The sequence below is a fragment of the Sardina pilchardus genome, chromosome 3 (genome assembly GCF_963854185.1).
Source record: "Sardina pilchardus chromosome 3, fSarPil1.1, whole genome shotgun sequence".
NCBI classification, from domain to species: Eukaryota; Metazoa; Chordata; class Actinopteri; order Clupeiformes; family Clupeidae; genus Sardina; species Sardina pilchardus.
The window spans coordinates 39,460,376-39,677,431 of NC_084996.1; the positions used below are offsets into that span (position 1 = coordinate 39,460,376).

General features: G+C 40.2%; 2 protein-coding genes and 1 long non-coding RNA gene across 6 annotated transcripts; 2 read left to right on the forward strand and 1 right to left on the reverse strand.

Moving 5' to 3' along the window:
* Positions 1-20,415: 20,415 nt before the first annotated feature.
* usp31 (ubiquitin specific peptidase 31) lies at positions 20,416-171,283 on the forward strand. 2 transcript variants are annotated; one of them, XM_062533282.1, is made up of 16 exons: positions 20,416-22,044; positions 37,650-37,787; positions 53,579-53,673; positions 76,566-76,658; positions 95,336-95,471; positions 99,287-99,434; positions 124,845-125,019; positions 139,153-139,264; positions 139,373-139,467; positions 142,915-142,992; positions 143,288-143,417; positions 150,864-150,983; positions 152,137-152,356; positions 154,975-155,133; positions 164,738-164,890; positions 165,139-171,283. In XM_062533282.1, exons 1-16 carry the CDS (start codon positions 21,502-21,504, stop codon positions 166,515-166,517), a joined length of 3,774 nt encoding a protein of 1,257 aa, XP_062389266.1. In that variant the 5' UTR covers positions 20,416-21,501; the 3' UTR covers positions 166,518-171,283. The 2 variants fall into 2 exon arrangements, with proteins under 2 accessions (XP_062389266.1, XP_062389267.1); XM_062533283.1 differs by having other exon boundaries at positions 165,142-171,283.
* Positions 171,284-172,647: 1,364 nt separating this feature from the next.
* Positions 172,648-174,253, reverse strand: LOC134076302 (uncharacterized). Its single transcript, XR_009938597.1, has 3 exons — positions 174,154-174,253; positions 173,916-174,040; positions 172,648-172,841 (listed from the first exon to the last, which is right to left on the reverse strand). It is a non-coding gene; the product is annotated as an uncharacterized LOC134076302 (long non-coding RNA).
* A 1,325-nt stretch (positions 174,254-175,578) lies between these two features.
* On the forward strand, positions 175,579-193,018 carry igfals (insulin-like growth factor binding protein, acid labile subunit). 3 transcript variants are annotated; one of them, XM_062533286.1, is made up of 2 exons: positions 175,579-175,590; positions 190,212-193,018. In XM_062533286.1, exon 2 carries the CDS (start codon positions 190,217-190,219, stop codon positions 192,017-192,019), a length of 1,803 nt encoding a protein of 600 aa, XP_062389270.1. In that variant the 5' UTR covers positions 175,579-175,590; positions 190,212-190,216; the 3' UTR covers positions 192,020-193,018. The 3 variants fall into 3 exon arrangements, with proteins under 3 accessions (XP_062389270.1, XP_062389268.1, XP_062389269.1); XM_062533284.1 differs by lacking the exon at positions 175,579-175,590 and adding an exon at positions 175,601-175,668; XM_062533285.1 differs by lacking the exon at positions 175,579-175,590 and adding an exon at positions 175,608-175,648.
* The last annotated feature ends 24,038 nt before the right edge of the window (positions 193,019-217,056 follow it).

A 217,056-nucleotide genomic window follows, 5' to 3' on the forward strand; every position in this document is an offset into this window, starting at 1 on the left:
GGGCGTTACTTCCCGCTTCCTGCAAGCGCTTCAGAGCAAAGAAATTCCAGACCATAATACGAAATGAAATGGTAGTATTATGGGATGGTCAGGACCTGTGGGGTGTCCTACGAAGCTCGATTAGTGGCTTAGCGAGGTATGTTGCGCTCAAAACCAGGGTATGCTGTCATACGAAAGTGGATTTGTTTTAGCGTCGCTGTATCACCATGGTATCTTATGCTCGCAACCAAACCTGGTCGGGAGCGGGTTATGTGCTTAGTTATAGCTCAAATCGTGAAATATCACCACCCTCTGACTAATCCTACTGACAACTGACCAATCAATTATCTTGAAAAACGAAGTCATCTCACGTGTGAGAATCTACTGGAGCAACTCCGCCTCTTCAAACATTTTGAAACTCGGAGGCGCTTTTAACTATGTTGCACATGCAGATATATCGCTACTATGGACATATATACCATACAATATCTGATTACCATCGATTTTTTGATGTTATAGGTTAGACACTAAAAAAGACCACCCTAGATTTCGCTACCGCTCATAAATGCGGAAGTAATCGTTTTTAAACCTAGGCTGTCTTGTGCGTCTCCACGTTTCCCGATTGGTCAAAATCACCCCAACCACGAGAACGCGCACAGATCTGAGCTGAAAGCCTAGTTTGACAAATTTATCACATACCTGCCGTCGTAGGATCACTTAACTTAATACCCCAGTTAAGGCTTTGTGCAGCCTCGATATGTCTAGATAACCTAGATTTGTCAGATTTTTGGCATACTCTAAATCAGTCAATGGAGCTAAACATTCAATTATCCTTTATTAATATTTATTGATATACATGGCATGAATTGTGTTGCATCTGTAGGACTCTTATGAACTCAAAATGTATTTATTTCAACACATTTCAGACATTCCGCAAGCTATTAATCCTCCGTAACACATAGGCTATTTAAGGAACATGAAATAAAACTTTACTTTCATATTCGATCTGCAATAGCCTACTTGCCAACAGCCTTGTCTTGCTTTGTTTGCTGCCGACGTATTTGATGTATCGTAAGGTGGGTTTTAATTCCTCGCAACTTTTTATAATCATTGCGCAGGCCTTATCCGTAAAATAACGTGATCGCGTCATCATTAAAAGCGGTGATTTGCGCTGCAACCCGCCCATTTTATGTGAACGCGCACCAACTCCGATGAGGTTAACCCCAGTTCAACAAATCAACTTCTTACTCAGCGTCGTAGTACCGATTAACACCAATGAAGATAACCAGGTTTTGTCAACCCCGGTTTAGCAAAGTAACCCTGGGTTACATTTGGGTAGGTTGAGCTCCCTTCGTAGTACAGGCCCCTGGTCAAATATCGCAGCTCGTGTAGCACTTGTGTTTGGCCAGTAAAAACTACACTCCTAGGATTTCTAGATTCCTAAGCTGTGTAATAACTACAATCTGAAACAGAGATATGGCAAACTATATGCACTTTATTTTGTACAGTTCCCTTTTTGTTGAGTGAAAAGAAAATAATGAATGTGTATGATTATTAATAAAATGTTGCTGTGGAATATATGGATGTAGAAGGCAATTCAAATGTAAACATGACAAATAAAGTATCACAGTATCAAATCCCTCACAATACAATAAACAATGTCATGGTGAGAGCAAATTAAGTTCCGTTGGATTCAAATAATAAGCAAAGTCCCTTTAAAAGAAAAAGTAGAAAGTCTCACTCTAAAAAATGCTGGGTTAAAAACAACCCAAATTTAGTTATTTTCAACCCAACTGCTGAGTAAAATGGGGTCCAACACAGCATTGAGTTATCTTAACCCAGCAAATTGGGTTATTAAATTTAACCCAGCGGATGGGTTGATATTTTAACCAATGTGTTGGGTTATTTTTGACACAAATGTTTAGTTAAATTTACACAATGTTTGGGTTATATTTGAAACCAAATCCCCAAAAAATCCACTGGTTCATTTTTAAAACACTTCACTAAAAATAGCCAAACTTAAAGTCACACATTTTGTTGACAGCTTGGATACAGACAATATATTATATGAGAAATGGGCAAGAATAGCCATGCAATGAAATAAAACAGACATGATTATTTATTTTATACTTTTCTTTATTTTTGAACAGTATGTGATACTTCCATGAAGGCAGGCAGAGTACGGTCCGTTTCGGGGGTCAGCCCTGTCAATCAAAGGAGAAAAAAGAATCAGTTATTTACAGAGCTTTATATCAAGACTTCCAAGAATCATTATCAATGAATGATGTTGACAAACATTAAAAATCCACCAGGAGACCTAATATTATGGCGTTGTTTTAAACCTAATACAGACACAAAACGTGCGTTTGGAGATGAGCTGGATAAGCAGGCTAATAAACGTAATTTCAGTAGTGGCGATGCTAACGTTAGCTAGCCAATGTTAGCACGTTATTCAGTCAGTGGATCCAAGGTGTTTGTAACGCTACTACCAAAATGCACCCAATAAGTTACATGGCTATAATATGAAGCTACCCTAAATTAGTTAATAAGATGTTGTTTGCCATGATTATTACCGTCAGTTACGTGTGTTGGGCAGAGACTACTTCGCTGTATTAGCTAACTAACTAGCTGATAAACCTCAGCTGCACCACAAAGCATCATTTTGTTAGTGCTACTTGTCGGCTAACATTACCTACAGCTGTTATGCTAATTTTAGTTCATTGTAAAAGTTCGTTTTTTTTCTGTTCAGCGGTTCATACCCAGTGAACACGGAACTGTGTTTTTTATGAGTCTGTCTTTGTGTAGATTTAACATGAACAGAAATGTTAATGTTAACTAGCTTAGCTAGCATATAGCTGGCATGCTTGAGGCTGAATGAAATCGTCAGGCAGAATATTCATTCATATTACATGTCTCCGGGTGGACTTTTAAAATCCGTCTGGATTTCTTTTTAAAATGCAGAAGTTAAAAACAGATACATACCTTCCGAAATCGCCTGATTTCCATTGCATTTGTTGGCAGCAGCTGCTGGACTGGACGGTTGAAAGAATATGTCTACCGATTTTTTTCCTCTCAAATAACTATGCAGCTGTGTTAAAGTCACCCAGGTGCTGGGTACTGTGCTCCACATCAGGTGGGGGAGAGGAGGGGCACAGTCCTAAATGGTCAACCCAGCAGCGCTGTACTATCAACCCAACAAGCTGGGTTACAGAAATGACCCAATACGAGTTAAAACAACCCAATAAAATGACCCAGCAGGCTCAACCCAGCGGTTGGGTTGAAAAAATAACCCAGCATTTTTTAGAGTTTGGTATAAAAGTAAAATTCAAACGTCCCTTATGGTATAAAAGCAAAATTCAAAAATAGTTTCCGATGTGCTCCTTCCTGCGTGGGAAAATAACTGCTTATCCGTAATCCACGTGCGATGCTGGAAGTTCACGCAGACGGCGAAGAAACCTTGCTGCAGTTGGCCACACTGCAGCAGCCTGGGTGGGAGGTCGGCACGCGTAATCTCTTGGGACAGGCTCGCCATCGTAGTTGGTCTGAAATCCACTGAATCTCTATCCCGTAATAAAAACCAATCTACACAGAAAAGAGTACAGTACAGTTACAATCAGACATTTCTGACTTCAACCGTGGTGGACTGCTCGGGGATCGAACCAGCAACCCTCCAGTCACAAGCCCGAAGCCCTAACCAGTACACCACGGCTGCCCCAATAGTTAGCCAGCACGGCTAACAAACCAAAATTCTGTTATCGGACCGATAATAATATTTTAAAAATGTCACTAATCGGCCAATAATATATCGGCCGCCGATATATCGTGCATCTCTATACATTCAATACTGTGCATCAACTTTGCTTTGTCTGTCATTTGCTCTCTCCATGTCATGACTTTCTAATAAAGGTCTTGCGACCCCCTTTGCCTGATGCAGTAATATTAGGAAGACCCTGACAGAGAACATGCTACGACCAGAAAATGCTGAGGGATGTATATGTATTGTATAGACCTATTATCTTGCTTACTTGGAGTACCCACATGACTTGCGTATGGCACATGGATCACATGCTATGTCCAAGAAGTACTGTTGTATTGTTGCATGTATGAGGAGTTTTGGAAAAGACCATTGTACCCATGTGATTTGAATTAGAGAATTCTCAACCCATACCACCTGTATAATATGATAAAAGCAGAGATTGAGATGTGTGTTTGGAACAGATTTTCAAATCCCCCGGGGGGTATTTAGACTCCAGGGTGTTAACACTAGAAGCGCCGCGCCGTTCTGACCCACTTATACCTAGAAGCGCCGCGCCCCGGTCATTTGACCGCTTTGACGACCTACTAGAAGCGCCGTGCTGTTGTGAACTACTTAAAGCGCGGCGAGGCGGTCAAATGACCGCTGAGTCCTTAGACTGGGAGGCTTTTACTTACACATAATGATCGCTAGATGGCGCTTCGTGCACGAATGAAATCGTTTGGTCATAAATTCAGTTTGCACTAAACCATGTGTCATTCGTGTCAGACCGTGTTGTTGATAATCTGTGGTTGTTTGTTTCATTATGACATACAGCACGTTTGAGTTATCTGTTCATGTAGGCCTATTTGTGTTGATTTGTGTTGTTTGAGGTAAAAACTTTGGAAGAGTTCTTGAACAAACCTTAAGCAAACTTGACTTTCAACTAAAATGCTCTAAAAGTGAATGTGGCTAGTTCTAATTCACTCCCCAAATTGACTTCTATTCATTTAATAGGTAGCCTATGTTCGCGCCGCCGAAAATGATCGGACCTCGTCACCTGGAACAAAGAGCCTAACAGTCTGGTTTCAATTACACAGTAGCCAGGATTTCATGCCGCATTTTACAGGCTACCGTGGCTACTTTCTAAAACAACTTTCATTCATTTAGGGAGAAGCATCTTATAGGGTCTAGGCTAGCTACCTCGGAGGGAGGGAGATAGAGAGAGCTATGCTGAGCAGGCATAGGCGTGAGAAGTAGCATCATTTAAAATAATGAGTGAATGATATTCTCCGTTTTGCGAATGTGTAGACTATGTTTGCGATGTCTGCTGAAAAAAAGCTATAGGCCTATTCTTTCTAAAGCCCTATTCGCACGGGATTAGTATTACCTGTGGACCTCTGGTCATTTTCAAATTATCACCCCACCTCTGTGTTACTTGCAGCGCATTCGCACGGGATAAGCAAAGTCTGTAAATAACTCTATTTTCACTGACATTACACCCGGATATGTCGTATGCTAACGTCCGAAAACAACGCAGAAAGTAGAAAAGATATGCAATTGCAATGGCAATCACTGAGATGCAGATTCGCACGGGATTAGTATTATCACCGGACGTCTGTGTTTGGCGAAATACAGTAGGTAATTTGCGGCGGAATTTTCACTTTACAAATTACAGACATGGCACATTCGCACGGGACTAAGATCTCAGGCATTCTCCGCAATTATCACAAATCACCAAAGGTCCACAGGTAATACTAATCCCGTGCGAATAGGGCTTAGGCTAACTTCTATGTGAATTTGAGATTCAGCATTGTAACACACATTTTCACGTGCCTAGTAAGCAAGGCTGTAGCTCACTGGTTAGAGCCTCGGCCTGAGGACCCAAGGGGTGTTGGTTCGACTCCCAACCTATTCATGACGGAAGTCCTTTTGAACAAGGCATCAATAAAGTAGGCCTAGGCTATATTCTATTCTTTTCTATTCACTTATTATATGGCTCTCTAGAATGTTGAGGGAGCTCCCATTCACTTTGAATGGGCCTCTCAACGTTCTACCGGTCCGTTATATCTGCTTATTATATGGCTCTCTAGAATGTTGAGGGAGCTCCCATTCACTTTGAATGGGCCTCTCAACGTTCTACCGGTCCGTTATATCTGCATATTGACCGCTCCGAAGGTATAATGACCGCTGCCAATGGCAACGGGTTCACTCCGCTAGTTGTTGCGGAAGCCACGAAACGGTAGCCAAGTCATTGCTAAAGACACATTGAGATAAGTTGATTTTCTCGTTTTGGCAAGTAGCCATATAATAAGCGCGATAATGTATAGAACGCCGGTCATTATCTGAAAATAATTCCCTTCAGTACGAAGCAAAACCCCTCCGCTGCGCGTCGGGGTTCTGTCCGTCCTGTCGGGAATTATTTTCCGATAATGACCGGCGTTCTATACATTATCCCTTACTTATCTCCCTCAACAATGGAATTCTCTTCTCTGATTGGCTGATGGGGTGGCCATTAACTTCGTATAACCTGCTACCTTTGAAGTAGTTCCCGTATCACACTTGAATATTAATTCGCCAAACTCGTTGCGAAGTTTAAATGAACTGTCACGTTGCATCCAAGCTGAAATACAGACGTGCAGAACCATAGTAACATTGTAGCATATGACGGAGGTGGATTGTAGCTAGTTGGATGCCATGTACGCTATAAAAGTAGCGATCTTTCAAAGTTAAAGTTAATCAGAATCCTGGGATATGCCCGCTTGACAACGGGAGAGATAGAACTAACGACTGGCTTTTGGCCGTAGCAACCAGCCATTTAGAACTAACGACTGGCTTTTGGCCATAGCAACCATCCATTTAGAACTAGTAACGGCAGTTTTGTCCTGCAAGTAGAAAGTTGATATGTGGCGGAAAGTAGTCCCTGCAGTCAAGACAGTTTTAGCGATGTTAAGGGACGCAACGGTGGAATAAAACTATGTTCTAAATATACATGTTATGAATACAAACGGGAGATAAGCGGGATAACGGCCTTCGAGGTCGACCGGTTCGATGGAAATAATGGCACGGCGGAGGTAACTCCGTCTCCGTGCTTCGCACGTCGCCGGAGTTCTAGACCTCCACCTAGCCATTATTTCCATCGAACCGGTCACTTCGTCGGCCGTTATCCCTTACATAATGACCGGCGTTCTATACATTATCCCTTACATAACTACACGCACGCTGGCGAATTCGAACATTCTGAAACGCGCATATGCGATGAAACATTGCGCATTCTTCCACGAGTTGCCTAAACAGTCAGCCTACAGACTAGTAGGCCTATGCAGGGACAGATAGATGGGGTGGGGGTGGGGAGGCAGTTAATTGTCCTCAATATCTCGGTGATGTCTGTAGCCTAGCCTAGACGAGTGTATGGGGGAGGGGGCATGATCGGTTTCAAATAGGCTGCAATGGATAGTGTTATGTATAGACCCCGAAGCCATTTGCTTTGAGAACGGCTGGCTGATGAAGTTGTTGGCTGGCTAGCTGGCTCAGCCAAAACCTTAATGCAGCCGCCACAGTTTTCATGACTGATAATGGTTTTAGTTGCCACTTCATGTCTACAGATGTGTATATTGTATTAGATATCAACACACAATGTTATTGTATTGTTTTGGACAACGTTCTGCACGTTTCACTTCAATGTAGACTGCATGCGTTCATTGCGTTGTGAACGCGCAGCAATCTCTGGAAAGGAAACGGTGGAAGTCGCAGCAGTAGCCTAATAGCCTATCACGTTCAATGCTGTAAATCCATCTGTTCCAGAATATTTGGTTCATATCATCAATCTTTGGTTTTGGTGTTTGTGCAACCGGGCCCTGACGATTTAACAAAAGTCTGAGTAACGTAGGAATTAGGAAAGTATGTAGGCCTAAGGTGAGATCAAAACCAGGCTACTTTGTTTCCTTTTCCCCATGTCATTTTCATTGGTCGTCAACTCACTGTGAGTCCTGTGTATCGTAGCAACGAGCACATACTGATGTGGTGTGTCCAGTGGGAAAATCTCATGCAGGCCTAGTTTCTAAGCTATCGTTTATTTTTTCGCGTGTCACTATGATATAATTATTTTTAGATGCAAAAAGTCTAACTGGCTTAGTCAAAGTTTGTCAGATGGCGGCAGAAAATGATTGGCTGGCGAAATTATTTTTCGTTAATGGTAGGCCTAAACATATTGTGATTCATCCGTTTATTTCAGATAGGTTGTTATTAAAAACCATTAACAAAAAATAATTGTTCATCGACGTTGAAAAACGGTCAGTAAATTAAATTGATATAAGATCCTGTATTTCGCTCCTGCCGAGATGTGAACACGGGTCTCCGGCGTTGCAGACAGGGGTATAAACGCTGCGCCACTTGACAGTGTACGAAAAGGGTGTTAGGATAGGTATCTGACTTGACGTAACTCAGTCAGTCCAGCAAATATGTAAGAAAATGCTTATACATTAGTCTGAGCTTTAAAAGATAGCCTACAAATAGAATATAAGATATACAACTATGAATGTACGTAGTCATACGCGCCCTACGTACATAAATAGGCTACGACGAAAATATGTTTTACACCTGTAGGCCTGTCGCAACGTTTTCAAAACAAACTCGCATTTTACCACTGTAAATCGCCTCCATAGACTATGCCATGTAAATGAAAAATAGTTATTAAAATAAAGCACATATATAATACATATTGCACATATATAAACAATATGTTTTATGGTAAAATATTATTCTCATGCCCGACTGACAGGAAATCCTTGCGACATCTGCTGTGAGAAAAGAGAATAGCAGCCTGGACAAAAATGGCCGAACGCGAGACAACTGTTGTCACATAAGTGAGCGCAAAATAGCTCTAAACTAGCTTGTACCGGTGTGCTTTTGATCATGTAAAAATTCTGGGTGACAAAACACGCGTATTTAGGAAAAGTCGTGAACGTAGGGTCCTGGAATTTAATCGAGTGAAAAGATTTTTTTTTTTTTGTAATCGCTGCGGTCAAATGACCGCAGCCCGGCAGTTCTAGGTATATCTAGGTCAAACCCACACGGCGCTTCTAGGAATACGCGTCAGCGGTCAAATGACCGGCGCTTGGCGCTTCTAGTGTTAAGCACTCATTCACAACTGTCCCATCGCTAAATGCTCTCTTGTGTTGCGTGATCACACAAGTATATCTGTCGTAGTGTGCTTTTAATTTGATAGGCCTAATTATTATCTCCGCCAAGGAGGTTGTTTTCATCGGGGCTCAGTGTGAAAGGAACAGGTCAACCCCGCGATTAGGGGTGTGTGACTGATGACTTATTTGGCAAGGCTATCATTAGGCTTACTATAGGCTATGTGCCACGTCCGATTTCGCAAGTGGTGTAGTAGGCTACATTTAAAAATCGACAGCCGTCTGTGAGATCCATTTCATGAAGAGCAATTGTCTTGTGCGATCATTCCCCCTCCCCCACACTCGTCTAACCAGTTCACTACATTATAGCCTACCTATATGCGGCACTGAGGACGACTGCCTCCCTCCCCTCTTCTCTCTCGACAGACACTTGAGCCCGACACTATGTCAATGTAAAAATGTGTGTGAGTGTGCGCTGAACCACAAATTCACATATTAACTTTTCTTTTCAGCAGACATCGCAAACATAAAAAAAATCGCAAAACAAAAAATCTTTAATTTTTTTAATAAAACGATACCTTTTGTTTTGATGGGTTCCGGAGAGGTTCGTGAAGTGGGGTTCGAACCCCGGTCAGCGTCACATCAGTCTAACTGTAAACAGTGGCAGAGGGAGTTTTTAGGAAATAGACCAAAGTCTGGATTTGTTTATTCATTGTATGGTCGGACCAATGGGCCTCTTTTTTTCGGACCAATGGGATGTCGGACTAACGGGATCTCTGGTCAATGGTTCATTTTCGGACTAATGAGATGTCGGACTAATGGGATGTCGGACCAATGATACGGAACCAGATATCCTACCTGTTGCTGCATCATCGTTGATTGGCGTTGTTTGAGATTGTGTTCCGTATTCCAATGGCGACTAAATCGATGTATACTTTTAACCTGCATTAAAGTGTAAATATGTAGGCTATGTAAGCTATTCTACGAGTCGTTTCACTGTAGGTGGACTTCAGTAGGTTACTAAACAAAGTGTCAGCGCTTGCAACTCGTTTGAAGTTGGCAACTTCATTTCAGTCTTTTATTACGGATATGACATTTTGCCAAAAACACAATTCGAAAATCGATGACAACTATGCGAATATTAATAGAAAATCGACCCCCTCCCCCATCCTTACGTAGGCCTACACATGTAGCAACACGATGAACACAAACACGATGACCGAAAGGCATGTTCAAAAGGAGCTCTGTTAAGGCCGATGGTGTTCTTTGATAAACAGCCTTTAATTATGACCGCCGCTAGCGTAGCTAGCAAAGCGGTCATATAGTTGTTGTCAAAGTTTTTTTTTTTTTTTCTTTTTATTCTTTTTTCACGTCATTTTTCGTCAACGATTCCCGGGACACCGTAACACCGGAGTGCATGTAGCCCCAGTAGACTTCTATGGAAAATTTTCGTTTCGTCCCCGGGGGTCACTCCACCCCCGCGCTGCCCCCGCCCGAAGCCCAAAAATGACAGTTTTGCCTACATAACGACCTGAACCGTAGCACCGAGGATGACAAAATGTTTATGGTATGTTGTTCTCTAGAGCTTGCATCAACTTAGCTTATAAACAGTCATTTGTGATTTGCACCCCCATGGTAAAAATTTAAAATGCAATGTAATATTGCTTTAATTGCCCCTATCTTCAGATGAGATGTTATGAACTGCACCAAATTTCATGTGTATGATTAACCTGACACCCTCTGGGAGTATGCCAAGTTTTGTGGAATTTCATCCATGGGGGGCTATAAAATAAATTGATTTATGTGTACATTCAGGACTGTATACCCATCGGCCAGTAGATGGTGGTATTAACCCTCTGGAGTCTAAATCCCCCCCTGGGGATTTCAAAAACTGTTCCAAACATCTCAATCTCTGCTAGTTTTTGTCCGAGAAACATATAAGTGACACCATTAGAAACCTTTAATCAACTAGTTTCCAAATATGTTTTAAAAGAGAATGGTTGCTCTGGGTGCAACAAACATGCAGGAACACACACACACACACACACACACACACACACACACACACACACACACACACACACACACACATAAATACACACACACACACACACACATACCTACACACACACGCACTACTACATACACACATATACATAAAACATTACACAAACACATGCACAAACACGCCCACACGCATGCACACATACACCCTTACACACACACACACACCTACACACACCTCACACACACACAGAGAGAGAGATGCACAGTGCGCGCACACACACACACACACACACACACACACACACACACACACACACACACACACACTCATCTTTGAGTACATTTTGTGAGACCACCGGAGCTGAGAAGTGAGTGTGTGTGTGTGATGTACTATAGCCTGTGTGTGTGGGTGCGTTTCTGTGTGCCCATCTGTGTGTTTGCATGTGTGTATATGTGTGTATGTGCATGTTCTGTGTGTGTTCTCTCTTTCTCTCTCTCTCTCTCTGGGTGTGCCTGTGTGTGTGTGTGTGTGTGTGTGTGTGTGTGTGCGCAAGTGTGTGTTTGTGTGCGTGTGTGTGTGTGTGTGTGTGTGTGCTTGTGTATGTGTGTGTGTGTGTGTGCACACGCGCGCATGTGAGTGTGTGTGTGTGTGTGTGTGTGTGTGTGTTATCTGATATTGGAGTGACAGTGACGGCAGAGAACACAGTAAAGATATACACAGAGACACATAAAACACACACACAAGCAGACACAAACTCACACTAGACAGAGAAGCACTCATACACAAAAGCAAGCGCACACATGCACACACTCATTTACATACATAAAAGTTGCAGTAGGGATGGAGTAGGCGATGGAAACACAAGCGTGATTGATATTTGCGTAGAGAATGTGCAGGACTGAGCGGCGGTCATATTGTGTATCGCTTTGCGGTACATCTAGTTTATGAAAGAACACCATCGGCCTTAACAGATCACTTTTTGATCATGCCTTTTTAAAAAAAAATATTACACTAAGGGTACGTTCAGACTAAGCGTCTTTTTCTCAGCTGCCGGCGTCTGTTTTACATTATTACCCTATGGAGGAGACCGTGTTTTCAAAAAAGTTGCCGGCTTCTTTAAAAACGCAACTGCAGCCATCTTTTTTCTGCAGCTCGAAGTTGAGAAATGTCTTCTGGCGGAAAAACGCCTTACTTCATGCTGTCTTTTATACAATTGACCAATCACAAGCGGATTAACGAGACCTGTGGTTTCCCATGACAACAGGTAAAAAATGGAGAAGGTGACAGAAAATCGGTCGAGAGACTCGTTTTAGAACTAGGTGTCTGAGCTTTGGGAAATGTTTGACATGACTTCACAACTTTGCCATAACATACTAAAAGCAATAGTCAACCCCATTTTTTTATTTCGCGATATTTTGTGTCCACACGTACGTTAGTCACTTTGCCTATCGCAATAAAAAACGTGTCCGGCTGCTTTTGGAATGAAAACGCTGGCAGATTTTTTTTTCAAGATGATAAAACGGTCTGCACAACTTCTTTTGTCAGAAAAAGACGCTTAGTCTGAACGTACCCTAAGATCTCAATTTTAACAATGCATGACCAACCACATAGGATAGCCTAGCCTACTTATGCGGCCGCGCTGTCAGCTGTGCATGTCTGACAGCAGAAGAGTGACATTTTTACACCAGGAGCATGGTGGATTCAGCGAGAGTTGCTGCATTACCTGAAGCTTGTTAGAGATGGAACTGTACAGTGACATAGGGCGCCTTAAATACACCTAATACTTCCTCCGATCATCTCTAACAAGTGTGGAATTTTTTCGCGATTGTGTTCACATAGCAGCTGTGGCGGCAACATTAGCCTATAGGTCAGCAACAGGAATAGTTCCGGTAGGCTAGTAGATACAGTATATTATACGGACATATGAAAAGTCTGAACCTTACGGAAATTATACACGACTGAAAATGGCAAATGTAAATGAGTCTAAAGCAGAACTTTTACTCGTAGCCTATCGGTCTCTGGATTATCCCTATGGATTATTCACACCATGTCTTTTCTTCTTCTTATGTTATTTTAGAATACAACAGTAGGTCTACTCTCCAGAACACATTCAGGCTGAATAAAGCGTTACATTAAATAGCCTATTTGCGTCTTCATTTCTGTTCCATGTTTTTCCCCACCCTTAATTGAGATATGGCGAAAATGGTATTTGAATTAACTATTTGATATTCGAACGTAGATCGAATAATCGAAAAATCGAAATTCGTGTCTCATCCCTATCTTTTATTCTAATAGTCTTCTAAAATACTATCCACAATTTTAATGCATTTTCATAAATCACTTTTTAAATGTGGGTTTCCAAGTAATTTCAGTGGAATTGTAATTGGGTTATTGTTATTTATCTATCCTTCTGTGTCATAGCCTATGTTGTCTTTTTAACTATAGGCCTAATACAATGTTTTACACAGCAACCTTTTTGCATTTACATGCAATGGTAATTCCTTCCATGGAATTACATTTTCTAGTTATTAATATTACTACTGTTAGACCTACTGCTGCTGGTGCTACTACTACTGTATGGTACTTCTAGTACTAGCTACTGTTGATATCTTGACACACAAACAAAACTTGTTATTTCAGACACCCACTACAGAACAGGGTCTGGGGCCTGTACTACGAAGCGGGGTTACTGGCTTAGCTGGGTAACTTCGAGAGTAAGTTGATCACGTGTGGCGTAACTTCCCGGTTAACCCGTACTACGAAAGGTGGATAGGTTTTAACCTAGGTATGCTGCCATGACAATTTACGCTGCATCTCAAACCTGCTCCGAGCAGGTTATGATCTTGGTTAACCCGAGGTTTGCGGTTAACCACACCCCACAATGTCGACGTAGGCTACTTGGAAGATACATTATTGGAGCGCAAATTGTAAGCGCCTCTTCGCAAGGCGAGAGTTTTTAAAGACCGCCAGAATCTTTCTCCATATAATATTCTCTATGAAAGATAGCCTATACATTCTCAGCCGAGGGAATTCGTTGCATTTGTCAGCTGATCGAGGCAAAGTGGAGGCTATAAGCATTGGCAATATAACATATTTTCATAATTAAGAAATATTAATGCAAGCTATAACTAGGCCTATAAACCCTCTGAATGTTCTTGAGTTTAATTTTCACCTGCTGCCAGCGGCACTGCCGTTGCATCTAAAATGTTCACAGGATAGGCAGACTAAATCAGTCAATGGGGCTAAACATTCAATTATCCTTTATTAATATTTATTAATATACATGGCATGAATTGTGTTGCATCTGTAGGACTCTTATGAACTCAAAATGTATTTATTTCAACACATTTCAGACATTCCGCAGGCTATTAATCCTCCGTAACACATAGGCTATTTAAGGAACATGAAATAAAACTTTACTTTCATATATCCGATCTGCAATAGCCTACGTTGCCAACAGCCTTGTCTTGCTTTGTTTGCTGCCGACGTATTTGATGTATCGTAAAGTGGGTTTTAATTCCTCGCAACTTTTTTATAATCATTGCTCATTCCTTATGCGTAAAATAGCGTGATCGCGTCATCATTAAAAGTGGTGATTTGCGCTGCAACCCGCCCATTTTATGTGAACGCGCACCAACTCCGATGAGGTTAACCCCAGTTCAACAAATCAACTTCTTACTCAGCGTCGTAGTACCGATTAGCACCAATGAAGATAACCAGGTTTTGTCAACCCCGGTTTAGCAAAGTAACCCTGGGTTACATTTGGGTAGGTTGAGCTCCCTTCGTAGTACAGGCCCCTGTACTACGAAGGGAGCTCAACCTACCCAAATGTAACCCAGGGTTACTTTGCTAAACCGGGGTTGACAAAACCTAGTTATCTTCATTGGTGTTAATCGGTACTACGGCGCGGAGTAAGAAGTTGATTTGTTGAACTGGGGTTAACCTCATCGGAGTTGCTGCGCGTTCACATAAAATGGGCGGGTTGCAGCGCAAAGCCACCACTTTTAATGTTGACGCGGTCACGTTATTTTACCAATAAGGAATGCGCAAAGATTATAAAAAGTTGCGAGGAATTAAAACCCACTCTACGACACAAATCAAATACATCGGCAGCAAGCAAAGCAAGACAATGCTGTTGGCAACGTATTGCAGATCGGATATATGAAAGTAAAGTTTTATTTCATGTTTCTTAAATAGCCTGTGTATTACGGAGGATTAATATCTTGCAGAATGTGTGAAATGTGTTGAAATAAATACATTTTGAGTTCATAAGAGTCCTACAGATGCAACACAATTCATGCCATGTAGATTAATAAGGATAATTGAATGTTTAGCCCCATTGACTGATTTAGTGTATGCCTATCTGTGAACATTTTAGATGCAACGGCAGTGCCACTGGCAGCAGGTGAAAATGAAACTCAAAAACGCTCAGAAGGTTTATAGGCTATATAGGCCTATTATAGCTTGCATTAATATTTCTTAATTATGGAAATATGTTAGCATAGTGCCTATGCTTATAGCCTCCACTTTGCCTCGATCAGCTGACAAATGCAACGAATTCCCTCGGCTGAGAATCTTTCATAGAGAATATTCTATATGGAGAAAGATTCTGGCGGTCTTTAAACCCTCGCCTTGCGAAGAGAGCCACTTACAATTTGCGCTCCAATAATGGATCTTCCAGGTAGCCTACCAAGAACATAACCTGCTCGGAGCAGGTTTGAGATGCAGCGTTAATTTTCATACCTCGGTTAAAACCTATCCACCTTTCGTAGTACGGGTTAACCGGGAAGTTACGCCACACGTGATCAACTTACCCCGCGTACACACTGTCTCCGTCCGTCAACGGATCACGGAGGTTGGATCTGCCGTATGTGTATTTGCATACACGTGATCTGATTGGCTGACGGATCCGTCGCTGCCTGAAAAGTTGAACATTTCTCAACTTTCTTGACGGAGGCAACGGAGCTGAAGCGACGGACGGACCCACAATGCATTTCGAGTCCGCCCCATGCAAAGTGAATGAGATCCGTTGACGGACGGAGACAGTGTGAATGCGGGGTTACTCTCGAAGTTACCCGGCTAAGCCAGTAACCCCGCTTCGTAGTACAGGTCCCTGGAGTGGTTCGACATTGCAAAAGTGGCAATTTAACCACTGCCTTGGTGCAATAGATGGAAAACACAACATATTGCCCCCAGCTCACAATGGAAGCACCTATAGAAATGACAAAGGATGATTCTCTGTGCAGATGATGGCTGTTGTCGATGCCAGATACAGGTTCAGGTACATCAGCGTGGGAGCACAGGGCAGAGCATCAGATGCAGGAGTGTTTGCAGAGTCTGATTTCAAGCACGCACTTGACAGCGGTCTCCTCAACCTTCCTGCGCGGGCTCTGCTCCCAGGCTCTGACATGCAAATCCCTTATGTTTCTTGGAGATGATGCCTACCCTCTGCACATTGACTTGATGAAACCATACCCATTCCACAACATGGAACATCAACAGAGAGTCTTCAACTACAGACTTTCCTGTGCACGCAGAGTTGTTGAAAATGGGTTTGGAATATGGGTTAACAGGTGGAGAGTGTTCCTCACTAATATTATGCTTAACCCTGACAAGGTGCGGAAGATGGCTTTTGCAACTGTGTGTCTCCACAACTATTTGTGCCAGGTGAGGTCTGCACCAACACTATTACCAGCACCAAAAATAGGTCCACCGCCAGCAACAGCAGACCAATCACCAGCACCAGGTCCATCACCAGAATCAGCAACAGAGGCCCTGGGCCGCTCTGTAAGAATCTGTTTGACTTCGTTTGTAAAGGTTAAGTTAGTTAGTTTCAGTTGCGTGGTTTTCTTAATGCATCAACCGTACACTTGGTTAATCTAAATGCATATATCAGTTGATGTCCAGACACTTCATGCAACAGTGCATGTTTTAAATGTAGACTTTAACAGACATGTGGGTTTGCGTGTGCTAGCAAGATCTGCGAATATAAGAATGTGTACAGTACCAGTCAAAAGCTAGGACACGCCCTCTAATTCAATGTTTTTTGTTTATTAAAATTGTAACATTTCCTACATTGTAGATTAATACAGAAGTCGTCCAAACTATGAAGAAATATATATGGAATATATAGTTAACAAAAACGGTTGAACAAATCAGAATGGTTTATATTTTAGATTTTTCAATGTAGCCATATTTTGCTGTAATGACATCTTTGCACACTCCTGGCATTCTCTCAGTCAGATTCATGACACAGCCACTTCCATTTGTTTACCTGAACTTAATCATTTGCAAAGATGTAGTGAGAGATTGAGACATGTACCAAGACATTTGCAATTTGATGAAATTAATGAGAAATCCAGTTCTATTTTGAACAATTGCCAAGTGGTTTGGAGGTTTGTCCATGTTATTTTGAGAATGTAATTTCTGTTTCAAGAAATGAGCCAAATCAATGGAGAAAAACTGTAATCTTCAATGTAGACATGTTTAAAAGAAAGAGAAAACATTTCATTAGAGGGCATGTCCAAACTTTTTACTGGTAGGCCTACTGTATATCATTGAGGTAAGACACTAGTCTGCTGTATGTTGAAGTAGATTTGTGGTAGTGTTATCTACTTGCATTAAAGGTCATTCCAAAAGGACTTGTGGAGCGCTGCTCCTTCCAGAGCCCCCAGAAGTTCATCAATGACCTCCTACACGGGATGTATTCCAGGGAATATATGGCTAACCATTCAGTGACTGGCCAGTCATCCAGCAGCACAGAAGGAAAACCTGGCCTAGCCAAACAGGGCCTTTTTGAAATAACAAGTAGCTAGGTATATAGAATTGAGAAAAGTTTTTTTCTATTCTGATATCCTCTTTCTCATACTCATCTTTCGTGTATGTGTTTGTGTTTGTGTGTGTGTGTGTGTGTGTGTGTGTGTGTGTGTGTGTGTGTGTGTATTCCCACAGATCCTGCAAAGTTGAAGTTCACTCACATTACTGATACCAACATAAAAGCATAGCTACATACGACAAAAGCTGAACAATGCTGCCAAATTTCAGAAACAATAAATGATCAACTGTTTAAAGAATGTTAAACTTTTGTTCTCATTTTTTGTATTTTAGCAGTCTGTAGAAAACACTGTGTTAATGGTGGTTGTAAGCTTAATTTGTGTAGTGAATTATTGTTAGGCCTACGCTTTGGTTAAAAATGGGCACAACAAAAAGTGATACAGCTGAAAATATCCATTTGGTAAAGTAATCATGACATTGTTAAAACAACAACAAAATATTGCATAATGCAGTTATTGTAATGCCATATAGCCTATTACTATAGTATCGTAATTGTAGTATTCTTTAGCAAGAGATTGTAGTGTATGTAGTAAACTGTAGTATGTGGTTTACTGTAGTAATAAAACTGCAGTTTTCGGTAGTATACTATAGTTTACTGTAGTAGTATATTGTGGTATACTGTAGTAATAAAACTGCAGTTTTTGGTAGGCTATACTATAGTTTACTGTAGTAAAACTACTATAGTAAGGTTCAAAAACACTACAATATTTACTATAGTATATATAGGGTATACTATAGTTTATTTACTATAGCAAACTACCCAGCAAACAATAAACGTTCTGCTAACTTTCACTAACGTTAGCTTTTGGTTCCCCTATGGTTCGTTTTTCAGCAACCTACTAATAACGTTTAGAGAACGTTATCTCCAGGTTGTCAAAACAAATAACGTTCCCCTAACGTTTTTACAACTAAAGAAAAAAACGTTATATTCTGGTTGAATCCCAGCAAGCAAATAACGTTAGCCGCTGGTTCTCCTGTGGTTAGTTTATCAGTAACCTTCTAATACCCTGGAGAGAACGTTAGCTCCAGGTTATCAAAGTTTCCCGAACGTTATTACAACTAAAGAAAAAAAACGTTATATTCTGGTTGCATTTCTCTTTTCACACAACGTTGCTACTTAGTTGTTTTTAGGTATCTTATTTGTATAACCATATCGGTATTCTCTGGTTATGTGCGTGGGGTTGATTGATGAAAATCGCCCCAGAGTTTCTATGAGTTTCCAATTGAACACGGCCAGCAGCCACACTGCAAAGTCGGAATAATTTGTTGCAAAATCGACATATAGCCCTATTCTATTCTTCCCCCCTCTGTTGGATTGATATTCGGCCGACCAGAGCCAGCCCGTCAGCTAAAGGGGCCAGCGAAGCTAGGTTGAGAAACTTCCATCTCCGTGAGTTCTGGGGTGTTGGTGTTTTAGCAGACTCAACCTCGCTAACTTTAACATTTGGATAACACAGAGATAAAGTTACTCACGTAGGCTACTGGCTGTATGGTATCGATCACATTCTTCACATCGTTCTCCATGCACTTGTTCCATTAAATCCAACAGGCTTTTAAAAAACACTGTACAGGGTAAACCGGGTGGAAGAGCTAGCTAGCCATAGTCCCAGGCAGGCACACAACGATTTCATGCTAACTAATCTGACGAATAGTGTTGGATTAATCCATAATCGATTAGAGTGGCACCTTAAATGCATTCATGTTTTTAAAGCTTTATTTGTTATGAAAATATGATGAGGACTCCAATGAATTCTTTCTCAAACGTTGAGACTGCATCTAACAGCACAATGTTCCCGGGGGAGAATTGTTTTATATTAACACACGTCCAAGTTATAGCCTTACTGTGCTGTTCACTCAGCCTATCCCACAATTCCCAGTCCCAATTTAAAACAAAATAAACCAAAAGCCATCATAATTCTGAACCGAGGACTTTTAATGGCATACGATGCAATAAAAACAGCCAGTTTTTAATGTTGAAACAGTGTGTTAGGCTAGCGCCTGCTCTGCTTATGTTTTGATCTGACTAATCGTTTATTATAGGAAAAGACACCGTAGACAAGAAAGTATTAGACCTAACCGCATTTAAATACTTAGCTGACACAGGTACGTGATAACGAGCCGTATTCGTCGCAGTTCAACAAGCAGCTAATGGTAAGTGAGTAAACATGTGTGTGGTATATTGTCATTGCCTTAATCATTAGAGACATTCGCTTCCCCAGCTTGCAGACAGGCTGTCGCCGCAGACGGCAAGGGTATAGCGGAGCCATGCCTCGATGTCACGATAATTCTACATATTTTTCCCCCTTTACACTTTGTTGCTGGGAGGTTAGGGGAACGTTAATGCAACCAAATATAGTAAAGTTCCCTAAAGGGTAGGAGAACGTTCTGCTAACCAAAATAAACAACCAGAAAAAAACGTAGTATTTTCGTCAAGAAAACTTTCCTGGGGAACCTTGTGGCAACTTTCGCAACTTTCAGGCAACGTTTTCCTAACCAGGAAAAAAACGTTCTAAAAACGTTCTCCTAACCAGAAATTGTTAGCTGGGTATAGACTTTTTTCATGTGGGCAACTTTACACAGACCTGGCTCTTTCGGCTGGCAAGTCCTGCCTGCATAAACGGGGATTTGTATCCCCCTCCAGGTTCCAGGAAGTGGTTCGCATAGACGTGGTTCGTCATGAAGTATCTTGTTCCGCCTACCTACAATCTCTGCAAATGCATACTACTGTCTATGTTTCCCCCCCCCCCAGCGTAAACCTCCTATCCCGTTTGCAAATGTTTTACGCAATAATAACTGATTTACTGAAGAAATACGGAAAGGAAGGACATTTCGGATTTAAAACAAACATCGGGGTTCATTCAGGTCTATGATTCTGAAAAATACTGACAACTGAGGATTCGTGCTTAATGTGAACCTGAATGAGAAGCGTCAGATAAGTTTAACGTTATATTAATGCAACATTATTTATCGTTTGGTGAAGGAGAGCTAGCTGTCAGCAGACAGCTCTTAACCTAACGGTAATAACATTACTGTATGCTAATGCTAACCAAACAGATCCTAGCAAACTAACTTGGGCTAGTCGGCTAGTGCCTTTACTAGCTTGATGTGAAGTAAATATGACACCAATGTCACGGAAACAGCGAGACGGTTGCATTTGGTTTTGTGAAGAAAACCTTGCTATGTGGAAAGAGCTGTTGTCTACTTTCTCGACAGGTAGGCTAACGGTATGCAGGAGTGAAGCAGCAATAAACCGTGCGACATTGAAAGCTAGGGTAGTGTTAGCTAGTCAGTAGCTTCTGAAATGAATCAAATTATGATTCGTGAGATTAACGTTGGCACGTTTTCGTTCGTGCTGTTTAAGCACACCACAACATCTTTGTGATTTGCATTTGTGTAATGAACTGGTAATATTAGGTCTAGACACACAGATAGACATGTAAGTTAACGTCAGACATTAGTTACTGAAACCTGGCTGACTTCTGTATTAATAGTTGGTTGCCAACGTGAAACGTTCAAGCGCATTGAAATGCTTTCCCTTTCAACCCTAAGTAACGTGTGGAAAACTGCATGGAGTTTGGAGGAATAATGTATTAAAAACACACATAATGTTTAACGTTACCTGGCTTTTTTGGTTTCTAAAACACTGGTGTTATTTTTTGATGGTAGCATCATACATCAAACATGAATTGTTTGACGTTAGTGAAGGTGTTACTTTTTAACGTAAACTCATGTTAGTTACAGAGCAGACATTTGCTTCACATAATAGCCTATCAGTACTGATGTAGAGACAGTTATGGAGGGATGCCCTTATGACAAGCAGAATCATGTTCAGTAAAGCCTCAAATAAAGACAAGAAGTCCGGCTTCAGTAAGAAGCTTTTTCGAAGAGGCTCTTCTCGGACGGTTGGCAGTTTTATGAGCAGGGTCTTGAAAACGCTTACAACTCTATCTCATTTTGGCTCAGAGTTACAAGTTACAGATGGGGACAAAGATGATGGAGGATTTACCTCCTTTAATATAGAGGATAAAGGGTCAAGTTTGGACTACAGTGACAGTGGAAGTTATCTTAGTCAGGACAAGGTTCCTGGAGTGTCAGGACTGAAGAACCATGGAAACACCTGCTTTATGAATGCAATTCTCCAGTGCTTAAGCAACACCGAACTCTTTGCTGAGTACTTGGCTTTGGAACAGTACAAAGGAGACGAGACCAATGAGGACAAACCAAAGACTAATGGGATACATTTGCATGGGAAAACTCCTCAGGACAGATGTGAGGTGACACAGCAGCTGTCTGGATTAGTACGAGCTCTATGGACATTTGAATATACCCCACAGCACAGCCGGGCATTCAAAGTAAGTGTAAGGTTGTGGGCCTCCCAACAAAGTTTTCCCTCAATAATTTGCCAAAATGAAAGTGGATGAGAGCTATTCATGTTTAATAATAATGATAACAACAACAGGTATTGTTATTAGATTGTGCAGAGTTCAAGTACAAAGACGACAGAATGCAGTTTGCGTCTAACCAGAAGTGCAAAAAGCAATGTGATATACAAATTACAGACAGGACAAGAACTAGTGCAGTGTGTACAGTAGTACACAGGTGGTTTACAGAAGGTGGGTTAGAGTAAATATGCAGTGTAGCAGTTACTTTATAAGAGCAGAATAAATGCAGAGTAATATTTGCAATGTAGGAACAGCAGATATGTGCAATGTAGTAGCAGTAACGTTAGTAGTAAATGTAATAAAGATAGTATACAGAACAGAATATATGATAAGAAAAGAAGGTTCTATTGTCTGATGTTCATATTGAACCACTAAAGGGGTATAAGCTAGTTCTGCCACTGATTGGCCTGAAGCTCCTGTGACATTACTCTTTAGCTTTTTAATGTCAAAAGCGTGCTACCGTTCATTCCAAATGTACTAACATCCGCTCCTGTATCAGCTAAAAAGATACATCATTTCCATTCAGAGAGAGTTACAGATGGTACGGGTTGAGAATGCTCCTTTCTTTCCCGCACATCGGGAGTCCCGAAGCATCGGGACTTTGTAATTAAAACTGCAACCGGAAGGGGGCAACATAGACCGCCCTAATAATATGAAGGTTCGGCTCATGGAAAAACCCGAGGACACCGCGCTGGTGACAAGCGGAGAAAAGAGACATGACGCTCGGCATGTTAGATTGCAGTTGCAGAGTTTTCGAATGTTTACAGCCTACCTCACAGCTCTCCCACTCGACGTAGCCTATAACTCAGTCAGTCCAGCAGAGATGCCAGAGCAACGTTTTGGTCAATGGAGACGGAGAGAAATGCTCCGCATATCCGTCTCATTTAATCATTAAAATGAAAGTGATGACTGGCGAAATTAATCAAACAACGTTTCAATAAACCATTGCTGAAATGAATGAAAATGGTTTTAGAAAATCGCCTATAGGCCTATCAGAAGGAAATAGCCTTCAATTCAACCTGAAATACTCGAAAGGCAACCTTAGATTGATTCATGAATTCATTACGGTTACAAGACCGCATTTCCGTGAATAGGCTATTATTGTCAATGGGTCATTCCACCTCAATTCAACGGATTTTAGAGAAAATTTCTGCTTGACCATCTCAGATTTGCTTCAAACTTTTACCATGTAAAGAGTAACCATTTAAACTAACTTAGCCAAAATATTAGATTGGTATACCTAATACATCCAGAGAAAAACATTTTTGAACATGGTACCCCCCTTCTGATTTTTGGCACATTGGCGCCCTCATCTAAATCTGCAGCAAAGTTCAGATGTCATTATCTCAAAAAGTGTTCAAGCTAAAGACTTCATTTTTTCTGTGAATAATGATTGCTACCTATAGATTCCACATATTCATTCGTAAGTCGTATGTGTTGACACTGGCTGTGTTTCAATCTTGTGAAATCAGAAGAAAAATTGCAGATTTCTTTCACACCCCCACATTGGGTGCCCTATTACACAATTTGTAAACAAAATGTTTGGCAAATGGTTATGTCTCTCTACAGAAGTGTTTAAGCTGTCTTTGAAAAAGTAATGAAGAGGTGTCTATATTGTTTTTTTGTTGGAAGTATTGTAACACAAAACTGAAAAACAATCAATTTGGATAATATTGTATCTCCCCATTACAGAGGTATGACAAGCTATACCAATGAATTGAACACATCTCCAGAAAGAGTATGGAATGGGCTTTCAGACTGTGAAATTTCAAGATGGTATTATGGCTATGGTTATTGAAATGTTATTTTTGAAATATTGGTGTACTATAACAACACATTGCTGATATCCATGAACAGTGACATCTAGTGGCATTAAATAGTGACAGCAGCAATTTATTTCGGAAATACAGGAAATATTTTATTAGTTCATCACTCAGCAAGTAAATGAAAATATAAATGTTTAACAGTATGAGACATAAACATCTGATACTTAGGAATAAGACAAGGATTATGAAATCATTAAATAATAGCACAAAAAAGCAACGCTAATTGTTGTAATAGACCAATATTTAAAAAAATGTTTTTTAATAACTGCAGCCATAATACCATCTTGAAATTTCACAGTCTGAAAGCCCATTTCATACTCTTTCTGGAGATGTGTTCAATTCATTGGTATAGCATGTCATACCTCTGTAATGGGAAGATACAATATCATCCAAATTGATTATTTTTCAGTTTTGTGTTACAATACTTCCAACAAAAAAGCAATATAGACACCTCTTAATTACTTTTTCAAAGACAGCTTAAACACTTCTGTAGAGAGACATAACCATTTGCCAAACATTTTGTTTGCAAATTGTGTAATGGAGCACCCAATGTGGGGGTTGAAAAAAAATCTGCCATTTTTATTCTGATTTCACAAGATTGAAACACAGTCAGTATCAATACATACGGCCTACGAATGAATATGTGGAATCTATAGGTAGCAATCATTATTCCCAGAAACTTTGAAGTCTTTAGCTTGAACACTTTTTGAGATAATGACATCTGAACGTTGCTGCAGATTTAGATGAGGGCGCCAATGTGCCAAAAATCAGAAGGGGGGTACCATGTTCAAAAACGTTTTTCTCTGGATGTATTAGGTATACCAATCTAATATTTTGGCTGAGTCCGTTTAAATGGTTACTCTTCAGGTGGTAAAATTTTGAAGGAAATCTGAGATGGTCAAGCAGAAGGCATTTGTTGAATTGAGGTGGAATGACCCCAATGTCAAGGCGAAGACGAAAGAGATGGACAAGATGGACATTTTGGCAACATTTACATGCTAGGAATACTTAGAAATGTGCATAGGCTATTTTAAAACAGAGGCATGTTCATTTTAACCGGCGACGCTGGGTAGCCTACATGTACCCAGCACTTGTTATCACAGATTTTGTCCCCACCACTTTTGACGACTGAAAATAAAATGTATTTAACAGAAATCTCTTTAATACATGCCTATGCTTGTCACTTTACTTATAACCGTTGGCTACATGCATGGAGAAGATCGCGCATTTTGTAACATTGTAACAATGGACGGTCAGATATGCGATAGGGCAGTGAGGGTAATTCATTGTAACCATCGACTAGCAGGCCTAGCTCCGCAAAATAAGTTTCTAGCAACATATGTATCGTATGCATGTTCATGTTGATTCAGAGATAGGCATAGACTACCATAGGCTGCTGGGCGTCAAGCTATATGACAGCATTTTATCATGTGGTGAATTAATAACTAACGTCAGTTCAACATGTCAGAACTTTTGATCGGCGTTTCCTAGTCCTTCCAACAATCTCAGCTTTTGCGTTTGATAGATAAAAGGCATCCTGTCCTGCTGTATTCCAATGAGAAAAAAAACATCCAGGTATAGGGTCACGGTAATGCAGCATGCATGAATCTCTCTCTCTCTCTCTCTCTCTCTCTCTCTCTCTCTCTCTCTCTATATATATATATATATATATATATATATATATATAGCTGGCTTAACAAAGTTTTGTGCGTTATATAACTTTGTTAAGCCAGCTCCATAACAATAGCTGCCGCGCGCTCTCCCCGGCCTCCATTTAAACTAAGGGCAAACCCATTCATTCGTGCCCAAAAAATATTGTCAGTAAGGATAGGTCATATTACCAAATGGCAAACCTCGAAAATTATTTAGGATATAGAGGCGTATCCATTACGCACTACAGTTATTTTTTAGGCTATTGTTTTATTTGACTGTTTTTGTCTACCATGGCAAACATAGTTGAAACGTTAGCTCTAAACTTATGTATTTCCAATCGGCTTTCACAATCAGCTACAGCTGCGCTGATGATCACCATGAAAACGTGCAATGTCTATACAGGACTGCTTTCACTTCCCCGAGTCGCGAACGCAACATGCACAACAATATACCGATATTTAGCAAACACATGTATTTCCAGCTCTCAAAACCGATGAGGTCCAGATCTCAGTGGCCTCATAGCTGCCTACAGCCATGCATAGTAAGCCTAATAATAGCCTTGCCAAATAAGTCATCAGTCACACACCCCTAATCGCGGGGTTGACCTGTTCCTTTTACACTGAGCCCCGATGAAAACAACCTCCTTGGCGGAGATAATAATTAGGCCTATCAAATTAAAAGCACACTAAGGTATACTTTTGTGATCACGCAACACAAGAGAGCATTTAGCGATGGGACAGTTGTGAATGAGTGCTTAACACCCTGGAGTCTAAATACCCCCCCGGGTATTTGAAAAACTGTTCCAAACACACATCTCAATCTCTGCTTTTATCATATTATAGAAACACCATTAGAAACCTTTAATCAACTCGTTTTCAAATATATAGCCTATGTTTTAAGAGTCATTGCATGAGAAAACCAGGCAGAGGTGGGAAGAAGGGGGTCGGCCAAATCGGCTCATACTTTGTATATGTGATAAGTATGTGGAACTATGAACAGCCATATACTTAAAACCCTCCAGCTGTTTTTTGTTATGGAGTTCTGGGACCCCTCTCAGAGACCCTCAAAAATCCAACAATTCATGGCTGAAAATGACTGAAATTGCCATTTCTACCCTGATTATCCTGATAAAGATATGAACATAAGCTTTATATTTCCATAGAGCCTAGGTAGCATAGTTTTAAAGACCAAAAGGTGCACCGAGGGGTTATCTACACCACTGAAAGCAGAATGTCCCCCCCTCTAAATTTCGGTCATTTTTAAGAAGCATTATCTCGTATTCGCAGTGGCTTTGGTGGATGGTTTTACTGTTGCTGGAGAAAGGAACATCTACTGATTCAAAAACAATTGTCGTCTAATTGGGCCACACATAATGTGTGCCGTGCCAGGAGGGTCTTTAGCAGAATTTGTCGTGTTTTGGCCTATGATAATCCATATTCAGATTGCCATCACATGGCCATACCATGGCATTACATCACAAACAGATTTAATGGCAGATGTTTGCGATGTAATGGCATGGTATGGCCACTCGGTGACGATCTGAATAGTCTAGTTTCAAATGTATGACAACCAAGAGCATCAATGCATGCAGAGGTCTGCACTCTTTGAGTGCTTTTCTAGTTAATTAAAGCTTTCTTTAACAATTTGTCATACAGTGACACAAAAATTGACCATAAATTACCCTATAGTGAGATATTATTACCTGGTTTATTATACTCCAAAATTCGAAAAAATACCGGAAAGACCCTCCTGGCACGGCGCACATTATGTGTGGCCCAATTAGACGACCATTGTTTTTGAATCAGAAGATGTTCCTCTGTCCAGCAACAGTAAAACCATCCACCAAAGCCACTGCGAATGTGAGATAATGCCTTCTAAAAATGACCAATTTTAGAGGGATGAAAATTCTGCTTTCAGTGGTGCAGATAACCCCCTAGTGCACCTTTTGGTCTTTAAAACTATTCTACCTAAGCTCTATGGAAACATAAAGCTCGTGTTCATATCTTTATCAGGATAATCAGGGTAGAAATGGCAATTTCAGTCATTTTCATCCATGAATTGTTGGATTTTTGAGGGTCTCTGAGACGGGTCCCAGAACTCCATAACAAAAAACAGCTGGAGGGTTTTAAGTATATGGCTGTTCTGGCCCCAGCTGTGGCGCGACTGGCTGGGGCACCTGCACCGCACGCCGGCGACCCGGGTTCGATTCCCGCCCCGTGGTCCTTTCCGGATCCCACCCCAGTTCTCTCTCCCACTCGCTTCCTGTCATACTCTCTACTGTCCTGTCCAATTAAAGGCATAAAAAGCCCCAAAAAATAATCTTAAAAAAAAAAAAAAAGTATATGGCTGTTCCACATACTTATCACATATACAAAGTATGAGCCGATTTGGCCGACCCCCTTCTTCCCACCTCCTGCTTGTTCTGCCTGGTTTTCTCGTGCAATGACTCTTAAGAGAATATGGCAATGATAATGGCACTTTCTAAATTCTTAGGATTTGTCCTCTCACCTGCAGCAGGCCCATTCAAAAGCCCATCCACCTAATTTGCATTTGGAAGAGCCAATCACTAAAGTGACACATTTAGTCTGGAAAAAGTAGCAGGCTAGCCTACTTTGTGAGTTTTTTTGACCCCTCTAATAAATTGCCTACTACGATAATGGAGGAAGGGCTGCCTAACTGTTCCCCCTAAGAGTTTTTTCATAAGATAAAATGTTTACTCTATTTAAGTTTAGGATTTGGTAGACAAGACAACCTCGGAAAAGTTCTTCAGATAAACAATGTTTTATTGAATTAAAGGAAAGAAAATGTATCGTCAGGGTTTCGGGGCTTGCGAAGGCATTCGTTGATCTTATCGATGCAGTCCTTGCGGCCACTTCCCCATCGTAGGAAACTTTCTGTTTAGTGTTGAGAACACAAAGGCCTTCACGTTGTGTGGCAGTGCTGGCTTGCCCTTCGATCCATCCCAGTTGGTGGTTTTGCACCAGGCTCTGTAGTGCTCCTTTGGGGTGATGGCTCTGAAGAGCAGGCATCCGTATCTACCAACGTTGCCGCGACTCTGTTGGTGAATCCGAGCATGTTGTTCTGGGCCAACAGCAAGCAATGTCACGTCATTAAGTTGTAGGCTATATGTTTAGTGTTTTCTTTGTGTGTTTTCCATTGAAGTGTGTGTGTGCATTGAGTAGTTCCTTAAAATACGGAACAAAGAGCGTCCCGTAGGCTATCTGTTCAATACAGAAGACTTTAACTATTAAGGCCTATTCGGACGGGATTAGTTTTATGGGGGGACGTACAGTAATGCAGGTTTATCATATGACCTCTGTAATATAAATGTCCAATTCGGACGGGACTAGACATCTCTGTCATTTTACTTGACATGGGAGGAGTAACTACGTTTACGTTCTGCCGTCACATCTTCGTCGCTGTGCACGTGATACTTTGCGTCAGGTAGGCTACGTGCGTCATTTTCAGATTTGAAAGACTACAAGTTGGTTAAACTAGCAAACGTTAGCTTTATGTTATGCCATAAGTAGTTTGAAATGGCTAACAATATCAAGCTAATAGGCAAACTAGCTAACGTCCTATTAGGAGCTACACAGCATGTCATGTTTTCATTCAGACTATGGTGGAATTGTTTTCCAATCAGGATGTGACGAAATATTACAGACATCTTTACAGAGGGTCGCGTTCGCACGGGATTAATATTACCTAAGGTAATTTCTCCGGACCGTTTTACGGAAGGTAAAAGTGTCTGTAAATGTCACCGACATACTCCGTTATGTTTACTGACATGGCGCGTCCGGACGGGACTACATTACCTGGTAATTATTACTTTACCTGATGTCACCCCATAAAACTAATCCCGTCCGAATAGGCCTTTACTTATATATTTCTTATAACGAAACGCGAAGAAAAAATACGAGGACTGACCATCTCGTTTCTCCGCGTTTCCCCCAATACCATGGCGACAAAGAGAAATAAATATGATTTGACATTTAAATGTTTGTAGCGCGCCAGTTTACCCAGTGTGTGTGCATTGAGTAGTTCCTTAAAATACGGAACAAAGAGCGCCCCGTAGGCCTAGGCTGTCTGTTCAATACAGAAGAAGACTTTAACTATTACATTTCTTATAACGAAACGCGAAGAAAAAATACGAGGACTGACCATCTCGTTTCTCCGCGTTTCCCCCAATACCATAGCGACAAAGAGAAATAAATATGATTTGACATTTAAATGTTTGTAGCGCGCCAGTTTACCCAGTGTGTGTGCATTGAGTAGTTCCTTAAAATAGCCTACGGAACAAAGAGCGTCCCGTAGGCTATCTGTTCAATACGGAAGAAGACTTTAACTATTACTTATATATTTCTTATAACGAAACGCGAAGAAAAAATACGAGGACTGTAGGGCTGCAACGATTCGTCGAGTTACTCGAGTAACTCGATTATGAAAATTCCTTGAGGCAAAACATCTGCCTCGAAGCCTCGTTAAATTCCTATGGAAGCACACCAGCGCGTCATACATTCTGAAATTAGTTGGCGCGATGGCGACAGAGGTGTGTGACGGGGCGAGTAGCCACCGTCACGGCAGTGAGCTGCCATCATTATGTGTGTTGTCTATGTCGGGTTGCAATGCATGTATTTGTTTGTTGAATGTGTCTATGTTTCCCGTTTATCCTTCTACCGTTTATAATTATCAGTCATACAAGTCATTCATCAGACCCTTCCCCGTTTCTCCCGTAGCTATTATATGTAGGCCTACAAATGATCAAACACCATGGCGAGGCGTAGGCTATACGCTAATACACCTAACATCAAAACTCCCGACAGTTTAAAACATTCACCCCTTCAATCACATTAGGCCTACGTCTGTTAAAATAATCACACAACGTCTTGTCATAAATGTTCCGTTTATTTAGTTTCAAAGAATTATCACGTCATTAGGCTATCAAGTTGTCACGTGTGTGTCCTACCCGATGTCCACCAGTCTCCCGGTGTCGCGTCTTCAGTCTGTAGGCTATAGGAGTGAATGCGTCTTTTTAAAAAACATTTAGGGACTTCCTGGGAGTTCGTTATTGTAAATGAATTGTAATTCCTAGTTCCTACTAGTTCCTTGTATTTTCTAGTTCTTTGGAATGTTGTTTTGGGCTGTTCTAAGCTTATTTATTTTTATTGTCTGCAACCACCCCTGCTGAGATTTCGCCTATAGCCTATTCTGCCCTGCAAAGGCAAAAGACCTTAACTCGCTAGAGTGTGAAACTGAGAAAAATGACTTTAAAGTTTATTTTTTGTCCCGACAAAAGTTTTTTAGGTAGGACTCCCAAAATTTGACAAGTTGTTGATAAGGTGAAGAAATGTTTGTATACAAAAAAAATTTAGCTCAAAATTGACCTTTGACCCTTGTTTGGCTGTTACTGTACCCTGCCTTTGTATCATATGCACAAAATGGAGGAGTGGTGCAAAGGCAAAAGGCATTAACTGACATAAAATAAATATTTGCCTGCTGTTCAACATACTTACATCCAATATAAGAACACTTAACCAAGTCTAGTCATCATGGTATTTATTTTAAATTATATAGACCATTGGTTGTTCCTACAAAGTGCTATAATGATCAGGATAGCGCAGCAACACTAAACTTACCTAAAATACAAGAGATATTTTCTCAATACAGATAATTAAATTATAATTTAATACAAAGGTACAGTATATTTATTGATTTTAGAGTAATAATTAATTAAACATTTGATTAGACCGTTCCTCATCCTCCATGTTCACAAGCAACGAGACCCGGAAGGCCCAGGTTGGATAAGTAGGGGCCGCACAGTCTGCAAATAGCCAGTTCAGTGATGATGATAATTAGAGTAATTGATAATGATTATTATTGTATTACTCTATTATAATAAAAAAATAATATACTATATATATATATATATATATATATATATATATACATACCTATCTCATTGATATTGAATACTGATTGACCCTTGATGAGCCACAGGCCCATAACTAATTCTATAGGCTATTTTGCATAAGGACCTGAAATCACCTGAGGAAGGAAGTTTAGTCTCTCCCATACAGGAGAAAAACAATGTCCCATGTTTACAAACGTGGTCAATCAAATTTAAGGGTTAAAGGTTAAATGCCACCAAACTGCTCAAGATGCACAGTCAGCAAACTCGACTTGGATTAGGCTACTACTTTTTAATTCAGAGATAGGCTAACATGGACAGGGTCCACCGAAAAAAAGTTGGAATTACTTTTACCATCGGGGTTAGCTTACTTTGTTAGCAATATGGATTTGTGAAAGATCTGGCATGAACATCTGCAAGAAGAAAATATGGTTCAAACATGTACGGATTGTTTTGGATGCAGATTACGTGCTTTGCTATGGATTATATCTTCCATTGATTACATCGGATTGCATGGAAAGGTAGGATGCCTGTATGTTGTTTTAATAATTGGTTTTCGGCGTCTGATGAGGCTCCGCTAAATGAGGAGGTGTGTCAGCCTCAACGTTAGCTGCTACCTGCTACGTGATTCAGATTAGCTCCGGGCTGTCACAGACATCGACAGATCTGAACCATCGCCCTGAACGAAAATCACAACATGTATGACAACCTGTAAAACATACAATCTATAGCTTGATCACCTTGCTTTAATTCCTACTGCATACTGAGCAGTTTGTCTGGCTAGCTAAGTGGTGTTTGTTCTCGCAAACTAGCTTATGTGGTTTGGTGACGGCAAACTTTGACGGTAGGTCAAAGCTAGAGTAGCCGTAACATCACGGCGGTACAGTAACATCTGTCGTGAAGCCTGGTTTACCAAAGCCAGAACAGCTTAACTCAACTTCAGCGTGCCCGCACAAAGGCTAAAAGCCTTATTATAACTGTTAAGGCGTTCTATTGTGGTTTGTCTTACGGTTTTGGAAGTTACGGCTGTCAGAGCCCTTTATTTTTTCGCTAAAACGATTAAATTGACTAACGATATTCATTCACATGATAAAGGAGGTCTCAAATACCCCAAAAATGACATTAACTCATTTTTGACAAAATATGATGTTAAGGGGTTTTGCCTTTGTACGGCAGTATTGCTTGGTCCAATTTGAGGGGTGCGTTCAGGAGTATTTAAATTGGTTTGTTCAGTCTGATAGGGGGGTGCTTGCTGTTGAGACGTAAGTCTTACGATACTCTGCTATTTTATTGACTAGTTCAATTAGTCTGTGTAGTTGATTGTTATTTTTGAGCCTTGATTGAATTCATATTGTTTTGACTGTCAAGTCAGTTTATTTGGTTTAGCAAAAGTATTTATTTTGATATTTTTACTTTTGTTACAATTTCTTTATTTTTGCCCTTTGGGCCTTAATTGGGAAAAATAAATACCCATCCTCATTCATCCTTTTTCTGAGTTGCTAATTCCATCAACCTCACACCGCTCCGACCACACCTACCCTGGCCTTTACTATTTAAGTTTGTATTTACAGTTTTACATGTTATCCATGTTTTACAATAAGTTGATTTAACTGTATTGTACTGTAATTATTGTCACTGGCACCTAAATGGGTTTAGTTTTGGAGCCATATTTTGGATTTGGAATGAATACCTCGTTATGCATGATTTGTTTTGGTTGTTTAAAAACGCATTTTTTTTATCAGATTCATCGATTAATCGATCGATAAAGTGCTAGATTAATCGATTACAAAAAGAATCGATAGCTGCAGCCCTAGAGGACTGACCATCTCGCTTCTCCGCGTTTCCCCCAATACCATGGCGACAAAGAGAGATAAATATGATTTGACATTTAAATGTTTGTAGCGCGCCAGTTTACCCAGTGTGTGTGCATTGAGTAGTTCCTTAAAATAGCCTACGGAAAACAAAGAGCGTCCCGTAGGCTATATGTTCAATACGGAAGAAGACTTTAACTATTAGGCTACTTATATATTTCTTATAACGAAACGCGAAGAAAAAATACGAGGACTGACCATGTCGTTTCTCCGCGTTTCCCCCAATACCATGGCGACAAAGAGAAATAAATATGATTTGACATTTAAATGTTTGTAGCGCGCCAGTTTACCCATCCCCTACATCAAAACAGCTTAGAATCAATCAAAGAATCAGGTATGTCGGCGTTAGGCTGTAGGCGATTTTCTATAACCATTTTCATTCATTTCAACAATGGTTCATTGAAGCGTCGTTTGAATAATTTCGCCAGTCATCACCTTCATTTTAATGATTAAATGAGATTAAGGAGTCGACTATTGACGGATATGCGGTCTTCATCATTAAATGCAGTTGAAACTTTCTGCCACCTGGTGGTTGTTTGGGTACATTGCCTTAGCCTCGAAAAAAATCGGCTTGACGGCCTGCGGGATCTCTTCGGGAGTCCCGCGGGAGAAGGTGCATTCTCAACCCGTACCCACTGTAGTTTATGTTGTGCGGCAGCATTCAAAGTCAGTTGAGATAAAGTTGAAAGGATGATACAGAAGTGTTGGTAAGGGGTCCCAGAGCCCCTTGTTCAGAGTCCTTCCTGTCCTATTCAGAATTTCCACGCTGTGTCCAGACAGAACCCTGAGGGCGCTGCTGTGGTGATTTACCCCTCTCGCCATGTGCTCTACGTCTCCACAATTCCAACAACCGCTTCTCTCAGTCCACTTAAATCCTGCTCAACTTTCTTTGTGTACACAACAATGCTGTCGACCTCTGGTCTCATTTTCACTTCTCCACACTTTTCAAGGTGTGCTGAAGATAGAGGTGGAAGTTTACAGTTTATAGGGGCTTGAGCTGAAATGTCCATAGCTCCGCACAAACCCTCTCTTTCTGGACATGCTTTCTCTGTTCTTTAACTTGCTTTCTTTTCTCCTCTTTCCCTCACTTCTCTTTCCCACTTTTCAAACAATTAAATGCTAAAAAGGCCTAGCCTTTCTATCCATAATAGCCCTACATTCAGTTAACCTTTCCCAACTCAACATACCATTTAAAGGAAATTTCCCTTCAGTCCATCTATTCCACTTATTCAATAAACTTTCATCTGCACATTCAATTTTACTATTACTAGTCCCCATAGCAGTGTCCCTTTATATTTTTATTAGCCAATTACCTCACGCCTAAAACAGAGCAAAAATATCAGTGTACAGCAGCAATTTTCAATCAATCCCATCCCTGTATCAAGCGGTCAAAAATCTCCAGGCACGCTCAGGTGTGAGAAAACACTGCAGGTTTATTCACGATACCGGGAACAGGTCACTAGCCACATCATAGCTCTGATAACGCTGCTCAAAGATTTCTAGGGCAAGGCCCATCTTATACATGGTTAGTTACATTGTGGTAATTCAAATCACATGGGTACAATGGTCTTTTCCAAAACTCCTCATACATGCAACAATACAACAGTACTTCTTGGACATAGCATGTGATCCATGTGCCATACGCAAGTCATGTGGGTACTCCAAGTAAGCAAGATAATAGGTCTATACAATACATATACATCGCTCAGCATTTTCTGGTCGTAGCATGTTCTCTGTCAGGGTCTTCCTAATATTACTGCATCAGGCAGAATACCCTTAGGTTGTGGCAAAAGGGGGTCGCAAGACCTTTATTAGAAAGTCATGACATGGAGAGAGCAAATGACAGACAAAGCAAAGTTGATGCACAGTATTGAATGTATAGAAAAGTAGAGATGCACGATATATTGGCGGCCGATATATTATTGGCCGATTAATGACATTTTTTAAATATTATTATCGGTCCGATAACAGAATTTCGGCCGATAATTTGCGCCGATATTTTTTAAAGCCCTAATTTCCCAACTATATAAGGCCCGTCTGGCTGCATGCTACTTGAGCTTGGTTGGCTACTTCTTCCTGAAAATAATACGAGCTGTGTGGATGTATTTCACCATTTTAACAAGATCTGCGTTTAATCTATCTATGCAGCCCAAAATCCTTACCTGAATGATCTTAATTTTAACCTAAGCAGAGAGCGAAACTCAGCCTACTCAGAAGTGAATTGTTTTGCTGGTGTGTTATGTTTGCACGTACTGCCGCGCTAGTCGGGGAGACAAACAAAGTTTTTGGTGGAACAAATCCATAGATAAGTAGTTCTAAGTGTTATATTTGCATTTCGTTCGGTTGGGTTTTGTAATATTACTGCTGCAGCATTGCATGTTGTGCGCAACAGAAGGTACTTTCACTGGACAGCACTCCGCTAATTTGGCCGTCTTTTTTTGCGGTTCGGCTGGAGGTGGCACATTGGGAATCAATTAGCCTACAACAAGATACAGTCCGAGGAGTTGCAGCCTGATTTAATTAACCGCTGCTAAAACGATACGTTTCCCACGAAACTCTGATTTGGTCGCTAGATTCAATGAATTGAACACATCTCCAGAAAGAGTATGGAATGGGCTTTCAGACTGAAATTTCAAGATGGTATTATGGCTATGGTTATTGAAATGTTATTTTTGAAATATTGGTCTACTACAACAACACATTGCTGATATCACTAAATAGTGACATCTAGTGGCATTAAATAGTGACAGCAGCAATTTATTTAGGAAATACAGGAAATATTTTATTAGTTCATCACCCAGCAAGTAAATGGAAAAAATACATGTTTAACAGTATGATACACATCTGATACTTAGGAATAAGACAAGGATTATGAAATCATGAAATAATAGCACAAAAAAACAACGCTAATTGTTGTAATAGACCAATATTTTAAAAATAACATTTAAATAACTGCAGCCATAATACCATCTTGACATTTCACAGTCTGAAAGCCCTTTTCATACTCTTTCTGGAGATGTGTTCAATTCATTGGTATAGCTTGTCATACCTCTGTAATGGGGAGATACAATATCATCCATTGATTATTTTTCAGTTTTGTGTTACAATACTTTCAACAAAAAAGCAATATAGACACCTTTTAATTACTTTTTCAAAGACAGCTTAAACACTTCTGTAGAGAGACAAAACCATTTGCCAAACATTTTGTTCATAAATTATGTAATGGGGCACCCAATGTGGGGGGTTGAAAAAAATCTGCAATTTGTTCTGCTGATTTCACAAGATTGAAACACAGTCAGTATCAACACATACGGCTTACGAATGAATATGGAACCTATAGGTAGCAATCATTATTCACAGAACATTTGAAGTCTTTAGCTTGAAAACTTTTTGAGATAATGAAATCTGAACTTTGCTGCAGATTTAGATGAGGGCGCCAATGTGCCAAAAAATCAGAAGGGGGAACAATGTTCAAAAATGTTTTTCTCTGGATGTATTAGGTATACCAATCTAATATTTTGACTAAATTAGTTTAAATGGCTACTCTTTAGTGGTACAATTTTGAAGGAAATCTGAGATGGTCAAGCAGAAGGCATTTGTTGAATTGAGGTGGAATGACCCTGCTATAAAGTTGGACACTTTCTACTTCCCGTAGTCTAGACGTGACCATGTGACGAAACAAGCCCTTGTGGATATGAAGAGGCATCTAAACGCCAGCACATAGACCTACGTCAGGGATGTAAAAGCCAATTAGGGCAAAGTCCCGACGTCATGAAGGCAGGGTCTAGGCCGGTCTGTGCTCCGCAGTAGCTGGAGGGAAACTGCGCTGCTGCTGAGCAGAAGCTTGCTCCCGTGATAAGTTAAGGCCATGTGATATCCATGTGATATCGACTGCAGAGTCGTAAACACGCCCATATAACCCGTGTATATGCTCTTGACGGCATATACACGGGTGAGTGTCAATGAAAACTTTTCTGAAAACGTACAAGTGTGCACAATGTTATTTTTGAAAACGGAGGAAAGGAAATATTTGTTTATCAAAATCCCTGTGTGTGAACATAGCCCTATCTTGCATTTGCCTGTTGCTCACAACCTGCAGCTCAAGTAAAGTGGGTTAGCTAGTGAAGATCATCATAACCTCTGCAGGAGGATCCTATTGCCTATATTTCTCAGTAACATTTACAAAAATGTCTTGGAATTTAAAATTTCTACTGTGTCAATTTGAAAAAAAATAATGACATGTTTTCCTCCTGTCAGAGTGCTGTCTCCAAGAATGCCATGCAATACAGGGGCAACGCCCAGCACGATGCCCAGGAGTTCCTTTTGTGGCTTCTTGACCGAGTACATGAGGACCTCAACAACATTGTTCAGTCCAGTGGGGGACCCTCTATTAAGGTAAAATGTGTGCTAGTAAGAAGTCCAGTGAAAAGAGATTATGTTGGTGTTTGACTAATTCTTTTTTCAATTAGTCAACAATCATTTCCCACAGGGTAGAATAGAATAATAGAATAGAATAAGTCTTTAATTGTCCACCTAGGTGGAAAATTGTCTTTGGCTCACCAAAACACAGGATAAACAGACACATTGACTGGACATACAGCAACTGGACATACAGCAACATATTTTCGCAAGGGTTTTCGCAGAGTCATAAAAAGTCATAAAAAGTCTTACATTTGATAATAAGAATTTTAGGCCTTAAAAAGTCATAACAACATCCACAAGGTCATAAATTACATTTAGTCAAGTCTTAAATTCATACGCTCGTTCAGTCATTTGTTCTACCATCGCCTTTTCCCTATGAGAAATGTGCGGTCGGCGGCATTCATTCATTCCTCTTGTTGTAGTTCTGTCTGAGGAATCTAGGTGTTAGCGTTCCGCAACTAGCCTACAAGGTCCGTGCAGCCATAGATATATAAATATACACCTCTGTCCAAAAGTATTAGAACGCATGCTTAAAGTTAAATATAAAATCATCTTTTGGAAATGTATCTTAATGCCTTAAATGAAATAATGAGTAACTATGCAACCTTTAAGGACATTCATTTTCTTTGTGAATGAATAATGTATTGTAAATAAATAAATGTTTTCCTTAAATACAGGGGGTCATAAGTATTGGAACGCCCATGTTAAATTCGCATAGAGGATTTTTATTTTTATTTTTAAAGGCCAGTTATTTAATGGATCCAGGACACTATGCACCCTGATAAAGTCCCCTTGGCCTTTGGAATTCAAATAACCCCATGTCAACACTATACACTTAACATACTAAGAGTTTGGTATGCTTTATGTCAGTTATTAGCTGTTAGCTAATTAGCTGGTTTGAATTGCATTGAGCTCAATGGGTATCTTTTTTTTGTTGGCTATGGAACTGTTGTATAAAAGCATTATCGCACTCGTGGTCGTGGTGTTGTTGGCCAATATCGCCACGGCTGTAGTTACCTACGGCACTCAGCCTTCGGCTTCGTGCCTGCGGCGAACCACAGCCGTGGCGATATTGGCCAACAACACCACTCCCACTCGTGCGATAATGCTTAAATATACAGCTGGAGTCACGTGATCGGTTGGACAAGATGATGGCATAGTTTTGCGCTCCTCAACCCTGATTTATACATTTCGATGTTAATTACCTTTGCGAGAACTATTTTGATGTGATGCTGATTTGAATACTGCCTATTCAGCTAGGATGGCTGATTCGAGTAAGAAAACTGCGTCTTCTTCGAAAGCGACTCGTTCAGGGCAATGCACAGATGTCGAAGCCATAGCAGAGTCAGTTCTGGAAAAGCAACGTGGCTACCTTGAAACCCGCTTTAACCAGCTTGAGGAAATGAGTAAACACAGAGGGAAAATTATGTGCTATCCAGACGGACCTAATGACATTGAGAGAGAGTATTGGGACTGTTAATGCGGAAATTGGGAAGATACGAACTAAGGTGAAGGACAACTCTACAGTGCTAAGCAGCCACGAGTCGATGCTAGACCAAATGCAACTCAAGCTAGCGGATATGGAAAATCGTAGCAGGAGGTGCAATGCACGCATTATAGGCTTAGCTGAAGGGATAGAAGGATCTAACGCTGTGCAATTTCTCACCAACTCTCTGCCAGAGTGGTTCCCCTCCATGGGGGATTGTCAAGGTGAAATCATGCGGGCACATCGCATTTATGGCGATAACAAGAACAGAAAATATCGGTTGTTGTGCATGTTGCGTTCGCGACTCGGGGAAGTGAAAGCAGTTCTGTAAAGACATTGCAAGTTTTCATGGAGATCATCTGCGCTGCGCAGCTGTAGCTGATTGTGAAAGCCAATTGGAAATACATAAGTTTAGAGCGAACGTTTCAACTATGTTTGCCATGGTAGACAAAAACACTCAAATAAAACAATAGCCTAAAAAATAACTGCATGCGTAATGGACACGGCTCTATATCCTAAATAATTTTCGAGGTTCGCCATTTGGTAATATGACCTATCCTTACTGACAATAATTTAGATTTAATAACTTTTAACTAAAGTTGCACAAAGGCAAAATACAGTCCTAAAAGCCTATTCTATATAGCCTGGCCAATATTGTAGATGTGCAATAGCAGCATTTGCGTGCGTGCTTGCCGGTGAGGTGTAGCCTACAAAAATGAGCATAACATCTGATTATTTAAGTATGGCTATAGGATATAGGCTAGAGAAGAGTTGGTTTAAAATTCAAGTGTAGTAAAAAAGTTTGTGCACATCCCCGGTGTTTTATAAACTGCACCAGCACATAGACTTTCCAACTCGGGGCAATAACATTCTGGACCATGTTTACACTTTCCAGAAAGGGGCTTATAAGGCCTTCCCCCTCCCCCACATTGGTGCCTCAGACCACATCACCATTATGCTACTGCCAGCATATAGACCACTGGTTAAAGTCACCAAGCCAGTTCGGAAAGAGGTGCGAGTGTGGCCGGAAGGGGCTGTAGTAGCACTTCAGGACTGTTTTAACACCACAGACTGGGGCATGTTCAAGCTAGCTGCCTCTCACAACTCCACCAACATCAATCTCCAAGAATACACCGACTCAGTAACCGCATACATCACCAAATGCATTGATGATGTAACAGTGCTCAAAACCATCACTGTCCGGGCCAATCAGAAGCCGTGGTTGACAGGAGAAGTCTACAGGCTGTTGAAGGCTAGGAATGCTGCCTTCAAAGCAGGAGACCAAGACAGCCTGAGGACAGCAAAGGCCAACTTGTCACGTGGCATCAGGGACGCCAAAAGACAGCACTCCAGGAACATAGCCCACCGTTTCAGCGACAGCAGAGACGCGCGCAGTTTGTGGCAGGGGCTACAGGCGATCACAGACTACAAGTCTCCACCTCAGACCTGTGTCAGCTCCACCCCTCTGCTAAATGAACTGAACAGTTTTTTTGCTCGCTTTGAGGCTCAGAACACAACATCTGCACAGAAATCCCCCCCTCCCCCAGACGACCAGGTGATTGCACTGTCTGCAGACAATGTCAGGAGAACACTCAGCAGGATCAACACCCGGAAAGCGACTGGTCCTGACAACATACCAGGCCGCGTACTAAGACACTGTGCAGACGAACTCGCTGATGTCTTTACGGACATCTTCAACACCTCTCTGTGCCAGGCTGTTGTCCCCACATGCCTTAAAGCCACCACCATCATCCCGGTCCCAAAAAAGTCCTCACCATCCTGCTTCAATGATTACCGTCCGGTTGCACTCACGCCCATCCTCATGAAGTGCTTCGAACGGCTGGTCATGGAGCACATCAAGTCCGTGCTCCCCCCCTCACTGGACCCCTCTCAGTTTGCATATCGGTCGAATCGCTCGACCGAGGATGCCATCGCTACCGCCCTACAACCAGCCCTCACACACCTGGAAAAGAAAAACTCCTACGTTAGAATGCTGTTCATCGATTTCAGTTCAGCATTCAACACAATCATTCCACAACACCTGGTCATTAAACTCCGCCAGCTAGGACTCAACACCTCCCTGTGCAACTGGCTGCTCGACTTCCTGACAGGGAGACCACAGGCAGTGCGGGTAGGCAGCAACACATCCAACACCATCACCCTTAACACAGGGGCCCCCCAGGGATGTGTGTTGAGCCCGCTCCTCTTCACCCTGTTAACACATGACTGCACACCATTACACAACTCCAATCACATCATCAAATTTGCGGATGACACTACTGTGGTGGGTCTCATCAGCAATAATGATGAGACTTACTATAGGAGTGAGGTGAGCCATCTGTCCTCCTGGTGCAAGCACAACAATCTCTCCTTGAATGTGGAGAAGACCAAGGAGATTGTTGTGGACTTCAGGAGAGCGCACGCCCCACACCCACCTCTGACCATCAACTGTGCTGCTGTGGAGAGGGTCAGCAGCACCAAGTTCTTGGGAGTGCATGTTGCTGAGGATCTCTCCTGGAGCACCAACATCGCATCCCTGACCAAGAGGGCTCACCAGCGCCTATATTTCCTCCGCAAACTGCGGAGAGCTGGAGCCCCAACCCCCATCATGTCCACCTTCTACAGGGGAACAGTGGAGAGCGTGCTCACTAGCTGCATCACTGTGTGGTATGGTACCTGCACTGCATCCTGCCGCAGGTCCCTCCAGCGCATTGTGAGAGCAGCAGAAAAGATCACCGGCACCTCTCTCCCCCCCATCCAGGAACTGTACAACACCCGTCTCACCCGGAAAGCTATCCGCATTGTGCAAGACCCAACTCACCCCTCACACAGCCTCTTCATTCACCCTGCTGCCTTCTGGAAGGAGACTGAGAAACCTCCAGGCCAGGACCAACAGGCTGAGGGACAGCTTCTTTCATCAAGCTGTCAGGGCACTCAACTCCCTTCCTGCTCTGCCCCCATTCCCTGCTGCCCCCCCCCTCCCACATAAACTCAGGACGCAATCACTCCCCGCCCCCTTCCCACATAACTCAGGACGCTTAAATACACTCATTCCCCCTCACCCAAAGAATTCCACACAAGTTTTTATTTATTTATTAATAACTGCACTTTAATTGAAACCTGCCCATTTGCACAATATTCCATGTTTAGTGTCTTTGGATGTTTCTATGTGTTTGTGTGTGTGAGTGTGGGATTGTGTATGTATGTACATATATGTATGTGTATATATATGCATATGTATGTACAGTACCCTCCAGAATTATTGGCACCCTTGGTAAAAGTTGACTAAAAATAGGTCTAAAAAATAATCTTTATGTGATTTATTGTACTCCCACAATGAAAACAATGAGGAAAAATACATCCTGCAAGGGAAGCAAATTTATTCTGAGAAAAAGGAAAATCTCATAAAGAAATGTTTTTAATAAAAACACGTCACTCACAATTATTGGCACCCCTACTTGTAATACCTTCTTAAACCTCCCTTTGTCAATAAAACAGCATGTAATATTCTTCTCTGACACCCTATAAAGATTGAGAATACAAAGTAAGGGATTTAAGACCATTCATCTTTACAAAACCTCCCCAGATCGTCCAGATTGCTAGGTCCACACTTGTGCATTCTTCTCGTTGACTCATCCCACTGTTTTTCTATGGAGTTTAGATCAGGGGACTGCTATGGCAATGTCTGAAGCTTGATTTTGTGTTCAGTAAACCATATATGTTTTGATCTGTGCATTTGTTTTGGTTCATTGACCTGATGAATGATCCAATCATGACCAACTTTTAGGGCCTTGGCAGAGATTGTTTGATTTCCTGTGAAAATGTTCAGGTTTTTCTTGGTGTTCATGATGCCATGCACCTTAATTAGGTTCCCAAGGCCTTTGGGAATTAAAACAGCCCCACAATAGCACAGCCCCTCCACCATAATTCTGATTAGGCATGGGGTTCTTTTTAGTATAGTCATTATTCTATGTACGCCAAAGACACCTTAAGTGTTTTTAGCAAAAGAGCATAATTTTATTTTCATCTGACAATAGACCACACTCCCAGACATGTCATGGTACCATTCAGTAACTCCTGCCATTTACATTGTTCATTAAATGACTCTACTGGCTTTAACCTGACATGCTGTCTAAATAATCTATTAGCAGTGAGGTCACTTTTGAAGATTTTTTGGGGGGACTTGGTAACCCCAAGATGATAGCTTTGTCTGTAACTCTCAACAGTGGTTCTTATGGATTTTGTTGCCTATCATACCATCCTCCATACTGTGCGTGGGAGCAAAATAGCCATGGGTCTTTGTCCAAGCATGTTTGCCACATTTCCAGATGATTAGAACCTTTTAGTCATCATTTTAACTGGAAATATAGGCATTTTCAACAAAATACCTAGTTTCCATAGACATTCTCTTACTTACAAATGTCAACACAATTTCTTTTTATTTCAATTTAGTGTATTCTCTTGTCTAGCCAATGTTGAAAAATGACTAGAGGATTTAGCCTCTGAGTGACTTCATTTTCATACCATAGTGAAAAAGAACGTCATGTACTACTTCTGAAAGTTCACAGACACTCTGATTTACTTTAAAACGTTGCATTTACATAGGAAAATGCTCCTGTTAAATGTTGTACATAATATGTTTCAGGGGTGCCAATAATTGTGAGCAAGCAGTTTTTGTTAAAAATATTTATTTCTTCATGAGATTTTCCTTTTTCTCAGAATAAATTTGCCTGCCTTGCAGGGTATATTTTTCCTCATTGTTTTCATTGTGGGAGTACAATAAATCACCTAAAGATTATTTTTTATACCTATTTTTAGTCAACTTTTACCAAGGGTGCCAATCATTCTGGAGGGTACTGTATATTGTGTCTAGTCTGTGTCATAGTTTTTTATATATATTTTTTACCATAAATTGTGCTTTATGTTGAAGGGAGAACAAGGAGCATGAAATTTCATTCTCTGTATCGCAGAAAGTGACAATAAATAGACTTTGACTTTGACTTTGAAGGTGCAGAACAAGAGTAGGCTAAATCATAAAAAAAATGGAAAAAGGTTCGCACACTTGAAATCCTTCTTTTTTTATTTGATTTTATTTTCTTTAGCACAAAGGAATGACGTTTCGACCGTGTGGTCTTCTTCAGATTAAAATTCAAGTACGTGCGCTATTTAACCCCTCGAGACCGACTGCAGTCTGCTGTCACAGCCAGACGACTCTCCCAACCCATTCATTCGTTTTGGGCGATATAACCCATTCATTCGTTTTGTGCGTATATAGATTCCTGCATGCTGCATTACCATGACCCTTAGCCTACCTTGTGGATGATTTTTTTTCTCATTGGAATACAGCAGGACAGGATGCCTTTTATCTAACAAACGCAAAAGCTGAGATTGTTGGAAGGACTAGGCTACTCAACAAACTTGTTTTTTGTTTCTGGGAGATCTCGTTATCGTTTTGGATTGTCGGATTTTTATACTTATTGTTTGGACTTATGGACAATGAACTTTGAGGGGTGGTTGTTAGTGCTTTACAAAGCTCCTCCTATCCTTCAGCTCACTGCGCGATGCAGTTGCGCATAGTGGCCACGAAGTCATTAACTGTTTACGACACAATACATGATATTTGTGTTTTTCGTTTCTTAGATTTAATGCATGTTTGACATGTAAACAGGCCTTCAGTCCGTTAACTTAAGGCCTTCTTTTGCATGGGGTTGCTCGCATCCGCCCGTAACCTAGGCTATTATGTGCGTAGTGGCTGTATACTCTTGATTATAATAAGAGGCAAATTGTTACAGGACAACTTAAACTGACTTCCCCAATGCTTCCCCGCAGCACATTACATTTTTAATATAGGCTAATATAGGATGAACAAAGTCTATGGACTTGCTATATTAAATCCAGTAGCCTAATAATTAGGCTATGTGCCACGTCCGATTTCGCAAGTGATGTAGTAGGCTACGTTTAAAAATCGACAGCTGTCTGTGAGACTACCCATTTCATGAAGAGCAATTGTCTTGTGCGATCATTCCCCCTCCCCCACACTTGTCTAACCAGTTCACTAGACATTATAGCCTACCTATACGGCATTGAGGACGATTGCCTCCCTCCCCCCTCTCTCTCGACAGACACTTCCTTACACTAGGGCTCGGGATCATGACATCAAAACTTCGCGGGCACAGCCACATTGGCAGCTTCACTCCTTAGTTTACTATGGATTACTATGGATTTACTCCCGCCTTTTAGTGTGTTCCTGTTACTTAGTTTTTGCCTTATTGGTCGTATGTTGCTGTGTAGTGGGGTGTAACAGTGCAACCCACGATCGCAAGAGGAAAAGAATAAATCGCTACTATATTTCTGCTTCTTGTCTTGTGCATCTGAATGAATGGATATTACGTTCAGTGCCCTACCAAATGGCGGCGATATTCCTAGAATGCAAGGCGTGTGCCCGAGCCCTATTATGTAAATGTAAAAATGTGTGTGTGTGTGTGTGCGCGCTGAACCACGAATTCACATATTAACTTTTCTTTTCAGCAGACATCGCAATCATAAAAAAATCGCAAAATTTTCATTTTTTAAATAAAATAATGCCTTTTGTCTTAATGGGTTCCGGAGAGGTTCGTGGAGTAGGTTTTGAACCCCGGTAGCTGACGTGTGATAAAGATGCCTCAACCAGTTACGCCACAGTTCGAGTGTCATTACCTTCGCACTTAGCCAAGAAATATAAAGGATTCAGTCAGTCGAGTTCATTTATTCGCAGCATGCACTTGAAACGCCGATCAAAAGTTCTGACATGTTAAACTGACGTTAGTCATTAATTCACCACATGATAAAATGCTGTTATATTGACGCACAATAGCCCACGGTAGTCTAGGTCTATCTCTGAATCAACATGAACATGCATAACGAGATCCATATAGTTCTAAGTTGCTAGAAACTTCTTTTGTGGAGCTATAGGCCTACTAGTCGATGGTTACAATGAATCACCCTCACTGCCCTATCGCATATCTGACCATCCATTGTTACAATGTTACAAAATGCGCGATCTTCTCCATGCATGTAGCCTACGGTTATAAGTAAAGTGACATGATAGGCATGTATTAAAGATATTTCTGTTAAATACATTTTATTTTCAGTTGTCAAAAGTGGTGGGGACAAAATCTGTGATAACAAGTGCTGGGTAAGCTACCCAGCGTCGCCGGTTAAAATGAACATGCCTCCGTTTTAAAATAGCCTATAGGCCTACACATTTCTAAGTATTCCTAGCATAAATGTAGCCTAAATGTCCATCTTGTCCATCTCTTTCGTCTTCGCCTTGACAATAATAGCCTATTCACGGAAATGCGGTCTTGTAACCGTAATGAATTAATGAATTAATCTAAGGTTGCCTATCGAGTCTTTCAGGTTGAATTGAAGGCTTCTAAAACCATTTTCATTAATTTCAACAATGGTTTATTGAAACGTCGTTTGATTATAATTTCGCCAGTCATCACCTTCATTTTAATGATTAAATGAGACGGATTGAATGAGACGGATATGCGGAGCATTTCTCTCCCTCTCCATTGACCAAAACGTTGCTCTGGCATCTCTGCTGGACTGACTGAGTTATAAGCTACGTCGAGTGAGAGAGCCAGCTGTGAGGTAGGCTGTAAAACATTCGAAAACTCTGAAACTGCAATCTGACATGCCGAGCGTGATGTCCCTTTCTCCGCTTGTCACCAGCGCGGTGTCTTCGGGTTTTTCCGTGTTTTCCGGTATGAGCCGAACCTTCATTTTATTAGGGCGGTCTTATGTTGCCCCCTTGCGGTTGCAAAGTCCCGATGCTTCGGGATTCCCGATGTGCGGGAAAGAAAGGAGCATTCTCAACCCTTACCATCTGTATAGGCATACTGTTATATCAGTGTTTCCCACAGATTAGAAGGCAATGTGTGGTGGTCGCCCCGTCTTGGTCTCGGCACAAAATGTAGGTGCACCCATATTTTATCGCTCTCCTGCCATATAATTTGAATGATTTTTTAACAAGATGTAAAGCTTGTCTTTATTTGAAACACACACACATTATGTAATTATGAATAATTACTCTATTATAGGCCTACATTCTATATACTGACATTTCTGATATTCATAACAGCAATCTTTATGCAGATTATGGCCTAGGCCTACTATTCATATTATAACTCCACCTCTTAAATTCAGCTGTCTGGTTGAAGCCTCCAAATATTGTAAACAAAGTAGCAGGCTAAGTTTATCATACTCTACTGGTTGGACTGTTCAGTTTCTGTTCAGGTAAGCTAATACTTTTTCTCCTTGGGACAGGCCCCTTTAAGTCTTGGAGTTGAAAAACATTGGTATTGAGATGGTCAGTCAACTTGAATGCAAGAGTTTTAATCAAATGTCTGCAGCATAGCCTACTAATGATGCTAAACAGATCTAACAGTAATTTAGCTAGTTGTCTTCTGTGCGTCATTGCGTTCATGATTGTGAATGTTTTATCTAGATTAAATGTGCATGTCGAGGGCGGTTGTCCATTGAGCACGCACGAGAGCGGGCCAAGGAGAGTGAGTTTACTTCTACTGTTTGGAAAAGTTGCACGCATAGTCTTCAAAGGTTGCGGAAGAACTTTATGCTTCACCCGAGCAGCGTCATGTGCATCAGTGCGACCACGCTTCCAGGGATGATATCGTTGGTTTTCATGGAGACAGACGCGGTGTGCACGGAAGGGAGGGGCTGTGTGTGTGCGTGTGTTTGTGTGTATGAGAAACAGATGCGTGATTGACAGAGAGGGAGAGCAGGGAAAGGAAATTCAGTTTAACGAATGCTGCGTGTTTTTCAATAGCGTTAAAAAATAAATAAATAAATAAAAAAGAATAACGAAACGCAATATGTGGCGGCTGGTGCTGAATCTGTGGCGCACCGCCACAAATTAGTCTATGTGTGGGAAACACTGTATATTTACAGTATTCACCTGGTTCAACAACTGTCACATTATAGCCTATGTAGTATTGGCTATTGGCCCCATGTGTCTGTCAAGGGGCCTGCACTAAAAGATTGTGCTGATACCTTTTGCACCCATTTTTTGTTGCCCCCCAAAGATGACAACCTGGTAACCCCTCTAAGCTATTTATATTGTTTTTCACATGTTCAGTTCACTATTTGTTGTATTTGTTTCTTTAAGGCTTTCTAAGTAGTTTGAATGTGCTTTGCTTTATTTTCATATGAGAATGTTCAAGACAAAGCTCAGTGTCTTGTGAGTGAATGTATACTAGCAGTGTAATTTACTGTGATGCAAGGGGGCGTTACCTAAAATCTTGCCTAGGGCGCCAAATTGGCTAGGGCCGGCCCTGAGGCTATGTTGAGTGTGCGTCTGCAACAGTGAGCCTACTCCTTTTCGGCTTTCGGAAACAGCAGCATCATTTTCGCCGGGGACCAGGTAGCCTATGTCTCCACCACTTTTTATGACGAACGATTTTGTCCCCACCACTTTTTAAATGTTTATCAATTCATCAAAAAAGTTGGTGCCCACCAGTGATGCGCGGGTACGTGTCTGAACGGCCCGCGCCGCACCGCCGTTTACAACTAACCCGACCGCAACTCGGACCGCAAAAAATAATTATTGAAATACTGTACCCGACCCGCTTCCCGACCCGCTCATTGTAAAAATTAGTCTAACTTAGTCGTCGCGTCATTGAGCTACGCAAAACTAGTATCTCATGCATGTAAACAATATAGGCCTAATAGCCTAGTGATTGTTCAGAATTTGGGAAACATGCATTTAGTCTAGGCCTACCTTTTTTTGTTCCGTGTCAGCATTCATCCAAAAATTAGGCTATTTGACTCAACATTGAACATAATTAGCCTAAGGATTTTCCTATACAAATTCTGTTTCAGCCGTTCCTCACGTGAATGCGTTGAGGCTCCCAAGCATGAAATGCAGACATAGAATATTACAGTATTACTATTAAGAAACTTTTTATTAATGTCTTCATCAATGGACCAAAACAAAAATCAAAACCAAAACCCATAGAGCCAGAATGAGTGCATCATTGGTCTGCGATTATAAATTGCAGCGAGATGAGACCTTTATTGCACGAAAGAGCAGACGTGGGGCTTTCCAACGAGCCACTTTATAAGTTGCGCAAGGACGCACATTGTGTGCTCATACCAATTGTAGGCTATATGCCTTGATGACATTAAATTAAGAAGTATTTCCTGATTGGGGACACTTTTAGTTTATTTGTCTTTCAGTCCATGGTTCCACCATTCGATCTTGCTGCAAATTATCAGACTTGAGAAGCATGCATCGCATCAGCAACTTCGCTGCTCAGTAGCCGAATCGAGGAAGCCAGCAGTTCGAGAAAAAAGTTGCAGATCATAGACAAAGAAAGCATATGCTCTGAGAACAGAACACAACTGCATGTCAAGTGTAGCCGAGGGTCTGTCTACGCAGAAACAACAAGTGCATAGCCTATGTTCGTGACACAATATGGGGAATCGCGTTTCAGTGGGAATGCTGCAAATTATGTTTTCCTCTTCTAAAGACAATTATGTACGATATAAATGACAAAAAATGAACGGCATATTTTTGTATACCGACCCGACCAAACATGACCCGAATATCATTAAAAATATGTTTTCTTGACCCATCGCGGGTGACCATATTATGTGCAAATCTAACAACTGAGATGCATCCCCTATAATCATCATAGATCAAAAAAGACAAGTAGAACACACAAACAACCATAGAATTCATGAGGTCATATCCTTTTGAAATAAATTAAGTCACCGTTAAAGAGGAACAATGCAGGATTGGCGATTTCATCTCTAGTTTCGGTTTCGTTTTTCGTTTTCGCTCGTTTTATGCTTGCATATTTCTCTGCAGAGCTTCCCCGACAGCTTTAGCGTGTATATTTATACATATATAGGCTATATATAAATATATAAATTGCAAGCGTGGTTCTTCTTGTTCCGTACGCGTCGCTGACTTCCAGATGTAAACAGCAGACGATCGTTCATCAGAAAGTTGCAAGGTTGTAATAGCGGATAGGGACACTAGGGGCGGGAGGAAATGTGACTGTTTTCGATAAAACTGGTCAGTCAAGCAAAACAACGATTTCTAAGCGATTTTATGACTATGAAAAAGTTGCATAGGGATTGCAGCTTCACTTGGGAAAAATAAATAAAATACACGTGATTCATGCGTGAGGTCTCATGAGAATCTCACGTGAAAGCGGCCAATGTCAACTAACCCCAACTGTAGCTTTCACTCTGGACTGATGCTTCAACTCTAATGTCTTTTCAAATTCGAAATTGAGGTCGTTGACGTTCAAACTTGTTTTCGGTGGACATAATTAAGTTTGTACCGTCGGAGTCTTTGTGAGACAATGAGTAAAATGTCCGTAAATAATAGAGCCTGTATCATCTGCGTTCTCTAGTCGCTTTCAGACATAACCCCTGCGGTAGCCTATGAGGTTGCCAAACGGAGGTCCGTCTCCTCGGTTAATTATACAGAATCTATGTGTGTTTGAGTGAGGGGTGGCGCAGAATGCGGCCGACAGCGCGCCCGTTCCGAATATTGTTGCAACAATGCAGCATGTAGGCCTATTCTGTTACATCCGCAGCATCGATGAAAAATTGGAGCGTGACATCAAAGATCCGCTTAACCCTTTCTGGTGACATGCAGGTTAATTGAAACTCAGCAGTGACGTTGCTCATTTCACATAATCTGAACAAATTCACATTCTTTATTTACAAATGTGTTGCATGCAGTTCATAATTCACAGAACTCGTTTATGCACAACATTGCATTTGATTCTATTGTATATGATGGAATAAGCAGAAAGAATAAAATGAGGTTGAAAGCCTTGCTTTAATTCAGGTTGTGTAGCCTAGCTAGTGTGTTTTTGAAAAGTAACTAAGTAAAGTAACTAATTACTTTTGGGGAAAGTAATCAGTAAAGTAACGGGATTACTTTCTCGGATAAGTAATCAGTAATCAGTAACTAATTACTTTTTCCAAGTAACTTGACCAACACTGGTCACCAGATATTGTATGCTATGGTATTTACGTAGTGGCATATATTTGCACGCCCAACATGTTTGGAGAGGCAGAGCTCTTGTAATATGATGACAGAATCTTACAAGTGATAACTTTGTTTTTCAAGATAATTGTTTGGTCAGTAGCCTAGGCGGTAGATTTACACGTTGAGCTATAACTAGCACACATAACCAACTCCCGAGCAGTTTGGTTGGCAGCATGACACTAGATCAGGGGTCGGCAACCCAAAATGTTCAAAGAGCCATTTTGGACCAAAAAAACAAAAAACAAATCTGTCTGGAGCCGCAAAAAATGAAAAGCCTTATGTAAGCCTTATATGAAGGCAACACAGGTTGTAAGTGTATATTATCTATATTAGCCTACTATCAAAATTTCTAAGTAGGCTACAACGAGGCTACATAATGAGCTTTCATGATTAAATGTTTTTCCCTGCAGCGCATCTCGGAGAGAATGACACACCACGTGACTGCTCCGCTGTAGCCTATGGTGCTTTAAGTTCAACTTCGTGTAATCACCATCCGTGAACCGTTGTTTTCCACTTTTTAATATCTCTCAGGTTGCAACAAAATTTCTCCCCTACTGCAATCGCACTTTTTCCTCTCAGTCCCAACTGGGTAGTCGGCTGCAAATGTAGCATGCCATCCCTGAAAATGTCTTTCTAAATGTCTTTCTCTTTTTGTTGTTCGCCAACTTCTCATTACAAAGCAAACATGCAGGCAATCCTTCCGCAATGGAAATGAAAGCAAATGTTTCGGTCCATTCTGCCTTAAATTCTCTGATCTCATCGGCTATCTTTCTCTTTTTCTCTTTGGGATCCATGGCATGGCCCATGCTGACACACCCGCCAGTTTGTTTACAACCATAGGTATACAGCCACCTGCCTGGCACGGCGCCGCCCTGAAACGTGTGTCGCAGGCTATCAAATCTTCATTGACAGAAATGTTGAACTTTTAATATTTATTATGCACATTTTTACAACATTGGAAGACGTTAAGAATGTTTGTCCTCATACAGAAACCATATTAAAACAAACAAACAAAAATCCCCCCATTCATTTTCATACATTTTTGAAGACGCTCCAGGGAGCCACCAGGGCTGCGCTAAAGAGCCGCATGCGGCTCCAGAGCCGCAGGTTGCTGACCCCTGCACTAGATGATAGAGCTAGGATACACGTGCATTTGTTGACAAGCCGAATTCTGCAGGAGGAGTTCTCACGTCTTGGGCAAACCCGGACTGCCTGCGTTGCGTGTGAAATGTATATTCCAGGTAGCCTACAGTAGCCTATAGCATACATTTCAGCATATCATCATATGAATATAATTTCATGGGTTTTATTTTTTTCAAACGCCAAAAGATTGCGTAGCTAATAAGGCAGCGTCATTATAGCCTACTTACAGAATGATAATTAAATTGTTTGTAGGCCTATGGTAGCCTAATGGCATAGGCTATATGGTCAATATTATAATATGAAGCAATCTGCAAAGTAGAAAAGTCGATTTGCATTTGCACACTGTGGCAAGACACTTTCACCAGAAAAGTAGGCTAAATAAACAAACATGACTCAGTCAATAGGTTAGTTAGCCTAACAAATTATTTCTGTCTAATCGTGATTTACTTTCAAGACATAGGCTTAGGCTACTGACTGTTTTTCGTCCTAATATAAAAGGGGCTTCGTCATAAATCGCTACTTCAACATCAGGCTGTAGCCTACAAAGTTTACACTTGTATCATAACACTCGGTTTCGCTGCTGCTTCGGCCATCAACTGTCTATTCAACATGCACGCTATTGGGCTCGCACTGAATTTGAGGAAGTGGTGGGGGAAGTGTAGGCTATGCCGTATAAGCAGTCGAATTTTGTAGTTCTTTGGTTCGTACCGGTTCGTACCCGAACCCCAAAGTTCCGTAGTGCCAGTAAAAGCGATACAGACACCACCAGGCTATGGCAGACGTGTCATTCAACCTATTGTAAATCGATGTACAATCACAAGGGTCTTAGAAATGTATTATAAAGGTTGAAAAACTACATGGTGTTGCTTTAAAAAGATAAATAAATAAAAGCATGCCAGACGATGGTGTCGCCACCATCCCGGTTACCTAGCAACAGGCATTACTTAGTCATGGTAGAACAATGGACTCCCATCATAAATGTCTAACTATTGTCATGTGCACTTTGTGTTGTTTAGTATACGTGTTATAATTAAGTTGATCTTACTTTCATTTGTTTTTTAGCCTCCTGTGGAAGAACATGATGACACTTCAGAAGGACCATCTCCATCGCTTTCAACTGGTTCTTTTGTTCAGGAACTTTTTCAGGCCCAATATAGGTATGTGCCGTCTCTACTACTTGGCTACTTGTGCTTGTGTTATCTACATTTTAAATATATTGGACAATATTGTACCTTACATCCACTACACAACTTACTGGTCAAGGAAAAAGTGTTTTCAGTTGGAGGCTACGACAACTAAGCTGTACGAAAGAGAGATACAGAAAGACTTTTTTACCCACTGCAATGCACTGTATAATGACTCCCCCCTGAGCAGAGTGAAAAGAATAACATTTGAATAATTTATGTATGTTTGCATCTTTGTATGTTTGTATGTATTTGGATGTTGTTGTGAAACACTGTAATTTCCCCTTGGGGATTAATAAAATCTATCTATCTATCTTCCATAATTTAGGGTAGCTGTAAAGTATGGTTATACGCGTGCATGGGTGATTGAAGTTGAGTTATAGTGTCAAACCCTTTGTGGACGGCCCATTGAAATACAGTATGGTTCGAATTTGAACCATGACGTCTTCACTGTGTTTGAATCACGCATTTAACCTCACCGATGAAAAAAACTAAAAAGAAAAATGAAAAAAAAACACTGTCAAGTAGTTTAGTTCGTTTTGATAGCATGTTGGCTGAGTTTTATGTCATTTTAAATAAATGACATGAATGAACATGTCGGACTGTAAGTATCCTCAAGTGCGTTTTTCAGCTGCTGAGGTGGTAGAAATGTGTTATCAACACATAAATGATGAAAATAGCAGTGAAGACCGTGAAATAGGTGGCTTATCTAGTGGAAAAGAGTACGAGTTGGACCGTGAACTGGATGAATACTTTCGTGACTCCCTTTATTGACAGCCTCGAACATTCCATTTTTTCCACACTTGATGACCTTGTGGCACAAAAAAGCTTACTGTGTGGCCATACTACATGGCAGAGATAAAATATACACACCATTGTAATCAGAAGAAAGAGCACTTTAAAATGGTATAAAACATAAATAATTATGTGTGAGGGTACCATAATTATTTCTATAAATATGCTCAAAATTAATCCGAAAAAATGATTAAAAAAAAAAGGTTTTTCAACATAAATCTTATTTTTCTCTAATTTCTGTTGTAGATAGAGAATAACATAGAGTATATGACAGACTAGTGTCCCCTACTCAAGGAAAAAAACAGAATCAATGTATCACTTTCTGCTCAAAAGTTATGGTCAATTCATTATGTCCTGTACGTTTCCAGAAAATTGTAAAATCTTTACAGAGTAGAATGTCTTCACTGCCCGATTTGACATTTGACCTCAAAATCCAGACAGAATGGTCAAAATAAGTTATTTTGCCCATATGTCCATTAGACAGAGCTATATATGGTATGTTTCATTATACTTTAGGACAGGTAATACAAATCCTTATGGAAAAGAAAGTGTTAACCTTTTAGTGACCCACGAAAAGTTGCACCTAAATAACCCAAATATGTGCATTTTAACCTTCTTTTTTAAATTTGTAAACCACCAAAACACCCAACATCTATTTTGATTGTATTTAGTTGATTTATTTGCAAACATAAATTATTACAAATCATATTGCTTCAGTCATTTTGTTTAGATGTGGTAACTCAATAAAGAAGTGCAATTATCAAATCACAAAAAATAACAATCAATAAACATAAGCAGCAATGGACAAAAAATCAACCATCAACTAAAAAAGTGCTTCTTATTTAGGATGAAAAAGCATGTATGAACAGTCAATCAATAAAATCTAAAAAAATCTCTTATTTATGATCAACAATACATTCAAATTAATTTGGTAAGTGCATTTCCAATAAACAATCAATAGTGAATGAACACTTAATGTCAGATCAATGGTAATGGAAAGTGCCTCCTGCTTTCATGTGCAATAAACAATAATCTATTGTCAATCACTATAAACAGTACCCAATGAATGTGATCAGTGACAAATTCCCCAGGGTTTTGTACAGAAGCATAAACTATGTTTTGATTTCACCATTCCACAGCAACATGCTGGAATGGTTGGTAAAGTGCTTTACTACACGTCACCTTGAAAGTCTCTAACAGGCCAGTGATTTTACACAGTTTATCACGCTCATCTTCATCACCAGTATCTACAACATGGAGCATTGGCATCAATGCTTTGTACCGGTCTCTTGACATTATGCTGCGTGCCCACAGGCCATGGTACATGGTTTTGGGGCTCCAGTATCTGTAAAAAGAACTAACTGGGACAAGGCCACAAAACATTACAACGGCCATCAGTTGTGCCAATTCGTCTGGACTGGTTTCTTTCCATGTACCATCTGTGCCACCATAATAGGGCTTTCTGAGGATTTCCTCCCAGGCAAAAGCATTTGTGTAGGTGCATTTGTAGCAGGAGGGCATCTGTAAAAAAAAAAGTTTAAAAAAATCTATGGCCTTTGACTTTGGTCATGGTACCTTGTGTTACTTGTACATCTAGGTGAACGCCAGGCTGGCGTACAGGACGGAAAGATGGCAACTGGTTGAGCATGTCTGGATCATCATAGCTATATGTCTGGACAACAGATTGATTCACCGGATGTGCAGCTCTCCCTCGTCCTCTCCTTATGCGCGGTCGCTCTGGCATTCCTTCTGGTCCTTTCAGGTTCAAGGCTCATCCTCCTCTGACTCGGTGGCAGAACCTGGAGAATGTTGAGTTCTAAAAGTTGAGATAAAAAAAAATACAAGTTGTTTACAACCTAGGTCAAGGCTAATTTCAGTCAGAAAAGGTTGTAGCAGAAAAGTTGCTACTGACTACATGTCACTATTTTCTTTCTAGAAGTTGATGAAAAAAAAAAATGCAAGTTGTTCACAGCCTAGGTCAAAGCTAGATTCAGTCAGAAAAAAGGTTGTAGCAGAAAGGTTGCTTACTAACTAAATGTCATTAGGCTACTTTCTGTCTAGAAGTTGAGAGAAAAAAAAGTTTGTTGTTCAAAACCTAGGTCAAGGCAACTTTCAGTCAGAGAAGGTTGCTAATTACTAGGCATGCCATTACTTTCTTATATGCCATTACTTTTCTTATAGGGAGCAAAAATAGACATTTCTGGAACTAAACAGAACGAGTAACACTGATATTTCTTTATTCCTTCCATCCTATATTCAGCTCTTCATCCAGACATGCCCATAGAATATGCTAACAACGCTACAATGTTGGCAAAGCAGGGCGAATTTACCCACAAGTGAGATAAAGCGCGATCAAAAATAAACAAACACGAGGCGCGATTTCTTTCAGTTGTGACAGACAAAAAAAACACACCATACAAAAGGCACGGTCTATTCAGAGTGTTATCCCGCGAAAATATAATGTTTTATGAAGCTGAAGTTTTATGAAGTAGTGTAAGTAGTAGTAAAATACAATCTTGAGTTTCAAGAACTTTATTTGTTTACTCACATCGTTGTCATTGTAGCTGCTAGTCGTCGTCGGAGTCAGAGTCATGAAAGTCTTCATCTAGTTCACGATCCAACTCGTACTCTTCTCCACTAGATTAGCCACCTATTTCACTGTCTTCACTGCTATTGTCATCATTTATGTGTTGACAACACATTTCTGCCACCTCAGCAGCTGAAAAATGCACTTGAGGATATTTACGGTCCGACATGTTTATTCATTGTACAGCCGTGAATGAGCCCAACGCGGAAGTTTTGTAGGCGGGGCAATACATCACAAGATGTAAAATGACATAAAACTCAGCCAATAGGCTATCAAAACGAACTAAACTACTTGAAAGTGATTGGCTCGCTGTTGACAATGTATCTACATAGTTCTTTCCATCTGTGAGGTTAAATGCGTGATTCAAGCACGGTGAACACGCCATGGTTCGAAATGGAACCATATTTCAATGGGCCGTCCACAAAGGGTTAAAGAGCTATTCATAGGCATGTATCTGTTTCATTTGATATCCTTATTCAGTCATTTTTAAATCAATAAAATATCTCTAACATTGTCCGCTTTGTTCCACCAATTGAAATGACAAAGTAGCCATATAAAGCACATAAAGTCTTTGACAAGATAAGTCCACAACACCAACAATCAGTAGCACAGCCAAGCTAGAAATGCAATTGCAACAGTGCCCTCCAAAAGTATTGGAAGACATGCTTAAAGTTAAATATAAAATCATCTTTCGGAAATTGATCTTAATGCCTTAAATGAAACAATGAGGAAATATTCAACCTTTAACCCTTAACTCATTCACTGCCATTGACGTCTTTAAACGTCAATTTAGACATAGACGTCAATTGCCTTTTTCAATGGGGAGGACTCCTGGGTGGGCTTGGGAACGATCTGGCAGAGTTTCAGGCTTGTAAACAGACTGTACTAGCGATCCCAACCGCTAGATGACAGCAGTGCCATTTGGATGATTAGTATCTGCCTATAGTGCACATGCAGAGACAGCATGCAGCATGCAACAAGCAAAGACACTGAAGATCGACCACAGTGGATCTAGTTTGCACGCGATGCAGGGAATAAATATGCTTACTTCTTACATCAAGGATGGAAAACACGTGAACGGTATGATCCATTTACATTGGATATTGCTATATAGACTAACAACAACTTTGCTAGTGCTAGCTTGCTAAGTCTACCGTCCTGTTCAGAGGCTTTAGCGACCATCAGAGTCCCTAGCAACCTTGACGAGACTGACGAGATAACAGTGCAATCGTGGTAGACATACTCCTGAATCGCTAACGTTAAAAAGTTGATTTTCACAAAAAGATCGTTTTCTCCATGTTTTGGTCAAAAACAGGTGTTTTTAGCAAAACTAACCCATGTTCTACTGACGATTACTAAAGAACGGAAAACGATAGAAACAAACCGTTTTTTCCTGGTGAAAGCAGAGAGTCTACTCTTTCATTTGGTACCTTCGGTGTTTACATATTCATAAAGCTCACCGTTCGGTGGATCTTGGAAAAACAGTCAAATATAGTCATATAGTTCTTGTCAAAGTTTTTTTTCCAGTCAATTTTTGGTCAACGATTCTCGGGACACCGTAACACCGGAGCACATTAAACTTGGTGGGCATGTAGCCCCACTAGACTTCTGTGGAAAATGTTCGTTTCGTCCCTGGGGGCCACTCCACCCCCGTGCTGCCCCCGCCTGAAGGTCAAAAATTACAGTTTTTCCTACATAACTACCTGAACCGTGGCACCAAGGATGACAAAATGTTTATGGTATGTTGGTCTCAAGAGCCTGGATCAACTTAGCTTATAACCAGTCATTTGTGATTTGCACCCCCATGGTAAAAATGTAAAATGCAATATAATATTGCTTTAATTGCCCCTATCTTCAGAGATGTTACGAACTGCACCAAATTTCATGTGTATGATTTTTTTATTTTTTTTTTAAACTTAGCTTATAACCAGTCATTTGTGATTTGCACCCCCATGGTAAAAATGTAAAATGCAATATAATATTGCTATAATTGCCCCTATCTTCAGAGATGTTATGAACTGCACCAAATTTCATGTGTATGATTTTTTATTTTTTTTTAAAAAAATGTAAAGTATATATGTTTGGGCTTTTTGCCTTTATTATTACAGGATAGTGAAGAGGTAGACAGGAAACAAGTGGGAGAGAGAGACGGGGTGGGATCGGGACATGACCGCAGGCCGGACCCGAACCTGGGTCCCCGTGGGCTCTCGGACCCGCATATGGCACGAGCGCTATAGCCTGCCGCGCCACAGCCCCCCCCCCCCCCCCCCCCCCCCAATGTGTATGATTAAAGCGATACCCTCTGGGAGTATGCCAAGTTTTGTGGAATTTCATCCATGGGGGGCTATAAAATAAGTGGATGTATGTGTACATTCAGGACTGTATACCCATCGGCCTGTAGATGGTGGTATTAACCCTCTGGAGTCTAAATCCCCCCCTGGGGATTTGAAAAACTGTTCCAAACACTCATCTCAATCTCTGTCCTAGAAACATTAGAAGTGACACCATTAGAAACCTTTAATCAACTAGTTTCCAAATATATATGTTTTAAAAGAGAATGGTTGGTCTGGATGCTGGATGCTACGGTCATACACACACACACACACACACACAAACATGCAGGAACACACACACACACACACACACACACACACACACAAACACAGACAAGCACAGGCACATACACACACACACACACACACATGAACACACACACACACACAGACACATACAGATGGTACGGGTTGAGAATGCTCCTTTCATTCCCGCACATCGGGACTCCCGAAGCATCGGGAAAACTGCAACCGCAAGGGGGCAACATAGACCGCCCGAGTTTTCGAATGTTTACAGCCTACCTCACAGCTCTCTCACTCGACGTAGCCTATAACTCAGTCAGTCCAGCAGAGATGCCAGAGCAACGTTTTGGTCAACGGAGAGGGAGAGAAATGCTCCGCATATCCGTCTCATTTAATCATTAAAATGAAAGTGATTGGCGAAATTAATCAAACGACGTTTCAATAAACCATTGTTGAAATGAATGAAAATGGTTTTAGAAACCTATAGGCCTATCAGAAGGACTATTTCCTTCAATTCAACCTGAAATAGGCTACTCGAAAGGCAACCTTAGATTAATTCATGAATTCATTACGGTTAGGCCTACAAGACCGCATTTCCGTGAATAGGCTATTATTGTCAACGTCAAGGCGAAGACGAAAGAGATGGACAAGATGGACATTTTGGCAACATTTACATGCTAGGAATACTTAGAAATGTGTAAGCTATTTTAAAACGGAGGCTTGTTCATTTTAACCGGCGTTTCCCGAATAAAGCCTATTGAAGTTCACATCTAGCTGTGGCGCAAGTGGTTGATGCATAGGTATCGTATGCCAGCGACCGGGGTTCGAAACCTAGTCGAAGAACCTCTCCGGAACCCATCAAAAGAAAATGCATCGATTTATTAAAAGAAACGAAAGACTTCCTGTTTTGAGATTCTTTTTATGTTTGCGATGTCTGCTGAAAAGAAAAGTTAATATGTTAATTCGTGGTTCAGCGTGCACTCACACACATTTTTACATTGACATAGTGTCGGGCTCAAGTGTCGTGTCGTCCTCAGTGCCGCATATAGGCTATAATGTAGTGACCTGGTTAGACGAGTGTGGGGGAGGGGGAATGATCGCACAAGACAATAATGCTCTTCATGAAATGGATCTCACAGGCGGCTGTCTGTTTTTAAATGTAGCCTACTACACCACTTGCGAAATCGGACGTGGCACATAGCCTAATTATTAGGCTACTGGATAGCAAATCCATAGACTTTGTTCATCCCAGTGGCGTAGCGTAGTTGCGCAAGGCCCCGGTGCAAGTCTGGCGCTGGACCCCTCCCCTCCACCCCCCCCCCCCCCCCCGCGCTATCTCGACCCATCCCTGTATATCTCAAGACACACACCGACCGACCACAGAGGGAAAGAATGCACGCACGGTCATCATTACATGGACAGCGACTATTTGCGTAACTTGCACACAGCCTACGATCAAAAACAGAATGCATACAAATTCATTCAACTGAACACACCACGTTCCCTTGCAGCACAACAATGGCCTCATCAAAGAACACACTGAGGACGGCTTGACGCCGAAACGCGTTTGTTTTATAGGCATGGTGCTACAATAAAGTATAAGATAATTAGCTAGTGAGTGCGGTTCTTTTGCACATTGGAATAGGCTACGATATTTAACTCGCACCCGAAGAAGGAGATATCTTGGAGTTTGAGCGCGCCTCTCTCTGCAAACTCATCAAAGAACAAACAGACACATAAATTATGGCACAGCGGCCATTTAACTAACCTGTTCGCCGATCAGTTGCCGTATAAGCAAAAACCCTTGGACTCACCCGTCAGAAGTGTAAGCCTACTTTGGGTGTCTTCTGCTCAGCAAACTCGTTGGTGAAATCCAATTTCCTCGCCCTGTCATTTTCGATGGAGAGTATGGCTAATCCACTCAGTCGCTCCTGACCCATGGCACTCCTCAGATTTGTCTTTATTAATTTGCTGACTTTCCACGACTTTAGTAAGAGTAGTAGCCTATACCTGTTTACATTTGCTAGCATGTGCAGCAGCCTATGATCAGAGATGACGTAAAAATGTTATGACTGGACAAACAGATTTCCCAGCAGGCCATGTTACAACATCTTGTAAGTTGACGATAAAATAATCATTAATGGTATTAGTTTTATTGATTAATTTTGATTCTAACATTGAAATGTCATTAGTAAAATCAAAATGATATGGAAGGTAGGAGAAAATACAAGAATTGGGGAATGGATAGGTGCCACCATGAGACCAAGTTGTAGGAGATAGTGAAGGAGTTAAATAATAATCAGTTCGCCTATGCATAGGAAGAGACGGCGTCATTGATGACAACACTTGACTTTAAGTCGCAAAGCTAGGATGTGCGGGGCAAATTCCGACAAGTAAAGGGCCCTGCGAAGCTCAGGGGCCCCGGTGCATTGCACCGCTGCACCGTCGCACGCTACGCCCCTGGTTCATCCTATATCCTTAAAATGAAAGTGATGACTGGCGAAATTAATCAAACGACGTTTCAATAAACCATTGTTGAAATGAATGAAAATGGTTTTAGAAACCTATAGGCCTATCAGAAGGAAATAGCCTTCAATTCAACCTGAAATAGGCTACTCGAAAGGCAACCTTAGATTAATTCATGAATTCATTAGGCTACGGTTACAAGACCGCATTTCCGTGAATAGGCTATTATTGTCAACGTCAAGGCGAAGACGAAAGAGATGGACAAGATGGACATTTTGGCAACATTTACATGCTAGGAATAGCCTACTTAGAAATGTGTAGGCCTAAGCTATTTTAAAACGGAGGCTTGTTCATTTTAACCGGCGACGTTCAAGTACGGCGACGTTCAAGTACATATGCCGAATAAACCCTTTCGAGATTCACATCCAGTTGTGGCGCATGTGGTTGAAGCATAGGTATCGTACGCCAGCGACCGGGGTTCGAAACCCAGTCGTAGAACCTCTCCGGAACCCGTCAAAACAAAATGAATCGGTTTATTAAAAGAAATGAAAGATTTTCTGTTTTGAGATTCTTTTTATGTTTGCGATGTCTGCTGAAAAGAAAAGTTAATATGTTAATTCGTGGTTCAGCGCGCACTCACACACATTTTTACATTGACATAGTGTCGGGCTCAAGTGTCGTCCTCAGTGCCGCATAGGCTATAGGCTATAATGTAGTGAACTGGTTAGACGAGTGTGGGGGAGGGGGAATGATCGCACAAGACAATAATGCTCTTCATGAAATGGATCTCACAGGCGGCTGTCTGTTTTTAAATGTAGCCTAGCCTACTACACCACTTGCGAAATCGGACGTGGCACATAGCCTAATTGTTAGGCTACTGGATAGCAAATCCATAGACTTTGTTCATCCTATATCCTTGGCGGAGATAATAATTAGGCATATCAAATTAAAAGCACACTACGACAGGTATACTTGTGTGATCACGCAACACAAGAGAGCATTTAGCGATGGGACAGTTGTGAATGAGTGCTTAACACCCTGGAGTCTAAATACCCCCGGGGGATTTGAAAAACTGTTCCAAACACACATCTCAATCTCTGCTTTTATCATATTATAGAGACACCATTAGAAGCCTTTAATCAACTCGTTTTCAAATATATAGCCTATGTTTTAAGAGAATATGGCAATGATAATGGCACTTTCTAAAAACAATAAATTCGTAGGATTTGTCCTCTCACCTGCAGCAGGCCCATTCAAAAGCCCATCCACCTAATTTGCATTTGAAAGAGCCAATCACTAAAGTGACACATTTAGTCTAGCCTACTTTATTAGTTTTTTTTGACCCCTCTAATAAATTGCCTATAGTCCTACTACGATAATGGAGGAAGGGCTGCCTAACTGTTCCTCCTAAGAGTTTTTTCATAAGATAAAATGTTTACTCTATTTAAGTTTAGGATTTGGTAGACAAGACAACCTCGGAAAAGTTCTTCAGATAAACAATGTTTTATTGAATTAAAGGAAAGAAAATGTATCGCCAGGGTTTCGGGACTTGCGAAGGCATTCGTTGATCTTATCGATGCAGTCCTTGCGGCCACTTCTCCCCATCGTAGGAAACTTTCTGCTTAGTGTTGACAAAGGTCTTGACGTTGTGTGGCAGTGCTTGCTTGCCCTTCGATCCATCCCAGTTGGTGGTTTTGCACCAGGCTCTAGTGCTCCTTTGTGGTGATGGCTCTGAAGAGCAGGCATCCGTATCTACCAGTGATGCGCGGGCTGATCCAAATCGAGCGGGCGACCGCGGTCACCCGCGGTCACCCGCGGTTATGGATCAAGAAAAAATATTTTTAATGATATGCGGGTCATGTTTGGTCGGGTCGGTAAAAAAAATAAATTGTCATTTATATCGTACATAATTGTCTTTAGAAGAAAAAGACATAAGTTGCAGCATTCCCACTGAAACGCGATTCTATCCCCCACATTTTGTCACGAACATGTAGAAATGCACTTGTTGTTTCTGCGTAGACAGACCCTCGGCTACACTTGACATGCAGTTGTGTTCTGTTCTCAGAGCATATGCTTTCTCTGTCTATGATCTGCAGCTTTTATCTCGAACTGCTGGCCTCTACAGAAAGTGGCTGAATCGTCTACTGAGCAGCGAAGTTGCCGATGCAATGCGTGTTTCTCAAGTAGGGATGTTAACCGGTGACTGTTTGACCGATGGTTGACCGTATCCACGTTAGCCGATCAAAGTTGTCGCTAGTCGGTTAAAAAAAAATATTATAGACAGTGGACTAAACGCTACTACAGCTAGCCATCTCATTCCAAGGTCTTTTTTGCGTGAAGTTAACAAATTATCCCTCACACTCAAATTTGTAATAACTCGCCTGCTTGTAGGCTACTTAATAAACCAATAAAAACATTCGCACGCATGCCTTGGCCGGTGCGTCTTTCGCAATCTGGAGGTGCCCGTTTTATCCATTGGTTTTTTATCGTGTTGCAGCAACTTTCCGCATAAGATGGGCTTAGATTTGGAAACACATTACATCTACATTTCAGGAAGGGTCAGGAAGGGTCAGCAATGGCAACAGATAAGGTAATGATGATCATCTTTCTTTATTATTGTTAGTAGGCCTACTTCCTCAAACTATAGCGGCGTCTCCTCGGAGCTATAGCGGCGTCTCCTCGGAGCTGTCATTTTCTTGTTTTCATTTTCAGCCGCGGCAATTTCAGTTTCAAATGAGCTTCTAACGCTAGACAAACGCCTTTATTTGCAACGCGATCACCTTGTACCCAAACCATTTCGAAACGAAGGAGCCATTTGTCCTCCACTTATTTACAAGCTCCTTGGTTTGCGGGACTCATGTTTCGCGCTCTAGGGGATTTTAAAAACAGTGACGTGAGTGAAAATGCGGCGCCGCCGCCGGGGCTGTGTGTGTGAGCGGGGGACAGAGAGATGCGACAGAGTTGCAAAACTGCGTGGCTGTTATTTCAAATAGCGTATAATATTTTAAACGAATCGGTTAACCGGTTTCAACCGGCTAATGAGGCTCGGTGGTCGGTCAAGAAAATTAGTAGTTTTCGCCATCCCTATTCTCAAGTCTGATAATTTCCAGCAAGATCGAATGGTATTATGGAAAGAAAAATAAACTAAAAGTTTCCCAAATCAGGAAATATTTCTTAATTTAATGTCATCAAGGCATATAGCCTATACAATTGGTATGAGCATGCAATATGTGCGTCCTTGCGCAACTTATAGGCCTAGTGGCTCGTTGGAAAGCCCCACGTCTGCTCTTCCCCACGTCGTGCAATAAAGGTTTCATCTCGCTGCAATTTATAATCGCGGAGCAATGGACTTTTGGTCCATTGATGAAGACGTTAATAAAGAGTTTCTTAATAATATTCTATGCCTGCATTTCATGCTTGGGAGAGCTTCAAGGCATTCATGTGAGGAACGGCTGAAACAGAATTTGTATAGGAAAATCCTAGGCTAATTATGTTCAATGTTGAGTCAAACAGCCACATTTTTGGATGAATGCTGACACGGAACAAAAAAAAGGTAGACTAAATGCATGTTTCCCAAATTCTGAGCAATTATAGGCTATATATAATTAGGCAATATAGGCTATATTATTGTTTTACATGCATATGAGATACCAATTTTGCATAGCTCAATGACGCTACGACTAAGTTAGACTAGGCTACTTTTTACAATAAGCGGGTCGGGAAGCGGGTCGGGTCCTGTATTTCAATATTTTTTTTTTGCGGTCCGAGTTGCGGTCGGGTTAGTTGTAAACGGCGGGGCGGGGCGGGGCGTTCAGACACGTACCCGCGCATCACTGGTATCTACCAACGTTGCCGCGACTCTGTTGGTGAATTCGAGCATGTTGTTCTAATCTGGGCCAACAGCAAGCAAAGTCACGTCATCGTGCTGAGAAGGAACTTGAATGCTGTTGTCGAATGTGGCAGAGAATACAGAAGAAGACTTTAACTATTACTTATATATTTCTTATAACGAAACGCGAAGAAAAAATACGAGGACTGACCATCTCGCCTCTCCGCGTTTCCCCCAATATCATGGCGACAAAGAGAAATAAATATGATTTGACATTTTAATGTTTGTAGCGCGCCAGTTTACCCAGTGTGTGTGAATTGAGCAGTTCCTTAAAATACGGAACAAAGAGCGTCCCGTAGGCTATCTGTTTAATACAGAAGAAGACTTTAACTATTACTTATATATTTCTTATAACGAAACGCGAAGAACAAATACGAGGACTGACCATCTCGCCTCTCCGCGTTTCCCCCAATATCATGGCGACAAAGAGAAATAAATATGATTTGACATTTTAATGTTTGTAGCGCGCCAGTTTACCCAGTGTGTGTGCATTGAGTAGTTCCTTAAAATAGCCTACGGAACAAAGAGCGTCCCGTAGGCTATCTGTTTAATACGGAAGAAGACTTTAACTATTACTTATATATTTCTTATAACGCTGGCTGTAGGCGATTTCTATAACCATTTTCATTCATTTCAACAATGGTTCATTGAAGTGTCGTTTGAATAATTTCGCCAGTCATCACCTTCATTTTAATGATTCAGTGAGATTAAGGAGTCGACTATTGACGGATATGCGGTCTTCATCATTAAATGCAGTTGAAACTTTCTGCCACCTGGTGGTTGTTTGGGTACATTGCCTTAGCCTCGAAAAAAATCGGCTTGACGCACTGCGGGATCTCTTCGGGAGTCCCGCGGGAGAAGGTGCATTCTCAACCCGTACCCACTGTACACACACACCGACACATACCTACAGATGGTACGGGTTGAGAATGCTCCTTTCTTTCCCGCACATCGGGACTCCCGAAGCATCGGGACTTTAATTAAAAGTGCAACCGCAAGGGGGCAACATAAGACCGCCCTAATAAAATGAAGGTTCGGCTCATACCGGAAAACACGGAAAAACCCGAAGACACCGCGCTGGTGACAAGCAGAGAAAAGAGACATCTCGCTCGGCATGTCAGATTGCAGTTTCAGAGTTTTCGAATGTTTTACAGCGTAGGCTACCTCACAGCTGGCTCTCTCACTCGACGTAGCCTATAACTCAGTCAGTCCAGCAAAGATGCCAGAGCAACGTTTTGGTCAATGGAGAGGGAGAGAAATGCTCCGCATATCCGTCTCATTTAATCCGTCTCATTTAATCATTAAAATGAAGGTGATGACTGGCGAAATTATAATCAAACGACGTTTCAATAAACCATTGTTGAAATTAATGTAAATGGTTTTAGAAGCCTTCAATTCAACCTGAAAGACTCGATAGGCAACCTTAGATTAATTCATTAATTCATTACGGTTACAAGCCCGCATTTCCGTGAATAGGCTATTATTGTCAAGGCGAAGACGAAAGAGATGGACAAGATGGACATTTAGTCTACATTTATGCTAGGAATACTTAGAAATGTGTAGGCCTATAGGCTATTTTAAAACGGAGGCATGTTCATTTTAACCGGCGACGCTGGGTAGCTTACCCAGCACTTTATCACAGATTTTGTCCCCACCACTTTTGACAACTGAAAATAAAATGTATTTAACAGAAATATCTTTAATAGGCCTACATGCCTATCATGTCACTTTACTTATAACCGTAGGCTACATGCATGGAGAAGATCGCGCATTTTGTAACATTAATGAATGGTCAGATATGCGATAGGGCAGTGAGGGTGATTCATTGTAACCATCGACCAGTAGGCCTAGCTCCGCAAAATAAGTTTCTAGCAACTTAGAATATATGGATCTCGTTATGCATGTTCATGTTGATTCAGAGATAGACATAGACTACCGTGGGCTACTGTGCGTCAATATAACAGCATTTTATCATGTGGTGAATTAATGACTAACGTCAGTTCATGTCAGAACTTTTGATCGGCGTTTCAAATGCATGCCGCGAATAAATGAACTCTACTGACTGAATCCTTTATATTTGTTGGCTAAGTGCGAAGAGGTTGACACTCGAACTGTGGCGTAACTGGTTGAGGCATCTTAATCATACGTCAGCGACCGGGGTTCAAAACTTACTCTATGAACCTCCGGAACCCATTAAGACAAGAGGCATTATTTTATTAAAACGTTTTGCGATTTTTTTATGATTGCGATGTCTGCTGAAAAGAAAAGTTAATATGTGAATTCGTGGTTCAGCGCGCACACACACACACACACACACACACACACACATTTTTTACATTTACATAATAGGGCTCGGGCACACGCCTTGCATTCTAGGAATATCGCCGCCATTTGGTAGCGCACTGAACGTAATATCCATTCATTCAGATGCACAAGACAAGAAGCAGAAATATAGTAGCGATTTATTCTTTTCCTCTTGCGATCGTGGGTTGCACTGTTACACCCCACTACACAGCAACATACTACCAAGAAGGCAAAAACTAAGTAACAGGAACACACTAAAAGGCGGGAGTAAATCCATAGTAATCCATAGTAAACTAAGGAGTGAAGCTGCCAATGTGGCTGTGCCCGCGAAGTTTTGATGTCTTGATCCCGAGCCCTAGTGTCAGGAAGTGTCTGTCGAGAGAGAGGGGGAAGGGAGGCAATCGTCCTCAATGCCGCATATAGGTAGGCTATAATGTCTAGTGAACTGGTTAGACAAGTGTGGGGGAGGGGGAATGATCGCACAAGACAATTGCTCTTCATGAAATGGGTAGTCTCACAGACGTTTGTCGATGTTTAAACGTAGCCTACTACATCACTTGCGAAATCGTGAAAAGACGTGGCACATAGAATTATTAGGCTACTGGATTTAATATAGCAAGTCCATAGACTTTGTTCATCCTATATTAGCCTATATTAAAATGTAATGTGCTGTGGGGAAGCATTGGGGAAGTCAGTTTAAGTTGTCCTAACAATTTGCCTCTTATTATAATCAAGAGTATGCAGCCACTACGCACATAATAGCCTAGGTTATTACCCCATGCAAAAGAAGGCCTTAAGTTAACGGACTGAAGGCCTGTTTACATGTCAAACATGCATTAAATCTAAGAAACGAAAAACACAAATATCATGTATTGTGTCGTAAACAGTTAATGACTTCGTGGCTGGCCACTATGCGCAACTGCATCGCGCAGTGAGCTGAAGGATAGGAGGACCGACACTTATTAACACAAAGCTTTGTAAAGCACTAACAACCACCCCTCAAAGTTCATTGTCCATAAGTCCAAACAATAAGTATAAAAATCCGACAATCCAAAACGATAACGAGATCTCCCAGAAAGGAAAAACAAGTTTGTTGAGTAGCCTAGTCCTTCCAACAATCTCAGCTTTTGCGTTTGTTAGATAAAAGGCATTCTGTCCTGCTGTATTCCAATGAGAAAAAAATCATCCACAAGGTAGGCAAAGGGTCACGGTAATGCAGCATGCAGGAATCTATACGCACAAAACGAATGAATGGGTTATATCGGCCAAAACGAATGAATGGGTTGGGAGAGTCGTCTGGCTGTGTCAGCAGACTGCAGTCGGTCTCGAGGGGTTAAATAGCGCACGTACTTGAATTTTAATCTGAAGAAGACCACACGGTCGAAACGTCATTCCTTTGTGATAAAGAAAATAAAATCAAATCAAAAAAGAAGGATTTCAAGTGTGCGAACCTTTTTCCATTTTTTATGATTTAGCCCAGGGGTCTTCAACCTTTTTCAGCCCAAGGACCCCTTGGCTGTGAGAGAGACTGAGCACGGACCCCCACACCTGGCACACCTCAAATCATGCCTATCATTTGAACCGTCAGTCATTAGTGCCTACATGCATGCACGTACGCGCACGCACACACACGAACGCACACATTCTAAACATAAGTTATTATTAACAGGGGGGTAACTGCTTTATACAACTCGTTTCTGATAATTCTTTAGGCTACATAGTGTTGCATAAACTCGTCCTATAATAGAATGAATGTCACAAGGGTCAACGAAGGTGGATATGTAAGGGATAATCAACGACGCGCCGTGCGTTTCTAGGAAAAAAAATGCACGTTCGAAGTGTTAATAAGCTCCCGACGCCGCAGGCATTATTGCCGTGCATTATTTTCCTATAAACGCACGGCGCGGAGTTGATTATCCCGTTTATAGGCTACCACTGCTACTATCATTTTTCGTTTATATTGCCGCTGTCTTAGATATAACGTTGCTGTGTTTACCGTTACATTCACATTGGCGAATTAATATTCAAGTGTGAGAAGCTCCGCTTTAACCCTCTCTGGTGGTATAAATTCAGCTAAATTCAGGCAAAGCTTCATTTGCTCAACCTGATACAGACAGAGAGCCTCTTCATCTTGTGTAAATATAACTTGTCTTACACAAGGAAACACAAACACACAAGATTATCGTTATCGTTTCATTTTGATGGTATGACATCGCGGAGAACGTTGGATTAATGAATTCACGCAGAACGCCTTGACGTGCAAAGACCGCAGACTCTCATTTAAAAAAAAAACAAAAAAACAAAGCAAAACATGACACAAATAGGCTAGGCCTACCCTGCAAAGTTCAGGGTCCATCAGTCCCGACATTAAGCAAACAAATCAAACAGTCGAAACGTAATGTATCTCCCAGAATGAAAAGAACGAGTTTGTAAATGGTCAGATGCCGCTGAAAACGAAGCTGTTTAACTAAAACGCACGGGGGGGAAAGTGTTCCATTGGGTAACACAATGTTACAGGGGTCACATTATCACAAGCATGATTCATGGATAGCCTACAATGTGTTATTTAAAAACGAATATGAAGCGATTTTCATTGAATATTATGTTAACTTTGACAAATGTTATTTTTTGGAAGAGAAAAAAACGCTTCAGACGAAATATTTTCGCGGACCCCCTGCAGTACCTCCGCGGACCCCCTATGGGTCGCGGACACCCGGTTGAAGACCCATGATTTAGCCTACTCTTGTTCTGCACCTTGACCGGGGATGTGCACAAACTTTTTTACTACACTTGAATTTTAAACCAACTCTTCTCTAGCCTATATCCTATACTTTAATAATCAGATGTTATGCTCATTTTTGTAGGCTACACCTCACCGACAAGCACACACGCAAATGCTGCTTTTGCACATCTACAATATTGGCCAGGCTATATAGAATAGGCTTTTAGGACTGTATTTTGCCTTCGTGCAACTTTAGTTGTGCTCAATCTAAATTGTCCAATCCAAATATTGTCAGTAAGGATAGGTCATATTACCAAATGGCGAACCTCGAAAATTATTTAGGATATAGAGCCGTGTCCATTACGCATGCAGTTATTTGTTAGGCTATTGTTTTATTTGAGTGTTTTTGTCTACCATGGCAAACATAGTTGAAACGTTCGCTCTAAACTTATGTATTTCCAATCGGCTTTCACAATCAGCTACAGCTGCGCGGCGCGGCGCAGATGATCGCCATGAAAACTTGCAATGTCTTTACAGAACTGCTTTCACTTCCCCGAGTCGCGAACGCAACATGCACAACAACCGATATTTAGCAAACACATGTATTTCCAGCTCTCAAAACCGATGAGGTCCAGATCTCAGTGTCCTCATAGCTGCCTACAGCCATGCACAGTAAGCCTAATGATAGCCTAATAGTTATGACATTAATAGCCTATTAATGACCTCATGTCGGAATGGCACGTTGTTTGAAAAAAAAAAAAAAGTTAAATAGGCCTAGGCCTACCGCCGAGTGGGGATATGTCGGAATGAACAGCGGATACCAGCTGGGTTGTAAAACATTACTGTAGGCTATTCGTTGATCTTATCGATGCAGTCCTTGCGACCACTTCTCCCCATCGTAGGAAACTTTCTGCTTAGTGTTGACAACACAAAGGCCTTCACGTTGTGTGGCAGTGCTTGCTTGCCCTTCGATCCATCCCAGTTGGTGGTTTTGCACCTGTCCCTGAGTTATAGTCTATATGAGTAAGCGCTTATGCTCTAACCGCATAATAAAAGAAGCACCTGCAGCAGTGCTTATGGCAAGGCTATTAACACCTGTCACTGAGCTATGGACAACCAGTTATGCTCGAAAATTATCATAATAACAGACACACCTTATTGTATGGCTCTACGTTTAAACACATCAAATTAGCAAGCATTTCCGCAGCAACGTTTGCTTTCTTTTTCTGTCGGTCCGCGGTTGCTTGGTCAATTGCGCAGCAAATTGACCATTACATTACTTATATATTTCTTATAACGAAACGCGAAGAAAAAATACGAGGACTGACCATCTCGTTTCTCCGCGTTTCCCCCAATACCATGGCGACAAAGAGAAATAAATATGATTTGACATTTAAGCTGATTGCTGACAAATTTGCCACACAATTCGGGAGAAGCAGCGGACAGGAGCGCCACCACAAGCAAGCACTTCTAGCCCAAATTAACATGGCAACGTTGCCTATGACTAAAGTGTCTAAGTAGGCTAGTCCTACTAATATTACATTTGATTGGTAGCATGTTTGTAGCGCGCCAGTTTACCCATCCCCTACATCAAAACAGCTTAGAATCAATCAAAGAATCAGCTGTGTCGGCGTTAGGCTGTAGGCGATTTTCTATAACCATTTTCATTAATTTCAACAATGGTTCATTGAAACGTCGTTTGAATAATTTCGCCAGTCATCACCTTCATTGTAATGATTAAATGAGATTAAGGAGTCGACTATTGACGGATATGCGGTCTTCATCATTTTGAAATGCGGGATGAAACTTTCTGCCACCTGGTGGTTGTTTGGGTACATTGCCTTAGCCTCGAAAAAAATCGGCTTGACGGCCTGCGGGATCTCTTCGGGAGTCCCGCGGGAGAAGGTGCATTCTCAACCCGTACCCACTGTACACACACACGCACCAGCACACACACACATGTACATAAAAAAAATTACACAAGCACATGCACAAACACGCCCACACACATGCACACATACACACACACACACACAGATGCACAGTACACACACACACACACACACACACACACACACACACACACACACACACACACACACACACACACACACACACACACACACACAACCCCCCACACACACACAACCACACACACACACACACACACAGATGCACACACACACACACACACACACACATCTTTGAGTATGTTTTGTGAGATGCAGCACTGTGTGAGACCACCGCAGCTGAGAAGTGAGTGTGTGTGTGATGTACTAGCCTCTGTGTGTGTGTGTGTGTGTGTGTGTGTGTGTGTGCGTTTCTGTGTGCCCGTGTGTGTGTTTGCATGTGTGTAGTATGTGCATGTTCTGTGTGTGTTCTCTTTCTTTCTCTCTCTCTCTCTCTCTCTCTCTCTCTCTCTCTCTCTCTCTCTCTCTCTGTGTCTGTGTGCGTTCTGTGTTATCTGTGTGTATTCTGTGTGTGTTCTCTCTTTCCGGTGCAGCGCGCGCATGTGTGTGTGTGAGTGTGTGTCTGCGTGTGTGTGTGTGTGTGTGTGTGTGTGTGTGATGGAGTGGATGGAGTAGGCGATGGAGAGAATGTGCAGGACTGAGCAGCGGTCATATTGTGTATCGCTTCGCTTTGCATCAATAGTTATTACTATTGATGGCGATTTGTAAGGAGATAAAAAGAAATCCAAGCATTTTCAGTAGTTCAGGCAGGATTTCTGTGGACGGAGACACGCCCAACACCATTCAGATGCTAAGATCACAGGCAATTGAAGGTGTCATTGGCTTTTGAATGGTAAGAACATGCCCGATTTCACTGGCCACATGGCTCTTGTTTACTCACTGAGAAAGCCTAAGGAGACTAGCTTTATATTATAGCGTCTGCTAAATAACTATAACCATAACTATTGATCAGCTACCATAAGTAAACATAGGTAGGCTACTGCATTGCCATAGTTTCATCTGTTACATTCCGTTTTGAGTTTGAGGTAAAAAAGGTTTTATGGCGCGACGTAACTCATTCAATCCAAAGAGGGTAAACGCGGAGATCTATGGTATTTGTTCAATCAGTGCAGCACAAACACGTAATATTTTGGACTGTTTGACATTAGCTAAACATAGTGACTTTGTTCGCTAGCTTACACGCCAGCAGGCTGCTACTGCTAGTTGATCTGGCTGTTGTTTTGGAAACCATCGTCTTTTAGAAAGAATGTTGCAACGAGTTGCCGGGGTTTCTAGATGTTTCCGAAGGTTGTAGCCATAGACAGTAAAGGAAAGGTTGTAGCTCGTCTCATCGTGAATCTTGGGTTTGAATTAGCCTTATATTAGCAAACATGCCATAGTTTAGCATTGGTAACTGCATCTGAATAATGTTTATTCACAGAAAATTTAAAGTCTTTAGCTTGAACGCTTTTTGAGATAATGACATCTGAACTTTGCTGCAGATTTAGATGAGGGTGCAAAATCTGCCAAAAATCAGAATGGGGGTACCATGTTCAAAAATGTTTTTCTCTGGATGTATTAGGTATACCAAGCTAATATTTTGGCTAAGTTAGTTTAAATGGTTACTCTTTAGGTGGTAAAAGTTTGAGGCAAATCTGAGATGGTCAAGCAGAAGGCATTTGTTGAATTGAGGTGGAATGACCCTATAAAGTATTCCCAGCATTTGTTTGTTTGGCAGTAGTCATTGTTTTGTCTATATTAAAGCCTTGCTGAGATAAAGGTTCACTTCCTGTGTGGCGGCTTTGCCGCCAATTTGGATTGGCTATTACAGGCGAGCACTTCCGTCAATTGTTCCACAATGCAATGCAATTATAAGTCATTGTCTGAAGATGGTCTGTGCAAATTTTGGTGAGTATCGGATTAAATTTGTGACCTGTGAAACTTTTTGAACGTTTTTGACCTTGTCCTGTTGGTGGCGCTACAGCCTGAATGGTTTAGTCTTGTAAATAGGTGGGTGGGGTCATTACTTTTGACTATTTAATCTACTGAGCAATTTTCAGCTTGGTAGGTCTAAGCATTGCAGAGCTACTTGCATTAATGTTGTTAAAAATTGTATGAATTTTGACCTGTTGGTGGCGCTGGAGTTTTGGGGTCTGGAGTCTGTAAATTGTTGAAAGTAGTCATTGGACATAGAGGAATATGTGTGTTAAATTTCAGAACTTTTTTACTGTATGGTTCTATGGCCTCCATAGAGATATAGGTTCTATGGTGAGTAGCCTTGAGTGGCAAAGTCAGAGCCCTGACTTAAATCCTATAGAAAATCTGTGGATTGACTTGAAGAGAGCAGTCCATCGCCGTTCCTTACAGAATTTGACTGGATTTTAACAATTCTGCACGGAAGATTGGGCAAATATTCCCCAATCTAGGTGTGCAAAGCTATAATAGACATACAAACAGATTGAGGGCTGTAATGAAAGCAAAAGGAAGCTCTACACAGTATTAAGTCAGGGGTATGATGACTTTTCCAACCCTGTTTTTCTAGTTTTGACTTTTTTTTCATTATTTTGATGTTGTGCAGCTAAATTTGTAAATAGAACTGGAAAAGATTGTTTTTAAAATGGGTTTTGATTTCAGGCTGTAAGACAAAAAAAGTAACTATTTCAAAAGGGTATGATGACTTTCTATAGGCACTGTAAATGGCTCATTCCGAGGAGAATGAAGGCTGGTTTGCTAGTTTCTATCATGTCCTCAGGACTCGGCTCGCCCCCCAAAAAAACGAAACCAGAGCCAGAGTGATGCTGAAATCGCGTAGGCCTACCGGTCTGTGTCCCAAGTAGTCATTCTAACTCCACCACCGCTGGTTAGTTTGCTTTGGTTTGTGGAGTAATCCATATGGATTGGTGAAAATGTAGGCTTTAGACCTTTAAAGTGACTGGTGAACCCAGAAAAACATGTTTGCAAATTTGAGTTGGCTCTGCAGGTCTGTCTAGAATGTAGCCCATTGACGCCTGTTTCCAAATCACCAAAACCCAGTATACAATCACAATTACTTATCCGGCATGAGGTGGGCTTTATATACTTTAATGAAGGATAAATAGACACAACCAATGGCTGCACCGAAGACACATGGCTGGACAGATATGGTGTATTATTTCTTAGTAAGCAACTGCATTTGAAACCTTGGTTTACAAGAAATATTTGCTGCCCTTTGAAGCAATTGAGATTGAGACCGAGAAGTGGTCTGGTGTTAACCAGACTATCACTGACTGGTTATAGTGGTTATAGACTGGTTGTAGTCCTTCTAACCTAACCAAATTTAAAAAAAAAAGAACGATGGTGTACCACCAGTGGTAGAAATTCACATACATTTTGCTCTCTCATGACCCACTGTGCTATTGGAATTGGAATATTGCAATTTGTAACCAATATTTTTCACCAAAGCTTTCGTAGCTCTCTACATCCCCTCATTCACACAGTACTTTTTTACAGTCTCTAAAGCTTATTTGCCTTGGTTCATGACACGCTATACATTTGATTTTGCCTAACCCATTTATAATGAACCTTCTCTCTCTTCCAGGTCCTCACTCACCTGCCCTCACTGCCAGAAGCAGAGTAACACATTTGATCCTTTTATGTGCATCTCACTGCCAATTCCTCTACCACACACAAGGTAGGTGCTCCCATAGTTCAGCATCAAGAGACTTCAATTCAACTGAATTTGTAAAGGCATAGAGACGTTTTTGTCATCAGAGAGAAGAATGAATTCTTCATGGTAATCTAAGAAATAAGCAATGGTAAAATGTTTAACTACACAGAAATGTATACAATGCAATTCAATGTGTGGATCGATTTCACTATATCTGTGCAGTAGGTGTAAAGAGCAACTTACAGGTTAACACTTCCAGGTCTGAGGCCTTTCAGACACTCTGAGGCAGTTTGCTAAAACTTTAGATTTTTAAGTTTTTGTCTAAGGGTCATTCCACCTCAATTCAACGGATTTTTAGATAAACGTTCTGCTTGACCATCTCAGATTTGCTTCAAACTTTTACCATCTAAAGAGTAACCATTTAAACTAACTCAGCCAAAATAATAATAATAATAACTAGAAATGCAATTCCAAGGAATTACCAGTGCATGAAAATGAAAAAATTTATAGATAGATGATGTAGATATGGCTACTAGGGTGTAACTAGGGTAAAGATGGTGATTGTATAGTTTAAAGAGAGTTGATGTGTGAAGGTAGACAGTTTAAAGCTTAAACATTCCAGTTGTAACTTAACTAATGATTTCTAAAAGGTATGTTAAAATGTTAACTATGTTAACAAAGATAACCAGGTTGATTGGTTTACTTAGCTAATGATTTCTAACAGTTATGGTAAAAATGTTAACAATGCTAACTATGTTAACAATGCTAACCAGATTGATCAGCTAACTTAACTAATGATTTCTAACAGAAATGTTCAAAATACTAACTATGCTAACAATGCTTACTATGCTAACAATGCTAACCAGGTTGATTAGCTAACTTAGCTAATCATTTTTAGCAGTTATGCTAACTATGCTAACAATGCTAACTATGCTAACCATGCTAACTAGCTAACTTGCTACTGAGGACTTTTATTTTGAAACATTTGTTAATAGGGTATCCATGGCTGCCACTATCAGGAATAAAGAAGTTACTGTAGTAAAATCATGTTGGTTGCTATGGAAACGGTCATAAACGCTTAATTTTAATGGTTGCTATGTTGGTTGCTAGGTACATGGAGGTCTCATGTAGTTGACTGGAGGCATAGTTGATGATAACTGACAGTGGGAATGGTTGAACAGTTAAATAGATTAGTAGTTTCAATGGTTAAATGATTTAATAGTGTATTATTGCAGTGAGGACTTTTATTTTGAAACAGTTGTGGACAGAGGAAACAGTTTAACAGGTATATGTAGTCTTCACAGAGAATGTATGCTTAAAGCCTGAGAGAGAGAGAGAGCTGCTGCAGCTGGCCTGGCCACCTGGCAGAAGATTCTAATTGCCCTATTATGATGTCATAATCACAATGTTAAGTCTATGGGGAAATTTTAATAGTTTTTAATTTATAGTTTAAAAAGTATAAAAGTTACAAAGTTGAAAAATAAATAGCACGGGTGTCCTAAGCAAGACCTACGTTACAAAGTTTGAATGAAGTTTCTACGTTAAACGGTTGAAGCTGCATTAAATGCGTTAGAAGAAGAAGAACTAGAAATGCAATTCCAAGGAATTACCAGTGCATGAAAATGCAAAAATAGATAGATAATGTAATTTAGATATGGTTACTAAGGTGTAGCTCGGGTAAACATGGTGGTTGCATAGTTTACAGAGAGTTGATAGTGTGAAGGTAGACAGTTTAAAGATGAAACATTCCACTACTAACTTAACTAATGATTTCTATTCATGTTAAAATGTTGAATAGCTAACTTAGCTAATGATTTCTAGCAGTTATGCTAAAAATGCTAATTATGCTAACAATGCTAACTTCACTAACAATGCTAAACAGGTTGATTAGCTAACTTAACCGATGATTTCTAGCAGTAATGCTAAACATGCTAACTATGCTAACAATATTAAATTTGCTAACAATGCTAACCAGGTTGATTAGCTAACTTAGTTGATGTTTTTTGCAGCTATGTTAAAAATGCTAACTATGCTAACCATGCTAACTAGCTAACTTGCTAGTGAGGACTTTTATTTTGAAACATTTGTTGCTTGGGTATCCATGGTGGCCACTATCAGGAAACAAGAAGTTACTGCAGTATAATCATGTTGGTTGCTATGGAAACGGTCATGAACACTTAATTTTAATGGTTGCTTTGTTGGTTGCTAGGTACATGGAGGTTTCATGTAGTTGACTGGAGGCATAGTGGATGATAACTGACAGTTGTAATGGTTGAACAGTTCAATAGTTGAGTAGTTTCAATGGTTAAATGATTTAATAGTGTATTATTGCAGTGAGGACTTTTATTTTGAAACAGTTGTGGACAGAGGAAACAGTTAACAGGATATGTAGTCTTCTGAGAGACTGCATGCTTAAAGCCAGAGAAACTGACAGTTGGTGCCCAGGTGGCCGGCCACCTGGCATAAGATTCTAATTGCTGCCGTGATGTCATAATGAGCAATGTTAAGTCTATGGGGGAAATTGTAATAGTTTTTAACTAATAGTTTAAAAAGTATAAAAGTTACAAAGTTGAAAAATACAAAGCCCACATCGCGTAAGTAGGACCTACGCGACATAGTTTGAATGGAGTTTCTACGTTAAGCGGTTGAAGCTGAATTGCGTGCGTTAGAAGAAGAACTAGAAATGCAATTCCAAGGAATTACCAGTGCATGAAAATGCAAAAATAGATAGATAATGTAGATATGGTTACTAAGGTGTAGCTAGGGTAGACATGGTGGTTGCATAGTTTACAGAGAGTTGATAGTGTGAAGGTAGACAGTTTAAAGATGAAACGTTCCAGTTCTAACTTAACTAATGATTTCTATTCATGTTAAAATGTTGATTAGCTAACTTAGCTAATGATTTCTAGCAGTTACGTTAAAAATGCTTATTATGCTAGCAATGCTAACTTTACTAAAAATGCTAACCAGGTTGATTAGCTAACTTAACCGATGATTCCTAGCAGTAATGCTAAAAATGCTAACTATGCTAACAATGCTAAATTTGCTAACAATGCTAACCAGGTTGATTAGCTTACTTAGTTTATGATTTTTTGCAGTTATGCTAAAAATGCTAACAATGCTAACTATGCTAACCATGCTAACTAGCTAACTTGCTAGTGAGGACTTTTATTTTGAAACATTTGTTGCTAGGGTATCCATGGTGGCCACTATCAGGAAACAAGAAGTTACTGCAGTATAATCATGTTGGTTGCTATGGAAACGGTCATAAACACTTAATTTTAATGGTTGCTATGTTGGTTGCTAGGTACATGGAGGTTTCATGTAGTTGACTGGAGGCATAGTGGATGATAACTGACAGTTGGAATGGTTGAACAGTTCAATAGTTGAGTAGTTTCAGTGGTTAAATGATTTAATAGTGTATTATTGCAGTGAGGACCTTTATTTTGAAACAGTTGTGGACAGAGGAAGTAGTGAAACAGGATCTGTAGTCTTAATGAGATTGTATGCTTAAAGCCTGAGACAGAAGGTGCCTCTCATATATAGCGTTTACGCGTCCTCTCTCGCTCCTCACTGATCTACATAAAGAATGATGGAGCGGCAACAATGGGATAGTCTAGCCCTTCTTCTATCTTTCTTTATGTAGATCATTGAGGATCGAGGAGCGAGGGAGGACATATAAACACTGCTTGAGAGGGACCCACAGTAAATACTTTAAAAGTTGTATATAGTCTAATTAATGTTGGTAGACAGAATGTTTAATGGATGTTGATAGGCAGATTGTTTAATAGATATTGATTGACAGTTTAATGGGTGGATGAGTGAATGGTCTGAAGAAGATGAATGGATAGAAGGTTGGATGGAATGTGCCTTATATTCTTGTTAAGAGAGACACTGATACAGCTCTCTGAGAGTAGTTGACACAGGTGTAATCAATTTAACTGGCTAGTCTTAAGAGAGCCAGCGTGTACTCTTAAAGCCTGAGACAGTAAATAATTTAAAAGTTGAATGTAGATAGTCTAATTAATGTTGATAGACAGAGAGTTTAATGGATGTTGATAGACAGATTGTTTAATAGGTGTTGATAGACAGTTTAATGGGTGGATGAGTGAATGGTCTGAAGAAGATGAATGGATAGAATGTTGGATGGAATGTGCCTTATATTCTTGTAGAATGGAGAGACACAGCTCTCTACTGAGAGTAGTGGATACAGATACAGGTGTAATCAATTTAACTGGCTAGTCTTAAGAGAGCCAGCCTGAGACAGAGTAGATTGTTTAAAAGTTCAATGTAGAGCGTCTAATTGATGTTGTTGATAGGCAGACTGTTTAGAATGGGTGGATGAGTGAATGGTTTGAAGAAGATGAATGGATATAAAGTTGGATGGAATTAGGAGGACTTATTTTGATACTGTTGTGCGCAGAGGATACAGGGGAACAGAATATGTAGTCTTCAGAGAGGAGCCTGAGAGAAACTGACAGTTGGTGCCCAGGTGGCTGACCAGCTGGGGTAACATTCTAATTGCTGCCGTGATGTCATAATGAGCAATGTTAAGTCTATGGGGGAAATGGTGATAGTTTTTAACTAATAGTTTAAAAAGTATAAAAGTTACAAAGTTGAAAAATATAAAGCACATATGGCATAAGCAAGACCTACGCAACAAAGTTTGAATGAAGTTTCTACGTTAAACGGTTGAAGCTGAATTGCGAGCGTTAGAAGAAGAAGTTTAATAATAACTAGAAATGCAATTCCAAGGAATTACCAGTGCATGAAAATGCAGAAATAGATAGATAATGTAGATATGGTTACTAAGGTGTAGCTAGGGTAAACATGGTGGTTGCATAGTTTACAGAGAGTTGATAGTGTGAAGGTAGACTGTTTAAAGATGAAACATTCCAGTTCTAACTTAACTAATGATTTCTATTCATGTTAAAATGTTGATTAGCTAACTTAGCTAATGATTTCTGGCAGTTACGCTAAAAATGCTAATTATGCTAGCAATGCTAACTTTACTAACAATGCTAACCAGGTTGATTAGCTAACTTAACCAATGATTTCTAGCAGCAATGCTAAAAATGCTAACTATGCTAACAATGCTAAATTTGCTAACAATGCTAACCAGGTTGATTAGCTAACTTAGTTGATGATTTTTTGCAGTTATGCTAAAAATGCTAACTATGGTAACAATGCTAACTATGCTAACCAGCTAACTTGCTAGTGAGGACTTTTATTTTGAAACATTTGTTGCTAGGGTATCCATGGTGGCCACTATCAGGAAACAAGAAGTTACTGCAGTATAATCATGTTGGTTGCTATGGAAACGGTCATAAACGCTTAATTTTAATGGTTGCTATGTTGGTTGCTAGGTACATGGAGGTTTCATGTAGTTGACTGGAGGCATAGTGGATGATAACTGACAGTTGGAATGGTTGAACAGTTCAATAGTTGAGTAGTTTCAATGGTTAAATGATTTAATAGTGTATTATTGCAGTGAGGACTTTTATTTTGAAACAGTTGTGGACAGAGGAAACAGTTAACAGGATATGTAGTCTTCTGAGAGACTGTATGCTTAAAGCCAGAGAAACTGACAGTTGGTGCCCAGGTGGCCGGCCACCTGGCCTAAGATTCTAATTGCTGCCGTGATGTCATAATGAGCAATGTTAAGTCTATGGGGGGAATTGTAATAGTTTTTAACTAATAGTTTAAAAAGTATAAAAGTTACAAAGTTGAAAAATACAAAGCAGGCATGGCATAAGCAAGACCTACGCAACAACGTTTGAATGAAGTTTCTACGTTAAACGGTTGAAGCTGAATTGCGTGCGTTAGAAGAAGAATAATAATAAGAAGAAGAAGAAGAAGACCGAGGAAGAACAGTACAGTGCATTTTCATGCACTGTAATAATAAGAAGAATAGGAAGAACAGTACAGTGCATTTTCATGCACTGTAATAATAAGAAGTTGAAGAAGACTAGGAAGAACAGTACAGTGCATTTTCATGCACTGTAATAAGAAGAAGCCTAGGAAGAACAGTACAGTGCATTTTCATGCACTGTAATAATAATAATAATATCTTGGATTTATATAGCGCCTTTCATAATACCCAAGGTCGCTTAACTCATTAACTGCCATTGACGTCTTTAAACGTCAATTTAGACACATACGTTGACTGCCGTTTTCAATGGGGAGGGCTCCTGGGTGGGCTTGGGAACGATCTGGCAGAGTTTCAGGCTTGTAAACAGACTGCACTAGCGATCCGAACCTCTAGATGGCAACAGTGCCATTTGGATCATTAGTATCTGCCTAGAGTGCACAAGTCATGCAGAGACAACTAGCAAACACACTAAAGATCGACCACAGTGGATCTAGTTTGCACGCGATGCAGGGAATAAATATGCTTACTTCTTACATCAAGGATGGAAAACACGTGAACGGTATGATCCATTTACATTGGATATTGCGATATAGACTAACAACAACCTTGCTAGTGCTAGCTTGCTAAGTCTAGCATCCTGTTCAGAGTCTTTAGCGACCATCAGAGTCCCTAGCAAACAGGTGTTTTTAGCAAAACTAACCCATGTTCTACTGACGATTACTAAAGAACGGAAAACGATAGAAACAAGCCGTTTTTTCCTGGTGAAAGAAGAGAGTCTACTCTTTCATTTGGTACCTTCGGTGTTTAGATAGTCATAAAGCTCACCGTTCGGTGGATCTTGGAAAAACAGTCAAAATGCTGTAAAACGTCTGGCAGTATGGAGCGCTCTGCACTGAAAATCGCTGGCAGCCAATGAGTTAACAAATGAGAGGGGGGGGGGGGGGGGTATTAGGGGACAAAGGACTTTGTGAAGAGAAATGTTTTGAGGTGCTTTTTGAACATGGACAGGGACGGGGCAGAGCGGACATGGAGTGGTAGGGTATTCCAGAGTGTGGGAGCATTGACAGAAAAAGCCCTGTCCCCAAAAGTCCGCAACCTGGTGCGGGGAATGGCCAGCAGGTCCTTGTCAGAGGACCGCAGGGAGCGTGACTGAGTGTAGGGGTGGAGGAGATCAGTGAAAATATAAGCTTGGTATACCTAATACATCTAGAGAAAAACATTTTTGAACATGGTACCCCCCTTCTGATTTTTGGCACATTTGCACCCTCATCTAAATCTGCAGCAAAGTTCAGATGTCATTATCTCAAAAAGTGTTCAAGCTTAAGACTTTACATTTTCTGTGAATAATGATTGCTACCTATAGATTCCACATGGACATTCTTAAGTTGTATTTGTTGATGCTGATTGTGTTTCAATCTTGTGAAATCAGAAGAAAAATGTTGTTGTTTTTTCAAACCCCCACATTGGGTACCACTTTACACAATGTATTTATAAACAAAATGTTTGTCAAATGGTTATGTCTCTCTACAGATGTGTTTAAGCTGTCTTTGAAAAGTGAATTAACCCTCTAAGCGCCACAGGCGGATATAGTCGACAAGATGCGGTACTGAATAAAATGGCCGATTTAGTGAAATAGGGTGTCAAACTTTGTTCAAACTCCTGCCACTAGTTGGTAGACATGTCATACTACGTCCCGACTCAGAATTACGTCATGCTTCTATACAAAATATTTGAGCAAGGGTGCTTTAAATCAGTGCGAAATATCAGCTGAGCTACTTTGCGTGTGAGCCATTGTACCAGAGCGGTTGTGAACGTAAACGACTATTAGCATTAGATAATTGTCTAAACATTCAAAAAAGTTTACCAGGAATGAAGTATTGGGTCTTCTGTTCGCTGACAGTGATTCTGAAGGGGAATATCATGAATATCAATAACATGCTTGTGTCTCTGCCTAGCAGTAATGCAGCTGGACAACCTGAGAGTTTAGTCACACCAAGCACAAACGTGGATGGAGCCTTTGCCTAATACTAATGGGTATGTTGGTGTGGAGGTCGAAGTGTCCATAGGAGAGCTGCGGGGCAACGTAGAAGCAGTGTGGGGAGTCGCAACGAGAATGAAAATGGACAGAGCCATGTCGATTCACTCCACTCTTAGATCTGAAAGGCAGATGCGCTCAAACTCCGAATGTTAGAGTCTTTGGGTGCGTAAAAAGAAAAACTGGTTTAAAGCAAAATAAACGCACTCTCGGATATAATCTTGTTACTTTATTAACTTGAAAGCATGAACAAGACGGACGCGTTTCGGCTAACAGCCGTCCTCAGCGTCTTGGAGAGGATAGGGCAGGTGTAACTAATAACAGGTACAAGTAGGCTACGTCACCAAATTGCCAATTAGGCGCACAGGTCATAGCAAACATGAACATTCTGAATCTTATCAATAATGTGCCTAAATAGGACAATAAAAAAGCTATTTCGGTCAGTGACCTTGCGAAAAACTGTCGTTCTTAGTGTCATCCCAACTTTCTGAACTTCAACATCCAAAAACGATATTTTGTCCATGCTGAAATCACTCCACTTGACAGGTGCGCGTGGCAGACCTAGAGGCTGCCGTCAGACAAAATAGGCTACAGGTGCAGGCAGTGTGGGGTGGGTTTTTGTATTATGCTCTGCAATGAGAGGTACCACACCATGAAACACTACAATAATTGTCACCTGGATGAATAGGGATTAATTATCTCCACAGCAAAAAGAATGCTTTTTGATTTGCATTCTCGTCATCATCATTCCTATCATCTTGCCATTTATTAGTAATTATTTACACTGTTGATTTACTATTTCCCTGACCATTTAGTATGGTACAATGTGTGTTATTTTAGTGTGTACATGTCCTTGTGATGAGTATGTCATGTATAATGTATAACCCCCCCCCCAAAAAAAAACAAAAAAAAACAAAGTGGCAGATCTAAAGGCCACAGTCAGACAAAATACAGGTGTAGGCAGAAGGACTTCGACTTTTGGCCAAAAATCATATTCGTCAAGTTCGTTTGTTTATTAATATCAAAATTCTAACATATTCGAATATTTGTTAATAATATTTTGACCATTATTTTAATGCTTTTGAAAAACACGCAGCATTCGTTAAGGTGAATTTCCTTTCCCTGCTCTCCCTCCGTCTCCGTCTTATCCAGGCGTTCGCGAGGACGATGAGACTTGTCAAAAGTGTCTGAATGCACAAGTTTGTCTTTGAGGTTAGCCGACCTAGAGTGTGTAAAAAGAGGAGGACTAGGAAAGAGTTCTGCGCACTTGGCGTCAGCCTGGAGGACGTGCCAGTGCTTTCTTATAGTCGTCTTGATCTGGTGGCTTAATGGAGTATGTCGTGCAACATATGAGAGGGGGATCGCTGCGCTTGGGTTTGGGTCTGTCACTGGGCTGGCTTTCATCATTCCCATCATCTTGCTATTATAGCCTAATGATTTACACTGTTGATTTACTATTTCCCTGACCATTTAGTATGGTACAATGTGTGTTTTTTTGTGTGTGTGTGCATGTCCTTGTGATGTGAATGTCTGTCAAGAAAAAAAAAATCATTATGATGTCATAATATGCTAATTAGTTGGATACATGTAATCCTTACATAAACTTTGGGCCATCCTTAATATTTCTCTAATTTTCGATCTATGGTTCTATGGTTCGATCCCCGACCAGTCCACCACGGCTGAAGTGCCCTTGAGCAAGGCACCTAACCCCTCACTGCTCCCCGAGCGCCGCTGGTTGGGCAGGCAGCTCACTGCTCTGTGTTGTGTGATTCACCTCACTGTGTGTGTTCACTAGTGATGCGCGGGTCGGGTATTTTTTCAACCCGCGGGTCCCGCTTTTATGAAATTATTTGGCCCGACCCAGCCCGCCCCGCACCACTGTATCTATTTTGACAACCCAACCCGCCCCGCACCCGCGACTATTACATACTGGGCATTGTAAGTGCTTGGAAACATCGCCTGTAAACTGGCAACAACAAAGGCTATGCTTATGAGTATGAACGATAATCAGGTCATTATAACAAGATGATAGGCTACACATTTAAAAAATCTAGAAATGCACAGCAAAAACCTAATCTAGGCTAAACATTATAGCCTACGAAATACGTCCGAAATAAAACAAGGATTTGTATAGGAGATTGAAGCGGCTGAAAACGGAAAAGAATTTGAAGACAGTCAGTGTTGTTAATTTGCTCCTGGACAGATAAAGATGCATCAGTTTGGCTAACTTACTTGTAAGCTACTTAGTGTAGGCTAAATTGACATTTCAAATAGCCTATGACAGCCGAACAAACAAGTTATGCATGTTTGTGCAAAGTAACGTGGAGCCATATGGAGGAGGGATCATTGAATTGAAAAGGTAGGTTAAGGAATTGTTTGGGAAATAATAACGGCTAGTCATTGCTGACGTTAGCAATGCATTATCAGAGTTCGTTTCTGTCATTATGCTGAGGAAAACAACATTAGCACTTGCCATTGAAAGCTAGCAGCCTGTTTGCTGTTCCTGTTGGATCCTGCAGCAAGCTGGCAACCGCGACTCAGAGGGGAGGGAGAGGCGAGGCGATACGCCGCGCAACAGTATTTTGAAAGTAATTGCAGTGGGCTAGCCTACTCGTTTTGGCCACAATCCTACATACGGTTCCTTTAATATAGGCTATAGGGAATTGCACGCAACATACATGGATTTTAAAATGTAATTTTGTTTTTAATGACCCGCCCCAACCCGCCCCGCAAATAAAGTGATAATTTCTTTACCCGCCCAACCCGACCCGCGGGTTACCCGCGGGGTCCGCGGGTTACGGGCCGACCCGCGCATCACTAGTGTTCACTGTGTGCTGTGTGTTCACTAATTCGGTTAAATTGGGTTAAATGCAGAGAACTGAATTTCCCTCACGGGATCAAAAAAGTATATATTCTATTCTTATTCTATTCTATTCTAATTTACAGAAAGTCTCTATCTCTTATCACTTTTAAGTTAAAGCCTTTTGAAATTGAGACGTCAAAATCGAACATTTTTGGAAAAAAAATTAGGAATAACAAGGATTATGAAATCATGAAATAATAGCACAAAAAACACTGTTAATTGTTGTAATAGACCAATATTTTACCAATAAAATTTCAATAACTGCAGCCATAATACCATCTTGAAATTTCAGTCTGAAAGCCCATTTCACACTCTTTCTAAAGATTCATGCATTCAATTCATTGGTATAGCTTGTCATACCCCTGTAATTAAATGGGGAGATAAAATATCATCCAAATTGATTATTTTTCAGTTTTGTGTTACAATATTTCCAACAAAAATGCAATATAGACTTGCTTTCAAAGACAGCTTAAACACATCTGTAGAGAGACATAAGCAGTTGACAAACATTTTGTTTATAAATTGTGTAATGGGACACAAAAATCGAAGATTTCTCTTCTGATTTCACAAGATTGAAACAAAGTCAGTATCAACACATACGCCTTACGGATATCCATGTGGAATCTATAGGTAGCAAACATTATTCACAGACAATTTGAAGTCTTTAGCTTGAACACTTTTTGAGATAATGACATCTGAACTTTGCTGCAGATTTAGATGAGGGCGCAAATGTGCCAAAAATCAGAAGGGGGATACCTTGTTTTTCTCAGGATGTATAAGGTATACCAAGCTAATATTTTGGCTAAGTTTAAATCTTTAGGCGGTAAAAGTTTGAAGCAAATCTAAGATGGTCAAGCAGAAGGCATTTGTTGAATTGATGTGGAATGACCCCTAACTAAAAATATAAATGCAAAAGTGACACATATGGTTATAATCTAGAAGTCCTCAGGAATAAGAAAATCAGAGTGAAGTGAATGTAAATAAATATTTTTTTATCTAAATAAAATGTAAAGACAACCTTACAAAATCCTATTGTCAAAGGTCCTCAAACTGTATTAACCCTATGAGCCCGACGGACGCAAAGTGCGTCAGAAAACACCCATTCTTCTCTGTTAAATTGCTCCGCGAGTATTATAGTAGGGGAGATTATGTGAAAAATCGTTACGCGGCGGATAGAAGCATGAAATTTGGTAGATATGTTCCTTGGGTGATCCTAAGACATCCTAGAAGGGGTGCCCAAAAATATCTCAAACAGGAAGTGAGATTTTGGAGAAATTCAAAATGGCCGCCAATACAATTGATAGCTGATTCAAAAACTACCTATACAACCTCCTAAAAGCTTGACATTTGGTGTATATGTTCATTGGGTGATCCTAAGTCATCCTGGAAGATTTCACCAAAATTCTCAAACAGGAAGTGAGGTTTTTGAAAAAGACTAAAAAATACTGCGCTTCCTGCCACAAAATTGGCGGCTACTTCAAAGACTGCCTAAACAACCTCTAAAAAGCTTGACATTTGGTATACATGGTCATTGGGTGATCCTAAGACATCCCAGAAGGGGTGCCCAAAAATATCTCAAACAGGAAGTGAGATTTTGGAGAAATTCAAAATGGCCGCCAATACAATTGAAAGCTGATTCAAAAACTACCTATACAACCTCCTAAAAGCTTGAAATTTGGTGTATATGTTCATTGGGTGATCCTATGTCATCCTGGAAGATTTCACCAAAATTCTCAAACAGGAAGTGAGGTTTTTGAAAAAAACAAAAAAATACTGCGCTTCCTGCCACAAAATTGGCAGGTAATTCAAAGACTGCCTAAACAACCTCTAAAAAGCTTGAAATTTGGTATACATGTTCCTTGGGTGATCCTAAGACACACCAGAAGGGGTGCCCAAAAATATCTCAAACAGGAAGTGAGATTTGAGGAAATTAAAAATGGCCACCAATACAATTGATGCAGATTCAAAAACTATTGGAAAAGGCTGTACTGCCCGCCACAAAATTGGCAGCTAGTTCAAAGACCATCTAAACAACCCCTAAAAAGCCTGAAAGTTGGTATATGTTCATTGGGTGATCCTAAGACATCCTAGAAGGAGTGTCCAATATGTCTCTAACAGGAAGTGAGTTTTAAAAGAAATTGAAAAAGGCAGTGCTGCTCGCCACAAAATTGTCAGCTATTTCAAAGGCCACCTAATTAACCTGTAATAAACTTGAAATTTGGTGTTCCTTGGGTGATCCTAAAGGCTCTTCTCATTCATTGTTTTATATCATCCCTTCCTTCCTTCCTAGATAAAGAATGATGGGGCAGCAACATTGGGATAGTCTATCTAGTGTTCTTTAGATCGGTGGGAACAAGCCGGAGAACCGAAGAAGGAAGGAAGGATAGATAAAAAGACAAAATAACCCTAAGACATCCTAGAAGGGGTGGCCAAAACTATCTCTAACAGGTAGTGAGTTTTTAAAGAAATTGAAAAAGGTTGCGCTAAGGTCGTGCCCGCCACATAATTGGCAGCTAATTCAAAGACCATCTAAACAACCTCTAAAAAGCTTGAACTTGGGTATGTTCCTTGGGTGATCCTAAGACATCCTAGAAGGAATGCCCCAAATATCTAGGGCTATCTAGGGTAAGAAGAACTGTCTTAAAAGAAAATAAATTATGAAAAGAAATACACTATGGCTACCTATATATCCACTAACTATCTCAAGGATACTGTAAACACAGAGAAGCACCTCAGGCAGATCTCATAAAATCATAAAATGATGCACACATGTGCCCTGTAACTTTGTAAGATTACAGTAGTACATTAGTCATAGCCTACATACTGCATATTTTCATCTATTCACATGCTTCAGCACATTGGCATAATGCTGTGCAAGGCAACCCAGCATCCTGGCATCGGCACTCGGCAGAGAGGCTCAGCTTTGCTGTCACATTAAGAAGTTCTCTACATACTTTCGCTGCCTCTGGTAAAAGTGTCCATAAAGGTGTCCAATAATCATCTAATTTAGTCCATCCATATTTTTCAGGAGAAAGCACTGACTGGATAGCTTGCAGACCTTTGGACCAAATGCTAGCTTGGTACACTGCACTATCTGAATGCTGGATCAGTGCAGCCTGTGTGGTAGGGGTATTTTCCATTGAGAGACATTTTTGAGAAAACAAATCCTTCCTGAGATTCATTGAATTTTTCAAGATTGGTTGTCTTATCGTAAAGAACACAAGTGTACCTCTCCAGCAATGCAAATATGTTTGTTTCCTGGCTAAGTAATTGAAAAAGATTTAATGTCATAGCAGTGAAGGCACCTGTTACTTCTGGAAATTATTTCCATGCAGCCCATGCTGACTTTTTGCCCTAAAGGTTGTATCACAACCTGAAAAAGAGAGAAAACCTGGGAGAGCCGAACTTGCTCTTTTCCTCAAGGTTTTGAAAACACTATTGATGTGTATTTCCTGAAAGTTTTGAACCTATACCAAAAGCAACCTAAGTACTGTACACTAATTGCCAAAAGTATTTGGTCACCTGCCTTGACTCACATATGAATTTCAGTCACATCCCATTCTTAATCCATAGGGTTTAATATGATGTCGGTCCACCCTTTGCAGCTATAACAGCTTCAGGGAAGACTTTCCACAGTGTTTATCGGTTTTGTTTTACCATTCTTTCAGAAGCACATTTGTGAGGTCACACACTGATGTTGGATGAGTAGACTGCCCCTCAGTCCATCTAATTCATCCCAAAGGTGTTCTATTGGGTTGAGGTCAGGACCCTGTGCAGGCCAGTCAAGTTCATCCACACCAATCTCTGTCATCAATGCCTTTATGGACCTTGCTTTGTGCGCTGGTGCACAGGGCTTGGTCCCTTAGTTCAAGTGAAAGGAACTTTGAATGCTTCAGCATTTAACCAAGAGATTTTAGAATGTTTCATGCTCCCACCTTTGTGGGAAGTTTGGGGAAGGCCCCTTTTGGGACAGTACTAACCATCAAAAGTGAGCACTACAGCAGTAAGTGGTCAGTGCACATTAGCAGTGTACTGACGGAAGTAAGTGTAATGAGACACAGCCTTACTCAATGTACACTTTACACACCTTAGTAGCTGGCAACCATTACTGTAGTACAAATCTAAATTTCATAGTTCCTATAACATTATGCCCAAAAGAATACGACAATACCCCCCAGGAAGATCCAAAGGGCACAAATACGCAAAAAAAGACCCCAAGTGATCACAGGGACACAATTAGCCTAGGAATACCTTTGTTTGCCCAGCTTTGACTCAACTCAGCTGGTGGGTCTACATTGGCTAATGCTAACGCTAGCATAACATGAGTTGTGTTCCTATTTAGGGCTAGATCTCTGCTCATGTGGACAATTAAACAATAAGCTGTCTTTTGAAAATGATTAAGTGATTCTTCCAAAAGTTTTTAAGAATATTAATGTTATGCATAAATGAATAATTAACTACTCAGGTGAGGATTCACTGGGGGAGTCATGCCATTCTGACCGTTTAAAGCCTGTTTTTTCCACTTTAAAGTTGTATAATAGACATGTAAGATTGTTTACATGGGTTATCTTGCATATATTATTTGTTAACCATCTCTATATATTAAATGTGAAATGATAAAGTAGCAGCATAAATCAAGATGCCCACACTATGCAATGTTTTATTATCCTAAGGCCGTTTCTGGCAGCCATCTTGGATTTTCCCTTAAAAAATGACCTTAATGAACCAGAAATCTGGGGCACCCCTTCTGATATGATGAGATACATCATAAAGAGTGTCTGTACCAATTTTGGTGCTTCTATCCGACGCGTAACGATTAGGCCCTTTTTTGTTGATAATCCCCCCTACTATTAGTCACCGCGAGATAAGACCTATATTGCACGAAAGAGCAGAACCGGGGCTTTCCAACAAAACTAGACACTTGTCTGTACGATCAAGTATGAAAATAAAATAAAATCATGAAGTTAAATCAAAGTATATCATATTTACAGTCTATATTGCTCTGCGTTCACCTGCGCATCCGGGACTCTCGCTTGAATTACTCACGGCCCCGGCATCGCACAGACATGACACGTATATCAAACGAAAAAGGAGAAGCAGAGCTTTCCATTGATACCAAAGACATCGATCCTTTCGTGTTATGAAAACAGACGAAGTGACAAACAAATAATAATGTCATATAGCTTTGGCTACCATTACTCTCGTTTGATTTCCTCGTGAAACCGCCATCAGAAAGATATGAAATGCATCTCAGATGAAAGAGGAGAGCTAGAGCTATCCACAGACACCAAATACAACCTTCTAGGCCATAAAACAGACGAAGTGACAGCAAAATAATAACTTCATTTAGCTCCACTTACCTTGTGTTTTTGTGTGGCATAATAGATGTTCATAATCCAATGTTCTCATGTGTTTCTCTATGGCAAGTCACGTTCATAATAAGGTTTTGAGATCCTAGCTAACTCCTGTATGGTATCCAATTCAAGACTCATATTGCATCCACATTTGTTTGACAAATAAACACTTTTTGCCTTTACTTTGTTTATTGCAATGCAGTAAAAAAAATATTATAGAGAATCATCATCTGTGCACTTCATGTGTGCTACCACGCAAACAAGTCAGGTCAGATCAGCTAGTGTCACAAATATGGAGTGCAAAAAGTGTCAAAAAGTCATTTATCATCACTAAATAAAAATGGCCATTTATTTCTGGAAGGCACACACCACATATTTCTGTAAATTGCTCAGCCCCAAAGTATACCCCCACCATGGTTTTTATATTGCCATGTTCAGGACAGTCAGGCCTACACAACCATGCAAGTCAGGTCGAGCTGTCAGCTTGCTGTGGTGAGATATACGTCAAAATGTAAGAATTTGTATAGTATGCTTTTTACATTTTTATTATTTAAGGCGAGACACTACAGGTGAATAGGGTAAAATTTTTAACTAGCAGATATCACTATGAAACTTCCCCAGTTGATTACTTACATCAACATAAGAAAAAAATGTATTACAAGTTTTTTGTAACTTAATGTTTAAATATGCAAATTAGGCATTATCTCATTAAATATGCGCTAATTTGCATATATTTTAAAATGCATAATCTGAGTTTTGGATAAAGCCTGGTTCAAAATTGTTTTTTCATTGTGTTAATATATTAGATGGGAGAAAAAATACAGAGGGATTTATGGATATCTACTTCTGTTGTCTTGTAAATCAGCATATAGTGTCAATAGCCTTGAAAAATCGTTTTTTGCCATGTTTTTAAGCATAAAATGTCATATATATCAGGTTAGGAATCATATTTCAATAAACCCCTCTGGAAAAGTCTTGTAAATATAGTTTGGCATAAGACTGGAAAGTTTGGCGCATGTAAGTGCTTCAGAAGTGGAGATTATGTTCTCAGAGTGGGAGAAGAAACTCGTTTTGAGAAAACAGCCTTGAAACACAGCCAATGGGAAACGTTCTAAGCCTAGACTCGCCTTTGAACTTTCGCGATTGGTTGCTAATACAAAGGAAATGTCCATATTTGGATTGCATAGCGTCATTCAGGAGAAAAGGGGCTTTTGAACGGTGTCACACACGATATGATTTGGTTCACGGTCGCGGTAGTACATGAGACTTTAGAATGGGAACTTTTGGTAAAATTAGGAGAAATATATAGGCGCGAGTAGACAAAATGTCATGAAATAAACACCTAAATGTGCAAATCGGACTTTATTGTTGTAGTAGGGTGGTAGAATACATGCTAAGGTAGCAAACTAGCACAAAATATTGAAATTGACCGGAGGTCACAAAAACGATGTTTTCACCTGCCGTGTCTCGCCTTAAAAATCTAAATCAAATCAATGCAATTTTTTATACATGATATTGTGGCAGATCTGGGTAGCCTAGACTGTGCTGAAAAAAACAATATATAGCATGTGTGAATGGCACTTAAAATGACCAGGATAAATGCTTCTAACTAGAGGTAGTGAAAATGCCCTTAAAACAGTCTAGGGCTCATAGGGTTAAAAAACACACTATGAATATATCTGTTGAAGACTTTTGAAGTCTGCATCTTGTTAACATAAGTACTGGTTGCATAAAAGTGAAAAAAGCATTCAGAAATATTTGGCGGTTTCACTACTAATTGGATAAACTTCCAAATAAGTTTGATTTCTTCACAGCCGAGTGATCTTTCAGGTGAATACAGATTAGATGTTTTATGTTCACTTCGGTAGCTTTTAAGACAATAACACTATGATAGTCTCCTCAGGCTTTCTCAGTAAGTAAACAAGACCTATGTGGCCAGTGAAATCGGGTGGGTTCTTACCATTGAAAAGCCAATGACACCTTCAATTGCCCGTGAGCTTAGCATCTGAATGGTGATAAGCGTGTCTGCGTCCACAGAAATGCTGCCTGAATTGCTGAGAATGCTTGGATTTCTTTTTATTTTCTTTACAAATCACCATTAATAATAATAGTAATAACAAGGATTCATGCTTTCTTGTGTTGGGGTCCAACTTATTTTCTGATAATGACCGGACAATACAACATACACATACATACACAACATAACACACCTCTTAATTTTCTTATATCTTCTCATTTACACTTCAGACTTGTTTTAATTGCTAATTAACAGGCCTGTGTAATTATTTCTATTAAACTTATTCTGCAAAGTTGAGCTGGCATTAATTTCATTATTGATTGTTTTATCAGTGCATGACTATGAACTTGAGCTGTTTCGTTAGACTCCAAGGGTCACTCTATTTGAGACCTTTTCCGAATGCCATGCAGAAATGACCATTCTTGGTTGATCAAAGCCTCAAAGCCTCAGCTGATTGTCACGTACACTTATAATGACACACGACTGTAAAATAATGCAGATTCAACTGGATTGTTATTCATGGTTCACTTCTAAACACTAGACATTTTCTGTCTGACCAGGCCCCTCTATGTGACGGTGGTGTACCAGGGAAAGTACTCTCATTGCATGAGAATTGGCGTAGCTGTTCCTCTCCACAGCACCGTCTCCAGACTGAGACAGGCGGTGTCACAAGAGACCAAGATTCCCCAAGACCAGGTATGTGTCAACAGCCAATGGCCGGGTTTCCCAAAATAGTTAAGAAGCTCTTAAGTGCTAAGAACTTCTTAGGAGCGTTGTAAGAATGTTCTAAGAACGCTCCTAAGAAGTTCTTAGGACTTAAGAGCTTCTTAACGATTTTGGGAAACCCGGCCAATAATAGTAAACCCTGACACATGCACATAATACTATGAATGAAATTGCTTATACTCCACTGCTTAATTATTTGGACTCAACAGAAGCAATTTAGAAAGTCACAGAATATTCTCAACAACACACAACACTTTTGTTTTTCACTCCTCACTATTTTTATGAATTGTACTAAAATATGTATCATTTCTTCTATGTACACAAAAGGGTTTCACCTCACCCTTGCTAAGGCACTCTGTTCACCTCATATGCGTGATATTAAATTAGATGCAAACTGCATTTCGTCGTCTTTGTACTTTTACCCTGCACTGACAATAAAGTTGAATCTAATCTAACTAAGAACTATTTTTATATTGTTGCACTGATGTGCCTTGGAGTGGTTACAATTAACACTAGAAGCGCCGCGCCGTTCTGACCCACTTATACCTAGAAGCGCCGCACCCCGGTCATTTGACCGCTTTGACGACCTACTAGAAGCGCCGTGCTGGTGTGAACTACTTAAAGTGCGGCGGGGCGGTCAAAAGACCGCTGAGTCCTTAGACTGGGAGGCTGTTACTTACACAAAATGATCGCTAGATGGCGCTTCGTGCACGAATCAAATTGTTTGGTCATAAATTCAGTTTGCACTAAGCTATGTATCATTCGTGTCAGACCGTGTTGTTGATAGTCTGTGGTTGTTTCATTATGACATACAGCACGTTCGAGTTATCTGTTCATTTATTTGTGTTAATTTGTGTTGTTTGAGGTAAAAACTCTGGAAGAGTTCTTGAACAAACCTTAAAGGGTCACTGCACCCTAAAATAGGTTTTTTGAGCTGTTGATTGATTGAAAATACTCATAAGTGGTGAACTGTACTATTACCAGGGTTAATATTGACAAAAATCGTGTTTCTCGACAAAAGTAACATTTCGTCTGATTTTGTATTGGAGATATTGCTCTCTCGCGCATACTACCGTTTGAAAACATGCCATGGCATGTTGGTCCAAAATACTATTGGAATGCTGACGTTGTCCTGCACTTCTAGTCCGACACTACGTCACCGGGTCGTTACAAATTAGGACTGAAACGCCTCAACACCTGCTGCCCTGATTAGCCTACCTGTGATAAGCCATGTCTGCAGCACTCATTCCCAGATTGACACGAAATCACCATGGTTGATTGGTTGCAACAGTGCTGCACTCTCTCCCAATTTCAGAACGTCTCGCCCATTTTCAAAGCCGTTTTCAGAAATGTGAAGTGGGTGGAGTTATGATGTGAAGTGACTCTTTAAGCAAACTTGACTTTCAACTAAAATGCTCTAAAAGTGAATGGATGGCTAGTTCCAATTCACTCCCCAAATTCACTTCTATTCATTTAATAGGTAGCCTATATGTTTGCGCCGCCCAAAATGATCGGACCTGGGACAAAGAGCCTAACAGTCTGGTTTCAATTACACAGTAGCCAGGATTTCAGGCCGCATTTTACAGGCTACCGTGGCTACTTTCTAAAACAATTTTTATTCATTTAGGGAGAAGCATCTTATAGGGTCTAGCTACATCGGAGGGAGGGAGATAGAGCGCTATGCTGAGCAGAATGATATTCTCCGTTTTGTGAATGTGTATGATATGTTTGCGATGTCTGCTGAAAAAAAGCTATAGGCCTATTGTTTCTACTATTTGAAACCGATCATTCCCCCTCCCCCATACACTCGTCTAGGCTACTTAGGCTACAGACATCACCGCGGCATTGAGGACAATTAACTGCCTCCCCATCCCCACACCTCTCTCTGTCCCCTGCATATCTGTAGGCTGGCTGTTTAGGCAACTCGTGGAAGAATGCGCAATCATGTTTCATCGCATATGCGCGTTTCAGAATGTTGTGTGTGTGAATAGAAAAGAATAGAATAGAATATAGCCTACTTTGATGCCTTGCTCAAAAGAACCTCAGCCATGAGCAGGTCGGGGATCAAACCAGCAACCCTTAGGTTTTGAGGCTTAAGCCCTAACCAGTGAGCTACGGCTCTGCATTACTGATGTGTTAAAATGTGTGTCTCAATTTTGAATCTCGAATTCACATAGAAGTTAGCTTAAATTGTAGAAACAATAGGCCTAAAGCTTTTTTTCAGCAGACATCACAAACATAGCCTACACATTCGCAAAACGGAGAATATTTTTCACTCATAATTTTTAATCAGGCTACTTCTCGCGCCTATGCCTGCTCAGCATAGCTCTCTCTATCTCCCTCCCTCCGAGGTAGCTAGACCCTATAAGATGCTTCTCCCTAAATGAATGAAAATTGTTTTAGAAAGTAGCCACGGTAGCCTGTAAAATGCGGCATGAAATCCTGGCTACTGTGTAATTGAAACCAGACTGTTAGGCTCTTTGCTCCAGGTCCGATCATTTTCGGCGGCACGAACATATACTACCTTAAATGAATAGAAGTGAATTTGGGGAGTGAATTAGAACTAGCCACCCATTCATTTTAGAGCTTAGATTATCTGCCCAAACCCGAACTGCAGGTTACTGCATACAAAATGTAAAAACGAAATATAAAAGATGAAATACTATGTAAAAGTTGAAAGTCAAGTTTGCTTAAGGTTTGTTCAAGAACTCTTCCAGAGTTTTTACCTCAAACAACACAAATCAACACAAATAAATGAACAGATAACTCAAGCGTGCTGTATGTCATAATGAAACAACCACAGACTATCAACAACACGGTCTGACACGAATGACACATGGCTTAGTGCAAACTGAATTTATGACCAAACGATTTGATTCGTGCACGAAGCGCCATCTAGCTATCATTATGTGTAAGTAACAGCCTCCCATTCTAAGGACTAAGTGGTCTTTTGACCGCCTCGCCGTGCTTTAAGTAGTTCACACCAGCACGGCGCTTCTAGTAGGTCGTCAAAGCGGTCAAATGACCGGGGCGCGGCGCTTCTAGGTATAAGTGGGTCAGAACGGCACGGCGTTAAACCTTTGGGTGGCTGTGATATAAATGCTGTAACGAAATTCAAAGTGTAAATATACAGACTTTATGTTGAAAGTGTAGCGACAACCTTTTCTCATAGGAATAAATGGAAAACATAGCCTCCATAACGAGACCTCCCCCATACAGAAACATTTATTAAATTGAAATTTAACAACATTGTTATCTTTGGTAAACTCTTAGGTAGCTGTGATATGATTGAGTGTTTTATGTACCCATTATTGGAAAGTAGTGGTTAACCTGCAACACGCCCTTCAAGGTGCCATTAACCTAGCCAAATTCTAAATGTCAAATTCTTTTTGCTTGCAAATTCTGGGGTATTTGTAAAATGTTTAGGCATTACATTGCTCCAATAGGTTTGTTTCACCTCTTGCATCTACACTCAAAGGTGCAGTAAGTGTTTCTGGTTGTAGAACATGAAATTCAGTAACAAGAATTTGTGTAGAGTTCAACAAGATTTACTGTAAAATGATATCAAATATGTGTTCTATCAATGTCCTGAAACATTTTCTCGCTACACTTCTTACTGCACTTTTAATTGTATCACTAACATCTAAAAGAGAGTTGCACCTTTCACACAGTCCAAAAATGGATTTAACAGAAATTGTAAAAAAGGGAAAAAAATGTAGTGAAGCATTGTCATATTGTCATGGCTGAATTGACACATTGACTATTATTTCTTTGTCTTTGTGCAGTTTGTTTTGACTGAAATGTATTACGATGGTTTCCACCGCTCATTTTGTGATGACGAAGATGATCTTGACATCATTCAAGAAAGTGACTCAGTCTTCGCGTTTGAGACCCCTGAGGCGTTTCGATTAGAAAACATTCGCTCTAAACGAGGTGAACACACTTTTTTTATGCACTCTTCCTTTGTCAATATTTAGAAGTTTTATTTGTATTATTTTATATTTGATAATCACAAAACAGATGCAACAAATACATATGCATCATGATGGGGCCAAGCAGACCAGAGTTGCCATATACAGTGCCTATAGAAAGTCATCATACCCTTTTGAAATAGTTACTTTTTTGTCTTACAGGCTGAAATCAAAACCCAATTTAAAAAAAAAATCTTTTCCAGTTTTATCTACAAATGTAGCAGTACAACATCAAAATAATGAAAAAAGTCAACAGTTCTGAAAATTAATAAAAAAAAATAAAAAATCTATAAACAGAATAAAATAGTTAAATAGAATAACAGGGTTGGAAAAGTCATCATACCCCTGACTTAATACTATGTGGAGCTTCCTTTTGCTTTCATTACAGCCATCAATCTGTTTGGATGTCTCTATGATAGCTTTGCATGCCTAGATTGGGGAATATTTGCCCAATCATCCATGCAGAATTGTTAAACTCAGTCAAATTCTGTAGGGAATGGCGATGGACTGCTCTCTTCAAGTCAATCCACAGATTTTCTATAGGATTTAAGTCAGGGCTCTGACTTTGCCGCTCAAGGATATTCACCATCCTCTCCTTAAGCCACTCCTTTATTCTTTTGGCAGTATGTTTAAGATCATTGTCATGTTGGAAGGCAAATGACCTGCCCATCTTCAGCTGTCTAGCAGAGGGACGCAGGTTTTCCTCAAGAATTTGGCTGTACTTGGCAGCATCTATTCTCCCTTCTATCCTGACCAATTGCCTAGTCCCCACTGAAGAGAAACATCCCCACAACATAATGTTGCCCCCACTATGCTTCACAGTAGGTATGGTGTGTTTTGGCTGTGTTTGGGTGTGTATACTATGTTTGGTTAGCGCCTGGAGCTCAGTCCAAAAAATCCAATCTAGTCTACAAAAAGTTAAATCTTAGTCTCATCTGACCATAAAAGCTTTTTCCACATGGTAGCAGAATATTCCAGATGAGTTTTGCACTGAACTCCAAGCATAAACCAAACACAGTACACCACCCAAAACACACCATACCTACTGTGAAGCATGGTGGGGGCAACATCATATTGTGGGGATGTTTCTCTTCAGCGGGGACAGGGCAACTGGTCAGGATAGAAGGGAAAATGGGTGCTACCAAGTACACCCAAATTCTTGAGGAAAACCTGCATCCCTCTGCTAGACAGCTGAAGATGGGCAGGTCATTTGCCTTCCAACATGACAATGATCTTAAACATACTGCCAAAAGAATAAAGGAGTGGCTTAAGGATAGGATGGTGAATATCCTTGAGTGGCAAAGTCAGAGCCCTGACTTAAATCCTATAGAAAATCTGTGGATTGACTTGAAGAGAGCAGTCCATCGCCATTCCCTACAGAATTTGACTGAATATTAACAATTCTGCACGGAAGATTGGGCAAATATTCCCCAATCTAGGCGTGCAAAGCCATAATAGAGACATATCCAAACAGATTGATGGCTGTAATAAAAGCAAAAGGAAGCTCTACCAAGTATCAAGTCAGGGGTATGATGACTTTTCCAACCCTGTTATTCTAGTTTTTAATTTTCTATTAATTTTCAGAACTGTTGACTTTTTTTCCGTTATTTTGATGTTGTACAGGTAAATTTGTAGATAAAACTGGAAAAGATGTTTTTAAAATGGGTTTTGATTTCAGCCTGTAAGACAAAAAAAGTAACTATTTCAAAAGGGTATGATGACTTTCTATAGGCACTGTAAGCTTTATGTCATATAACTCATGTGTGTCAATAACCCAAGGTTGTGAATATATAGTTATATCTGTATGGTGGTTTTGCTGCTGTTTTCAGTTTGCAGTGAAAAACAAATGCCACCGCTGGGTGAAATGGGAGTTGTTTTCAGAGATATTTTGACTGAATACTTTTTTTATGACATGAGACAAAACAAAATAGTTCTGGAATATGAGACATTGTGAATATCCAGAGCTATCTTCAGTCGAGAACTGTTTTTTCAGATATCCTGAGTAAATGTGCACAAACCACAAGTCACAACAATCTGTGGCCTTTGTCACAAACTCATTCAATTGAAAAGAAAATAAAGTTTCAGAGGGTGCTGTGATGGTCAGTCGATCTAGCTTTGAGAATGGAGACTTCACATGGAGTGTGTGGTGAGTATTAATAGAGATTTAAATTACATTTAAAATGATATGCATAGTTCATGAATTGTTTGCTGTAAGCCAACTTTCATTAAATTCTTTAAAGCTAACTGGCAGCATATGATGATAGCAGTCTTTAATATTTTGGTGATTTATTGTGATGTATCTCACAATGAAAACAATGAGGAAAAATCCAACCTTGAAGGGAAACAAATTTATTCTGAGAAAAGGGAAAATCTCATGAAGAAACATATGTTTTAACAAAAACACAATTATTGGTGCTATTGATATGCAACTTTTTCAAAGTTAATCAGAGAATCTGTGAACCTTCAGAAGTAGTTAGAGGCCAAATCCCCTCATTATTTTTTTTACATCGGAAAGACAAGAGAATACACTAAATTTAGTTTAATCATTCAATTGAGTCAGGAAATGGCTATACAACTAGGTACTTTACTGAAAATGCCTATATGTACAGTTCAATTAATAATAGAAAGGTTCTAATCAACTGAAAATGTGACAAACATGCTTGTACAAAGACCCAAGGTATCTTGCCCCCACGCAAAATATGAAGGATGGTAAGAGAGGCAATCCATAAGAATCACTGTTGGAGAGTAACCTGAGCATTTTCAAGGGAAATCTGTCAGTCTCTGCCAATACACTAAATGTTCACTGCACTGCATTGTTCTTTTTTGCACTACCACCATTGCACACACTCTACAAAGGTCTGGTATGCACTGACCACGAGAAGGTTCTATGGTAATCACTTCACATGCTCTTTAAATTTTTACATTTCTGTGAGTGATTTTTATGTGTGTGATAAGTGTGTGTTTGTTGTGTTATGGTTGTATAAGCTACTAAAATGTTTGATCGATCTATCTATCTATCTAAGTGGGCCATTATGGTATCATTCATTGGGTATATGGGCCCTTCTCATTCGTCTTTTTATCTATCCTCCCTTCCTTCCTCGGTCCTCGTTCCCACTGATCTAGATAGAGAATGATGGGGCGGCAACAATGGGATAGTCTATCTAATGTTCTTTGTAGATCAGAAGGAACGACCCGGAGGACCGAGGAAAGAAAGGAGGGAGGATAGATAAAAAGACAAATGAGAGAGGCCCAATGAACCAAGACATCCAGATGATGGTTTACTCAACACAAAATCAAGCTTAGGCCATTGTCATCTCAGTACCCCAATCTAAACTCCATAGAAAAATAGTGGGGTGAGTCGAACGAGAGAATGCACAAGTGTGGACCTAGGAATCTGGATGATCTGGGGAGATTATGTAAAGATGAATTGTATAAAATCTTTTGCTGTGGATTCTCCTACTTTATGAGGTGTCATAGAAGAATATTATGAGCTCTTTTATTGGTAAAGGGAGGCTTAAGAAGGTATTACAAGCAGTGGTGCCAATAATTGCAAGCAACGTGTTTTTAAAAATATATTTATTTGTTTCAGAATACATTTGCTTCCCTTCAAGGCTGGATTTTTCTTCATTGTGAGATTACAATAAATAACTGATAGATTATTTTTACACACTGTTTTAGTCAACTTTAGCAGAGGTGGCAATAATTCTGGAGGGTACTGTAGCATCAGTGACCATAATTGTAAAGCTAACAAGCTAAAACAAGTATATGTTTTTCGTTGTCATGTGCCTCTATTCAAATGGATTTGTTTTAACTAGTAAGTTAATTATCACTAGCAAGCCACAGGTAGCCACAGTCTTCATGTAATCATGTAAACCCTACTTTTTTTATATTGAAACGTGTTGATTTCATTTGGTATATGTTCATTCAATTAGATAACTGCAACACATTTAAAGTCACCCTCAAGAGTTTTTAACCATAACATAATGTTTCCACAATCATTTTGATGGCACAAACTGTAACCTCATAATATGACGAATGGCACTTCTACCATTGTCTTATCAGCTCTCTATAGGCGATTACTGACCTAGCAGCTTTCTGTGTTTGGGTATGAACACTGCCCTCTGGAATCGAAATGGAAAGAGCTGCTATGCTACATGAATTTGGACATCTCTTATCAGTTATGTTCAGACTTTGTTGCAAAAGACTTGCCAAAACTTCTTTGGTGCTGCTTTGAAAAAAAAGTAATAGGCAAGTTTACCACTGTGCATCACCTTTTCTTTTTCACAACATTTGAGCTTAAACTCTAATATAACCTGCCAACCTGTACATATTTTGTGTACCAGGCACACATCAAAGTACCCAGTACAAAGTACACCTTGAATTTCCCCTTTGGGATCAATAAAGTATCTATCTATCTATCTATCTATCTATCTACCCTGGTATGATTTATTTACTTAAAAAGTATGCAGAATCAAGCAGACATCCCACATGCAAAATAGAATCTCACAAATACAGTGCCCTCCAAAAGTATTGGAACACATGCTTAAAGTTAAATATAAAATAATCTTTTGGAAATTGATCTTAATGCCTTAAATGAAACAAATGAGGACATTTTCAACCTTTAAGAACATCAATTTTCTTTGTTAATGAATAATGTATTGTAAATAAATAAATGTTCTCCTTAAAATTCAGGGGTCATAAGTATTGGAACACCCATGTTAAATTCCCATAGGGGATTTTTCTTTTTCTTTTAAAGGCCAGTTATTTCATGGATCCAGGGTACTATGCACCCTGAGAAAGTCCCCTTGGCCTTTGGAATTAAAATAAGCCCACATCAACACTATACCCTTCAAGTCTTGATGCGATTTAACAGCAAGTTTGAAAGCTGCTGAAAAATCAGTGGCTGTAGAGGGTTTTACGACAACAAGTGTGCGGTTTGGTACATGGTAGAGTAAATTCAAACAAAATGGGCATATGATCAGAGAACATAGCATGACATATATTGAGGTTACAGACAGTAATACCACATAACATTGCCAGATCTAGTGTATGTCCCTGTAAATGTGTAGGGTTTGTCACAGATTGTGTCAGATTAAAGGAATCAATGACATTTAGAAAATCTTTAACCATCGGCTTAGCCTGACAGCAAACATGGATATTAAAGTCTCCGACAATAAGTCATATTTTGGCATTATTTCAACCAGAAAATCAGTGAAATCATTAACACTAGAAGCGCCAAGCACCGGTCATTTGACCGCTGAAACGTATTACTTGTGTAATACCTGGTTGGTTTGACCTAGATATACCTAGAACTGCCAGGCTGTGGTCTTTTGACCGCAGTGATAAAAAAAAAATATTTTCACTCGATTAAATTCCAGGACCCTACGTTCACGACTTTTCCTGAATACGTGTGTTTTATCACCCAGTATTTTTACATGATCAAAAGCACACCGGTACAAGCTAGTTTAGAGCTATTTTGCTCTTCTTATGTGACAACACTGCTAGTCTCACGTTCGGCCATGTTTTTTCAGACTGCTCTTTTCTTTTCTCACCGCAGGTGTCGCAAGGACTCACTCATATAAGTTTCCTGTCAGTCAGGCTTGAGAATAATATTTTACCATAAACATACAGTTTATATATGTGCAATATGTATTATATATGTGATTTTTTTTAATAAGTATTTTTCATTTACATGGCATAGTCTATGGAGGCGATTTACAGTGGTAAAATGCAAGTTTGTTTTGAAAATGTTGCTGCGTTGTTCTATTAGGCAGGCCTACGTGTGTAAAAATTATTTTCGGCTGAAATTCGTCGTAGCCTATTTAAATTAGTTTCGGCCAAATCATTCATCTGCCGGCAAACTTTTCTTATGCATTTATTTGGGCTTACTTAGTATGCCTACGTACATTCATAGTTGTATATCATCTATAGTTGTAGGCTATCTTTTACAGCTCAGACTAATGTATAAGCGCAACTCTTGCTCTCTCGTTTAAGACTTACAGATGGTACGGGTTGAGAATGCTCCTTTCTTTGCCGCACATCGGGAATCCCGAAGGTTCGGGACTTTGTAATTAAAACTGCAACCGCAGGGGGGCAACATAAGACCGCCCTAATAACATGCAGGTTCGTCTCATGCCGGAAAAACCCTCTGGTCAATGGAGAGGTAGAGAAATGCGTATTAGGCCTGCTCATTGAACTCAATGCAAATCAAACAAGTTAATAGGCTAACTGAAGAAAACTGAACAAAACACCATGCCTATCTCTAGGTATGGTGAAGGGTGTGTGATGATGTGGGTCAATTTTAATTCTAAAGACCAAGGGAACTTTATGAGGATGCATAGTATCCTGGATCCATGAAATAAGTGGCCTTTAAAAATAAAAAACTGCCTAACCCTATGTGTTAAATTCCAATAGGGTTACATAGGGGTGCCAATATTTTTGACCCCAGTATTTTGGGAAGAACATTTATTTATTTATGATACATTATTCATTCACAAAGAAAATTGGTGTGTCCTTAAAGGTTGGATTTTTCCTAATTTTATTACTTAAGCCATTAAAATCAATTTCCAAAAGATGATTTTATATTCCTCTTTTTAGTCAACTTCAGCATGGGGTGCCAACAATTTCAACCATGACTGTATTTACAGTCTATATTGCTCTGCGTTCACCCGCGCATCCAGGACTCTCGCTTGAATTCCTCGTGAGCCTGGCATTGCACAGATATGACACGCATCAAATGAAAGAGGAGAAACAAAGCTTTCCATTGATACCAAAGACATCGATCCTGTTGTGTTATAAAAACAGACGAAGTGACAAACAAATAATGATGTCATATAGCTTTGGCTACCATTACTCTCGTTAGATTTACTCGTGAAACCGCGTTCAGGAAGATATGGAACGCATCTCAGATGAAAGAGGAGAGCTAGGGATATCCACAGATACCAAATACAACCTTCTAGGCCATAAAACAGACGAAGTGACAGCAAAACAATAACTTCATTTAGCTCCACTTACCCCATGTTTTTGTGTGGCATAATAGCCTATGTTCACATGTTATCATGTGTTTCTTTATGGCAAGTCACGTTCATAATACTGGTTTGAGATTCTAGCAAACTCCTGTATGGTATTCAATTCAAGACTCATATTGCATCCAAATTTGTTTGACAAATAAACACTTTTTTGCCTTTACTTTGTTCATTGCAATGCAGTAAAAAAATATTAAAGAGAATCATCGTCTGTGCACGTCATGTGTGCTATCATGCAAACAAGTCAGGTCAGATCAGCTAGTGTCACAAATATGGAGAGCAAAAAGTGGCAAAAAGTCATTTCTCATCAGTAAATTAAAATTGCCATTTATTTCTGGAAGGCACACACCACATATTTCTGTAAATTGCTCAGCTCCGAAGAATACCTCCACTATGGTTCTTGTATTGCCATTTTCAGGGCAGTCAGGCCTACACAACCATGCAAGTCATGTGGAGCTGTCAGCTTGCTGTGGTGAGATATACGTCAAGATGTAAGAATTTGTATAGTATGCTTTTTAAAATGTTATTATTTAAAAATCTAAATCAAATCAATGCAAGTATTTATACATGCTATTGTGGCAGATCTGGGTAGCCTAGACTGTGCTGAAAAAAACAATATATAGCATGTGTGAATGGCACCTACAATGCCCAGGATAAATGCTTCTAACTAGAGGTAGTGAAAATGCCCTTAAAACAGTCTAGGGCTCATTGGGTTAACATGCATTTGTTTCTGATTACGTGGAAATTTTATTTGACAAGTTTGACAACAGTCAGCTTACATTTCAAATCATAGCCTACTTCTTTCTCTTTATCGCCAAGCCAATACGCATTTAGAATAAAATTTGAAACTAAAGGGATGAATTGACCCAGAAACGACAATACAGACAAGTGGCGCTTCAGACGTAATTATGCTTTTAAATGAAAGTTTAACTTTTCATTCACTTTTTTTTTTCTTTTTTTGGAAAATAGCGTAGTTGACCTTGGGCTACAGTATAGTTATCAGTGGCTCGGCTACTTGTTGTCTCTTGGACAACTTGGGGTAGCCACTTGCCTCGTGACTTCATGAGCCATTAATGAAAGCAAATAAAATCAAAAGGAACCGCCAGATGCCTCTTCATTGAATAAAAAGACACCTTCATAAACAATCAGTTTTATCGTGAGACTGCGTGTTGTTTGGAGCAGCGTATCGGCTATATTAAAAGCAGAAAAGATTCTCAGCTTGGGATTTAATTCACTTTTGGATTGTTTGATTACCGTTCTAAATGCCGACGTTCCTAACCCTGTTCTCAAGTGCCACCTGGTGGTTGTTTGGGTCATTACAGCCTCACTGGGGAAAAATAAATAAAATGCGCGTGACTCACAAGTGAGATCGCGAGATAATCATGTGTGAAACCGGCCAATTTAAAGTGGTACCCAATGCACTGACCTATTTTTCCATCATTATTCTATTAGGATACACTAACATACTGTACCAAGAACAAAATACTACATTGAATAGTATAATGTACTTGGAGCACATGCCGATAATTCATGTGCGCATGTATCACTACTTTGATCGAAAGACAGCATTGATTGTCTGCACCATCAAAAGTCCTAACTTTTTTAAATGTGTTGCTGCATGCATTCAAATTGAGCTAAATATTTGTAGCTGATATTTTACAAAAATAAAATCAAAACAATCAAAATCTCATTTCAGTATTTGATATGTTGTCTTTGTCCTGTCATAGAATTATATAATTTTTATGATTGTTATTGCTGATTATTATTCCATACTCCATATTCCATACTCGTCCTCTCTTTCCAGTTTTCCTGTTCCCACAGTTGTTCATGTTATTTGGGGGGTTTTCTTCCTCTCTTACAGTATCTCAGGCATGGAAACTGGATTTTGCACCACTTCAGGTAGTATGTTTTTGTAAGTCGCTTTGGATAAATGTGTCCGCCAAATGGCTAAATGTTAATAATCTAATACAGTTAGTCCCTGTAGACTACCTACTAGGTAGCCTGTTCCATCTATTAAGCTGCCTTGTGTTGACCTGTTATTTTTTCAGATGTTCATGGTAATGATATGATGCCTCTGTGTTCTTACCTACAGCTTAACCCCCTGGTCAGACGTAAAACAAACAGCTGTCATTCAGTTTTAGTGAGAGTTTGGCAATATTCAATGACAAGAGATGTCGAGTGGTCATCTTAATTTATTATGCATTTCTTATACGTTATGGTTTGCATATTTATAGTATTTGTTCATTTTCATTAGGCTTTTGATTGAATTGACATTGTTGTTTATTAACGCTGTTCTCCTTAACATAGTCTTACCAAGTTTTTAAATTGTTAACTGTTAAATTTGACTATTGTATTGTCATTTGTTTGTCGCTTTGGACAAAAGCGTCTGCCAAATCCCATAACCCTTGAAAGTGGGAAGTAACATCAGCACCCAGCAAAAGACACATAATCTCTATAGACTCAACAAATGCACATATCACACTGTATTTACAGCGTGAACAGATAATTGTACTTCTCAACTGAAGGGGTACCATCCCAACAACAATTCTTCTTTAGGGCTGCTTTAAGCTGTACATAAAAATGACAAATGATATCTGATGCTGTTAGAAATAAAGATTAAAATCTCTACAAATCTGTATCTTGTCTTGTTTCATAACCCTTGAAATAAGAAGTGGCTGGCCGATTGATTTGTGTTCAGTTTATGTTCCCAAAAATGTCAATAGTTGGCTATTTGAAATATGCAGATGAACATTCAAACTTGTTTATGTTTTGTTTTTATATTGCAATCAGGCATTTCGCTTCACATAGAAGCTTAGGACTACTTGTCTAAAAAGATTTATTGTAAGGAGGCATCAGAACCATTTCAGATATGTTCAGATAAGGTAAGTTGTATGAATGATCGAGGGTTTGAGGGTGCAGTTGATGAATTTTTACATGTACAGTAAATGGGAATTAACACTTCAGGGTCTGAGGCCTTTTCAGGCACTTTAAGGCCAGGGGCCTCATTTATAAACGATGCGTACGCACAAAAGAATGCGTACGCCTCGTTCTACGCAAGCTTTGGTATTTATAAAACGTGAACTTGACGGGAAAATGTGCGCACCTCCACGCAAGCTCTGACCCATGCGTACGCACAAAAAAGGGAAAAGCAGAAACTGCGACCTCAGGAGGAAACAGGTACAACGACCCGAAATTGGTTCAATAATTGAAGTTTAACACAAGCATAACATCGCGCAATGACGCGCATCAATGACATAACTGACTTAACCTAATCCTGTTTAAAATCTAAAACGTGGTTGATTGTTGTTTCGTGCGCCCGTCAAAAATTCCATCTTATTTGATGCGAGAAAGACATGCTGATAGGCTATGCCTATGTATGGTTTGTTAATTATCCACTTATGGCTTTCATGCATGTTTTGTTATTTGTCAATAATCAAGGCTCAAACATGTTGCTTGTTAGCTTGCAAATGGTAGGCTATATAGCCTACAGTAAGTGCTGACTTGCATCGGCTTTCTTGCCACTGGCTGAATCGAGAACTGGCTGACCGGACTGGAATAGCCAACCTTCAGCCGAATTTTGCCAGACGTGTTAGGAGGTGTAACTGCTTCATCACCAAACTACATCAACTTTCCTTACATGGTGAACAGGCAAATAAAAATGCAGTCTAATTTCCCAAATGTGATCCGTGCTATTGACTGCAATCATATTGCTATAAGACCACCGAGTGAAAATAAATGTGCCTTTGTTAACAGGAAGCATTTTCATTCCCTCAATGTCCAAGTTATATATGTGACACGGACATGTTGCTCACAAATGTTGGCCTGATTCATATTGAGACATACTGTAGCAGCGTTGGGCGCAGACTGAATGCTGGAGCTGTGCGCGATGGTGACCTCTACTGTAGGTGCGGTCGAATCGTGTTTAAATCCTGTGTGTAAATCCTAAAAGAATTTGTAGCAATTTTTCGACCATTTCTAAACATTCACCCTTTACTCATTCAAGTTATGTTGTAGGTGACAGTGGATATCCGCTGAAACGGTGGCTGCTCACGCCATTTATGAACCCACAAACAGTCAATGAAGTTGCGTTTTTTGTCTTTCCCGCTGTTTTTGGCATGTTGTCCACAGACATCAATATTCATTAAGGGCGTTTCGCTGAATATTTATAAGCAATTATGGGTGTGTCTTGAGGTACGCACAGGTGCCGCAAATGTAGAGTAGAGCTTGATTTATAAAGGGAAATTGGCGTGGAAGGTGCGTGCGCACGGTTTTATAAATCAGAATATTTATGTGCGCACGCACTCTCTGAGTTTTGAGCGCACGCCATCTTCTGGTGTCAAGTCAAGTCAAGTCAAGTTTATTTATATAGCGCATTTCATACACAGAGGTCATTCAATGTGCTTTACATAAACAAAAACCAAACAGTAATAGCAGATAAAAGCATAGATGAGCAAAGAGGAATAATAATAATAATAATAGTAATAATGATAAAATAAAAAAATAAAAAGAAAGCAATAAAGAATAATTAACATAAAAGACATAAGGTGGAATAACAAGAAGACAGGTCTGTTTTTAACAGATAGACTTTGCCAGAGTCTAATTTAGCAAACCAGTGATAGTGATCCTTCTCAAACACCCAGAGCTGTTGCCACTCTTTGGAGATTCGTTGACGTAGGCCCATCTGTGTGCGCACACAATATTTCCTTTCTTACTGGGGAGACCTTAATGTCCAGGGCCGATAGCTCAGCCGTCCCTGACGCTGACTACCACCCAACAAAAACTATCCCCAAACGGGGGCCCTACTCACCTGAATCTCCCTTTGCCCAACCAGGGGCAGAACGTAGTACTTAAAAGGAACAAACCAGTACTACTCACCATGAGTGCAATTCTCCGGCATGTTGAGGGGTCACACACATCAGGTTTCAATTTCCAAAACAAAATAAAAACTTTTAAGGAAAGCATAACATCATTTAAAAATAAAGATTCATAAAAAAGCATAAAAGACTCAAGGTGAAATAATTAAGACATTTAGCAGAAAGCATCTGAGAACAATTTTGTCTTAAGTCTAGATTTAAAACTGGCTGCAGTTGGGGCCTTTTTAATGTCATCTGGAAGTTGGTTCCAAAGCTGAGCTGCATAGCAGCTAAAAGCTGCTTCACCATGTTTAGTTCTAACAGCGGGTTTTACTAACAGGTTTTTCTCCTGAGACCTGAGAGGACGAGAAGGTGTGTACTGCTGAAACATGTCTGATAGGTATTTAGGTCCTGCTCCATTTACTGATTTATAAACAAGCAGTAGTGCTTTAAAGTCAATTCTGTGACTTACTGGAAGCCAGTGCAGAGATTTAAGAATTGGAGTAATGTGCTCAGTTCTTTTTGTTTTTGTGAGAACCCTAGCTGCTGCATTTTGAATCACCTGCAGCTGTTTGATAGTCTTTTTAGGAAGGCCTGTGAACAGTCCATTGCAGTAATCAACCCTGCTAGAGATAAATGCATGAATGAGTTTTTCTAAATCATGTTTTGACATTAGCCCTCTCAGTTTGGCAATATTTTTGTACATCCTGCGCAAAGTTTTATAAATGAGGCCCCAGGTATACCTTGAGATTTTTATGTTTTTCATCTAACTAAAAACATCTATGGGCAATTCCATATCAGTTGGAACAGGTCTGACACCATGGTCCTCAGTTTTTCCTGATTTTTTGGTTCAAATGTTCCTCCATGTCTCATTAGAAGAAAACCAACATTTTAGCTGGGTATCTTGTTTAGTTTCTGAGATATGGCTCTTCAAATGTGGTTAGACGTGTCCTAAAAAAAGGCTGAAAATTCCTGTATTTAATGAGCACCACTTTTTTTTAAACCCCTCTCCTCTCTTAAGGCTACCATATTATTTTCAAAAAATTTGAACACTGGGGCAGTACCCTGTGTTGTCGTCCAAAATCACAAAGGAATTACAGTCCTTTCCACCATTGGAGACTTATTCATCGAAACAAACCCATATTTGTTTTGAAAGCAATGGAAAAAAAACTGACTGTGTCGACAGTGAAGGCAAGCCCACAGACACAAGAGATGTAAACAAAAGCATGCAGGCAACGTCCAACTTCGCACAGCACCTTGCGGACAGACATCCCGTGTTCTTTACAAAGAATTCAAAGACCGAGAGGTCAGCGAATGTGATTGAAAACAACATGATCAGCCCCAATCGAATCCACAAACTATAGCCTAAGTGAAACGAGTGTGGTGTATCCTGTAGGCTAGTTGGAAAACTATTTTTTCAACACTGAATTTTGACGAGGCATAACGACCGTAAGCATATAAAACCTCCTTGACGGAGGTAATGTTTTCATTGGTTTGCTGTTTGTCTGTCTGTTTGCAAGATGACTCAATGTTCACACTGATAATTGTAACTTTAGCATAACTTGCAAACGATCTATTTAACATTCAGTCAGTTCTGGTAATATTTATCATGGCATGTAGTCTGCCTTTTTTTATTATTTCTTAGATATGAGCTAGGCTACAAACTCTCTAGAGCCCATAGCCAGAATGTATTGAGTCCAGACATTAATTTATTAGCCATGAACGACATTCCATTAACTCAGCAGGCTAGACCTCATGTAGGCGTCATCAGATGGCCCACTGAGTAGTAGGCTAACTTGCGGTGACTTTATGATGAGCCCAGAATTGACCTGCCCACTAGTGTATTAAATTAAACTCACATTTCTCTACACCTGGTGGAGGTTTGTGTCCTACTGAGCATATTGTCTGGATATAACAATTATAAATTATGGTCTCTGAAAGTCAGACAATCAAACTCATGAAATATTGAAGTAGGCTAACTTGTCCACTCCCTTTACAGGAAATGTTAAAGAAAAGTGGCCGGCAAATATGTTAACAAACAAGAGATTATGCTCATACTAGCTCTGGGGAATAATGATAATTATTTTTATTAGTGTAATTTGCTAAAAAAAAAAAAACGGACAGGAACAAGCTGGTTAAAGTGAAACCGAACCAGACCATTATTGATCTTTTTTTCAGATATTTTAGAATTTCACCGTGGTATCGGTTCAGTATCGACTATCGAGGTATTTATGGCAGGTATCGAATCGAATTCGGTATCGTGACAACACTAGTTCCAACTGATATGGAATTGCCCCTATGCAAAAGTGGCACATATGGTTATATTCTAGAGGTCCTCCACAATAAGAAAATGAGAGTGAAGTGGATGTAATGAAATTACTTTTTATCATAATTCAGCGTAAACACAACTATTTAAAAAACGATTTTCAAAGGTCTTCAAACTTTATAAAAAAACACACTATAAATATATCTATCGAACATTTTTGAAGTCTGCATCTTGTAAACATAAGTACTGGCTACATAAAAGTGAAAAAAAAAATCAGAAATATTTTGTAGTTTCACTACAAATTGGAAAAAAGTCAGACTAAATGGGTCACTTAGTGAGTGTTTCTTTCAAATGCAAATTAAGTTCAATGGGTCTGCTGCAGGTGAGAGGACTGAAATCCTAGGATTTTCTTTTATTGTTTTTACAAAGTCTCATTGATACATTCTCTTTTAAAACATATATATTTGGAAACTAGTTGATCAAAGGTTTCTAATGGTGTCACTTATATGTTTCTAGGACAAAAACTCGCGGAGTGTCAGACGTGTGTTTGGAACAGACCAAAAAGTCCCACCGATGGCATGGCAGACCCCTAAGGGTTTTAGCAGTCATTCACGTTGTCCACGCCGCTTAAAAAGTTGAACCATGTCAACTTTGGATGCGGATTTATCTTAGCGATTTCTGTAATACCTTCGATATACATATCGTTGGAAAGCTTAGTTTATGGCCGTTCATGTGAGCACAATAACTTAATTTTGTATTAAGCATATTATGCTTCAACTACACTTAGTTCTCTGATACCAACTTGCCATATTAAACATTTCCAGTTTATTCCCATTAATTCCTGCATATTCCCTTTAACGTGTTGAATCTTCGCCGGGTTGAACAGTCAAAACGTCTGTTTTTCAGTGAAATTAGTTCACAATATGAGACTGTAGACTGTATACTGTCGAATTATGCGAAAGCGTAAAATTCAACATTTTAACCCGGAAGTTTGTTTATTGTGGATTTTCACAAAATAGTATTGTGCGACAAGCGACTGTTTTCGCTATGGAGGGTCACATATTAGTTATGGGATATTCCGTTTGCAACTCTCTGTTACATTGCTCCGCGATTATAAATTCCAGTGAGATGAGAACTTTATTGCACGGAAGAGCAGACGTGGGGCTTTCCAACGAGCCACTTTATAAGTTGCACAAGGACGCACATTGCATGCTCATACCAATTGTAGGCTATATGCCTTTGATGACATTAATTAAATTAAGAAGTATTGCCTGATTGAGGAAACTTTTAGTTTATTTTTCTTTCAGTCCATGGTTCCATAATACCATTCGATCTTGCTGCAAATTATCAGACTTGAGAAGCATGCATCGCATCGACAACTTCGCTGCCGACTGCTGTGGCTTCAGTAGCCGGATTTTCTGTCGAGACAGAACACAACTGCATGTCAAGTGTAGCCGAGGGTGTGTCTACGCAGAAACAAGTGCATTTCTACATGTTCGTAACAAAATGTGGGGGATAGAATTGCGTTTCAGTGGGGATGCCGCAAATGATGTCTTTCTCTTCTAAAGACAATTATGTGTAGGCTACGATATAAATGACAAAAAATGTACAAAAAATTATTATTTTAACCGACCCGACCAAACATGACCGGGCATGTTTGGTATTTTTATACCCCTTCTACTGTTCCAAACTACATTACACGAATACACGTGGTAGTGAGTAGGGTCCCTAAAGCCAAACCGAAGTATTATGTGGTTGGATAGAGAGTCTAGAATGAATTTAATCAGGCCAGTACCTTTCCGGAAATGTCGCTGCTGCAGCTGTGGAACACTTTAGCAACACTGATGGAACATTTCCGGAAAGGTACTGACTCGATTAAATTCATTCTGGACTCTCTATCCGACCACATAAAGACCTGGGGATACTTCGGTTTGGCTTTAGGGACCCTCTACTCACTACCACGTAAGTGTAATGTTGTTTGGAACAGTAGAAGAGGTATAAGATACCGTTTTGTAGCGGCGAAAGGACATGCCCGGTTCACTTCCAGGCTAACGAGTTTTTGGCTAAAGACGGTAAAATCGAACTTTCTCAAAACACATCCGAATGACATGATTTGATGTCAACTCAACGTATGTACTCCCAATCCCTAAATTGATCTAAAGTGCATTTTACTCCGGATAACCCTTTAAAGGGATATTCCGCCATTTTTGGAAATACGCTCATTTTCCACCTCCCCTCGAGCAAAACAATCGATATTTACCTTGTTCCCGTTCATCCAGCCATTCTGTGAGTCTGGCGATACAACTTTTAGCTTCAGCCTAGCATAGATCACTGAATCGGATTAGACCATTAGCTTCTCGCCTGCTAGCTTCATGTTTAAAAGTGACTAATATTTCTGGTAATTTTCCCATTTAAAACGTGTCTCCTCTCAAGTTAGAAAGTGCAATAAGACCAACTGAAAATGAAACCTGGCGTTTTTCTAGGCTGATTTGACATGGAACTACACTCTCATCTGGCGTAACAATCAAGGCAACTTGCAAACGTACCATAGGCGCAGTGATATCGTACGCAGCATCTGAAAATAGTCCCCATAGACATCAAGCAGTAGTAGTGCCAGTAGCTGCAAGTTGCCTTGATTATTACGCCAGATGAGAATGTAGTTCCATGTCAAATCAGCCTAGAAAAACGGCAGGGTTCATTTTCAGTTGGTCTTATTGCACTTTCTAACTTGAGAGGAGACACGTTTTAAATGGGAAAATTACCAGAAATATTAGTCACTTTTAAACATGAAGCTAGCAGGCGAGAAGCTAATGGTCTAATCCGATTCAGTGATCTATGCTAGGCTGAAGCTAAAAGTTGTATCGCCAGACTCACAGAATGGCTGGATGAACGGGAACAAGGTAAATATCGATTGTTTTGCTCGAGGGGAGGTGGAAAATGAGCGTATTTCCAAAAATGGCGGAATATCCCTTTAATCGATTACAAATGTATGTAATTGACGAAATTCTTAATGATCAATCCTCGATTAATTATGCCCATCCCTAATATAATGAGCCCAAACACATGGCGATTTTAATACAGAATTATGTCGGTCGGTAGCCTACTTATTTTACATAGGTCCACTTGTCAATGTCATATCACTGTCAGCCAACTTTGACTTCCTTCTCCAGATTGATGTGACCTCTTCATAATTTCAACGAAAGCCAATAGCATTATAAATTGTTCATAAATCGTTTTGCATTGACCTTTTATGGGATATTGTGGACGACAATGGGAGGAGTATGGTGCTTGTGCATGCACAGACATTTCAACGCAGGTTGGTAATTTTTAAAAACAGAGCTTATGAATTAGAATATTTTTGTGATCTCTGTGCATTCAAATGCACTGAAAAATAACATGACTTGTATCATAAACGGCCACAGCAATAAGGAGGAATGACTGGTGTGTTGCTGATCAGGGCCCGTATTCACAAAGAATCCTAACTGGCGAACTGGTGACAATAACGAAACTTATGCGACGAGAAGTGCAGTGGAAACAACTACTAATGTTCAATCTTAAAGTGGACATGAAACACTAGATTAAGTTTTCTTTGTTTGAAATATTGATTCTCATTCTATCAATCCGAATGGGTTGAATGATGTCAGGGACACTGGGGTGCGTTTCCCGATAACGATGGATAGACGCACTTACGAGGGTTTTCTACGATTCATCTTAAGATCGATCGTTTGGTTTTGCCTACTGTTTCCCGAACATGCTCGTAGCGTGAACGCGCGTGCACCGCTCTTAAGATGCTCTTAAGATGCTCTTAAGATGCTCTTAAGGGAGCTGTCCACGTGAAAAGTTCTGAAATATCCCCTAATTTGATGGTGATGTCAGGTGACTGCACGTCACAGCTAGGCTTACCGTCTCAACTTCGGCCTAATTGACATCAATACGAAAATAGAAAACCATTGACATCTGCATGTAAGCATCCCAAGTAGGCTATATACCACACACAGGCAATATTTGTTAATATTTAACATTAGATTGTTGCCCCATTTTTATGTTTGTTGGAAGATATGTAACATTGCATATTAGGCTTCGGCTAGCTTAGTCCTAAATCGTGCCAGTTCTGCTAACCCACTTGTGAGAGCACGGTGTGCTGCCTGTGCAATAATGTTTCGAGGTGTCACTTAAGCAGACGTTTGAAGAAAGAGGTCGAGTAAGAAAATGAGGAAATGTGTAAATACTGTAACATATAGCCTAGACTTAGATTTTGACGCAACACAGACTAAAACCACATGTTCCTTTCTCTGTTTTTACCTCATATAGCCTAGGCCTAATAAAAGATGGCCTACACAAAGATCATGACAAACTTTTCTGGCAACGTCTCGTTTCATAACTTGTTAGGCTATTTTTGTCCACTTTTAATCACATTCATATGTCCATTGAATGAATGCTATTTTGCACGCTAAAATCTGAATCATCACAAGTGAATACAATAAAGAATGGTAACGTAAGTTGGATAATTATATTCTTAGTTGTAATCCCCCTACATATCCTGCTGGTGATTCCACTGAGGCATACGCGTTAAGACGCTCTTAGTCAATAACGAGAACCCTGGAGCACTCGTAGATCTACGAGTGTTTTCACGATGCTCTTAAGCTACGATGGTTTCGGGAAACAGTCGGAAAACCTTAAGACATTCATAAGAGGGACTTTACGATGATTTTAGGCTTACAATGCTTTCGGGAAACGCACCCCTGGTTTAGAAATAACAAGTCCTACAAAGTTACATTTTTGCTATAGTGTAGCGCCATCTTGGGCTACAATAGAAAGTTACGTCACTGGGTTGGTTGGCTTAAAATTCTTCAATCGTAAACGCCTTATATCAGGTGCTACGTGGACGCATCTTTGGTAAACACTATGAAAAGGCTAACTTGTAAACAGCAGAATGCTAAATTGTAACCAGTGGGGGAAAGGGGCACTTCAGCTTTACTCCTGGATGTGGCTATGAGTTTTACCGCCTAAGGTTTTGAATCAGACCATTCACTTCCACCATTTAGGCTACCACCACTACACTGCAAAACTGTCCCTGTCGTTGGCAAGCTGCGTTAATAAACCAAACAAAAAAGTTGTAATGCCAGGCTAGCAATCACTTCATCAGAGAACTACGTGGAGGAAAAAATATTTGATGAATCGGGATTGATAGTGGCACGACGGTAACCGGCTAGCACGACTTAAACGTGAGGCTGCTCCATAAATCTTTAACTCAGATCACTACACGAACTCTCAATGCTAGCAAAGTTGCTAAACGTCTGAAAAGAGTACAACGGCGTGCAAAACAACAATATGAGAGTAAAAAATACAGATAACCAGAAAATTCAGCAACACACTACCAACATAATAACCAAACCAAACATGCCTAAACTACACCCCCCAAATATTTGACTCACAGATTATGCCGAGGGGGTGTAAACCCTGCAAGTGCACCTCTGCTAATCGTTGTGCTAGTTATGATGAAATCTAATAAGGGTTTGAGTGATGGCAATTTTGTACCATTTACAGTTCACCAAGAAAAGTAGGCTATTTCAAATGTTGCTCACCTTTGCCAGCTTTCAATATAGGCTTTGAAAGCAATAAATTGTAGCCTACTTACTTGCACACACGGGCAAATCCATAATCCCATGATCACCATCTACACAAAAAAGGGCCGCCACGAAATCATCAATAACATCAACGTCAAACAATGGCAAGCAACCATATTGCAGACTGTGACATTGTCGAGGAACAGCAGCAAACAATAACTAGAAAATGTAATTCCATGGAAGGAATTACCATTGCATGTAAATGCAAAAAGGTTGCTGACTGTGTAAAACATTGTATTAGGCCTATAGTTAAAAAGACAACTAGGCTACACAGAAGAATAGATAAATAACAATAACCCAATTACAATTCCACTGAAATTACTTGAAAAGTCACATTTAAAAAGTGATTTATGAAATGCATCAAAATTGTGGATATAGGCTATTATGGAAAATAACTCTTCATTTATTAGAATTTAAAAGAATGAAATGAAGTTGCCAACTTCAAACGAGTTGCAAGAGCTGACACTTTAGTAGCCTACAGTGAAACGACTGGTAGGATACCTTATAGCCTTCATACACAGTAAATTTTACAGTGTTAATTTAACTCCTAGAGAGTTAAGTTTAACACCGCTAAAGATAACATATGGTCCCATTCCAAACGTACCATAGGCGCAGTGATATCGTACGCAGCATCTGAAAATAGTCCCCATAGACAACAAGCAGTAGTAGTGCCAGTAGTTGCCTTGATTATTACGCCAGATGAGAGTGTAGTTCCATGTCAAATCAGCTTAGAAAAACTCCAGGTTTCATTTTCAGTTGGTCTTATTGCACTTGGGAGACAAAAAATTATTGGAGACACGTTTAAATGGGAAAATTACCAGAAATCTTAGTCACTTTCAAACATGAAGCTAGCAGGCGAGAAGCTAATGGTCTAATCCGATTCAATGATCTATGCTAGGCTGAAGCTAAAATTTGTATCGCCAGACTCACAGAATGGCTGGATGAACGGGAACAAGGTAAATATCGATTGTTTTGCTCGAGGGGAGGTGGGAAATGAGCGTATTTCCAAAAATGGCGGAATATCCCTTTAAATTTACATTGACGTTAGGTTAGATTGTCTTTAGCTGTTGATAACGTTAACGAGAGCAAACCGGTTACTGTACAAATCAAATGAGTAGTCTAACAGGAGACAAGACGATAACGTCCTGGTTTACAGCAGCTGTGGCATGGTAGAATGTTTTCATAGCTATTACAGCTTAATGAGTAGACATAACATTAAGGTTTAGTCTGGTTTAGCGCAGCGGTGGCATGGCTTTGGATCAAAGATCCTTGATTACTGACAGCTGAGCACTGACTTAACAATTAATCTTTGCCGCCAAAGGGTCTCAATGTAAACTCTATGGGAATTTTAAACTCTTTTTTATCGTAAATATCTCAAAAAGTATGAAGTTCACAAATGTCAAAAATACAATCGTCAAATCTCCGTTACAAGATCTTTGTAGGAGTGCTTGAATGACGTCAAACGGTTTAGTGGTTTTAGCGTTATAAACCGTCGATTTTGGTCGGAAGCAGAATAATAATAAGAAGAAAAGGGATAACAGTACATTGCATTTACATGCAATGTAAAAACCATCAGTGTAGGCACCCAGACAGATCAGGAAGTGCAGCGATACAGCAGCAAAGCCACAATGACTGATGACATTGAAATGTATCAAGTTCTTACCCATGACCATCCTTACAGCAAAGACTAAGTTTTAGGAATGTCATTGTGTCTGGTGCAGTCCACAGGTCCAAGTCTGTGTCGATCCGAGCAGCACTGCGACAGTAGGCCTATACCTCTGAGCCAGAACTCACACTTGCACAGCATAAAGGTGTTCTGAAACCTGTCAAGGCTCATTCAGTAGAGAAGCATCTGAGTAGATTAGCGCCAGGAACTTTCAAGTGAACCCACTGAAAAATAGAATCATTAAATCAGCATAGTACAAGTAATATTAACATAACATTTGCATGATTTCAATATATTCCTACTTTCTAATGTGAGAACAATTATATTAACTAATTCAAACACACTGTGAAAAGTCTTTGACATTTGTTCAGAATTGAAACTTGTATTCAAAAGCCATAATAATGTAATGATAGAAATCTAGTCCTGATTGTGATCACACAAGCTGGTATGGCCTGTTTCCCCTATGCCTAGATGTCCTCTAGCTAGCCCAGAGTGAACTCTCTGTAGGCAGTTAGTTGACTAAAAAGGCACATGGACCATCTTACATTTTATGTTAGATCACCACGTAAAACAATATTTCCTTGATCAAATGTTAAAACACGTTTCTTTTTCGCCCTCAGTACGAACAAAATCGCCATCATCATCTGCCTGAGGAAACTAACATTAGCAAGCTGGAGATGGCTAGCTTAGGCAGAGTTGCTAACGATAGCCCACAGGCTAACGGTAGCCAAATCAAGCGACAGATAAGTATGCACATGTAGCGAGTAATCAATCAATATTTATGTAACAGCAAACTTTTCAACCATGTCTATGTTTTAAACATTCGTCATGTATTGTACAGTGAGAAACTAAACATTACCGTTAGCTCGTGCTAAAAAAGGTAGCTACAGCGAACTTACCTGCTGTTGATGGGCTGGTCCAAGGTTTCGGCACGAACTTCACAGGGAGAGCATAGACACTTCCAAACGTCTCGTTCACAGCACAGCATCTGGTTACTCCATGACTGAGTGATGCACTGAAGTTCCCCAAGCAAATTACCCAAACATTAGCCTTCTGGCAACAGACTCCCTAGGGTCGGCACTGCTGTGCAGTGTCCAGTCCTCAACGCACCAGGCAGTGTTGCCCACCCTCTCCACACCTGTGAGAATCGACGGGGGCTCGTCTAAATCACTCACTGTAACAATTCATGCTTGTCTTTCTGTCCTCACTGGTTCAAACCATAGACTGTAAAAAGGTTCAAACATGTAGCCACAGGGTCCCTGGCAACCTCTAAACACCTTTCCTCCTCGCCACAATTAACGTTAGGTATGTCAGTCCCAGATGCGTCTTGCTATGAACTATCTGTGTAGAATGTTCACCAACCAACCCGGTGATGTCATAGCTGGCATAAAAGCAAGATGGCGGCGAGCCAAAATAAAAGCCTTGTTACCGATGTACTGAAATGTTGTTTTAAATGATGGGCAATGACTTTACGTTTATTTTTTTCTGACCAAATCAATTCTATTTAACTTAACTTTGATTCTAATCCATAAAAATGAAACTGTTTCATGTCCACTTTAAGGTGTATTCACACCTGCCTTGTTCGATTAAGTTCGTTTCTTGCTTGGTTCGGACCTTTTTGACTGGTGTGAATACAATCACTCAAACTCTGGTGCGGACCAAACAAGCGGACCGAGACCCAGCTGAGGAGGTGGTCTCGGAGCGGTTCCTATCGAACCCTGGTGCGGTTCGTTTATGGTGTGAAAGCAGCCCGACCTTGATCCGACCCAGTTGCAGAAATCTACCTTTTTTGGATTTGACAAGCTCCCGTAGTTTTCGCGCATTATGGGATATGTAGGATAGCTCAGTGACACAGCTGTAGCCTACGCAGCAGTTGGCTAACATTTTTTTTTGACAATTATTTTGCATCTCCTAGGCCTACCTGTTCCGTCTTCCGTAGGCCTACTGTTAGTGTAGCATGTTGGACACATGAGAGCTCTCCTTCTCAGCTGTTCTGCTGCACGTCTTCGTCGTTGCAAAATTGCGCATGATATTGTTAAACTCATGTTGCGTCAAACGGTCTTGACGCTCAAGCACTTCTGCAAAGCTGTAACTGTATAAACTATATTGCTAGTACAGTACGCAAAGTTTCCATAGTATTTATGTGGGCCAACTTTGACTTTGGCTTCCTTATTCTTTACCCCGCCTACACGTTTACCGGCCAATGGTTGAACGACCTTAGCACATGTGTATTTGTTTATAAATTCTGGTCCGGTTGCAATTAATCACAGTGTGAAAGCGAACCGCACTAAGAAAAAAAAAAGAAAAAGAAAATGGTCTGGACCAAAGCAAGTGAACTAACGGACTTTTCTGGTGTGAATACGCCCTAAGTGACATGACATCAGTCCACCCTTTGCAGCTATAACAGTTTCAACTCTTCTGGGAAGGCTTTCCACAAGGTTTAGGAGTGTGTTTATGGGAATTTTTGACCATTCTTTCAGAAGTGCATTTTTAAGGTCACACTCTGGCCCAATCCCAATGTCCTGACTCACAAACTCACGGACTTTGATGCGCATTCTCGCGAAATTCGTAAGGGCTTAGGGCTGTCCCAATGTCGAATTACAACGGACGTGAGGGTTTGAGTACACACTTACCGAGCCCTTTCCGTGAGTCTGCATCGGTGCAGACTTAGCCTAAGGGAATTACCCACAGTTCAAAGTGTTTTTGCGGAGATCATAGAAAAATCACACACACGTGCATGGTGCAAATGTTAGCAACGTCTTTGTTAGTAAACATCGCCATGACACATGTGATCTCGTGAAGTGCTGTCCCAATCCCAAATACCTATCTGAGCCCATGTGGCCTCACACACTCACACACTTAGCACCTGAAATCAATTAAGTATGTGAGTCTTTAGTCCTTAGTCTTTAGGGCTGACATTGGGATTGGGCCACTGATGTTGGACAAGGAGGCTGCCTCTAAGTCTCCTCTCTAATTCACCCCAAAGGTGTTCTATTCTAACCTGACTTTCGCCAGATCCTGTAGTTCGCTGTCTGCTTCACACAAGGATCTGGGACTTCTCGATAGGAGATGTATTTATGAAGGCGGGTCCTTATAAAACATCCTCGCATGTGATTTGATAAACCACTTGCCTGTTATCTTGAATGACGTGCTAGGCTTCTTCAAGCTCTTGCCAAACCCGGTCGGAAGAAGAGTAAAAACATCCTTGCCACCAATAAATGTCTTCAAAACTATTCTCTGTTAATCTTTTAAAGAATGAATACTCGATAGATTCGACAAAACGGTTGAAATAGCAGAATCAATGTCAGCACAAGACTCCTCGCTGCGTGCCGCCATTGTTGTTTGAATCAAACACTCGCTTCGGCGCTCCTGATTGGTTAAATAATTTTTTGATCACTGGAACGAGTTTGGATTGCCCTCGAGTCCAGACCCTTGTGTGGAGCTCAGCGAAACGCCTCTGGTGGAGCATGACGGAACTTCAAGGGTCTGGGGAGAGTCAGGCTAGTTCTATTCAGTTGAGGTCAGGACTCTGTGCAGGCCAGTCAAATTCATCCACACCAAACTTTGTCATCCATGTCTTTATGGACCTTGCTTTGTGCACTGGTGCACAGTCATGTTGGAACAGGAAGGGGACATCCTCAAACTATTCCCACAAAGTTGGGAGCATTGAACTGTCCAAAATTTCTTGGTTGATGCTGAGAAATTCTGAGTTCCTTTCATTGTATTGGTGGTAAAGGGCCAAGCCCAGCTCGGGGATGGCCCCCTCCTGACAAGCTGACATTTTCTTATGACAGACATTTGTCATGGGGGCTGTTTGGACAAAAACATCTGAGACCATGACATTAAATCCATTATGTTTGTGTTGAATTAATATGGTAAAATGGCTAAGTTATTTGACCTGATCAAATTTCATGTCACTCTGTATTATTCTTTAGGTAGCCTTTTGGCAAATTTGAATCAGAACAATCTGACGTATAACCCAGAGAACATCAGGAGCCCATCCTTTATGCAAGGAGCGGCAAACCCTGCCTCACCTAACAAGAACACTGCTACTGACAAGATGATCCTGCTCATCTGCAATCGAGCCTGTACAGGCCACCAAGGAAGACGGTACAGTTGCAGTTGTTACAATCCTTTAATAAATCCTGATGGTGTTCATCCGACCCGAAAATATTGCATTGACCAGACCAGATATCGGTACCACCCAAGATGGCATTTTAGTGTATCATTTTATTTGTTTTACACCAATAGAAGTAACATAAGGCATGGTGACTTTTCTATATGAGTAGCTGTTTTCTTTTAGCGGAAAATATGTAATTTCCATTCAAAGGAATGGTTCAATATTCATGACTTCAATATTGTATCGTGTTAATGCTGATGGCTAGACTTTCTTTGTCTCGCCTTATCTAGCTATCTATTATCTATTGATCGATTGATGTACCTATCTATCTATCTACCAGTATTACCCCATTCTCACACAAGGTTAAACCCAGTGGTAATTTAACGATAGGGTTCGATGTGAGAATGAAGTCGACACGCTACAGTTGAATCAGTAATCATTCCTTCTGCGACCTACAATGCCCTGTACAATTATTGCCACCCCTGACTAAATACATGTATAAAATTATCTTTTTGGTGATTTATTGTTATCACACAAGGATAATAACAATTAGATATTGCATGTACAGGTAATGTCTTGTTACAGTAAGTCTCACTTTGCCAATAGTCTGGTTTCCAATAGAGGAACTTGGGGGTAGATTTATGGGGTCTCGGCCATTTGTGCATGTCTCATTACCAGAACAGCCGCGTAAAGAACATTTTTGAGAAATTCTACAGGGCTGAAACAAGTACCTAACTTGGTACTAAGTCTATATTAATAATATTAGTTATCATTTCATCTTGTTTTTCCTCTTTTTCAAATTTGTTCTGTGTTCAAAATTGAAACGTTGTGCATCCACATTACACCGTATACTACTACCCACCAGCATCCTTGCAAGCTTCGTTGGCTTCGTCTGTGACAAGTGAACAAATAACCTTGTGTGGCAGACATTTTTAAATATTACACAGTGCTTCTCAAGATCAAGAGAATAGTAATAGTGTAAAGCTTCTTTAAAGTAAGATGCATAACTCTGTCATTAATCACCGCTAGCATACTGGTAGTGAAGGTCAAAGTAAGCATAGGCATACATAGAAACTAAAGTTGCAGAGAGTGCACACACATCCAACGTTTTGCAGGTGCAGGGTAAAATGGAAACAGAAAAAAAACAAAATGTATTTACACAACGTTTCGACCAAAGCTGGTCTTTGTCAGGTGTTAACAGAACAAAAGGACTGGAGGGGATATATACATATGACAATGGCATTGTTCTCAACTAGCCAATCAGGGTGCTAGTGATATCAAGTACCTTCTGGGTTATAAAACAGACAAAGTTACAGCAAAATAATAACTTCATATAGCTCTACTTACCCCATACTTTTGCGTCAAGGTATGTTCATAATCCAACGCTATCATGTGTTTTTCTATGGCAAGGCATGTCCATAATCCGGTTTAGAGATCCTAGAAAAGTCCTGCATGGTATCCCATTTAAGATTCATTTTGTATCCAATTTGTTTGCCTTAACTTTGTTCATTGCAGTACAGTGAAAAATTGTTGTAGAGAATCATCAGCCGCTTTCACACTGCACAGCTAGCCGGCAATTGGCGGGTTTTTGGCCGGCTCGTTCCGAGTGTTCACACTGGAGCCGACTAATTGGCGACATGTTTTATGTCGCCATTTGTCCTCCATTTGTCCTGCACATATTGCCAGCTCGACTGCAGTGTGAATGCAAGCTGGCAATGAGAAGGCTTTTCTGAGAGATGGCCGGAGCTGTCGATGACGCAAATTGTGCGACCCACAGCAGGAAGATTTCAAATCAGCAAACAGCTGGGCACAGTTGTCAAATCATCATCACATACCAAGATGAACAACTGGGAAGCCACTGAGACCAGTGAGCTTATATCCATCACTGCCGAGAGGAAAACGGACAGCCACATCACGGGTACTGTTAAGGATGGATTGCTTTACGAAAAAGAATCCGAAGAGCTTAGTCGACGTGGCTATAACCCGGCGAAGAAGCAGGTCACCAGCAAGCTGAAATGCTTGCGGAAAAATTACCATGAACACTCGCATTGAAGGGGTAGGGTTTAAAACAGCGCTATATTTCGGATGCGCTTTAAAGGGATAATCCGGAGTGAAATGCACTTTAGATCAATTTTTCGGACTATTGGGAGTACATACGTTGAGTTGACACCAAAATCATGTCATTCGGATGTATTTTGAGAAAGTTCGAGTTCACCGTTTTTAGCCAAAACTCGTTAGCCTGGAAGTGACCGGGGCAAGTACCTTTCCGGAAATGTTAGTAAAGTGTTGTTAAAGCGTTGGAGGCGCGTTGCCAGCTGCAGCAGCGACATTTCCGGAAAGGTACTGACTCGATTAAATTCATTCTGGACTCTCTATCCGACCACATAAAGACGTGGGGATACTTCGGTTTGGCTTTAGGGACCCTCTACTCACTACCACGTAAGTGTAGTGTTGTTTGGAACAGTAGAAGAGGTATAAAAATAGCGTTTTGTAGCGGCGAAAGGACTTGCCCCGGTCACTTCCAGGCTAACGAGTTTTGGCTAAAAACGGTGAACTCGAACTTTCTCAAAATACATCCGAATTACATGATTTTCGTGTCAACTCAACATATGTACTCCCAATAGTCCGAAAAATTGATCTAAAGTGCATTTCACTCCGGATTATCCCTTTAAGGGAGAAGGAAATTGAGGTCATATTTGTTTTCATAGAAATTATGAAGGCAATATATATTTAATCGCCAATTTAGATGTTGTATTAGGATATACATCCCTCTTCTCTCCTTTCATTACTATGAGTGAGGAGTTGCATTTTATGCTTTATTTAACATCAAATTATAAAAGTGCTGTAAATGCGACCTGCACATGTGTTTAAATATTACAGCCTACTTCTGCACGATCTTGCACATTTTTCTGAGTATCAAACTTAACATGAGTTGTTACAATGTAGCTTAAATCACGCTTTTGTCTGTAAATCCTGGCATACGGACCAAAAACAACTGGCAGGGAGATTACACGAGCTGCACGAACACGTGAAAACGGTTGCACCTGCGTTCAAAGGCAGCATCCATGCTGACTTGCTCCTAGAGGCGTGGTAGCCCCTCTCTCTAGGCACGTCACTCGACTCAAATTTTATTTCGGATGATACTCAATGTGGCGGACCCTCGCGTGAACGCGCAAACGAAGTGGAAGTGTGGGGTAGTGTTTAGGGGCACGTTTCGGAAAGGGCCTTGGTCTCACTGAGCCTGACACTAATTATGTAAATGTGAAAATGTGTGTGAATGCTGATCCACAAATTCACATAGAAGTTAACTTAAAATGTAGAAAAAAATATAGGCTAGCTCTTTTCAGCAGATATCGCAAACATGAAAAAGATTCGCTAAACTAAAACATCTTTATGTTTTTAGAGCAAATTTGGCCTCTCACTGGTGGGTTCCGGAGAGGAGGACAGAGTGGGAGTCGAACCCGGGTCGCCAGCATGCAGTACAGACGTCCGAACCAGTTGCGCCACAGCTGTGGTCTTCTAGCTGATGAACGCCTACGCCTTCTTAGTATGCTTTAGTTTGCAGAGTTTGTAGGCTATATGCCTACTTTTGCGGGGGGCAGAGACATTTTTCAAAGTTAATACCTAGGCCCTCTACAAAATAGTAGCCTACATAGCTAAAATCTTTTAATCTCCGTGGCTATTCGAAATTGCGCTGTGAGCAGCGGAGGACAGTGACACTAAATATTGGTCGTTTATCCGGTCGTATAGCCTACCATGCCTTACCAGTGCATGGCTTTGAAAATATTACTGTAACAGTTGCCAACAAATATAAGGGATTCAGCCAGTCGAGTTTATTTGATATTCGCGGCATGCACTTGAAACGCCGATCAAAACTTCTGACATGTTAAACCTACATTAGTCATTAATTCACCACATGAGAAAATGCTGTCGTATAGCTTGACGCACAGTAGCCTACGGTAGTCTATGCCTATCTCTGAATCAACATGAACATGCATACCGAGATCTATAGCCTATAAGTTGCTAGAAATGTATTTTGCGGAGCTAGGCCTAGGCTACTAGTTGATGGTTAGGCTACTATGAATCACCCTCACGGCCCTATCGCATATCTGACCATCCATTGTTACAATGTTACAAAATGCGCGATCTTCTCCGTGCATGTAGCCTACAGTTATAAGTAAAGGGACAAGCATAGGCATGTATTAAAGAGATTTCTGTTAAATACATTTTATTTTCAGTTGTCAAAAGTGGTGGGGACAAAATCTGTGATAAAGAGTGCTGGGTACATGTACCCAGCGTCGCCGGTTAAAATGAACGCATGCCTCCGTTTTAAAATAGCCTATAAACATTTCTAAGTATTCCTAGCATATAAATGTAGCCTAATGTCCATCTTGTCCATCTCTTTCGTCTTCGCCTTGACAACAATAGCCTATTCACGGAAATGCAGTCTTGTAACCGTAATTAATTAATGAATTAATCTAAGGTTGCCTATCGAGTCTTTCAGGTTGAATTGAAGGCTATTTCCTTCTGATAGGCCTATAGGCGATTTTCTAAAACCATTTTCATTCATTTCAACAATGGTTTATTGAAACGTCGTTTGATTAATTTCGCCGGTCATCACCTTCATTTTAATGATTAAATGAGACGGATATGCAGTCTGCATCATTTAAAATGCAATTGAAATGCGGGTTGAAACTTTCTGCCACCTGGTGGTTGTTTGGGTACATTGCCTTAGCCTCGAAAAAAATCGTCCCGACAGCCTACGGGATCTGTTCGGGAGTCCCGCGTCAAAAGGTGCATTCTCAACCCGTACCCACTGTACCTGTTGGTGGACATGTGCATGAGCAACACACATGCCCACCAAATTTAGTTAATTTTCATGAATGTATGTGTCAACCACAACAGACAACACACTAGGTGGTGCTATAGAGTCCCTAAGCCACACCCTAGGCCAGAGCTCTGTCTCTGCGGCAGCAATAACACACAAGCCTACCTAATTGTCGTGACTGTATGTGTCAATCATAATAGACAACGTGCTAGGTGGCGCTATAGAGTCCCTAAGCCACATCCTAGGCCAGAGCTCTGTCCTTGTTTAACTGTAGTAATAAAACACATGCCCACCAAATGTGATTCATTTTCGTGAATGTATGTGTCAACCACAACAAACAATGCACTATGTGATGCTATAGAGTCCCTCAGGCACAGCCGAGGCCAGAGCTCTGTCTCTGAATAGCTATAGCAATAACACACATGCCCACCAAATGTGGTTCATATTTGTGAATATATATGTCAACAACAACAGACAATGCGCTAGGTGGCACTATAAAGTACCTAAGCCACACCCTAGGCCTGAGCTCTGTCTCTGACTAGCGGTAGTAATAACATACAAGCCCACCAAATTGGTTCATTTTTTGTGTATGTATGAGTCGACCACAATAGACAATGCGCTAGGTGGCGCTATAGAGTCCCTAAGCCACACCCTAGGCCAGGGCTCTGTATCTGACTACCGATAGCAATAACACACAAGCCCACCAAATTTGGTTCATTTTAGTGAATGTACCGTAATTTCCCGAATATAGGGCGCATCGTGCATATGCCGCAATACTTTAATTTATGTATTTAAAGAAAACAGAACTGTGTATTAGCCGCCCCCATGTATATACCGCACATGTTCAAAGCGTCTTAATGTCATGAAATGGCCATATTAACCCCTTCAGCCAAGTGGTCACTGCAAATTTAATTTAAAAGTAGCTTTTTCACCTGATCACAACATCAGGCGGCACCGAATTCATCATCAATCAGTCAAGCTTTAACCAAAGGCTTGTGTTTAAAAAACAAATACATTAACAAGTTCTCTTCGTTAGCCTATAGGCCAACTGCAATGTATGGCGTGATGTCCGTTTATCTAAAACCCAAAGGTTTTAGTAACGCAAATCATATTAAGCTGCAACAGCTGTAAAGGCACAGGGAAATGCATGAAGGAATATCCCGACACTTGTAAAACAACGCAAAACGTCATGGTAAGCAAATCATTATCTCCGAGAATCCAACACTTTATCAAACCTACATTTGAGTAAATTCTTATACAGTTCAACGCCAATCCAGTCCCAAACAAGGACGAGATCAGCTGATGGCTTAGATTCATGCGATCTTAGACAACTGGTTGTCACTTTTTGTAAACGCAATAGGCTACTTGCAGTCAATATTACACTTTTGATAGCTTCTTGACAAATATAAGAGCCCGTGCTGCTTTTCGATTTATTCAGGCAAACGCCCTTCTATTAACGGAACCCGACATCTCCAGATGCAGCCTATTGATAGGAACAACGAATGGGAAATAGACTGTGTGTACAATTAGTTTTATTGTCCTATTATTTAAGTCAATGACATCTTGAATAATGTTCAAATCATGACTGAATCCAGAAATTAATCAAAGGAACAATAGGCAACGGGAGAGATTTTAGGCCAACCGCGCCTTTCCAGGATCCCGAAAGAACAGGGATCAGAACATCGTGCAATGTCCTCAACAAACAATGCAAATATAGCATCAATTCCATTCCCCACATCTTATAAATGAACATATCAATGAAGTTATGATGAGCGTAATACGTTAACAAATCAACTGCAGACGCGTAGCCTGCATGAATTAAATGAAATTAAATGCATTGAAACTAAAACAAAAAGTTGACATAAGTAGGCTACCTCAATTATATTGAACAAGATATGTTTTTTTTTTAATGGTAAACTGGGCCTACATCTCGCTCTCTGAAAAGCCTTCGAATTCTGATGTCTCGGAATCAGAGTGGAAAAGGTGGAGCATTGCACTTGGCAGCCTGGTTTCTCCCACCTCCTCCTCATCATCACCAGATCCCTCCGAAAAATCGTCGTCAGCCTCGTCGCTTTCTTGGGCAAACAGTGTCTTCTTGAAACTGTTGACGATGGTTTCTGTGGTGACTTTGCTCCAAGCAGTCAGGACTCAGGAGCACACTTCTGCAAACGTCGCCTTCCTCATCTTTCCAGATTGCGTGTACGTGTGAATACCCTCCAGCATCCACTTCTCCCATTCACTCCGGATGTGGATTTTGAAGACGTGGTTGACACCGACATCTAGGGCTTGCAGCTTGCATGTGAAACCTCCCGGAATGATTGCCAGATTAGTTTTGAGGTCTTTGAAGTGGCTTTTCACTTTGGGTGTAAGGTGGGCAGACATACTGTCCATCACAAGGCCTGCACTGGGGCTAAAAAAGGCTCCAGGTCGGGCACGCCATACCTTGTCTGCCCACTCAATCATTAACTCTTCGGTCATCCAACCCTTCTTGTTGCATTGGACAACAATCCCCCGGGAGAATTTCTCATGGGGCATGGTCACCCGTTTAAAAATCATCATAGGAGCCAGCTTTGTCCCGTCAGCAAGGCAAGCAAGAACTACGGTGAATCTGTTTTTTTCGTTCCCGGCAGGGATGGAAATTAGCCACCCGCCACCCACCAAATGCATGTAGTTTTGCGCGCTGGCGGGTGAAATATGTCAACACACCCGCCACTGTGGCGGGTAAGCAACCACTTCTACTTCAAGTTGTTTATTTCATCAGAATATTAGCAGTCGCCGCAGAGATAAGAGCACACGCCTTTTATCAATAATCCTCAACATCGATGGACATGACAATCACAACAAACATTCTGGAACGGAACGCTCTGGAACGGCTCTCACCATTGCGTCAGCCTAGCCTACTCTTCCAGTGAACGTGGCAGCTAGATAGCCTACAACCATTGACTGTAGGCTATACATTTATAACGAGGCTACCGGTTAATACGTTTAGGTAGGAAATACATTGGATATAACAGATATACCAAACTCCGAGTCATGGTACCTAAGTTAAGCACCCAACCAACTAAACATGACCAAGGAAAAAGTGAACGGGACAACTCACAATGCCACAGGCTACCACGGTATAGAAGTTTTTTTGAACATTCACGTTATTTAATGAAAACATGTATCCTTGAACTATGCGTGATAACCGAATGAAACCTAATTAAGTTCACATACTTCTTGAAGTGACAGGCACTCAATTAGACCTACACACAACCCCTGTAATATCATTAAAGACAAGTGTAATCAATATGAAGTATTCAAATTACTGAATATTTTGAGTAATTATGCATATGCTATAAATTGTTAACAAAATATAGAAAGTGTATGAATTCAAATATGAAATAGAAACAAGACAAGCCATTTTCTGAGCAGGGTTGAGCAGAGACTAGGATTGCCACTGCTCTGAATGATCTGTATATCCAGCTTAAGGCAAAAAGGTTTTGCCTATATTTTTGTAATGTAATAGACACAGTCACACTTTTTAAAAACTATTTCAGCTTGTGTAGGCCTATCAGTGCTTTCTTATTGAACACAATACCGCGATAATACCGAAAACCGAAAAATAATTTTGGTCACTATAACCGTGGGGTTAAATTTTCATACCGTTACATCTCTACTTGGCAGTATAATGTAGGGAACGGTTGAATATATATTGGCTGGTAAAAATGTTGAGTGACTGGTAGATTTTAAAATCTACCTGCCACAGTGGCATGTGGACAAAAAAGTTAATTTCCATCCCTGGTTCCCGGTGGTTATGATTTTGACCGTCCTTTCTCCCGCTTCTCTCACTGTACGGTTCGGGGGCGCGTCAAAAGTGAGAGGCACCTCATTCATATTCCCGATTTTGGACATGGATAGGCTGTTGTCCGCAATCATCTTTTCAACGTATGTTCAGAAGCTCCTGACCTTCTCCTCCCAGTCGTCTGGCAGCTTTTGGCCAACAGTTGTACGCTGGCGGACAGATAACTTCTGTCGTCGCATAAACCTCCAGCACCAATGGGGGGATGCGCAAAAGTCGACGATTCCCTGCATCTTCGCTAGGTCAAGCGCTTTCAATCTAATCTGAACTGTCGAGACAGCTATACCTGACTCTCTAATGGATTTCACCCACGACATGAGATCCCCCTCCAGCTGTGGGTAGCGGCCTGGCTTTCCGCGATTAGCTTTCTTTGTCTTTGGAAAACTTTCAAGCTGTGCCTCTTGGGCACGCCATCGTCGAACAAAGCTTTCATCAACACCATAATCTCTTCCTGCTGCTGTATTTACCTTTACTTTTGCAACTTTTATAACTTCTACTTTAAATCCAGTGTATGACCGACGTCTTTTCTTATTAGAAGTGTCCAGGACGGTTTGTTTAGCAATGCATTGGCAAGAATTCTAACGTAGCCTACGATTTCAAACCAGTAGACTAAACAAAGCGCGCATCATAACATAAACACAAACGTAGTTTTAATGTAGCGCTTTTATTAGAATGAGATTTTAGCTTATTTTTTTAGGTAGGATATTCGTTGGTCCATGGATTTTTAGGAAATGTTTTCCCATGTAAAAGCCTCACCCATACCAGGGCTCCAGAGTGCGACTAATTTGGTCGCATATGCGCCCAAAATTTGTAAGAGTGCGCCTGAAAAAAATTCTAGGTTGCACTGGTGCACCTGACGCTGCTCGGGTGAAAGCATACATTTCTTTCACAAGTTTTCATTGTAGACTATGCGTGCAACTTAACCAAACTGTATAGAAGTAAACCCCCTCTCCTTGGTCCGCTTTCTCTCGCTCTCCCTCCCTCCCTAGGGTGACCACCGGCATGACACTGAAAAGTAGGACACTTGTACCCAAAAGGGAGGACAAATGCCCAAAAGGGAGGACACCCCCAAAATAAATAAATTAAATAAAATAAAAAAAAAATTATAAATAAAATAAAAATCCCACATAGCCTATAGCACATATTTTATAAATAAAATAAAAATCCCACATAGCCTACAGCTTACTGGCCTATTCTATGATAAATAATTTCTTATCAAAAACATTTCTGGATAAGTGCCAAAAACTCCTTACCTGGTTGTAAGTTTTATCCATATGGAGATCTTCAAAGGCTTGCTCAATAATTCCTAAGCCCGTTTATAAGCGAACATGTTATAGCCTGTCTGTTGCTGACAAATATAGGCCTACCTAAAATTTCCTCTTTAACTCTATATAGCCTATAATTGCGCAAACACTTAAAATCCCGACTTCAAAACGACAAGGCATGGACAGGCAAAATAGGCTATAGGCTACTATGTTATGCCTACATTGCCTACAAACAATTTCCAAATCAATTTCACTGTACGCTACGAGCTGGCCTAAGATCCGAAGTGGCAGACTAGGATACATTACAACAGCAAGACAAAATATACACATTTGGACCAAAGGTCCAATTATTCGTTTTTTTCAAACAGCAGAAATCAAATTATTATTCGCCTACAATCAAATGTTGTTGATATAGCTCAGTGGGTAGCTCAGTTGCTTCCAAATCGCCTCTCGCCAGGGTTGTGGTGGAAATAGGAAATCGTGACAGCTGCCTGGATTGAGCCTAGCGGGCGGCGAAGTGAACGCACAACCGGAAATAGTCTTTTTTTCCTCCTGACATAGGCTATGCTTTTGTGAAATTTTATAACATATATATTGAACGAAAAAAAACTTTATTAACCGGTTTTATGGATTTCAGAATAAAGTGTCTGTTCCGGAACAGTTGAAGACCATTTTGTTTTCGTTTCCGTTTCCGTTCCTCGTGAAATTCCGTTCGTTTTCGGTTTTCGTTTTCGTTCCTTGAACCGGTTCAGAGCCCTGCTAAGAACTGACCACGATCATCCAATTCAAAAGTGCCAGAAGAATTGTAGAGATCCTGATAAAAAGATTTAAATATGTGATTCATTTCATCTGGATCAAAAACTAACCCTTTCTGATGTGACCTGAAGAGTTTATGCAAGAATATTTTTCACACTTTCAATTTAAAGGGATTATCCGGAGTAAAATGCACTTTAGATCAATTTAGGGATGATTGGGAGTACATACGTTGAGTTGACATCAAATCATGTAATTCGGATGTGTTTTGAGAAGGTTCGATTTTACCGTCTTTAGCCAAAAACTCGTTAGCCTGGAAGTGAACCGGGCATGTCCTTTCGCCGCTACAAAACGCTATTTTTATACCCCTTCTACTGTTCCAAACAACATTACACTTACATGGTAGTGAGTAGAGGGTCCCTAAAGCCAAACCGAAGTATCCCGAGGTCTTTATGTGGTCGGATAGAGAGTCCAGTAGGGATGGGCGATATGGCCTAAAATCTATATTGCAGCCTACTGCGATAACGATATATATTGCGATATAAAAATTATAATAAAACCCATTTCAGAACGTAGCATAATCATTAAAATTGTAATACTTAAAGGCTTGAAATATCTCACTTTGCATGTAATTAATCTAATATAGCTATTATATAAGTTTCACCTATTAAGTTGAATTGCTGAGATAAATTAACTTTTGCACAATATTCTATTTTTTTGAGTTTCACCTCATTCTATTGAATAACATTTAAATAGCCTACCTTGGAACACCAGAGTATAACATATAAAAAGAGAAAATACTATTCATGACAGCACACTTTATGCAGATTATAGCCTAATATTCATAATACAACTCCACCTCTTTAATTCAGCTGTCTGGTTTAAGCCTTGAAATACTGTAACAAAGTAGCATAGTTGGCTGACTGTTCAGTTCCCCACGTGTAGGACTATTTTTAAGGTTTCAAGGTAGGCTTTTTCTCCTTGGGACAGGCCCTTTTGAGTCTTGGAGTTGGAAAACACTACTGGTATTGAGACGATCAGTCAAATTGAATGCAATTGTTTTAATTGTTCAAATATGTGTAGCATGATGCTAACCGAATTTAACAATAATTAGCTAGTCGTCTTCTATGCGTCATTGCTTTCATAATTGTGAATGTTTTATTTGGATTGTGCATGTCGGGGAGCGGGTGTCCATTGAGCGCGCACGAGACGGAGACGGAGGGAGAGAGAGAGGGAGAGGGGGGGTTATTTCTATTCTTTTGGTAAATTGCCACCTAGCTTACAATGAAAACTTATGTATACTTTCACCAGAGCAGCGTCAGGTGCACCACTGCGACCTAGAATTTGTTGTCAGTTGCACCAGAGAGGGTTAACGCGGATCTTTGGTTGCACTCTTAAAAAGTTTGGGCGCATGTGGTCACACTCTGGAGCCCTGAATTTCATCATCAACATGCATACGTGCAATATAACTGAAATCTCTATCGCAGGCCAGTTTTATATTGTTTATATCGCATATTGTTTATACCACCCATAACATAGCATTACAGAGGCTGAAGAAATCCACAAATGTGAATCAGCTGCGCTAATTTTTTACGGCTCCTTAACTATTATGGCCAGTTCATCCAAAATCTCTCCACCTTATTGAAACCATTCCATGAATTATTGACTCAAGGAAAGAAATGGGAGTGGTCAGAGGCTTGCCAAATGCCCCTCTGAATTCAGATGACTGAAGGCCCGATCAGATTACAGGCGGCATGCGCTATGAAACCCATTCATTTCAATGGGTTGAGAGCGCAAAAGCGGCTCTGCCGCTAAGCGCAGCAAAGCGCAGCGCCGGCGGCATTTTGCCGCTTTGCCGCTGTTGCGCTTGCCGCGGTCAAAGTTGAAACATGTTCAACTTTGACCGCGGCGCGCTGTAAGTGAATGGACTTTTGCGCGGAGCCCAGCAGTAACCATAGAAATAGGAGCGGTAACAACAACGAAAATCGTAGAACGTTATCTCAACCAAGAGCAACCTAGCGGTGAGCGCAGCGCATGCTGTCTATAATGTGATCGGGCCTTGACCCACTTCGACCCAGCATTGCCACTCCAGTTAGCTTGTGACGCCTCCCCCTATGGGGTTGGCACAGTGGTTTCGCACATATTGTCTAATGGCACAGATAAGGCCATTGCCTTTGCTTCTAGAACCCTCAACAAAGCTGAATCTAACTATGCCCAGATTGAGCAGGAGGCTTTGAGTATTATCTTTGGAATTCGGAAATTCCATCAGTATCTTTTCGGGAGGCGATTTACGCTCCTAACTGTTCATAAACCATTGACAGCCATACTGGGACCTCACTCAGACATCCCACCACTGGTGGCAAGCAGAATGCAGAGGTTGACCCTGCTGTTGTCAAGCCATGACTATAACATCAAGTATCACAAGTCAGAGCTACATGGAAATGCAGATGGCCTTGATTGCCAAACATTTGAGAAGGACACCGATCAAGAAAGCCCCTGGTCCAGATCACATCTGCGGTTACACACTGAAATACTGTGCTGAGCAGTTTGGACAAGTTTTCCAACAGATATTCCAGAGGTCTCTATCTACTGCCACTGTCCCACAGTCATGGAAACACCACAATTATTCCCATTTCCAAGAAGAGCAGTCTTAAAGGTCTGAATGACCTAAGACCCATGATTGCTCTTACCTCCCTTGTCATAAAGGGAAAAAATATTTTTTACACCTCCTTTATTAAGATAGATGAGCCTTTATTTTCTCCAAGTGGAGAAATTTGCCTTGGGCAATCAAGAGAGTGAGATTGAGACACAGATCAGACAAAAAAAAAAACACACAAAAACATACATTAACACAAAAACACCAACCAATTAAAAGTGTACTGACCTTTTCATCAATACTGGTTTCACTCCCTATCAATCAAAAACAAGAAACACCTCCAGAGCATTTTGCACACATGTTCTAAAATCATTGGCCACTCTCTTCAGTCTCTGACATCACTGCATCACAAGGCAACACTAAGAAAAGCCAACTTGTTGGTGGCAAGCTTCTGTATTTACATTTGGGTGAACGACTGGAAGTGAACCTCACCAACTCATACTGCATAGAAATCTTGTCAAAGAACAAAACAATAACGGTATCAACCGGTTACCATTACTTTAGATAAACGTTTCTGTTCCAGAACATAAGAAAATGTTCTGATTTCGTTTCTGTTCCTAGCAAAATATTGAATGTTTCTGTTTTTTGTTTTCGTCCGCGAACCGGTTCAAAGCCTTGTGCTTGGCAACAATTGACAGATTTTTATTGAAAATCTTCAGGTTTTTTTTTTCCATAACATGCATCTTGATGAGGTTTTAATATAAAACAGTTTAGCAGATTAGAATCAGGTGTAGATGAGGATTTAAGGTGTCAGATTTTTAAAAATTGTTTCTTTTGCAGGTTTGGTCTTCCTTTTGTGCTGTACATGGACCGCACTGTAACCTGGGATGTCTTACAGAGGGAAATCCTAGAAAAAATGCGACACCTTCTCAGGCCAGGAGTGTACATCCAGGTACAAATGGGCAACATATTAGTGACTCAGCTTTTGAGTCTTTAAATAAAGGTAACCTAATTTCCCTCTTGTCTTTTGAGGTAATTAGTAACAAACTGTTTTTGTCAGGTTGGACCCTTCAGCTTGCGAGTTGTAGGTGTGGTGGGCATCACCTATTTGTTACCGCAGGAGGAGCAGCCTTTGTGCCACCCGACTGTAGAGAGGTCTGTTGTTATTTATATATTTACATTATGATTATTTTATGTAATATATATACTGTACATAGATCATGATTTACCTCCGCCAAGGAGGTATGTTTTCATCTGGGACCGGCGTTTGTCTGTCTATCTGTCTGTTTGTCTGTCTGAAATTTTCAGGGAAGGTCAGACATGACCCAAGGAAGAAACGATTAAAATGTGGTAGTGATCTGTAAATCCGACGGGATTCTGGAGGCGTTTATGTATTTAGTAGTGCCTTGCAGCAAGCCCACTAATTAGGGTATACCAGTGGATGTTTTCACAGTTGCATGCTATTTCAATTGCATTTGTATTCACAATGGTAATTTGAATATTTTGAATCATCAATGTGAATGGGGAATACAGAGTGGAATTGATTCCTGTTTCATTAAAGTGTAAGTTTGGCGAAAATTGTTTTTCTGAATGAAAATACATCAATTAAGCCACGGAAGAAGCATTTTTCGTTGATCACTCAGTACAAAGCTAGCACGGGCAAGAGCTACAGCCCAAAATAGCAAACAATGGGTTATCATAGGGCCTACAGCCATACGCTTACAAATTCACATTTTTAAGCCACTAACATTGCTCAAAACAGCGCCAAACCTTGTCAGCCACTTGCTCTAGGTGTTTATACATAAAACGAAGCACCAACAACTTGGTTCACGAACCCGACGTTTATAAAAGAAGACTGGTATGAACACTTACCCCTTCCAGCTCCTCACGAAGAAAAGTCCGTGATATACACGCAATGCTCCCGTGTGAGATCTCGCGTGACAATTCTGTGCTTCAGATAGGGTTGCTGTCTCGAACTGATGCACTAATCCAGCGCAAACTTTATGGGCGCTGCCATCTTGAATATCGCCATTACTGCGTGCCTGCGAGTGTGACGAGTGACACTTGCCTGTGCTTTTCAATGAAAGCATCCTGTCAGAGAATGTCTAATAGAGATCCTGCTCATGAAAGAAAATGTCAGGTGAAAGGGAACATTGGATCAGTGATGTCAGACTGTGCCAAAACTTACCGATGAAGGTAATTTATTAACCACAAAAGGTATTAAGACGTGTATTAATGACAGCTAACCTCTGCAACAGTCGCCTATGGAACCAACAGGCAAATTTCTTAGCAGCCAGCCACGCAGTAATGGCGGCGCTTACTTCCGTGTTTCGCTGGATTAATGTATGCAAACTATTCCAATGTTTACAGACTGATTGGTGCTTCGTTTTATGTGAAGACACCTAGAGCAAGTGGCTGACGAGGTTTGATGCTGTTTTGAGCAATGTTAGTGGCTTAAAAATGTGAATTTGAAAGCATATCGCTGCGTACCCCCTGTTTGCTATTTTGGGCTGCGTACCCCCTGTTTGCTATTTTGGGCTGTAGCTCTTGTCTGTGCTAGCTTTGTACTGCGTGATCAACAAAAAAAAATTCTTCCGTGGCTTAGCTCAGAAAAACACATTTTCTTCAATTTTCACCAAACTCACACTTTAAGTGAATCTTTGCATTGACAAAAAAAATTAAAAACAGATTCAGCTCAGGGATCAATCGAAACCAAATTCACCTGTGGATTCCATTAAAAACCCATGGCCAAAGCAGATGGGTAGTGTAGGCTATGTATGGAATCTAAAGAAGAGAAATCCTTCAAAATATGAACAAATGACTGAACAAGGGACAGATAATTAAAGTGGCACTAACATTTTTTGCCTATATTGTCTTGACAAAACACCAGAGCTGTCAGGAAAATAAATGTCTTCTCTAGAGTCTGGAGAAATCATGTTAACAGTATGAACAGAAACCCTGTGAACTTTCTGATATTCAAATGCTGCTCCATTTTATACACTCTACAGCTGCATACTGTCACCATCAACCTAGATTCTTTTAATTATTATGAGTGAGGGTAGAAGGGTAAAAAGGGTTGAAAGGGGAAAATATAGGGGTGGCACTGTTCACAAAATCTACGGTTCGGTTTGTATCACGGTTTAGGCTCACGGTTTTCGGTTCGGTACGGTTCTTGTTTTTCTTTTTTCTTTTAATCTTTAACACTCCAGAAACATATTTCAGCATACCGGTATATAGCTTAATCATCCACAATTAGGCTAGAGTATTTAAAGAATAGTTCTCATGTAATAATTCACAAGCTGAATTTGGCTTCACATAAACCACATTATTGTCTAAGGAAACAGTTGAGATGTTGATACAGCAAGAGGGAAGACATTGATGATTTCAACAATCTTTTCATTTATTTGGCAGGGATGGTGCACCAGCACAAAATGTAGGTCCACCCTTATTTTTCATTGCATCGCCTTTTTATTGCTCTCCTTTCATATAATGTGAATGATTTTTTAACAAGATGTAACGCTTGTCTTTATTTGAAACATACACACATTATGTAATTATTTATACATTCTATAAACTGACATTTCTGATATTCATAACAGCAAACTTTATGCAGATTATAGCCTACTATTCATATTTCAACTCCACCTCTTGAATTCAGCTGTCTGGTTGAAGCCTCAAAATATTGTAAACAAAGTAGCAGGCTAAGCTTATCATACTCTACTGGTTGGACTGTTCAGTTTCCCCACATGTGTTTAAATTTCAAGGTAAGCTAATACTTTTTCTCCTTGGGACAGGCCCTTTAAAGTCTTGGAGTTGAAAACATGGGTATTGAGATGGTCAGTCAACTTGAATGCAACGAACAATGAACCGTAATATGTGGCGGCCGGTGCTCAATCGGTGGTACACCGCCACAAATTAGTCTATGTGTGGGAAACACTGTCTTAGGGCGTACTCACACTAGGCAATTCGTACCGTACCCGAGTACACTTTGCTCCTAAAGTCCGGTTCGTTTGACCAGTGTGATCACTTCGTTCCGTACCGGGGTACGGTACGCTAGTACGCTTGGAGGAGGTGGACTCTGGTACGGTACGCATGGAAGCACGACGTCATTAATGATGAAATAAACAATAACGTAATTTCTAAAGACTCGCGCGCAGCACTCAAAACTCCATACTCCTACTCTCGCGCGAAAGAGAAACACATTCACATATGGGAATTAATTGTGCATGGCATAACTAGCCGGAACCGTAGAACCGTACGACGAACACACACTCCGAACCGTGACATGCCATCCGCACGGTTCGGAGCATTTTTCAAAAACCGTGCCACCCCTAGTAAAAAAAACAAATGAAGGTGTATGTGTGGTGAGGGTTTGTCATATGAGCTCAGAGTAAGAAAGTAAGTCAGCAATGTTTATTTGTATAGCGCATTTTAACGTGCACAAGTGCAACCCAAAGCGCTTCGCAAGAGTGAACTTGGCACTTAATGTTGTAACAGTTCACCCTGTTAATGAAGTAACAACAACGGCCCATACATTTTTTCCTGGTGTTTGAAAACTATTGCAATTGTCAGCTATTGGATTTTTGTCCCAATTTGTCACAGAGCATACAAGTCATGTGGTCAGGGTGGACCTCCACATGTGAAGATTGTGGTGGAGTGGGACAAGGAAACAAAGGACTAGTAAGTTCAACAATTGCTCAATAACACTGCTCTGTTATGTGGCCCTGTAACAACACAAATAACCTGGCAACATATGGGAGGGTTAAAGGATTCTTGAAGGGAGAAATGAAGGAAAGAGTGATGAGACATCTATACAATTAAAAAGCTAAACATGTAAGTTAAATGTTAAAGTTTAATTCATGAGAGTGTATGTGATAAATAAATGAAGATGTTCTACCCCCAAGTAAGATTTATATAAATAAGTCAATCATCTATTTCTTCAGTGTTTGTTAGATGTATGTGTTTTCATTTACAGTTTGTTTGGACATATGGAGGAAGAGTATATTCCAGATGCTGAGAGTGTGTACCTTCACAGAGAGCAACATCACCACCCTCAGGCCTGCACCCTCGCTCAGTGTTTCCAGCTCTACACCAGAGAGGAACAGGTGACATACATTATAGAAATCAGGATAATATAAGCAATGTTTTATATGCCCCCCCCCCCTCCAAAAATTACTCTGCTCTAAATCTATTCCTTTTTGTATGTTATATGTCAAAGTCTGTGTAAATAATAGAAAGGTCGCTGATTAACACTTGCAATTCAGTGTTGTGGTGGTTTTAAAAGAAATTCTGAAGGTAGTAAGAAAAGTTATTCAAAAGTAGTACATTTAACTTAAGGATTGCTGTAAATACCCTGAGAATGTACGAAAGGAGGCTCTCTCTATTTGAACCAAAATCCTTGATCTGGGATTTGGGGGTCAACAATTGAGAACTAACTGGGAGGTTTTCTCTACCCGAGTCCCTATTCCAAGTTATCTAGCATAGTCACAGGGGGAACTGACCAAATATCTTTTCTTAACTTTTCTTAATGGTCAAACTCTGTATAATGTACATGGAATATAACAGATCTGATATAAACTAGTCAGTGCTGGATGCTACTAAAGATGCCGCTGGTCCGTAGAGTGCCCTCACAATGGGAGCCCGTCTGTCATGCCCTTATACACTGCATATTAGCCTAAATAGCCCGCAACAAGCGTTGCACCTATCACGCTACACTGTCGTGTTTTAAAAACTAAGCTGATGCACGGCCGGTCTGGGTTTTCTGAGGTTGCCAGCAAGGCTACAGGCTGCATTTACCATTACAGAAAATCGAGTGACTTAGCAAGATATACCTATTTAGAGTCAGGAACATACGCTTACCGTGACAACAACGGTCTGTCAGTACGCAGGCTTCGCCGATGCACAGAAACGGTTAAAAAAAAAAAGTTCTGATAGCCTGGAAAGCCTCAGTGTCCGTGTTGTGAACACACGAAATATGTGCTACAACTTCAATAGAGACAAGAAGATAGGCTAGGTTGGCAGGATATTGCCTAGGTCTACCTGTAACTCCTCAAATTATGCCCATTCTATTTAGGCTAATCAGGCTCTGCATATGTGCGTTTGGAGCGGCATGCCATCAGAACATTTTTGGTTTGTTTTGGGGTCTAATTTACTCTTAGACTGTTTGATTATATTGCTGTATGTTTGGACAAATGACCACTGCAATAAAATTGTTTCATGTTGTTGAAACACTGTCGGGATTTCCACCCGCTGTTTACGCACCAGACATGCAATGCGCTCTGTGTTGGTTAAGTTATTGCGCAGCCAATCAATACAAATCAGCAGAGTTCCTGCCTCGGTGTATTGCCTAATCTTGTAAAAAACAAACAAACAAACAGCAAGCCTAAACGGGCAAGCATAGTGAAATTAAACGGTGAGGTCTAAAGCCTGCATGCACATAACTTGTTTGAGCAGCAGAGACAATAGGTTACGTACTACGCATGCAGGCTTGCAAGACTGTTGTTGCTTTTTATGCGGTGATAGGCACTGTTCAGCTAATGCACTAACTCAAGACTCAGCATGGATGTAAACAACGAAAACAGAAAGGATGGAAAGTTGGAGGCGTTATTTCAGATGGGCTAGAATAAGGGAATGGGTGTGCTTGTCAGAACATTCAGCTGTTTAAAGCAGCCTAGCTTAGTAGCCTACTACGAAGGCTACTTTTTAGCGGACCATGCACGAACCTAACCGTGGAAAGGACAAATATTGTCAGCGCTTTGAAAGTCTCGTTGCGCGCACGCACGCACGCACTCGCGCACGCGGGCAGGGGGAGGGGGGCCCACTATAGGTCTTCGCACCGTCTAGAGTAAACCATTAGGTCCGCCCCTGCTAACACACAATTATTTAGACCATTTAAGCTCAGAAGAGAGGATAAGGTAAAGTACAAAAATAGCACAAATAGAGGGAAATGATCCATACAGAATAATTGACCTCTCAGATGACTGGAATTATTTACCATCGATATATCCAGTGAACAGTGAACAAGCGACAGTCGCTTGTCGCACGATACTATTTTGAGAAATTCCACAAACTTCCTTGTTGAAATGTTGAATTTCACGTTTTCGCATAATTCGACAGTATACAGTCTACAATATCGCCAGTATTCACGTAATGATTCACCTTGCTTGCACGCATCAAAATTTCTCCCAGGCCAAGATACTTTTTTTTAATTCACCTCAGCTCTCATACCCTCAGACTTCGAGAGGCTCTACCCTCAACAGGGATTCCGCTGCTTTATGACGTTGTGTGGGAACACCTAATAAGGCGCATAGCATTATATGACAGATCTGATAACATTTATAATAACTTAGAGGTCCTTGTTAAATACATCTATATTTAACAACATATTTATATCCTTGCTTGTATGGTGCATTCGGACCTTCCCAAGGCCTCTACATCTAGCCTAGAAATCTAGATGCCCCTAACGGGGTAGTCTAGCAACTCTCCATTGACTCTCCATTGACTTGATTTTCAACAAGGGCCGGGCCAATCACTTTGGGGGGAATTCTCCCATCCGCGTAAGGGTGCGTAAGTCCAAAAAAACGCCCAACTGCGCACATTTTCCTCTAAGTGAATTCTGCCATCCACTTAAATCGGCCATTTACGCGTGGTAGAGAGAGTTGCGCATTTTGGGTGGAGCAACCCCAAAATCTGGGCGTTTCTTATATATACAACTCTTGCGCGCATTCTGCCATGGCTTAAGCAACTTTTCCTGCTACGCACTCTGGAGGGCTGGAATAAGGTCGAGCGCCACTACAAGGTGAAACAGCATATTGCTCATGTCGGCAGAAGGCCTAGTTCTAAAGACATGTAGGCAACACGGAATTTACAAATTGACATTACAGTATCAAATGTGATGCGTATAAGCTGATACAGCTTCATGTTTTCCGCATTACAGTGTCACACGGTGGCATATTTCGTGCAATTACCTTCACTGGCTTCATAGGCCACATTGTTAAATAGTGAAAATCCCGTTATAATCACCCACTTTCAGTATTGGATCTTACCGATTATTTATCTCCAGTTTTAACTTGACGAGAAGTCATAATCCCATAGCATACTTCGTTCGAATCTGTCCGTTTCTTTCCAACTTCACTGAAGACATCCATACATTTGCACAGACGTCTGCACTATAGTGGAGCAGCATAGTTTATTCTCTCGTCTTTTACGTGTAATTAGTTGGTAATGGAGATTGAACTCGTTATGTCAGTCTCTCTACTGTGTTCGAAGCTGCAGATGTCAGTCTACATGTTTTAGCATAGATAAATTGATATTATGCGAGGCAGCTGCCAGCGAAACCTTTTTGTCAACCGTGAGTTTTTGAATTATAAATCTACACACCTCAATCACGTCTTGACTCTTTATAAACAAACGTCAAAGCAAAAGTGAATTTCGTGAAGTAATTTCGTTCTTTCTGGATTTAAATGGCATTCAGAAGGTCTATGAGAAAGTCCACGTTCCACGTTTTCATATCAACCTAAATTAAGGAGGTGGTAGATTAGTCTGGTTCTTTTTTTAAGTAAATCACGCCTCTTTCATAAGCCCGCCTTGATTCCGAATTTGCACGGTGTGGGTGTGACAGAAGCGGAGATGGGAGAATCCGCTTAACAGAGAGGCGCGCAACAGACACACGTAAAAAAAAGCTTACGCGCGAATGGGAGAATTCCCCCCATTGTGTATGGTAGGGTTTCTCAGCGTAGCAATGAGTTTTACTGGCTGAAGGTTTTGAATCAGACCGTTCATTTCCACCATTTACCACTACAACGCAAAACTGTCCTCCATCGATGGCAAGTTGCGTTAATAATAAAAAATAAAAAAGTTATAATGCCAGGGTATTAGGGCTGGGACGACGCATCGACGTAATCGATTAGTTCGCACAAAAAATACGTTGGTTCAAAATATGCGAGTCGATTCGTCGTCAAACTCAAAGCAAGGATGGCTGCAACGCGAGTGACTTTCAGAAGTGCAAGGCAGCACGCACTCCTTCCCCTATAGCAGCTTTTCTCAAATTATGGGCCACGGAGCTGCACCGGTCCGCAATGAGGAGACTGCTGAAGTTATAGGCCCGGTGCTTCACCTGATAATTTGCTGTGCAAATATTCACGCAACCGCGGAATCAACAGAAAAAGAGCCGCACAATTAAGTGGTGGTATGAGCATTCATTGAATGCATGCATGTGCGTGTGTGCGTGACAGAAACTGAAACTAATCGATAATGCATATTTATCAATACTGATAGTGCAATACTGAAATACTGTATGTTTTTATTCTTCAATCAGTTAATATAAATATGTTTGACGTTAAAGGTATACTATGCAACGTTTTTCAGTTAATCAATTCGTTCCATACTGTTATATATGATTAAATGGGTCATTACCGGTCGAACGGTGTTTTTTTTGGCCGCTCTAGTGGTCTGTAGCGGTAAAACCACACTTGCAACTTCAGGAGACACCGGGCACGCACCCATGCTCTACTCCAGGAAGTGTCATGTAAAGTCTCATGAAAAGGCACGGCAGACTGACCGTTTGAGGAGTTTTGTCAAATATACACGCTAAAGCTGTAGGGGAAGCTCTGCAGAGAAATATGCAAGCATAAAACGAGCGAAAATGAAAAGTGAAAGCGAAACCGCCGATGAAATCGCCAATCCTGCATAGTATACCTTTAAGAATGTTATAGAATATAATAGCGTTATAGAACATAACAATTAACGTCAGTTTCTTTGCTGGGTAACTAATTACTTTTACAATGTGGTAACTGAGTTACTAACTCAATTACTTTTTGGCAGAAGTAATTTGTTTCTGTAACTGTAAACTGGAAAAATATACAAACCATATATTTTCCCACTTATATATACGTGTTCTGTCTTTGCCCGGTGCTCCAATGAGGTTGTGTTGAACTAGTCTATTTATTGACCATCTGACTCCATTATGGTATAAAAGTTAGCTACGCTGCTAATGACTATGAAATATCAGTCTACAATAAACACCAATCATTTCTAGACTTATCTCTCTACAATGCCTATTTGTTTAATCACAATGAGATCCAACCTAACATCATTGACAATTTATCTCCAGTTCATTGCCTATTGGCACCCCTGTGAAGTTTTCTCTCACTAGTTCAGTGACGTTTAGCAGTTTGGCTGACTCAGGCCGGACCCAGCTTTGGCACGCAGAGGCACACAGGCTTGGTGCGATTACTGAATCAGAGCAGTGACTCCAACATATAACTAGCCCCCACAGGTCACACAGTTTAACTGAGAATTCACTTGTTAAGATATCTGATTAAATAAATGCCTTGATTAGAACTCCAATCTCAAGAAAAGAATATTACCGATTACCAATTAATATCACATTTATTGTAATCTTTCTAATACACTCAATAAAGGTATAAAGGTACAAACAATAATAAAGTAGTAAAAAGGATTAAACAATCAACCTAAAATAAAGTTACCCTTACCTAGGAGCTCTGTAAAGCAGAGAGACTCCATTACCTTACCCGGAGTTCTCATAGGCAGAAATCTCCCCAAACCTTACCTGAGAGTTCTGTTAAGCAGAATCTCCCAAGTATACCTATCCTTAAGTATCCACACAGAGCAGGGGGGTTTCTTGTGAAGTTCCACACTAGAAATTAACATATAGACGCTGTGGCTACAGAAAGACCTTGGACCTCCACAGGGTATCTTCTTATCAATTAATTAATTAATTAATTAATTAATGATCAATATTAATTTTCGCCTAGATCACCAGAAAACATATTTACACTTATTTTACAATTGTACCACTGAGACCCTCTTACTTCTCGCACTGAGACATTAAAAATGATACCAAACATAGATACATTATCATTTGTCATGAAACAGATACATTTAAGTCTCCAACATTAGTTCATCAGAGGCGTGGAGAGGGGGGAGTGGAGGTGTGCCTGGTTCTTTCTGTTCTAAAAAAAGGTTTTAGAAACACTTCAAAACATTGTATGTAGTCTCCAAAATATAAACTGCTCCTGGGTTTCATAGGGGTCTTCAGTCACATGACCTGATTCAGATGATTCACATGATTCAGACACATAACACCAAAGGACATTTCTTTTTCTTTGACAAAAATACGAAATTATGAAAATACAAAAATATAAAAAAAGTATGGGAAAATTATGAAAATACAAAAATAGAAATATGTATGGGAAAGGAGATGTATGTATGGGGCAGCCGTGGTGTACTGGTTAGCGCATCGGGCTTGTAACCGGAGGGTTGCCGGTTCGATCCCCGACCAGTCCACCACGGCTGAAGTGCCCTTGAGCAAGGCACCTAACCCCTCACTGCTCCCCGAGCGCCGCTGGTTGGGCAGGCAGCTCACTGCTCTGGGTTGTGTCATTCACCTCACTGTGTGTTCACTGTGTGCTGTGTGTTCACTAATTCGGTTAAATTGGGTTAAATGCAGAGAACTGAATTTCCCTCACGGGATCAAAAAAGTATATATTCTATTCTATTCTATTTAGATTGCCACTTAAATAGACACTTGCACAATTATGCCAGTGTTCATTAACATTTTGAAACATTATTTTCTCTATTTTTAAAAGTTAATATTTATATAATTATGTTGTCTACCATCACACCATAGAACAAATTTAAGGTTATGCGAAAAGTTCTAAAAAATTGTAAATAACTCGGGTATTAAAACAACAAATGTATGTAAAACAAGAACATGCTTAACCATTTACAGTGTTTCAAATGATGAAAATGTGAAATAAATTACTTTTTATCTTCTATGATGGTGAAAAAGCCATGTCACGTCAACTACCCAACAACAGTCTGACTTTGAGACTAGTTTTTTTTTTTTTTTGTACTACTTTTGACACTAGTTTTTTTATGTTTCTAATACAAGTCTACTGTACACCCATGGCAAACTGTAATCACCTGTGACACTTGAATGTTTGCTCAATCCCAATGTACAAAATTATTTTCCAAGATTCCAAAGGGCTTGTCCTGAGAAAAATGAGTAAAGACATACACATGTAGGGAAACTTGACAATCGAACCAGTAGGCTATGCAGTTAGGTTACTTTATAAGGGCAGAGGTTTTGTCTCTAGATGTTAAAGAGAAACTATGCAGGATTGGCGATTTCATCTCCGGTTTCGGTTTCGTTTTTCATTTTCGCTCATTATATGCTTGCATATTTCTCTGCAGAGCTTCCCCGACAGTTTTAGCGTGTATATTTATACATATATAGGCTATATATAAATATATAAATTACAAGCATGGTTCTTCTTGTTCCTTACGCGTCTCAGCCTTCCAGATGTAAACAAGGAGCGATCGCCTCCTGAACAAACTGCAAGGTTGCAATAGCGGATATGGACACTGGGGGCGGGAGGAAATATTACTGTTTTCGATAAAACTGGTCTGTCAAGCAAAACAACGATTGCTAAGCGATTTTATGACTATGAAAATGTTGCATAGGTCTCTTTAAGGACACCCTTCCATACAGAGGTGTATAATGCGTTAATGATTTTTTGTACTTTTAGCTGGCTCCAGATGATGCCTGGCGCTGCCCACACTGCAAACAGCTGCAGCAAGGCCAGATCAAGCTAAGTTTGTGGACTCTGCCTGATGTCCTTATCCTTCACCTAAAGAGATTCAGACAGGTAAGGTCTTCATTGCAAATTCAGACCAGTAAAGAGTTTCAAATAATTTTCTTGCTATTTAATTAGGGCCAGAGCACCAAGTTGTGGCTGCTGAAGCAGCGGCTGCACCAAAGGTGCAAGGCCCTATTGGTTTTTTTACAGATTATTAGGGCCCGAGCACCAAGGTGCAGCCGCTGAAGCAGTGGCTGCACCGTAGTTGCAAGGCCCTATTGTTTTTGCTCAGATTATTATTATTATTATTATTATTATTATTATTATTATTGTTATAATGGACCTTTTCTTACCGTTGGCCTTTTTTCACCTATTTGGCATGCACTAAAACTCTTGTAATTTGGCAGCTACATGTAGAATTTCTCTAGCTACTTACAGACAGAGTTTTGGCCTAGGGTGTGGTTCAGGGACTCTACAGTGCCACCTAGCACGTTGTATGTTGTGGTTGACACATGCTTGCACGAAAATGGACCAGATTTGGTGGACATGTGTGTTGCAATAATCTGAACAACTTTTACGTTGAGATTATATAGTGAATATTAGAAGAATTTGAGTTATGTGAGGTAGTTGTGGAATTGGTAACGCTACTCAGAGACAGAGCACCTGTTTAACTGCTCTCGCCAAGCTCCAGTTTCACTCCACATAGGCCTACATAGCCTACTCTCTCACGCATGTACGTATGCAGGCACACTCGCTCACTCTCTCATCCACAACTGCCTACCCTAGGCATCATCTTTTGTTTTGAATTTCATTTTGTTTATTGACTAAGCCTATTTTTTGGTCTGAATGAACTTTGTGGGTTTTTTTTCTGTTGCAAACAGATGTCTTAGTGAATGCTGGTGATTGGTGGTGTCACATTGTGAACTACCCTGCCTTTTGATTTGTGTTGCTTACGTATATGAACCACTGAATAACTTTGTGTTTGTAATTTTGTTTGCCTGTGGTGAAAAGCGGATTAACTTGCAAAAAATATAAATAAAATACACCTGATTCCCATGAGACACATGATTCATGCGTGAGGTCCCATGAGAATTACACAAATCAAAACCGGAAAATTCCAAGTGGTACCCACTGCAGGCTTCCCCTCCCCAAGAGGGCCAAGGTTTAACTCTCACTACTGGTTGACTGCTGAATTGTCACATTGGATTTTTTATTTATCCAGGAGGCAGACCGCAGAGTGAAAATGCAGAATATGGTGAGGTTTCCTCTCCTTGGCATGGACATGGCACCCCATATGGTAAAGAGGAGTCAGAGCAGCTGGAGTCTTCCCTCCCACTGGTCACCATGGAGACGGCCATATGGCCACAACCCAGATGACTACTTATATGACCTCTATGCTGTGTGCAACCACCATGGCAATATGCATGGGGGCCACTACACAGGTATGCTACACAGATTGTAATGATCAGCTTTTAGACTGATAGAAAACCTGTGTCGGCTAGCTCAGGGATGGAAATAAGGTGCAGGTTCAAGAGCCAAGTATTCAAAATGAGCAACCGTCAGTGTATTGGGAAAACAGCAGAACCGTGGATTAACACACATACAAAATAATGAAAGAAAAAGGAAAAGAAAGCAAAACAAACAACTTTGTATATAAACTGGTCACAATGGATTCATATCTCAAAACATTTTCCTCCACAAATAACCTTTTCCACGTTTCAGATACGAAATATAAAAAGCACCAGCACCCCCCCCCCTCAAAGTCCCAAAAGTTTACACAGGTGCTATGCCCGAAAATAGTTCCACATCTAAATTGGTCTAGTAAATACCTTTGTGTGAATTTGCATTGATATTTGCACTCGATGTGAATGTACAGGTTACGAGAAATAATTATAAAAAATCTTGATTTATTTGATTCACTTTTGCAACGACATGCTACCTGGACACTTTGGAATACAGCGACTATGCTAAGCTAAGGCTAACGGGCCGTTTCTAGATTAGGACAGTGGCTGGGTCGGCTACAAAACGCTTTGGCTCACTCATCCAACTCTAGGGACTGCGACACTGAATGTAGCGTGGAAGAGTCACCTGAAAGCCAGTTGAATGCCCGAGCAGCCTTCGATATTCCACAAGATATCCAGAAAGGGAAGTAGCCAGCACTGGGGTTATAATCCACTGGTAAATCCGCAGGTAGCGTCTTCACTTAAACGAGCCTACACCGTACTTAGCGCATCTACTTTAACAATCGCCACACGAGAGCCGGTCGCCAGTCCAAACATTGTGCTCTACTCAACCAGGAAATAGTGTGAGCTATATGGAACGTATGGAATTAACCACAGCCAATGACGTTCTCTCGAACATACACAGGAAACGTGTGGAGGAGGGGAGAAGATTCAGCAACCAATTGGGTACAGAAAATTAGCGAGGGGCTTTCAGAATGGGCGGGCATGGTGAAGGCTCCATGACTCGCCACAATACGCTTCAAGCTACCAGTGTGGATAGACGATCAATAGGCTAATGCTTGGATACCAAACAAGCTACCAGTGTGGATGGACTAACAGTAATGCTTAGATATACAAAGCAAACTACCAGTGTAGATAGAATATCAATATGCTTCAAGCTACCAGTGTGGATAGATAGACCATCAATAGGCTAATGCTGCGCTTGGGTATCAAACAAGCTACCAGTGTGGAAGGGGCATCAATCTGAGCAAAGCTATACAATGCTAAACAGTGGTGGGAAAACAGTGGCTCCAGATCGTTCCTGAAAGTAACCAACAAAGCAATCAGTTTCCTGCCCACTACATGGTTTACATAGGCTAATATATAAGTTACACATTTAATACCAACAGTTACCGCACACATTCCCCTTATTAAAATGTACAACGGCTTTAATCAGTTTATCTCTAAAAAGTCCCGCGACGGCATGCCTTTAGTCGGCTGCCCTCTTGCTCGGACCCAATGGATACAAGTGACTAAATCATTAGTTGGTCAAGCACTACGTTTGTTCCGAACAAGACAACAAACTTTCACTACCTGCCGGTAATACTGCACAGGAGCCCAGGGAAGCAGACGAGCAGGAAGACTGCAGTGTACTGTAAGTAGAGCGAATACGTAATGTTGATAAGCATTTTAACCAACTATATGCGTAAACGGCTTTAGAAGAAACTTCCCTTACCCGCTCTGGTAAACCACCGCCAGCCAAAGAGTCACAGACGAAACAGTGCTCTCACCACTGTGTTTGCCGCGCCATGTGGTTTAAACAAAGAGCCTGCAACCTAGTAGCTGTCTACTTGTTACCGCGGGTCACGTGAATAAAACGTCAGGTGATTAAATCAGGTGACCCTCTAGCCTTCTCCCCCTTCTACCAAAAGGTGAGTTCATGATGGCTGCGCAGCACAAAAACTGCGCAGCACAAGATGCACGTGGTTAAAAATCTGTCCACGATGGTCTAGATGGGTGTGTTTACGACTCGGCAGTCGATATCACAACTTCACAACGATATACAACTTCATAGCAGCGTTTGTATCCCCTCCCCTGCTGTCACAGGCAGCTCTCGCTGCTGCAAGAGGTCATTTGGAGTTGAACTTGAACACGCCTAATTGAAGTTGTTCACTTTCTACTTCCCGTAGTCTAGACTTGACCATGTGACGAAACATGAGGCACGGACCCGCACGGACCCTTGTGGATATGAAGAGGCATCTAAACACCTGCACATACGTCAGGGATGTAAAAGCCAATTAGGGCAAAGTCCTGGCGTCATGAAGGCAGGGTCTAGGCTCCGCAGTACCTAGAGAGCTGCTGCGCCGCTGCTCAGCAGCCGCCTTGCCACGCCTTGCTCCCGCGATAAGTTAAGGCCATGTAATGTCGACTGCCGAGTCGTAAACACACCCATCTAGACCATCGTGGACAGATTTTTAACCACGTGCATCTTGTGCTGCGCAGTTTTTGTGCTGCGCAGCCATCATGAACTCGCCTATTGAATGCCTTGCCCAATCACTTTCTATATCTAATTCATTCTTTTTTGTTGTTGTTTACAATCCCATTTACCAACGCACCAGCATACTGCAAAAACTCTATTGATGGTCAATGGTACTGCTTTGATGACACTGAGGTACAACCAATTGCTGATGAGGACGTCTGTCAACAAACAGCCTACATTTTGTTTTACCAAAGAAGAACCATCATTCCATCATGGTCAGCCAACAGCTCTGTTGCAGGTACGTCTTCTTTTTGAGCTGTCGTAGTTCTAGTAACACTTTTTGAAGGTCATAACTTGGGACGATGTGTTAAATGTGAACAAAAACAATGCCATGATTAACAAATTATTTTAACCCTATATTTGATTCAGAAAGACAGCATATCAACTGTTGAAGGAGAGAATTTGTATTGTTTTTTTGGATTGCTTCACCTCTTCATTAAAAAGTGCGCTATGCAGGTTTTGGTATTTTTGCCGACTGTAGTGCTCTACATAGAGTCACGATATGCTTATATTTTTCTCTGCTGTTGTAAATGACTTATCCCCCCTGTACACAATGAAAATGCTTTTGTTGTGGAGGTGAATGGTTAACAACACACAAAGCCTTCAAAGAGCTATATCTACTGACAAGGTAATGTTTCACAATTCTCACGAGATTTGTCAGGCCGGCGTTCTTGAAATTGCGTAGCTGGTTTTCTTGGTCGCTACGTCTCTGCTGTATAGCTATGGTAGGTGAATGATTTGCCTATTACAAGTTGTTTACCATCAAATTGGATTTGTAAAGGTTTTATTAAAGCAACACCATGGAAGTTTTGCTCTCGGGGTCCCCCTACAGTTGGGAAACGGTAATTTCTTCTACTTATGTCGTAAAATCTGTCACGGTTACACCAGAAGCAAGTTAGACATAGCGTACAATATAGGCTAGTCGTATTGAGGCTGCACATTAAATTAGGGCTGTCAATCGATTACGATTTTTAATCTAATTAATTACATACTCTGTGATTAATTAATCTAAATTAATCGCATATAAAATGTAATTGCAAAATCGCAATGTCAACACTATTTCTTTGCAGTAATGTGGTACTTAAGAGTTGACGAACTCCGGAGATTTGTTTTAATCAACACTTTCTTTTTAACACCGTCAGGCCGTTTTTTTTTAAAGTAAATGTGTCCAGTGGGGCCAAGGGTCTGGGGGTAGTGGGGTTGTGGGTTGGGGCACACAGTCTCCAGAAAAACTGCTGCACATAAACTCATTCAGAATATTTTGAAGGTGTAACAGCTAGATATTTTGTCTCCTCAATTTGCAGACAACAATGAAGAGAGTTTAACTCTTAGGTTTTATTTCATGCAAAACATTTTAGCCTCATCTTTTTTCGTCAACAATCATGGATATTAATATATAGTCTTAGCCAGTAGTTTAGGACATCGGTGCAGTCTCATCATCATACCTGCATGGTAGAGCTTACACTAGCATTTGTTAAGAAGAAATTGAATTTAGACATTATACAGAATATTTTTTGGGATTATTCACCTTAAAGCAACACCATGTAGTTTTTCAACCTTTATAATACATTTTTAAGACCCTTGTGATGGTATCTGTATCGCGTGACATTTCTGTGGTTCAGATTGGGTTGCTGTCTCGAACTGATTAAAAGTGTATACGGTAACACTCCATAATAAGGGTCCTTAATAAATAGCAAACTAATCATTAACTAACCCTTTGTTAATATTTGTTAATTGTTACTAAAATATCTATTTGTCACAAGTTAATGTTTTTTCATCATTAATTAAATATTAGTTGTCTGCATATACTCTGTATGTTAATGTTTTAACAAATAGAAAACAATCTATTAACTAATATTGTAATAGTATTTGTTAATAGTTAACTAAATGTCTTTTTGGCACAAATTAAGTTATTTCTTACATCATTAAATGTTAAATGTTTATTTACAAACTATATGTTAATATGAAAGTTAATGACATATTATTATTTAACTAATTGTTTTTAAACTGTGTTTCTGCCTTACCCAATATGAACCACACTCCTTATAGGACCCTTGTAGTAGTTGGTTAAGCTTAATTAATATATTAGTAATATATAACTATCAGTATGGAGGACCCTTATAATAAAGTTGGTTAAGTGTAATTAATATATTAGTAATATATAACTATTAGTATGGGGGACCCTTATAATAAAGTTGGTTAAGCTTAATTAACACTTTAGTAACATATAACTATCAGTATGGAGGACCCAAGTTGGTTAAACATAATAAATGTATTAGTAATATATAACTATTAGTATGGGGGACCCTAATAATAAAGTTGGTTAAGCTTAATGAATATATTAGTAATATATAACTATCAGTATGGAGACCCTTATAATAAAGTTGGAACAGTAATTATTAATCATTTACAAATATTTCTTATAACATTTATCAACTATATCAAATATTTTACACTGGATCTCTCTCACTGGAAATGAATTATCTCAGCACACATTGTTGGGAAGGAGGATGAAAATACTTTATTCATAAAGTCAAAGAACTCTCAAATAGTTTTTTGTTTTCTACTGGAACACTGACCACTGATGGTTAACCTGATGGTCTCCTGGAACACTGACCATGTAAACGCAGTCAATGATAGTTAAACTGATCAAAAAAGATTAACTAGAATGACAACAGAATGTATACAATATTAAATAAACAGAGAAAGAGCGAGTGGGTTCAACCTGAGAGTGAGAAAAAGAGAGAAAGACAGAAAGTGTTAATGAGGAAAGGACTTGGAAATGGAAATGTTGGTTTTGGATGGAGTTGATTAGGCTAAGTGGCGTCGGTTAGCACACCCGTGATCGAAGCAGTTTCTTCCTTTTAATTTCTTTTATTGCGATGCCTTCAACAATTGCCATAGGACAATAAAGGTATGTGTGGACTGTAAGGAACCAAAGAAGCCATCATTAGTAATACGGTCACTGTATCACATAATCACTGTCTAATAAACAAGGCAGGCCACATGTTAAACTAAGCACCCCATTTGCATCCAATGCTCATTGGCAATTTACTGTCTCATAAAGATAGCCTAAATGAACTGAATAGCTGATATCTTTGTTATATTCTATGAACATAACCATATCTCAATCACACACACAACATAAGACAGGACACATGCATTGACATTACTAACCAAAGTGAAAGGATAAGTTTCCCTTAAGGCTAATCTCCGCTTAGCATAACGCTAAGTTAGCATTCCAAACGAGCATATCGAATTTTGGCCCACATATTGCAATAGTATCGAATTGTCATTCTTTTGCCAATTCCCACCCCTAGTGTTAATATATTAGATGGGAGAAAAATTACAGAGGGATTTATGGATATCTACTTCTGTTGTCTTGTAAATCAGCATATAGTGTCAATAGCCTTGAAAAATCGTTTTTTGCCATGTTTTTAAGCATAAAATGTCATACATATCAGTTTGGGAATAATATGTCAACAAACCCCTCTGTAAAAGTCTTGTAAATATAGTTTGGTATAAGACTGGAAAGTTTGGCACATGTAAGTGCTTCAGAAGTGGAGATTATGTTCTCAGAGTGGGAGAAGAAACTCGTTTTGAGAAAACAGCCTTGAAACACAGCCAATGGGATACGTTCTAAGCCTAGACTCGCCTTTGAACTTTCGCAATTTATTGCTAATACAAAGGAAATGTCCATATTTGGATAGCATAGCGTCATTCAGGAGAAACAGGGCTTTCCAACGGTGTCACATGTAAGGCTGGATAATTTCCATCCGTGAATCAAGACGGGAGAGACGACCTCACAGCTGGACACTCCTTTGTGTTCAGGTGATCTGTTTGCATTTGAACTGTCCCCATTGTGTGTGTGGACTGCCATTTGGTCAAAGGCTCTCGGACACACCTACATTTTCCCTCTCCACACATCTCAGAACTAATGCTGAAAACTGAAATGTATCTGTTTCATGACAAATGTAATACATCCATGTTTGGTCTTGAATTAACACTTGTAATGTGAGCAACAGCCTGATCACGGTTTCATTGCAATCCGATGTATTTATACATAGTTGTAGAGTAATAACTACTCTGGAGAATTTTGGGTGATGGACACACCCACACCACACCCACAGGGTCGGGGGTGATGAAGGATAAAGGTTGAGATGTTTTCTCACCTCTGTCTCTTCTCTTTGCTCTGCGCTTGGCAAGAGGTCACGCTGACCTCTCTGCCTCTCTCTCTCTCTCCCCCATTCTCTCTCTCTCACTCTCTCTCTCTCTCTCTTTCTCTCTCTATCTTTTGGTCTCTTTATAATTTGTTATTTTCATTATTTGATATATTGTTTTATCTGTATGTAGCATTGTAACTTGGTAACTTGTTAAGGTTTAAGTCCAAGTTTATTGTTTGTTTTGGGGTTCAGTTTACTTTCTCCTTTGTTCCTTTGTTTAAGGATAATAATTGATATTACTTTACTCTTACACTCAAAGGTTCAAGGCCTAATAAATGGTTAATTCTCCTTGCTCAGTTTACATATCTTTAAAGTCTAGTGTGCCATGCCATTCTCTGTCATAGTTAACATCATTAGTTATTTGGTAATTTATTAGAGGTACAATATATCTTATGGAGTCAGATAAATCGTGGTGAATTCCTAATAACATTACCATTTAACTCCACATGGCTACTGATCCATTGTTCTTCACGCATGTAAAGGGAAAACGTCCGACGTGTTTGTGTAGCGCGTTTTGGGACTGTTTTTTCAACCCTTACAAGTGGTGACCCCGACGATATGATTTGGATCACGGTCGCGGTAGTACATGACACTTTAGAATGGGAACTTTTGGTGAAATTAGGAGAAATATATAGGCGTGAGTAGACAAAATGTCATGAAATAAACACCTAAATATGCAAATCGGACTTTATTGTTGTAGTAGGGTGGTAGAATACATGCTAAGGTAGCAAACTAGCACAAAATATCGAAATTGACCGGGGCTAAAAAAAACGATGTTTTCACCTGCCGTGTCTTGCCTGAAACTAACTTAGCCAAAATATTTGATTGGTATACCTAATACATCCAGAGAAAACATTTTTTGAACATGGTACCCCCGTTCTGATTTTTGGCACATTGGCGCCCTCATCTAAATCTGCAGCAAAGTTCAGATGTCATTATCTCAAAAAGTTTTCAAGCTAAAGACTTCTGTGAAATAATGATTGCTACCTATAGATGCCACATATTCATTCATAGGCCGTATGTGTTGATACTGACTGTGTTTCAATCTTGTGAAATAAGAAGAAAAATTGCAAACAAAATGTTTGGCAAATGGTTGTGTCTCTCTACAGAAGTGTTTAAGCTGTCTTTGAAAAAGTAATAAAGAGCTGTATATATAGCTTTTTTGTTGGAAGTATTGTAACACAAAACTGAAAAATAATAAATTTGGATGATATTGTATCTCCCCATTACAGAGGTATGACAAGCTATACCAATGAATTTAACACATCTCCAGAAAGAGTATGAAATGGGCTTTCAGACTGTGAAATTTCAAGATGGTATTATGGCTGCAGTTATTTAAATTTTATTTTTGAAATATTGGTCTATTACAACAATTAGCGTTGTGTTTTTGTGCTATTATTTCATGATTTCATAATCCTTGTAGTATCAGATGTTTATGTCTTATTCTGTTAAACATTTTTTTATTTCATTTACTTGCTGGGTGATGAACTAATTGAATATTTCCTGTATTTCCTAAATAAATTGCTGCTGCCACTATTTAATGCCACTAGATGTCACTATTTAGTGATATCAGCCAGGGTGGAAATTATACCAAGGCCATGCAGCCATGGCCGCCGTTGCCCTACACTTTGGCCTTGATGCCCCGTGAAAAAAAACCCATTGTAGGCTACGGCCACAGTGGCCTTTATGCCCCTGACTTAGGGTTGCCAACCATTCAGTATAATACGGAATCGTCCCGTATTTGACACAAAAGTCTTGTTCCGTATTGAACTGATACGGAACGCTCTTTGCTCTATGAGTGAAATTAGGTCCGTGCTTCACCTAATAATTTGCTGCGCAATTGATCATGCAATCACGGACCGACAGAAAAAGAAAGCAGACGTTACTGCAATCAGGAGGAAATGCTATCTGATTCGATGTCATTAAACATAGAGCCATACGATTAAGTGGTGGTATGAGCTTTCATTGAATGCATGTGTGTGCGCGTTTGCGTGACAGAAACTGAAACTACATGATAACGTTAGTGTCAAAGCTCTGCTTCAACCTGTCGGAAGGCTATTTAATTATTTAACAACATTTAATAGAGCAACGTGGATTCCCGCAACTTCCATACAAACAGGGGAAACATTGTTTAGCATTGACTATTGTTTACCGGTAGTCAAATTTGAATATAACATGGTCAGTGAATATAACATGGTCAGTAGATTGTAGCCTTAGTCTTTCATTTAAAGATCTCCAGATTTACGCCTATCTGCACGGTTTACCATAGACAAACGTTGGTATTGTGTTTTCTTACATTCAGGCATTCAAATGAAATTTCATTATAAACCATATCATTTTATTTCTCCATTTGCCTACCAGAGTGTAGCGGTTTTCAGACAGCGGTCTATTTTCGCAATGTTCACAGACTTTTGCTTTCAGCAAATACCCTATGCATCATGTCTGAATGTCGCTATCATCAGAAATGCGGCAGGTAATTATCGCAGAATGTGCAGAAAACCTGTCTGAAAACGGCTTATGATGCTTGCACGAGGGAAACATCCCAAAACAATAGCACCCATATTTGCTGTTGTTTTCAGAAGTATCTCTCATGCAAACATGCAAAATAATGAACTATTGTAATTATATATAGCCTATCTTGCATTAGTAAAGCAGACCCCTGATGTGCATAGTTTTCACAAACTTTTTGTAAACAATTTTGCCACAAACATTGACTGCTTTGAAGTGAAAGTGCATGTTTAACAATATAGCATAATACTAATTGTGATATGATAAATCATAATGATGATTTGATGAGGGGTGGGGTGAGGTATGTGTAGGTGGGCCCTATGACCCCAAAGTCTGCCATGATTGGGCCTCAACTTAAAGAAGTTTGAGGCTGCGTTAGTGTTTCTCAAAGCCTACAGCGGCTAGCGGGTCTTTGTATTTGTGTCGAGATAACCCTGAAATGTAAAACCATCGAATTTTACTCAGTGGCCTTTGTGCCCTATCATGTGGCCTTGGTGCCCTTAAACAAAAAAAGAAGGTAAAGGCCAAATGGCCTTGCCCCTAAAATGACGAAATTCCCACCCTGATATCAGCAATGTGTTGTTATAGTAGACCAATATTTCAAAAATAACATTTCAATAACCATAGTCATAATACCATCTTGAAATGTCACAGTCTGAAAGCCCATTCCATACTCTTTCTGGAGATGTGTTCAATTAATTTGGTATAGCTTGTCATACCTCTGTAATGGGGAGATACAATATCATCCAAATTGATTATTTTTCAGTTTTGTGTTACAATACTTCCAACAATAAAGCAATATAGACACCTCTTAATTACTTTTTCAAAAACAGCTGAAACACTTCTGTAGAGAGACATAACCATTTGCCAAACATTTTGTTTATAAATTGTGTACTGGGGCACCCAATGTGGGGATGTGAAAAGAATCTGCAATTTTTCTTCTGATTTCACAAGATTGAAACACAGTCAGGGGCAGATGTACTAACGCTTTTGCGCCTACTTCAGGCGTATTTGTTTCGCAACGTGCGCATAGAAAGATGGCGAGGTATGTATTAACGGGCCGCAATGAGGTGAAGGCGCAGACTGCCTGTCGCGGGAGCTGAAAATGTATCTTCCTGCTTGTTGACATTATGCATTGTATTATTTCATGATCGCTAAACGTCGGATTCCTTTTAATGTAGTCATCAGTTAACTTCATTCAACTGCGCTTCTGATTGACGTGTCGTTCAGTTGTTGTCCTTCGCAAACTGCGTTAGGGGGCGGAGAACGGCGCAGATTACCCAACGAATTTCAGGATTGGTAAATAGGACGTAAACTGAAGTATGATAGCGTGTGCTTTCTGCGTGTTGGCCTTGGCGCAAAAACCGTTACGATCGCTATTCTTAGTACATCAGGGCCTCAGTGTCAACACATACGGCTTACGAATGAATATGTGGCATCTATACGTAGCAATCATTATTCACAGAAAAGTCTTTAGCTTGAAAACTTTTTGAGATAATGACATCTGAACTTTGCTGCATATTAAGATGAGGGTGCCAATGTGCCAAAAATCAGAAGGGGGGTACCATGTTCAAATAATTTTTCTCTGGATGTATTAGGTATACCAATCTAATATTTTGGCTAAGCTAGTTTAAAGGTACATTATGTAGGATTTTAAGTGTTTTTGTACCTCAAGTCAACGTCTTCATTCATGAATAGATCCTCTTTGGTGTAAAATAACATATGCCAATGATCTGACTTGTCCTACTGGCCGAAGAATCACTTCCCGGCATTTACATTGAAAGGGACGTTCACAGGAAGGCTTCCATGTCTTTCCGGTGTATAGAAAAATATGAACTGCCGAGAGGGACATAAAACACTACCTATTAATACCGCTAGGGAAAAACGCGTTTTTGCATTTCGCGTTACACAGAGAAGCAGCTTGAAGACGGTCATACTTAACCTGCAGACAAGCACTGCACTTAGTGACATAGTTCATGCCTTTAGAGCAATACAAGCATTGGCCTGTACTGTCAGCTGCTGCTATGCTAATATTACGATAGTAAGCTAATGTAAAAACAATATAAGCATGACAACGTAATTCACTATGTTGCTCGAGGAGTAATTACTCATACATGATCATACAAATTATTCAAAGAACTTTGGAATAACTTACATCATCACCAGAAAGAAAACTCGATGAAGTGGTAGAAGACATCTTGAATGAATCTAGACCCATTCAACTGCCCGTAGTTCTAGCCATGTTGCAACGCACATTTGAAAACGCGTGGCGCTAGAGCGTGCATGCAAAATCAAATTTAACCACTAGATGGGAGCAAAAACTACATAGTGTACATTTAAATGGTTACTCTTTAGATGGTAAAAGTTTGAAGCAAATCTGAGATGGTCAAGCAGAAAATTTCTCTAAAATCCGTTGAATTGAGGTGGAATGACCCTGTTGTTGTTGATACATTCACGAAAATGAACCACATTTGGTGGGCATGTGTGTTATTGCTACCTCTAGTCAGGGATAGAGCTCTGTCCTCGGAGTGGCTCAGGGACTCTATAGCGCCACCTAGCATGTTGTCTATTATGGTTGACACATATACATTCATGACAATAAGGTAGGCTTGTGTGTTATTGCTGCCGCTAGTCAGAGACAGAGCTCTGGACTAGGAATGTGGCTTAGGGACTCTATAGCGCCACCTAGCCTGTTGACACATACATTGATGAAACTGCATTGACTGCAGGTGCTCGGGCCCGCCATCGCCGCTTGCGTCTATATTTTAAGCTTTAAGGCTGGTGTGCAGGAAATGCTTAGGCTATTGTGCCACCTGCCATAAATCAATTTGTATGGCCAATGTCATGTTTAAAGGAATGTTATTAACAGGAATGGAAAATGTATGTTTTTGCTTGAAAAATGAATCCCTATATAAACACCTGCATGATAAATCCTTGTTTTCAAGTTGTGCTTGCAGTATGTCCAAAAGGATTTGGTTTTAGCTTCAAATTGCTTCATTTATGGTGTTAGGCTTTTTTAGATAGAAATATTGGGGCATCACACACTTTCTTGGGTATTTTAACTACATTACAACTGGGTTTTCAAACAATACAATATTTTGCATTCTTTAGGTTCAACAAGTTCATCATTATGTGACCATTGGGTAAACAGACTTCCAGGCAGTAGACCTCCGAGTCTGGCCTCAGGAGCCTCTTCTCGACGCACGTCCCTGGCATCACTTGCTGAATCAATGGAGTTCCCTGGGGATCGCAGTGAAGATGACGGTTAGCAGCTTGCTTGCATTTTTTAAGTTCAATACATTCCTATGCATCCTTTTCTCACTCCCATAGTTTCGCTGTAATGGAATATAAAGTCTACTGTACTCTATATCGTATTCTGTAGTTTCCTTTATAGCAAAAAATGAGCACATCACTGTCGCCAATCATATTTCAGGTCAGTTTGTATGTTATGTCATGTTATGTTATGTCATTTCTTGTCAATGCAGTTGTTTAAACACTGTGTTTTTCTTAAGGAGGCTTTTCAACTCGACCTTTCGTGAGGAGTATTCAACGGCAGAGCTTATCTTCGCGATCCTCAATGACGAGCCCTCTTGCCTTCAGTGAGAATGGTATGAAGACCTCCTGGTCTCTTTCAGCCAAACTACAAATGAGGTCTAACTCTCCATCACGCTTCTCCCTTGACTCTCGTGCTTCCCCTCCATTGGAGAGAATTGGGGAAGCTTGTGATGACAAAGTGTCCACTTCTTGCTTCGGCAGCTACAGCCGTCAAGATCGACATGTCAACCACAAGGCACCTCTTGCTAGCGTGGAGGGCTACGGTAGTGAGGGAGGAAATGGCAAAAGGACTCCAGATGATGTCTATTGTAGAAGTTCCAAAAGTGAACATGTTGACAACAATAGTCAAGTCACTGTTCACGATCAAGGCAAAAACGTAACCCCTGTTAAAGAACACAAACGTAAAGGAAGCTCTGGTGAAAAGCATAAGTGTGCCAGTAATGGAACCAAAAAGAATTCTAATAAGACTGATTTGGAGAAGGCCTCTAAAAAACACCATAGTTCATCTTTAACAACAAAGTCCCTCTCTCAAGTGTCTTCCAGCTCTCCACTTAAGAGTGGCAAAGTCACCAATACCAACAAAGATTCTGGAAAGATTGTGAAGGGGATGTCCTCCCGGCGCCTTGAATCTTCTTCTGACCAAAAGACAGCAGTTCAAGGGACTCAATGTAAGGTGCATCCTTCCTCCACACCACAGCCCTCTGTGTCTCATACGGTAACTGTCAAGAAAAGCTCATTTATATCTGAGAGGATATCTGTTAACAGCAGGAAGAATCTTACTGAGAGGACTTTGAGCAGAGATGCAACCCAGTTAAACCCTCCTGTAGATAAACCTAGAGGCAGTGGGCGCAGCTTTCAGCCCCGGGGTGCCGAGAGGGAACGGGTGGAGCGGAAGCCAGTGAAGAGTTCCAGCAGCAGCTCCTCAGTTACTAGTCTGCGTTCTGCCAGTACTTCATCCAGAGACGTGAACCACAGCAGCAAATCAGAGGACAAGGGACTGTCATTCCTGAAAAGTGCACTTCGCCAAAGAGAGATACGAAGATCTGCTGATTTAGGCAAAACTACCTTGCTTACAAAGAAGACCTCTGAAAGGACAGCCAGGTCCAATATCCAAACTAAGGGATGTAGTATGGATGCTGATAAAGTATCTTCAAGTCCTTCCCTAGTGACCTCTCTGGAAAGCAATCCAAGTAAAATTGCTACTAAACAGAGAGTCTCCTCCAAAATCACCACCCCAGTTAAACACTCTCTTTTGCCAGTTAGTAAGTCAATGTCTTCCACCACAGAGACCACTGATCAGACTTATAGTGGAAAAAAGCCTCTTGAAAGGAAGTAATCCTCTAGAAAGCCTTGTTTCAGCATGCAATCCTCTGTACAGCGTTCACTTTAGACACCACAATGATGTTTTAATGCCAGTTTTTTCTAATGCAGCTAATTTTGACGTGCCTGAGATGTACTAATTTGTGTTGATACATGTGTGTGTATATGTGGGTTTGTGATATTATGTAGCAAGCACCTTTCCTACAGTACCATGGAAACTGATCATTGCCTATGAAAAGGTGTAATGGGTTGAAATTACAGCAAGCCTGTATTGTAGTTCTACTTTCAGACCCTACTTTACGTAATTACCCAAGGGGGCCAAATCAACGTAAAAAATTGGCATGTGTATGTTCTTAGTAAATGTCCCCACAGAAATCTTGCCTAGGATGAACTTAAAGATCCCTTTGTGCACATCCTGCCGTGTGTGTCACATTGTGTGTTTGAAGTTAAATTAGAACAAATTTGTAAAAAGATAAAGATAAAGCAAAGGGAAACTTAATACATTACAATTTAGGACAATGTATTGATACTGAGATCTCATAGTTCTCCATTTTGCTATTTGTTCTGTACACTGCAAAGTAAGAATCAATAATCTAGTTGTGCTGACATTTGTAAATGTCATAGTGGAGTCTGAAATAATTGAAGTATTAATTTGATATAGCTTTGGTGCTTGTATTTCAAAATGAGTACATTCAATTATGCCAATTACATTGGGAACCCTTACATTGCTGCAGAACACATTTTATAACCATAATAGGCGTACAAATACAGTGCCCTCCATAATTATTGACACCCCTGGTTAAGATGTATTCTTTAGCTTCTAATAAATTCATTTTTTTTCCAAATAATATAGGACCACAATGAAAAAAAGCGTAAACTCCAACCTTTAATACAAGTGCATTTATTTAGAAGGAAAAAAATCCCACATTAAGAAATAATTCTTTTACATCGTTGTTGTTAATGTTAATGCTTTGTACAACCCCCCCCCTTTTGCTAATAAAACAGCACCTAATCTTGTCTTATAATGTTTCACAAGATTAGAGAAAACAGAAAGACGGATCTTCGACCATTCCTCTTTGCACAAAATCTCCAAATCATCCAACGACCTGGGTTCTCTCCTCTGCACTCTCCTCTTCAACTCAGGTCTGGGAACTGAGATGGCCATGGTAGGAGCTTGATACGGTGTCTGGTGAACCATTTCTGTGTAGACTTGGCCATATGTTTAGGGTCATTATCTTGCTGAAAGACCCAGTGACGACCCATCTTCAGCTTTCGGGCAGAGGCCACCAGATTTTGATTTAAAATGTCCTGGTATTTCAAAGCATTCATGATGCCATGCACCCTAACAAGGTTCCCAGGCCCTTTGGAAGAGAAACAGGCCCACAGCATTACCGATCCTCCCCCATACTTCACAGTGGGCATGAGGTGCTGTTCTGCATACTCATCTTTTTGTTGCGCCAGACCCACTTAGAGTGTTTGTTGCCAAAAAGCTCTAACTTTGTCTCATCTGACCAAAGCACACGGTCCCTGTTGAAGGCCCAGTACCGCTCCAGACGTTTGTGCTTATGATTTTGAGTGAGAAAGGTTTTTTTTTCCCTGCATGCCTCCCAAACAACTTGTTGGCATGTAGATAGCACCTGATGGTTGTTTTGGAGACTTTGTGACCCCAAGATGCAACCATTTGATGCAATTCTGTAACAGTGAGTTTTGGAGATTTTTTTATTTCTCTTACCATCCTCCTCACTGTGCGTGGTGGCAAAATAAAGTTGCGTCCTCTTCCAGGCTTGTTTACCACTGTTCCAGTTGTTTTAAACTTCTTAACGATTCCTCTGACCATAGATATGGGCAGGTGTGCGAGTGGCTATTTTCTTATAGCCATTGCCTTACTTGTGAAGGTCGACACACTTCTGCCTTACTTGAACAGTGTGTTCCTTTGTCTTTCCCATGTTGAAGAGAAATGGCCTCTGTGTCACGTCATATTGATAGCCCAGGGAAACAGGATGTTAAGAATTACTAATTAAATGTTCCTACATACTCTGATTGACTTTGTAAACTACTGTAGAAATGACAGAAATTACAGAAATACTTTAATTACATTTATTTCCTAGGAATTGTTAGGGGTGCCAATAATTGTGGAACAGGTGATTTTATGAAGAATAATTATTTTTCAGTCAGGGATTTTTTTCCCACCTTAAAATTCTCTTGAGTTGAAGGTTACATTTTTATACAATTTTCAGTGTGAGCGTATGCTTCTACAATAAAAAAAATATTTATTTTAAGGCTTTTAACGCATCTTAACCAGGGGTGCCAATAATTGTGGAGGGCGCTGTACATATCAGAATATCTGACCATTTAGCCAACATGTACTTCACTGTTCATCGCTGTTCCTCTTGACATTGCAAAGTTGAAAGTGCATTTAAATACACCCCTTCCTTTAGTGCTGTCGTGTTGTTGATTAGCTTCAAATTCTGTTTTGCTTGGTCCAAGCTAGGTTGTTTACCATTTACAGTGCCAGGACTTTTCTGAGCCAAGCACACTGGATCGACAACTAAAATAGCTTTGCTGAGCTAAAAGTCTAACAGAGGCAGAAAATTACTCCGTGGGATACCAAACATAAATGCAATAATTCTGCATGAATGTGTGTTAACCATACTGTACAAGCAAGGAGATAGCTACGCTGGTTTGGGATTAGAGAGACTGACAAGATATTTATGGTTATGGTTATGGTGTAGTTATTTAGCAGACGTCTTTGTCCAAAGCGACATACAAATAAATAACAATACAAATTAAATTAACAGGGAACAATTACAAAAATAGGGAGAACAGTAATATTATCAATAATTTTAAGCACTAACCTAATGAGAAATAAAACAATGAATATGAGAATAGCAATAAATAAGTCATTCAATCAATCATATAATAACAATAACTGGTACGGCTAAATTTAAGGAGAATAGCAAAAATAAAATGTCAAATGACAAACCATAAGAAAACGCTCAAAAGACTAAGTGCATATTAAACATATATGCCTTTAAGACCCCTTTTAAAAGATCCGAAACTGTTGCTGGAACGGAGAGCACTGGGCAACTCATTCCACCAACATGGAACCACATACATTGATTCAATGATTCAATATTGAGTGACCATGGCTGAGGATGGCATTAATTGCAGTTTCCTACAGTTATTCATTTTCATTACTCAAAATTTGTTTCTGACAATTCCAGGACAGATTATTCAGACTAGTTTGCCCATTAAAATGTATGTTATGAAAACAAAATGACACGTGAAATAATCCTAAAACATTTCACAGTTTATTACCACTGAGCTTACAGGTACTGGTAACAGTCCACTTTAAGCCAATAAAATATATTTTTATTTATTTTTGTCTGAAGAGACCTTTTCCATGGTAGTATATGTAATGAGTGTTGAGCCCAGTTAATGAATAGAGTGATTAACTTTCACATTGTGAAGTTGGCTCCAAAGGTTATGTACTGTATATGGTATTCAGTTGTAAATGCATACCTATGGTCTTACTCAAAACTGCACTGATTGATGTTGTTTTACTCCCAAACAAAAATATATACTTATAATTTTAAAAAAATAGACCCTAGTTTGTTGTTAGACCGAAGTTTCCTTTTAGCACACAAGCCAAATAGTAGGTAGCATAAACTAAGCAAAAGCCAAGTTGATCTCAGTACAGTTTGTTTATTCTTACAATATGCTAGTTCTTATCTCCAATAATGAGTCTGTGTTTAGCCACAGTTTGTCTGTAAGCATGATTTTGCAAGAGCTACTACCAGCCTCTATGAAACTTGGTGGAAAGTTGTTACCTTGGACGCGGATCCGACTCACCCATACTCAAACTAGTTGTGACTTTTTGGCTAAATGGGCTTATTTTTATCACCTTTTTGTAAGGTAGGTCAGCCTGGTGCTCAAGTTTAACATCTTGACCTGATAGACACAGTGGCACAGATTTTCCTCTACTGAGCTGACGTCGATGGGTTTTACAGGCCAATTAAGAAAATGTGTTTTCACATAGATATATCAAGTACACCAGAATTTCCATGACCGCTTCAAACAACTTTATGTATTCCTTTGCAACGGATAAGCAGAACTCATACAGTATTCCTGTACTGATAGAAGCGTGTGGTGTCCTGTCACTGGAAAGCTTGAGCAGCACTTGAGCTTGCAACCAATTTCAAGCTCAGAAAGTGGTTGCAAAAGAATCAAAGCCTGAATTGTGAACATGAAAATGGTATTCTGTGATGAGGTTAGCATCCCATAGAATCACTTCAGTGCACACCCAAAATATGGCCTCTGAAAAGGTCTCATTGGGTTGGTCATTGTGACAAGAAATGGGGAAAATGCGTAAATACATACACATAGTACATACACTGAATATTAGTTTCATAATTATGGCCCAATCATATTTTTTCCCTTTACCCTACCACTTCAACTAAAATTCCTCTGTTTTACGTGAACAATTTTAGGGATAGAGGTGTCCCAATGCATTTTGGACAGAGGAGTAGTGTTTAGGGCAGTATGCCCCTTCAAATTGAGGCCACAAGACCACACATACTGTAAGGTGGTAGGTATATCCCTGAATGCTTTGCGCACACATTGGAGCGTATGAATGTTATTATAACTTCACATTAATCATGAAAAAATGTCAATCTGTGGGAATGTATTAGTCTAATATAGATGCAATGGAATATGCATGTGTATCGTTCTTACATGCATTTCAGAAAATCACTATTTACGATGCAATAAAAAAAAATTGTGCAAAAGATGTGAGGAGGCTACAAGTATTTTCATTTCCAGTGAATTAAAGGTATACTATGCAACGTTTTTCAGTTAATCAATTCGTTCCATACTGTTATATATGATTAAATGGGTCATTACCGGTCGAACAGTGTTTTTCTTGGCCGCTCTAGTGGTCTGTAGCGATAAAACCACACTTGCAACTTCAGGAGACACCGGGCACGCACCCATGCTCTACTCCAGGAAGTGTCATGTAAAGTCTCATGAAAAGGCACGGCAGACTGACCGATTGAGGAGTTTTGTCAAATATACACGCTAAAGCTGTAGGGGAAGCTCTGCAGAGAAATATGCAAGCATAAAACGAGCGAAAATGAAAAGTGAAAGCGAAACCGCCGATGAAATCACCAATCCTGCATAGTATACCTTTAAGTAGAAGAGCTATGTTTGTCCCATTCATTTGATACAGAGAAAGTTCTGTGAGCTTCTCATTCCATCAGAATATCGGAATTTATAGATGTACTGTAGATACAAAGGTATATGAAATTGAGTTGTTATAACAAGCATTTGTTCATGATGTCAACGGAATATTCAATGCTATGTGTGAGTGAATAGGTTACATTTATTTTCATGTCCAATATACAGTGGGTATAGTAAGTATTCACACCCATGCTAAAGTTGACTAAAAAGAGGAATATAAAATCATCTTTTGAGAATTTATTGTAATGCCTTAATTCAAAAAATGAGTAAAAATCAAACCGCTAGGACACTAATTTTCTTTGTGATTGAAGAATGTATCGTAAATAGATAAATGTTCTTCCTTAAATACAGGTTGCATAAGTAATTGACCCCTATGTTAAATTCCCATAGGAGCAGGAGGATTTTTGATATGATTTTATTTTTAAAGGCCAGCTATTTCATGGATCCAGGATATTATGCATCCTGATAAAGTTCCTTTGGCCTTTGGAATTAAAATAGCCCCACATCATCACATACCCTTCACCATAGCTAGAGATTGGCATGGTGCTTTTTCCAGTTAGCCTATTAGCCTGTTTGATGCTCATTGAGCTCAATGCAAATCAAACAGGCTAATAGGCTAACTGGAAAAAAGCACCATGCCAATCTCTAGCTATGGTGAGCTAGTTGCCTATTTTCATCCCCACTCTTTCTTTTTTATAAGCCCATTTTGTCAGGGAACTTTTTCGCCAATTGGATGACTTTGTGATGCCAAGTTGACCATGGACAGGCCCCAACATCCCGTGATGAGACAACACAGTCTTTTATAGATCTTTATTGATTATTGATTAACATTGCTGATGGCCACCCCAGCCTATCCAGGTTAAATGACGTTCTTTTGCAAATAGATGCATTCTGGGAAGTGATATGTTTCAATGTAGTGGTTTCATGTACTCGTGTTTCCTTCACTCAGACATGTGTGCTGATTCTTTTCCAATTTTGAGCAAGGATATAAAATATGAAGACTACTTTTTCATTAAGATTGATATTTTTGCACAATGTGTTGTGCTACGCGTAACGCGTCATTGTGTGCGACGGTCTGAGGAGCAGTCCACGACGTCCACCACTGTAAGTAGAACAGTCAAATAAGCAAGGGAAATTAGGCATTTAGACGTCCACAATGATTAAGTTATGACAAAAAAAAAAAAACAGAACAAAACATATTGTCGTATTTGTTGACTTCGAACCCCACTGTAAACGGTATTAGAAAGCCACTGACATAATGCAGCGGTTTAATTTACATCAATGCAAATTAAATGCAAAGTAGCTTGCTCTGCTAGCTAGCTCGATTAGCTAACTCGCCCCTATTGATTTGGAGGTGTACTTTTGCCATTGCCAGATACCGTGTATGTTTATGAATGGATTTGAACTGAGTATTTGGTATTTGGAGATTATCTTTCTTTCAGAAACAAGTTGCAAGATCAGATGTGTTGTCCTCCTACCCCCAACTTCCGGTCCTAGTCCCAATAGGCCCTTGGTAAGGAGCTTGCATCTTGCACTGTTTTGTACTGCCTCACATTTTCACATTAGCAGCACAGCATATTTCTATGCTATGCATATTTCATAACTAGTAGGCAAACAACTTGAAAACTTGAATGAAACAACAATGAAAGTTATAACAAGATGTTTTTGTAGGCCTTCACCACAGTTGGTCTACCTGTGAGAGTAGGGTTAGGGTTAGGGTTAGACGGGTTAGCTTTTCTAGACGGAACGTCCCTCCGCTTCGCGTCGGGCCGTATCACCGTCTAGAACGTGCATTAACTTTGAATAACCGCACGGCGTGTCGTCCATTATCCCGTACTTAACGACTCTGGGAAACCCGAGTGTTTTGTACGATTTTATGAATCTGATGCACATCTACATCGAAGCAAGTCAAATTTGTTGCTTCTTATTTCTAATTCCATTGAACTACAGAGTCACTTCCCAATCTGGTAAATTTACAGTGTGGTTATAGTGGATATGAGGGCCGCGAAGCGAATGCAGAAGTGTCGTTCATCCTGTTACGAGTTGATGAAAAATTATTTTAAGGTACAAAAAACTATTAAATGCTTTAAGCAGTAAATAATACATGTTGTCAAAATATTTCAGTGTGTTCACATTGAACTGAAGATCCTACAAGTATCCCCACACCACAGATTACCGGTAATTGGGATTCCTCCAAGCCACCTGATGCATGGAAGAAATTCCTCCTGCATGTGGAGCTGATGTTCTCTGGACTGCTACACTCCGAGGAAACGTGCAGCTACAGTATCTACTACTATGGATCTGTGAAAAAGGAAGGGATATCGTTAGCATAATGGACACTTGTGGAAAACAAAAGTAAAGAACTAAAGATGTATTACGACAAGTTTAAAGCACATGTAAAACCTAGAGCAAACCCCATTTTCGCACGGTATAAATTCCACCAGAATACACAGGGGGAGGGGGAAAGTTACAGAGTCTGTCAGCGCTTTCAACATCACATCTTGGTACAGCCTCCTACCAAACAAATGCAAGAGACGGCTGGTTAGGATAGCCAGACAAGCCATTAAGATCATAGGCATTCCACAAAAACTGCCATCTGATCTTTATATACAAGCAGTGGAATGGATACAAGCCCCCACCAAAGCTTTGAGCTATTACCATCGGGAAGAATGTTCAGAGTACCTCTCGCTGAAAAGTCATTATACTGTATAAGAAATCCTTCATTCCCAATAACAAAACTCATGCTACTGATACTTCACACACACTCTGCCTTCAATCAAAAGAACATTTTCTAACATGGCAACATACTGTACTAGACAATAAATCTTTTTGAATATTGAATCTTGAATAACATCTAGACAAATCCTTTTTCCTCAAATGAATCATTGATTAGCTTGAATGCATAACAAAGACAGTATGTAGGTTGCACACAGAAAAATGACAAACCCATTGACAATATTTTACATTGTATCTGTAAAATGGCGACTTATTTCAACTATCTTTGAAACGTTGTGATTAAAGCCTAACCTGAAATATGTCAAAGAAATCACCTCTGTATTTTTAAGAAATTGAATTGTTGTGAATTAATGCTTAATCATGGGCACTGTCCTGTTACAACCATTTATAAAGTTACTGAAACTGCAATATTAGTTCTGGTCACAGATAATGAATGCCCATGATACACATAAAACAACTTAACAGTCATCACCATTAACTAAAAATGCTAAACCAATGAGTCCTGCAAATGTCATACTAACTGGCAAAGCCTACAAATCCAAAGTTCAGCTGGCCTGTCAACTATCCTCTCTCCAAAGTCTGGTGGCAGTTGAACTCTGGGAAATCTCTTGGACACAATCCAGCTGGTCAGTGCCCAGGATTAAGCTACACAGAAGAGAAATGAAGTAAAAGTCCAACTACATTTCTAAACAATTCTAATGATTGTGTTGCAACAGTTCTCAACATAGCACAGGTTTGGTAACTTAGTTTAAAAATATTTCAATGCATCCAGAAAAACTAATTTAGCATTTACTGACATCTCTGAATCTCCTTCAATGCAGCAGTGGTAAAGATAGGAAGCTGTTTTGAGAAGCAGCACAGTGTCATGTCATACTACTACTACTACTACTACTACTACTACTGTAATAATAATAATAATAATGATTACTATTAAAAAAAAAAGCCAAGCACAGAAAGATACCAAACAAATAACCTTAAAACCTTTAAATTAAATATATTTTTTATCTTAGCATGTAACATTACAGGGTATTTGGAAACAAATGTCACTGGTAGGGTAATAAGAGGTTAATTTTGTTACTGAGTAGAGACAGTGGACAGTGACTTTGAAGGCAAAGGTAGGTTAATCTTTTCACCTACATTCTAGTCTTTTGGTGTGTTCTTCTTTATCTTCACGTAAGTTGTTGAGGCAAAAGGTAGGTTCCCAGATAATTACATGATTTTTGTAGTAGCTACATCATAAAGATATTTGCTAACTTAAATATTTAATATTGAATAGTAATGATAAAATGATAATAGTAAATCAAATGCTAATAATAATAATAATAATAATAATAATAATAATAACACTGAAAGCTGCAGTACTTTATCCTTAAAGTTAGTAGGACAGGGATCCGCAGGTACAAACATGTCCCTGCGCTTTACCTCAAATCTATATTATAAAAATCATGGTGGTGGTAAAGGTTAAGTTGCAGTTGTTCATTCTTCACTGTTTGTCAGTGTTATATAGACAAAAATATCAGGATACAATTGGAAGCACAATAAATGTTGTAAGCTGAACTTGAATTAACTTTGAATAAAGATCATGGTTCTATTATAGTGGCTACTCAGTTTAAGCCCCTGAAAATGAAAGAGTTCTCCTTTTAGCTGAAGTTGCAGTGAGCCTCTTAGTTTGATTTTTTACAGATTAGACTGCTAGTAGTCTCTGGCTTAAAAATAAAATCTACAAAATGGTAACACATATGGATCACTTCTATCTACTATAGAAAACCACAAGCCTTAAGCAACTGAAACCGCAATAACACTATTTGTCTGAAGTCGTTATCTTAAGGTAACCAAAATATGTTAGTTCCAATATGCAAGATCCAATAACCATGATGAGTGACATAATTAGCCAATTTAGTGGGATTAAAATAACCAGTGAAAATAATTTTGCATGCTTTTTACACAACTAGTCAGGGGGCCAAAGCTGATATTAAAACTTTGTCGGACACTTTTTGATACAAGCATACAACCTATCCAGTATTAATATTTAACTCCTCAACATGAGGTCTAGCAAGGTTGTCAGCTTATAATTTGGTTTTTTGTCCATTTTTACACTACAGTGCCCTCCAAAAGTATTGGAACACATGCTAAAGTTGAGAATATAAAATATTCTTTTGCAAATTGATCTTACACCTTAAATGAAAAAAATAGGAAATATTCAACCTTTATGGACATACAGTTAAGCCCAAAATGATTAGCCCCCCTTATGAATTCAGACACAACCTATCCAGTATTAATATTTAACTCCTCAACATGAGGTCTAGCAAGGTTGTCAGCTTATAATTTGGTTTTTTGTCCATTTTTACACTACAGTGCCCTCCAAAAGTATTGGAACACATGCTAAAGTTGAGAATATAAAATATTCTTTTGCAAATTGATCTTACGCCTTAAATGAAAAAAATAGGAAATATTCAACCTTTATGGACATACAGTTAAGCCCAAAATGATTAGCCCCCCTTATGAATTCAGACATAATCCTTTGTTTATACATGAAAATGACCATTTTCAAAAATGTGCCTAGTTTATATGATCACAGAAGAGCAAAGACAGTATGCCCACTAAGTTTGATGATCATTTTTTACTCATGCTCTGATTTGTGACAAGAAAAGCAAGAATTGACATGTTCAAAATTATTAGCCCCCAGACCATTAATAGTCAATAGTGTAGCCTTTCTTTGCTTCAACTGACAACAACTTCTTTGAATAGTCTTTTACTAGGTTGGCACATATCTCTTAAGCACTCTTTAGCTCCAGCTCATCCAAACTGCATGGTTTTCTTGTATGGACTCTTGCTTTAAGCACGTGCCACAGATTCTCAATGGGGTTGAGGTCTAGTCTCTGTGTAGGCTATTCCAGCACCTTGATTGTGTATCCTTTGGGGCGTTTTAGACCACTTTTCACTATGCTTTGGGTTTATCATGCTGAAGGACCTGGTGGTGACCTAAGCCTAGACTAAGAGCAGACGTCTTGATGTTATCCCTCAAAAGGTCATCATAATCTTTCTTTTTCATGATCCCATGCACACAAACAAGGCTCCCTGTACCTGAGACCATAACATGATGCTCCCACCACCATGCTTCACTGTGGGAACTGTATTTTTATGCTTGTAGGCCTTCCCTTTTTTCGCCAAACATAGGCAACATCCATGTGCCCAAACCGCTCCAGTTTATTGTCATTAGACCAAAGGACAGTTTTCCAAAACTCATTTTTAGCTTTTAATGGGCAAAGTTCCGTCTGACTTTGAAGCGCCTCTTTTGGAGTAATAGGTTTTTTCTCGGCCGATGACCTTGAAGGCCTCTACAATAAAAATCCCTCGCTACAGTCTTCTTCAAGACTTTAACCTCAGAGGTCTCAAGGTCAGCAACTATCATTTTGGCGCATGTGCAGGGATGCTTGCTAACATCCCTGATGATTTTTCTCTCTAGATTGAGATATTTAGCATTTTCATCCACACTTAGGTTTGTTATGCGCAAACTTGGAACTCTTTGTACTTTGTAATGATGCCTTGCACAGCTGTTCTACAGACTGTGAAGCATCTAGAGATTACAGTATAGCCTTTCTCCATATTATAGGCCTCAATGATGTTCTTTCTGAGGTCCAGACAGATTTCCCTTATCTTCAGCATGCCTGTAAAGGCAGTCCCCTCTCAGACAGGTGTTCAAGTGCCTGTAGGCCTGTTCCTTGAAGTCTTTAGGTAAACAATCAATGCTGATTGGGTGTTCAGGTGTTGTCTGGACATTAACTGACTGCAAAGGTGCGGCTTGAAAGGTGACAGGTTGGTCGTGTGTGTTTTAAAGCAAAAAAAATCACATGGGGGCTATTAATTTTGACCACTCCACTTTTCACACAATTTGAGATTAACCATTCCTAATAATAATACAAACACTCCAAAATGCACCAGATTCTACATAATAACACTGGCGAATGTTTGATTTTTCGAATTTGATCAGGGATGAAAAATTTAGGGAGAATTTTAGAGTAATGTTCAAACATTTCAGGGGGGCTGATCATTTTGGGCTTAACAGTAAATCTTCCTTGTGAATCAATAATGTATTGTTAATTAATAAATGATTTTCCTTAAAATGCAGGGGTCATAAGTAGCCTATTGGAACACCTATGTTAAATTCCCATAGGACAGGGAGATTTTTATTTTTAAAGGCCGGTTATTTCATGGATACAGGACACTGCACCCTGATAAAGTCCCCTTGGCCTTTGGAATTATAATAACCCCACATCATCACAACCCTTCATCATACTATAAGAGATCGACATGGTTTTGTTTCAGTTATCAGCTGTTAGCTAATTAGCTGGTTTCATTCTCATTGAGCTCAATGCTCAAGGGACTTTATCAGGGTGTCTATGGGAATTTAACATCGGCGTTCCAATACTTATGACCCATTTATTTTTTTACAATACATTATTGATTCACAAAGAAAATTGATGTCCTTAAAGGTAGAATATTTCCTCATTTCTTCATTTAAGATATTAAGATCAATTTTCAAAAAAAGATTTTATATTGTCAACTTTAGCATGTGTTCCAATACTTTTGGAGGGCACTGTATATTCTTTAAAAAGGTAAAAGTGGATTTCCCCCCCCAAAGTGCTTCTATTTTCTTCAGTGTTGGGCAAGTTACTGAAAATTGGTCAATTACAGTTACTAGTTACTTCTTTGATGGAGAATGTTTCTCCCTGTGTATCATTCTGTTACAAAAACAAGAATAGAGAAAAGACACTGACACATGTTAAGTTTTCTAAAGGGAAAAAAAATACATTTTATTTTAAATCGCCAGGAACCAATGTATAACACTTAAAACATTCACAAACAAGCAGTAACTATTAGAACTACAAGAGTAAGAAGACAACACTGAAACAAATGGATATTGGATAACAAGATTGCATTCTGAAATTATTTTAAGGCAATTCAACTTAATATTCACAAACATTTGTATTGGGATATACATATATACATATTAATATTTAAAAATCTACAAGTAATGTAATCATTTGACAACACTTGTATACAAAATATCTACATATATAAAATGTATGCTCAACTCATAAACAAAGCTGTGAAAAAAGAAAGAATGAATAGTAGCCTATAACAGTAAGGCCTACGATTTATTGTAGGAGGAGAGGTGTAGGACATGTTACTTTGGAAGGAGAGGGAGTGGTGCAATTTGATTTTCTATGGAACTTAAATATCAACAACCTTCAAGCAACCTCTTCAATCAGCATCATCAATAGGCCTATGGTTCACTATAGGCTATTGTACAGGACTAGAGGACTGTAAGGGGGCAGGCTATATATTATCATCAAGTAGGCCTATACTAAACAATGTAGTCAAAATTTGAACTTAATGTTGGTTTAAGTTCAAACAAAACATTGTTGGCAAAATGATCATGATAGTCTATATATTTCAGTCATATCTGGTTTAGAGTAGGCCTAGCTACTTTGCTCCATTATAAATGAGTTTTCTTTAGGCCTTATTGCTATAATGAAACATGTATCTCAATGTATCAATAATTCTCATAAAAGTCATCAGATGTCGTCATTTAAGGGATTATTTTTTTTTTAAAATTCTGCCGGGGGGGCATGCCCCCGGACCCCCCTACTAAATTACATTTTGTGAAGTGCACAGTGGCCAACACTAAGACCTGAACTATAGCCTATAGTACAGCAGATTAGTGAAAAAATCGTTCACTTTGGTATAGAAGCATGAAATTTGGCACAGATACTCTCTCAGGGCCATTATTCTGGAAAAAGGCGCTGGCCACTCAAAAATTCAATATGGCGGCCATTTTTCAAGATGGGCGCTATTTCTGTCAAATGCTCATTATGTTGATTGTTCAAACTGTGATGAAGGCATAACATTTTGTGAAAATAGTCTCTTAACAATGTTTTTTGGAGAACGGTGCATGTCTAAAAAAAAAATCAAGATGGCCACCACCATTTTTCAAGATGGCCGCCATTTCTCTTAAATTCGCCATTGCTATTCAATGGTTATTATAAATCATTCATCAGTGATCCAAGCATAACATTTGATGTAAATACTCTCTAAAGGACATGATAATGGATGGGAAAAGATGCTTGTCCCAAATTCAAGATGGCTGCCATTTTTAAAGATGGCCACCGTTCCTGTACAATATTAATTATTTCAATTTTTCATATGGTGATGCAAGGCACAAATACTCATCAAAGAACACTTTTTGGGGGAAAATGTATGTGCCACTCAAGAATTCAGGATGACAACCATTTTCAAGATGGCCACCATTTGCTGTCAAATAGCCATAATGTCTGCTTTGTCTGCCTCCTCTCCTTTGACCTATCCGGCTTAGTTAAACTTGCCAGGGATATAGAATCCATGCCGGCATAGCTCTCAGGTTCATTAGAGTACACAAGCCTCTCCACCATGACAAGGTGCAGTCCACAGAGAGGAGGGACCACTGTTAGAAAAAGGAAATGTCTTTAGACCTTTTTTGAAACAGTCAATGGATTGTGATGCCCTGAAGGTGTCAGGGAGAGCATTCCACAGATGTCGGGCAGGAGCACAGAAGGCCCAATCTCCCATGATCCTGAGTCTGGTTCTGGGTATGAGGAGGTGTGAGTGAGTGGAGCGGAGGGAGTGTGTTGTGTTTTGTGGGTTGATTTTTGGGGTGAGATTTGGATGTACTCTCTCTACTTTTGGATGTAAGTCTCTGCAGACTCTTGCTAGGGATCCTAATGAGAAGTATGTTACAGTAGTCCAATCTGGAGGAGACAAAGGCATGAGACAGCTTTTCGGCATCTGAAAGAGAATGGGGTGGAGTTTGGAAATGTTACAGAGGTGGTAGAAGGTCTTGCAGAGGTGATTTATATGGGCTTCAAAGGTGAGCTGGGAGTCCTTTTTTACACAAAGAGTTGTGACTGTTGATGAGAGGGGGATGTTTGAGCCAGAAAAGGTGATGCTGGTTATGGATGATGAATTGGTTTGCTGAGGGGTGGCAACCAGGATGTCTGTTAAGTTGGAGGAAGGTGTGCTCCATCCATACCTTTATCTCCTCCAGACAGGAGATGAGTTGTTTTGATGGGGATGACTGTGAGGATGGGGTTGCAGCTGTGGCATTTACATAGAGCTGTGTCTCATCAGCATAGGCAAGGCAAGGCAAGGCAATTTATTTATATAGCACATTTCATACACAAGTGCAATTCAAAGTGCTTCACACAGATATACACAAATACAGTGGGTATAGTAAGTATTCACACCCATGCTAAAGTTGACTAAAAAGAGGAATATAAAATCATCTTTTGAGAATTGATTGTAATGCCTTAATTCAAAAAATGAGTAAAAATCAAACGGCTAAGGACACTAATTTTCTTTGTGATTGAAGAATGTATCGTAAATAGATAAATGTTCTTCCTTAAATACAGGTTGCATAAGTATTCAACCCCTATGTTAAATTCCCATAGGAGCAGGAGGATTTTTTATATGTTTTTATTTTTAAAGGCCAGCTATTTCATGGATCCAGGATATTATGCATCCTGATAAAGTTCCCTTGGCCTTTGGAATTAAAATAGCCCCACATCATCACATACCCTTCACCATAGCTAGAGATTGGCATGGTGCTTTTTACAGTTAGCCAATTAGCCTGTTTGATGCTCATTGAGCTCAATGCAAATCAAACAGGCCAAGGGAACTTTATCAGGATGCATATTATCCTGGATCCATGAAATAGCTGGCCTTTAAAAATAAAAACATATAAAAACTCCTCCTGCTCCTATGGGAATTTAACTTAGGGGTTGAATACTTATGCAACCTGTATTTAAGGAAGAACATTTATCTATTTACGATACATTCTTCAATCACAAAGAAAATTTGTGTCCTTAGCGGTTTGATTTTTACTCATTTTTTGAATTAAGGCATTACTATCAATTCTCAAAAGATGATTTTATATTCCTCTTTTTAGTCAACTTTAGCATGGGTGTGAATACTTACTATACCCACTGTATATAATCACTCAGTCAATATAATGGTCATTAAAATTAACCATAAAACCAGGTGTAAAACAATTCAAATAAAATAAAAAAATGAAACCTGGCGTTTTTCTAGGCTGATTTGACATGGAACTACACTCTCATCTGGCGTAATAATCAAGGCAACTTGCAGCTACTGGCACTACTACTGCTTGTTGTCTATGGGGACTATTTTCAGATGCTGAGTACGATATCACTGCGCCTATGGTACGTTTGCAAATTGCCTTGATTAGTACGCCAGATGAGAGTGTAGTTCCATGTCAAATCAGCCTAGAAAAACGCCAGGTTTCATTTTCAGTTGGTCTTATTGCACTTTCTAACTTGAGAGGAGACACGTTTTAATTGGGAAAATTACCAGAAATCTTAGTCACTTTTAAACATGAAGCTAGCAGGCGAGAAGCTAATGGTCTAATCCAATTTAATGATCTATGCTAGGCTGAAGCTAAAAGTTGTATCGCCAGACTCACAGAATGGCTGGATGAACGGGAACAAGGTAAATATCGATTGTTTTGCTCGAGGGGAGGTGGAAAATGAGCGTATTTCCAAAAATGGCGGAATATCCCTTTAAAAAGAAGTGGACCCAGAATTGAGCCTTGGGGGACTCCACATGGTAGGGATGTGGGTGCTGAGGTACAATTTCCCAATGAAACATAAAAACTCCTGTCTTGAAGATAGGATGCTAGCCACTTGAGAACAGCACCCGAGAAGCCAACCCAGTTTTCTAGTCGCTTAAGTAAAATGTAGTGATCAACTGTGTCAAACGCTGCACTGAGGTCCAACAACACAAGGACCGATGCTTTACCAGCGTCTGTGTTGAGGCGTATGTCGTTGACCACTTTCACTAGTGCTGTTTCTGTGCTATGGTTTGCACGAAAGCCTGACTGAAAGTCATCAAAATAGTTTGTTTGTGTTAAAAATGCCGTCAGCTGGTTAAAAACAATTTTTTCAATAATTTTACCTATGAATGGCAGATTGGATATGGGCCTATAGTTATTTAAAATTGAGGCATCTAGGTTATTCTTTTTCAACAGGGGCTTTAAAACAGCAGTTTTCAGGGAGCTGGGAAATGTGCCTGTCATTAATGATGTGTGATTCTAAGAAGGTCTGTTGTTAAAAGGTGAGTAACAGATTTAAAAAAGCTGGTGGGCAGAATATCTAGTTCACATGAAGAAGAACTGAGGCTTTGTACTGTTTTATTAAAAATGTCAGCGTCCACCAAGCTAAAATCAGACATAAAATAAGGTGCTTCCCTTTTTGTAGCTGTAGGCTCAGGAGTGGTCTGCGACTGTGTTATATTCAGCCTTATTTTATCAATTTTGCCCTTAAAAAATGTCGCAAATTCATTGCACTTTTCTATTGAAATAAGATCAGGTGCTAGGTGCGTAGGGGGTTTGGTTAATTTTTCAACTGTTGAAAAAAGAACTCTAGCATTGTTAATATTTTTGGTGATGATATTTGAAAAGAACAACTGTCGGGCCTTACAGGTTTCAGAATTGTATTTGCGCAGCATTTCTTTGTGGATTTCAAGATGGATGGGAAGTTTTGATTTACGCCATTTTCTTTCAGTCCGCCGACACTCTCTCTTTAAAAGATTCACTGTTGGATTATATTTCCATGGAGCTTTCTGCTTCTCAGTGACTCTTTTAAGTTTAAAAGGAGCAATGTCATCCATTATATTACTCATTTTTGAGTTAAAATCATCCATTAAAATGTCTACAGAATCAGATGGTGGGCTCAAGGTATCAGGGAGTGCATTTTTAAAAAGAACACAGGTGTGATCATTTATAATTCTTTTCCTTGTCATTATACAGCTGTTCTGAATTTGTGGGGATATAAACACATCAAAGAAAATACATAAATGATCAGACAGCGCTAAGTCTTTTACAGCTAAGGTGATATTCAGGCCCTTTGTGATGACAAGGTCGAGCGTATGTCCATGAGAGTGTGTAGGCCCTTGTACATGCTGTGTTAAACTGAAGGTGTCAATTAGTGTGAGTAGCTCATTTGCATAGACGTTTTCTGGATTATCAATGTGCATATTGAAGTCCCCTGAAATGATGATATAGTCGAACTCTATGCAAATGGCTGATAACAGTTCACCTAGTTCTTCAAGGAATACTTTAGCTGAGTGTTTTGGGGGCCTGTAAATGGTAAGCAATAGAATTTGAGATGAACATCTAAAGATTGCGCTTAAATATTCAAATGATGAAAAGTCTCCAAAGCATGTCTGCTTACATTGAAATGATGCTCTAAATATTGTAGCTATCCCACCCCCTTTTTTATTTCCACGAGTAACACTCAAATAATTAAAATTAGGAGGGGCTGATTCAATGAGTGTAGGAGCATTGCTGGCCTGATCCAACCATGTCTCTGTTAGAAACATAAAATCCAAGTTATAAGAACAGATAAGATCATTAATTAAAAAAGACTTATTAAGAAGAGATCTGACATTCAACAGAGCCAGTTTTACTAGCACTGGAGTAGACCCATGACCTTCTTGAACAGTATGGGGTGATATTGTTCTCAGATTAAGTCTGTTTACCCCATGAGCACGATGTATTGGATTCTTCCTGTATGTTGTCAATACGGGAATGGGACAGCAGAGGGAAATGGGGGCTGCAGGAACGGGAAGTTCCTGGAGGGAAAAACAGGGGGCACTAGCGACATTGACTGCTTCCTCAACAGAGTTCGAGTAGGTTGGCCTTCCGAGGTATTCAGGTAGTGAGGCTGTAGTATTCAGTCAATTATTACGCAGGTGTTGGCGGCTGGCATGGACGGCGTGCATCACATTATCCGCAAGTACACGTGAGCCCATACGGTTTGGATGAATTCCATCGGATTTATAAAAAGCGTCTTTGTGCCAGAACACGTTAAAGTTGTCAATAAAACTCACGCCATGTTCTCTGCAAGTGTACTGAAGCCAGTCATTGAGGCTGAGAAGTCTGCTGAAACGTTCATCGCCACAACCAATTGTTGGAATGGGTCCTGAAATGAACACAGTCTTTCCACATCCCTCCAAAGGGATGTGGAAAGACAGCATAGCAGCAGAATGATTTTTTTTGCTGACTGATGATTTGGCCAAGGGCTGAACCCTGGGGGACGCCACAGGTGACTGTGTGTGTATTTGATCTGGAGTGACCCAGGGAGATGTATTCTGTCCGTTTTGTGAGGTATGTTTTGAACCAACTGAGAGCAGTGTCATTGAGTCCAGACGTACGGTGGAGCCGGTTTAAAACGATGTCATGGTCAAAAGTATCAAATGCAACAGAAAGGTCCAGGAGGATGAGAAGGAAGGGAGAGCCACCATCAGATGAGATGAGGAGGTCATTTTTGATTCTGATGAGGGCAGTCTGTGCTGTGGGCAGAGCAGAAACCGGACTGAAATTAAAAGAGTTGGTGGTCTTGAAGGTGGGTGGCAACTGCTTTCTCAAGCACTTTCGATATGAAGGGAAGATTGGAGGTGGGCCAGTACTTGGACAGGTCTTCTGGATCAAGAGTGGGTTTGTTGAGCAATGGTCTGATTTTGCATTTTTTTAAGGCAGGAGGAACGTGACCAGTTTGGAGGGAATGATTTATAATAGCGGTGGTCAGGTGGGTAAGGACAGTGATATGGGTTTTCACCAGGGAGGTTGGGAGAGGGTCCAGGGGACAGGTGGAGGATTTCATCTTCCTGATGATGTTCTGCACCTCTTCAGATGAAACCTCAGGAAAGCAGTTTAGGGGTTGGGAGATGTAGGAGGAACAGTTACTGTGCGTTCACACCGCCGGCAACTTGAGCTTCCAAAGATTCCGGAAGTCATTCATTTTCAATGGAAGCCGGCTTCTCTCAGCTGCCAGCAGCGACCAATCCGTCCCAGAAAGGGCAGAGTGAATATGTGCAATTTTTTTAAAAATCCATTAATTTATTTTACTGCTCTTCTGTAATGGCAGTAAGTGTGTGTGTGTGTGTGTGTGTTGGGGGGGGGGTGGTTTCAGAAGGAGATTGACAGTGGAGTAAAGCTCCTTGGAATTTCCTGGACTGTTTCTGATGCCATCGGAGTAAAACTGTGATCATACATCTTCGAGGGACTATTTGAGTTGTTGCTCCCGGTAGTTTGTGGACAGTGAGGCCAGAGGCTTTGCCGCTCAAGGACCCATCCTGCTGCCTTCATTTTACAAAGCTCATTTGTGAACCATGGAGCTGGGCAGGTGAAGGTGACTATTCTGATTTTAACAGGGGCATGGAGGTCCAGGAGGCTGCTCAGATGGCTGATGTTGAATGTCTGCTGCCAAGAGTTCTGGGTTTATGTTTTTTAGGTTTCTGAAACATATATTCTGCTTAGGCTTGGAGAGGCTGGATGGGGATTGCAGATCCATAGAAATGGCCTTGTGATCAGACACACCTAGATCATACACCTGCAGATTGGTGAGAGTTTGTAATGACCAGGTCCAAGGTGTGTTCCCTGGTGTGTGTGGGGACATCAACAAATTGTTTTAAATAAAATTTTGAACCCCACGTTGAGTTCCACGGCACTGAAGTCACCAGTGTGCCCTGGTTGTGTAATGACGTTCACTTTATTAACCAAAACCTTCCTTTACACACTGAACTCTGACAGAAAAGGTGGCCATCTTGAAAATGGTGGCCATCTTGAATTTTTGGGTGGCATACACTTTTTTCCACAAGAATGTTCATTGAAGAAGGTTTGTACCAATCTTGATGATAGCATCATCCTCTCATAAATTGATGTAAGGATTTAAGAGAAATGGCGGCCATCTTGAAAAATAGTGGCGGCCATCTTGATTTTTTTGAGGGACAAGCACCGTTCTCCATAAAACATCCTTAAGAGAGTATTTTCACAAAATGTTATGTCTTCATCACAGTTTGAACGATCGACATAATGAGCATTTGACAGAAATAGCGGCCATCTTGAAAATCGGCCATCTTTGTGTCGTCGGTCCAGTGGTGGGCCGGTCCAGAAGAAAAATGCCAGGGCCGAATTTTGTTCCCAGTCCGACCCTGTCCAAATTCACATTCTCTGTTTAGCCTATTTGCTCACAGAGTACTTATCACAAATAAATAGATATCGTGGAAGGGCTGGACTTGAGCTTTCAAACGATATTAGCAATTAGGTGGTGCTGTGATAAACGAAAATTATTGTTGGTTTTCAGTTTAATCCTAGGCTATTTCCATTGTGCACACAGAGCTTCATCCACCTCCACCCCCATTACTCTTGGTGGTAGCCTATATCTCCCAAACTCTAGTCAACACATAGCTAACCATAGCCTATATCAAAATGAACAGCAGACGAGGATATTAATCATTCCTCTGTACAATACGTTGATCCCAAGTAGGCTAATCCGGTTTTGAAATTGCAGCAAATTTCTACATGTTATCCAACTTTGGGCTAAATTATTATATAAGCTTCCATTCTAATAGCAGCCCAACAATAATGAACTTGCTTTCTAAATCAAAGTCTAAATAAAAGTTCAATAGGCATAAATCATGACTTGTTGTAACAGAGGTAAATATCGTAGCAAATAGCCTGGTGATGAGACAGCTTAGAAATGTATTTTACACTTGCTGGAAACCCTGGTGCGTACAGTTGCGGCACCGGCCCTGTTATTGGTAGCCTATGTGAGAAATCATATTTTGGAAAAGACGTGATATGGACCCAACCAACTCTATCTTGGGAGGGGAGAACTCCCTCGCATGGTAGGCTACAGCTCGTGAGGCTGCGGTCTCAGAATGCGGAACGTCTGTAGTGTAGCCTACTTTAAGAGAAGATGGACTAACGTGACAAATGTAAAAAAATAAAAAATAAATAAAAAATCTCGACCGGCCCAAAAGCGAAGCGGCCCAGCAGGAAATCTCCCGATTCTCCCGATTGCCCACCCCGGGCCTGGAAGTACCACACTATGAAACACTACAAGAAGTGTCATCTAGATGAGTAGGGATTCATTATCTCTACAGCAAAAGGCCTGCTAAATTCAAATTCCCATCAACATTATTCCCATCATCTTGCCATTTATTAGTAATGATTTATACTGTTTATTTAGTATTTCCCGGATCATTTAGTATGCTACAATGTGTGTTCTGGTTGTGTGTTCATGTCCTTGTGATTTGTATGTCTGTCAGTTAAAAAAAGAAAAAAAAACATTTCATGAAAATTCTAAAATCCAAGATGGCGGCCACCATATGACGTCATAATATGCAAATTAGATGGGTAAATTGAATCCCTACATAAACTTTGGGCCATCCTTAATATTTCTCTAATTTACAGAAAGCCTCTTATCTCTTATCACTTTTACGTTATAGCCTTTTGAAATTAAGATGTCAAAATCAAACGTTTTAGGAAAAAACCTCTGGCGCCTTAAGGGTTTACTTAAATATACGATAATTTGCATATTTCTAGAAAGCTAAATCTGAACAACAGGTACAGTCAGCTTCAAAATACTTGCTGCATTTTGCTTATATATTGGATACCAAAAGCCTATACAAAGGGAATATCACTTCATATCACCTCAAAAATTAGGAAATAAGTCAAGTCAACATCAATGCGTTTCAATGGAAGTACATTATAGAACAAATTATTGTCAATGATATGGTATGATGGAAGTATCTCAATGCATGCCAAGTCACTTGATATGTTGTCTAAAGGTCAATATCTTCCTTATGTGACTTGGCATGCATTGAGATACTTCCATCATACCATATCATTGACAATCATTTGTTCTATAATGTACTTCCATTGAAACACATTGATTTTGACATCACATTTCGGAAAACTTGCAATACAAACAATGTTTGCCTTAATGTGAGTAAATAACTGTGAAATTATAAATTTGATATCTATAGTTTTTAATTTTACCCATTTCACCTGTAGTAAATCCCTATGGCTAAATGCACTGGAAATTGCTACCTTTGACCTTGAAAAAAAGTATGTTCCACTAAATATAAATCGGTAGATTTTTAATATGTGATGCAGGAGGGTCTAAGGATCAATAAAAAGTATGAACCATAACTATTGCAATTAGTTTCATTTTTGGCCCTTTTTTGAGCTAGATTGACTGGCCTAATAGGCGAAGCAAGATAGTTTGTCGTGGTTCATGTCTATGGGCGTGAAATGGGGATCGAGTCATGTCGTTGACGTATTGATGAGCGTATGTAGCAACCGGCCAACAGCAGCAGAAAAAAAACAGGCACACACCTGAAATAAGGTCAATTTCCTCCAGACAAATGCTCAGAAATGCTAAAAATGTACCTGATATCGTCAGAAAGGGTTTAAGGATCATGAAAACGTGCCCAAAAATCACATTCCTAACTTGATAGAGCCAAGATCATAGCATATGTGGTGAAATTCTGAGCTATGGCCCTTCTTACCCTGTTCGAGTAAGGTTCTTGGAAGTGGCTCCAGATGAAATATCTTGCTCCGCCTATGTACTGTGTAATCTGTCATGAAAAGCAGCCAATATGTACGGCTTTCAGGATTGTTGAAAAGACAATCCCAGTGTCTAACTTAAGGTGGTTGACCCATAAATAATTTAGGTGTGTCTAAACTTTTAACTTCTGTGTACAATGTGTGTGTGTGTGTGTGTGTGTGTGTGTGTGTGTGTGTGTGTGTGTGTGTGTGTGTGTGTGTGTGTGTGTGTGTGCTCTATATTGAAATACTGCAAGATTGATTAATTATTTATGTTTACTTTTTCAGTTGAGATGCATTCTTCTGTGTTGCTAATGCTGTGGATATTAGGAGCATCAGTCATGTGGGCACACTCAGCTACCACTACAGAGAAACCCACTGAAACTCCGATTCCATGCTCCAAAGGCTGCACCTGTCTCATTGACGACTACAGTTCTGACCTCAGTGTATACTGCAGCTCCCGCAATCTTACCCTTGCACCTTCTGATGTTCCTAAGTCCACACATTCATTATGGCTGGATGGAAATCTAGTTATGTCACTGCCTGCTGCAACCTTCAAAGATCTAAATCACTTAGATTTTTTAAACTTACAAAATGGTCAACTTTACACACTGGATGCGCAGGTATTCAGAGGATTACGTTCATTGGCACATTTACATTTGGAGCGCAACAACATTCGAACATTACCAGGTATTGTTTTTCAAAACACACCCAATCTGGCCTCACTGAGCCTCCACAATAACCAGCTCTCAAGAATAGAAGACAGACTGTTTGCTGGTCTTTCTAATATGTGGCTGCTAAATCTAGGATGGAACTCACTTGCTGTGTTACCTGAAAATATTTTTCAGGATCTGCAAGGCCTGCGAGAGCTGGTACTTGCAGGAAATCGACTAGTTTACCTGCAACCACAGTTGTTCCATCACCTTACAGAGCTCAAGGAGTTAGATATTACTGGAAATCATCTGAAGGTTATCAAAGCCAATGTATTTCTTAAGCTTTCAAAGCTGCAGAAACTTTACCTGGCACAAAATCAAATTACTACAATTGCACCCAGAGCATTTTTTGGAATGAAATCATTACGATGGTTAGACCTAACTAACAACCGACTGGCAGTAATCCACGAGGAAACCTTTATAGGTCTTCATAGTCTACATGTACTACGCCTCTCTAACAATTCTATCACCAGCCTCAGGCCTGGGACATTTCGTGACTTGCAATACCTTGAGGAACTTCGTCTTAGCCATAACAGGATCATTGTCTTGGGCGAAAGGATCTTTGAGGGACTTGGTCATCTAGAAATGTTAGAGCTGGAACACAATCATGTTCAAACAGCACGTATGGGTACCTTCCTGGGTCTTTCTCATGTGGCTGTAATCAACCTGTCTGGCAGCTGTTTTCGTAGTCTACCTGATCAAGTTTTCAAGGGCATGTCAAAGCTGCACAGCCTCCATCTTGATAAAGGATGCCTGTCAAAAATTACAGCTCAAGCATTCATTGGCCTCACAGGTCTCAGACGACTTTTTCTTCATCACAATAATATTTCTGTAGTAGAGCACCAGAGCTTTTCGGAGCTGCAAGGCCTGCAACAGCTTGACCTACGTTTCAATAAGATCACACACCTTTCCTCACAGACATTCTATGGACTAAGGAATCTTGACTACTTACTACTGTCAAATAATCAACTTCGTCAGCTTCATCCAGAAGTTCTGCTGCCTCTTCAGCGTCTTTCCTGGCTGGATCTCTCTGGAAACCGGCTTGACCACTTAATGAATGGAACCATGCAGATGTTGTCCAAATTGCGTTATCTCAATTTGAAAGACAATTCACTTGCCAATCTTCCATCTGCCATTCCTAATAGCCTAGACCAACTCTGGCTTTCAGGAAACCACTGGAAATGTGACTGCCATGCTCTACCTCTGAGGGATTATTGTGTCAAGAGACCTCAGGCATGTCCACAACAGGTAGAAATACTAGCTGAGGGTGAGGAACCCCATGCTGTTGTCACTATTTACAATAATATCACATGTGATAGTCCTGATAACCTTGCTGGCCTGGATCTGAGGAACATAAGTAATGAGCATTTCAAAAATTGTTGATTTGACCAACATTTTTTATAAGTCAGAAGTTAAATGAATGGTTGGACTTGTTTTAAAAAGCCCTTTCTGATTAGATTTAATTATCTGTATTACTTAAATTACATGTTCTCTGCAATTACTGTTTTTATTTTTTTTTTTTAATCTTCTCTATTCTCTATTGAGTGTCTTTTCTTTTATAGTGGAATGTCTTTACTAACAGTATTAAACAACATTAAGTCTGCTAGTCGTCCAGTGAACTAGTCTTAAATGATCAATCTGACTTTATTCAGCTGGCAGAAAGTTCTGTTTTTCCTCACAGATCAAGATTTCCATGTAATCAATTATTCCAACCACCACTGCTGTCTGCAGTACAGTCATATAGGTTAAGCCATAGGCCTAGTGTTTTTTTCTTACAACCACACTCTGCAAGAGTTCCACCGTTACAAAGCCAATTTGATAGTAAACAAACTTGCGATAGGTGAATCTTTCACCTAGCATAGCTACACAGCATAGTCGTAGCAAGTTGCTACTGAGAAAACCAGCCATGCAACTTCAAGAACGGCGGGCCGACAAATCTCCCAAGGACAGTGAAACATTACCTTCTCAGTAGATGTAGCTCTTAGGAGATTTGTTTTTGCCTGACACCTCCACAACAAAAGAATTTTCATTGTGTACAGGGGGGGTTAGTCACAATAATTTTGCTGTTTACAACAGCAGAGTAAAATCTAAATATTTTGTGACTGTAAAGGAAGCTCTACAGTCACCAAAAATACCTAAACCTGCATAGTGTACCTTCGAGAAATTTTCTCATAAATACCACTCATAGCTAGCACCTTTCCCACTTGGCACGGTGCATGTAGATTTGTTTACAAAATGACAAAGATAATTTTGCAAAACTCCATCCATATGGGGTGCTACATCTGACAGATGACAATATCAGCTTGACCCAGATGATCATCACTTGTGGATGTATACATGTGCATGTGTATATTTCATTAAAGTTACCTATATTTCCCCCTCTGTTGGAGAAAGTGTGCATGCTGTTTCTTTTTAACTGTGGAAAAATACAATAAAGCACATGGATTTGTTTACAAGCTAGCGAAACGGTTAGCATATGGTCTGCTGAACAATGTGGATGTTACATGGTAAGAAACACAATTTAAAACGAGTTTCCTGTTTCTCACTTCTCTTACTGGGATGGTAAGTCCCAATGTGTTGCAAGGATAGTTTTCGGCCTGGGGACGCCAGGGGGAGCAGTGAAAGTCACCATTTTCATCGGAATAGATAATTTAATCATCCAAATGATATTAAACGGGTTTATTAAGCTGAAATAATTGCCAAGTTCTCCTTTAAGGTCATATTCCGATTACTAAGAACCCGAATAAGACCCCTCGCATATGCCTGTTTTAACAGAAATATTGGGGCAATATAATGAATGAAGACCCAGTTAGACCAATGGTAGGAAAAATCTGGAACAGATTGTATTTACAACTAGAAATGCAATTCCAAGGAATTACCAGTGCATGAAAATGCAGAAATAGATAGATAATGTAGATATGGTTACTAAGGTGTAGCTAGGGTAAACATGGTGGTTGCATAGTTTACATAGAGTTGATAGTGTGAAGGTAGACTGTTTAAAGATGAAACATTCCAGTTCTAACTTAACTAATGATTTCTATTCATGTTAAAATGTTGATTAGCTAACTTAGCTAATGATTTCTAACAGTTACGTTAAAAATGCTAAGTATGCTAGCAATGCTAACTTTACTAACAATGCTAACCAGGTTGATTAGCTAACTTAACCAATGATTTCTAGCAGCAATGCTAAAAATGCTAACTATGCTAACAATGCTAAATTTGCTAACAATGCTAACCAGGTTGATTAGCTAACTTAGTTGATGATTTTTTGCAGTTATGCTAAAAATGCTAACTATGCTAACAATGCTAACCATGCTAACTAGCTAACTTGCTAGTGAGGACTTTTATTTTGAAACATTTGTTGCTAGGGTATCCATGGTGGCCACTATCAGGAAAAAAGAAGTTACTGCAGTATAATCATGTTGGTTGCTTTGGAAACGGTCATAAACGCTTAATTTTAATGGTTGCTATGTTGGTTGCTAGGTACATGGAGGTTTCATGTAGTTGACTGGAGGCATAGTGGATGATAACTGACAGTTGGAATGGTTGAACAGTTCAATAGTTGAGTAGTTTCAATGGTTAAATGATTTAATAGTGTATTATTGCAGTGAGGACTTTTATTTTGAAACAGTTGTGGACAGAGTAAACAGTTAACAGGATATGTAGTCTTCTGAGAGACTGTATGCTTAAAGCCAGAGAAACTGACAGTTGGTGCCCAGGTGGCCGGCCACCTGGCCTAAGATTCTAATTGCTGCCGTGATGTCATAATGAGCAATGTTAAGTCTATGGGGGAAATTGTAATAGTTTTTAACTAATAGTTTAAAAAGTATAAAAGTTACAAAGTTGAAAAATACAAAGCAGGCATGGCATAAGCAAGACCTACGCAACAACGTTTGAATGAAGTTTCTACGTTAAACGGTTGAATCTGAATTGCGTGCGTTAGAAGAAGAATAATAACTAGAAATGCAATTCCAAGGAATTACCAGTGCATGAAAATGCAAAAATAGATAGATAATGTAGATATGGTTACTAAGGTGTAGCTAGGGTAAACATGGTGGTTGCATAGTTTACAGAGAGTTGATAGTGTGAAGGTAGACAGTTTAAAGATGAAACATTCCAGCTCTAACTTAACTAATGATTTCTATTCATGTTAAAATGTTGATTAGCTAACTTAGGTAATGATTTCTAGCAGTTACGCTAAAAATGCTAATTATGCTAGCAATGATAACTTTACTAACAATGCTAACCAGGTTGATTAGCTAACTTAACCGATGATTTTTTGCAGTTATGCTAAAAATGTTAACTTTGCTAACTATGCTAACCATGCTAACTAGCTAACTTGCTAGTGAGGACTTTTATTTTGAAACATTTGTTGCTAGGGTATCCATGGTGGCCACTATCTGGAAACAATAAGTTACTGCAGTATAATCATGTTGGTTGCTATGGAAACGGTCATAAACACTTAATTTTAATGGTTGCTATGTTGGTTGCTAGGTACATGGAGGTTTCATGTAGTTGACTGGAGGCATAGTGGATGATAACTGACAGTTGGAATGGTTGAACAGTTCAATAGTTGAGTAGTTTCAATGGTTAAATGATTTAATAGTGTATTATTGCAGTGAGGACTTTTATTTTGAAACAGTTGTGGACAGAGGAAACAGGATATGTAGTCTTCTGAGAGACTGTATGCTTAAAGCCAGAGAAACTGACAGTTGGTGCCCAGGTGGCCGGCCACCTGGCGTAAGATTCTAATTGCTGCCGTGATGTCATAATGAGCAATGTTAAGTCTATGGGGGAAATTGTAATAGTTTTTAACTAATAGTTTAAAAAGTATAAAAGTTACAAAGTTGAAAAATACAAAGCCCACATCGCGTAAGTAAGACCTACGCGACGAAATTTGAATGGAGTTTCTACGTTAAGCGGTTGAAGCTGAATAGCGTGCGTTAGAAGAAGAACTAGAAACGCAATTCCAAGGAATTACCAGTGCATGAAAATGCAAAAATAGATAGATAATGTAGATATGGTTACTAAGGTGTAGCTAGGGTAAACATGGTGGTTGCATAGTTTACAGAGAGTTGATAGTGTGAAGATAGACAGTTTAAAGATGAAACATTCCAGTTCTAACTTAACTAATGATTTCTATTCATGTTAAAATGTTGATTAGCTAACTTAGCTAATGATTTCTAGCAGTTACGCTAAAAATGCTTATTATGCTAGCAATGCTAACTTTACTAACAATGCTAAAGAGGTTGATTAGCTAACTTAACCGATGATTTCTAGCAGTAATGCTAAAAATGCTAACTATGCTAAATTTGCTAACAATGCTAACCAGGTTGATTAGCTAACTTAGTTGATTTTTTGCAGTTATGCTAAAAATGCTAACTATGCTAACAATGCTAACTATGCTAACTAGCTAACTTGCTAGTGAGGACTTTTATTTTGAAACATTTGTTGCTAGGGTATCCATGGTGGCCACTATCAGGAAACAAGAAGTTACTGCAGTATAATCATGTTGGTTGCTATGGAAACGGTCATAAACACTTAATTTTAATGGTTGCTATGTTGGTTGCTAGGTACATGGAGGTTTCATGTAGTTGACTGGAGGAATAGTGGATGATAACTGACAGTTGGAATGGTTGAACAGTTCAATAGTTGAGTAGTTTCAGTGGTTAAATGATTTAATAATGTATTATTGCAGTGAGGACCTTTATTTTGAAACAGTTGTGGACAGAGGAAGTAGTGAAACAGGATCTGTAGTCTTAATGAGATTGTATGCTGAAAGCCTGAGACAGAAGGTGCCTCTCATATAGTGTTTACGCGTCCTCTCTCGCTCCTCACTGATCTACATAAAGAATGATGGAGCGGCAACAATGGGATAGTCTAGCCCTTCTTCTATCTTTCTTTATGTAGATCATTGAGGATCGAGGAGCGAGGGAGGACATATAAACGCTGCTTGAGAGGGACCCACAGTAAATACTTTAAAAGTTGTATGTAGATAGTCTAATTAATGTTGATAGACAGAATGTTTAATGGATGTTGATAGGCAGATTGTTTAATAGATATTGATTGACAGTTTAATGGGTGGATGAGTGAATGGTCTGAAGAAGATGAATGGATAGAAGGTTGGATGGAATGTGCCTTATATTCTTGTTAAGAGAGACACTGATACAGCTCTCTGAGAGTAGTTGATACAGGTGTAATCAATTTAACTGGCTAGTCTGAGACAGAGTAAATAATTTAAAAGTTGAATGTAGATAGTCTAATTAGTGTTGATAGACAGAGAGTTTAATGGATGTTGATAGACAGATTGTTTAATAGATGTTGATAGACAGTTTAATGGGTGGATGAGTGAATGGTCTGAAGAAGATGAATGGATAGAATGTTGAATGGAATGTGCCTTATATTCTTGTAGAATGGAGAGACACAGCTCTCTACTGAGAGTAGTGGATACAGATACAGGTGTAATCAATTTAACTGGCTAGTCTTAAGAGAGCCAGCCTGAGACAGAGTAGATTGTTTAAAAGTTGAATGTAGAGTGTCTTATTGATGTTGATAGGCAGACTGTTTAGAATGGGTGGATGAGTGAATGGTTTGAAGAAGATGAATGGATATAAAGTTGGATGGAATTAGGAGAACTTATTTTGATACTGTTGTGCGCAGAAGATACAGGGGAACAGAATATGTAGTCTTCAGAGAGATTGTATGGTTAAAGCCAGAGAAACTGACAGTTGGTGCCCAGGTGGCCGGCCACCTGGCCTAAGATTCTAATTGCTGCCGTGATGTCACAATGAGCAATGTTAAGTCTATGGGGAAATAGCTCAATGTTAAATCTATGGGGAAATCGTTTTTTAATTCATAGTTTAAAAAGTATAAAAGTTACAAAGTTGAAAAATACAAAGCAGACATGGCATGAGCAAGACCTACGAAACAACGTTTGAATGAAGTTTCTACGTTAAACGGTTAAAGCTGAATTGGCTGCGTTAGAAGAAGAAGTTTAACTAGAAATGCAATTCCAAGGAATTACCAGTGCATGAAAATGCAAAAATAGATAGATAATGTAGATATGGTTACTAAGGTGTAGCTAGGGTAAACATGGTGGTTGCATAAATTACAGAGAGTTGATAGTGTGAAGGTAGACAGTTTAAAGATGAAACGTTCCAGTTCTAACTTAACTAATGATTTCTATTCATGTTAAAATGTTGATTAGCTAACTTAGCTAATGATTTCTAGCAGTTACGTTAAAAATGCTTATTATGCTAGCAATGCTAACTTTACTAACAATGCTAACCAGGTTGATTAGCTAACTTAACCGATGATTTCTAGCAGTAATGCTAAAAATGCTAACTATGCTAACAATGCTAAATTTGCTAACAATGCTAACCAGGTTGATTAGCTAACTTAGTTGATGATTTTTTGCAGTTATGTTAAAAATGCTAACTATGCTAACAATGTTAACTATGCTAACCATGCTAACTAGCTAACTTGCTAGTGAGGACTTTTATTTTGAAACATTTGTTGCTAGGGTATCCATGGTGGCCACTATCAGGAAACAAGAAGTTACTGCAGTATAATCATGTTGGTCGCTATGGAAACGGTCATAAACACTTCATTTTAATGGTTGCTATGTTGGTTGCTAGGTACATGGAGGTTTCATGTAGTTGACTGGAGGCATAGTGGATGATAACTGACAGTTGGAATGGTTGAACAGTTCAATAGTTGAGTAGTTTCAATGGTTAAATGATTTAATAGTGTATTATTGCAGTGAGGACCTTTATTTTGAAACAGTTGTGGACAGAGGAAGTAGTGAAACAGGATCTGTAGTCTTAATGAGATTGTATGCTTAAAGCCTGAGACAGAAGGTGCCTCTCATAGCGTTTACGCGTCCTCTCTCGCTCCTCACTGATCTACATGAAGAATGATGGAGCGGCAACAATGGGATAGTCTAGCCCTTCTTCTATCTTTCTTTATGTAGATCATTGAGGATCGAGGGGCGAGGGAGGACATATAAACGCTGCTTGAGAGGGACCCACAGTAAATACTTTAAAAGTTGTATGTAGATAGTCTAATTAATGTTGATAGATAGAATGTTTAATGGATGTTGATAGACAGATTGTTTAATAGATGTTGATAGACAGTTTAATGGGTGGATGAGTGAATGGTCTGAAGAAGATGAATGGATAGAATGTTGGATGGAATGTGCCTTATATTCTTGTAGAATGGAGAGACACAGCTCTCTACTGAGAGTAGTGGATACAGATACAGGTGTAATCAATTTAACTGGCTAGTCTTAAGAGAGCCAGCCTGAGACAGAGTAGATTGTTTAAAAGTTCAATGTAGAGCGTCTAATTGATGTTGTTGATAGGCAGACTGTTTAGAATGGGTGAATGAGTGAATGGTTTGAAGAAGATGAATGGATATAAAGTTGGATGGAATTAGGAGGACTTATTTTGATACTGTTGTGCGCAGAGGATACAGGGGAACAGAATATGTAGTCTTCAGAGAGGAGCCTGAGAGAAACTGACAGTTGGCTGCAGGTGGCTGACCAGCTGGCGTAAGATTCTAATTGCTGCCGTGATGTCATAATGAGCAATGTTAAGTCTATGGGGGAAATTGTAATAGTTTTTAACTAATAGTTTAAAAAGTATAAAAGTTACAAAGTTGAAAAATACAAAGCACACATCGCGTAAGTAAGACCTACGCGACATAGTTTGAATGGAGTTTCTACGTTAAGCGGTTGAAGCTGAATTGCGTGCGTTAGAAGAAGAATAATAAGAAGACTTTGGAAGAACAGTACAGTGCATTTTCATGCACTGTAATAAGAAGACTTGGAATAACAGTACAGTGCATTTTCATGCACTGTAATAATAATAATAAGAAGAAGAAGAAGAAGACCGAGGAAGAACAGTACAGTGCATTTTCATGCACTGTAATAAGAAGAAGAAGAAGAAGAAGACCGAGGAAGAACAGTACAGTGCATTTTCATGCACTGTAATAATGCCCCTCTTTAAATGTCTGTGAGTTATATGTAAGCTTAAATCCCCCCCCCCGCCGCCGCTGCTGATGCACCTCCAACCACCATCAACCCACCCGGATGAAGAACACAATACATAGACAGACTTTTTCACACACACTTTATTTTCTGCACAGGTCATTGTCTAATAATTTGACAGTGTACACTATCAGAGAGAACTCTTGGCCATTGTGCAGGGTCATCAGCTATAATGATAGAGCTTGTAGCCTAGTACCTTGTGCAGAGGGAACATCAGAGCTGAGAACTTGTGCAGACTCAATTGACATTGAGGCCATGGCACCACTGCATACATAGTCATGTCCTCTTCTTCCTCACAAATGAGAGGTGGAGATGATGGTGGAGCTGGGAAATATAATATTTTATTTGTCATGTACAGGGTGCATCACATAAGGATAGCCACTTAATCAAATATCTGAAATGTACAAAAAAATATGAGTGATCATTTTATTATAATGTTAGCATATTCATAGAGATCACTAACAGCTCAGAGAGAGAAATGCACTCTACCTTCATCAATGGATGCATCCGTAGGTAGAGGGCTTATAAATTTAAGCCAAGTACTTTGAAGGAGAGAGAAAAGATTGGCATATGTCCGTTTCTGATTTTGATATTTAGAAGAAATAAAGCTGCTTTCACAACTACCAATGCTTAAAACAACCCAAGCTTATGTTTATGTTTAACACACAGGAGTATTGGACAGATGAAGCTGATGTTTTAAAGACGCAATAGCCAGCCTCCGGCTTCGTAAATATATGACACAATTTCCCAAGGGGGCAGGCATATTCCCGGAAGTAGAAACACGAAATGAGCTGGTGATCAACGCTCTGCTAACGCTGATGGACGGCCATAGTTCTCAGATTTTTTTGCGATCCCATAACTTCATGTAACATGTGCCCTGTGTCGCCCTTATACGTAGCTTCTGTGAATTCTATATAGGGTATCGAAGGCAAAACTAATTCACTTCTTCCTCGTATATAACGTTGGTTTCTCGTAAAGAAGTATAGTAGCATGTCGGTTGGAGGGAAGCTAACGTTCGAGGGGAGATTTAGAAGAAGCTGAGTGAGCCTGCACGAAAACCATGAAGGAAAGTCATTCGCAACATCAGTGAAAATGCGTGTAGCCTACTGTTTGATAGGGTAAAGCATTACCTAGAGGCAAGTAAACATAATAATAATATTAATAAAAATGAACGTTAACAATTTCAGAGGTTTTCGATCTATCAGACGAGTTACAGGATGGCTAACGTCACGAAGTGAGTACGAGTCTGCGCAGTACGACGGAAAGTAAACGGAATTTTGTTTCAGCCCCCTTCCTTTGAGAACAATGGAGTCTGTTTGTCCATTTCTTTTAGGTCTATGCGATTTCCACACGAACAAACTGACTGCCACCGTTAATAAGTCCAGTTGTCTTAATTAACTGAACACTTGAGCTAACGTTACTGTACATATTTTTGTTGCTACATGGCTAATTCATCCGATGTACTAGTAAATTATCACTTACCGCTATCTGTTTTTCTTATCTTCATCTTCCTTTCACTTCTTTCTTTTCTGGCTTCCTGAGGTATAACTCCGCTTCATGATTGCTGGTGTTTCATCAGAGATACTTCTAGGCCTAAAAAGGACTTTGATTTCATATTTTCCCGGTACTGGAATCGCGCAACTGTCTGCAACGGGGGAGGGGGCCCCTTGAGGGGGATCCCGAAAATAGCGTCATTGCACTTTTCTGCATTGACCATCACAGAATTTAAAGGGGAACACACAATTTGTCGTTGCATTTTATTCATAACCAGTCGGTGTCTGGGGGCCCCAGGCAAGCTCAGGGCCCCAAGCAATTGGCAGGTTTGCTTGCCTTATTGCGACGGGCCTGAATAAGAAGAAGACTTTGGAAGAACAGTACAGTGCATTTTCATGCACTGTAATAAGAAGAAGCCTAGGAAGAACAGTACAGTGCATTTTCATGCACTGTAATAAGAAGAAGCCTAGGGATAACAGTACAGTGCATTTTCATGCACTGTAATAAGAAGAAGACTTTGGAAGAACAGTACAGTGCATTTTCATGCACTGTAATAATAAGAAGTAGTAGAAGAAGCCTAGGGATAACAGTACAGTGCATTTTCATGCACTGTAATAATAATAAGAAGAAGTTGAAGTAGAAGATTATGAAGAACAGTACAGTGCATTTTAATGCACTGTAATAATAAGAAGTTGCGGAAGAAGACTTGGAAGAACAGTATAGTGCATTTTCATGCACTATAATAATAAAAAGTTGAAGTTGAAGTAGACACCTAGGAAGAACAGCACAGTGCATTTTCATGCACTGTAATAATAATAAGAAGAAGCCCAGGAAGAACAGAACAGTGCATTTGCATGCACTGTAACTAGAGAAAGTAATTCCAGGGAATTACGAGTGCATAAAAATGTCTAAATAAAATTATTAAATAGGGAATTATGGAACCGATTACTTATTTTGAAGCAGTTGTGGGCAGAGGAAACAGGTGGTGGGAGTCATTGATGAAAACTGGCAAGTGAAATGGCTGAACAGTTAAATAGTTGGTTAAATTATTCAATAGTGAATTATTGTTGTAAGGACTTTTATTTTGAAATTGTTTTGGGCAGAGGAAACAGTTGGCGGGAATCATAGTTTTTAACTGCAAGATAGACTGTATGCTTAAAGATGAACTGAACTGAAATAATTAACGTTGATGAAGTGTTGGTTATCACAATTACAAATAAATTGCACTAAACATTTTCATATAAAAAAAAATCCATACATAGCTTTTTTTAAGCAACACAAAAAAATATATTTTTTTATTACAGGAATGCATGTTGAACGGTAGGCTACAGGATGAAAAGTTTGAGAAGCTTCAAGAATACGCTACTCCTTGATCATCTGTATTTTATTCTCTCTACCCCCTGCTTTGTCAACAAAATTATTCTAGCCGTGATTTCTGTTTAATCCTAGATATGTTGTATTATAATGCTTATCGGCGCAAAGTGACAGGACTGTAGGCAACAACCTGCGTCTGACTGCGGGGTGCAATAGCCTATACATTGTGGCATCACAGAGGGACGTGAGGTAGAGGGACGCTACAGTATGTTCCTCTACAGAAGTGGCTACCCCATGACAAGACGGCCACCACCCTAACTACATGTCCCAGAATGCATCGCGCGGACAGGTGCAAATGCCTCAGTCCCTTGATTAAGGCAGGTGCTCAGGTATTAAAAGAACAAAGGGTGCAGCAAACAGAGAGCGAAAAAGCTTTCAAGACCTTGTGAAGGCATTTTTGTTTGCTCCCAGTAAGCTTTTTGGAGTTGGATTTACTATTTTGCATTGAACTATTTTTTGATAAAGAGTGCTCTAAAATAAAAACCCTCTGTTGCTTAATTGCAACTAGGGATGTCACGAGAACCGATACTTGCGATACCTCTCGATTCCAAAATTAAAAAACACCGGCGATGCCCATTTTTTCGAAGCACCGTAAGCACCGACGCCAGCATAAGCATCGGTGCTGCGACTCTTCCGGAACTGATGGGGGCAATACAGTGTTTCCCACACATAGACTAATTTGAGGCGATGCGCCACAGATTCAGCACCGGCCGCCACATATGGTTTCGTCAGAGCCCCTTTAGGGAGAGCCGGTCCACTTCCTATTAACTCCATTGTACCGGATTGTTCATGCAATCTGTTGAAATTCCGCTGGGGGCGTTGCCGAGCAAGTGATAAATGAATTGTGGTCTATGGGGCTAAGCGGCTAGAACTCGTTTTTTTCACAGTTGACAACTTCATTTCTTAATGTACATTGTCGTAGTAGCTACCTGAGTATAGGTTTTCCACTGGAAATGAAATAAAAAGTCACTCATGTCCTTTCTGCTTTTCATAGGATGGGCCGTTTTCCCTGTAACATGCTAGCATTTAGCTCATGGATGCTCGCGACAATCGCGACCGATTACGACCGTCGTGAAGCTGAACCTTCTTTTAGGTCTATGGCCGTAAAGTGGTTCGCTTGTGTCACGTGACATGAAAACTTTGAAAGGGTTTTTAGGAATAACAACACATATTGAAAATTGTATTGGTCAGCTGATTGTCAAGTCAAGTTATCCTGCATCGCATGCATTAATGCAATTTTAGGAGAAAAAATTATATAACGAGAAATGTGGTACTGGGGGGTTCAGCTCCATTGCTACCCATTCATTCATCACTTGCTCGCGATCGCCCTCTAGTTGCAGTACCATGCGGAAGTATTTCGCTAGTGGTCCTTCTCCCCTTATTAGACATTCTCTGGTTTCGTTACTTTTTATTTTATTTATTTATCTATTTGTCAACGCTATTGAAAAACACGCAACATTCGTTAAGCTGAATTTCCTTTCCCTGCTCTCCCTCTCTGTCACTCACGCGTCTGTCTCTCATGCATGCACACTAGTGATGCGCGGGTCGGGTATTTTTTCAACCCGCGGGTCCCGCTTTTATGAAATTATTTGGCCCGACCCAGCCCGCCCCGCACCACTGTATCTATTTTGACAACCCAACCCGCCCCGCACCCGCGACTATTACATACTGGGCATTGTAAGTGCTTGGAAACATCGCCTGTAAACTGGCAACAACAAAGGCTATGCTTATGAGTATGAACGATAATCAGGTCATTATAACAAGATGATAGGCTACACATTTAAAAAATCTAGAAATGCACAGCAAAAACCTAATCTAGGCTAAACATTATAGCCTACGAAATACGTCCGAAATAAAACAAGGATTTGTATAGGAGATTGAAGCGGCTGAAAACGGAAAAGAATTTGAAGACAGTCAGTGTTGTTAATTTGCTCCTGGACAGATAAAGATGCATCAGTTTGGCTAACTTACTTGTAAGCTACTTAGTGTAGGCTAAATTGACATTTCAAATAGCCTATGACAGCCGAACAAACAAGTTATGCATGTTTGTGCAAAGTAACGTGGAGCCATATGGAGGAGGGATCATTGAATTGAAAAGGTAGGTTAAGGAATTGTTTGGGAAATAATAACGGCTAGTCATTGCTGACGTTAGCAATGCATTATCAGAGTTTGTTTCTGTCATTATGCTGAGGAAAACAACATTAGCACTTGCCATTGAAAGCTAGCAGCCTGTTTGCTGTTCCTGTTGGATCCTGCAGCAAGCTGGCAACCGCGACTCAGAGGGGAGGGAGAGGCGAGGCGATACGCCGCGCAACAGTATTTTGAAAGTAATTGCAGTGGGCTAGCCTACTCGTTTTGGCCACAATCCTACATACGGTTCCTTTAATATAGGCTATAGGGAATTGCACGCAACATACATGGATTTTAAAATGTAATTTTGTTTTTAATGACCCGCCCCAACCCGCCCCGCAAATAAAGTGATAATTTCTTTACCCGCCCAACCCGACCCGCGGGTTACCCGCGGGGTCCGCGGGTTACGGGCCGACCCGCGCATCACTAATGCACACACACACAGTCCCCTCCGTGCACACAGCGTCTGTCTCCATGAAAACCAACCAATCATTCCTGGAAGCGTGGTCGTACTGATGCACCTGACGCTGCCCGGGTGGAAGCATAGTTCTTCTTCCACAACGTTTGTAGACTATGCGTGCAACTTTACCAAACAGTAGAAGTAAACTCACTCTCCTTGGCCCGCTCTCGTGCGTGGTCAATGGACACCCGCCCACGACATGCACATTTAATAAAACATTCACAATCGTGAACGCAATGACGCACAGAAGACGACTAGCTAAGTTGCTGTTCAAAATGGGGCCGGATCATTGGTCCGACATCCCATTAGTCCGACATCCCATTCGTCCGAAAATGAACCATTCAATAGAGATACCATTAGTCCGACATCTCATTACTCCGAAAAAAAGAGAACCATTGGTCCGACGTCCCATTAGTCCGACCATACACAGTAGCCTAGAGATGCATGGATGACTTGAAACTGAAAGATGCAAAATTCGCGGAAAAGAGGAGACATCTTTTTTTGCAGCATTGTGTGTCTAACAACAGGTGGAAATGTGCTAGCCTGTTGTAACAATCAACCGTTTACCTTCGGCTGTGTTAATTAAACGCAGAAGGGTTTTTTTGAATGACTAAATATGAATGGCAATAAACAGATCATTCTGAGAATGAGTAGGCTACAACGTAGACTACACATCTGAGTGCGTCTCTTGATTATAACAATGAAACAATGTCGCTTTCTTCGGTTTAACAGTAAAGGAAGACACACACCAAACAATAACCCATGTCGTGCACAGCGGCGCTTTATATTCACACACAATTAAATGTCCCAAACAATCCCAAGCGTTGCAATTCCCCCTTTCATTCAGTCCCGAAAATAAACCTACAAGTCCAAACTAAACGAAAGATGTCCTGTATTTTGCCAGGACCGCGCACAAGAGTCAATAATCCAATCCAGGAAAACTAAAAGGGCCGCTGCCGACAAAACGTCCCGCAGCAATCAAAAAATATAATGGTCAGAAAAAAGGGAAAATGCGATTGCTGTCTCTCTGCTAGACCAAGCAATATGAAAACACAGAAAAGCAATCGATCTCACCAAATCTGGTGAATGCACCAGCAGTCCCCGAAGGCTTTTTCTCTTCGTGCGTCCTCTGTTTGGTAACGCAACGGTCCAAACTGCGCACAGCGTTTACCTAATGTGAAAGTACGTTTCCTCGGTATTGTTGTTAGTTTCAAACTCGAAGGAAAACATTTACAAACACTCGTTGCCGCAGCACTGAGTAGGCTAGGCCTACTGGCGCCACAGATTCAAAATCTCACACGCACTTGCTACCTTCTTCAGACCGCCCCCATCATAGCGCATTCGGGTAAGGTGTGCGGGTGCGCGTGCATATAAAAAAATACATAGAAATAAGTAGGCTACATATAATGATATTACATGAGAACAGAGTTATTATATGCAATTAAACAATGTAATATTTAAGAAATGGCACCTAAACCAATGTGGCAGTGTGTTGTGCGACATTTTGGGAAGCCAGGACTATGCACAAATTAAAACGAGTTTCTGGAGTGAAACTTTGAATTTAGTCAGACCTGTGTGATAGAAGAATATGGCAAGGCTCTATTTCTAGCTCATATCGAGAAGAACACACGATGGAAATAACTGTGGACTAACTGTGGATAACTTGTAGCCTAGAACATAAAGGTAAGAGTTCATTGTCCTATAATAGGGCCTACGTTTAGCTATGTTGGAATAGGCTAATTTGTGGTTTTGTCGTATGAAAGTTTATACGACTGAAACACGTTTGCTTCGATGTTCGTTTGCAAAAATATAAAACACATCTCATGCTAGAAGTTCATCGCGGGATGTGAGCCTGGGTCACCTGCATGACAGTCACGCACCCATCCACTAGCCTATGTCCCTGCTATTGAAATCATACTACAAATAGCGTCACATCACTCTAACTGTAAACAGTGGTAGACGGAGTTTTTAGGAAATAGACCAAAGTCTGGATTTGTTAATGTAGGCTATTGTATGGTCGGACTAATGAGATGTCGGACCAATGGGCTTCTTTTTTTCGGACCAATGGGATGTCGGACTAATGGGATCTCTGGTCAATGGTTCATTTTCGGACTAATGAGATGTCGGACTTATGGGATGTCGGACCAATGATACGGAACCGTTTAAAATCCGGTTAGCATCATTAGCAGGCTATGCCGCAGACATTTGATTAAAACTTGCATTCAAGTTGACTGACCATCTCAATACCAATGTTTTTCAACTCCAAGACTTAAAAGGGCCTGTCCCAAGGAGAAAAAGTAGCTTATAGGCTACCTTGAAACTTAAGCCCCTTTCACATTCACCGAATTTAACGCTAAATCAGCCAAATTTAACGTTAAGGCTGTTCCTTTCACATTGACGACACGGGGTGGGGAGTCAACCCGCCTCGGCAATCGAACCCGTCTCGGGGGGTAGTATCAGAGCCGAGCCGTGTTGAATATGAAAGGAACAGAGGTCAACCCCGCTATTAGGGGTGTGTGACTGATGACGTATTTGGCAAGGCAGGAGGTTAAAATACAGGAAACACACAAGAGACAAGACAACTTTGCTGTGTCCATATATCTATGGCTGTGCCCAACAATCGCGTTTTTTACGCAGAGAGTTCCCTGAACCTCCTTTTCTCAGCACTTCGGTCAAGTGTTTATTGTTGCTAGGTTACCAAAACCGTCTGCTGCCAGCACGTCTTTTTAGAATGTTTACCTAATGCTAGCTAACTAGCCAACGAGCTAACTGTCAGAGCAGAAGTTGTTCAGGACTCACTCGGCACACTAAAATATGACTTCGACAGACAAAAGGACCTCATTTGGCATTCAAATAACATAACAAGTGGCCCGCCATCATTTGGAAGCTAATCCACGTAGCACTAGCATGACAGTTGTGTTTATCAGTTTAGGCAATGGTTATCTCCAAGCTGGACTACTGTAATTCTCTGTTAGCTGGCCTACCTGCTTGTGTATTAAGACCACTACAGTTGATTCAGAATGCTGCAGCACGACTGGTCTTCAATCAGCCAAAGAGGACACATGTAACCCCTCTCCTAGTTACTCTCCACTGGCTCCCTATAGTAGCCAGAATTAAATTTAAATCTCTCACTCTGGCCTATAGGACACTGACTGGATCTGCTCCCAGCTACTTCAGTTCTTTAATCACGATGTAGGCTACATTCCCAACCGCCCATTGCGATCTTCTGAGGAGCGTCTGTTATGTCGACCAACCATACATGCTAGGTCAAATTGTAGATCCTATTCTTCAGTGGTTCCGTGTTGGTGGAATGAGTTGCCCAGTGCTCTCCGTTCCAGCAACAGCTTTGGATCATTTAAGAGGGGTCTTAAGGCATATTTATTTAATATGCACTTAGTCCTTTGAGTTTGTGATGTGTTATGGTTTGTATAATGTATTGTTTTGTTATAATTTGTCTATTGATAGAATTTGAAATTTATTTAGCTATTGTCCTTAAATTTAGCCATACCATGATTTAGTTATTATTATTATATATAATTAACTGAGTGACTTATTTGATTGCTATTCTCATTTCACTGTTTTATTTCTCATTAGGTTAGTGCTTAAAATTATTGTTTTACTGATAATATTACTATTCTCCCTAGTTTGTAATTGTTCACTGTTAATTTAATTTGTATTGTTATTTATTTGTATGTCGCTTTGGACAAAGGCGTCTGCTAAATAACCATAACCATAACCATCTCCGAGGTCCAAGGCATGCTTAACGTCATTGTTCACTACCAAATTGCGTGTGACGTGCTGCTAGGCAACGCCTCCCATAACTCGCCTCTGAACCCGGCTTCAAACAACCCCGGGACCAAAACACGTCTACCTTTCACATTGCGAAATCCCCTGAACCCGCTATTTCTTAAACGCTAATGTATCGTTTCTGAATGTGAAAGGGGCTTTAAACACATGTGGGGAAACTGAACAGTCCAACCAGTAGAGTAGCCTATGATAAGATTAGCCTGCTACTTTGTTTACAATATTTTGAGGCTTCTACCAGACGGCTGAATTTAAGAGGTGGAGTTGTAATATGAATAGTTGGCTATAATCTGCATAAAGTTTGCTGTTATGAAGATCAGAAATTTCAGTATATAGAATGTATAAATAGTTACAGAATGTGTGTTTCAAATAAAGACTTTGCATCTTGTAAAAAAAATCATTCACATTATGAAAGCAGAGCGATAAAAAGGCGATGCAAGTTGTTGGTTTTTATACAGTAGGCTACAATCCATTAGAAACGTGATTTAATTAATTATGTGTAAGCTATATGTGATATGCTTGTGTAGCAGGATGAACTTGTGTAGTGGCCACGTTTCATCCGAGCCGCTGGCTGCTTTGTGAGTGGCCCAGATCTGGCTACCAAGAGCCAATCAGCACAACAGCGGCTCTATTTAAATTCTCTCCATGTTGATTACGTCCTATGCCCTACGTCCCTGTCGATTGCCATTGCCACAGAGTCCCCCTTCCCCGTGCTGCATCGGCCGCCCGCCGGCTGGATGCACGTCCAGTGCAGTTCCTGGGGATTGCTACTTAGGGGGGGCGGCTGGCAATAGGCTACATGAACTCTGCTGCTTTGCCTATACGTCCGTCTTGACAACTCATGTGTTCAGCCAAACATCACTGGTCTCCGTCTCACGGCTAACGCGGCTTGCAGCTAGCTGGTCGCACGCTAGTGCATTGGACTGTGTGTGATCTCCCATTATGTGCTGGACGAACTGAGCCCACCTCCGTAGCCTACTTGTCCTCCCTGTATCGCGTCGCTTATGCGAAGATTGTGTCGTTGTGTTTTGTACGTTCCGTGTGTTTCTTTGTTTCTGACACGCTTGACTGGAGGCCTTTTTCCCAGTGCTGTTGATCGCCAACGTGTTGACATCTTGTGTTGTGATATGTCTTTCTGTTTGCACTGACCTTTGTTAATATGTTTTGTCTGCTCAAGGGGAGGCTGTGAAGCTGCTGATCCTTAGTATGCCCGTTTGTTGTGTCTTGTTTGATTTACTTTGTTACACTTTTGTGAGCGTGCTGTCTGTAGGCTAACTATTGTCCGTCTTTCCCCTCCCCCCTCTATGTTGCTATTAGCCGAAAGTGGGAGCAGTCTCCGTGGTGCTGGGTTCTGTGTGCCGTGATTTTCTCACTGAGTGTATCCTTGCCTGTGAATGTGTGTGTAACTAAGCACGTGTGATTGGGGTGCCTACTTCGTGTCCTCGTACCTTAGCCACTGCCCTCCCATCGGTAAGCCTCAGCACAGTCTTAGCGTTTTATGTGTTTGTGAATAAGTGTGTGTGTTTAATAAATTATTTTGTTTTTATGGAACCATGTCTCTGTCAGTCATATCGAACCTTAGTGCCTTAAATTAAGGATACAGAGTTGAATTATATCTTTGGGTGCAAGTCCCATCGTGGCGTAGTCTGCAACCTACAAATTCCACAATGCCACACTTGCAATTGGATACTGTATTCTGTTATGCACTGTAGAAATTATATTTCAGTATTCTGCACATATTTAAAGAAATTCATTAAGTACATGGGATTTTAGAAAATCCTTTTTTTAAACGATAGTATCGAATTTGGCATCGAGAATCGTGTAATTTTGCTGGTATTGGCACCGACTACTGATTTTTTGGTATCGTGACACCCCTAATTGCAACCACGTTTGGCTGTTGAATTAACCCTCATCAATGACCCTGTTGTGTCGGAAATACAGCTCTCTAAATAGTTTGTTGATGAAAAAAAAAAAGTGTTCGCGACAGAGTCGGAATCCTGGGGCTGTCGGAGGGCTAGTTTTAAGGCAGCTAGGTACTAGCTATGCGTTGAGGGCTGGTTCCTTATGTAAGTAACCCGTGGGGGAAAGTTTCTCAACCCCAGCTGTTTTAGCCCTAAACATTTCATTGCTGCAGCCAGGGGCAATAAAGTATGAACCATGCAGTCCTTAGTGTCTGTTTCCTTAGCCATGACAGTTAGCTCAAATGGGCTCTGGTTAGCCTCAGACTCACTCACTCTATAGGCTGCGCAGTGATAGCCATAGGATGTCATGTGATGTTGCAATGTTAAGTCTATGGGAAAATTGTAATCGTTTTTAATTCACAGTTCAAAAAGTATAAAAGTTAAAGTTGATATAAATACATAGCTGAAGTCACATAAGAAAGACCTACGCAGCGCAGTTTGAATGAAGTTTCTACGTTAAACGGTTGAAGCTGAATTAGACGCACAAAATCCGTTAAAAGAATAAGAAGAAGAACTGGGATAATGCACTCTAATAAGAAGAAGCCTAGGAAGAACTGAACAGTGCATTTGCATGCACTGTAATAAGATACATACAACAAACACCCACATCAGTCCAACAAGTGGCTCACATTAACACTACCCAGACAATCGGCTGAGACACTAATGGCCTGTGCAGACTACATGATTTCAGCCCGATTTTGCCACGATTGTGTCGTGGCCGACAAATTTCCATTGTTGGGTCCGAATATTCAAAGTCGGGAACGACGTTAAAAGGAGGAAGCGTCTTAATCTGACATGTTCAACGACCCGCGATTTATTGTCTGCGACATTCTAAGACGTTACGACCAAAAGTCTAGCATGTTAGATTTTTTGGGGAATCTCCTACGACTCACGTGTTGACACTAATACTGTGACGACACACGACGAGAAGGCTACGATAAATTACCTTGTAATGTGGCCACTCTTGCGGCCACGACACTGCATGATTTTGTGGTTCTCTGATCGCCTAGTCTGACATGGTCAATCGTAAAGGATAATCGTGAAACACAAAAAAGTTGTGTAGTCCGTACAGGCCATAAGACATCTAGCGCGTCACACTAGTCTAGGGCTGGGCGATATGGCTAAAAAATAATATCTCGATATTTTTAGTCCATTTCACGATATACGATATATATCTCGATATTTTTAAATTTTCTCAAAATAACTTAATGAATTCTAACTTTTATCCTGTGATGTTTTAAATCATTACAGTATGATGCAGCAGGCTATATAGGATCAATCATACCAGTCCAAACCCTGGAAATGATATCCACATTAAAACATTCTTGGTGGTTTCTATCTTAAATTTGTATGTAAAAGCAGGGGTGAAGGTACTTTTGAATCTTGCCAGTAGCCTCTATGAATGTTTCTCATAAGGAAATGTGTGCATGCAAAAATTCCAACACACCTAAATAGGGTTCATCAATTGGTTTATTTTAGCCTACAGAGCCTGGACTGTTATTTGGCTCTATCATTCTCTCTTCTTTCCCTGCCTTCTTTGAGAGGCCCTCACTCTATAAGGAGAAACTGTTAACTCACATCTCTTTTTGCATGGCTTCATGGCTTTAGTTAACTTTCCAAGTAAATTAAGCTTGTTTTAATGTCTCTGATATGTCTCCATATGAATGAGTATGGCTACGCTACTACATCTGATAGAACGATGGTGCGTGCTTCCTTAATTAGTCGTTCGTTCGATTGTTCGTTGATAGGCTAAATAATAAGTTTGCGTTTTCGTTATGAGACAGTCAGATGCACTCATAGACAGTAGCCTAATCTGCCTCAATGCGCAAATCTAATACATTTCATTAAAAAACAATCGGGAGGAAGCATAGACGAGCTCAATAAATACATGTGAAATGTGCGGATGTGCGCATTTGCGCTGTCGTTTTGAAACAGTCAGACGTGCACTTAGATAGAGTCCTTCTGCCTAATGCACAGACATCGTTGTAACTTTAATTTGAAGATCCCTTGCTGTTTCGTTTCGTTTTTTGTTTCTAATCAGAACTGCTTGCATCTATTAACCTAGCTCGTTGTTGAACAACACTGGCCTACCCATAGATAGAAATGCTACCGCTGCTTGTTTTGAACTGAAAGTTCACTTATCGTCTGCTACACCTAGACGTCACACCCTCATCTGAATGATTCAGGATTGGTTGGTAAGTGTGTGATATGCATTGTTCACGTTGTTAGTGAGAGGGAGGGTTAACCGTGCAGTCACACGCTTGCTTGTTTTCCCATTCACTTTACATTGGCTGGACTTCATTTCATGCCGCACTGAATTGTGGGTCCGATGCGTTGCCTGGGATACGTTGCCTCCGCTAAAAAGTTGAGAAATGTTCAACTTTTGACGGATCGCGCAAGCGCCAGCCAATGAAATTCAATGTATGCAAATGTTCGAACACTGACAAACCAATCAGTTCGCGTTTATGGAAATGTTACAAAATGAGGCTTACGTTGGCGGACGCAGGCGTGTGACTGCACCGTAAGGCCCATTCATGCTCAACGTAAAATACGGATACGTGTGGAGTGTTTCAAACGTTCTTTCCGTTGATTTCATCCGTACTTTGACAGGAAATTGAGGGGCTTATGATTACGGATGAAACGGACGTTGCAATACCGAGCACTACCACAAGAATACCACACGAAAAAGTGGGGGCGCTATGCATTCATATGTAAAATACGGACGTATGAAGACATCACCGGGAAGAACGTCCGTACAAAATACGGACGTAAACTGCCACACGTTGAGCATGAATGGGCCTTTAACTCATTGGCTGCCAGCGATTTTCAGTGCAGAGCGCTCCATACTGCCAGACGTTTTACAGCATTTTGACTGTTTTTCCAAGATCCACCGAACGGTGAGCTTTATGACTATGTAAACACCGAAGGTACCAAATGAAAGAGTAGACTCTCTTCTTTCACCAGGAAAAAACGGCTTGTTTCTATCGTTTTCCGTTCTTTAGTAATCGTCAGTAGAACATGGGTTAGTTTTGCTAAAAACACCTGTTTTTGACCAAAACATGGAGAAAACGATCTTTTTGTGAAAATCAACTTTTTAACGTTAGCGTTTCAGTAGTATGTCAACCACGATTGCACTGTTATCTCGTCAGTCTCGTCAAGGTTGCTAGGGACTCTGATGGTCGCTAAAGACTCTGAACAGGATGCTAGACTTAGCAAGCTAGCACTAGCAAGGTTGTTGTTAGTCTATATCACAATATCCAATGTAAATGGATCATACCGTTCACGTGTTTTCCATCCTTGATGTAAGAAGTAAGCATATTTATTCCCTGCATCGCGTGCAAACTAGATCCACTGTGGTCGATCTTCAGTGTCTTTGCTAGTTGTCTCTGCATGACTTGTGCACTCTAGGCAGATACTAATGATCCAAATGGCACTGTTGCCATCTAGAGGTTCGGATCGCTAGTGCAGTCTGTTTACAAGTCTGAAACTCTGCCAGATCGTTCCCAAGCCCACCCAGGAGCCCTCCCCATTGAAAACGGCAATTGACGTCTATAGACGTCAATGGCAGTCAACGTATGTGTCTAAATTGACGTTTAAAGACGTCAAAGGCAGTGAATGAGTTAAGAGGAAAAGGGACACCGAACGGCAGTGTTGCCGCCATAGACAGTAAAAGGTTGCCGCTTGCAAAATTTATGAAAATGGTAGGGGGGGCGCTGTGGTGCAGCAGGCTACAGCGCTCATACCATATGCGGGTCCGAGTGCCCACGGGGACCCAGGTTCGAATCCGGCCTGCGGTCATGTCCCGATCCCACCCCATCTCTCTCTCTCCCACTTGTTTCCTGTCTACCGCTTCACTGTCCTGTTATAATAAAGGCAAAAAGCCCAAAAATATATACTTAAAAAAAAAAAAAAAATGGTAAAATACTCAACATTTGCGATATGACAAAAACATGTATCTCACGTACTGTAAACTGCGATATATCGAGTATATTCGGTATATCGCCCAGCCCTACGCTAGTCCAAGCGACATACACAACAGCAGGCAAAGCAGGGGTCCACAAAGCAGTAAGTAGTGATCCCTTCCCGTGAGCGGAGGTCTTATTGAGCTCTGTTAACCTCGACTTGCAGCCCCGAAGTAGAGGCAGCAACCCATTCAGGTAAAGCCCAACAATGTTCCACCCTCTCCAGCTGATGATTGCCAGCTGTGTTGCGCGAGCTAGCATCTTCCAGACAGCAGACCCAGGCTGTGTCCAGAAGTCAAGCGTGCACGCTGGATATGTACCTTCTTTCCAGTAGCGTCTTAGTTAGCTTGCTCCTCAGTATCAAAGATAATTAAGGGCGGAGCAAGATACTTCATGAGAAGCCACTTCCTGGAACCCGAATCGCAAGAGGGGGGGTCAAAATCCCCCTTTATGCAGAGCAGAGGCAGCAACTGTTCCATTGAAGTCTATGGACATAGATCAGAATTTCAACTATATGCCAAAATCTCCATTCTCTAGAGTTAGGAATGTGAATTTTGGGCACGGTTTCATGACCCTCAACCCCTTCTGACCACTTCAGGTACATTTTTAGCATTTTTGAGTATTCCCGTCTGGAGAAAATCGACTTTATATCAGGTGTGCCCCTCTTGTTTATTCTGCTTATGTTGGCCGGTTGCTACGCTCTACCTTGACAACACATTAGCCAGCCAGCTGAACCAAATCCTGATTTTGTGCTAACGACGATCAGATGGCGCTGGGGTAACTTAATGAGAGCAGCGACATATTTCCATTATTCCATTGATGTTTTTATTCAATTCCTTGAAAGTGTACATGCTTTGTGTGTGTTACTTCCATATTAGAACTAATAAATGTAGAGGGCTTGAAAGAGCAGCATGTTATTTTGGAACATCATCAAGCATTGATAAGCGAGTGCTTGATTTTGTACACCTGTGGAAAGGGACCTGATGAAACCAGGGGGTCAGGATTTGACTGATTAGCTTCGCCGATTAGCAAAGCACTTCCTCGTCGCCATTTTCCAGAAATACATCATGTCCGGTGCCGTTTTACCTGCGTTTTACTCATGCTGATTGGTGGCTGTTCCTCTCTCAGCTCATGCACGAGCTTAGTGTGGGCACGAGCTCTCCTTCTGTACCTTACGTCAATCGGTAACCTGGCACTTAATTGGCTAAGTAAAACGGCACCGGAAACAAGCCCCTTGAAACGCCATGTTGAAGCCTGAAAAAATCGTTCAATTTTGGCACTTTTCACTAGCCTAGCATTCCCATTGAAATGAATGGGGGCGGGACTTGTTCACTTTCTCCAGTTCTTATAATACCTCCATGGATGAAACCCATCATACGTCTGACACGCAATGACGCGCCTCTTTATGCAGAGGAAGTGATCCCCGTTTTGCGCCCATAGACATGAACTACGACGACGTATCTTGCTACGCCTTAAGGATCTTTGTCAGTATGCATCCCTACCTACATTTGGACAGCACTAACTAGTTGGCATCACCTGACTCGGGGAGGGGGGTGTGTTGATGATTTGCATGACGTTTGGAGCTTGACCTATGCTGCGCAATGGATTATGGGATATCTGAGGGCAAAAAAGATGCATCGATGCACGCTTGGAAATCACGCCAAACGAAGTACCCACATGGATTAAAGTGAAAAAAAATCATCTGACTGAAATTTTTTTTGTCAAAAAAAAAAAAAATATTGACACACGCAAGTGATGCAAATCAAAGGGCCTTAGCGTAGACCTATACGTAAAATAGGGCCATACAGACTAATTGTACCCTCCGTTTACAAGTAACACATTTTAAAGTAGGCCTAGCTATTCAATACTGCAGAATGTTGCTTATTAAGAGTGCTCCCAGGGCCGGCCATAGCCCATTGGTATAGGGGGTTGGGGGGTGTCACCCCCGAGAAAATGTATTAAATACTGCTATCTAAATGCATAAATTCTGCGCACTTTCAGTCAGAGATTAGGGCCAGCATTATGCCTAAAATACATGTATGACTACAAAACCTGTTATCAGATCGTAGCCATACGATCACAGCCATAGGTTATTTACCGTCAGATAGGCCTCTGTTATTGAAAATTTGGACTAATTGATTTGAAATGTAATATGCTAAAGAATTCTGATGTTTTCTGATCCAGGA

Coding starts and splice junctions, on each gene's coding strand:
- usp31 (XM_062533282.1), top strand. CDS start 21,502: ATGACAAGCAGAATCATGTTCAGTAAAGCCTCAAATAAAGACAAGAAG. Junction 95,472..99,286: donor CCAAGATTCCCCAAGACCAG/GTATGTGTCAAC, acceptor GTCTTTGTGCAG/TTTGTTTTGACTGAAATGTA. Junction 152,357..154,974: donor GCATGGGGGCCACTACACAG/GTATGCTACACA, acceptor CCAACGCACCAG/CATACTGCAAAAACTCTATT.
- igfals (XM_062533286.1), top strand. CDS start 190,217: ATGCATTCTTCTGTGTTGCTAATGCTGTGGATATTAGGAGCATCAGTC.